General features: G+C 47.9%; 4 protein-coding genes, 1 non-coding gene and 1 pseudogene across 11 annotated transcripts; 3 read left to right on the top strand and 3 right to left on the bottom strand.

The window, feature by feature from the left end:
• Positions 1–21,759: 21,759 nt before the first annotated feature.
• LOC149325610 (uncharacterized) lies at positions 21,760–24,356 on the bottom strand. The gene is made up of 3 exons (XM_089564348.1): positions 24,268–24,356; positions 23,080–23,168; positions 21,760–22,303 (listed from the first exon to the last, which is right to left on the bottom strand). The coding sequence occupies exons 1-3, from the start codon at positions 24,313–24,315 to the stop codon at positions 21,760–21,762; spliced, it is 681 nt and encodes a 226-aa protein (XP_089420474.1). The 5' UTR covers positions 24,316–24,356.
• A 31,705-nt stretch (positions 24,357–56,061) lies between these two features.
• LOC149325609 (uncharacterized) lies at positions 56,062–60,784 on the top strand. The gene is made up of 4 exons (XM_089563402.1): positions 56,062–56,420; positions 57,429–58,113; positions 58,861–59,063; positions 59,224–60,784. Exons 1-4 carry the CDS (start codon positions 56,224–56,226, stop codon positions 59,699–59,701), a joined length of 1,563 nt encoding a protein of 520 aa, XP_089419528.1. The 5' UTR covers positions 56,062–56,223; the 3' UTR covers positions 59,702–60,784.
• A 103-nt stretch (positions 60,785–60,887) lies between these two features.
• Positions 60,888–64,391, bottom strand: LOC149325608 (uncharacterized). Its single transcript, XM_089563403.1, has 2 exons — positions 64,117–64,391; positions 60,888–63,434 (listed from the first exon to the last, which is right to left on the bottom strand). Exon 2 carries the CDS (start codon positions 62,391–62,393, stop codon positions 61,761–61,763), a length of 633 nt encoding a protein of 210 aa, XP_089419529.1. The 5' UTR covers positions 62,394–63,434; positions 64,117–64,391; the 3' UTR covers positions 60,888–61,760.
• A 17,387-nt stretch (positions 64,392–81,778) lies between these two features.
• Positions 81,779–83,104, top strand: LOC149325607 (uncharacterized; annotated as a pseudogene). Its single transcript, XR_016286197.1, has 2 exons — positions 81,779–81,908; positions 82,109–83,104. The product of XR_016286197.1 is annotated as an uncharacterized LOC149325607 (transcript).
• A 4,603-nt stretch (positions 83,105–87,707) lies between these two features.
• Positions 87,708–217,415, bottom strand: LOC149325605 (general transcription factor 3C polypeptide 3-like). Of its 6 annotated transcripts, XR_016285907.1 has the most exons (23): positions 217,199–217,302; positions 216,961–217,099; positions 213,998–214,075; positions 212,989–213,043; positions 212,709–212,789; positions 212,331–212,389; positions 211,793–212,104; positions 210,340–210,501; positions 208,648–208,735; positions 208,529–208,587; positions 208,375–208,475; positions 198,688–198,925; positions 192,620–192,832; positions 180,475–180,619; positions 151,313–151,393; positions 151,197–151,255; positions 138,243–138,347; positions 138,063–138,113; positions 122,646–122,735; positions 121,304–121,478; positions 120,954–121,246; positions 91,676–91,958; positions 87,708–88,204 (listed from the first exon to the last, which is right to left on the bottom strand). XR_016285907.1 is itself a non-coding variant. In XM_089562363.1 (22 exons), the coding sequence occupies exons 2-22, from the start codon at positions 217,063–217,065 to the stop codon at positions 88,094–88,096; spliced, it is 2,661 nt and encodes an 886-aa protein (XP_089418489.1). In that variant the 5' UTR covers positions 217,066–217,099; positions 217,354–217,415; the 3' UTR covers positions 87,708–88,093. The 6 variants fall into 6 exon arrangements, 5 of the variants coding, with proteins under 5 accessions (XP_089418489.1, XP_089418485.1, XP_089418487.1 ...); XM_089562363.1 differs by lacking the exons at positions 91,676–91,958; positions 217,199–217,302 and adding an exon at positions 217,354–217,415; XM_089562359.1 differs by lacking the exon at positions 91,676–91,958 and having other exon boundaries at positions 217,199–217,301.
• On the top strand, positions 97,148–97,221 carry TRNAT-AGU (transfer RNA threonine (anticodon AGU)). Its single transcript has one exon. It is a non-coding gene; the product is annotated as a tRNA-Thr (tRNA).
• Positions 217,416–222,798: the final 5,383 nt, after the last annotated feature.

Genomic DNA, 222,798 nt, shown 5'->3' with positions numbered 1-222,798 from the left:
CCCGCTGCCAAGTGGTTCCAGCGATGGTCGTGGCGTCCTTTTAAGCCAGGCAAAATGAGCGTGTCATGTTCCACAAAACCGGTCAGTTCACCGGCGCATCTGTACGCCGCCGCTGTACCTTATTGCAGCTGTACCGCAGGCACATACCTGGTCAGTGGTCGAGCGTTTCGCCTGTGAAATGCAAGGTGAAATAAAATCACGCTCTGCTCCGTGCACTGCCCCGCTGCCAAGTGGTTCCAGCGATGGTCGTGGCGTCCTTTTAAGCCAGGCAAAATGAGCGTGTCATGTTCCACAAAACCGGTCAGTTCACCGGCGCATCTGGACGCCGCCGCTGTACCTTATTGCAGCTGTACCGCAGGCACATACCTGGTCAGTGGTCGAGCGTTTCGCCTGTGAAATGCAAGGTGAAATAAAATCACGCTCTGCTCCGTGCACTGCCCCGCTGCCAAGTGGTTCCAGCGATGGTCGTGGCGTCCTTTTAAGCCAGGCAAAGTGAGCGTGTCATGTTCCACAAAACCGGTCAGTTCACCGGCGCATCTGGACGCCGCCGCTGTACCTTATTGCAGCTGTACCGCAGGCACATACCTGGTCAGTGGTCGAGCGTTTCGCCTGTGAAATGCAAGGTGAAATAAAATCACGCTCTGCTCCGTGCACTGCCCCGCTGCCAAGTGGTTCCAGCGATGGTCGTGGCGTCCTTTTAAGCCAGGCAAAATGAGCGTGTCATGTTCCACAAAACCGGTCAGTTCACCGGCGCATCTGGACGCCGCCGCTGTACCTTATTGCAGCTGTACCGCAGGCACATACCTGGTCAGTGGTCGAGCGTTTCGCCTGTGAAATGCAAGGTGAAATAAAATCACGCTCTGCTCCGTGCACTGCCCCGCTGCCAAGTGGTTCCAGCGATGGTCGTGGCGTCCTTTTAAGCCAGGCAAAATGAGCGTGTCATGTTCCACAAAACCGGTCAGTTCACCGGCGCATCTGGACGCCGCCGCTGTACCTTATTGCAGCTGTACCGCAGGCACATACCTGGTCAGTGGTCGAGCGTTTCGCCTGTGAAATGCAAGGTGAAATAAAATCACGCTCTGCTCCGTGCACTGCCCCGCTGCCAAGTGGTTCCAGCGATGGTCGTGGCGTCCTTTTAAGCCAGGCAAAATGAGCGTGTCATGTTCCACAAAACCGGTCAGTTCACCGGCGCATCTGTACGCCGCCGCTGTACCTTATTGCAGCTGTACCGCAGGCACATACCTGGTCAGTGGGCGAGCGTTTCGCCTGTGAAATGCAAGGTGAAATAAAATCACGCTCTGCTCCGTGCACTGCCCCGCTGCCAAGTGGTTCCAGCGATGGTCGTGGCGTCCTTTTAAGCCAGGCAAAGTGAGCGTGTCATGTTCCACAAAACCGGTCAGTTCACCGGCGCATCTGGACGCCGCCGCTGTACCTTATTGCAGCTGTACCGCAGGCACATACCTGGTCAGTGGTCGAGCGTTTCGCCTGTGAAATGCAAGGTGAAATAAAATCACGCTCTGCTCCGTGCACTGCCCCGCTGCCAAGTGGTTCCAGCGATGGTCGTGGCGTCCTTTTAAGCCAGGCAAAATGAGCGTGTCATGTTCCACAAAACCGGTCAGTTCACCGGCGCATCTGTACGCCGCCGCTGTACCTTATTGCAGCTGTACCGCAGGCACATACCTGGTCAGTGGGCGCGTTTCGCCTGTGAAATGCAAGGTGAAATAAAATCACGCTCTGCTCCGTGCACTGCCCCGCTGCCAAGTGGTTCCAGCGATGGTCGTGGCGTCCTTTTAAGCCAGGCAAAGTGAGCGTGTCATGTTCCACAAAACCGGTCAGTTCACCGGCGCATCTGGACGCCGCCGCTGTACCTTATTGCAGCTGTACCGCAGGCACATACCTGGTCAGTGGTCGAGCGTTTCGCCTGTGAAATGCAAGGTGAAATAAAATCACGCTCTGCTCCGTGCACTGCCCCGCTGCCAAGTGGTTCCAGCGATGGTCGTGGCGTCCTTTTAAGCCAGGCAAAATGAGCGTGTCATGTTCCACAAAACCGGTCAGTTCACCGGCGCATCTGTACGCCGCCGCTGTAGCTTATTGCAGCTGTACCGCAGGCACATACCTGGTCAGTGGGCGAGCGTTTCGCCTGTGAAATGCAAGGTGAAATAAAATCACGCTCTGCTCCGTGCACTGCCCCGCTGCCAAGTGGTTCCAGCGATGGTCGTGGCGTCCTTTTAAGCCAGGCAAAATGAGCGTGTCATGTTCCACAAAACCGGTCAATTCACCGGCGCATCAGGACGCCGCCGCTGTACCTTGACTCAGCTGTACCGCAGGCACCTACCTGGTCAGTGGTCGAGCGTTTCGCCTGTGAAATGTGTGGGGATTCGCGCTGTCTCGAGGGCAGCCTGTGCTGCTCCTTTTCGACTGCTGCGAAACCCTGTCCGCTAGCGGAGGCGCGGTACGGCTCTGGACGCTGCCTAACCACCCGCTGGGCCCTCCGGTCTCGCGGGGATCCCGGCTGCACTGCACGGGGGGTCGTGCTACGTGGTCCGCTGATTGGGTTGCGGAGGTGTGACGTAGGGGCGAAGTTGTGCTGTTCGGTAGCGGGTTGCGGAAGCGCGGGAGAGTTGGTGGCGGGCGTGCGACGAGGGCGGAACACGGGCCGACGCAAGCGATAAGGTACGTGAGCGACCAATATTCGCTGTCCCCGAGGCCTTTGCCGACGCCCATTCGCGTGCCTTGTCGCACAGGTCCCGAACATCGCAAGCCGAGAGCCTCGCGCCCCGCTCTTGCGGAACCTGCGAGCGCGCGGCGAAACCCGCCGAGAACCGCCGCCGCTGACCCGAGTCAGCCGCGGCTCTCACTAGAGTTTTCCCGCCGCACCGGTCTGCGCGCGCATCGTCTGCGGCCCGCTGTCGGGTGGCGGTGGATGCCAGGTGCGCACGGGTGGAAGGAGTGCCGCATGCAGTGCTTGTGTATGAGTGTACCGCTGTTGTCAGCACAATAAATACGTGTGCTGCAAACGTGCTACTGCTCTTGGATTGAGAGCGCACGAGCGCGGCAAGAGCAGACCGGTCCCCTTACGGCTCGGTGCTCGAACCACGCAGTGGGTCTCTCTCTTCGCACGCCTCGGGACATGTAAGGAAGCCCACTCTTGGGCTACGTGCTGACCCCGTGCGCGGAGGGAATAAGGGAGGTACCCACAAATGCAAGGCGAAATAAAATCACGCTCTGCTCCGTGCACTTCCCCGCTGCCAAGTGGTTCCAGCGATGGTCGGGGCTTCCCTTTTAGCCAGGCAAAGTGAGCGTGTCATGTTCCACAAAACCGGTCAATTCACTGGCGCATCAGGACGCCGCCGCTGTACCTTGATTCAGCTGTACCGCAGGCACCTACCTGGTCATTGGTCGAGCGTTTCGCCTTTGAAATGCAAGGTGAAATAAAATCACCCGCTGCCAAGTGGCTCCAGCGATGGTCGTGGCGTCCTTTTAAACCAGGCAAAGTGAGCATGAGGTTCCACAAAACCACTCAATTCCCCGGCGCATCAGGACGCCGCCGCTGTATCTTGATGCAGCTGTACCGCAGGCACCTACCTGGTCAGTAGTCGAGCGTTTCGCCTGTGAAATGCAAGGTGAAATAAAATCAAGCTCTGCTCCGTGTGCTGCCCCGCTGCCAAATGGTTCCAGCGATGGTCGTGGCGTCCTTTTAAACCAGGCAAAGTGAGCATGAGGTTCCACAAAACCACTCAATTCACCGGCGCATCAGGACGCCGCCGCTGTACCTTGATTCAGCTGTACCGCAGGCACCTACCTGGTCAGTGGTCGAGCGTTTCGCCTGTGAAATGCAAGGCGAAATAAAATCACGCTCTGCTCCGTGCACTTCCCCGCTGCCAAGTGGTTCCAGCGATGGTCGGGGCTTCCCTTTTAGCCAGGCAAAGTGTGCGTGTCATGTTCCACAAAACCGGTCAATTCACTGGCGCATCAGGACGCCGCCGCTGTACCTTGATTCAGCTGTACCGCAGGCACCTACCTGGTCAGTGGTCGAGCGTTTCGCCTGTGAAATGCAAGGCGAAATAAAATCACGCTCTGCTCCGTGCACTTCCCCGCTGCCAAATGGTTCCAGCGATGGTCGGGGCTTCCCTTTTAGCCAGGCAAAGTGTGCGTGTCATGTTCCACAAAACCGGTCAATTCACTGGCGCATCAGGACGCCGCCGCTGTACCTTGATTCAGCTGTACCGCAGGCACCTACCTGGTCATTGGTCGAGCGTTTCGCCTTTGAAATGCAAGGTGAAATAAAATCACCCGCTGCCAAGTGGCTCCAGCGATGGTCGTGGCGTCCTTTTAAACCAGGCAAAGTGAGCATGAGGTTCCACAAAACCACTCAATTCCCCGGCGCATCAGGACGCCGCCGCTGTATCTTGATGCAGCTGTACCGCAGGCACCTACCTGGTCAGTAGTCGAGCGTTTCGCCTGTGAAATGCAAGGTGAAATAAAATCAAGCTCTGCTCCGTGTGCTGCCCCGCTGCCAAATGGTTCCAGCGACGGTCGTGGCGTCCTTTTAAACCAGGCAAAGTGAGCGTGTCATGTTCCACAAAACCGGTCAATTCACTGGCGCATCAGGACGCCGCCGCTGTACCTTGATTCAGCTGTACCGCAGGCACCTACCTGGTCATTGGTCGAGCGTTTCGCCTTTGAAATGCAAGGTGAAATAAAATCACCCGCTGCCAAGTGGCTCCAGCGATGGTCGTGGCGTCCTTTTAAACCAGGCAAAGTGAGCATGAGGTTCCACAAAACCACTCAATTCCCCGGCGCATCAGGACGCCGCCGCTGTATCTTGATGCAGCTGTACCGCAGGCACCTACCTGGTCAGTGGTTGAGCGTTTCGCCTGTGAAATACAAGGTGAAATAAAATCAAGCTCTGGTCCGTGCACTGCCTCGCTGCCAAGGGGTTTCAGCGATGGTCGTGGCGTCCTTTTAAACCAGGCAAAGTGAGCATGTGGTGCCACAAAACCACTCAATTCCCCGGCGCACCAGGACGCCGCCGCTGTGTCTTGATGCAGCTGTACCGCAGGCACCTACCTGGTTAGTGGTCGAGCGTTTCGCCTGTGAAATGCAAAGTTAAATAAAATCACGCTTTGCTCCGTGCACTGCCCCACACACAAAACCACTCAATTCACCGGCGCATCAGAACGGCGCCGCCGTATCTTGATGCAGCTGTACCGCAGGCACCTACCTGGTCAGTGGTCGAGCGTTTCACCGGTGAAATGCAAAGTGAAAAAGCGAGAGTAGCCCTGGATGACTTCTGCGTACTAACTTGAAGGAGGTAAAACTAGACCGCAGCGGCAAGGTAATTGACGCTATTGTCGACACCGGCGCCGATATCACTGTGATTCGTGAAAGCAGTGTGCCGGAGGAGCTAGTAACACCACACGGCAGCATAGAGCTGGTGTCAGCGTTTGGCGAGAAAGTGAGTGCTAAGCTAGCACTGCTGCGTCTAGCTTTAATTGGCGAAAAATAACCCATACAGGAAGTAGTGGAAGAGACACAAGTAATGTGCGCTCTTACAGACAAGCACCGATTGTTTAATATCGGGTGACATATGGGAGCAACTGCTTGACGCCAACACCGAGGCCCGGGTGCTAGCAGTGACGGAACAAAACAAACTGAAGGGGTGCGAAATCGGTAGACAGCGGAGCCGGAAAACACCGCCAGAAGCGGCAGAAGTGCGGAGCGAGCTGAGCCGGTACAAAGCAGCGACGCGTGATGAACAGCGGAACGACGATTCCTTGCGTCAGGCCTGGCAAAGTGCAAAAAGGGGCAAGGCGGCAATGTTTGCGGTTGATGGGCTTCTCTATCACAAAGACTACGTGCTAGGAGAGCGGGTGCACCAATTGGTACTACCCGAATCGCGCCGCAAAGCTGTGCTTAGTCTGGCCCACGAATCTCACTGGGGAGGCCACCTTGGTGCCCGCAAAACTAAAGCGCGCATTAAGTATTCTTTCCACTGGCCAGGCATGGAGAAAGACATTCGAGACCACTGCAGCAGTTGTCACAGCTGTCAAGTCCGCTCGGACAAGAGACTGGTTCACGCTAACAAGATGCGCCCTTACGTGAGCAGGGCATCGGTGAGCATCATGTTTCATGATGACAGTGATTTCGGGGAGGTGGAATATACCCCGCGTGCGAACGCGGACGAAGTGTCATGCGTAGCCCTCGGGGTGGAAAAGACAGCACATCTCGATATAGAGACGGCTACTAGAATACGCGCCGTATTCGACCAGCACAAAGCACTCTTCGCAGCGAAACCAGGCGTAGCGCGTGTGGGCGCGCATCACATAAAGCTGGTGGAGGGCGCCAAGCCGAAACGCAGTCACCCGTACCGAATCGCTGAGAATCTGAAAGGCGAAGTCGCCAGGCAGATTAAGGAGCTGCTAGACTTGAATTATATACCCGTGTGAGAGTCCATACGCACATCCAATCGTATGCGCGCCTAAGAAAGATGGGTCGATCCGTCTGTGCATCGATTACCGGGCACTCAATGCAGAAACCGAGACGGATGCCTACCCAATGGGATGCCCACAGGAGCTCATTTTGCGCGAAGTTCATTACTCTCATCGACCTAAAACGGGGCCAGGTGCCCCTAGATGAGGGCTCACAACTTGTAACAGCCTTCGTGTCGCATTGCGGTCAGTTCGCATGGAGGGTCATGCCCTTCGGCCTGAAAAATGCAGCTGCCACTTTTCAGAGGGATAACGTGTTGGCTCCGCATGAAGAGTACGCGTGCGCGTATTTAGATGGTATAGCCGTCTTCAGTCAATCGCTAGAGCAACACGTGGAGCATCTGCATGGGGTGTTCACTACTTTGGAGAGCGCAGGGTTGCTCGCTAACGTAGAGAAGTGTCAGTTAGCTCAGGCTTCAATCCGGTATTTGGGACATATTGTAGGTTCGGACAAGCACGGCCCAGACCCTCAGAAGTTGGAAGCGATTGAGAGGCTCCAGGTCCCTAAGACAAAGAAAGAGTTGAGGAGCGCGCTCGGTCTCTGCGGCTACTACCGTAGCTGCATTCCGAAGTTCGCGGAGATAGCTCACCCGCTAACGCAGCTGACGGGAAAAAGTGTACCGACCCAATTGCCGTGGTCACCAGAAGCCGGTAGCGCCTTCGAGGCACTCAAGCGAGATCTCTGTGCAGCCGTTTCGCTGAGTACACCCGACCCACAGAGGCCATACGTACTCTACACGGACGCCTCAGCTGTGGCTGCAGGGGCTTGCTTATCGCAAACTGCCGATGACGGTTCGGAACAGCCGATCGCCTTCGCAAGCCACCGTTTTACACCGACGCAGATTCGGTGGGCCACGATCGAAAGAGAAGCATTCGGGGCCATTTGGGCATTAAAGAAGTTCGAGACGTGGGTATTCGGTGCCCAGGTAACTGTTGTGTCCGACCACAATCCGCTGTCGTAGCTCACGAGGAGCGTACCCCGGGGTGCGAAACATACCCGCTGGACTTTGGCGCTGCAGCGCTATAATGTGACGATCCAGCATCGCAGTGGTAAAATTCACGCGAATGCAGACGCACTCTCGCGTCTCCCAAATGATTGTTGGGAGTAATGACTGACTCGAGGCCCGGAGCGTTCACTAGGGGCATAAACAGGGTGCCGCCGTGTTTACGCTGAAGCACGTGTCATCGTCCCTGTGCCGGGTGAACTGAGACCAGTGTGCGTCCCGGGACATCAACAAAGTCCCCGCAGGGAGGCGTCTGCAGCATGCAGACGTTGGTGAGTAGCGACACCACGGGGTTAACCCGAGCATCCGCAGGGACATCCCCGCAGGGGGATGATGGTGAACAATGCGTCACCACGGACCCGAGCATCCGCGCTTAGCCGTGCGTGGCATCGCCGTGTCCGGGGAAAAGGGGATCCTGGTGGTTGAGCCGATGCCGAGCGTTTGGACCCTTAAGGCCCCTCGGCGGAGGCAACACACCACTTTGGCCCCAGCTTCCTGCAGACGGCACCTCCGGCCTGACCCGACCGGAGGAAATCGGCAGTCGCCTTTTCCTGTCCTCCCCTCTATCTTTCACTTTCCTATTTCCTTTCTTACAACTTTCCTGTATCCTCCTCTCTTCTTCGTTTTTTCCTCTTTTTCCTGGCGGCGAGGGTTAACCGTGTGTGGCCAAATACCCTGAGTTGAGTCATATTAGGTTACAGTTAAGGTGTACAGCTGGCGTGGGCAGGACTTTCAAGTTCCTGTCGCGTCCCCTTGTTGGACTCCATGGTGGGTGGCTGGCACCATGACCGAAAAACATCGATTTTTTATGGCTCCCCCCCTTTCCAAACCTGATCGCTCTCTTAAAAGAGTGCGGAACGAAGCAGAGTACTTTTTTTCCAAAAAGAAACCAACATTCGCCAAATTCCATGTCGTCCACAGTGAAGTGCAAGATAAACAGGCCAGAATTCTATCCCCCTTCATCGTATCGAAATGCTTAACAGAGGCTTTGGGCCCCGGCTACAAAGTATCAAAAATGGCCAGCGGCGATCTATTGCTGGAACTCCGAGATAATGTTCAAACTTCCAAACTCGCAAACATAGTGTGTATGGGGAAGACACCTGTCTCCATCACAGCACACCGATCCCTCAACACTGTCCGTGGCGTCATCTCCGAAAATGATTTTCTACATCTCACAGAGAAAGAAATGCTGGAAGGCCTTTCCGATCAAAACGTCATTGATGTGTACCGAATCAAAATCCGCAAGGACAACAAAGATATAGATATAGACACTTGGTCCTGACTTTCAACACATGCACATTGCCAGAAACCATCGACATTGGATACCTCAAAGTAAATGTTAGACACTATATCCCTAACCCCCGAAGATGCTTTAACTGTCAGAGGTTTGGCCACGGCTCACAGAGTTGCCGCGGCCGCAAAACTTGCGCGAAATGCGCGTCAAAGGGCCACCATTCTGAGGAATGTGACGCAGCTCTACGCTGCGCTAACTGTGAAGGCGACCATGCTGCGTACTCCAGGGCATGTCCGTCCTGGAAGAACGAGAAGGAAATAATCACCATAAAAACAAAGGAAAATATATCATTTCGAGAAGCAAGAAAGCGATTCGCAGTCACGAACACTTTCTCTTTCACAGCGAAACCAAACTTCGCTGATGTGGCAGGGCCATCCACGCCCCAGGCAGAGACAGCGAAGGCTGCTCTGCCAACCCCAAAGCGGGGCATGCCGGCCCATGGGCCAGCATCCCGCAGGACTTCCCCCCGTCGGGGGAGGCCTGAAACCCACACGCCCGCGGCTTCACCGCGGTCTTCCAGCACCTCTGACGAGGTGATGGATCTAACCCCCAGCCCGCCTGCTTTACAGCGGCGGAACAGCTCTCTTGAGCGGAAGAAGGACAGGGCCCTCATAACAGGCCCAGAAAATAAGTAAACTCTTTATTGTCCCTACCCCAAACATAAACATGGCTTTTCTAGTTCAATGGAACTGTAGAGGATTGTTGAGAAATTACGATGACATAAAAAACATTTTAGGGTCAATGTCACCCGTAGCCTTATGTCTCCAGGAAACCAATCTAGGTCCACAACATATGAACATCCTGAAGCATTATAAAACTTTTAGACGAGATCGTGAACAGGCAAATAGACTCTCGGGAGGCGTCGCGATTGTCGTACAAAGCGGCGTCCCTGCTCAAGAGATCAGACTCACAACAAAACTGGAGGCAGTTGCGGTCAGCATTGTCAGCTACAAAACTATAACTATCTGTTCTGTATATCTTCCTCCACATATAACATTAACAGTCCGTGACCTACAGGAACTCATCAATGAACTGCCAGAACCATATCTAGTAGTCGGGGATTTTAACGCTCACTCCCCTTTTTGGGGAAGTGAGCGCTGTGACTCTAGGGGTCAAATAATCGAAGATTTTATCCTCACAAATAGTGTATGCCTTTTAAATACAGAAAAAGCCACATACTGCTCCCCTGCCTCAGGGAAAATGACCTGCTTAGATTTGTCTTTTAGTTCACCTTCTGTTTTTAACGATTTTAGCTGGGACGTTATTGACAACCCTTATGGCAGTGATCACCTCCCTGTACTAATCATTTTAACATCCACACCGGAAATAATCCCCACAAGGCCACGGCGCTGGAAGCTTCACCTCGCCGACTGGTCACTTTTTAGAGCAAATGCAAATTTAGAAAATATACTTTTAGATAATCTCACCGTTGACCAGATTAACGAAAAGTTCACTAATTGTATCATAACTGCCGCACTCACAGCTATTCCTCAGTCGTCAGGAGTAGCGCGACAAAACCATAAAGTATGGTGGACAAAGGAATGTAAAGAAGCAAAAAAAACAGCAAAATAGAGCGTGGGGTAAATTCCGCAGGTATCCGACACATGAAAATCTCTTGAATTTTAAAAAGGCAAAAGCTAAAGCTCGGTACGTCCGTCGCAGTGCCGAGAAAGCTTCATGGCAAAATTATGTTTCATCTATCAACAGTCAGATCCCATCTAAAAAAATGTGGGAGCAGGTTCGAAAATTAAATGGCACCTTTTCACCATTCACAATTCCTTTTTTAACAACACCCGGCACACAAACAAGCATAGCGGAACAGGCAGACATATTAGGGGAACATTTTGCTGCAGTCTCAAGTTCATCTCACTATACAGTCTTTTTTAAAATACAAAAACACAGCTGAAAAACAGAGGCTCCCAACAAGTGGAGGCACAAATGAAGAATACAATAGTCTAATTAACCTCCAAGAAATCAATAAAATACTATCTGCCGGCAAAAAAACTGCTCCAGGACCCGACGAAATACATTATGAAATGCTTGCACATCTTTCCGAGCCAGCCGTGGACGCACTTTTAAGATTCTTTAACACAATTTTCATATCTGGGAAAATACCAGAAGCCTGGAAGAAAGCTATTATTGTACCGCTTCTTAAGCCTAGTAAACCCCCAACTTCTCCTAGCAGTTATAGACCCATAGCCCTGACCAGTTGCCTTGCCAAATCCTTCGAAAGTGTCCTAAATATAAGACTAACCTTTGTTCTTCAATCTTGTGAACTTCTTGATATCCATCAGTGTGGATTTAAAAAGGGATGCTGCACTACAGACCACCTAGTCCGCCTTGAGAATACTGTCAGAGAAGCTTTTATACACAAGCAACACTGTCTTAGCGTCTTTTTTGATTTAGAAAAAGCATATGATACTACCTGGAGGTTCGGGATTCTCCAGGACTTAGCTGAGCTTGGCATCCGTGGCAGAATACTAAACTCAATTAAAGACTTTTTGACTAACCGTTCATTTAATGTCCGTCTAGGCTCAACCCTTTCGAGGGATTTTATTCAGGAAAATGGAGTACCTCAAGGGTGTATTTTAAGCACAACCCTTTTTATTGTAAAAATGAATTCTCTTAACAAAATAATACCAAGGTCCATAACATATTCAGTCTATGTTGACGATCTTCAGATAGCGTGCACATCTTCCAATATATCTACATGTGAAAGACAAGTACAACTTACAATCAACAAACTGGCAACATGGGCAGACAAGAATGGTTTCCACTTCTCACCACAGAAAACAGTAGCCTTACTTTTTTCACTCAAACGAGGCTTGCACACAGATCCCACATTACACCTAAACCAAATCGAACAGCCTTTAAAAAAGGAACACAAATTTCTAGGCATCACCTTCGATAAAAAGCTTACTTTCCTGCCTCACATAAACGCACTAAAGAAGAAAGCGTCGCTATCACTGAACATACTTAAAGTCCTTTCACGCAAACACGGGTTCTGATCGGGTATGCCTTCTACGGATTTATCGCTCTGTAGTACGTTCCGTTTTAGATTATGGCTGCATAGTGTATGGATCAGCAAGGCCAACGTACTTGAAGCGACTGGATCCTGTGCACAATCTGGGATTGCGTCTTTCAACTGGTGCTTACAGGACGTCACCAATAAAAAGCCTTTACGTAGAAACCAATGAACCACCACTTGCAGACAGACGAACAATGCTCACATGCTCATACATTTTAAAGATCCGTTCCCAGCCTAAACACATCTGTTACCCACTCGTTACAAAGTGCCCGTCCCGAACACTATTTACCAACAAACCTCTAGCAATCAGACCACTTCTTCTCCGCTTTGAAGAGAAATGCCAAGAACTAGACATAATGAACATATTACCTAATATTGCCCGCAAACCTGATCCACTCCCGCCTTGGTACTGCCTACCATCTGTGTGCGACTTTACATTAACACAATTTCGGAAAAAACACACACCGCATGAGCAGATATTACAAGAATACTTAGCACTAAATGAAAAATACGGAAAATATGAAGCATTTTATACTGATGGATCAAAATCGGCACACTACGTCGGAAGTGCTGTAGTTCAGAATAATTGGGAAAAATAGTACGGCTACCTGAGTGTGCATCCATTTTCACTGCCGAGTGTTACGCTGTCTCGGTGGCTGTAGAAAAAATAATAAATGAGAACATTCAGAACAGCATCATTTACACTGATTCTCTGAGCGTACTAACCTCACTTCACCATAGCAATGCAGTGACACCACTAATTAGTGATATCATACACAACATAACAAGCGCCACAATACAGGGACAAGACATAAAATTTTGCTGGGTTCCCAGCCACATTGGAATCGCTGGCAATGAGAAAGCAGATGAATGTGCTGGAAAAGCTCGGAACAAAGAAATAAAGAAAGTGAACATCCCCTACAATGATTGTATGAAGTTGGTACAGTGCAAGCTAAGAAATAAATGGCAGTCGCAATGGAATATTGAAAGAAAAAATAAGCTACATTTAGTAAAACCCATCCTAGGCGAATGGAAATCATGCTCACACCAAAAACGATTCATCGAAGTTATTTTATGCCGTCTCCGTATTGGACACACATCTCACACACAACTTCCTACTTACAAAAGAAGACAAACCTGTTTGTGAAAAGTGCGGAGATGAACTAACAGTAAACCACATATTATTCTCATGTACAGAACTTGAATCACTAAGGAAAAAACATTTTACTACCTTTTACAAAGAACAGATTCCTTTTCATCCAGCATTGATTTTAGGCGAAGATGCACTTGTCAGGATACCCTGTGTTTTTAGCTTTTTAAGGGAAGCCAGTATTCATCAACTCTAATTTACTCACCCTGTGCTTCACTGCATACAGTTATACACCTCAGCCACTTTCTCAATCATGAGAAGCAGGCTGAGGTCTTTATCTGAGTTGTTGGGAGCCTCGAAATCCTTGCCAAGCCAAGGATGTCTGCGGAGGTAACCCAACCTTTAAAAGTTTCTCTATCAGACATTTTTAAAATTCTTGTCTTTTATCAGCTAGTTAGTAAAAATAACTTTTAGGCCCTTTACACCAACGTTTTTATCCACTTTGTTTTCAAACTCTGCTCAAGCATATTTTTTCCATACCTTGTTCTTGGCGCATGATAGCCTTAGCTGCTTATGTGCCAATAAACCCAACACAACACAACACATCAACAAAGCCATTTTGACAAACTTGTCAGAAATCAACCCCGGAGAAAGGACGTACAACTACATCCGATCCTTCCTCACTAACAGAACAGCAGTGATAACGGTCGGAACAATAGAGTCTTCCCCAATCACACTAGGAGGTAAAGGAACGCCACAGGGCTCCGTCCTGTCCCCTTTCCTTTTTAACCTCTCCCTCATCACAATTCCCCCCAAACTGGCACAAATACCAGACCTACATCACACGTTCTATGCAGATGACATCACACTTTGGGTAACCAATGGATGCGACGGCTACATAGAAGACACACTCCAAGCAGCAGTGGACATCATGAGGCATGCGCATGGGAATCCGGCCTCACTTGTTCTGAGCAAAAATCTGAACTCTTCGTGATCCGTCGTAAACAAAGAGGTAGGCTGACATATCCCCCCCCCCCCCCCCCCCGCAAATAAACGTCTATGTTAATGGACGATCTGTCAAAGAGGTACAAACCATGAGAATACTATTTACAAACAAATGGAAAGAATACTGACACACTCACTAAGCTAAAACGCACGGTAGAAGCGACGGCGCGATTAATCCGCCGCATAGCTAACCGCAGACAAGGGGTGAGGGAAAGAGATTTATGCCGACTAATGCAGGTCTTTGCGCTAAGCAGGATACTCTATGCCACCCCTTATCTCAAATTTTCGAAAGCAGAAAAGGACAAATTGGATAGCATGATACGGCAGGCTTATAAGGCTGCGTTAGGACACCCATTAAATGCCTCAACCGAAAGGCTTATGAGGTTAGGAATACATAACACCTACAATGAACTGAAAGAAGCCCATTTAATGGCTCAAACAGCGCTATTAGCCAATTCCAGAACTGCCAGGAGTATTCTTACCAGGCTCGGAATTAACTTTCAACCTACGAATAACGATATGCTAAAGTAGACTTACCCTGCGACTATAGGTCACCCTTACTAATCAAACCACTCCCCAAAAACATGCACCCCTTACACCATGAGGGTAGAAGACAAGCACGAGCCAAAGCCTTACATAACAAATACAGACAGTGCGCTGGAACACTTTATGTAGATGCGGCAGAATACAAACATACCAATGCCTTTGCAATTGTGGTTGTGAACGAGAATGGTGACCACATCGTCTCGGCATCAATCAAAACGAAACCCTCTGAAACGGCAGAAGAGGCGGCTATAGCCCTCGCCCTAGCGCATACCCAAGAGAGCATCATCCTCAGCGATTCCAAAATGGGTATCAATAATTTCGCTAAAGGGCGAATTACAAACATCTCCCTTAGAATCCTTAACGCAACCAAATTCTCATCAAATTATTCCGAATTGACATGGGTCCCAGCCCATTCGGGGAATCCGGGGAACGAGGCAGCCCACAATAAAGCCCGAGGTTTCGTCGACCGGGCAGTGGATAAGTCTGGCTCCCTGAATTTCACGAAGGACTCCTTGATCATATATCATGACCTCACCAATCATTTTAAACTAGAGAGGAGAATTTTCCCCCCTCCAGACAGAAGACTTACTAAAGAACAAGAGGTTACGTGGCGTCGTCTACAGACGAGATCGATACGCACCCCATCACTCCTCGCGCACATTTATCCAGATCTTTACAACCCAAACTGCAAGCACTGTGGCCAACGTGCTACCTAAGATCACATCCTGTGGGACTGCAAAATAGAGCCACCTCCGGGTGATCTAGTTACAGCTCCTTCTCTCGAGCGGTGGGAGACCGTGCTGGCTAGCTCTGACCCCAGGGGCCGTATTACGGAACTGTCAAATCAAAAACTTGTCAAAAACGCGTCAAAAACTCGTCAAAAAGCCCCGCCGTAGCCGCGCTCCTATTGGTCGGCCGTGGCCGGCGGCCATGTTGCTTTCTTGCGTCATGGGTGGCTGTCGTTTACGTCACGGACATGACAGAAGTGGTGACGTTGCACACCTAATTATGCAGGCGCATTTTGACGATTTTTTTTGACGGCTTCGAGGCGGTCAAAATTGGACCGTTCCGTTTTTGACAGAAAATGGCGGCGGCGGCAGCGGCGTCGTATGTGGCTGAGGCGGCTGCGGCGACGCGAGCAACGGCGAAGGAGGGCGCACGAAGACGCGTTTGACTTGCCGGACGAGCTGTTCCGACGCCTTTTTCGACTGGAGAGGCAGACTGCGGTGTGGCTATGCGACGAACTCGCCGATGAATTTGGAGGTTTGCGTGCGAATGCGCTGTCGGTGCAGCGGCGGGTGCTGTGTGCACAGCGGTTATTTGCGACCGGCGGCTTTCATGCAAGCTTCGGCAGCCGACGAAACCTCTGTGCCACAGCTACATACAAATAAAACATGCTTATGCTGGCAAAGAACTTTATTTTCACCTGCAAATCGCACTTCGTGGCCGTCTTCTGTTTACCGGTCGAGGAAAAAGAAACAGACGACCACACATCACATACAACGCTTCACGCTTTGACACTTTTTTCATCGATCGTAAGAGCCGAACAACACAGACCTTAACAAGTTGGCTTCGTCGATTTTTCCGCACTTAGAACAACCGCACAGTACCTTGATTTTCGTCGCCACGTAAGAAAACAGTATCAAGGCGTGGAACAGCTGTTCACGTGCAAAGCGGCTTGTTGTTTTACCGCCGTCTGCGCACCCCCGCGGCAGCAAAAGTTACCCACCAGGAAATTTAATAGCCTAACTTCTTGCGCTTCTTGTTTTTCTTAATATTTTTTAGCTTTAAACATCATTTTTTGGCAAAATAAAATAATAATTATTTTTATCGCTGTGCATTTCTTTACTCTTTTAGCAAAAATTTAGCAGATGGTCCCTCGTCGTGCAGGCAAACGCTTCCGGGGCGCCGCTCTGCTGTAATTGGCTGATTCCTCGTTGCGTCAATTTTGCGTCAGTCGTGACGTCACATCGTTTCGTCATTTTGACGTCACTGTCAATAACTTTTGACAGGTTTTTGACAAAGTTCCGTAATACGGGTCCAGAACGCAAGTTTTGGCGGTGGAGTGGGCTGACAAAGTCGTCGAGGGCTATGTACTCTCGACCACTTAACGCGATCTCTTGCCAAGCTCTTTCCGGCGAATAAAATGTTTTACAATCAATCAACCTGCCAGCTGCATGGGCGCGTGCGAATGGTGTGCGAAATGCGGTGTGGGAACTGTAACCCTAGGACGGGTTTGGACACTCCTTGCATGTCGCCTTGTTGATGTGCACATGTTTGTCATTTCTTTTGTATTACCTTGTAATAGGAATTTTGTATTACCTCGTGTAGGAATGTGTTACGGAAAGCGGCGTTGGCGTCCCTCCTTGTTATCTGTGTAATTCAATGAATCTATTTAGTGATTATTGAATCTTGGGAGGGAGGTGTAAGGCGCCATTCAATCGCCTCTTTCCATTTTAACCGGCGCCGTAATAACGACTGAAAAAGCCGCTCTACGAGCGGCGCGGCGACAGCATCGCGGTTGTTAGCCTGGACGGCGTTCGCTGTTTCGCTAAGAGCTCGTTTCCGTGTTTTTTTTTTACCAAAGTGAACGAGAGGCCTCCCTACCAGTTGAAGGTCGCGCTTGAGCGAACTTTAAGGCGCCTGCAGAAGGTACTCTTCTACTCTGTCCTGCAATCTTAAAGCATTACGATCCTAACACGGATGGGCGATGCCCGCACTGTGGGGAGACCTGTGATATCTTCCACATGGTGTGGGCATGTACTCAAAATCCCCACCTCCCCTCTTCCCCTACCCCTTCCGGAGAGGCCTGGGAGACTGCCCTCCTCAACTGCTCCTCGCTTGAGTCCCAAAGGGCTCTGGTGAAACGTGCGAGAGACGGGGCATTGTCATGCGGTGTCCCGGACTAGGGATGCCGACTCTGCGGGGCCACTCTGTGGCTCCCAAACTCTATTTCAGAAATTAAAAGTTTTCACCACCACCACCGCCCTGTCGCGGCTTGCGGGAAGAAAGCATCCTCCTTGGCCGAGTGCGGATCGCCCACATGTCTGTTGTGGGGAGAGGGAAGGGCAGCATTCGCGCCTCGCGGCTTACTTCAAAGGCTCGCGGAGGGCGCGCTTGCGGTTAGCGAAGGCATCCCTTCTCTGACAGGGCCGGTGCCACACGGCGTGGCGCGGTACGGACAATGTCCGGAGGCTGCGCGCCCACTTGCTAGCCTCATCTGGGAACGTTTAGCGGCATCTTACCTGCCCCGAGGGGTCCCTGTTGCGGGAGAGCGTTCGTAGCCGCGTTTGCAGGCTGTGTATGGCGCCGAGGCCGGGGCTTTTAGGGAGAGAGCAAAAACACATGTAGTGACGAGGCTCCTCCTGCTCGCGGCTTAAGAATAATTCAACTTCTTGCTTTTTTTTTTTCCCGTGGGGAGAGAGCGCGGGGGCGCGCGATGCTCTGCCGCCATCGCGAGTGGGTCCACGGGGCGCTGGTGAGACATCATGCTGTCATGTATTACCTATCAACGCGACTCACGCTGGCTCAGCACCGTGATTACGAGGTGCTGAAGAAAATTGTGCTGGAAGAGCTAAAGCTGTCTGCAGCCGAATATCAAAGACGGTTCCAGTAAGCTACCAAACGTGCAAGCGAGACTTGGAAAGTGTTCGCGACGCGTCTGCGCAGCTACGCGAACTTTTACGTAGACGCACGCGGCGTGAAGTCGTTTGAAGACCTTTTGGAGCTTCTCGTTGCTGATCAACTGAAGGCGGGCTTAAATGAAGAAGCCAATAAGTACGTAAAGCTTCGAGAAGCGAAAAATGGTTTAAGGCTGACGAGCTAGCTCGCCTTCTGCAGACCTTCGAAGAGGCTGCGGGAGAGGGTAGCGCACAAAGGAGGGGTAGCGGCCTTAAGCCAATTGAACAGAAGGGCGCGGCTAAAGGCGAGCTGACGGGGCGTTGCGGAGGAGCTAACCACAAGGAACGAGTTGAGGGGAAAATAAACATTAGAAAATAAACTACCACGACTTCTTAACAAACTCGCACAAAACGATATTGATCTCCAAAACACAACACGCCACAAACTGTTTGAGTATTTTTTACACTGCACCTAACCTTTTTTTCTGTGATTTGTTTACCTAATTCTTCTTTCTTTCACCATCATTGTAAGTTTTCTTTCCAGCCAGGACAATGCTGTTGATTTTATGCTGACTACTGTAACCTGATAACAGCTCTGCTATATGCATTTTTTCCTTTGTTATCTGTATTTCCTGTATTTTCTTTTTTTTCGTGTGTGTGAAAAAAAAACCAAACCACTGCATTGCTGTCAAAGTGGGGGCCCGTGGCCTTGTCAAGCTGTCAAACGGCAGCTTTTACTATGTACGGGTCCCCGCCATCATCTGTACCATGGTGGCAAAATAAAATTTGAATTTGAACGGGACGAGTGCGTCCCCACACAGGAGAAGAAAGCATAGACGATGAAGGTGGCAGTGCGCAGAGTAGTCCCTAGTTAAACTGATCTGGCACAACAGCTGCTGCGGTGGCTCAGTAGTTATGCTTCTAAACGAACCAGTGCATAAAACACAACGGACAAGAAAAAGGCGGAACACGACGGACAGGAGGTTTTTTGCGCTGGTTCGTTCAGAAGCATGTCCTACCAACTAGCCCAACAACAAGTGTTGCTCAGTAGTAATGGTGCTCGGCTGCTGGCTCGAAAGACTGCCTGTGGGGGTACCGTTTCAATGGCAGCAAAATGCTAAAGGCCCTTGAGTTATACGATGTCACGCACATTAAAGAACCCCACATGGTCGAAATTGTCCAAAGCATTCCATAACGGTGTCCCTCATGTCCTAGTCGCGTTCCCATAACACCAACAAACCATCTCGCACAAAGTCACTGGATACCTTGAAACTGCAGGATACTACAACAGCAGCAAGATGACTGCTGTACTGAAGTTTTGAACCTAATGGTGGTGGTGGTGGCGAAAAACATTTATGGGAAATTAATTTTTTTTACAGAAAGGTGATTGGGGTAGGACCCTATTGGCCCTTTCCCCTTACAATACTGGGTGGAGCCCTTATTCCGGTGCCCCATTGGCAAGCAACGCCGCCCGCGTCCGTTGAACCAAAGCCTTTTGGCTCTTTAGGTCTTGACAGCCGAGCAGGGCCGCCTCCCAGTCCTCTCTGGTGGGGTTGGGGTTGGGGGGGGATAGATGGGTTTGATTGACACGCTCAAACCATGTGGAAGGTGTCAGCCACCTCCCCACAGAACTGGCACGCGCCATCAAAGGATGTATTGAAATGTTTAAGCACCGCCGGGCACAGTACAGTGTTAGTAAGAATTTCGATGAGGAGGCGCTCGTCAGCGCGATCCAGACCCTTACAAGGGGCCGGGTAGCGCCGGTGCTCCTCCTTGTAGTAGTCGGTGATTTGTTTGAATGTAAGGGCCAGATTGTCTGATTGGGAGTACCCTTCCATAGCCCGGGGAGAGAGTGCGCGGGCGGCCTGATCGGCGTGTTCGTTTCCCTGGAGTCCCTGGTGACCGGGGGCTCAAATCAGGTTGCGTGGAGTTGGATCTTCGCATCGACAGCTATATTCCAGTATGCGCCAGGCAAGCGGGGGAGCCCAGCCCAACTCGTAGTTCCGACAGGCCCCTCGCGAGTCGGTGGTGATGTGTTTTGACTTGGGATTCGTGAGAGCCAGAGCAATGGCAATCTCCTCAATCTGCGCAATCTGCAATCTGCGCCTGGTTTTCTCGTTCGGTTCCACTACATCCTCCCCCCAAATGAGTATACTCATTTTACTTTAGTCTCTAGAGGGTAGAGAAGTTGCACTGGTCGCCGTAACTTCAATCCGGATGGCATCTTTATTTCGCAAGAACGCACGTGGCCATCTCGCCCTTTGAATAGTTCCACGACGCGAGCTGTGCGCCACATATGTTTCGGTGCATTATCGTCATGGACAATGACGATGTCGTCCACTTGCAGAGTGTTGGCCGGACTTGCTGCCGATGTGTGAGCTGACTGTAGATGCAGCAAGTACTTTCTTCGCCATCGCTTCCCAAAGAAGTTGATAGATTGCCGGTATTTGAAGCGACGAGTAACGTAGACGTGGGTGGTCTTCGCTCCCTTAGGAACTCTTTCCGCATGTCCTCCTTCCATGTAGCCTCTAATTGCTGAGTCGTACTCTTCCATAATTTCCTTGTTGCGACTAAGCCATTTTGTCAAGCTGCTTAGTCGGTGCACTGCCATGCTTGTGTTATTCGCCAGCTCGGCGCTTTCGTCTTTCCATGGCAGCGCAACCTCGTAGCGGTCACTTTTCCGCTCAATGTTTAGGACGGAAGGTTGACACGTTTGTTTATCTGGCTTGTCGTTAGTTTCAACGGCATCCAATTCCCAGAATTTTCTAAGAGTCGTTTTGTCCGCGGCTTCGATCCCAATTCTCAGCACATACACGTTGGTTGCCAAAGCGAGTGCGCTGGTGACATTGTAAGGACCTTGGAATGTCCACCCTAATGTGGTATTGACTGCGGTTAACCCGTAGTCTTCTTTGTGACGGCAAACGTCTCCTGTCACGAACTTCCACAGGTGGTCTGAGCCAATCAGAATTCCGATGCCAGGTACTGCTGGCATGCCGGTCCACAGAAATTTGTCTGCGATTAATGCTCCACTCTTTTCCATTTCTTGCACGAAACTGTGCTCCACAGGGACTTGCAGAACATCGCTGCATATAAATGGCACTTCGACAGCGTCTACCTTTGTTTCTTTTTGATCGTACTGCCCCCGTAGAACAAGCTCGACAACTCTGCATTTTCGCACACCTGTACTAGCGCAGCCGAATGTGTTCAGTTGGAAGTCCTTCTCTCCCAAGACTCTCAATCTCAGCGTTCGTGAGACGTCTTCTCTGATAAAAGTTCGCTGACTTCCTCCATCCAGCACTCCGCGTATGTAGCCATGCACACTGTCCCCAACAGCCCCAACGTCTGCAGAGCTACTTCTTTGTTCTTGTATCGGCTGTCACAGTCGATAGAACATGACAACACGGTTGCAGGGCAAAGGAGCCTTCGTGCTTTATTGCGCGCTGGTTTTATAGCCACCACTGGAAAGAAGGGCGACCTCCTCTCCCCAGAAGCCGACTGTGTGCGCATGTCCCGTGGCTTCCGGGACGATGACTTAGCTACCGATACATCCTCCTTCGTTTGGAAATAAAAAAAAAGAAAGAAGAGGAAAAGAGAAAAGAGAAGAAAACTCTGTTACAAACAAATCTGAATGGTGTATGGCCCTCGCACAGACGCCTTGTTGACTTCACTTGCATTGGAAATTTAGGGCACCTGTACAAAGTCCTTGTTGTACGAGAGCCGCCGAGGTGGTGCTATTTGTCTTGTTGATCTCCTTAGTGCTGGTGCTGGCGAGGCAGTGCGCGGGGGATCCTGCGTTGGAGGCGCTGTGCCGAGCTGTGGCATGATAGTACGCGACTGCGGTGGACCAGTACGGGCCGAGGTTGCCGAATTGTCCGAGCTGTTTTCGTCGTCGACGAAGTCCGGCAGCTCCCGCTCAAAGGGTTCACTGGTCGGTAGCAGGTGCCGCCGGTTGCGTCGCAGAACTCTTCCACCTTCGGTGAGTACGTCGTACGACCTGGGAAACCTGGACTGACGCAAGATCCGAGCTTTCGGTGACCACGTGTTCTGCCTCACCCGAACGACGTCACCTTTCTGCAGTGGAGCCAACGGCCGCTTGAGGCTTTCGGTCTGGCGATGCTTGTACACCTGGTAGTTGGCACTACAGCGCAAGTCCGGCAATGTGGTGCGAAGCTCGCGGCCTTGGAGGATCTCTGCAGGGGTTCGACCGCACTCTAAAGGTGTGGTCCTGTAAGCAAGAAGTCCCAACCAAAAATCTTGTTTAAGTTCGGTGGTTTTCTTTAGGATGCGCTTTACAATTTGCACACCCTTCTCCGCGAGACCATTTGATTGAGGGAATCGTGGACTCGAGGTGGTGTGTTTGAAATCATATCGCTTTGCAAAGGCAGCGAAGTCGTTACATGCGAACTGCGGACCATTGTCTGTGCATACCTCCATTGGTATGCCGTATCGTGCAAAAATGGAGCTAGTTGACTCTATGACGCTCCTCGCTGACAAGTCGTTAAGCAGTTCTACTTCGGGGAAGTTTGACAACGCATCGTATAAACACAAGTAGGATTTCCTACCATACTGGAAGATGTCGATGCCCACTCGGTACCAGGGCTTTTCAGGCACAGGACGCATTTTCAATGGCTCTCTTGGTTGGCTGTAGGCGTACTGCATACATACGCTACACTTCTTGACAAACGCCTCAATGTCCGAGTTCATTCCAGGCCAGAAAACTAGACGCCGTGCCCTGAGTTTGTTCTTATTAATGCCCATATGACCATGATGTATTTTTTCTAACATTTCCCGTTGTAAAGTAGTTGGTATTATAACCTTGCAGCCTTTTAGCAGGACGCCTCTAACTTCGGACAGTTCGCCCTCGCTTGACTTCAGCGGCCCTTCGATAGGAATACCATTACTTAGGCATTTTAGAACGGAGCTCAGATAAGGATCGTTCCTCGTCTCTACGGCCAGTCGCTTCCACGTGTCGTCGCTGACAAGTGAGCAAACCACACCTACGGCATGAACTTCCACGTCATCGCTCTGGATGCTCTTATCGTCCTCGGCGGGGGCCCTTGATAGCATGTCGGCGAGCAGAAGTTTTTTTCCTGGAACGAAGAATATTGTGATCTCATAACGCATCAGCCTAAGAAAAAACCGCTGCAGCCTTGGCGGCATATCGCCAACTGCTTTTTTGTGGATGGCAACTAATGGGCGGTGGTCTGTTTCCACAATAACCTGCCGGCCGTAGACGAAGTGGTGAAACTTTTCGCACCCGTATACGATAGCCAGTGCTTCCTTCTCTATTTGAGAGTACCGCTGCTGCGCGTCAGTGAGCACTTTGGAAGCATAAGCCACGGGTTTCCAGGAATCGCTATGACACTGCATTAAAGCTGCAGCAATCCCATTCTGTGATGCATCACAGGACACTTTTGTTGGTTTTTTGGGGTCAAACATTGACAGGAGCGGTTGTTGGCTCATGCTATGGCATAGCAGTTTCCATTCACTCGCATGGTTATCTGTCCATTCAAAAACTGCATCTTGTCTGATTAGGCTCCTGAGAAGAGTCGTTCTTTCCGCCAGCGTGGGTAAAAATTTTGCAAAGTAGTTTGCGACCCCCAGCATTCGCAGAACTCCCGATTTGTCAGAGGGGGCGGGCATTTCCAACATACTTTTCACTAGTGAAGGGCTCGGTTTTATACCTTCTGCACTGATAACGTCGCCCAAGAACTCAATTTCTTGAACGCCAACTGTGCACTTCTCACGATTAAATGTGAGACCGGCCTGCTCAGCTGCTTGCAGAGCTGACCGAAGGCGTACGTCGTGCTCCTGCCGGGAAGTGCCCCAGACTAGTATGTCGTCGACGTACACTTTCACGCCGGGAAGAGATTCAAAAACTTCATTTAGTGTTTTCTGAAACACTTCAGATGCCGACGAAATACCGAAAGGCATCCGTAAAAAACGATATCGACCGAACGGTGTTGCAAAAGTACAAATCCTGGAGGTTTCTTCGTGCAATGGGATCTGATGGAACCCCGAGTTTGCGTCAAGTCTGGAGAACACTGTTGCGCCCGCTAGCTCGGATTCTATATCTTCTCGCCTTGGCATTTCGTAGTGTTCTCGCTTAATGCATTCGTTTATCTTTCTAGGGTCCATGCACACTCGGATACTGCCGTCTTTTTTGCGAACGATAACGAGAGGACTCACCCAGTCTGTGGCTTCTGTGACTTTTGTGATGATCCCAGCCTTTTCCATGCGTTCAAGTTCTAGCCGAAGCGGTTCTCGCAGAGCCAGAGGTACCCGCCCAAGCAACCACAGATATCCGTCGGACGTACGAGCTAGATCCGAACGTCCTTTGCCGAGATCGGACGTCCATCGGACGTACGAACTCAATCCGATTTCGGATATCCGTATTCGTACATCCGCCGGACGTACGGACAGTGTCCACTTTTGTATATCCGCATGAGAGACGAGGTGGACGTCCGAAGGATGTAAGGTCGAGTATTTTCCCAGGCCATGAGTATGGACGTTTTTTATTTCACAGAAAATTCGAGTCTTTCGTGTATGTATACTGTTTTATTTGCATCAGTTGGAGGGTTTGACGTGAAGACGTTTGTAAATTGGTACGATTTCACTCCTACCTGCAGTGCAAGAGCCGCCAACGAGCTAAATTTATCTAAGAGGAGAAGCAGGTGTTGCAGATTTTTGCAAGAACTCAATGACTAGTTTTATATTTATAAAACTTCTCTAAATTAGAGGAGTTGCGCGACATGTCCACTGTTTTGCTAGCTAAACTTGCCATTGAAAGCATTCGTAAGCATCAAAACTCCCGTGCGTTCTGCTATCACCATCATCATAGATGTCAGTTCGCGGTCAGACCAATCCAATCCATCAGTACGGCTCCGTAGCGCTGTTGTTGATATGTCGCGTAGTGTTGTCGCGCAGATCTTTATAGCTCTGTTATTATAAAATGTGGCTTTGTTCGGTCTGTGGACGAAAGTTGTATGTAACTTAAGCAATTCGAAAGATACGGGAAGCGCCTGAAGCTCTTCTGGAACACCGGAATCCCGTACTGCGTCGACCTTGGTGTAAAAAGGCTTAGTGCACATGTGATTGCCTACGAAGGTATGTATCCAGTACACTTCTTGGAACTTTGCTTCTAGGACAATGCAGCATGCTCATATAACATTCGTTCACAGGACAGTGGGAGCAGTAAGCGCGGGGAGATGGATTCCCCAAGTGTGTGCTGTTCTCACACTTTCGGGAGCCTACATCACACAGCTGCGCGAGCCCTCAACTCGCGCGACTAATTCCCACTCCTCTTCAAAGTTGCGGGACGGAGTGTTTTCGCATCTTGTTAATTTTTAAGGCATCGCTATGTTCACTGTGCCTATATAAAGAGTGACAACGCGCGAAAGGCAGACCATAGGAAGCACGTGAGGTCGCAGTGGTTCGCAACGGAAGCTTTGCGGCTCTCTGTGCACAGTCGCGTACAGTGCTGCGCAGGTTAGTGCCCTAACATGAAAATAAGTAAAGAACAGATACATTGTCAAATATGGTGTGGAAAAGTGAGAACTGCCTTGTACTTATTGAGGTGTTTGTTAAAGTGCATTGTCTGTTATACTTGCAGCATTAAACACTTCTATTAATCGGTTCCAATGTTTTTACTTGGGCTGCTGCATTGTGCCATTTGTTTCACATGACTGATGTTTGCCGCGTTCTTTTTTATTTCAGAAATCCTGTGGGTGGGAAGATTACGGATGTGTGTCCCAAGCTTGCCACATTTGAAGAGTCACATTTAAGAAATTTTCCGAATGTAACCCATTGCTCTGCTGGTGTATCATCAACCACAATAAAATATGCGTGTTATGCATCAAATTGTTTTTGGTTTTATTGCATTGCGCGGAGTGAAAAAAGCACGCATGCACCATATATGCGAATATTCGAGGAAGATCCGCCAATGGACGTACTCAAATGGACGTCCGTCGGTGGGCGAACCGTATACCTTTGGCCACCTTTCGGACGGCCGACGGACGTCTACCGGCTATTTGCGGATGTTCAGCGGACGTACAGAACATCCGAAATAGACCTCTGTCGGCCGTCCGAAGGATATCGGTGGTTTCTTGGGCGTCTCGCTGTTTGGACAACAGGTGTGGCGCCTTCGCTCAGGGCCATGCGGTATTCGCGTCGAACACAGCCTGTGCCGCTGAACAGGTGTTGGTAATCGTGAATGACTTTATCAGAACTGTTCACTGTTACGTTGTGAACTTCCCGCGGCAGAAGACCCAGTTCTTCGCTTGCTTCAAGACCAAGGATTGCTTGATTTCCTTTGCGCACTACAAAAAAGTTGCAAACGCTCTTTCGGTTATTCAGCTCCACTTGAGTTCTGAGGACACCCATATGTTTGATAATGCCGCCGCCATACGGTCTCAGGATCACACTACTCGGCATTAATGATGGCTTGGGATTCATCTTCCTGTAAAGACCGAAGGGCAACAGGTTAGCTTGGGATCCCGTGTCCACTTTCAACTTCACCAGCAAACTGTTCATGCATACTTCAACGATCCATTCACGTCGACTGCTGACGCTGCTAACCGACACGTCGAGTACGTTAAAGTCTTCTTCGGATTCTTGCAGTGCGTCCACCTGATTATTTGCCTTGCAGCAGACCGCGAAATGGTTCCTTGCTTGACACTTTCTGCATGTACGTCCGAACGCTGGGCAGCTTCGCGGCGCATGAGTTCGGCCGCATTTTCTGCACTTGAATTGCTTTGATTGCGCTCTACCCAAAAACGGGCTTTCCTTTCGCACCAAGTCCACCGTTTGCTGCTGGCGCTCATTCCATATATTTTGGTGTTCAGCTGCGCTCTCAGCGGCTTTGCAGATTCCTTCTGCTTTTTTGAGGGTGAGCTGGCTGTCTGCGAGCAACTTCTCTTGTACTTTGCTATCACTGGTGCCAAAAACTATTTGGTCTCTAATCATTGACTCCGTCAATGAGCCGAAATTGCATGAATGGGCTTGAGTCTTCAAATCACGCAAAAAATGTTCAAAGGGCTCACCGGAATCTTGCATCCGTTTCCTGAAGATATACCGCTCGTGGACTTCGTTCCGTTGGGCAGCACAGTATTCTTCAAACTTTTTCACCACCGTCGCATAGTCGAGCTTGTTCTCGCCATCCGCAAAGGTAAACGTGTTGTAGATTGCGATGCCTTCCTCACCTGCGATGCTCAAGAGCAGCGCGGCCTTCGCAGACTCTGGTCGAGGTTTTTCGGTTGGCTCCGATGCAGTCAAGAAGAGCTCAAACTTCTGTTTAAAGAGCTCCCAGTGCTTGCTGATGTCCCCTGTCACACGCAGCGGCTCCGGTGGCTTTAGGAATTCCATCTTGTTGGTCGGTGGCATCCCACTTCTGACACCATGTATCGGCTGTCACAGTCGATAGAACATGACAACACGGTTGCAGGGCAAAGGAGCCTTCGTGCTTTATTGCGCGCTGGTTTTATAGCCACCACTGGAAAGAAGGGCGACCTCCTCTCCCCAGAAGCCGACTGTGTGCGCATGTCCCGTGGCTTCCGGGACGATGACTTAGCTACCGATACAGTTCTCTTCATTGCCAATTGCTGGCTGTAGTGGCAGCAGAGGCCCTGGATAGCTCTTCTTTTGTCGCATTGTTGCTCCCCGCTTTCCAGTTGCGATTGCAGACTGATGACGCATGCCGTTTTTTACAGTGTATGCAACTGATCTGTCGTCTACAGTCTTTCGCCTGGTGACCCCACTTTGTGCAGCGAAAACAACGCCTTGCCTTTGCTAATCTATTTCTTTTTTCTTCGATGGGGAGGGCTGACTGGCAGTCTTCCGTTTTATGCTCTTGGGATTCAATAAAGAAACATTTTTCTGCACTGGCGGAATTAGCATGCAGCACCGCAGCACTTGCCTTCGTCGGGGGTTGCCGTGCGCTGGTTTTGAAGCCGTCTTGGACACTGCGCTTGGGCTTCTGTCTCTCATATACAATACTGGCACCTTCCTGGCATCTCTCTCTACTTTCTGTTTCCAATAGGAGGAATTCCAGTACTTCTTTAAGCCTTTCCTCGCTTTTGTCTGAATCAGCCACTGCAGCTCCAGGAGTCGACTCAAGCTCGGCCTTTTTTCTCGTCGCTCGGTTATCCTGACGATGAAATTCGACAACCAAGTCTCTCGGTAAAGCGGACAAAATTATCTCCGTCAACATCGCAGCGTATGTTGACGGGTTAATTCCTAATCCTTTAAGCCCGCTAACGTGAGCCTGTACGTGGTCATGCAGACGGCGGAGCCCCCGTACGTCGCTTGACGATGAAACAGCTGGCAATGTCCTTAATCTTGAAAGATGCTCCTGCTCAATTCTGCTCTTGTTTCCGAACCTTCTTGCGAGTATTTCTACTGCATCGTTATAGCTTGCTTCGGTAGCCTGGAGTCCCTTGATAGCTGCCGAGGCGGGTCCGGATAGTAGCGTTCTCAAATAGTGCATTTTTTCTGCTTTGGAGAGGCCCTCATTTTCATGCACAGCGTTCTTATAACACTCCCAAAATGGTTGCCAATTTGACAGCTCACCGTTAAAAGTCTCCAATTTCAGCTTTGTGAGCTTGATCCCAGTTTTTGGTGGCGCTGGTAGAGTCGCTTGTGCGGGGACCACGTCGCGCGACGGAACTGTTGCCGCCTCCACTGCAACTATTCTCGCTTTCAGCTGTCCGATGGCGTGGATCGCTCTGTCGTCGTACTGGATGGCCTCGACGCACTCCGACTCGAACGTGTCTTCTGGCAGAGAAGCCTCTAGCTCGTCGTTGATTCGACGCAGCTCGTTGTTGTTGCACTCCAGCCGATACAGCAAAGTCGTCAGGGTCTCGACGTTGGCATCCCGACTCTGTACTGCTGCTGCAACCTCCTTGATCAGGACCGTATTCTGTCCACGTCGTGCTCTCCTCTTTACTTTCAGCTTTTCCATTGTTGTTCACCTCACCGTTGTCTTCCTTGAGACCTTTACGTCCGAAAGGGCAGCCGTTACGATGTCGCCAACGGACTCACGATGATGAAGTCACGATGATTTCCCGGGTTTCGGCACCATTATGTGGGATAACTTTTAAACTATACGGGTTCGCTATTATTTGACAACAGTGAAGAAACAACTACATTCTTTTATTCTCGTGCATTGTTGCGCTTACGAAGGAACTGGGACACAATCAGGGACGACACAGAACAGATGTGCGCAAACTATCAACTGCAAGTTTATTTCTGAGTGCATGTATATATAGGCATTGTCAAGACAAAAACAAAAACAAATCCGTGATCACATCGTCATGGCAAGATATCTTTTAACGTCCTGTCCAGCAGTAAAAAACATGCATTATCTTTCTGACTTAGCTGTTTGTTTTTATTTTTCCAAAAATTCTTTTTCCTGATTTGAGAGCTCGATAGAAGGCACGCTTACACATGGCCCTTCTTTTCCTGATTGTATGCAGTATGCTTCCCAAAGTTCCCTGATTAGCTTCTCTCTTGAACCAAGCAGTATTGCTGTCTGCTTAAAGTGAGGTGTGCAATTTTTGCATCTGGCGCAATGCACTGCCAGATTTCCCGGTGAGTTGACAAGACTGCAGTTGCGCCTATGTTCTCTGAGCCTCTCATTGAGGCACCTACTGGTCTGGCCAACGTACGTTTGCCCGCATGATAGCGGTATCTTATACACAACACCTTCGCGGCATTCCACGAACTTTGTCTCATGTTTGACGCCACATGACACCTCTTTCTCGGCATTGTCTTCGTCGTTTACTTTCGCGCACATTGCTTTCAATTTTTTGGGTGCAGAAAAAACAACTTTTACGTCGTGTCTTTGTGCAACCTTTTTCAGGTTGTGGGAAAGTGCATGGACGTATGGGATAACCACAGGCCTCTTCTTTTCTTTGGCATTGCCTTGGTCCTTTGTTCGGACTGTCCTTCTTAGCACTTTCTCTGCCACGGAAACGAGCAAAGGTGTCGGATAGCCTGCTTTTCTCAGGCGTGTTGCCTGCAGATGGAAGCTTTCTTGCATCTTGTGGCTGCATGATTTCTTTATGGCCTGCTCAAAAGATGACATGGCCATATTTCGTTTGATCAGCTTGGAATGGGCAGAGTCATACGGTAGTAGGCCTTTCTCATTGCGCGTTTTGTACTGCCAGCATATATGTGGTTCAAGAGTGAGAGCTAGATCAAGGAACTGTAGGTTGTTGTTTGCAGGTAGCTCGTGGGTAAATGTGAGCCCCTTGTGGGCTCTTTTGAACTGCTCCAAAGTTTCTTCCAACACGTTGGGCGTGGCAAAGGTTTTATCTGCACAAACCAAAAAGTCGTCTACATAACGGAAGCACTTTGTAACACCAAGCGGTACCAATGTTTTTTCCAACTCTCTGTCCCCTCTGGCAAGGAAGATGTCACAGAGAACGGGGGCTATAGCAGATCCTATGCAAATTCCGTCATTTTGAGAGAAAACAGCACCATTGAACTCGACACACAATGATGAAAGGTATGCTTTCAGCAGAGCAAGGAAATCTGCGGTACTAATGGCGCTCTCATTCATAAACTTCACGCAGCCATATTCTCCAATGCACTCTTCTACGCACTCAAGCACCTGCTCCCGCGGTACACAGTAGAAAAGGTCTGTCACGTCGATGGAGAAACAAGTCACACTGGGATCATTCTTCAGGTATTCGATGACTTCGTTCGAATTTCTGATGACGAACGGGTCTTTCACCGGAAGCTTGTTCAGATGGCACTGGAGGTATCCCGCTATGTTCCTTTGCCATGTGCCCTTATCCTCAACTATAGTTCGGAATGGTGCTCCTGGTTTGTGCGTCTTAATTGAGAAGAATGGCCTCAGAGTAAGCTTCTTGCTGTCCTTAACTGCTTTAGCGAGTTTTTCCAGGCCTGCGCTCTCGCATAGCTTTGCCGCTTGGTTGCGGTTTTTCTTCAGGGTTCTTTCGTTGCGTTGCTCTTGCCTGGTGAAATTTTTTGAGATTGCATCCAGGGCTTTTGCGTGGTAGTCACCTGCTTCCACTACGGCAAAGCCTCCTGTCTTGTCTGCCATCAAAAGTTTCAGTCTGTTATTACGTAGAAAATCGACAGTTTTCTTTGGAACCACTCTGGCATCCTTTTGCTTGCTTCTTTCATTTATGCACAATAATGCCTCTTTGACGCATGCATTCTTTTCTTCTGATTGAGCTCGGTTTGCAATGGAGCGAATCAAGCCTAGAACTTCCAATGGCTTGAGGGTTGGCTGAACGGCATATTTGGGTCCCTTATTCAACGTGTCGAGAATCGCAGACGGCATTTCGCATCCCGAGTAGTTGAACGCGTTAGGCACGTCTGAGTCGTATTTCTTTTTCTTCTTTCTTGGCAGATTTCTAAAAGACTCAGCCCACTTACGTTCCGCCAACCCTTCCGCCCAGTCTACAAAGTATTTAATCATGTGCTTACTTTGTCCTTTTCCTAGCGTCGAAGTGCAGATCAATTTGATGTGGTCGCGGAACAATGCACAACAATGCACGAGAATAACAACCACCAACTAGCCCAATTTGAAACTCTCCTAATTACATTCTTTTAGGAGAACAAAACAGGATTATATTCTGAACTGAAATACATAGTACGTCCGAAGTGGACGGAATACAGTGAGCTTCTCTTTGGGCGGTTGGGCCGAGCACTCGACGCTTGGTCGCTGGCTTCCCCCTTTCCCTCTTATGGTCGGCGACTCGACGCTTGGAAGCAGTCTTCTTTCCCGGTTGGGGTCGGCGCGCAAGCCTCTTCAGCTCCGGGCCCCCCTGGGGTGGAGCAGCGGCCTTACAATTTATGGACGCGCCTGACACCGTCGAGTGGCGTTGAGGGGCATTCTTCCAGGACCGCGTTTTCTCCGTGTAACGGGATACGTTGTTTTTGTCGTCGAGGCCCCACTTCGGCTCCGCGCCTTCTCGGAAGGCTGCAGTTTGGCTGCAAACACGGACATGCTACCGTAGCTGCGCCTGGTTTTCTCGTTCGGTTCCACTACAGCATGCATTTCTCGCACGTGGCCGTCGGCTCCTTGCTGCAGGCAGGCGACGGCAGCGGCGGTCACCAGCTTTCCCGTCTTCTAGCGTTTTCCCAGCTTCCGCCCAACTTCAACATTGTGTGGTGGTCCCTCCAGGCGTCCCCGACTATCGGCACTCCTCGCTGCGCCGCTGTCTACCAGAAGTGCAGTAATGGCCTCCCGTCGCTCGCCCGGCTTCCTGGACGGAAGCCATTTTGCGCGCGCTTATTCGCGCTGCCCCAGACGTTCGAGCACAAGCCCCAGAGCGCGGCAGTTCTTGCTCTCGTCACTGCGCCAACTGGGCTGTCGTGGACTTCGTAGCTACGGATTCACGGCAGTTTTCCCGCGCACCTCGGCGTGCCGATACCATTCCTTTTGGAACTGATGCCGCGGCGGCGCATCGCAAGTCCTTTTCGCAGCTTCACGGCCCATACTGATGCCGCTGTTCGAGGCGACGTTCGCGGCAGCGGAGTTCGTGGCAATAGGCGACTCCTCGCTCGCACCCTGCATTCCTCAGCGCCTCCGACGACTGCAGCGCGTTGGTGGTGGCAGCGTAGCCGTCTAACGGTCTGAGGCGGGAAGGACCTTCGGAGACCCACCACTCCCTTTCTGCGAGTGTCCATGGATTAGCCTGCTCTACCTACTTCGCCACCGCGCAGCCATCCTGCCGCAACGGTATAGTTTGTGCAGTGTTCGAGTGGTTGTATTGACTCTCCCCCGCCGGATTAAACGTGCCTTGATCGCGACTCCCACGCTGGACTGTGCCGCATGCGCGGCCTGCCGCACCATGGATGCATCGCGCCACCGCGCACGTACTACCTGAGCACGTTCACCTTCCCGCCTGGCTCCAAGCAGTCTTATCCCCACACTTGGTCACAAGAAAATAAAGCTCCCAGGATCGTTAAGGGGGTGTAACGCGTATGTTAGAGCGTTTGCTCTGCTGTGAGAAGGCGCAGGACAGAAGGCTGCATGCGTTTAATTCATGGTTAAAGCTGTTGCAGCCTTCTGTTTCATCCCTGTGTTTCCGTAGGCAACGTCGTCAAGGTATGTTGGTTTATTTTATTTATTTATTGTATTTATTAGGCCCTTTCTCACTTTTTTATTTTCGCCTAGTAGAGCTAATATTCAATTCATTTTATTTTCCAGAAAGATTCTGGCGGATTCATAGGCAAAAAGCTGTTCCTGACAGCTTGACAAAGGCCTTCAGCAAAGCGGAAAGTTGGGCAAGTTGGATAACGTTCATGATGTAAAAAATAGCGCACAGGGAACACACGGGACAGGGGTTTGCATCGGTTCGTGCGTAGCCCCCATTCTTAGTAGCATTTTCCTCGCACAGGTGGACCGAAACATTGAACGTAATTCACCAGGTTTGGTTAAAAAAATTTGTAGATATGTTGACGACTACCTAGTGTTTTCATATCAGTGTGATCTAACTCATAGCATACCTGTCATTTTGAACGTTTTTAAAGAATGCGCAGCTCAGGTTTGAATTTCACCGTTGAGTCACCCAAAGAAGGGGTGCTACAGTTCTTAGACTTGTCGTTGTCCATGTGCAAGGATCACATTGGCTGGACTTACAGCCCCCGTTCTGCCAAGGCCCTTCTTAATTTTGCTTCGGGACACTCAAAAATCGTGAAGAATGGTATCGCGACGTCCTGCATTAAGGCAGCCATCACCAAATCGTGCATTCACTCGTTCCAAAAGAGCGTCTCTGCACAGGTGAACAGGCTCAAGGATTCAGGGTATCCCATGCATGTCATCTCGATGACGTGCGGCAAACTAGTGCGCTGGATTAAAAGGGCACAAAAATCCCAAGACGTTGGAAGGGAGCGGCAAAAAGTCGGCGGGGTGCCCTACGTGCATAGAATGGCACATGGGTTAAAGAAGGTAGGGAGCCGCTACGGCGTCCAGGTGGTTTTTTCCGGGCCAAGCAAGCTGAGCAGTTTATGCTCTCAGATACGGAACAGGCAAGAAGGTGTTGGAGATAAACGAAAAAAAGCGCGGATGCACCGTTAGGCACCGCGCCCCGTTTGTTCCCTGCAGCTTGGGTGTAGTGTACAAACTACCGTTGTCCTGCGGAGCCGTCTATGTAGGACAAACGGGGCGATGCCTCAACGTTAGGCTTGGTGAACACCGTAATTCCCTAAAAGATCATTATGGCAATCTTCCTGAGCATTGCAGGGAATGTAGCAAAAAAGAAGAGCAGAAGGGGAAAACTTGTAAACCGATTTTTTCTAGTACCGTCATACTTTTCAGACATCGAGATCAGCGTGTACGCGAGATAATGGAGGCATACCATATTAGGAAATGTCGGAATCCGTGTATCAGTGAGCCCTCTGTTAACTTGGCAGACTGTGAAATCGATTTTTTAGCCTCAGCGTTGCATTGAATTCCTTTTTTGATAACGGTTTTTTTAACTGATCTTCCACAGCGATGAGTGGCGCCTGATGCTTCAATTTCAATTTTTTCCTCTGACTTGGTCTTTCCAGGAGGGACTGTTTGTGGTTGTTTTTGTTTTATGTTTTTAAAGTGACTACCTTATATTGCGCTCGTCAGCAATAAACCTCAGTTGCATAGCGCTTGTCTGCGTCGTTTACTTTCCGTCCCGTGTGTTCCCTGTGCGCTATTTTTTACATCATGACAAAGGCCTATAAAACCACCAACGAGGCAGTAGGTGATGACCTTATGATGCACAATATTGAAATAAGAATGAAATATGTTTAACACACAATATATGACTACAAACATGGATAATAGCTGAGTAGAAAAATATACATTAACAAGAACATACATTAACAAGAATTACATTTTAGAGCTTGTCACCAGTTTTACAGAAAACAGTATTAACGAAGTATCGATAATAACTTCAAAGGAAATTTACACATATTGTTTTAGAAATACAATTATGTGGCATACAAAAAAATAAAAGACATTAAGGCTAAGCAAATAATAGCATGAACAAACTATCCATAAAATAGATAACCGGTAATATATCTAGGAAAAGGCACATAATACACACAATCTCGAAACCAACATTATACAATTATAGCTAAAATGAGTACACTTGTGCACATCTGGTATAATTTGTAAATAAAGGTACAGCTATGTGGACAAGAATTGGTCAAGTAACTGTTTTAGTGTAGGCCTAGTTATGTGTTTGTATTTATTTAGAATGACTGGAAGATTATGCTGAAGTGTTTGCACTTTATAATTTGTGCGGAAACGAGGTATGAACCTGGATCAGTGTTCCGTGTATGAGTGTTTTTATTGAGTTCTAAAGAGGCTAATGACTTAAGGAAATGCCTGAAAGAATCCATTGCTAAATAAAATGATCGCAGGACTCGAAACTCGTAAGCACGTTTGATGCTAATTATATTGTAGGACTGAAAATATTCTGCTGTTGACGACAGGAAGTCTATATTGGCGATGTTACGAATATTTTTTTTCTGGAGTACGTATATCCTCTGGACATTTCTTTGTGATGTAGTCAACCAAACTAAATTGCAATAGTTAGTGTAGGAGGCAAACAAGGCATTGTAGACTTGTAGTTTTATTTTTGTTGGTAGAAAAGAACGGCAACGTGATAATGCCCCTGTAACTGTTGAAAGCTTTTTGCAGAGGTTATCTATGTGAGAGTCCCACATAAGATGAGAACTAAATGTTATGCCAAGTATCTTGATTTCTTCAACAATCTCAATAATTTGGCCTTCGCAGCGGATATCTTGCTCAATTTTAACTAACTTATTTCTAGCGCGAAAAATAACTGCTTTGGTTTTTGAGGGGTTGATCTTCAGCTTATTTGATCGTGACCAAAAGATTAATTTTTCAAGAATGTTATTACCCTTTGATATAAGAGTATTAACATCACTGCCTGATAGCAAAATACTGCTGTCATCTGCGTACACGATAAATTTAGCCCCCCCGTCAATATGGGCAATATCGTTTATATAGATATTTTTTTCTGTTTTGATAATACGGCGCTGAAGCTTCCTCCGAGTCTCTAAGCGTGAGGGGGTTTCAACTTGAAGTAAATCTGTGACCTGAAACTGCGTGTCTGCAGCGTACGCCCATCTCATCTTTTCTTTTGTCACGCAAGTTGCTCTTTACATACGTTTGCTTTTGCGTGTGCATATCTGCTTTTGTAGCCCTTAGATTGCTCGTTTAAGGTGCATCAACTTTCAGCCTGTATTCTGTTTTACTTGCTTCATTTCGCAGATTTCTCAGTGCTAGAGAAAAAAGTGGCCATCATTATATGCATGGTGCCGTAGTGCTGCGTCTGCTGTTTGTATTCATTGAGATTTGCGCCGTTACGCGCAAGTTTTGTTCGACACGGACTTTCAATTCGGTCTGTATTGCTTTTCTTTGACTGAAAGATGACTGCAATTTGATTGTGGTGGCGTATGGTGCGGTAGCCGATATGGACGACAGGATGCAATTCGTGCTAAGAGCACAGCTAGTAAACTGATATGACTTCTGTATGGCGCTGCTATTTGCTCTTATATGGGCCAAATCGGGTGACTTTTTGAATTCATATTTCCTTTGTGTGTAAAATGCTAGGACATTTCACGTAAACGGATAAGTGCAGAACGGCCGAGCCAGCACGCATTCACACGAGTGGAAAGGTGTATTACACCACCTGTAACGTAAGTATGCGCCTGAAATTTCGCACATATGTGCGCTTAGATGCCTGCAGGCTGTACGAAAAAGGAGGAATAATTTTATTGTACCAGAGCCGAAAAATCGAGCATTAACCTTTTGGGGCTTTCCATGGGATGTACAACTTTTTGGACATTGCTAGTTGTGGGGACGTTTTTTAGATGTGTTCGGGAAAAATGAGCACCTCCTGGTGAGATTCCAGATGTCCCGATGGGTCATTTTTGGGAGATTTTGAGGAGGTTTTGTGTTTGTTGGGGTGTATCGCCCGTGTTCGGCATCTTGTATGCGTATATAGGCTTGACGGTCTGTAAGAAATTGTCTTATGTAATGGAATGTTTTGTGGCCACAGTTGGTGTTACTGAGGTGGTCCAGGATTACTTCATGTTTGACGTTGTCGAATGCGCACTTAAGATCCAAGGCCAGGACCACCTTGTCGTTGTGGGGACATTCTACAGGATCTAAAATGTCGTGGTGGAGCTGCAGAAGTATATCCTGTGCCGACTTGTGAGGACGACAACCGAACATAGTGTCCGCGAAAATGTGCTGTGTTTCGAGATAATCGGAGAGTCTGTCACGCACCATCGTCTCCATCAGCTTGCCGACACAAGACGTGAGGGAGATGGGGCGAAGGTTCCACATCAATAGGTTTGCCGGCCTTCGGAATGAAGGTCACGAGAGCCGATTTCCAATCGAGATGGAGAGGAGTCTCTCCGTCCCAAATGCTGTTGATGTATTTGAGGAGCGCGGCGTAGGCTGCGTCCGGAAGGTTGGCCAGGAGCTTGACCGTAACCTTGTCGCGCCCGGGTGCAGTGCCCCGCTTCATCTTGCTTAAGGCCGCCCGGAGGTCGTGGAGCTGGAACGGAGTGTCCAGCTCCGTGTTCTCTTCGCCTGCATAGGAGTACGCCGCCGGCAGGGGGTCCTTAGTGGTGCACAGGTATCGATCCCTAAGCGTGTGCGCTAGCTGTGTTGTCGATCCTGTAAAGTTGTGCAATGCCCTATGTAAGTGGTGTTGGGTTTCCGTGCGTGTTTGTATTGGATCGATGAGAGCGCGGAATAGGCACCACGTGTTGCGCCCAGACATCTGGCGCGCAGCCGCGTTGCACCGGTCCACCCGGTTAGTGTCGGCTAGCTGAGTAGCATATTCCGCTGCCTGTTGTGTGAGTTCGAGGATGCGTTTCTTTAGGCGTCTGTTATGTTTCTTCCATCGGTTGGTGAGGCTGCGGCGGGCCTCCCAAAGTTGGAGCAAGTGGTTGTCCACGTCCGTTTGTGTTTCTGTGAGCTGTATCTGCTTTTCGTGTTGTGTTAGTGTAGACGTGAGCGATTTGGACTATGCGTCGTATCCCGACTGGAGGGGGTCTACGATGGGTAGAGAGGTGCGGAAAGTCGTCCAGTCCGGGACACGAGCTTGTGTTAGTGGGCGTTTCAGGGGACGCATGTAAATGGTTGTATTGATTATACAGTGATCACTACCCAGAGTGTCCTTTGTATTCAGCCAGTCGGCATGGCGTATGTTGTGTGTAGTGGTGTTGTGTGTATGTAATTTTTTGCTTAATATCGCAATGTTAAAGCCCATAGAAAAGTATGTTCAAACCCGATCAACTGCAAAATGGACACTTCCACGCACTAGAACTAATTATGGTAAACAAGCACTTAATTTTATTATACCTAATGTTCTAAACAGCTACGAATCTAACCAGCTTAGCATGTATAACCTCCGACCACATGATTTAAAAGTGTACTTTGTAAATAATATTCCATAACTTCTTATCATATATTGTAGTTTGTGTATGTATCGGTGTCCTTTTCCCATTTGTCATCAACCCAGCAGTGTGTGTAACTTTCAAATGCATCTTGTTCAGTTTTAATTGTTTTTTCTAGTTTCAAACTACATCTCTGTGTAGCAATCCGTTCAATTGTAAATATTAATTCTTCCTACAGTGTGCTCGTATGCGACCTGCCACCGTTGTATGAATGTGTTTATCTTATTTATTATGTTGTAATGGCTCTTAGATGAGCCACAGGCATTTTCAAGCTATTTTCTTTAGTTTTTGGCCTGTGGCTCATTCTAAAGAATGTGCACATTTTTGAAATAAAGTTTGGATTCAAGTTCAAGATTCAAGTTCAAATGTGAGGTCCGTGCAAATATCTCGTTGAATCGAATTGCCGACACGTGTTGGGTTGGCGGGGTCAGTGTGTAAAGTGAGTCCAAGTGTTGAAAGAAGTTCCGCAAGCTTCCTCCCATGTCTGTCCTCCAGGGGGTACCCCCATAGCCTGCTCGGGGCGTTGAAATCCCCGACGATCAGAAGGGGATCCCTTCCAGCCACCTGCATAGCTTGGGTGAAAATTTCATTGAACGTGACGTTCTTAAGTTTAGGTGGGCAGTAAATGTTTAGAATGTGTACAGGTGGGTCAGACCGCTTTAGGGGCAGCACTGACACCATCGTGTATGGGAAAGGCGGTGTTGTGGGGAGCGTGACCTCCTGCGCAGTATACTGCTTGTGAACAAGTATACATGTCTGCGGGTTGTGTTGAAATGTAGTGTAGTTTGTTAGTTTGGCCCCGGCGCCGGGTTCCTGAAGGGCAACCACGGCAACGAGGAACTCAAAGGTCTCAAGATAGAGGCGGAAATGAGTCCGCTTCGTGCGGTTCTTGAGACCACGGCAGTTCCACTGCGTTAGTGTAAGCGGCTGAGTTGTTCTTGCCCTAAGGTTGGGGGCCATGGTCGGAGGCGGAGGGTGGGGTTACGTTGTTAAGACTCCCCAGTTCGCTAGTGCCCGGCGCAGACGTGCAGGAGTCTTCCGAGAAGTCAAACTCATCGGGAATAACTCTGTTGAATTTGGAGGGGCGGTTAGCGTCCCTGATGGGCCCTACGCGTTTAAGGACGCGCGGATTGTCTTTTATCCATTTTTGGATAATGTTAGTTACGGCTTGTGTCACCTGTGCGATGACACTCTCCACCTGACGCGCAATGGTATCGTGGATAATTTTGGGGAGGTCAGCCAATTGTGTTTCAATCGCGGTCACCCGGGTCTCCAGGGCCGCGGCGCAACTCTCCACAGGAGTAGGAATCTCCCTGTCTGTGATGTTTTCTTCCTCGCCGCTCGACGCGGGCGGGATTCGCTCCTCAGCGGCGGTGCGTGTCGTACGTGCTCTCCGAGCTCTTCCGACGACCACGACCCTCGATCCGACCTTCGAACGAGCCTCCCGGGCCGCGGGGGAAACCGTCCCGCGCCCGGCCGCCCGGGACGCCTCTGCTGCTGTTGCTAACGGCTCTTCACCGTCGACGAGGCCTTCTCTTGCCTAGGCCTACTCCGACCGCCCTACTGCACCCGGTTTCCGTGGATTGCTTGCGTCGCCCGCACATCCAGGAATCGTCGGCTCAAGGCACAATTTTTCCGTAGGACCACCGCTGGAGAAATGTGCTCTCGCTCAGCCTAACCCGTCCGGCAACCACGCCCAAGTTTTTGCCGAGAATGACTTCGGACGCGCCTGTCGCTGGTCCCAGCGGCATGCAGGCCCCCCCACTACCACCAAATGAAGATGCCGACTCGGATATGGACCTACAACACCATACTGCCGATAGTGACCTGGTGGCTCGCTCATCTCGCGACTCCTCGCCTGAAACCTCCCAGCAGGATGGCTGGGAGAAAGCGTTGAGCAAATACACGGCCAGGAAGCTCCGAAGAGCTGCCAAAATTGCCGACAGCCCTTTGGAGGGAGGCGGTGTCTCGTCGCATATCCCGATGACAGACCGCGTCCCCGCGACCAGCCTCAAGAGCCGCGGTTCCCGTGCCCGTCTCCCACCTCTACCCAAAAGTGACTTTAAAATCGTCATTCGACCTCATCGAGGCCTCGCCGTCAAGAATTTTACAAACCTCGAAATTTCCAAGGCCATTTGCAACGCCTGCCAACACCCACAACAAGTCAGCGGCAAGTACATCACGCGACCTCGCCCTGGCTCCAACATATTGATCGCAAGCACGCCGCATCCCGATGTTGCGAACGAGATCAGGCAGATTGTCGGCCTCACACTAGGCGACCACACCTACGCGGTCAACGCCTACGTGCCGTACAGCGACAAAGAACGGAGGGGAGTCATACACGGCATCCCCGACAGCGAGACTCCCGAAGCAATCAAAGCCGGCATCCGCATCCGCACTCACGGCGTCACGCTACTGAACGCCAGAAGAATGGGCAAGACATCTTCGATGCTGCTCACCTTCGAAGGCCCCATCACCCCCAAATGCGTCTACTACGAAGGAGCGGAGATCCGGTGCTTCCCCTACCGCGCTGCGAGACAGTTCTGCTACGTGTGTATGCAGCCGGGTCACCGCTCCGACGTCTGTCCAAACCCAAACACCGTAGCCTGCAGGCAGTGCGGGGAAAAGAATCAACCCGACGGCCATCGATGCCAGCCAAAGTGCGCTTTGTGCGATGGAGCGCACACGACTGGCAGCCGGGACTGCCCAAACCGGCTAAAACCGCTCAAGTCGATGCCTGACTCGGTCTCCTCTACCGATCAGCAACGCCGCTCCCGTAAGGATGGCCCACCACAATTCCGCTCCCGGAGATGGTTCAGCAGAGAGGGCGAGTCGTCCAGCCGTAGCAGCAGCCGTAGCGGAAGCCGGTCCAGGTCGGCCTCCGCCACCCGATCCGACGACAACGCTTCCCAGCATCCCCAGTCCAAGGGGAAAGCAGGCAAGAAAAACAACAAATCCAACAACAAGCAGGTGAGCTGGGCAGAAATTGTCAAGGGCTCCCCTGTTCCTCAGAATGCTCCCACACCACCAAAATGTGCGGAATGTAACACACTGGCGCGCACAGTAGCCAAATTGCAGAGCCAAATCGTAGAATTGACTCGAAAAATCACCCCTCCAATACCACCCCCAAGAAACACGGCGAAACAACCACCTGAAACCCCACCGCCGACCTCCTCCCAACCCACTCCAACACCTGTAACGCCTACACCCCCCCAGTCCGAGGCTACGACCTCCCCCACATTCATCAGCGATATGGAAATTCGTATCGAATCCCGCATCCTCGCTAGCGTACGACCCCTCTTACAAACGATCAGCTCGCAAATGGCTCAACTTGCTGGGCAACTGGAGACATTTAGGGCAGAGCTCACGACCCAGCGAGCCCTTATCGACACAAAGGCACCCAGTCGTAAACGTCTCACAACTGCCGACAATCCACGAGCAAAGGCGTATAAAGGCACAAACGCGCCCGCGGCCGTCGCTGTAAGCAGTGACAACGAGTCCATCAAGAGCTTCACTAGCGCTCAAGATGGCTCCGCCTTCTAAGTCACGCACTCCCGACAGACTTGAAATCTGGCAGTGGAACTGTCGAGGCTTCAGGAGGAAACAAAGTCTCCTGAAGCAATACATTCACGTAACCCCGATTCGACCAGACATAATCTGCCTACAGGAGATCGGAGCACACACGGCGCCGACACTAATGGGATATTACACCATTTACAACCCTGATTCGCCGAAAGTGGCCACCCTTGTTTCTAAGGACATCACGGTGGTCGAACACTCCTTGAGAGAACAGGAGATCAACTACAACATGGTCGAGGTTATCCCCAACAAGAGGGGCCGTAAAAGCACCTTTGTTCTGAACGTGTATCACCCCCCACGAGCAACCAAGGCCAATTTCTCTGACATACTTCAAGAGGTAGATCAGCTAGCAGTTTCGCACCAACTTATCGCACTCGGTGACTTTAATGCTCCCCACAGTGAATGGGGCTACAAAACCAACTCGCCGCGTGGTCTGAGCGTGGTACGAGCCCGGGATGCCCTGGGCCTGGAAATACTTACTGACCCTTTATACCCAACCCGCGAAGGGAACAGCGTCACGCGCGATTCATGCCCTGACCTTACAATTGTCAAGAACATCTCTAACGCTACGTGGACGAATCTCGGGGAGAGCTTAGGAAGCGATCACTACATCGTCAGCACGTCTATCGCCTCCGCAAACGTTCGCCGCACCCTGGGAACAGCCAAAATCACAGACTGGACTAAATACCGAGCACAGCCCGTCCCAGAAGACCCCATTCAATCAATCACGGAATGGAGTGAACATATTAGGAAAGCACACAAGCAAGCCACTACCGAAGTACAATGCACACCCGATAATCCGGCGGTTGATCGTCACCTTCTCAAGTTGTGGCAGACCCGACGGGCTCTGGTTCGCAGATGGAAACGCCAACGTCTCAACCGTCCCCTGAGACTCCGCATAGCCCAGATCACGGCAGAAGCACAAGACTATGCACAGCTTCTCTCTCAACAGAATTGGCAGGAATTTTGCGAATCACTACGCGGCACGCTGGGGACCTCCCGCACCTGGGCGATCCTCCGCAGCCTCGTCGATCCGCAAACATCGCGGTCTGTCACTAACCGCACACTCAAGAAGATCGCCCATCTATACCCCGGAGACGACGCGGCCCTCCTCACTGCCCTCAAAACCAAATATATCGGCACCCCCCATCCCCCCAGCACGATCTCGTACACGGGAGCCCCAAATGAGAGGCTGGACGCCCCCATCACCACTGCCGAGGTTTACGCCGCGGCTCGATCTGCCACACGCAACACGGCAGCTGGCGCGGACAAGATCACCAATGGGATGATCCGAAACCTGAGCAAGTCGCAGATCGAGGTCCTCACTACCTACATAAACGACACCCTGTGGGAGGCGGGAGAACTCCCTGCAGAGTGGAAACACTCCGAAATAATTACTATACCCAAACCAGGCAAACCACCAAGCCTGGAAGCCCTACGACCCATCTCCCTCACCTCATGCCTGGGCAAACTATACGAGCGCGTTATCCAGACCCGCCTCCAAAATTACATAGAGGACAACAACCTCTTTCCACCCACTATGATCGGCTTCAGGAAAGGTCTGTCTACACAAGACGCTTTCCTCCTTCTCAAGGAAGAAGTACTCAGCAACATCCCGAGAGGCGGCGAGCACCTCATTATGGCACTTGATCTGAAAGGCGCTTTTGACAACGTCTCTCACGACGCCATCTTGAAAGAACTCAGCGCCCTCGATTGCGGACCCAAGACCTTTAAATACATCAGAAACTTTCTCAGCAACCGCACGGCCACCATTGGCATGGGAGATGTCCGCTCCGACACAGAGCAGACACCCAACAAAGGCACTCCCCAAGGCTCTATCATCTCTCCTCTCCTCTTCAATATAGCTATGATCGGCATGGCAAGAGCACTCGAGGCTATCGAAGGCATCGGCTATACTATCTACGCCGATGATATTACCATCTGGTCCACCCGGGGTTCCCTCGCCGACAAAGAAAACACCTTACAAGAGGCAGTCACCTGCGTAGAAAGACAAGCAGCAAATTGCGGCCTCCGCTGCGCACCCGACAAGTCCGAAATTATCCGCATTCAGGGCTATGCCTACAAATCTCCAGGCGACATCGAGGTTTACCTCGAAGGCACGAGAATAAAGGAAGTCCCTCTCATCCGCATCCTGGGTCTCTGGCTTCAGAACGACAGGAAAGTCAACCACACGCTACAGCGTCTCCGGACAACTGCCCTCCAGATTTCCCGCATGATTCGGCGCATCACCCGCAACCGAAAAGGCATGAGAGAGGAGGATACCATCCGACTGATACAGGCCCTAGTCATGAGCCGCCTGTCATACGGTCTCCCATTCCTAACACTTCTGGGGAATGAACGAGATAAGGCCGACGCCATCATCCGTACCGCCTACAAACATGCATTAGGCCTCCCGATGTACACGGCCGGCTGCCACCTCGAGGACCTGGGACTGACCAACACCATTGATGAAATTCGAGAAGCCGTCCTTGTTTCGCAAAAGGAACGCCTCCTCACCACCAAAGCTGGACGCGCAATTCTGGAAAGAGTGGGCTCCCCGGCTGACATACGCGCCGTACAGGACTACGAAGACCTACCCTCAACTCTCCGAACTCGCGTGTATGTAGCCCCACTCCCGAAGAACATGCACCCGGACCCGCAAAAGGGGCGACGAAAAGCGCGAGTGGACTACCTGCGCCGCACTCATCGACAGGCACGAAATGCTGTATATGTCGACGCAGCCATGTACCCTAATTCTACAAACGCGGTAGCGGTTGTCTTGGACACCAATTTCAAGGAAATCGCCAGCGCCTCCCTACGAAACTGCTCTCCGACAGTAGCAGAAACTGCTGCAATCAGCCTCGCCATCCAGCACGGCGATACCACGGGAAGTGACCTAAAAATTGTTACCGACTCCCAGTCGGCGTGTCGACTCTTCCTCTCTGGCAGACTTCCACGCTCCATCGCTCCCATTCTGACTACTCCAAATGTTCAAAACTCCACATGCAAGCACCAAATCACTTGGACTCCCGGGCACGAGGGGCTCGAGGGAAACGAGGCCGCGGACAGTCTAGCTCGAGGATACACTAACCGAGCGACTAACCTCCCCGACCTCACCCCTCTCCCTTCTGCCTACGGCGAACGCCTCCTCCTCCTCCGAACTCAAAGGCAAGTCTATCCCCCACCACACCGTAAGCTGACGGCGGCAGAGGCGAGGGATTGGCGACAACTACAGACGAACACCTTTCCTAACCTACACAAATACCATATCATCTTCCCCGATAGATATGATGGAATCTGCCCCTGGTGTGGCGGAATTCCAACAACATACCATGTAACATGGGGCTGCTCCGGTGCCAAGCCCCTCGAACTAGACAATCATCAATCCGAGGAACAGTGGGAGTCTGCCCTGCTCAGCTCTGATTTGGCGACCCAGCGTAATCTGATATCCCAAGCAAGAGCAACAGCGGTGGACATTGGGGTCCTGAAATAAGGACTCCACCCAAAATCTGTATTTTCACCTCTTTATGTACCTTTTTTGTGAATAAATGTTTTCTACTACTACTACTCGACGCGGGCGGAGTAGGGAATTGGGCTTTGGCTAGTTTTTCGTTTTGAGCTCGCAAGAGGGCGAGCTCGTGCTTGAGTTCCTGCGTCTCGGCGGTGCTGGTGGGGGAGGAGGGGAAGGAGAGGAGGCGACCCTCGCCCAGCTGCCTACCTTGGGTCGGTTGCAGGCGGCGCCGCCAGATGAAGCGCTGAGAGCTGGGAACTCCGCTGCTCCGGGTGGTGGCAGTCCCCTCAGTACCAACCCCCACGTTCTGGCCACAAAGGCCGCATCTTTCTTTGACCGGTGTGGGACAGTTGTCCACCCGGTTCCCCAGCGTGCCGCAACGGTAGCACGCTGGCAGTCAGTTCTGCATTGTAGTGGACGTAACGCGGAACGCTGCGTCCCTCGAAAGTTAGCACAGCTACATTCGATGTTCCCAGCTTGCGCGCATGGACTAATTCACCACCGCGCCACTGCACATGTTTCAAGGATTCGCTGGTTTCAAGGTTATGGACAGAAATCACACCACGACACACATCACCGGTGAGCTTGAGGTGTCCGTGAAGCGGCAGCGATCCTTTGCTTGTTAGCGATGACCGAAAAACGGAAGGGGGAGCGAGTAAGAACACTCCACGCACACACAATTTTTGGGGAATAAAAACGGATAGATTGTGGTCACAATTCAAGTTCGCGCACTTCAAAAGGACGTCCGCTCAGATCGCTCGCGCACCACACACTCTCGCTGCGCTTCTTGCCGCCGACGCTGATGAGTCGACGTGCCGCACTCGTGAAAACACAAAACATCACAAACGGCGTCCTGACGGCGCCGGGAAGAATAGAAGAGGGTAGGCAAGCGATGCCGTATGCATTCCGGACCGACGAACGCACCGAGCCAGAACCGAGGCCCTCGCTGGCAGCCTTGACGCCATAGGAAGCATAAGAGGGTTCTCACGCAGCTTCCACCCTCTCCGTTCGATGACGTTCTACGTCACACCTGCGGTTACTCAGGACGTTCTACGTCCGCCGCTTATGAACGTGGGTGGCACTGATGAACACTCTCAAGGTTAGGTTACTTGTAAACATAAATACCCCCGAAAGCAGAAGGTTTGACAGCCGTCGCCGTAGCTCAGAGGTAGAGCAGCGGACGCGAAATTCGGAGGTCGTGGGTTCGGATCCCACCGGCGGCACATGGTTGTTTTAAGCATGAAATGCTTTTAGCTCCCGTTGTCGGCAGTGTGGTGACGTCACGCCGAGACCGAGAGCTATCATCCGGGCACTGAAATCCACTCATCCGGGCACTGAATTCCAGTCATCCGGGCACTGAAATCCACTCATCCGGGCACTGAATTCCAGTCATCCAGGCTCTGAAACGAGAACATCCGGGCACCGTACGAGACTTAACGAGATTTAACGAGACTCTCTAAGCCCTCCTACGCGACCAGCATGCAAGCGCCGGTTGGTCTCCAAACGAGACAAAAAATAACTGCTGCCAGTGCCTTCTCAATGTTTATCAAGATATCAGTGGAGCTGTGGGTTTGATAATGCACGGAATTATAATTTCCGATTTCTAATAACGCGTGCAAAAAGCACATAAATGCCACGTTACACTTCGTTGTCATACGTGATCCGGGCAAGGGCGTCCACAGAATTTTTTGCAGGGGGGGGCCCCATTGGTTGTTGGCGCCGGAAGGGGGGGGGGGGGGCATGTTCGTAGCAAAAGGCACTATTTGCGGAGTAAATTTATTTATTTATATATAAATAAAAAATAAGTGAAATACACACATGAAAGAAAAATTACAAACAGCAAATTAAAGCGTGGCTAGGAGAGATACATTGGAGTTTATTAACGAAGAAACAATTAAAATTAATAAAAATGCAAAAAGATACTGTCACTTCGTGGAGAAGAGTGCTCAGTCTTGCTGCATACGGGTTCTCGACTCACCCGGATTGATGACCAGCACACAGCACAATATGTTCTCAAACACGCAACTACAGTCACTCAGTCAGTATTCCATGAACAGCAACTGTAGGCGCCTCGGATTTTTCTGGGCGAATTGCGTGATTACACGGGTGATAAATTCATTTCTGTGCTTCATTACACGTTCTCGGTGCACACTCATCACACACATTGATTGGAAAAACGGTTGAACGCGTAAGTTGAAAACAAAAGATGACTATATATACAACGAAAACTTGTTTACAAGATAAATGCACGCTCGCAACTTCATACACCTCGCTCCATCTTGCTCGCGCATCCGCACAGTCGAGCGACCGCACACACACTGCTCGCCGCTCGTCGTTTTCTCGTCCGCTGTCTTGGTTGTTCTCAGCTTCGTTGACAACCGGCTAATAAAAAATTACCGACGATTACGTTACTTCCTAATGCGAAATTTGAGCGCAGCAAATAAGCTGTTTCACCTTTTCGATAGATTGAGGCAAAGAAATCGAGCAACACATGTATGCGCTATCACAGATTTTTTTTTTTATTTTTCACACGTATTCCTTTAACAAAGACTCCACTAACAGTTCTTGACAGTCATGAAGGAAGCTTTGTGGTCGGAGAAATAGACTGATATATGTTCGACTTGGTACACCAATGCTTGATTCTCAAAGACGAGATCTATACAAGTGCCTCGCGAGGTTGTCACAGCCGTGGGACGCGTTACGAGCGAGAGGAACGGGATGTTCTCCCGCATAAGTGTTACGAAATTGCTGTTTGTCTTTATGTCAACATTAAAGTCCCCCACTACTAACATCGGTGTGGATCGATGGACGGTTAATGCGAGTTGCAGGAAGTGCACGACGTCTTTCGTGAGTGCGGTAGGGGCGAAGTAGGCAGCTACTACCAGCAAGCCGTTGGGCAACTTTGCGGCGCACAGTTCGCCAACTTCATGTGACGTGCCAAACATTTCGACTGGTATTGCAGAGAGACCTGTGCGCAAGTAGATAGCGACTCCCGCCGCTCTGTTGTGGTCTCTGCGAGCACCACAGCAGTATAGGAAATCTATGATTTCGAGAGGCTCTTCGGGATCCATCCAGGGTCTCCGGAGTGCGATACGAGCACGCTAGCCACTCCGTAATGCCAGCTGAATGGTTTGGAATGAACAAAGGCGCGTCTTGCTAATACGGCGTCTTCGTTAAGAATGTGGTTGTGAATGATGAATCAAGTGCTGCCAGCGAATGACGCGTCCATTGGCTGTCTGCGTGTGTTACTGATGTGTGGTTAACATGTTAAGCTTCGCCTGTAAGAGTGGAACGCGACAGCGTCTTGCAACGCTGCCAGGGAGTCCACAGAACGCCATCGCCAATTCGGCTGTACGCCTTGCTGGACGGTAAATTTATTTTTTTGAGGAAAGGAAATGTATCTCTCTCGCATATCTGGGTGGACACCTGCACCTCGCCGTAAGGGAAAGGGGGAAGATGGGAGTGAACGAAGACGCCGTATTAGCAAGACGCGCCTTTGTTCATTCCAAACCATTCAGGTGGCATTACGGAGTGGCTAGCGTGCTCGTATCGCACTCCGGAGACCCTGGTTCGATTCCCCAACTCGACCAATTTCGTTCTCGGTTTTATTGATTTATGCGGTCTAACTAGAAAGGTTAATTAGGCTATTTCATATTTATATTCTTGCATTTCTATCCATCGTGTTCTGTCATTAATCTGTCAATTGTTGGAACTGTCTAGGATGTTCGACACAACGTATATGAAACGAGCAATGTCTTACTGAGTGGGGAAGTGCGTGGTGGTGGAGGGAACGCGGCTTCGTACTTATCTGTTTTTTTCAGCAGCGTCTCCTTCCGCGGACGCTGTTGTCGCTGTGGCGCGCGTCTTTCTTTTCTTTTCTTCTGACCTCTTCATTCTCCTCTATATTAATTAGGCTAATTGGTTAATTAAGCAATTAACTAAACTCAGTCCAACTTAGTTGCAGCATCGCTATACGATCCCTTTGATTGGTTGCATGGTTACTAGCCAAAGTACAATTGGCCCCATTTGAAATTCGCGCACTGTGACGTCACGAGCATTTCGACCAATTGAAAAGCATGGCATTGGGGGCGGAGCTGGTTACGAGGCCGACGCCGACGCCGACGACGACGCGAAACCCAGGAACGGACGCCAAAGAGCTGCGCTCTAAAACACCGAAGCACGAACACAGAGGCGCGCGCACGTGCAAGGGCTTACTAGCCGCTATATCCCCGAATGCGCACTTTGGGGGTGAAAGGAACGCCGCGCGACTTCCGAGGGGAAGGGACACTCGCCACTCCGGTCGGAAAATTTGTTTTTGTGTTTTTTATGGGGTTCAGAGCCCCAAAACGACTCAGGCTATGAGGGACGGAGTAGTACAGAGTTCCGGATAATGTCGACCACCTGGGTGTCTTTACCATGCGCTGACATCGCACAGTACGTGGGCGCTATTGTGATTTGAGGCCCAGCCAGAGGTGACAGGCGAGCCAGGCAGGCGCCATCGGGCTGCGTTGACCAAAGGCGCTGGTTTTCGGAGAAGACGCAAGGAACGCTGGTGTGGGGGCGCCTCTGGAGACTGCGTCGCCGTGAACAAAAGCAACTGCTAATCCCCTTTGCCGAAGATTCTGAAAGCGGCGCCTCTACCGAACTGCGCTCTCCCGTGGATCGCAGGAGACAGTGAGCGGCGGCGGCGCCAACTCATCGCCCGCTTGGCTCTGAACAGCCCGACAAAGCGGGGGTGGACACGGCTGATTTGTCCTTCCCTCCGTGTCGCTATCTCTCTAGAGATCAAAGAAACAGACACCCATCTCAAGACGGCTCGAAACACATGCTCGCCGGTGCCGCTCCTTCAGCGGAGCTAACGATGGCGTGGTTTGAAAACGGGCGAACGGCGCGCGCCCGGACGCGGCATTTCGCAGATGTGACCCAAAGCGTGGAAGCGGGGCTGCTTTTACCCTTTTGGCTGAGCGCACCACCGCCCCTGGCGTGCGGCCATTACTCACGGTTCGAGTGAGTGATTTTCCAGGGGGGTGCAGCCGCCCCCCCTTGCCCCCCCCTCCGGACGCCCATGGATCCGGGGGATAAGCGCTGCGTTCAAAGTGCAAGGCATCGCACCGAACGGGTGGTGGCGTTCCTCCCTTCCTTTACGGGGCGGTTCGGGTGTCCACCGAGATGGCAGAGAATTACTGCGCCATTTCCTTTCCTCAAAAAACCTTGCGTTCAAATGGCAAGGCATCGCGCTGAACGGGTGGTGGCGTTCCTCCCTTCCTGTACGGTGCGGTTCGGGTGTCCACCGAGATGACATTAGGCCCGTAAACATTTCATGCTTACTCTACTCTCGTTTACGGGAGAGGCAGAGATTTTTTTCTTCTGCTTTTCTAATCAATTAGCTTTAAGCGATAACATATTCAGTAATTTTCTAAATTGATCAACACCACAAAATAAATAAATTAGTTAAAAAAAATAAATTACCGACGATTACGTTACTTCCTAATGCGAAATTTGAGCGCAGCAAATAAGCTGTTTCACCTTTTCGATAGATTGAGGCAAAGAAATCGAGCAACACATGTATGCGCTATCACAGTTTTTTTTTATTTTTCACACGTATTCCTTTAACAAAGATTCCACTAACAGTTCTTGATGATGATGAAAACTTTATTTGTAACAAGGGAGTTTTGGACACGTCGGTCCTTGGGCCCCCGCACGGCCCCACTGCACTCAAACGTTCATGTCCCGGAGGCTCATGACGCTGGCAGCCCGGCCGGTGGCGATGGCTTGCTTGGCCGGGTCCTCGGAGCGCAGTAGGGTCTCCCAAGCCTCCCATGAGGTAAGGTGCTCCAGGCCCCGCGGGGGAGGATCCGCCGGGCAGAGGAAAAGAATATGGTCGAGGGTGGCTTTGGGGTGGTGGCAGAGGGTACAGGAAGGGTTCGTGTGTACTGGGTGATATCGCGAGCGTATATAAGGGGAGGGCAAAGTGCGTGTTTGGAGCCGCCTCCAAAGTGTCTGATGGTAATTGTCGAGGGAAGGATGAGGTGGGGGGTAGAGCCGACGCTCGGCTTTGTAGGCCTGCGTCATTTCACTGAATGAGTGCATGCGCTCCCGCGAGAACCCCAGGTCGGAGGCCGCCGGTGCCCGGTTGAGAGAAGCTCGGGCTAAAGCGTTGGCGGCCTCGTTTCCGGGATTCCCGGAGTGGGCAGGCACCCATATCAGCTCCACATGGCGGGGCGGGTGCGCGGCGAGGGAGTCCAGTATGCGAAATGCAGGGACGTGAACTCTCCCGCGAGCAAAATTTAGTATGGCAGTTTTGGAATCTGACAGTATATATCGCGCCTCCGTACGGGTGATGGCCAGGGCAATGGCGGCCTCTTCGGCCTCCTCCGAAGTGGCAGTAGGGGTTATGTGAAGTGTGGCAATGGGTTGGAGGGAGGGGTTCGTGATGGCGACAACCGCGTCCTCGCAGACACAATACATACGTCTCGCGAGAACCACCACCGGGAGACACATCCTACACACCCTCGGTATACGCCTACCAGTTACCGATCCCACACAGCTCCAGGTCCCCCGCCTCATTCACCGCGATTTATTTATTAAACCTCCCCCCAAAAACATGCATCCCACCTACGACGAACCCCGCCGCAGAGCTCGCGCACGGGCACTCCACAAATACTATGGCACGGAACCGTATGCCGTTTGGGTGGATGCCGCATGCACAGTTCTTGACAGTCATGAAGGAAGCTTTGTGGTCGGAGAAATAGACTGATATATGTTCGACTTGGTACAGCAATGCTTGATTCTCGAAGACGAGATCTATACAAGTGCCTCGCGAGGTTGTCACAGCCGTGGGACGCGTTACGAGCGAGAGGAACGGGATGTTCTCCCGCATAAGTGTTAGGAAATTGGTGTTTGTCTTTATGTCAACATTAAAGTCCCCCACTACTAACATCGGTGTGGATCGATGGACGGTTAATGCGAGTTGCAGGAAGTGCACGACGTCTTTCGTGAGTGCGGTAGGGGCGAAGTAGGCAGCTACTACCAGCAAGCCGTTGGGCAACTTTGCGGCGCACAGTTCGCCAACTTCATGTGACGTGCCACATTTCGACTGGTATTGCAGAGAGACCTGTGCGCAAGTAGATAGCGACTCCCGCCGCTCTGTTGTGGTCTCTGCGAGCACCACAGCAGTATAGGAAATCTATGATTTCGAGAGGCTCTTCGGGATCCATCCAGGTTTCAGCAAAGCAAAGTACAGAGGAATGGCGCAGAATGTGATCGTGCATGGTGTACGTCCTTGGCATGTGCGGCAAGGGAGCGTACGTTAAGAATGTGGTTGTGAATGATGAATCAAGTGCTGCCAGCGAATGACGCGTCCATTGGCTGTCTGCGTGTGTTACTGATGTGTGGTTAACATGTTAAGCTTCGCCTGTAAGAGTGGAACGCGACAGCGTCTTGCAACGCTGCCAGGGAGTCCACAGAACGCCATCGCCAATTCGGCTGTACGCCTTGCTGGACGGTAAATTTATTTTTTGAGGAAAGGCAATGTATCTCTCTCGCATATCTGGGTGGACACCTGCACCTCGCCGTAAGGGAAAGGGGGAAGATGGGAGTGAACGAAGACGCCGTATTAGCAGCTAGACGCGCCTTTGTTCACTCCAAACCATTCAGCTGGCATTACGGAGTGGCTAGCGTGCTCGTATCGCACTCCGGAGACCCTGGTTCGATTCCCCAACTCGACCAATTTCGTTCTCGGTTTTATTGATTTATGCGGTCTAACTAGAAAGGTTAATTAGGCTATTTCATATTTATATTATTGTATTTCTATCCATCGTGTTCTGTCATTAACCTGTCAATTGTTGGAACTGTCTAGGATGTTCGACACAATGTATATGAAACGAGCAACGTCTTACTGAGTGGGGAAGTGCGTGGTGGTGGAGGGAACGCGGCTTCGTACTTATGTTTTTTTTTCAGCAGCGTCTGCTTCCGCGGACGCTGTTGTCGCTGCGGCGCGCGTCTTTCTTTTCTTTTTTTCTGACCTCTTCATTCTCCTCTATATTAATTAGGCTAATTGATTAATTAAGCAATTAACTAAACTCAGTCCAACTTAGTTGCAGCATCACTATACGATCCCTTTGATTGGTTGCATGGTTACTAGCCAAAGTACAATTGGAATTCGCGCACTGTGACGTCACGAGCATTTCGACCAATTGAAAAGCGTGACATTGGGGGCGGAGCTGGTTACGAGGCCGACGCCGACGACGACGCGAAACCCAGGAACGGACGCCAAAGAGCTGCGCTCTAAAAAAAAATCCCCTGTGCCCCTTGGTTTCTGTGGCTGTTGGCTTCTGTCATAATTATAACGAGCCCCTCATTCTCCTTCCCTTAATTGTTTGCTATATTGAGCTAATGTATGCTACTCGTGCCTGAATGTGCAGTGTTGCTTGTGTGATGCATGTGTGTCTGTTGGCTTTGATTTCTATAAAAGCATGTTAATTTCAATTGTGTAGAAAAATGTTGGTACTAGGCACAGTGTCTCCTTGCAGTCCTCATATATCAGTTTTCCGTTTGCACATTTTAATATGTTAAGTTGTAGAAATATTCATCCAAGATCCTAGAGCATATTATTCAAACATTTAGCTACCTTTCTCAATGAACGTAGCATATTTTGTGAATATTTTCTGGGTCAAATAACTGCCTGGCCTAATGGGTCCAATTGGCTAGTCCAGTTGGATCCAATTGGAAGCAATGGGAATGTCCATTTAGTTCCAATTGGAATGTCCAATTGGTTTCAATGGTTTTTTTTTGACTGGGACTCCTTAGCCGATGCTCCACCTCCATCGAAGTCCGCCATGTTCTTACTCAGGTCAGGCATCACATGATAGCTGCAGGTGTTGCCGCGCTCGGAGTTCCTGATGGATGGACGAAGCCGGTCCTTTTCACGCATTGCGCTCAGCAGCTCCGTCACAGTAACGCTCTCGCTCGCCCTAGCGCCATCCTGGGCGTCGATGGTGTCCACGATCCTTCTCCAGGTGTATCGCTCATGATTCGCTCTGCGCACACGCCCAAGTCACTGAATTCGCACTCGCAGTCTTCTGCGGTTTTTGTTGGCTTTGATCCCACTTCTGATTTGTTAGCGATGACCGAAAAACGGAAGGGGAGCGAGTAAGAACACTCCACGCACACACAATTTTTGGGGAATAAAAACGGATAGATTGTGGTCACAATTCAAGTTCGTGCACTTCAAAAGGACGTCCGCTCAGATCGCTCGCGCACCACACACTCTCGCTGCGCTTCTTGCCGCCGACGCTGATGAGTCGACGCGCCGCACTCGCGAAAACACAAAACATCACAAACGGCGTCCTGACGGCGCCGGGAAGAATAGAAGAGGGTAGGCAAGCGATGCCGTATGCATTCCGGCACATTCACGTGAGCGCCACTCGAGGCAGCGGTATGCACTCTGGACCGACCGGCGCACCGAGCCAGATTCACGTGAGCCCCTTGAGTCGAGGGGACGACTGCCGCCGTCTCGACGGGAGTAGGCGCCGATGAGAAATTGCGTCGTACGATCGCTTACATGCTGGTGGTAACTTGGATGTCCGTCAGAATCTTTTGAGCCACCTCGGGGTTCTGCGTGCCACAGACGATAATGTTTTGTTCCCATGGTAATCGCATTCATATGCTATCTGCCGATGAGTTGCGAAATGGCAGCGCCGAGCTCACCGTGCTGAAATGCTGTCTTGAGGGCGACCGTCCTGCGTGACCTCAGCACGATCACGTAATCGTTTGTTTGTTTGTTTGATCATTTTATTTTGACAGAACTGGTTACAATACAAGACCGAATAACACACATTGGCATAAAGCACTGCCAAGGTGGACGAGGCAAAAGGCGTTTAATGCACGCCTGACGAGGCCTCGTCTCCGGAATATTGCATCAGGATATATACAAGTGGCCGGTCGCGCCAAGAACAAGAAAGAATAAGGAGGCAGCAAAACTGTGCAGTTACAAAACAATCAGAAAGATGCTGTACAAGACGCCATTATTAGAAACATCAATCACTGAGCAGGCAGTTGTGCAAAGTTGAGTTGTGCAAAGGCACAACTCAAGATACAATAGAATACCATACATAAAAAAAACAGTTAAGAAAAAACAAATCAAACAAATTAAAACAGCATACATCAAAACAGCGTAGTTATGTTTTATCTAGTAAAAAAGTTTTAACTTGTCTCTTAAAACTATTTACTGAGTTGGAGTTACAGACTATTTGAACAATTTCCTGAAACATGTTTAAAAGTGCAGGGATTTGAAAGTTAACCGACTGCTTCCCATAAGATGTTCTGGTCAGGTTTGAGGTAAACAATACATTTCTCAACTCGTAGCCACAGTGAGCGCGTTCATATGTTGCGAAAAAGCCTGGTTGATCACGTTTGATTTCGTTGTATAGACCCTTTGCGAAACCCCGTAAATTTTCTCACCAAGTCTGGCAACCTTACCACGCCGCCATGGTGAAGGATCGCCCTACGCTAGCAAGCCACCGCTCCTACGTCGTTCCGATGGTTCTGCTGTGCGCGTGCTTGAGCTGCAATCGTTTTTAATCGCATCCAAGTGAACACATATGGCGAGAAACGTAGTCTTTCCCATCACAGGATGGGAAAACGACCTCAGCGTTGTGCCGCCTTTGAACGAGATGAGGCTGACTGCATTTTATTCGAGCTGGTCAGCCACAGAACGCTGCTTGGACCGAAGTTACAACTTCAGCGCCGAGTCTTATGTGATCGCCTCGTCCTTGCAGACAAACAGTTCTAAAATAAGGTGAGTATATGCCTGTGAGTGTCTAGAACAGTGTTCATGACTAGCTGACGATGTATTTCCTAAGTTATTCGCTTTCTTCCGGCACAAGAAGCCTGCGTTCCGCTGATGGGAGGGGAGGGGGGGCACGTAATCGTGCCATCGCCTGAGCATGCAAATGAACTGAGCTCGTCAAAACTTGTTCCTGAAAAGTTCCTCGCTGCCATTGAAGTGTCTTTCCACTGTTAAAAGCGCCCACTCGTTTCTGACGCGCTTCATGTAGCCATCGAGAGCGACGCGTTGGCAGCGCTTCTTGCGCCGTAGTACATGCGTAGGTTTTGTTTATGGGGAAATTTGACCACCCAAAGCGACTCAGGCTATGAGGGACGCCTTCGTAAAGGGCTTCGGATAACTTCGACCACCTAGGGTTCTTTAACGTGCACTGACATCGCACAGCACACGTAGTACCTCTATCATTTCGCCTCCATCGAAACGGGGCCGCCACGGTCGGGTTCGAACGCGGGTACTAGTGTACGGATACTTGGGACGGCGGTCATGCATATGCACGCCACTGCCATCGCAGCAACAAGTGTAGCCGATTCCAAAAGCTATTTGTTTACACTTCGCGGTAAAATGGACGGCGAGTCTGCATGACAGCCAGCTGTGGTAGATTGGCATTTTGATGTTTCATGAAGAGTGCTGCGAGATTCACTGCAGCATTTCTCAAGAAATGCACTCCCAGCTGGCTTCCTTTGAATGTACTCTGTGCTTATTAGACCTTGAAACGCGATTTAGAAAGGAGAAACCAGCGTCGCCTCGATGTATTTAGTTTCTGTCTTCATGTCAACACTTCTGAGATAATCACAGCGCTTTAACACTGTTGTAGTAGAATAACAAACTCCTTTGGTAAGTGCCAGGTACCCAAGTGAATGCAGGTGTCATTCCTGGCATGTTGCAGCATACTGTAAGCTTGTATGTGTAGTCTGACGAGAAAATTTCTTGCACTAATTCGCCAAACGTTTGCATTTTCAGAGACGGGCTGCTTTTCATCAAAGCATCATGCTATAGAAGCAAAAAAAAGAACTCATCACCCTACAGTATAATTGCTGCCGTCAGCCAGAATGGAGAAATTGTTGATGGTAGCTGTGAATGCCCAGCAGGGAAGCTAGCGTGCAATCATTTGATGGGAATGTTGCGAACAGTAGCTCTACTACAAAGCAAAGGGTTTACCGAGGCTCCACAAGAGTTATCAGCAACAGATTTGCCTCAACAGTGGAGGGTGCCACGAGGTTCCAACATCCAAGGGTGCTCTATTCAGACTGTTGATTGGCGGAGCGTGAGGAAAGGTGGTGTTAGCGTTGCCAAGATTGCAAAACCAAAAGAGCGGAGGCGCTGCCCCCGCACTGTGGAACAGCAAGAAGCGGCCAAAGAGGAGTTCGCTAGATCACTGCTCCGGCTGAATCCAGAAGATGAATTCGCCCAAGCACTACTGCTGACACCCAACCAACCATCCAAAGAAACAAAATATGGTCCTGCACCTGCATCGTCACCACTGGCATACCAGCAGGCCCTCCATCCACATGGCTTCACAGTTCATACAGCTGGAATTTCTGCTGTGCATTCAGGGGTCCCAAGTGCCATTCCCGACCTGAACTTCTTTCAGAATGCCAGTGCTTGGACCGTGCCTTCTCACCAGAAGGGAAACAGGATCCTCGAGGTATGCTCAGATGCATTGTTATCACAGCAGCATCACAAAAGCTAAATATGATTAGTCTGAAAAGTGAAAGATGAGCCAGTGAAATCGATAATTTAAGAGCATCACTGCGTTGCTGCGACAAAAGTATATTTCAGATTTTGTGGTTGTTTCTTAGCCTTTACGTACTTGTGCATTTAAATGTATACCTCAACAATGTGGCATTGCAAAATAGAATGGCTAACAAAAAGTAAGGCCACATGGTACTGTGTTGACTTTCCTTTTCTGTCTTTTTCACTGTTGTGAGGGCCCAAGCTATAATCAGTTATCCTGATTTTGATCCTATAAAATTATGATGCATTCTTGTGAATAACAAGTCGAACTGCAACTAGCACTTTATCCTCTTTACTTTCTACAAGTATCTATGTGTGCTGCTGATTTGCATTGAAGTGCCCTTTGCTAACTGTCCAAAATTCACTGTAGCTGTTCTTACCTCTGTGCTGCTTGAGAAAGCTACTCATGTTGAAAACCTAAATTTTGCTTCTTGGTGAAGTGATGAAAGCAATGAAATTCAGAGCTGCCTCCTCTTTTCTGTTTCTCTCAGTGGGGAGAGGCAGTGATTTTTTAGAGAGGTCAGCTTGATTGGAATTGGACTGGGGCAAAGAAGGCTGGCTGGTTATTTTGTTTATTTTCGTAATGTTCTGTGCTTCTGTGGAACATGTGTAGCAGGGCAATAATTCTATTTATGTCCCCCCTTTGTACAATTTGTAGGAGATCTGCACCACGACTAGTTTGTCGGCTCAGCTTGAAAGAGATACGAGGCAGCAGTCCAAGAGCACAACATGGCAAAAGCAGCGAGGCCTCCGGTTGACTGCTTCGAACTTTGGTGTTGTACTGTCAAGACAACAGTGGACTACAAAAGGCTTGGAATCCATTACTGCGAGCAGGGACCTCTCCAGAGTTCCCGCCATAAAGTAAGTTAATGCCAGCTGTGTAAAGAACATTTATTTTGTTATCTACCTCATGGTATGTACATCAAGTTCTGCAGTATCGAGCTCCTCCGTGAGACTACATGCTTTCCAGTGTGTGCCATGTAAACTTAAATGATTGCCCAGTATTCTGTGTTACTCGCAGGTATGGAATCACCAATGAGGCAGCCGCAGCCAAGCGGTACGAAGAAGTCCTGAGATCTGCGGGACGTGATGCAACTGTCAGCTCTTGTGGACTGTTCGTCAATCCCGCCTTTCCGTGGCTTGGTGCCTCACCGGATAGAATAGTATTCGATCCGATTGAAGGCACCTATGGTGTCGTTGAAATCAAGTGCCCATACTCGCTACGAGACACCAAGGGCAAGGAGCTTGCTAGGCATGAATTTTGCTCTGAGCTGAGTGATAGGGGTCCCATGTTGAAGAGGGACCACATTTACTATGCTCAGATAAGCGGACAAATGGGTGTAGCAGGTCTGAACTGGGGAGACTTCGTTGTTTTCAGCAAGGATTTCATTCTGGTGGAAAGGATTAGGCTGGACGAAAGTGAATGGCAAGCAATGTGGGTAAAGCTGCGAGACTTTTACTTTTCAACATTGCTTCCTTATTTGGAAAGTAGTCTGTGAGGTAGCCTTGTACCTTGACCAGCCGATGCCCAAAACATTTATTAGCCGCAGAATTGGACAATATTTTATGTGCATTATTACTGTGGCATCAGAAAAATGTTATCGTTAAAACTTATCAGCCTAGTCATATCCACTGCAGACAAAACACCTCTTCCATTTGCCTGCAATTATTAAGGCAAAAGCCTTACTGGTAGGGGTGTGCGAATATTGAATTCCTCGAATATGAACCAACTTTGAATAGGCAGAAAAAATGCCTTCGAATCGAATGTTTGCTTGATGAGAAGAAAAAAAAATGGAAAAATAAGCTAACATTGTTCTTCTTTATTTCAGAATTGCACAAGGCATTTGCAAACAAAATTAAACTAAAATTGCACAGACATGTATACCCTTTGACTGGCAAGCATGTGATCCCGCCCTGCCTAAATTAGTCATACTAAAAAAATGAACAATGTAAGTTGACACAAGACTGCTGCAGGAATTCGGCTAATTCATCCGGGTTTGCAGTCTCTTCAGGATTGCAATGAGTCTGCTGTATTCGATTGCTGCCGAACAACTGAACACTTTTTAATATTCGGTAATGTTCGAATATTCGCGTAATCTTGATGTATTGAGTAATCTCCAAATATTGATTTCTTGAATTGAATACCAACCGAGCTAAAATATTCTCTTCAAAATTTCGAACATTCGCACACCCCTGCTTAAGCCTTACACATGAGCAGTTTGAAGTCTCTCTGCTGAATTTTTTTTCTGTACCAGCTGTGGCCGCCTTATCCCTGCAACTTCCTAATCTCATCTGCCACCCTGTTACATTTGCCTTCTCTTCGAGTTCATGCTGTTATGTGACCTTTGCACTACATGTTCAATCCATATGCTATTTCTTCCCGATATCAGTTAGGGTATCAAACTTGCCCTCATTGCCAAATTCCATCTTCCTATCTCTCAAAGTACTGTTGTTTCTATACATGCCTTGTTAGTACGTTTTTCTCGATATTGGTTCTCAAATTCAGAAAAGCCATGTACAAAGCTGTTGTCATATAGAGATGAATGGATGAGCGTTCAAAATAAAAATACCATTTTTTTTAATGCCTGAAAGCTGCCTCAACTGAAAAAGTTCAGGCGTCAAATTTCACAGGTTATAGATATGCAGTATCGTGGCTGTGCAATGTTTTGTTGTCGTGGTGGCATGCCTCTGTTTCCGCAATTTGGCAGATAAACAGCATTTAGAACATTTGTAGTAGTAGTAGTGGCTTTATTTATGCATTTAATATGGAAGGCCAAAGAATTTTTGCTACCCCGGCATCTGCTATCGCGGCTGGAAGCACCTGAGCTGGGGCAGCGGAAATAAAGGATAGCAGGCAGTGTGTGGAAGTGAAAAGAAAGAGGGGAGGGGATAGTAGAAAGGATAGGGGAAGGGGTACACTGTCAATAAATCTATTTACATATATACATGATAAATATAAATATATATACAAGTCGCACATGCGTGAACATCTGGTAGGTCACAGTACAATCACGCGCACGACGCAAAGCACAAAAACAGCTAGAGTGGGGGCATCCAGCTGTTCATCGTCCCGAGGTAGCACACGCGGAGCGTTCGGTCACTGCAGGTCACTACCTGGCGGAGAACAGGCGGGACGTCAAGCTCGAGGAATTCACAGAGGCTCACCATTGCTCGCTCACGGGTGCGCGCACTGCCCTGCGGCCACAATAGCGTTGAAAGAGCGTCTGGGAGAATGCCCAGCGCCCTGTAGGCCGCAAGCATGTCGCGACGGGCATCAGCAAACACAGTGCAGCGAAGGAGCAAGTGTTCTAGAGTTTCTGCCTCACCGCATCCGAAACACACTGCACATCTAGAACATTTGTGCTGTGCTGTCCTCATTTTCTGTCATGCATTTTTCTAATTAGCTCTTAAAGCAGAGGGCTCTGGAGGAACCTACACACGCATAGTAGGGTTGAAGTGCAACAAAGTAGAATGTGAATGCACGAGGCAGACTTGCCATACACGTGGGGATAATATTTTATGTGCAAACATCACAAAATAGTGAAACAAGAGTAGCATTCAATCTTCAGCATCACCATACTGTCGCAGAAGTGGTCCTTGAAGGTTGCTCATAATTGCACAGACAGTCCACATCTGATTGGCTAATGGAGCCAGTGAAATTGGCAAGGGTCGATCAAAAATGTGATAACTTTTGATACGCTGAATCCTCTCGACATGAATGCGAAGTGCAGCAATTTCTTGGGTCTTCCCGACTTCTTCTGCAGTGAACTGGTTACCCCGCAAAAAGGGTGGCAAGTTGAGCTTTACGCCGACTTCCTGCAAAAGGTCTTCGATTCGGAAACCCTTGTCGGCCATGACTATGTCGCCTTTGTCGAATTCCAAGTCCAGGAAGCCACTCTTAATCACACACTCTCTGTCTGACGTGCAGCCAGTGAACAGCTCAGAGACAAAGGTTACAAACCCATTAGGAGACACTCCAATAAGCCCCTTGAATGTGTGTGTGGATTTGTAGTGAGAATACAGCTCGGACTGTGTCACAAACGATGTCGGCACATTGCAACGTATCTCAGTCGCATCAAGCAACACACGTGTGGCAGCATGCCTTTCAAATGCCTCTGGCATGCTTCGGTTGATGGCTTCTCGTGATTGCCATATTGGTAATCGTGCGAGCTGCAGGTACATAAAGTCCATCCATGCAGAAAAGATACGCGACACTGTGCTAACTGAGATGTTGAATAGATGCCCCAGATGCTTGTGAAAAAGATTAAGTCTTAGTTTTACGAGCACAAGAAATAGCTCGTTTTGTACAGTCAACTTTCGTGGTCGGCCACAGTAGTCATCTGACTGATGGGTTCTATCTCGTCATTTCATATTTTCCCCTTTTTCTCCAGGGTTCAATAGCTTAAGGAGAGTGTTGAAGCAGTCGTAGTTTGGTAGTCCGGTGTAGAACTGGAAGTCATCATCTCGCTCTTCAAATTTTTCAACTCCAAAGGACATAGCATCCTGTCTGAGTTGTTCTATTTTTTTTTGCGAGCTTATCAGCTCATTTCGAACAAGGTTTAGCTCCTGTGTTTTCAACTGGAGCTTTAGCTCGGAGTCTTGTAGCTTGTTTTCAAGACTTATGCAACTGATTTTGCATGCTTCAAGCTCTGCTTGCAGACTGGCCTCTCTTTCCTTGCTTGCTGCAAGCTGTGCTTGCAGTTCTTGAAATGCAGTAATGTTTATGGGTATAACTTCCTGCAGTGGGCTTGTGCTTGGTAGTTCTTTAGGTGGAGTGCCATTTTCATTGTCGGAATTTTCCTGTGCATGATTTAAAGCAATGTTTGGGAGACAAACTTCTTGCAGTGGGCTCCTGCTCTGCCGCTCTGTAGAATTCACACTGGGATATGCAGCCAATGGTGACACATCATTCTCATTGTGGACATTATCTTGTGCATCATTCTGCTTTGCAGCCTTTCGCTGCCGCTTGGCAGGATGTGGGCACCCGGTACGTTGTCTTGGCGGTTTCCTTGATGTTTTCGGTTTACTGAATGGAAAGACAGATGGCACGGCTGTCTGATGCAGTAACCGCAAACCACTGGCCACACTTACCCAAAAGTCTGAATCAGTGAAATGTTTTGAGCACACTTTAGTTGCCTTCGACACCTTGAAGAGTATCCCTTCATCTCTCTTGATGGCCACTAACCACCTTTTCTTCATTCCTTCATCTGCAGGAAATCTGTGGAATGAAACCTGCAAATAAAAGGCTCAGTTGAGAATGTGCACTTGTCTTTTCATCAACACAAAGTACAACACTTGCAAGCCACCGCACACTGCAAATTTCTGAAGACCAAATTAAAGAACCAGTGTCAGCCAAACACCTTTCACACATCACACTAGTCTTAAAGGAATTTGTAGCAGGAGATAGTCTGCTGTAAAGCACGCCGGCGTAAGACGCCGTACTTAGATCGTCGGGAGATCTGTGCCGCGGACCGGTACTCCGCAGATCGCACACATCTAGCTAGGGTCACGCGTTCTTGCAAAAACAGCGCAAGATCGACGGAAAAGAACACGAAGGTCAGGGGACGATCGAGCACTCGTTCCGTGTCCTCGTCCGTCGTAGTTCTCCCTGTTTTACAAGAATGCGTAGCCTATGGTGTTTCGTTTAACCTAAAGGATGCAGGTGTAGACTCCATAAACGTTGTGAGCGAAGAACAAATCGCAGAAGTAAATCGTGTCACCTGGATGACGCGCGCGTCTTGCCGTTCGGCGCTTAGTTTGTATAGAACGCGGCTTTCTGCCGATTGAAACTGGAAACTCTGTGAAATGCCGCAATACATACGGAGGTTCTGTAAAGCTGTCTAATAGAGCGCGCATGCTACGCTTTAAACCGACAAGCATCAACGCTACAAAGACACGCATGTAGTACACGTACCTTTCGTCCGTCCTTGTCGACATAACCGCATTGATTACACATCGGAACGCAGCAGTGAGTTGGCATGTTGAATCACATTCGTGGCAGAGATTTGACACACGTTATTAAAGCATCGACGGACCTGTTGCGGCAAAAAATAACAATTTAAACGCAACTATAAAGCAGGTCACTGAGCATCGACAGATAGACGATCCGAACACCTATCCTTCACCATGGCGGACGGTGCACAGTGGTGCCAGACTGTGGTACAATGTTGCCTGAAGTTTTGCAAAGGGTCTATATTCTGAGTGCTAGTACTTGGCGAAATACGTTAGTAAATGTAAGAATCTTGTTTTCATAGAAAAAACCTTGAGTATGTTCACGTGCTGATAAGTTTTCAATAAATCGAATCGCTTTCTTCTGCATGATATGAAGCCGTTCAAGATTGCCCTTTGAAGTCGTGCCCCATACCAATACGCAGCAGTGTAGTCGGGAGTAGATCATTGCATAGTACAACTGTCGCTTGAACCACGTGGGTAATATGTACCTGAATTTGTTTAGGATACCTAAGGTTTTCGATATATTGGTGCAGATGCTATATCGATGTGTGGTGTCCAGTTAAGGTTTTCGTGAAAGATCACGCCTAGAAATTTCTGCTTGCTTACTTGCGTTATCACTTTTTTCTGAAATTCTAGCTTTAGATAACAATCTGCTGCCTTATTTTTGGGTCGAAATATCATGTAGTTTGTTTTTTCTGTGTTCAGGACTAGCTGATTATGATATAACCAGACAGACAATTGTTCAAGCCATGCATTTGCTTCTGTTAATATGCTGGTTAAGTCGGTTCCTTGGAAAAAAATATTTGCGTCATCAGCGTATAAGATAATATCAGGAGTTCGAGGGATACATACAATGTCATTAATATAGAGAAGAAATTTAAAGGGGACCTAAGATAGATCCCTGCGGGACACCATACTGTATCAGTTTAGACGTTGATGTGAAGCTATTGATTTTTACAAACTGGTAACGGTTTGTAAAATCGTCAGGGTTCATCCTGACCGTTGGCTTAGGCGTCCACTTGGAGACTGGTGAAAATGTCTTTTGTGCACATTTAGAAGACGGAGCGCGAGCGTCTCTTGTTGCTGAGTTGTCAAGAGGAGTTTTGGGCATTGCAGCTCCTCGTGCGTTCTGCCGGCGGCGGCGCCGGCTCTCAACGACTTTAAAAAGGGCAGCTTGCTGCGCCGAAATGGTGGATGGGCCATCCTCTGGCTGGCTTGCAGGGACAGACGACCACGACAGAGTCGTGGGGTCGTATCCGCGTTGTTCAGGCAGCGTCTCCGCAGCCAGCGGCGGGGGAGCCGGAGCGACCGCTACGTGGTGATGCGGAGGGTTGCTCGAAGTGGCCGAAAATTGGGCGTACCTGGGTCAGATCGGTGTCTCCAGGATCCTGCTGACTTCACAGATGCAGACGCACAGGTTTGATGGGTGTTACATCAGATTGCCGCGGTTCCAGCTCGAAAATCGACGGTGACCGATCGTGCCACGCGTCCGATCGCTCCGCGCTCAAATGCGGCAGTCAAAACCTAATGGAAATTTGCTGTACAACGTTACTGCAGGTTCGCTTAAACATCGCGACAGACTTTCATGCGACCCGCCGCGGTGGCTCAGCGCTCGATCGGCTGCTGGCTCGAAAGACGCGCGGGTTGGATCCCGGCCGCGGCGGCTGAATTTCGATGGAGGCGAAATTCTAGAGGCCCATGTACTGTGCGATGACAGTGCACGTTAAAGAACCCCAGGTGGTCGAAATTTCCGGAGCCCTTCACTACGGCGTCCCTCACAGCCTGAGTCGCTTTGGGATGTTAAACCCCATGGTAGACTTTCATTCATCATCATCGCACACTGCAGGACTATAGTGAACTATATGCAGGACAAACGCCTCTCCCATATCTTTTCAAGTGGCCCTGTCCTGTGCCAGTCGTGGCCACCTTATCTCTGGCAACTTCTTAATCTCATATTCGCCCATCTAACTTTCTGCTGCCCCCTGCTAAACTTGCCTCTTGGAGTATCCAGTCCATTACCCTTGAAATACCCAAGACACGTAATTTTAGTTAGGTATTTTCTACTCTTAAATGATGCATTAGACATTAGAATATATGTATCACAATATGGGATTCGACTAGTTTCACATGCCAGCGAAAATGCTAGCGAATCCTGTTGCCGCGGCGGAAAAACCTGTTTTGAGTCGTCGCTGCGACGAGCGGCGAGGTTTCAACAAGTTGGAAATTTTAGCTGCGACGCGCCGCTCAATCGCTCAGTCGCTTGCATGTGAACCGGCCTTAGACTGCTAAATAATTTATAACATTTTTTTTCCCCATGCTGTTTCGGCTTCATCGACCGAACGATGGCTGTAATGTGTAGTCACGTGAAGAAGGAAAAAAAAACTGCAATATAACTGCTGATACATTGCTTGTTGTAATTCCAGCTCTTGAAACAGGCTGGTTTAAGTGTGGTAGTGAATTACAACAAACATATTAGCGTTTATATTTCACTTTTTCATGCCTCACTTGACCTAAAATCCAATTGCACGTCGTTCGGTTGACGAAACCGAAACAGCATTTAACGGTCGTAGATGAACTTCACGGGGTGATCAACTGAATTATTCATGTGTTAGATATTAACATATGATTTGAAAGCAGAATTATCTCGAATGATCGTACCCAGGTCGAGCCGATTCTGTGTTGTTCCAGACTGTTGTGGTTACTTTAATAGAATAATGGAATTGAGTGGGCGAGTTGGTTTTCCATCTTGACAGTGAAAGCGCTCAAAAGGACAAGGACGACAGAAAAGGAAAGACATACAAAGCGCTCTGTATGTCTTTCCTTTTCTGTCGTCCTTGTCCTTTTGAGCGCTTTCACTGTCAAGGTGGTTACTTTACTCGCCATATCGAGAATTTGTTGTCTGTTCGACGACCGCCGAGCACATTTGTTGCTACGCCGCCGCCAAGTCATTCAGCTCTTTGTGGGTGCAAGTCAGCACAGATAAAAAGTTTCGTTTCAAAGCCCTTTTCGCTGCCGTCACCACATCATGACGCCTGTTGGAGGTGCTGGGCGGCCGTCCATGTACTGGAAACCTCCCCCGCAAGCCATGACGCCAGCCCTCTGCGCCTCACATCGGAGGATGCGTCACTATAGTTCACCGGCCCAGCTCCAAAGGTTGCAATCTGAGTTTGGGACCCTGACGAACCGCACCCCACCCTACAGCGAAAATATGCTGTTACGTCCACCATGACCTTGCCACGGATGTCGATTCCGATCGTCTTGCAGTAGCCACGGGTGCTGCCAACTTTCAATGGCTCACCAGGTGAAGACCCCGGAGAATGGTTGAACCAATTTGAGCACGAGGCATTGTTCAGCAGTTGGAATAATGCGACAAAAATCAGATACGTATTTATCTCAATAGAGGGCTCATCAGGTATATGGTATGAAAACCACAAATGTTCCTTAACGACATAGGTCCTATTCAAGGAGGAATTACTGAAGGCAATCATGAGCGTTGCGAGGAAAGAAAGAGCAGAACGACTCCTCGAGTGCAGGACCCAGCTCCCGAGTGAGTCCAATGAATGAAGTGCCTCTTTCGTCGTGTCCACCCCGAGATGACAGAGGAGAAGACAGTTTCTAATCTGCGACATCAAGAAACAATTCTTTGCTGGCCTTGTCCATCAGCTGCCAAAAACTGTTGAGGAATTCACGCAAGAAACCTCAACAATCGAAAAGAACCCCGATGTCCATACTCGGTAGTACAACTGACCAGCTCAAGTCTGTGAAATTCGTGCGTACATGATGACAACCACCAGTGACAACTTGTGGGAAGTTATCCATGAATTTGTCCGCAAGGAGCTACGATGACTGCTGCCATCTTCCCCACAGCCTTGGGGCTGTGGGGAAGATGACTCTCATGGACTGACTCTGCACTGACTCTCATGGATGTGGTACGTGAAGAAGTGCAACAGGCACAGGCCACACGACCCCAGGCCATGACTTATGCTGCCACGGTGTGCAGCCAAAGGTGTCCTGCTACTCTGCACCAGGAGCCCTATCCATTGCCCCAAGAATCCCACTTGCCCACCCACCCAACCAGCACCGCCCTCTCTGCTTCCATTGTGGCAAACTCGATCACATTCTTCGGCACTGCCCCTACAGAGGAATGAGCCTATGCAGCGTTTCCACTGATGTCCCACGACCCCAATTCGGCCAACGACCACAGGAAATCGACGAGTACTTCTGCTGAGAGGATTACGTGCCGTCTGTTCTGCTCACTATCGCTGTCCACATTACGTTTTGCGGCGCTGGGACGCAGCAGCTCTTCGCAGAAGGTTTCCCAGCCCCTCAGGAGGGGAAACTAAAGAAAGCAACCTTTGGAGGTGAGGTTGCTCACCAGCGAAACGACGAAGATCCTCCACAGGCCATGCCACACGAAGACGGCACTCTCACTACGCCGACACTGCACACAAACATGAGTTTGACCACGACGCGACCGGACTTCAAAATGACGAATGACGCTGCCACATAGAAAAGCCCCGAGGACACTCCCTAACCACGATTCACATACCTGACGAAGCCGTGACCCGACGCTGAGGACGATGTACAATACAAGAGCCACGACATCTGACTTAGAAGTGGCTTTCGACAGCCGGAAGGTTACCATTCTAGTCAACACAGGAGCTGATTATTCGGTGATGCATAGAACATTCGCTGCGCAATTGAGGAAAGTCACGACCGCCTGGGATGACCCACAAATTCGCACTGCAGGACCTATCCTGTGACTTTCGTAGTGCTACAGAAATGTTCCGTGAAGTGACCTTGGGCATGAATTTCCTTAAACAGCATCAAGCGATCATCAGCATTCGATCCAAGCTCATCACACTTTCGACGAACAAGGCCATCCCTTCGAAGACAACATGTTGCCGTGAGTATCCTGGATGAATTAACAAGTGAGTGTCCCCCCACTCCGAACAGGCGTCATAAGTCGCTGTAGGTGCCGCGGATACCAATAACAGACGCTCTTATCGAGGGGAACACAAGGTTGCTTCTAGAACAAGGAATTGTCATCGCAGATTTATGCACTGGCCGAGCACTTCAGCGAAGAATGCCGGCATGTTAACAGAGGAATGACGATTGCTTTCTTCGGTGAACTATCCGACATGCGCGATGCCTCACTGATCGAGTCCAAGAAGATATACCCAAGCAAGATCAAAAGCACGTCTTCGACATAATCCCAGCCTCGCCCCTCAACAGACAAGACAGCATTTGCAATCTGCTTCAAAGCTACAGTGAATGCTTCTTGTCATGCCAAAGGTCCGACAAACGCCAATTGCCAAACACCGCATTGTAACCGACCAGCACGCCCGACCTCTCTGCCAAAGCAACTACCATATGTCGCCGCGAGAATGACAAGCCATCTGGGACCAAGTGAAAGAAATGCTTTGGTTTGGTTTGGTTTATGGGGTTTAACGTCCCAAAGCGACTAAGGCTATGAGAGACGCCGTAGTGGAGGGCTCCGGAAATTTCGACCACCTGGGGTTCTTTAACGTGCACTGACATCGCACAGTACACGGGCCTCTAGAATTTCTCCTCCAAAGAAATTCCAGCCGCCGCGGCCGGGATCGAACCCGCGTCTTTTGGGTCAGCAGCCGAGCACCATAACAGCTGAGCCACCGCGGCGGCTGAAAGAAATGCTTCATGACAATGTCATCCAGACTTCAAAGAGCACCTGGGTGGCACCGGTTGTTCTGGTGAGGAAGAAAGATGGCACACTTCGGTTCTGCGTCGATTACCGTTGCTTGAACAGCATAACAAAGAAGGATGTCTACCCCTGCCCCGCATCAACGACACACACGACCGGCTCTCCAATGCCAAGTATTTCTGACCTATAGACCTCAAGAGCAGCTTCTGTAAAATTAAGGTCTATGAAAGAGATTGCGAGAAGACCGCATTCATTACTCCAGATGACCTCTTTGAGTTCAAGGTGATGCCATTTGGTCTTTGTTCTGCGCCAGTGATGTTTTAGTGAGTAATGGATGCGGTGCTTGCAGGCCTGAAGTGGAAAGTTTGTATCGTATATTTAGATGATGTTGCTGTCTTTGCCTTAAACTTTGATGACCACCTATAAAACTTCAAACAGTACTAGAGGCAATCAAGTCGTCCTGTCTAACCTTGATAGCAGAGATGTGCTACTTGACCTATGAAGATCTGCTGTTTCTAGGCCATCGTAAGCAAGGAAAAAGTACGCCCAGACCTGCAGAAAACAGCTGCTATTGCAGTTTCCGCCGTCGGCCAATAAGACAGCTGTGTACAGATTCCTCGGACTGTGTGCGTATTGCCGATGATATGTTAAGAATTTTTCTCGCATTGCCGAACCACTGACTGAATTGACAAATGCAGACATGCCATTTAAGTGGGAAGCGCCGCAAATGGAAGCCCTCAAGAAATTTCAGTGCCATTTACAGTCCTTTCCTGTCCTGCGGCACTGATGAAAACGCTGACACTAAAATTCATTCTGACGCAAGCAGCGTGGGCTTTGGCGCTGTCCTCGCTCAACAAAGCAACGGTCTGGAGAAAGTAATCATGTACGCTAGCCATTCCCTGTATAAAGCCGAGGCTATCTATTCAACAACCGAGAAGGAGTGCCTTGCCATCATCTGGGCAACGTCGAAGTGCCGCCCCTGTCTGTAAGGATGACCATAAAAGGTGGTCAGCAATCACCATTCACTGTGCTGGCTTCCCAATTTGAAGGACACCTCTGGCCGCCTCGCTGGATGGAGACTGCGCCTCCAGGAACTTGACATCGCTGTCGTCTACAAATCTGGACGCAAGCACACCGGTGCGGACTAACTATCTCGGGCCTCTGTGGACAAGGTGCTCGAAGATGATGCTGAGGACGCCTTTTTGAGGCCCATAAGTATCAGCGGCTTCGCACAACACCAACGCTCAGTCCCCTACCTACAGCATCGTGCGAGAAAGAACTTTACCCCCAACAAGAACGCATACCTCCTCGTTGTTCCTAACAGCTTACGGGAAGAAATTTTGCAGGCTTTGCACGGTGAACCAACAGCTGGCTATCTTGGGTTTTCCACACCCTTCGCCACATTCAAGTAATACTGGCCACGACTATCTGCTGACGTCACGCGTTATGTGAAGATATGCCGAGATTGCCAGCGATGAAAGACGCTCCCCACCTGACCAGCAGGATTCCTGAACCCCTGTCAAGGCCGTTTCCCGAAATCAACACCTGGAAACAAGTGGATCATTACCTGCTACACCGAGGCATAAGCCCTACCGAACGGAACAGCAGCAAAAGTCGCCAAATTTTTCGTGGAAAGCATACTTCTGTGAAACGGCGCCCCCGAAGTGTTCATCATGGACAGAGGAACAGCGCTCACAGCGGAAGAAATGCAAGCCATCCTGCACCACAGTTAAACAAGCCATACGCAGAGTAAAGGCTTTGCAATGTTGCAAGGCTTTACTCAGTGCCTGAACAAGGCCATAGAAGACAGGGCTGCCATGTATGTTGATGCTGAACACAAGATTTGGGAAATCATCCTGCCTTAAGTCGTCTTCGCCCACGACCACGCTCGACGCCATGCTGCCCAACGTTACAGAAGAATATAACTTCGACGTTGCCACCTACTTTCAACGCACGGAAGAAGCACAATGTCTGGCCTGCCTGCACATTGAAGGTCAAGAGAGCACCGACGCTACAGTATGCATCGAAGACATAGGGAATACAATACGGGTGACTGTAAATGAGTGTGGACCCCCATTCGCCGCCGCGGACTGAGTGAAAAGCTTTTGCACCAGTACTTCGGCCCATACAAAATCGTTTGTTGACTTGGAGAGCTTGCTACGAAGTAGCCCCACAAGGTGTCGCCACAAGTGTCACTGGGTCTCAGTGGTGCCATGCACGGCCACAAGTTGTACATGCTGTGCACCTAAAGCCTTATTATGCGTGTTAGTGGACACTGTTTGCATTTTCTATGATTGATTCTGCACTCTCAGTGTTTATTTTCGCCCACTTTTGTTTTAACTGTAAAGTATTGGTCGATGCTTCTTTAAGAAGCGGGTAATGACAAAAAGCTTTTTGATGTTTGTTCATTACTCAAAGCCATCAGCACGCAGCTTTATCACTCTGTTTGTGATGCAAGACGTGACCAGATTTATCTTGATTGAGCACACTCAGGCGGAGCTGATTCTACGCTGTTGTGATTACTGTGCTCGCCGATCTCGAATGTTCATTGTCAGCTTTAAACTGAGTGCAGCTGAGAGCGGCAGGCATTCTGTTTGACGGCGACCGAGCACGCTTGTTGCTATGCTGTTGCCGAGTCATTCAGTCCTTTGAGGGCGCAAGCCAGCCCATATGAAAAGTTTCGTTTGAACACCCTTTTGCTCGCTGGACTGCCGTCACCACTACATGACAATATGTTAATGTACCGTTTTAATGAAACACACGTTACTGCAGCTTACATAACATTAAAAAGGTAGGACTGCGTGAAAGAGACAGGACAGGAGACACAGAAATGAACATGACACCATTGGTGCACGATGACCACATGTCCGTTTCTGTGTTTCCTGTCCTGCCATTTTTGTGCAATCCTACCTTTTTGCTGAAATGAACCAACTAGCCCTCCTGAACATTCTAGGCCATAACATTATTGTGTAGGAGGGGGTTGTGACTCAGCAGAACCTAAGTCGCTCTGCAACGTTCAGCAAAGGTTCAGCCAAACGTTCGGGCTGTGAGCGAGCTTCACACCTAAAGATCGTCGTCGTCTTTCACCTTCACAGTTCGCCACAGTGAGCGAGCGCGGCTGCTAGACTACAATTGTGACATTATTGGCGCTACCTAGGCATGTGTCTACGCCAAACTATAGGCATGAAATCGTGAATCATATGCTACAGAAATACAAGCAAGTGTGAATGGAAACAGCAAAAAATAGTTTGAGAACTTGCCTTTAAGCTTGGAAAGGGATATCTCGCTCGAGCGGCCAGCCATGCGCAAACACTTAATTGACACCAGGTGTGCAGTGGCATGCTTTCATTCCTGGTTTTGTTTTCAGCAGTGCATCGCTCTTTAAAAGAAATGGGTGGTAATGTTGACCCGGTATTTTTCTGTTCACTTTGTGCAGGTACAGGGCAGTCTGTCATCAAAATGCCTGTTTAGATCGAACAGAAATCTGCTCATGGCATAGTTGGACACAACTGAGGCAGCACTTCCACCACTGCGAATGCAGGGGGCCTCGAAACAATGGCATCACTGCCCTGGTACAACTCCTGTTCCTCAAGGGCGGCCAATGGCATTAACCATGGCTTTTATTTATTTTATTTACACATACTGCAGTCATAGAGACCAAGCAGGGGGGCAACATTCAAAAAGCAAAAATAATATCAAACACTACGCAAATCCTGCGTTCCGGCAACAAACAAAAATAAAACCAAACAGAGGGCAATGATATTGTTAAGTTTACACATACAATAAGATACTCTTTTCAAAAGCAGCGGCATCCTGAGCCGAAAAGACATTTGCTGGCAGTGAGTTCCATGTTGTGATTGTTCGGGGAAAAAATGAGTTTCTGAAAATATTTGTGCGTGCAAAGTACGGGGTAAGGTTATGGTTGTGGCTATTGCGTGTCTGTCGTGTAGAACAGGGGGATATATAGGGAGCCGCATTAATATTAAATTGGCTAGAGTAAAATGAGTACAGAAATTTAAGCCTTGCAAGTGCTCTCCTTCTTTCTAGAGTGGATATGTTCTTCGTAGACATCAGAACGGATGGCGAGATAGAGCTATGGTAAGCGTTAAAAATGAAATGGATGGCTTTTCTTTGGATCATTTCAAGTTTCTTTATATCCTTTTTTAAGTGCGGATCCCATACGACAGAAGCTGTTATGTTATGTTATGTTAGGTTTAATGGCACATAGGCAGCTAAGGCCATCATGCGCCAAACACAAGGTATAATAATTTCTGTGCGATTTAATAAAAATGTGAAAAGGTGATCAGTGGTGTAAAGGGCCTAAAAATTTACCTATCTACTAATAACAGAGAAAAAGAGATTTAAGAATTGCTAAAGGTAAAAGCTTTAAAAAGGTCAGGTAGCCTCAGCAGCCATCCTTGGCTGGGCGAGGATGTCGAGGAACCCGACCAATCAAATAAAAGCCTCAGCCCTTTCTTCACGAGTGAGGAAATGGCTGAGGGACATCATGTGAAGCTGTGGGTCATGATTTATATTTTGTTGAGAAAACCTGCTTCAGTTAAAAACTTAAAAACACAAGATATGTCCACAATTGCATTATCGCCCATGAGTAGCGCTGGGTGGAAAGGAATGGTTTGCGTGTAAAACAGAGAAAAGCACTTTTTCCTTAGTTTTTCGAGTTTAGAACATGAAAATAAAATGTGGTTAACTGTAAGTTCACCTCCACATGCACAAACTGGTTTATCTTGTTTCGTGAGCAGAAAGTTGTGTGTAAGGTGCGTGTGACCTATACGGAGACGGCAGATAATCACTTCTTTGAAACGTTCTTGGTGTACACATGACTTCCATTCTCCTAAAACAGGTTTTACCAAATGTAGTTTATTGTTTATTTCACTATTCCAAGCAGATTGCCATTTTTGCCTTGCTTTAAGATTTACTAAGTTTATGCAGTCTCGATGCGGCACATTTACATTTTTTATTTGCTTGTCACGTGCTTGGGCAGCGCATAAATCTGCTCTCTCATTGCCTTCTATTCTTACATGACTCGGGACCCAACATAGTTTTATGTTGTGTCCTTTAGCTGTGGATGTTACTATGTTGTGTATGATGTCACCGAGTAGAGGAGTGATAGCATTTCGAGAGTGGAGAGCTGTAAGCACACTTAAGGAGTCTGTATAAATGATACCGTTCTTGACGTTCTCGTTTACTATTTTTCCTATGGCAACATATACGGCGTAACATTCGGCAGTGAAAACAGATGCACACTGCGGAAGTCTTACTGTTTCCTCCCAATTCCCTCGTACTACCGCGCTTCCTACATAATTATCTGTTTTTGAACCATCAGTATAAAATTATGAAAAGCTACTGTATTTTTCTTTCAGTGCAAGAAATTCTTGTATGATATGCTGTTGTGGAGTTTTCTTTTTACGGAACTGTGTAAGTGTGAAGTCGCAGATTACAGGAAAATTGTACCATGGAGGTAGTGGGTCTCGTCTTCGGGCAACGTCAGGGAGTGTGTCCTGCATATCGAGATTTTGGCACATCTCTTCAAAACGCAAGAGCAGTGGCCTGGTAGCTTGAGGTTTGTTTGCAAATATTATTCTAGAAGGACATTTTGTTACAACCGGATAGCAGATGTGTTTTGGTAGTGACCGTACTTTAAGGACATATGCACACGTTAGAGTGGTTCTTCTAATTTCTAGTGAGGGTTCATTTGTTTCTACATAGAGGCTTACTATGGGGGATGTCCTGTATGCACCGCATGAGAGGCGCAAGCCTGAGTTATGTACTGAATCTAATTTTTTTAGGTAAGATGGTCTTGCTGAGCCGTACACAATGCACCCATAATCCAAGGATGAACGTACCAACGAGCGATATATGTGCAGAAGACATGTTCTATCAGACCCCCAATGCTTCCTTGAGAGTACTTAAAGATTGCGAGGCTTTCTTTTTTAGTGTGTTTATGTGCGGTAGGAATGTAAGTCTTTTGTCGAATATTATGCCTAAAAATTTATGTTCTCCTTTTACTGGCAGTATAGTTCTGTTCAAATTTAGGGTAGGGTCATTCTGCAAGCCTCTTTTTAGTGAGAAAAGAATCGCTACTGTTTTCTGTGGGGAAAACTTAAAACCATTTCTATCTGCCCATATCACTAGTCTGTTTAATGTTAGTTGTATTTGTCTCTCACAGGTTGATAAGCTGGAGGATGTACATGCAATCTGAAGGTCATCGACATAGACTGAATACATAATGGACTTTGAAGTTTGCTAGCGAATTCATTTTTATGACGAAGAGTGTAGTGCTTAGAATGCATCCTTGCGGTACTCCATTTTCTTGAATGAAGTTCCTCGAAAGTGTTGAACCCAGGCGTACCTGAAATTGAGAGGACATAGTAGTAGCGCTTAAAAACAAGGACCAGAGGGTAGAGAAAGACAGCACAGGCGCTAGACATCAACTGACTTTATTCTCGAGAACAACAACGAATTTATAGGCGACAATCAGGAGCATAAAAAATCAACTTTAGAATCGCATGCGTGATGTCACTTCCCGATACAAGAACCTCAAATCTTTAGTGCACAGATAAACATTCAGTTTGCTCACGCAGGTTTGCCGTTCCGAGTGAATGAGAAAGGCTTCCAATACTTCCCGCTCTTTCTGATCTGCACTGACATAAATCACACGTGTCTGCTCAAGCAAAGGGGTACATTTTTTGTCATCATGTTTACAACGTTTGCAATGTGCCGCCAAGTGTCCCGGACCTGATATCGCAGCTGCCAAATTGTTATGCTCCATGAGGCGAACATTGATGCAACGGCCGGTTTGGCCGATGTAGCACTTTCCGCAAGATAGCGTGAGCAAACCGAATGTTTATCTGTGCACTAAAGATTTGAGGTTCTTGTATCGGGAAGTGACATCACGCATGCGATTCTAAAGTTGATTTTTTATGCTCCTGATTGTCGCCTATAAATTCGTTGTTGTTCTCGAGAATAAAGTCAGTTGATGTCTAGCGCCTGTGCTGTCTTTCTCTACCCTCTGGTCCTTGTTTTTAAGCGCTACTACTATGTCCTCTCAATCTAAACACCAACTAGCCCAGCTGTCTGCCTTAAGTACCTGAAATGAACGGTCGGACAGAAAATCTTTCAGGCAGTTCAGCATCCTTCCACGGATACCTAGATCTGCTAGGTCGCGGAGAATGCCAAACCTCCAGGTAGTGTCGTAAGCTTTTTCCATATCAAAGAAGACTGCCAATTAGTGTTGTTTATGAATGAAAGCTTCTCGTACTGTGTTTTCAAGGCGGACAAGATGGTCAGTTGTTGAGTGTGCTTTTTTAAATCCACATTGGTGGACGTCCAGAAGTTCACGGGATTCGAGGATGAACATTAATCTAGTATTCAATACGCTTTCAAAACATTTTGCAAGACAACTTGTGAGTGTGCTATAGGCCTGTAACTATCAGGGGAGGTTGATGGTTTTCCATGTTTCAGGAGAGGGACAATTGTTGCTTTTTTCCAGGTGTCCGGTATTTTTCCCGATACCCATATTTTATTAAAAAATCTTAAAAGTGCCTCTATGGCAGGTTCCGAGAGATGAGCTAGCATTTCATAATGTATTTCGTCTGGGCCGGGTGCAGTCATTTTACCGGCGGACAGTACTTTATGGATTTCCTGAAGAGTAATTGGGTTATTGTAAGGCTCCTTGGTACTGCTGTTAGTTGGGAGTCTTTGTTTTTCGGCTGTGTTCTTATACTTTAAGAATGACTGTGTATAATGCGAGGAACTGGAAATTGTAGAGAAATGTTCTCCTAGTATGTCTGCTTGTTCACCGATGCTTGTTTGGGTACCAGGGGGTGTCAGAAAAGGAATTGTGAATGGGGAGAAGCTGCCATTTAGTTTACGAACTTGCTCCCACATTTTTTTGGAAGTGATTGTACTATTTATGGATGATATATAATCCTGCCAGGAAGTTTTCTCAGCAGCGCGACGTACGTGACGTGATTTTGCTCTCGCCTTTTTAAAATTGATAAGGTTTTCTTGCGTTGGGTATCGTCGAAAAATTCCCCAGGCTTTATTTTGTTTCTTTTTAGCTTCTTTACATTCTTGTGTATACCAGAACTTGTGGTTTTGTCTTACCACTCCCGAGGACTGAGGAATCGCTAGGCGCGCAGCAGCTATGATACAGGTTGTGAAGATTTCATTCAGTTCGTCAACGCTAAGGCTATCGGAGTATATATTATCCAGGCTGGCCTTTTCTCGAAAGAGTGACCAGTCGGCTAAGTGTAGTTTCCAACGGCGAGGTTTACTTTGGACGATTAAAGGTGACGATGGTATGCTGATAATTACTGGCAAATGGTCACTTCCATAAGGGTTGTCCAGGACTTCCCATTTAAAAACTGTAAAAACTGATGGTGAACTAAAAGATAAATCTAAGGGGCTAGTTTTTCCAGTACTTGGAGAGCAATAGGTGTGCTTTCCTGTATTGAGTAGGCACACATTGTTGCACAGTATAAAATCTTCTAAAATGCGACCTCTAGTATCAGTTTGATCACTTCCCCAGAAGGAGGAGTGGGCATTAAAATCTCAGACTAAAAGATATGGCTCTGGTAGTTGTTTTAAAAGTTCTTCCATGTCCTCAAGTGTTACTGTTATATGTGGTTCAAGATAGATGGAACATATTGTGATCGTTTTAAAATGAAGAACGGTGACTGCAACAGCTTCATATTTAGTCTGAAGTTTGACTTCGCGAGCTGCAACACCACTCTGAACAACGATAGCAGCGCCTCCAGAGAGCCGACATGCTTGCTGTCGGTCGCAATGAAACACTTGATATTTTTTCAGAATGTTTTTGTGTTGCGGGCCTAAATTGGTCTCTTGTAAACAAAAAATGACTGGGGAAAGTGAAATTAAAAGATCTGTTACATCACTGTAGTTTTTTATAAGTCCTCTACAGTTCCATTGGATTAAAAAAGCCATTTTTGTTGCTTTTCTTGTTTTTTTTTGGAAAGATTGAGCTGAAACCTAAGTTTCTGGCTTTTCGGGTCCCGTTATTCTGGCCCGTCCTTTGCGACGCTCGAGTGAGCTGTGCCGCCCGAGCGGGACGGACGTGCCAGGGGTGACATCCATCACCTCGGAGGAGGTGCTGGAAGCCCGCGAGGAAACCGTGCGTGTGCGGGTTTCAGGCCTCCCACGGCGGGGAGTAGCCTGGTTGTCCGCCGACTCAAGGGACGGCTAGACCTCTTTGGGAGACGACAGGGCAGCTTTCGCTGTCCCTGCCTGGGGCATTGATGGCGCTGCCTGTGTCCCGGTAAACGAGACTTGGGCAGGCGCCTGATTGCGGTGTGATGCACCGCCCCTGCGCACCACATCCGCGAAGTTTGTCCTAGCTGTGAAGGCGAATGGATTAGACTGTGAGAATCGTTTACGTGCTTCTTTGAATGAAATGTTTTCTTTTGTTTTCAATGTTATAATTTCCTTTTCCATCTTCCATGATGGGCAAGACCTAGAATACGCTGGGTGTTCGCCTTCGCAGTTTGTGCAGTGTGGTGATGCTTGACAGTTCTCGGATTTATGTTCTCTTGATGCACATTTTGCACATGTTTGATGGCCACGGCAACTCTGGGAGCCATGACCAAACCTCTGGCAATTAAAACACCGACGGGGGTTTGGAATGTAGGCGCGAACTCGGATTTTTTCATAGCCAACTTGAATAGATTCAGGGAGTGTGCTACAGGCAAAAGTGAGTACTAAGTGTTTGGTTGCTATTTCCTTGTCATCTTTTCTGATTTTTATTCGGTGCACATTTACAACATCTTGGTCACTAAGACCTTCCAACATTTCCTTTTTGGTGAGCAAAAGAAGATCATTTTCAGAAATTACACCTCTGACAGTGTTCAGGGATCGGTGTGCAGTGACAGAGACTGCAACCTCCCCAAAAGACACAATGTTTGGCAGTTTTTCATGTTGCGTGTTATCTTTGATTTCGAGCAATAGGTCACCACTTGCTAGTTTTGTTACCCTGTAGCTGGGGCCCAAGGCATCTGACAGACTCTTAGTAACTATGAATGGGGATATCTTTCTGGCTGGTTGCTCTGTTATTTCGCTATGAATAACATGATACTTTGGGAACGTTTCTTTTCTGGTGAGGAACTGAGCTGTTGCATCGGTCCGCCCTCTTTTGAGAGGGCGATCAGGTTTTGAAAGGGGGGGAGCCATAAAAAATTGATGTTTTTCGGTCATGGTGCCAGCCACCCACCATGGAGTCCAACAAGGGGACGCGACAGGAACTTGAAAGTCCTGCCTACGCCAGCTGTACACCTTAACTATAACCTAATATGACTCAACTCAGGGTAGTTGGTCACACACGGTTAACCCTCGCCGCCAGGAAAAAGAGGAAAAAACGAAGAAGAGAGGAGGATACAGGAAAGTTGTAAGAAAGGAAATAGGAAAGTGAAAGATAGAGGGGAGGACAGGAAAAGGCGACTGCCGATTTCCTCCGGTCGGGTCAGGCCGGAGGTGCCGTCTGCAGGAAGCTGGGGCCAAAGTGGTGTGTTGCCTCCGCCGAGGGGCCTTAAGGGTCCAAACGCTCGGCATCGGCTCAACCACCAGGATCCCCTTTTCCCCGGACACGGCGATGCCACGCACGGCTAAGCGCGGATGCTCGGGTCCGTGGTGACGCATTGTTCACCATCATCCCCCTGCGGGGATGTCCCTGCGGATGCTCGGGTTAACCCCGTGGTGTCGCCACTCACCAACGTCTGCATGCTGCAGACGCCTCCCTGCGGGGAACGACAGAAGCATACTCAAGTTTCGGACAAATTAGTGTGTTGAAGGCAAGTTGTTTAAGTTCAGAGGGAGCGTGTTTTAATTTGTGTCTTAGAAGGCCAAGGTTTCGTGAAGCAGACGAGCAAATGTTATTAATGTGGCTGGACCATGAAAGGCGATTTGTAATGGTGACTCCAAGATATTTGTATTCGCTCACCTGTAGCAGTGGAAGATTGTTTATTGCGTAATTAAAACTGTATGGCGCTTTCTTGTTAGTAACCTGAAGAAGAACCGATTTGTCGCTATATATTTTCATGGACCAAAGGGTGCACCACTTTAGGACATTATTAAGATTTGACTGCAGGCATTCTTGGTCGGTAGTGCTGCTAATTTTCTTAAACAGAATGCAGTCATCTGCGAATAGTCTAATACTGACTTCGGACGTATTTACGGAGTTAACCAAATCATTGATATAAATAAGGAATAAAAGAGGCCCAAGTACACTGCCTTGAGGTACACCAGAGGTAACGGGTAAAATACCTGAATGAGATTTTTTAACATCGACGAACTGTTTTCTGTTGGAAAGATAGGTTTTAATCCATTCGACAAATGCTGTTGGAAGACCAAGATGCTGAAGTTTAAAGATGAGCTTATTGTGCATGACGCGATCAAACGCCTTGCTGAAATCTAAAAAAAATGACGTCAACCTGTCCAGCATCGTCAATCGATGAAGCCAATTCATGAACTGTAGTGACGAGCTGAGTAACCGTAGATAAGCCTCTTCTAAAACCATGTTGAAAGGGAGACAGGATGTTATTTTTTTCCAGAAATGACATAGGATATTTAGATATAACATGCTCCATAAGCTTGCAGGTACCTGAAGTTAGCGATATGGGACGGTAATTGTTAACGTTCAAACGATCACCTTTCTTAAAAATTGGCTTAGTCATAAAAACTGGTTAACACCATCAGCTGGAAAAGGTGCATGGCCATTACCACGATATCAAGGGAGGAGGGCTGGGTAGTTTCCACCCATTTGTGCATTTGTGAACTGAGTAAAAATGGCGACTAAGTGCAAGGCCGAACCCAACTCCCACTTCTGTCGCTTCGAATTTACTTTTTTTTTTTTAAAGCGTTTGCTTTCCTTACCGCGCCCCCCCCTCCATTCTGCAGTGCAGACCTTGGAAGCGCACCAAGATGCAGCACTTATATCTTTTGATGGAAACTCTGGCGGGCGAGGCTCAGTCGGCGCCAAGACACTGCGGGTCCGGTGCACACGAACACCCGTGGCGGTGGCTAAATGCATGGAGGAACACGTGGGTGTGATTTTTTTGCTTTTTTTTTGCTGGTACAGATATAACGATAGTATTTTCCTGTTTTTTTTTTCTCAATATCGTTATAAGTGGATTACACTGTACTGAAAACAGCAGCCACTAAACCTAACTCAACACACATGGGGCACGGCAGCGCTACCAGGATGCGGTTCACCGACAATCCGTTCTTGTTTCTTGTGCAGCTTTTCTTGGCCCTGCTAGATCATGCCGCCAATAGAAGCGTGCAGCGGACTTCAAGAATGACCCACGGATCCGACACTGCTGACCTACACCCACCAGACCAGCTACACGTGCCCACACGGGCAGACCACTACACGTATCTCGGACAAGTGGCAACACCACCAGACTGGGCTATATATTGCCATTCCACATGCGTGGCGGCCACTGGGCACGGCAGCGCTACCAGGATGCGGTTCACCGACAATCCGTTCTTGTTTCTTGTGCAGGTGAGAACACGCTATGGCGTTTGTATTCGCTCTAGCAACCCATTCTTGTTGGTGCTGCCGTGCCCGTGGCTGTTGTTTGAAGTTACTGTAAGCTTGCACAAACTGCTATTGTTGGGGAGTGATATCGAAGCCAATCGTGGACCGGACACAGCTCAGATACTTACCCAGCTTCAAGATATTGCCTCAGACATAAAAGAAATAAAGGAGAAGCGGCTGGCAATAAACTTGATGCGCTGGCGAGACTAGAAAAACCTGCCAGGAGCTCAGATGAGCGAAGTCAGAGAAAGGTGAGAGGAAAGAATAGACGACTTGGTCAACCGAAGCAGGAGATCTAATTTATTTGTATACGGCGGAGAGAAAAGAAGAGGCCAAGGAAACACTTAAAGAAAGGGTAAATAAAGATATTGTTCAGGATAAACTGTAGCTCGACGCAGTGGCCATCGAGCGTATCGACCGTTTGGGGAAGCCAGCTGAAAACAAAATTAGACCGGTTATTATGAAGCCATTAGACTACAGAGAGAATGAATCAATACTGAAACGAGAGCTTTGTCGCTGTTGTAGAAGCGCCCTTGAAGAAGTGGAAGCCCGGAACTGGCAAGGAGGCAATGACCCCTCCGCAGGATAAAGCAAGGCCTGAAGTGATGCCATACTTGCACAAAGTATCCCATGGCCTCAAAAAGCCCCTCGGAAGCTTGGCCAGTTGGCACAGGTGAAGACAAAAAACCTGGGTGTAAAAAGAGCCACGTGAACCGCTTTGCGGAATGCGCCACAGGTGTTGTGTACGAAATCCCCTTGACGCGTGGCAGGTCGTACATAGGGCAAACTGGGTGCTGCGTCAACGACCGGCTCAGGGAGCACGCATAAGGAATGGGGAAGGTGCCAGCCTTGTCGAGCACTGCACTACTCGCAAGGATTGTACACCAGTGTTTTTGGGAATGAGGATTCTGAGCACAAGCAAATCAAAAACAACCCGTGAAACGATAGAGGCATATTACATTCAGAGAGCAGGGTCAGAATGTGTCAGCGATACTTCAGTTCTTCTGTATACTGCAGAAATGATGTTCCTATCAAAGTTTTTGCGATAAAGATGTGAAACGAGTTTTTTTTCCTGTTTACCTTGCACGGTGTGCGCCTGCGCTGGTCTGAGTGTATTTAAGCTGTGTGTGCGTCCCTGAATAGACAGTTGTCAGTAAACAGCGCTGTGTTCGTCCTTCTTCTCTTCTTTGGCCCTGTGCCGTTGCGCTGAAAAACCATGAGTTTAAACCAAAACAACAACGTATCCAGCCCGCGAATGGCACGTCGAAGAGCTCAATCAAAAAAATAAAATTGTTGAACATAAATGCTAGAAGTGTACTGAATAAAGTCGAGCCACTCGAAATTGTTCTCATTGAGAAAAATCCAGATATTGTGGCTGTCACAGAAACGTGGCTCTCGACTAATATTGGTAGTCATGAAATCTTCCCTCCGAACTACTCAGTGATGCATAAAGATCGGCTTTCCCGGGGTGGTGGCGTTGCATTGTTGATAAAGAACCACTTTTCCTTTATCCCTCTGCCGGACATCCTGGGAAGAGAGGCAGTGTTTTGCCAGATTCTATGTGATGGCGTCAGCATTGTCGTGGGATATTGTGTTTATTGGAGCCCCTCTTCTGGACATGACAGCTTGAGTGCTGTACACGACTATATGCAAGTGCACGTACAGAACTCTAGACTAATCATCATGGGCGATTTTAACCTTCTGGACATTGTCTGGGATACCTTGCACCACACTGCTCCGGCCTCAGATGCACTCATTCATTTAATGCTGAATTTCAGTCTACATCAAACAGTCTCCCATCCAACTCGCATACTAGGCACAGCAAAAAGCATTCTCGAACTAATACTTGTAAGCAAGAACTTCCCAATACACCAGACTAAGCTTGACATAATTGACGGAATTTCTGATCACAGTGTACCAGTCTGCGTGCTACCGCTCGATATTGTAATAACAACCTGCTCTTCCCAATCGACTGTAAGTAATTTTAATAGAGCCGACGACGCTAGTATATCTTGCACATGAGTTTCAGATGTTTGCCGAAGCAGCATCTGAAGTAGGCTCGAACGTAAACTCCTTCTGGCTTCAGTTCAAGGAAATAATTTTCTACTGTACACGCAGATATGTCCCCTCAAAAAACAAGCGAGTTAAAACAAAGAACCCATGGATCATGCGAGAGGTCATTCATGCAAAACACAAAGTGATGAAAAAGCTACGTTGCTCCATAAGTCCAAAGGTACTAACCCCGATAGACAACAAAAATTAGCCAGTGCAATTGAAATCTTCAAGAAAAAAATGATGAAATCAAAGGAATACTACTTTAGTGTTACGCTGCCTGACTTTCTTACTTGTAGCCCACACAGGTTCTGGAACCACTTCCGCAATAGAAACACAGCAGGACACGAACAGACACCAGAGGAAAACAGTGCGAAGGCTAATTACTTTAATGACTTTTTTCAGTCCGTATTTACCACCGATAACGGAGTTATTCCCCAGATGGCAACAACCCGAACTTCAGATACCAGAGAAATAAACATAACTGATGACGAAATTTTCTATCTTCTCTTGAACATCGATCGGAAGAAAGCCAGCGGGACAGATAACATACCTAATGCGTTTTCAAAAAGATATGCGGAATGGTGCAGCAAATACCTCGGCATAATATTCTGCAAATCACTTGCTGTGTCAAAACTACTGCATGACTGGAAGCTGGCAAAAATCATTCCAATCCATAAAGGAGGAGATGTCAATAGTGCATCAAATTTCAGGCCCATTTCACTGACTAGCAAAGCATGTAAAGTTTTCGAACACATCATCTCAAAACATCTAACTGATTTTCTAGAGCATGATTAATTGATATCACCTGACCAGCATGGTTTCTCCGAGGGCTGTCGACTATCACTCAGTTAATCGAAGTCGTTCATGACTTGGCCCTCAGCGTCGATACCTGCAGTCAAACTGACATAATACTACAAGATTTTTCTAAAGCATTTGATTGCGTGTGCCATAACAAATTAATCGCAAAGCTGCAATGCATGATCGGGCAGGGGGATGTTCTGGGTTGGATCAAAGAGTTTCTATCTAACCGTTCTAAATTTTTAATCTTTCAAAATATGCCTTCTAGAATAACCGCGGTCACTTCGGGAGTTCTGCAAGGCTCTGTTCTTGGCCCGCTTCTATTTTTTATCTATATACCATATCTTCCGGTGTATAAGACGCACCCCGTTTACCCAGTTATGCTAGTGAGGCTTAATTAAACACACTTGCACGACCATCGCGAAATGCACCGTACCTGTGAGAGTGATCGTAAAAGGCAACACTCGCGCTGCACCAGCGCAAGTTTTCGCAAAAAAGAACAAAAAATGAAAGAACTCTCCTTGTGTCCATAACAACATTATTTTTTTACTTAAAACCTTCGAAGTCTTCATCTTCGGATGCGCTATCAGAAAGTTCGCCCATTTCTGGAGGCAACGCAGCTGAAACATTCTCTTCGCACTGCGTACATATTGCGTACACGGAGCAAAGTTGCAAAGGGTGACTAAAAAGAATGCCGCCTTGTCTTGACAATGGCGAGAAGCGCGATTGTCGCCATCTTTTGGCATTTCACATTACTTTTCATTGGGGCCTCCAAAACAGCCACATGTTTGTGATCTCGAAAGTCGTCATCTCCGTTTGATGATACAGTTCACCTAAAAATGTTGCGCACGGCGGTCCCGGTATTCAAGTATTAACCGTGTTACAACCGCGTTATTGGTAGTGATATTTTTTTGGTGAAAAACGCTTGAACATGAACCTGAGTAATTTCTGAACTCGCAAAAAAAACCGAAAAATTCGCGTATAAGACGCACCCTTGTATAGGACGCACCAGCAAGATTTTTGAAAAAAAGGCGTGTCTTATACATAGGAAAATACGGTAAATGATATCACCGCTCAGATTAACTGTAACATTAAGCTATTTGCAGACAACTGCATCACCTACAGAAAAATAGAAAGTCCAGAAGACCACACTGCGCTTCCCCAATCACTTGACGCTGTGGTGGATTGGTGTGATAGATGGCAGATGACCGTTAATTCTAAAAAATCAGTGTGCATGTCAGTAACCAGAAAAAAAGTATCCTCATCCTTCCCTTACAGCATTCACGGTAGGCCACTTATGAAAGTCCTCCAGCATGAGTATCTTGGTGTCAAACTAACCGCCGATTTTAGATGGGACGTACACATCGCTAATGTAACATCGGCAGCATTACGAAAGCTGTTTTTTCCGAGAAGATGTATCCGACTCGCACCAGCATCTACTAAATTCCTAGCATACAAAACCTTCCTAAGACCTATTTTAGAGTATGCCCACACAGTTTGGTTTCCGAAAACAACCACTAACATAGCAAAACTAGAAAAAATACAAAGGAAGGCACTACAGCTCACCCATAACATATACAAGTGTACTGACTCCCCATCGAACCTTGCAGCTATTTCAGGTCTCCCAGAGCTCGCCATAAGAGCAAAAAACACGTGTTTAAAATTTTTATACCAACTGTTGCATAACGATTATAACACCAACGTGTCAAAATATATTTGCCCGTCCCAGACTCGACCGACACGACACAAACATGCACTCACTCTAACTGATTATTCCTATCACACACATGCATTTAAACATTCATTTTTTCCTGTCGCCATCCGCGAGTGGAACAAACTGGATGCCTCGATTACCCACGCCCCGACCTTAAACCATTCGCTACAAGGCTCGAGGCCACTGCTGCTGCAGAGTAGCGCTCTCAGTGATACACATGGGCCTCTGGGTATTCATTACCCGTTTCACTTCTCTTCCTTCTTGTCTTGTTAATCAGTGCACCACCCCTTGCGTAGTCATAGTTTGTCTTCCTGGGTTCGACTGTCTGTAATCCTTCAGTGTTCATATTGTTTTCATCACATACGCGTCTGGTCTTGAGCGCCAAGGTTTTTTTCTCTAATTCTTTTATTTTCCTTTCTACGTGTATGTTGTTCACTATTAACCATGTTTGATTACTTCTTATGATAACCTCGTCAAAAGCCCATCGTACATCGCTTGTCCTCAGTTAGGCAAATGAACCACTGTTCTACAGGATTTATCTAGGCATGTGTTTTTGCCTCATTGTGCAATTTCCTTGTGTTGTGTGATGTAGCTCTTGCCTCAGTGTAAATGTTGTGTATGCCCACCTGCTAGGTCCCCATAAAAGGGGCCTGCAGTATTGAAAATAAATAAATAAATAAACAAATAAATTGATGGTGTTTGACGCTGAAGAAATGAGGAAAATGCTGCAGGGCGGCTTCACCACACACAGTTTCCTCAACTGCACTCCTTTTAATGCTCCTAAAATAATACATCTCTGCGGCCAGTGATTATGCCAGCATTATTTATTTTGAAATTTTAAATTATTTTGAACGCAATGAGGTTGTTGCACGAAAACTTGCCCAGTACATCATATGACACAAACAGAAAGTGACACTGCAAACTGGGACTAGCTAGTCAGGGAACCTGACACACTTAATCACGGCATGTTGGACCAATGACTTGGGTGGCATACGACAGTGGCAAACACTTTATGACTGCACAGCATGTGACACCACGCATGGCAGTCCATCATGGAAGGTTTGCACGAGAACTGCCCTCGCACAGTCTTCTCCTCATCAGCTGCTCGGAGGGCGCACTCAGATGATGCAGTTCTGTGCAATGACACTGCTGGCCAGCTCGGTGTTGCCACTGCTCAGGTACAGCAGGCTCATGTTGAAGGCTATCTCGCACCGCAGGTCAAACACCTCCTGCACAGCAACGAGCGCAGAACTCAGGCGGGGTTTGCACTGTTTCGTGACGGATGCGTCACAGGTGGAGGCCACACCTGAGCGCCATGTCTCAAGCTGCTACTCTAGCCAGCCCAGTTCAAAGCAGAGCACAGCTGTAATCAGCAATTGGTCCATCACTCTTTTGGGGACAGGGTCTCTCTTGCACTGCTACCCCACAGAACACAAGCATGTTGCCAACTGTGAGCATGCCGAGGAGGCTCCAGTATGATGGCCATGACGATTCCCCAAATACACCATCTTGGCTGGTTTTGTATGCACCGCAAGGAGTGCACCCCACCACTGTAGAGGTCAGCCACTACCCAGGAGCGTGCAGTTGCTCACAGACACATGAGCTGCCTTCTGAGAATCAAGAGCCATTAGCCAAAACTGCAGATGAATCCCTTGCCTGCACCCCCTAGCAAGTAAACAACATATTCATACCAACAGTACTAATTTCTCACATGCTTGTCAGGGCTGCTACATCTAGGGGTAAGACATTAAGTTTATATTTTCAGAAAATTCGGCAAATTGTTTTGGGCGTTCATTTCACAATGAAATTTTGTTTTTCGGCAAATATATGCATTTCTTGTCCTTTTATTCATTATTCCACAGAAAAAGATGCACCAAGTTCACACTGATATGATCCTTAGTCATGGAACCATTCAATAGTTTCAGGCAGTTGATTACGGCTGCAACTTTAAAACATTTGACTAGCAGGGCGAGGTGTACGTTTTAGAGTGGTTGCAATGCTGGATAGGATGTTTAATGCTGGATCAAATGCCATTCCACACTTTAGCACTAATAAATGATAATGTTCGACATCCGTGTCCATTGAATGTTATGATAGATTGGGACTACTGTATGGCATGCCAAGTGTTACTTGTAGGCAGTAGTAAGATCGAAGAACTATAAGGCGTACTTACATTTACGATGGCATTTGCAAAAGTGCCTCACTGTCATCTGGGCCATCGCCAAATTTTGGCCCTATCTGTACGGCCGCTATTTCCGTGTGGTCACCGAACAACATTTGCTGTGTTGGCTCACCAATCTCAAGGATCCCGCAGGCTGCCCTGCTCCAAGAGTATGGTGTCACCATCATACACAAATCTGGCTGCAAACATCATGATGCTGACTGCCTGTCTCGAGCCCCTGTGCAGGCAGCGCCAGGAGGCGAAAATGACGACGAGGATGGCTTCCTTGGGGCATTGGACACGGCAGATGCGTGTGCTCGGCAATACAATGATCCTCAGATTGGTCAGCTGATGACCTGGAAGGCCACCGAGAGGTGGTGCCCTACATTTTCTTCCGCCGACGTTAAGGATACAGGAAAAGGTCGTTAATTCGAACCTAACACGACTAGGAAAAAAGTTTGAATTATTCGATGTTCAAATTATCAAATGGCCTCGAAAAAACTGACGAGAACCATTTGCATTACGGTATATGTACTGTATTTACTCCTGTAACGAACGCACTTGCATAGTGAACCCACCCAACCCCGATTTTTGCCTAAGAATTTGGAAAAAAAGTGTCAGTCGTGAACGCTTCCCTTCGTTTTGCACCGTCACGGTGCACAACGCATTTCTTGGCACTGCGCCAAGATGCTGCGCAGCAATAACATCACAGTGTGTTTACCTTTCGACGTTAGCTCTAGCAAGGGGGGGAAGCTAACTTGGCAGAGTGCCAGCGCTTGTTCACCTTATCGTGCCATGGACAATTGGGGCGGACGCCGTCTACTGCCACTCAATCATTGGAACGCGTGACAGCAGCAAACGCCTTTTGCAGCGAACGATGCTAAAAGCCGGCGTCATGATCGCGGCTGACCGCGTGCTTCTGTTGGCGACTGATAAGTAGAAGGATGGACGACACTCGCAAAGAAAAAAAAAGTTTTTTTGCACATACATTGTAGCGCCCGTTTGAAGTCATAGCCTTTCATGGGCGTTGGCTGGGACCACGCCGACAGTACTTTTCCGTATTTCCGAATTAACAGGGCTCAAATTAACGAGTATTTAGTTCCGAGTTTCGGCGGTTGCGCGGAAAAGAAGGTAGGCAGCCGCCACCGCGGCCGCCAACCCCTACCCTCCGGCGCCCCCGGCTGCTGCGCCGCTGATAGCGCCATTTAGGCATTAACCACCCTTTCACGGTTTTATCTGGTTCCATCTACTGTCCCCGTTTAGGACATGCGCAGCCTCTAATTATGCGGAGGTGCTTTTTTTTTGGCCACGTGCTGTGTGCCAAGCCATCCAGACGCGCCGGCGCGTACCTAGTTCGAATTATCTGTAGCGGAACCAACTCGCTTTCGAATTAATGGGCTTTTTTATACACAGCTCTCTATGGAGCTTGGCCAGACCAAGTAGTGCAGTTCGAATTATCCAAAAATTCGAATTATCGAGGTTCGAATTAACGAGCTTTCACTGTAATGCATGGTACAAGCAGAACTTCCAACAGCAGCCAGAGGTTGTGGCTATTTGTCTATGCACCGAGGTTGCTGAAGCTTGTCACGACGATCGTACAGCTGATCACCTTGGCTACAGCTGAAACTTTCACGTATTCAAGAAACATACTACTGGACGAAACTTGCTAAGTACGTCAGTCATTACATAAGAACTTGTCGAGAGTGCCAAAGGAGGAAAACGCCACCCACACGACCAACTGGTCTTCTCCAGTCACTTGAACCACTGCCTGCTCTGTTCCACACAATCGGAACGGGTTTTCTCAGCCCATTTCCAATGTTGCAGTTGGGTAACAGGTACTTTATTGCAGGGATGGAATACCTAACGTGATACGCGGAGTCCCAGTCACTTCCGTCGGTGATGGCTGTTGAACTTTTTTTATTGAGTGTATTGTGCTCCGTCACGGTGGCCCTGCCGTTTTGATCACTGACCGGGGTGCTGAGTTTCTGGCGCAACTCACACAGGACATCCTCCGTCTAATCTGCACCAGCTACAACCGGACAACTGCGTACCATGGGCTGACAGAGAGGCTGAGATGGCTGGCGCCATGTGCGTGGCCATTGCCTATGTTACATTCGCTTATAATACCACTGGGTAAAATTATCATTGCCCTTGGGCCTTTTCTTTTATCTTCCAATTGGGTTAAGCCTGTTGCACATATGTGGTCCAAGCAGGGTCTTAATATTTTTCAATTTGTTAGGTTGCCCCAATGTAATATATGTCCTTCCGTGGTGCAGGGAGTCTACTCTAATTAGACTCATCTATATTCTGTTTTATTCTTTCTTTTTCTTTGTCCACACCAGTATATGTCCAGGAGACAACACAGGTATGTCCCAGTTTCAGCTCGTACATGGCAGACAGGTCACCACGATGCTTGACGCTATGATGCCGCAGGAGTCAATGATAGCAGACTAGTCCAGACTAGCTGATGGTGCCAGACTAGACTGCGAGCGCGCGGAGAAAACCTGGCAGATACTAGACTCCAACACCAACAGCATACCGATGCTTGTTGGTACAATCTCTGTTGACGTGGCGTCCCTTAGGACAAGGTGTGGATGCTGGTATGGTGTTGAGGTCTCTCCAACAAACTCATGAAGCGCTACTTTGGCCTGTATACGGTGAACTTAACGGTGCTGCCCGAAGAACCGTCCTCACGTCGTCCCTGAAACGTAGTCCAGCATAAGCCACGATGATCCTCTGCCCTCATCGGCCAGCAGGACGTGCTGGGTGTTCTTGCTCTCAGGCTAGCATTGGGATGATGCTTGGGGGAGGCAGTGTAGTGACTGCATGAGAAAGACGAGGAGCAATCGTCTGCTGGCGGACCTGTCCGATTTTGTGTCTCCTGCTGTCACCTGTTCTCACCACCGGCCTGTACGTCAAGCCATGACAATATATAATGAATATACTTCGCAAGTGCTGATTATATGTACAACTAATCAGGCTATAATTATTCACTGAAGCTGAATGTAACAAGGTGAAAAACTATGTTGTATATGGGCGGTGCTCCCATTTTGTTTTGGCCTGATATTATTTTTAAAATATGTGCTTAATTAAATATGCAAGCTAGATGAGACAGCAATGTTATGGAATAAACGATATGCAAAAAGATCTAAACACTGCAGCGATATACATTTATGCGGCAAAAACAACTATGTCGCCACATTCCAAACTATGCATTGACAAGGACAAAATGATGTTGTGGAAAAAAGGCACTCTACAGTTTTATGAGACCCTATAACATGACACACAGAGCTGTACTATAAGCACAAACACTGCACTAATTTACTTCTCCTCAGCTTCAAATGATTTTATTCTTTTCCCACTGGGAACTCTTGTCACGGCTCATTGACGCTGCTAAAAAGCGAAGCCACAAACGTACTATATAAAATATGATTTCATGGATTAAAAGAACGCCTTGCTGGGTAAGTTGGCAACTGTTCATCTTTGGTTACAGGCGCAAAAAAAGACACAAGGCAGAAAGATGGGATGAAGATGGAACCGAACCTGAACCCAAAACCGGACCTGAATTTTTGCCCAGAACCGGAACCGAACCGAACCCATATTTTTTTTCACCATCTTGGAGCTGAACTTGAACCGGAACGATTCAAAGGAACCGTTCCGAACCGGTTCAGGACTCGGTTCAGCCCCACTTTTTTTGCACACCCAGCACACTTTTTTTTTCACACAAAATGAGATAGTCTAGCGCGTAGGTTTGCCCGTCCAAAGCTGTCTGCACTAGAAAGTGCGAAAATGGCACCCAGTATATGCGACAACAAAACTGAATGAAGTCAGGTGTCTGGGAAGAAGCCTAACTGACGCTTCTGTAATGTACTAGCACCAATTCTAAAGCATTGTACGTCAGGTTTATGTGATTGAGTTATTACTCCTCCCCCTGTACATGTTTGCGTATGGCTTTAATCAAATTGTTAGCATTAGGACTATAGATACCAAATTTTTGCTTGAGTGTTTTTTTTTTTTTTTCAAACGATGCTTTTGACATTGGTCTACATGGAGCACCCCGTGGTATTCGCCTACGACCAAGAAATAAATTATATTTGAATTTCTTCTTGGCACTCTTTTGATTTCATCAACAGAGCGATGGCTGCGACGTGTAGTTGAAATCAGGTTACATGTGGCACTAAAAAAATGGCAATATGACTGCTAATATGTAATTAGTTGCAATTCTAGCCTATGAAGCAGGCTGGCTTATGTGCAGTAGTTATTGAAAACAATGTATCAGCGTTTATATCACAGCTTTTCCGCTCCTCACGGGACCTAAAGTTCAACTACACATTATAGCATCGTTTGGTTCATGGAACAGAATCAGCATGAGAGAATAATTCTTTTCTAAATTATTAAGCGGCCGTAGGTGAATACCACATGGTGATCCAGGTATGCTATTATCTAGGGCATCATTTGAAAGAAGAAAAAGCGCAATGAAATTAGTTGTGCATAGCACTTTAAACACCGATTGAGAATACCTTCTTTTTCTTTGCATCATTTGCCACAAATATATGAAACATTAGTGCAACGACGTTGTTGTGGTGGTTTTTTGAGGAAAGGAAATGGCGTGGTAACAGTCTCACTTCTCGATGGACTCCACAACCGCGCCACAAGGGAAGGGAGGAAGTCAAAGAAGAAAGAGCGAATGCGTATGGGAGGGCTCCCTGAATAACTAGAGATCTTTAACGTGCACTGACAGCACACGGATGCCTTCTGCGCTTCACCTCTATCGAAACGCCACCGGGTTCGAAGCCGAGTACACCGAATAAGTAGCAGAGTGCCCTAAACACTGAGCCACTACAGTGGGTAGCGCAACATTTACTTTTTAAGCGTTCATTGTTTCCGACAGCAGGTGCTAAAGAAAGCCTCTCATGCGATGGGTCAGTGGCATAATAAAGAAAAAAAAGTGGCTGTGGAGCTCGGCTGCTGATCCAAGATTGCGGGTTCGATCCTGGCCTTGAGGACTGCATTTCGATGGAGGCGAAATGCAAAAACGAGCGTGCGCTGTCGCACGTTGAAAAAAAATTGCTGTTGGTTTAGCTTGGTTAAACTTAGTGTGCACGCGAAAGCTTCTCACATGCCACCGAATGGGTTGTCCGTGATTTTCCGGTGAAACTGCCTCGTTGCAGTCCCAAATTCACTGAGACGAATCACATGGTTAGTCCATCTCTCTGACTTTGTTTCTATCTGCTGTTGTTGAGCAGACGTCGAGGCAGCGGCTTCTTTTGCTACTCATTGTCGTCGCTTCTCCGTTTCTTGTCGTCTTTTAGCGAGCCGTTCTTCGGGTGTCTCAGCCGCACGCTAGGCCCTCCTCGCTTCCTTCTCGCATTGTTGGCTGGCCTTGTACCATGCTACGACTTCGGGGTCCATTGACGTAGCTACTCACAACCTTTGCTGATGCCGTACTGAGTGCGTACACCTGCCATCCACCTCTTCATCTATTAAGCATCTGACAAACGAGCGCAAGCTCACGATCACCCTGACAAGCGAGTGCAGCTGCGCGCGCCGCTGCAATAAGAGCATGGCGCATGCGCGGTGAGGCGCATAGATGAGTGAAGACGTTATGTGCAGTGACGCAGAGGAGACTGGGGCATTGGTGGCGATGGTGCACCGGCGCGCGGCGAACACCTGTGGCGGGACCCAACCGGCTGCCATGGAAATGGCGCATGCACAGCTGTGGCCTTGTGCCCGACCCGGTGAAATGCTCAGCAGCTAGCGCAGTGAAGGTTTCACTTCAAAAATTGGCAGTGGTTTCACTCTTCTAAACCTAGTTAGATAGAATGAAAGCTCCACTGCACGTAGCTACGCTTGGTTGGACACCTGAAACGCCTCGCAGGCATTTCAGGCACACTGTCAGCCACACTCTCATCCATGGCGAAACTGCATGAGAAAGCGGCGTTACCTCCTTAAACGAACTCCGAGTCACATACATAATCACATGGCCACGTATGGTGAAGTGGCGGTCGGCACACAGTGGTCGGAGTAGCAGCGTGGCAACCCTAGCGTGGCGGCTGCAGCTGCAGCGAGTCACGTGGTGTTAGCCTTAGGAAAGCCTTAGGAGTAATGAAAAGAGGGAAAGCAGCTGGTGAGGATCAGGTAACAGCGGATTTGTTGAAGGACAGAGGAGAGATTGTGCTACAAAAACTACCCACTCTGTATAGGCAATGACTTGTGACCTCGAGCGTACCGGAAGCTTGGAAAAACGCTAACATTATCTTAATTCATAAGAAAGGAGACCTCAAGAACTTGCAGAATTACAGACTGATCAGCTTATTGTCTGTTGCCTGTTAATGTCTGTTGCCTGTTATTGTCTGTTACTTGAATATGCTTCAGTCGTTTGGGACCCGTACACGAAAAAGGACATAATGGTCCTTGAAAAAGTAAATAGGAAAGCGGTTAGGTTTATATACGGAAAATACAAAAGGGAAGACTCTCCATCGCAGTTAATGATGTCAAATAACATTCCTACACTAGAAGTCCGCCGAAAGATTAATAGATTGGTATTCTTGTTTAATAGTTTAACAGGTAAAAATAAACTGAAGCTTCCGGAGTGCATTAAGCGTCCTCTAGTGAGAAGGACTCGGAACGTTCGTGAACATTCACTTACTCCCCTTTTTGCCAAAACTAAGAGTTTTAAATACAGTTTTTTCCCTAGAACAGTGCAAGATTGGAATTCGTTACCAGAATCTGTTTTTTCCTCGCAAAATTTTTCTGACGCATTAAATCGTCTACTTACCTGCTAATATTGATTATATGCATGTTTTGTATCCGTGTGCTGCTGATATTGTATAAGTTTATTCGTTTGGTTTTATTCTTTTGGTTTCCGTGTGCTGCTAATATTGAATAACTTTATTCTTTTGGTTATGTAACATTGTATGTTCACTCCTGCTTGGGCCAAGCAGTGGCCTGCAGTATTATGAAATAAATGAAATGAAATAATACAAGGTATCTACTAAGGTAATCTAAGGGTCAGGCCAACCTTAGACTTCGATCAACCAAAGGCTTTCATAAAGGATACTTGACAATAGGCCGTATTCATACTATCAATGATTTGATAGAGAAATGCGCAGAATATAACCGGCCCCTATATATAGCCTTCATTGATTTTAGAAAGCATTTGACTCAGTGGAAACTTCAGCTGTCATGCAGGCATTGCGGAATCAGGGTGTAGAAGAGTGTTATGTGAAAATATTGGAAGATATTTATAACGATTGCACAGCTACCATACCTCTCCATAAAGTCAGTAATAATTTCAATAAGGAAGGGCGTCAGGCAGGGAGACGCGATCTCGCCAATGCTATTCACAGCCTTCCGAGGGCTTTCAAGGCCTGAACTGCAAACAGTTGGGGATAAGAGTTAATGGAAAATACCTAAGTAATCTGCGATTCGCTGATCACATTGCCTTGCTAAGTCACTCAGGACATGAACTGCAAAGCATGATCAATGAGGTAGACAGGCAGAGCAGAACGGTGGGGCTAAAAATTAACACGCAGAAAACCAAAGTAATATTCAACAGTCTAGCAAGGGAACAGAAGTTCGCACTTGGTAGGGGCTGAAAGTAGTAAGGGAATATGTCTACTTAGGGTAGGTAGCGACCGATGATCCGGATCATGAGAGGGAAATAACTAGAAGAATACGAATGGGGTGGAGCTTATATGGCAGGTTCTCTCAGGTCATGAATTGGTCAAATGTTTAGGGGAATCCCCCAAGGTGGAGTAGATTTGTAATAAGGGAGTAATTACTTATTGGCATCCACCCCAGCGCAGCCATACGGCTACAAAGGAAAGCTATACAGCTATACAGGAAAGCTATAGTAGCCGTATGGCTGCGCTCGGGTGGATGCCAATGAGTAATTACTCCCTTATTACAAATCTACTCTACCTTGGGGGATTCCCCTAAACATTTGACCAACACAGTTCCCATTTCGAGTTATTGATCAATTCGCTCTCGCCCTACCATAAGCTTGCCGTCCTGGTTAGCTCAATTGGTAGAGCGACTGCTCCAGTGAAGCAGTGGTCCTGGGTTCAAACCCCGGACCAGGACGAATTTTTCTTTAACTGCGAAGTTTCTGAGAAAGCTGTATAGCTTTCCTTTGTAGCCGTATGGCTGCGCTCGGGTGGATGCCAATGAGTAATTACTCCCTTATTACAAATCTACTCCACCTTGGGGGATTCCCCTAAACATTTGGCCAACACAGTTCCCACTTCGAGTTATTGATCAATTCGCTCTCGCCCTACCATAAGCTTGCCATCCTGGTTAGCTCAATTGGTAGAGCGACTGCTCCGGTGAAGCAGTGGTCCTGGGTTCAAACCCTGGACCAGGACGAATTTTTCTTTAACTGCGAAGTTTCTGAGAAAGCTGTATAGCTTTCCTTTGTAGCCGTATGGCTGCGCTCGGGTGGATGCCAATGAGTAATTACTCCCTTATTACAAATCTACTCCACCTTGGGGGATTCCCCTAAACATTTGGCCAACACAGTTCCCACTTCGAGTTATTGATCAATTCGCTCTCGCCCTACCATGAGCTTGCCGTCCTGGTTAGCTCAATTGGTAGAGCGACTGCTCCGGTGAAGCAGTGGTCCTGGGTTCAAACCCTGGACCAGGACAAATTTTTCTTTAACTGCGAAGTTTCTGAGAAAGCTGTATAGCTTTCCTTTGTAGCCGTATGGCTGCGCTTGGGTGGATGCCAATGAGTAATTACTCCCTTATTAGGTCATGAATTGTGGTTTACCAATATCCCTCAGGAAAAAAGTATACAACAGCTCTATCTTACCGGTACTCATCTATGGGGCAGGAACATGGAGGCTAACAAAGAGGGTTTCAGCTTAAGGACAATGCAGTGAGCTATGGAAAGAAAAATGATAGGTGTAACGTTACGAGATCAGATGCGGGTGGAGTGGGTGAGGAAACAAACGTGGGAAGAAACGTGCTTTAGCAGGGCATGTAATGCGAAGGCAAGATAACCGGTGGTCCTTAAGAATAACAGAGTGGATTCCAAGAGACGGCAAGCGCAGCAGGGGGAAGCAGAAGGTTAGTCACTACAATCCGCTTCACAGGTGGGCAATGGGGGATGGGGGGATGGTGAAGGTTGTTGAAAGTGCATTTTTACCAGTGAGTGCCCGGATGTGCGCCCACCAGTGTGTGGCATGCATCAAGGGTGGAGGCCGCACACAGTGCGGTTATTTTTGGGAAAGGAGGCTTTGCAGGTGTTTGCAGTGATGATTATGAGATATTGACTGTAATTACTGGCGACATGGTTCTCTCTGTAATCTACCGACCACCAGACGGAAACATTTCGAACTTCATTAATTTCATTGACCACTTTCTTGCCTTTATAAATGAAAAAAAGTTAAAGATAATACTTGGTGGTGACCTGAATTTAGACATGATATGTGACAATACCGTATTTACTCGCATGATAGGCGCACTCGCATAATAGGCGCACCCCTAGTTTCGTCGCGAAAAATCAGATTTTTTTATTTCCGTGCATAATAGGCGCACCCCGAACTTGGCACTGTGATCAATACTGTATTTACACAATTGCAAGCCGACGCCTCGCCGCTCCCCACCCCCAATCTTTATTTTAACAAAGTTTTTGCTGAACTGACTACTGGTCCACACTAGTGCTGCTGCGGACCCACAGCACGTACAACGACATCGTGTAGAACAGCCACACACAGTTTTCAGGGATGCTCACTTTAAACGTCTGTTTGGAAAGTTTCATCTCCAGCCGGAAACATTCCCGACTTAGGCCCACGAAAACCTCGGCGCCTGGAGTCGCGCACGAAAATTTAGGCACGCCACAGACGCAACTGCCGCACTTCACGGCCACGTCGAGTTTCCGACCTGCCGCACGCTTGCCGTGTTCGAGAGCAAACTCCCAGCCGTGTAGCTATTAAGGTGCTTGCCCATCGAGCTAAAACAGCAACGCTCGGCGGCAAAGCCACAAACCACGATGAACTACGAGCTACCGCTGATCCCGGCACTTGATGGCAAAAAAAAAAACTGGAGCTGGTGATGCTGATGGCGATATAGATAGTGAACGCTCGCGGCGGAAGAAAACATTGATGACGATGATAAGCTTGGCCTTGGGCGCCCTTCGTGGGCAGCGCTTCTCCCCCGGATCACGTATGACAACGAAGTGCAACATGGCATTTATGTGCTTTTTGCACGCGTTATTAGAAATCGGAAATTATAATTCCGTGCATTATCAAACCCACAGCTCCACTGATATCTTGATAAACATTGAGAAGGCACTGGCAGCAGTTATTTTTTGTCTCGTTTGGAGACCAACCGGCGCTTGCATGCCGGTCGCGTAGGAGGGCTTAGAGAGTCTCGTTAAATCTCGCTAAGTCTCGTACGGTGCCCGGATGTTCTCGTTTCAGAGCCCGGATGACTGGAATTCAGTGCCCGGATGACTGGAATTCAGTGCCCGGATGAGTGGATTTCAGTGCCCGGATGACTGGAATTCAGTGCCCGGATGACTGGATTTCAGTGCCCGGATGACTGGAATTCAGTGCCCGGATGAGTGGATATCAGTGCCCGGATGAGTGGATTTCAGTGCCCGGATGAGTGGATTTCAGTGCCCGGATGTTGGCGCTCGGTCTCGGCGTGACGTCACCACACTGCCGACAACGGGAGCTAAAAGCATTTCATGCTTAAAACCTGGAGCTGGTGATGCTGATGGCGATATAGATAGTGAACGCTCGCGGCGGAAGAAAACATTGATGATGATGATAAGCTTGGCCTTGGGCGCCCTTCGTGGGCGGCGTCTGGAAGCTCCTTTGCGCGTGTGTGGCCTCCGCGATCAAGCGGCCGTTGCGCGCAGCCGGAGCTGATCGCGGAGGCCTCGATGCGTGCATTTCAAAGGCTATTCCCGCGTGGGTCGTGGAAAGTTTCGGTGGGGCCCTTAAACATTTTTTTTTTAATATTTTCTTCGGGAAAACGGGGTGCGGCCTACACGAGTGCGTTTATGCGGTATGTTCAATTTTGCGGGTCGAAAAATTTCCGGAAATTTTACCCCGCGTAATAGGCGCACCCCGAACTTTGAGCCGGATTTTCTGGAAAAAAAGTGCGCCTATTATGCGAGTAAATACGGTACTTTGTCATATTGATTATTTGGGGACACTGGCCTGCCTTACGCCGAGCGAGAAGTTGTATAACACTAGACAACACTCCCCGTGGCAGACTAAAACTCCAAGAACAAACTACAGAATACAAATGACTGCCTTCCAGCTGCCTAAACACCTAAACACGTTACATCATAAAAATATTGACTAATTAGTACGCCGATCCGTGACCTTTGGAAACATTTCCTGTGTTTCAAAAATTAGTCTGGTTTTATAATCTTTTCATTTTTCCTTTTTATTCAATGTTTGCATCAAAAGTTTGTAGTAATATTTTTGTTATTGTGATACTGTTGCACAATATGTATTCTTTGTTCCCCTGATGCCTTTGTATATGTAGGGGCCGAGGGCTCGTTAAGCCTTGCTGGCTTTTTTCCTTGGCCCTTTTCATCGTTGTGATGAATAAATCTCTATTATTATACTGCTGACGCAGCAAAAAAAAAACAACTAAAAGGGTGTCCATACTCCGAGTTGGATTCGTACCAGTGGCGGTGCAATGGAAACACTCCATTTAGAGATGCCTTAGGCTACTCGGCCATCTCCGAGGCTTCTTGTTATCTTTGTTGCATGGAATATTAGGAACCTTTTAGACCCTTCTCGTAGCTTGCTTGATCTCGTCGAATTCAGATATCTCGGTTGAAGTCCTATGCCACCATGACTCCCTTACTCTGCCCGCACATCAAAATTCCGGAACCAGACAGGAATTTGAACTTGCGGAGCATATTTCTTCTGCGGTAAAGAGCACTGTTCTCTGAACATTGACCTCGTTGAATGCGGCAGTTCTGCGTGTTCATCCATCATGCAGTTGTGAGGGTGTAGGTTGCGCAATCACGTGACGAACCACGAAGAAAAGACACAGAGACACACACAAGCACACTATCGCACACAAGTGCGCAAGCGCACACAAGTGCACAAGCGCATTAGTGTGCTTGTGTGTGTCTCTGTGTCTTTTCTTCGTGGTTCGTCCTGTGGTTACGCAGCCTACACCTTCACAACATACTGTACCAACTAGGCCCAACCCAAGTTTTACTGAAGTTCCATCATGCAGGTTTTCCACACGCTAAGTGGTCCTATAAACACGAAGAGTTCGCATGATCTTAATGTCTTTTTTAAGAGACTGCTGAAGTATTCCCCCCCCCCCCCCCCACAAAAAACACAACATCACGACAAAAAAAATAATTTTGTTGCTCAATATTTCTCGTTGCTCATACAGGCAGCAGTTCAGTGACCATGGCACAAATGCCTCCTTGGCGCGAAGGTATAGCCTAACGCGTAAGGTCCATGTTTGAAGCATGAAAAAGGTTTTTCCGGCCGTTTGAAAGTACAGTCGAGCCCATTTATAACGAACCTGACGGTCATGCGAATTCTGTTCATTATATCCGATGTTCGTTGTAAGTTGACTCTTCACATAACAGCCAAAAATACTAAGGCCACCAAATGTGCCATTTCCTTTTTTATAAAACTGCATTACGCGCACCTGCTTGTGCAAAGCAGAGCCTGCAGTGGCTCTTTCCAGGCTATCTAGGGCGGTCATTTAATCCTCGTGAAGACCCTTGCTGCCAACTATCAAATTTAGGGACGGGGTATAACTATGCGTGGTTGAAGCGCCGCTCCGCTAGCGCGCGGCACGAGATCGCTGGCTGGATGACCGAAGCTCGGACCGGCATTTTGGCTAGCTGTTAAGTTATTTTCCCCGGAAATCCTGTTACAATTTGGTGGAGCTGTGCTGGGTACAGCCTTTGGCCAACGTCCTGGAGCTTCGCAGCAGAACACTCGCTTCAGCTATGTCCACCGACGCAAGCCAGTCATCTTTCCTTCCGCCTACGCCCGTCAGTCCGAAAACCGCCTACGCAGTCCGAAAACCAAGAGCCGAGCCGTTTGTCCCATTTTATCCTCCGACGCCGCCACCTGCCTTTCCAACCCGACCACCTCCTGCTCGTGTCAACCCTTGGCGCACCCGTGACAACCTTCCCATTTGCTATGCATGTGGCGTCCCTGGTCACGTTGTGCGCCTGCGCCGACGCTGTGTGCCACCACCCGTGGATGACCCCAGAACCTACGTCTACGCGGCACCACAGCCCCCGCCACGTCCGTCGGCTGCCGAACAGCTTCATACCTCCGATCGCCGCCCGTATTCTCGCCGCCGTTCGCCATCCCCGCGGCGCCGTTCTGTTTCGCCACTGCGCCCTCATTCCCCTATGCGCCAGGAAAACTAGTTGCCGCAGTTCCCGAGGCAAGAACTGCGTATTCGGCTACAAGTTCAAGACCCCGTTTGTCCCCAGCGAATGTGCTCGACGTTTCTGCGGAGGGCCACACCGCCTTGGCGCTTGTCGACACTGGCGCTGCTGTTTCTGTGATGAATGAGAAACTGTGCCGCAAACTTCGCAAAGTGACGACGCCGTTATCCGGATTTTCGCTTCATACAGCTAATGCGCAGCGAATCTCGCCTTTAGCCGCCTGCGCAGCCAGGGTCATCATTCACGGTTCTTTATATACTGTTGAATTCGTCGTTCTCTCATTGTGCTCGCATGACATTATTTTAGGTTGGGACTTTCTTTCCCAACATGAGGCCCTCATCGACTGCGCTCGTGCCGAGCTCGAACTTCTTCCGTGCAGTGCTACCTCACCTGATACATCATCTTCGTGGGGCAAACTGTCTGTGGGTGACGACATCGAGATTCCTCCGTGCTCATCTGTTCCTGTTCCTGTCTCCTGCCTCACCGCATCTGACGGCGCCGTCGTCTTTACACCATCCGACGTCTTCATCTCTCGACACGGTCTGCCTCTGCCATTCACTGTGCTCACTGTTCAAGACGGCTGCAGCCTCATCCCGATCTCGAACCCTTTTTTGAGCCCCTGCATATTGCCGCGAGTCTTTGTAGCGTTTGTTTGTTGTGTTTATTTGTTCATGCTTCAAGGCTGCCGGCACGCCGCTTTATCGCTTCGTTTGTGATGCAAGACGTGCCTAGAATTATCTCGATGGATCGCATCCGGACGGAGCCGACTCTAGTTTGTGCCAGAATGTTCTAGTAACTTCTAAAGCTTTATCTTGAAGATTCGCTGCCGGCTTCAAAAGGAGCACAGCCGACAGCGGAGGGCATTCTGTTCGACGACCGCCGAGCACGCTCGTTGCTATGCCGCTGCCGAGTGATTCGGTTCTTTGCGGGCGCAAGTCAGCCCGAATAAAGAGTTTCGCTTCGAAGACATTCTCGCTGTGTTCCTGTTCGCCGGACTTCAGTCACCACTACGCGACATCTAGTGGAGGTGCTAACGGATGTCCCTGTCGCCCTCACCCCCTGGGAGCCATCAGAGCAGCCCGAGCCGTCTCGAAGAAGATCCCGCGAAAGCCGCCGGCGCCGTCCCCCCCGAAGGCGAAGGGCGAAGCAGCCATCGTCTTCAGAGGTGTCCACCAGAATTCGGACTGCTACCTGACCGCACGCGAGCGAAAAAGGACCCATCAATTTTGACTTCAGCCATGGCTACGACACCAGCCCCCATTATTTTACACCAGCCCCGACTGCCGCCCATGTTCCACGCTTCACCGGGCGAGGATTCCGAGGAATGGCTAGAACAATTTGAGCGTGTCGCCGTGTTCAACAGTTGGGACGACCAGACTAAAATGAGCCATGTCTTCTTCGCCTTGGAAGGACCAGCGAGAATATGGTTCGAGAACAACGAAGATTCTCTAGCGACGTGGGAATTATTCAAACGGGAGTTCCTGAGGGCCTTCACGAACATCATCAGGAAGGAAAGAGCTCAGCTGCTTCTCCAGTCACGCATCCAACACCCGAACGAGTCCGTGACCGCATACGTAGAAGATATGAAACGCCTTTTTCGAAGAGTCGACCCTGACATGACAGAAGATAAGAAAGTGGAGCTTCTGATGCGTGGTGCTAAAGAGGCACTTTTTGGCGGTCTCACCCGCAATCCACCGACCACGGTTGCGGAATTCACCACTGAAGCGGCCGCCATTGAGAGAACCTTGGAAGCATGAGCTCGTCATTTTCCTCGACAGCCCCAAGTGACCTCGACTGCCCTCTCGACTGGCACAGCATTCGGAGGCAACCTGCGGGATGTTATCCGCGAAATTGTACAAGAAGAGCTGCGTCGCCTGATACCATCTTCCAACCAGCCTCAAGTCGCGACCCTTGAGGAAATTGTCCGTGAAGAAGTGCAGCATGCGCTGGGCATTGCCGCCTCCTGCTGAAGCTCCAGCCTTAAAGGGGCCCAGAAACACAATCTTAGTTAACTGTTTTGCCTGTTGATTGCATACAGTGAGTCATAATGGTGCTATTAGCGTCGGTAATACAGGGTACATTCCGTTTTTTAATATTTTAATGCCCTCCCAAAAACAACTTCATGGCTCTGATGGTGTCGCCACACAGTGGCGGGTTTTTAGCAGCGAATATGACATCACCTGGCGCGAGCTTGATGACCGGACAAACAGTAACTATACTGCAAATTGTGTGAATAAATAGAGACACATTTTGTCACCTGTCTGCGTTTTATATTAGATCAACAAAAACAACTTGCTTGTCTTAGATAAAAGCCCTGCAAAGCAAGTAAAATAAAAATACACCACCAGGGGCGCTCTGGCATGGAAACAACGCCGCCAGTCTCAGCAAGAACGAGTTACAGAGAGCAGGCAACCATGGAATAGAAATTTCCGCGACGTGCTCTGGCTGGCTGTTTTGATTGGTTGCGCCAGGTGCCGTCATTGGGAGAGCGAAATAAGAGTGGGAAGCCCCGCCAAAATCGAGTTGAGGGCAGCGTTTTGTTTGCTTGTATTTTGAAATTTCTTCACTGAATAACTTCCGTTCCTGTGCATCGATTCCTGTAATTCTTCTTAAGTCAGCATCTGTGTGACATAAAGAACCCACCTGAAGTATAGCCGGTATTCCCCCAGGCAGTGTTTCGCAGCCCCTTTAACCTACGCCGCTGCACTACGCAGTCCTCAGCCCCAGCGCGAGAGCCGAAGTCCGCCTCTTCGACGTGAACCAGCTGTTCCCGAACGCCGTCCCCCTGCCCCCGCCCGCCCAGCCTACGACCGGCGCCCAAGCCCCAGGAAGTGCGACGACTGGAGGACTTCCAATAACCGCCCTCTGTGCTTGCACTGCGGCGAAGCCGGTCATGTACTTCACCACTGCCCATACAGACACATCGGCCGTGGTTTCGCCATCGACGCCCCACGACCATTCCCCGGCCAGCGACCACGGGAAATCGACGACTACCTGCACAGAGGGGAGTACGTGTTGTCAAGCCGTCTTTCCCGCTCCTTTTCGCCGTCCACCGCACGTTTTGCATCACCGGGTCGCAGCTACGCCGCGGCTGTCCGAGGAAGGTCCCCTAGCCCGCGTGGGGGAAACTAAACAAAGCAACCTGTGGAGGTCAGGTTGCTTGCCGAGGAAACGATGAAGATCCTCCAGCGACCACGCCGTTTGAAGACGCCGCACCTACTACGGCAACGACGCATGCAACAACAGCCTCGACCACGACGCGATCCGCCTTCAAAACGACGCCGTCATGAGGAAAAGCTTCTACCACACGCCCCACCTACAATTCACATATCCGACGAAGCCGTGACCCGACGCCGAAGACGACATGCAACACTAGAGCCAGGACATCCGACTTAGAAGTCGTTATCAACGGCCGAAAAGTTACCGCTCTAGTTGACACAGGAGCCGATTATTCGGTGATGAACGGACCGTTCGCTGCGCAGCTGAGGAAAGTAACGACCGCTTGGGACGGCCCACAAATTCGCACCGCAGAGGGCCACCTCATTACGCCATCAGGACGATGCACAGCGCGAGTGACTCTCAAGGGACATACCTATCCCGCGACCTTCGTAGTGCTACGGCAATGTTCCCGCCAAGTGATCTTGGGCATGGATTTCCTCAATGAGCATCAGGCGATCATCGACCTGCGATCCAAGATGATCACACTTTCCACGGACGAGGCCATTCCGTCGATGAGAACTCCGGAACATCACGTTGCGCACAGTGTCCTGGAGGAACAAGTGAGTGTCCCACCCCGCTCAAGCGTCATCATCACCGTAGGCGCCACGGAAGTGGATAACACTGAAGCCATTATCGAGGGGAACATGCAGTTGCTTCTCGACCGAGAAATCGGCATCGCCAGAGGCATCGCACATTTCCGGAAAGGACAAGCCGAAGTACTCCTGACAAACTTCAGCGAAGAATACCGGCACGTTGTGGGTTTCTAAGTGGACACAGGCCACCACCCACCGCGGGTTCGAGCTTCGCGCGAGCCAAGGGCCCCGATCAGCCGTCACCACACACACACTGGGACACCGATGCAGTGCACTCAACCTCCGCTGGGAGGAGAGCGATTCGCCGCAAAGAAATAGGCCTCCACGTTCACAAAGGAGACGTTTATTCACGTCGTCCTTCAGCAGTACACACACACTCAATCGTCACCCCATCCCGGGGGCGCGCGAGGAGCAAGGCTCCGCTGCGCGCACGAAGCGACTCGAGTAATGCGCGCCGCTAGCACGCCGCTGCAGGAGAATGTCCCCGCGGCAGTGCTGTGATCTCTCTCTCGTGTCGACCGTTGGGCCGGTTGCGAGAGAGAGTGGGCAAACAACGCAAGGTACGCCTGTCGGAGGTCGCTGGACCCCGCTGGACAGGCTCGAGCCGCTGCAGGTCAAAGGACACGTGCGGGCGAGCTCGAGTAAGCACTGGTCCGAACGGGAAAGGCCGGCACGGACAAACAGTAACGTACACACCTTACGCTGTCTCGGAGGGATCTCTCTCTCTGGGCCCCGCTCGGACGGTCGCGCGGTGTGCGGCCGCCCAAAGTGGGTCCCGTATTCCCGCCAAAAGGCGCCAATGGCAAAGGCCCTTGGGGAGCCGGGGCGGAGCTGTGGCTAAATGACAGTGATTAGTCACCCAGCCGCCTCTCCACCGCCTGAGGCAGGAGCAAGGGAAAGAGGAGAAACAACGCGGGAGGCCGGCACAGCCGCGCAAAGGCGACGGCGGAAAGCCAGGATTCCCACAACGTTAACAGAGGAACGACGATTGCTTTCCTCGACGAAATATCCGACGTACGAGACTCATTCGCCCTCTCCGATCCATCCGTAGAAGATTCACCTGACCAAGAGAACTCGCCCACTTTCGACATAAACCCAGCCCTGCCCCGGACCAGACAAGACCAGATCCGCAATCTCCTTCGGAGCTACAGCCAGTGCTTCTCGTCGTCGCCAAAAGTCCGACAAACGCCAATTGCCAAACATCGCATTATAACCGACCAGCATGCCTGACCTCTCCGCCAGAGCCCCTGCCGAGTGTCGCCGCGAGAACGACAAGACATCCGGGACCAAGTGGAAGAAATGCTGCGCGACGACGTTATCCAGCCTTCAAAGAGCCCCTGGGCAGCACCTGTTGTTCTAGTGAGAAAGAAATAGACGGTGCACTTCGATTCTGCGTTGATTACCGGCGCTTGAACAACATCACAAAGAAGGACGTCTACCCCCTCCCTCGCATCGACGACACACTGGACCGGCTCTGCAACGCCAGGTATTTCTCATCGATGGACCTCAAGAGCGGCTACTGACAAATTGAGGTCGATGAAAGAGATCGCGAGAAGACCGCATTCATCACTCCAGATGGCCTCTTCGAGTTCAAGGTGATGCCATTTGGTCTCTGTTCCGCACCAGCGACATTTCAACGAGTAATGAATACAGTGCTGGCAGGCCTGAAGTGGCAGATTTGTCTGGTATATTTAGATGACGTCGTTGTCTTTGCCTCGAACTTTGAAGAGCACCTGAAAAGGCTTCGAACAGTACTAGACGCAATCAAATCGTCCGGGCTAACCTTGAAAGCAGAGAAGTGCCACTTTGCCTATGAAGAGCTGCTGTTTCTAGGTCATATTGTTAGCAAGGAGGGAGTATGCCCAGACCCACAGAAAACAGCTGCTATCGCAATGTTTCCGCCACCGGCCAATAAGAAAGCTGTGCGCAGATTCCTCGGACTGTGCGCGTATTACCGTCGTTTCGTCAAAAACTTTTCGCGCATCGCCGAGCCACTGATCGACCTGACAAAGGCAGATGTGCCACTTAAATAGGAAGCGCCCCGCAAATGGAAGCCTTCAAGGAACTTCAGTGCCGTTTACAGACCCCACCGATCCTTGGGCACTTTGATGAAAACGCCGAGACTGAAATTCATACCGACGCAAGTAGTGTGGGCCTAGGCGCTGTCCTCATTCAGAAAATTGACGGAGTGGAGAAGGTCATCGCGTGCGCTAGCCGTTCCCTGTCCAAAGCCGAAGCTAATTATTCGACAACTGAGAAGGAGTGCCTTGCCATCATCTGGGCTACGTCGAAATTCCGCCCCTACCTGTACGGACGACCGTTCAAGATGGTCAGCAATCACCACGCACTGTGCTGGCTCGCCAGTTTGAAAGACCCCTCCGGCCGCGTCGCTCGATGGAGCCTGCGGCTCCAGGAGTTTGATGTAACCGTTGTTTACAAGTCCGGACGCAAGCACTCTGACGCCGACTGCCTGTCACGAGCCCCTGTAGATGCACCGCCGCCGGACGACGATGAGGACGCCTTCCTGGGACCCATCAGCTCCAGCTCTTTTGTACAACAGCAACACGCGGACCCCGACATAAAATGCCTCATCGAATACTTGGAAGGCAAGGTTTCTTCACCCCCCGCCCCGTTCAAGCGAGGACTGTCTTCGTTCTGTGTACAGAACGATGTCCTCATGAAGAAGAATTTTGCAGCGAACAAGACAGCCTACCTCCTTGTTGTACCTGTAAGTCTGCGCGGAGAAGTTCTTCAGGCCTCACACGACGAGCCAACAGCTGGACATCTCGGGTTTACACTCACCCTCCGCCACATTCAAGAAAAGTATTACTGGCCCCGACTGTCTGCCGATGTCGCACATTATGTGCAAACCTGCCGAGATTGTCAGTGACGAAAGACCCCTCCAACCCGACCAGCAGGATTTCTGAACCCCATTGAACCCCCCTCAAGGCCCTTTCAGCAGATCAGCATGGACTTGCTTGGGCCGTTCCCAACATCAACATCTGGAAATAAGTGGATCACTATAGCGACCGACTACCTGACCCGCTACGCCGAGCCAAAAGCCCTACCAAACGGAACAGTAGCAGAAGTCGCCAAATTTTTCGTGGAGCACATTCTTCTGCGACACGGCGCCCCCGATGTGCTCATCACTGACAGAGGAACAGCATTCACGGCGGAACTGACGCAAGCCGTCCTCCATTACAGCCAAACCAGCCACCGGAGAACAACTGCATACCACCCGCAGACCAACGGACTGACCGAGCGCCTCAACAAAACCATCGCCGATATGCTCATCATGTATGTCGATGCCGAACACAAGACCTGGGACGTCATCTTGCCTTACGCAGTCTTCGCCTACAACACTGCAGTGCAGGAGACCACACAGATGACGCCTTTTAGGCTCGTCCATGGCAGAGAGGCCACGACCACGCTGGACGCCATGCTGCTGAACGTTACCGAGGAAGATAACGTCGACGTCGCCACCTACCTACAACACGTAGAAGAAGCCCGAAGACTTGCCCGATTAAGGATCAAAGACCAGCAGCGGACCGACGCCACACACTACAACCTACGAAGACGCGACGCGGAATACAAGCCAGGAGACCGAGTCTGGGTATGGACGCCCATTCGCTGCCGAGGATTGAGCGAAAAGCTTTTGCGACGCTATTTCGGCCCGTACAAGGTTCTTCGTCGGCTAGGTGAATTGGACTATGAAGTCGTCCCTGACCAAATGACTGCATCCCAGCGCCGCCGCGTACGACCCGAACTAGTCCATGTCGTACGCCTAAAGCCCTATCATGCACGCTAAAGGACGCCGTGTTTCCACATTCGGTGTTTATTTTTGCACAATCCGTTTTTCATTGTTGATAGCTGCATTATTTTCTAAAGCATCGAGGCGATGCTTCTTTGAGAGGGGCGTAATGCCCCGAGTCTTTGTAGCGTTTGTTTGTTGTGTTTATTTGTTCATGCTTCAAGGCTGCCGGCACGCCGCTTTATCGCTTCGTTTGTGACGCAAGACGCGCCTAGAATTATCTTGATGGATCGCATCCGGACGGAGCCGACTCTAGTTTGTGCCAGAATGTTCTAGTAACTTCTAAAGCTTTATCTCGAAGATTCGCTGTCGGCTTTAAAAAGAGCACGGCCGACAGTGGCGGGCATTCTGTCCGACGACCGCCGAGCACGCTCGTTGCTATGCCGCCGCCGAGTGATTCAGTTCTTTGCGGGCGCAAGTCAGCCCGAATAAAGAGTTTCGTTTCGAAGACATTCTCGCTGTGTTCCTGTTCGCCGAACTTCAGTCACCACTACGTGACAATATTTCTCCGTGGCGAATGCCTTGGCCACATTCAGCCCGTCGACTCTTTGCTCGATCCCGAACGATACGCCGAATCATGTTCTCTTGCTACTAATTCTCTTACTTCGCCCGCATCTCCCGCTTTGGTCACAGACGATACCTTTGCCAATTCCGTCGACGGCAGTCTTGCCACACCGCAACGCGCCCGACTACTTCACCTACTGAACCAGTTTCGCTCTTCTTTCGACGTGGCTCAAAACCGACTCGGCCGCACGTCTACCGTGACCCATGAGATCGACACCGGAGCCCACTTGCCGCTTCGTCAACGCCCGTACCGAGTTTCAGCAGCCGAACGCCAGATTATCAACACTCAGGTGGACGACATGCTTCAGCGAGGCATCATTCAACCATCCAGTAGTCCATGGGCCTCTCCTGTGGTTCTAGTGAAGAAAAAAGAAGGCACAATACGGTTTTGCGTCGATTATCGGCGACTTAACAAGATAACCCGCAAAGACGTTTACCCGCTGCCACGAATCGATGACGCCCTTGACTGCCTCCAAGGCGCGGAGTTCTTTTCTTTTTTAGACCTGCGTTCAGGATATTGGCAGGTCCCTGTGGCGGAGGCTGACCGTGCCAAGACGGCTTTTGTTACACCAGATGGCCTGTACGAATTTACTGTCATGCCTTTCGGCCTTTGTAATGCCCCAGCAACTTTCGAGCGAGTGATGGACTCCATTTTACGCGGCCTGAAGTGGACCACGTGCCTGTGCTACACAGACGACATTGTCGTCTCCGCGCCTGATTCTGAGACGCACCTTCACCGCTTGGAGCACGTGTTGACATGTTTAACTGCCGCGGGGCTCCAACTTAATCTCAAAATGTGTCGCTTTGGCGCCCGCCAACTGACAATTTTAGGTCACGTCGTCTCTAAGGACGGCGTGCTTCCTGACCCAGCCAAACTTCGTGCCGTCGCTGAGTTCCCCAAGCCGTCGACTCAGAAGGAACTTCGCAGCTTTCTCGGCCTGTGTTCTTATTTCCGACGTTTTGTCCGAAATTTTGCCACTATCATCGCACCTCTTACGAACCTTCTTCGGGGCGCCAACAACCTGTCCCATTGGTCACCTGACTGTGACGACGCCTTCATCACCTTACGCCGGCTGCTCACAGCGCCTCCCATTTTACGCCACTTTGACCCCACTGCTCCCCCTGAAATTCACACCGATGCCAGTGGCGTTGGCCTCGGCGCTGTCCTTGCGCAACGTAAACCCGGCTACGCGAGCCGTGCACTGACAAAAGCAGAATCCAACTACTCAGTAACCGAGAAGGAATGCTTGGCGATTGTTTGGGCGATCGGAAAGTTTCGCCCTTACGTTTATGGCCGCCCTTTTGATATCGTCACGGACCATCATTCCCTGTGCTGGCTGGCCTCCTCGAAAAACCCTACAGGCCGCCTCGCTCGCTGGGCCCTACGCCTACAAGAGTATGATATCTGTGTCATCTATCGCTCCGGCCGAAAACATAACGACGCCGACGCATTGTCCCGCTTTCCACTGCCGCCAGAGTTGTCTGCCACTCGCCAGCCGGTTGCGCTTCGCTGTCGTTTTCAACAGATACCATGGGCAGCGAGCAACAAAAGGACCCCTGGATATTTTCACTTGTACGTTTTCTCTCAAATTCCTCAGCGGCACCCGTGCCTCGTGCCCTACGCCGCCAGGCTGCTCACTTCGCCATTCGTGATGGTCTCCTGTACCGCCGCAACTACGTCCCTAGCGGCAGGAAGTGGTTGCTTGTCGTCCCTGCCCATCTGCGGCCGACATTCTGCGGCCGACATTCTGCGCCCTGTTTCACAACGACCCGCAGTCTGCTCATGCCGGCGCCTTTAAAACATACACACGACTCCGTCTCCGCTATTATTGGCGCGGTATGTTCACCTACGTCCGCAAATACGTCCGCTCGTGCCCTGACTGTCAACCTCGCAAGCCGGCTCCTCACCAGTCAGTCGGCCAGATGCAGCCTCTGTTTTGACAGAGTTGGGATTGACCTCTACGGCCCCCTTCCTTACACTGCTGCTGGCAACTGCTGGGTTATTGTAGCCGTCGACCACCTCACGCGTTATGCCGAAACCGCGGCTCTTCCTGCTGCTACAGCACCACACGTTGCCTCTTTCATCTTGCATCACTTCATTCTTCGCCATGGAGCGCCCCGGGAACTGCTGAGCGACCGTGGGCGCGTCTTTCTGTCCGAGGTCGTGGAATCTCTTCTCAAACAGTGTAAGATCACTCACCATACCACCACGGCCTACCATCCTCAGACTAACGGTTTGACGGAACGGTTTAACCGCACCTTGGGCGATATGCTGTCAATGTACGTGTCTTCCGACCACTCCGACTGGGACCGGATCCTGCCGTTCATCACCTACGCCTACAACACCGCCACGCAGACCACCACCGGCTTCTCGCCGTTTTTTCTCCTCTACGGGCGAGAACCTTCCGCACCACTCGACACAGTACTTCCTTACCGGCCCGACGTGTCTGAGTGCACCACTATTTCGGAGGCTTCCAAGCATACCGAGGAGTGCCGTCAGCTCGCTCGGTCGTTAACATCCGGCGAGCAGGGGCGTCAAAAATTCGGTTTCGACACAAGCCACACTGCTGACAGTTTTCTACCCGGCTCTCTCGTCTGGCTTCACGTGCTGTCTACCTCACCCGGCCTTTCCTCCAAACTTCTCCCCAAGTACCACGGACCTTACCGCATCGTAGAGCGCACTTCCCCGGTCAACTACATTGTCGACCCGGTGACACCCTCCACATATCAACGCCGACGCAGCCGCGAGACTGTTCATGTGTCACGCCTGAAGCCGTACTATGATCCGTGTGTCTTGTCGTCTTCCTGACTCGCCAGGATGGCTTCGCCTTCAGCCCAGGGGTGATTGTAAAGAGGAAGATGAGCAGCGGCGGCCGCCGCTCCGCTAGAGCGTGGCACGAGATCGCTGGCTGGATGACCGAAGCTCGGACCGCCATTTTGGCTAGCTGTCGTTAAGTTATTTTCCCCGGAAATCCTGTTACACTTCGATTAATTCCCTAGCTTTTGTATCTGCTTTTTGAGAGAATTCGCACACCGGAAAAACATGGCTCACAAGAGTGCGGTGGGCAGGAGCTTATACGCTTAGGCATATTTGGGCCTTCTTTATTTTGCTCAATGTTTCTTTCGTGTTCCCTGATTCGCTCGTTAACACAGCGCCTAGTTTGACCAATATAGGAGCGGCCGCATGAGAGGGAAATCTCATACACAACTCCTTTGGCGCACTTCATGAACGATCGCCCATGTTTGTTGCCACACCCTCTCTCTTCTTTTCGTCCTCTTTCAATGCGAGAGCAAAGGCTTCCAAGCTTTTCCGGGGCTGGAAACACAAGCGGCACAACATGCCTGCTCGCGACCTTTTTCAAATTGTGGGCTAACTTGTGCACGTAGGGCACCACCACAGGTCGCACCACCTCTTCTAGAGGGACATCTTCCCCAGCTCTCACAGCCTTTCTCTTCATCTTCTGTAGCAGGCTTTCAGCGACAGCCGTTACAAGCGAACCAGGGAACCCAGCTAAAGACAGCCTAGCCAACTGGTTCTGAAAACTTGGAAAATCATGGATTCGAGGCAAAGTGAAGCAATCCCCCTTTTTATTAGCTTGGAATGAGCAGAATCATATGGGAGAAGCCCCTTTTTTGCGCACAGAGCATACGTCCAACAAACCTGTTCCTCGCAGAACTCAATATTAAGGTGTAATATTAAGATCTACGGCGCACTCCGGAACAATTGCTGTGAGATTATCATTCACTGGTTCAACGTTACGGTTGTACTGCTCAGTTAAAGCGACATATCTGTTCTACAGCGAAATCCTGAATTCCTCTCCTTTCGCTTTTACCGTGAACTCGTTAATGGGCTTCCACTTCACTAGTTTCCTCCGTTCCCTCTTCAAATCTAAGCTAATACGAGATCTTACCATTCTGTGGTCGCTACAACAGACCTTTCTGAGGACCTCCACATCCTCTACGATGCCAGGGTGAGCGCACAGTACGAAGTCTATTTCATTTTTAGTCTCACCACTGGGGTTCTTCCACGTCCATTTCCTGTTTTCTCATTTGCAGAATAAGGTATACATGATCTCTAAATTAAGTCTACCTACGAACCCTACTAATAACTCTCCCCTGCTATTCCTGGAACCTGTACCATAGTCACCTACCCGCTGGTCTCCAGCCTGCTTCTTGCCTACCTTCCTACTGAGGTCGCCAATCAGTGCAGTGTACTGTGATTTTACTTTGGTCATAGCCGATTCCATGTCTTCATAGCAGCTTTCAAGAACCTGGTCATCATGGCTTGCTGTAGGCCCGTAGGCCTGCACCACCTTCAGCTTCTACCTCTTATTAAGCCTAATTACGACAGCTGCCACCCTCTCATTACTACTATAAAACTCCTCTATGTGGCCAGCCATATCCTGATTGGTGAGGAATGCGACATCTAGTTCTCATCTGTCCGGTAACCAACAACAGCACAGTGCATGCCCACCCTTTAGTACTGTACACGCCTCATAAGTCCTTCTAACCTCACTGAGCCCTGCGACATCCCATTTAATACCCGCTAGTTCCTTGAACAGCACTGCTAAGCTAACCTCACCGGATAAGGTTCTCCATACAACGCGCAGACAAACATACACGCAGCTCTTGCGCTAACTGCTCCGCCGTGCTGCACGCTCAGGTGGCCGGCATATCTGTTGCTGGTAGCGCTGGCCAATGCCTTGACCTTGAATAAATAAATAAAATACTAAAAACGGCCACGACTGGGATTCGAATGTGCAGCAGCGCGAACAGATCAGCTTCGCTGGCCTGTGCACGAGAGCACTATGCTATCGGCGCAAATGATCATGCCTCATGGTAAACTGTATCAAACTATCATGCTCTGCACTGCGCATCGTTGTCTTCAACTTCCATCTACGGCACTGTAAGGTATTGGTGGTATGCACGGGGTCGTTAGGACCGCTAATCCTTTCTCAGCTCCCCGCCATGGCCGTCTTCAACAGATCTCCCCGGAAGGGGTGCGCTCGAAGCGAAGAATCACATTTCTTGGAACGATGCACGCGCCTTCGCGCGCCAGGCCAGCCGGGCGGGTGTCCATCGCCCCGCGGGGCCGATTCGCGCCGGCTAGGCAAAAGAGCGGTGACAGCTATGAGGCTCAAGAGCCGCCACACGACAGCCCCCCCCCCCCCATCTTCATCTTAAACCGCTCGTCTTAACGGACACCAGAAGAGGCACAAACCAGCGACGAACGTCTGATTCGAAAAGTCTGTGGACCTTCTGCAGTTTAAGCACTGTCAGACGGACTGGGTGTCAGGGCGCTGTTGACGAGGGGGGCAATAAAAAAAATGACGAATAGCTGGCGACAGCGCGGCTAGCCATGGGCAGCGAAGGCCTGAGTTGAATGACGCGACTAACCGGGTGTCAGTGAGGCGCCAGCTAGTAAGCCTGGGGAAGGCTAAGTCGCCAGCGAACACGGGTCCAAGCTTGCAGTGGCAGTTACAGCGGTAACTGCCCATTTAAGCCCCATAATCCCCAATTCCGAGACGACGCCAAGGTTTAGGGTCATTGGGGAAACCGATGGCATGTGCTCGCACGAGTGTATTTTTGTGTTTGTTTTTTCTTTTATTTTGCGAGGGAGTGCTGGCAACTGTGCATTTGTGTCTCTTTTTGCTTTTATTTTGCGATGGAGAGGGTGATTTACCCTACGGAAGCTGGAGGGCTGGCCATGCTTTCGATGAGCCAATCATATGAAGAGTGTAGCATGATTGGAAGCTACCAAATGTGGGCAGGGCCTTTAGGTCTTTAAAACCGGGCCCCAGAGCCGGAAAATGGGTTCTGAGCTAAGGTCAGGTGCTATGCATCTTCGGCTACGCCAAGTAGGGGCCTCCCCTACCCTAGTGTTAGTCAGTTCCACCTTTTTGTTGTTTGTCTTTTTGCTGCTTAATTTGTCTCCAGTGCCTAAAATTGTATGTAATGCAAGTTTCTGTATATAAAACTGCAAGTACTCCCTTTATCCCTGCATCTTAATTCATCGTAAGACCGTCTCTGACGGGGCACCCCTGGTGCGAAGAAAAGCTTCAGTCTTCCAGTTAAACAAACCGTCTCTGGCGGGGCACCTCTGGTGCAAGGAAGGAGAAGCTGAACTTTACTGGCACGAACAGATCAGGTCAGCTTAAAGGGACACCGAGGAGAAATTGAAGTTGGCTTGTATCGACAGAATACCAGCTCCTGATTACAAAAACGCCACTCATACTGACAACAAAGCTCTTGTAATGTAGAAAAGAGGAAGAATCAAAATACAGGTATCGCCGCCACAGGCCAAACTCGCAAGTACAAGCGTGATGACATCCTAGGACAAAGCAGTGTTGCTAGAACCAATGATTCTAGCAACGCTAAGACACGAGAAGCCACGAATCACTCAGGCGCAGCCAATGCATGCGCAAATCTCCTTGACGTCGCCAGATGGCGCCACGTACTCGGCAGCTACGCGCATGCCTGCAGCATCGGGACCAATCGCCGCCTGCTCACCGGCAGTAGGCGGGCTCCCGGTATTCCGCTAACGGTAACAATGTACACGGTATGCTAAAGGTGTCTATTTGCGAGAACTTCGCTGACGACTTCGAGAATGGGATCCATTGTAACGCTGGCAAAGCGCCGGTGCAAACGTAAACGAAGTGACGGTAGCGACGGCCGCAATAGCCGATAGATGCCTTCAATGTGCGGCCGGTGGTAGCTTTCTTTTCGGCTGCTGCTAGGCCGCACTGCTGGCCGCCAGAAATCACGGAGTCTGCGTTACGTCATGTGCACGCCATGTTTCACGTCACTTAGTCCTGTGTCGTCATAAGAGAATCCCAAGTTTGAATCAGAGCAGCGGGAAAACTTTTTCAACTTTGAATCCAAATTTCTTAGAAATAAATGCTTCTTCCACTGCCGGCCAAGTGGCAACAAAGCCATGAAATGCCGAACTATCGGATTTTGCTTTTTAAAAAATATTAATAGAGCTCTCTTCACTGTCCCTTTAACCTCAATAGGAGCTTAACCTGAGTCCAACATCGTCGCCAGACATGCAGATGAAAACCATGAGCCAATCAGGCTAAACACATGCTTTCGCATGTTTACTTGGTTTAACTACATTAATATCCTACGATTTTTTGAAGTCCTTGACATCCCCTTTCTTATGGATTAAAATTATGATAACGTTCTTCCAAGCTTCTGTTGCGGACGAGGTCATAAGCATTGCGTATACATAGGGTTCATCGTTTTCGGGCAAAACCTGATTTTTCCCGATTTCTGGAACAACTGTGCCCGTGGAACTACTCTGGCCCCAGAAGGCGTGCGGGCAAGAGGCGGCCGACAGACAAGGACAAAAACCATTTGGCGTTATGGAAACTGAGAGCCGTACTGGATCCATTCCAGAAGCGACTGCTGAGTCAGTCGTTGGATGACTACCAACCTCTCTTGGTTTCTGCGACCGACAAAGTAGTTTAACCAATACTTGCTTTACTTAACCAATACAGGTGTTGAAGTCGTGGACTGTTGGCATGCACGACGCAAATGTGCGCTAGCGAATGTTGTGTTGATAATTTCATGCATAGCTAATGAAAATGGAAACTGTGATGTTGAGAGAATGTCCTATCAGCCGAGATACTTCCAAAGGCCAGACAGGTCTCGCAAGGAAACAGGTGATTAGCTGTATTAACGAGGCAGCGCCAAACACGATCACAAGACGAGCACACAGACAAAGCGCTGAACTTACAACTGACGGTTTATTGAAGGTGTGCCATGGCATGACTACTGTGGCAAACGATCTTAATAAAGAAAGATACACACCTAAAAAACACATGAATGGCATATCAAAACAAAAACCCTTCGCCTGGCAACAGAAAACATGACCAGCTGAGCATGACTTTTTTTTTTATCTTTTAAAAATTGATGTTTCTAACTGGACAGGGCTGTTGAAGCAGCGATTACACAGTGATCGTAGTGTTTGTGTTACTTGTTAAATATTACTTGCGATTAAAAAAATTGAATAAATTATTACAGTTTGTAAGTTTAGCCAGAGAAAAAAAATCCGTATTTTTGAATGTTTCTGCAAAAAACCCAATTTCTCTCCTATTATCAAGTAGAAAACTGGCACCCAATTTTTAACCCCTCCCCCCCCCTCGTTTGAAGATATATAGAACCCAAAAATGAAGAACCCTATGTATACCGGGTGGCTAATTTTTCTAGCACAATCTTCCCCCTGGCCTTCGAGAACTTACCTGATCCTCACCAGCTGCTTTTTGCTTCCTTGTGTGAGCGTGTGTGTGTCCGTTCCTATGTATGCCAGTTAGCACTTTCCAAAACTGTATGATTTTCCCCTCTGCATTGCTCCTAAGGTTTTCTTTACTGGCGGGATGTTGCATTGCTGTGCGATACTGCCCATCTCATTTATGTCCTGATTACATTGGCTACTGTACAGATGAAGATGAGAAAATGTGTTATTACATCAGCCTGCACTAAATCCCCACGGCAGCGGGAGTGTGTAGATAGCCAATCAAAACGACGGTGCAAGTAGTTCTAGCCCTACTTTTTTTTTTTCTTTCTGGCAGCCATTCCCACTTGGTGAGAGCAATGTCACTCACAGGTCGTGGCGTATGCGGGAATCGTGCAGGCATTTCAGAAGAGATGAAGCCCACATGCGGAAGCAGCACAGGCTGTGCACAGGGAGGGGACCCAAGACAGGAGTGTGGAAGAGGAGAATTTGTGTGGGAGCTGCGAAAGGAAGGCTGTGTCGTTTCGCATGAAATGATTGGGAAGCATGGCATCGCAACCACCGCTTTCAAAGCGAGTAATGGGTGGACGACATGCTTCATGCAGCGCGACGGACTGCGCTTGAGGAGGTACATATAACTTTGTCAGCGACTGCCTCCTTCTTAGGAAGAGAAGGTAGTGGACTTCCACAAGTTTGCCATACGCCTGCGGCGGGACCGAGAATCTATGATCTCATCTCGCAAAGTGGGAATGTCGACCAGACGCCCATCATGCCGATGAGCAGGAAGGTCAGCTCTCTGACGATCACGCAGCAGGCTCGTCAAAATGACAGGCGCCGAGAAGCAGCATTTCGCGGTAATGCTGGCTATCACAGCAGGAAGTTGCCACCGTATGTTGTCGTTAAAAGCAAAACTGTGCCAAAGGCCGACTACACAGCCGGCATACGTGTACGAACCCAAGAGAATGGATGGGTGTTGGCCAACCTAATGGCTGATTGAGTCTGGAATGTCTGGGGACAGCGATCTGGCGCTCTGCTTCTTCTGTCTCTCCCCGTGCTCGAAAGTTTTCGCGGCCACCTTGGAGAGGATGTACACTGGGGACTAAAGGAGCTGTGCACCAAGATCGCCATCACTGTGGGTGGACTCACTTCAGTGCAGCAGCCCCGTCTTTGTGTGAACAAACTGTTCAAAGACAGTGCCTGTATGCAGACTGGATGGAGCACACCCTGACCGGCAAGATTAAGAGGCTGTCCGTGCTCCTGGACGCAGCGCGGTCGCTGCCAGCTGACTTGTTCTCAAAGAGTTTCAAGAAGGCTGCAATCACCAATGTGCTGGAGGGCAGTGAGGATGATCAGTTTCGGGAGCACGACGAGGAAGTGGCCAGTGGGCCTACAGACAAAGATGGATCAAGTGCAGTAATAAACCTGTTTTCAAATAGTGTACACATACATTTACGTAGAAAGGTAAGCTATCTAACGCATTTTTTTTTTGCATTACCGCAATTTTCACTCATCCTGAAAAACTTGTCATAAAATTTACCCCGCATAATAAATGCACTCTCCAGCTCTGCTTCGGTTTTTTGGAAAAGAAAGTGCATTTATTATGCGAGTAAATATGGTATCTTAACTCATGTAGTGCTTTTGCTGTTGTTGCTTGTTCTTTGCTTCTGTGCATCTGTTGTCCAGTGCATTTATGCGCTCGCGCATTAAATACAACCAGTTGATAGTCAGTGCTCGTGTGTGTCTGCTCCTTCTTTTTCTTATCTTTTTGTGCTTTTTTTCTTCAGTCACCAAATTGCCCAGCAATACACTTTGATGTAGTACACGAATGCTGATGGAGAGACAAAAAAAAAAGAAGCCGGACATGCAGCTACAGTTTGTTGTTGCCAGTCTGAATGTAGGGTCCCTTATGCCTCACTGTAAACTGCGTGATGAAATCTCTGAATCTCGTGCGTGCCATGTGGCTGCTGAAACCAAGCAGCTGACGACTGACCGGCATGCCTGGCACTGCTGGGGGCTGCCGGAGGGCCCGCTGGTACGTGCTGAGGGCCAGGTGTGGGAAGCCCAGCTGGTGGAGTGCCCGGCCCGTGTTGAACAGGGCCTCCTGGCAGCTGCCTCCCCGGGTGTGGGCGTAGCGGCCCAGGAAGCCCATGGCCTGGGCCGCCAGCCAGTGGCGATGCGCCGAGAACTTCTGGCAGCCAATGTGCACCAGGGAGAGGCCCGCGCACAGCAGCAGCAGGGGCTCCTCCTCCTCACCCACCTGGCCCAGCAGCTGCACATACTCCGCTGCCACCACCCCGACCGTCAGTGGTCGGCTGCTGCCGGGCTGCCAGTAGTACCTACCCAGGGCATGCTTGTAGGTGCCCGAGACCAGGGCGTTGTGGCCGTTGAGGAGCCCCAGTGGCACACTGTCCGGGTACTTGTAGAGCAGTCGCAGGCAGAACCGGTTCTGCCGCATCACGGGGCTCAGGTTCATGGCCAGCCCAAAAAGGTTCCAGGCACGCATGTGGTTCGGGTACTGCAGCACAGGCCCCAGAAAAGTCACAATACCATTCCAATGCTCACGTAGCCAAACTAGATGTGGCGTCAATGGCCTGTTGGGGGAGCATGCTCCAAATTTAGAAAACCTAGATGACACGCAAGCATTTGGTTGTGTGCATCAGTAAGTGCAAGGCATGCGCAGCCCAGTTTGAAGAGGCCAAGATTCTTGGCAAGAGTGCACATAGCACGGTGCGGACTATGATATTTACTTGCGCAATGAACCCACTTTTGCCACTGGGAATTTACTTTCATTTTTAATCTTGCAGAAAAAAAGTAAAGAAAGAAACGCGCACATGACCATTAGGACAGGCGCTCAGCGGCATGTTTGCATCATCTCGCTGTGACTGGCCACCGCTGCTGACTCTTGGAAAACCAGCAGGCACCGTCTGAGCAAATGATATGCCAGACACCAGCAACACAAAAATGCGGGTGACTTGGGGATGCATCTTCTGCTGATGGATGGATGCACAAGCAGGCACGCAAAAGGGCAGGCGGTCAGGTGGGCGAGCAAGCGACTAGACAGGCGAGTGGGTGGAGGACGGCCGTACACAAAATTTCGACTCTAAAGAAAAACAAAACCTGTATACACTTCTTTTCCTGCAAAATGAACCCTCCCCTCCAAATTGATGTGAATTTTGCTAAAAAAAAATAAAGTGGGTTCATTACCTGAGTAAATGGGGTACTTAAAACCTACCACATAAAGAAATTTGGCAGTGAGTGCTTTAGCATCCTGTCTTCATCTCCGCTTGCGGCTGATTGACTTTACAGAAACAGATAACTGCTGACCCAATGAAAGGAAACACTAAAGAAAACTGATTTGGTTGTGTAATAAATCCATGCTCTTCTACATCGTTCCTACCTTCTTCACGTGGGCTTACACACAGTGTGAGGTTCCGCCAATAAAACCAGCTAACAATTAGCCCCTCTGTGTGTGTGTGCCCTTCTTGTGGTTTGTCTCGGTTTGCGCTAAAAACTATTTACAAGATCAATCCGTGTAGGCCTTCACACACGAGTGGCAGCATACTGACCACCCAAAATGGGCACAGAGAACCAGGCTTCCTGGTGATGCAACACAGAGCCTGGCCTTCAGGCTGGCCAGCGCAGTCTGTGCGCGTTGGGTGAGCCCCAGAGAGAGTGTGCTCACCTTGAGTACGAGCAGGCGTGCCAGCGAGAAGGTGTGCTCCTCCTGCCCTGGGTCCCTGTAGTGTGCATGGAAGCTCAGGAAGTCCAGCTCCTGGGAACACACACACTTACTTTTCTGCTAACGCCAACCGATCTTGCCCACTCCAATTGAGGCAACCCAAAGGGCACAGTCCATGAATTTCCAGACAACAATGCAGCCAGGGAGTGCGAAAACTGAGTGAGTAAGCAGAGCTGCCACAGAGGTGGCTGACTGAGGCAAAGAGTGCTGTGGCTCAGACGCCCTCTTCTTCTTCATGTGGTGAGCAGCTTCATGTATGTTGACCGCACTTTGCTGCCAAGGCCAGCTGGTAGGTGGGGAGAGCACCTGCCAACAGTGCCATGGAAGGTGGACGTTCTGAATGCGCTACCTCAATGCGGTTCTTATGCTATTGCATTGCCATAGCTAATACTAGTAGCGTCCTGCTTGGCTGCTGACCCAAAGACGGGGGTTCAATACTGGCTGCGGCGGTCGCATTCCAATGGAGGCGCAATGCTAGAGGCCCATGCACAGTGCACGTTAAGGAACCTCAGGCGGACAAAAATTAACCAAAGCGTCCCTTATCGCTTTAGTTGCTTTTGAACATTAAACATCATAAGACCCGAAAGCTAATGGTTGTCCTCAAGGTTTCTGATATCAGTTACACGAGATGTGATACGGACAAGTGCAAATGAAAGCATGACCACAGCCAAAATACAAGCTAACATTATCGCTTATTAGCAGAACATGAGACCTGGTAAAATGCACCATTTTTCTAGCTGAAGGGTAGATGTTTGGGCTCATTCTCTGTGCCTAGTTCTGGTTCTCTGTGCCCATTTTGGGTGGTCAGTATGCTGCCACTCGTGTGTGAAGGCCTACACGGACTGATCTTGTACATAGTTTTTAGTGCAAACATTATCGCTTATTAGCAGAACATGAGACCTGGTAAAATGCACCATTTTTCTAGCTGAAGGGTAGATGTTTGGGCTCATTCTCTGTGCCTAGTTCTGGTTCTCTGTGCCCATTTTGGGTGGTCAGTATGCTGCCACTCGTGTGTGAAGGCCTACACGGACTGATCTTGCAAATAGTTTTTAGTGCAAACATTATCGCTTATTAGCAGAACATGAGACCTGGTAAAATGCACCATTTTTCTAGCTGAAGGGTAGATGTTTGGGCTCATTCTCTGTGCCTGGTTCTGGTTCTCTGTGCCCATTTTGGGTGGTCAGTATGCTGCCACTCGTGTGTGAAGGCCTACACGGACTGATCTTGTAAATAGTTTTTAGTGCAAACATTATCGCTTATTAGCAGAACATGAGACCTGGTAAAATGCACCATTTTTCTAGCTGAAGGGTAGATGTTTAGGCTCATTTTCTGTGCCTGGTTCTGGTTCTCTGTGCCCATTTTGGGTGGTCAGTATGCTGCCACTCGTGTGTGAAGGCCTACACGGACTGATCTTGTAAAGTTTTTAGTGCAAACATTATCGCTTATTAGCAGAACATGAGACCTGGTAAAATGCACAATTTTTCTAGCTGAAGGGTAGATGTTTGGGCTCATTTTCTGTGCCTGGTTCTGGTTCTCTGTGCCCATTTTGGGTGGTCAGTATGCTGCCACTCGTGTGTGAAGGCCTACACGGACTGATCTTGTAAATAGTTTTTAGTGCAAACATTATCGCTTATTAGCAGAACATGAGACCTGGTAAAATGCACCATTTTTCTAGCTGAAGGGTAGATGTTTGGGCTCATTCTCTGTGCCTGGTTCTGGTTCTCTGTGCCCATTTTGGGTGGTCAGTATGCTGCCACTCGTGTGTGAAGGCCTACACGGACTGATCTTGTAAATAGTTTGTAGTGCAAACATTATCGCTCATTAGCAGAACATGAGACCTGGTAAAATGCACAATTTTTCTAGCTGAAGGGTAGATGTTTGGGCTCATTTTCTGTGCCTGGTTCTGGTTCTCTGTGCCCATTTTGGGTGGTCAGTATGCTGCCACTCGTGTGTGAAGGCCTACACGGACTGATCTTGTAAATAGTTTTTAGTGCAGACATTATCGCTTATTAGCAGAACATGAGACCTGGTAAAATGCACAATTTTTCTAGCTGAAGGGTAGATGTTTGGGCTCATTTTCTGTGCCTGGTTCTGGTTCTCTGTGCCCATTTTGGGTGGTCAGTATGCTGCCACTCGTGTGTGAAGGCCTACACGGACTGATCTTGTAAATAGTTTTTAGTGCAAACATTATCGCTTATTAGCAGAACATGAGACCTAGTAAAATGCACCATTTTTCTAGCTGAAGGGTAGATGTTTGGGCTCATTCTCTGTGCCTGGTTCTGGTTCTCTGTGCCCATTTTGGGTGGTCAGTATGCTGCCACTCGTGTGTGAAGGCCTACACGGACTGATCTTGTAAATAGTTTTTAGTGCAAACATTATCGCTTATTAGCAGAACATGAGACCTGGTAAAATGCACCATTTTTCTAGCTGAAGGGTAGATGTTTGGGCTCATTCTCTGTGCCTGGTTCTGGTTCTCTGTGCCCATTTTGGGTGGTCAGTATGCTGCCACTCGTGTGTGAAGGCCTACACGGACTGATCTTGTAAACAGTTTTTAGTGCAAACATTATCGCTTATTAGCAGAACATGAGACCTGGTAAAATGCACAATTTTTCTAGCTGAAGGGTAGATGTTTGGGCTCATTTTCTGTGCCTGGTTCTGGTTCTCTGTGCCCATTTTTGGTGGTCAGTATGCTGCCACTCGTGTGTGAAGGCCTACACGGACTGATCTTGTAAATAGTTTTTAGTGCAAACATTATCGCTTATTAGCAGAACATGAGACCTGGTAAAATGCACAATTTTTCTAGCTGAAGGGTAGATGTTTGGGCTCATTTTCTGTGCCTGGTTCTGGTTCTCTGTGCCCATTTTGGGTGGTCAGTATGCTGCCATTCGTGTGTGAAGGCCTACACGGACTGATCTTGTAAATAGTTTTTAGTGCAAACATTATCGCTTATTAGCAGAACATGAGACCTGGTAAAATGCACAATTTTTCTAGCTGAGGGGTAGATGTTTGGGCTCATTCTCTGTGCCTGGTTCTGGTTCTCTGTGCCCATTTTTGGTGGTCAGTATGCTGCCACTCGTGTGTGAAGGCCTACACGGACTGATCTTGTAAATAGTTTTTAGTGCAAACATTATCGCTTATTAGCAGAACATGAGACCTGGTAAAATGCACCATTTTTCTAGCTGAAGGGTAGATGTTTGGGCTCATTCTCTGTGCCTGGTTCTGGTTCTCTGTGCCCATTTTGGGTGGTCAGTATGCTGCCACTCGTGTGTGAAGGCCTACACGGACTGATCTTGTAAATAGTTTTTAGTGCAAACATTATCGCTTATTAGCAGAACATGAGACCTGGTTAAATGCACAATTTTTCTAGCTGAAGGGTAGATGTTTGGGCTCATTTGTTCATGATTCAGGGAGAAAAAAACTTTGCGCAAAAAAGACAAGGACTGAAAAAAAAACATATACACACAGTGCTAACAGGATTGTCTGATTATCTGCACCATTTCGCAGGTGCCACCGAGTTCGAAAAATCAGTCGGAAACTGTAATCTTGGCTCTGTGTCATCCTGTGCAAGTCAGTTGGCTGCAACAAGGGGTTCCCAAACATGTAACTCACGAAAGTGGCTTAAAATGTTGTATGTGCTATATCAGCAGACATCAGCTTAACCCTGCCTTGATGTTCAGCTTTTTCGGGCTGAAAAAATGCTTGGCAAAATGGGCCCTTGATAGACTGGTTTGGTTTATGAGAGTTTAATGTTCCAAAGCGACTTCGACTATGAGGGATACTGTAGTGAAGTGCTCCGGGAATTTTGACCACCTGGGGTTCTTTAACGTGCACTGACATCGCACAGTACACGGGCCTATAAATTTTCGCCTCCATCGAAATTCGACCGCCGCGGCTGGGATCATACCCATGTCATTCGGGCCAGCAGCCAAGCACCATAACCACTGAGCTGCGGCGGCGGTGGGCCCTTGATAGAGATGCGCAAATATTCAAAAGGCAGGTTGAATATCCTTCGCTGCACAAAGCAAATAATGCGTGCTCAAAATTATTCACACCAAATTCAATGCGATCACAGGTTTTAATAAAGTTTTTGAATAAGAGGCACGAAGCTTGAAATGGGCACGCCATAGTTTTTTTTTTTTGATGGCTGTTCCAAAACTGGGGAAACAATCAAGGGTGCAATGCGACAGACTCCTCTTGCCCATGCAGCCATGGACACTGTTTCCTCTTGCACAATCACCACACGACAGATTCACCTAAGACTCCACACATTTTTAAAACATAGGCTTTTTGAGTTAGAAGAGCACTTTTTTCGGCATAGCTCTGTCAGTGGTGTAGTACATCAAAATGCAACTAAGATGTGCTAACTAGCAGGCTGGTTAACCAATATTGAATAGTTAACCTTTTAACTATTAGTGTTAGGCTTCTTAATTATTGACAAGCCTGTATGTAGCCCACTGTAAGTAGTATCCTTGTCAGTTTTTAGAATTTCGAAAACGTGGTTACCCTCAGCCAAAATACATGTGCTTTCGAGAAGCTTGCAAGCAAAACAATCCCTCTAGTGCAGGTAACTCGTCGAAATAGCTAAAATTTCTTGGGCCACAGTGTTGAGGTTAATCGCATTTTTGAAATTCTAGAAACTGATATGGATACTGCTTGCAGTGGGCTACATGCCTCTCAATAATTAAAGAGTCTAACAGTAATACTTAAAAAGTTAACTATTCAATATTAGTTAACCAGTCAGCTAGTTAGCACATCTTAGATGTATTCTGATGTACTACACCACTGACAATGCTATGCCGAAAAGAGCGCTCTTCTAACTCAGAAAGCCTATTTTTAAAAATTGTGTAAAGTCTGAGGTGAAACGCCCTGTATAAAGCCCCGCTTTAACCAAGCCACACGAACACGCCTGAGTGATGCAGAGGTAACGTGTCTAAGTCGCATCCTGAGGGCCAGAGGTTTGCGATGTGCCAGTGGTGTGGCTGGTGCCATCTGTGGGAGCAAGCGCCACCTTTTCCTTTTTCCGTCATGCAGACACTGGCTTCTTTGTGACATGGGGCCTTTTCCGATGATGTGCAAGACAGCTGTCATTATATGCAAGCCACCGCAGAGTGCATATCACCGGATACGATTTTGGCTCTAGGCTTAATTACGAAGGCCAACGCCGGAGGGGCGCTTGCTTCGGCCGTTCTCGTTCTGGGCCCTTCGTACTGCGGGCACAGGGCAGTTCCCATGTTCCCATGATGTGCCAGTGGTGTGGCTGGTGCCATCTGTGGGAGCAAGCGCCATTTTTTCCTTTTTCCGTCATGCAGACACTGGCTTCTTTGCGACATGGGGCCTTTTCCGATGATGTGCAAGACAGCTGTCATTATATGCAAGCCACCGCAGAGTGCATATCACCGGATACGATTTTGGCTCTAGGCTTAATTACGAAGGCCAACGCCGGAGGGGTGCTTGCTTCAGCCGTTCTCGTTCTGGGCCCTTCGTACTGCGGGCACAGGGCACTTCCCATGTTCCCATGATGTGCCAGTGGTGTGGCTGGTGCCATCTGTGGGAGCAAGCGCCATTTTTTCCTTTTTCCGTCATGCAGACACTGGCTTCTTTGTGACATGGGGCCTTTTCCGATGATGTGCAAGACAGCTGTCATTATATGCAAGCCACCGCAGAGTGCATATCACCGGATACGATTTTGGCTCTAGTCTCTAGGCTTAATTACGAAGGCCAATGCCGGAGGGGCGCTTGCTTCGGCCGTTCTCGTTCTGGGCCCTTCGTACTGCGGGCACAGGGCAGTTCCCATGTTCCCATGATGTGCAAGTGGTGTGGCTGGTGCCATCTGTGGGAGCAAGCGCCACCTTTTCCTTTTTCCGTCATGCAGACACTGGCTTCTTTGTGACATGGGGCCTTTTCCGATGATGTGCAAGACAGCTGTCATTATATGCAAGCCACCGCAGAGTGCATATCACTGGATACGATTTTGGCTCTAGTCTCTAGGCTTAATTACGAAGGCCAACGCCGGAGGGGCGCTTGCTTCGGCCGTTCTCGTTCTGGGCCCTTCGTACTGCGGGCACAGGGCAGTTCCCATGATGTGCAAGTGGTGTGGCTGGTGCCATCTGTGGGAGCAAGCGCCACCTTTTCCTTTTTCCGTCATGCAGACACTGGCTTCTTTGTGACATGGGGCCTTTTCCGATGATGTGCAAGACAGCTGTCATTATATGCAAGCCACCGCAGAGTGCATATCACCGGATACGATTTTGGCTCTAGTCTCTAGGCTTAATTACGAAGGCCAACGCCGGAGGGGCGCTTGCTTCGGTCGTTCTCGTTCTGGGCCCTTCGTACTGCGGGCACAGGGCAGTTCCCATGTTGTGCCAGTGGTGTGGCTGGTGCCATCTGTGGGAGCAAGCGCCATTTTTTCCTTTTTCCGTCATGCAGACACTGGCTTCTTTGTGACATGGGGCCTTTTCCGATGATGTGCAAGACAGCTGTCATTATATGCAAGCCACCGCAGAGCGCATATCACCGGATACGATTTTGGCTCTAGTCTCTAGGCTTAATTACGAAGGCCAACGCCGGAGGGGCGCTTGCTTCGGCCGTTCTCGTTCTGGGCCCTTCGTACTGCGGGCACAGGGCAGTTCCCATGTTCGTGTTGGCGTCTAGACTTTGTTCCAAACTGTGTGTTCTTCGCCGACGTGCCAAGGGCAGTACAGCCAGGCCCGAGCTCATGAAAACGGTCGCTGCCCACTGTCTGTGCACATGACGCGCGACGAAATTTAGTCATGAGGAGCTCCGAATCCATACAAAACTCCTTCCTTTCGTTCCTCCGCCATATCGGCAATAAGTTTGCGATTTTTCAGTGAAATTGATTTTACGGACTGCCCGATTTTTCGGTCTTTTTCGTGGTCCCTAGAGGGTTAAAAAAAATCGGTCATTGACTTGGTCATATTCTGCGCATTTCTTTATCACCTGACTGATAGTGTGAATATAGCCTATTGTCAAGTATCCTTTACAAAAGCCTACCTGCGTGATCATTTGGTTGATTGAAGCCTGAGGTTGTCCTAACTCCATTAGAGATAACCTTAGTAAATGCCTCATTGCAATGGACAGTAAGCTGATCGGCCTGTAATTTTTCAAGTCCTTGACATATCCTTTCTAATAAAACACGATGATGTTAGCGTGTATGCCTGAGGTGATAAGGTATTGCGTATATAGGGTGGCTAGTTTTTTTAGTTTTCAGTATTCTAGTGTGTGGGGAGGTGCTTTACTTGTCCCCTGTGATTCACTTCCCCGCAATGCACACTCAACTCGTCCCCCCCGCTTTAACTAACAAGGAAGGGCACCGGCGTCGCAGCGCCACGGATGGTGTGTTTGCTGTGCACGCGCGCGGAAGAGAGATGGCCCTCTTCTGCTCGGGACCGGGGAAGCGTGCTGACGTTCACGCGCGACGCTCCGCTCTTAGTCGGCGGGGCGAATGGCGAAGCCTCGTGGGGGGGGGGGGGGGGGGGGGAACATTCTCCCACAGCTCGTCCCATCCTGCCTCAGAGTTTGGTTGGCTTGTTGGGGTTTAACGTCCCAAAGCGACTGAGGCTATGAGAGACGCCATAGTGAAGGCCTCCGGAAATTTCGACCACCTGGGGTTCTTTAGCGTGCACTGACATCGCACAGCACACGGGCCTCAGAGTTTCCCCCTTGCCCTAGCATGGGCGAACATTCGCTCGTAACCGTGCTGGTGAGTCGGACGTTTTCGATTCCTTAGCGTATTTTGTTGCTAGCTGGCATTATGCTTGTTGTAGCAGTAAATGCCTTGTTTGTGCCGGCCAGAGTGTCATTCCTTTGTTCCCCCAGAGCAAGGCCCGCTCTGGTCGGCGCGCGCTCGGTAGCGTACGCGACCCCGGGGTGGGGTCCGTGCGGTCTTGAAATACGTCAACAGCGGGGAAACGTATTTATCTCCCCCTAATTAAAACCCCACAAGTGACATTCAGTTTTATCGTTAATTACACTATCTGTATCCAATTTGGTTTCAAAAATGTACTACAGCTGAACCCCTTCGTAAGAGACATGGACATAACAGACAATTGGGAATAAGAGAGATTTTTCGGCCACATGATTGGCCGCCCCATCTGTCCAATTCAGCAGACCTCTTTTGCAAAAAGACATAGGGTAAAGAAGAGAGTTGGTAACGATGGACAAGTAACTGAGTTCTGACCAGGAGCCTCGCTTATAAGAGACAGTTTAGCTCAACTTGTGGGGGTTTCTTAACCATTCCGCAGATGTGGTGCTATTGTGCACCAGTGGCGAAGGCAAGGAGTGATCTCTCCAGTGATTGCATTTATTACGACTGAAACTGACACAGAATGGGCTGGCTAGATGCAAAGCATCAACGGGGGCACAATAACTGTGAGTGAAGAATAGCCTTCAATGTTGCTGGAGGTACGTGCACTTGCCAGTTCCAAGTGGGCAAAGGACCCTTAGGCATTACTGCATACAGTACATCATGTCACAGAGATGCAGCAGTGCTGGTGTCAGCAGTACGCAAAACGCGGGCCCGTCTCTCTTTATTTATTTCATTTATTTATTTGTTACCTGCATCACCCCGCAGGGCATTACAGATTTCAATACACATGGCCAGATTGTTACAATTAATAAAAGAAAGCATCATTTGATACAATAAACACAATGCTGGCAGACTGTTCCAGTCTCAAATAGTTCCAAGAAAAAAGAGTAATGCAAGACATCAGGTTTGGTTTGGTTTATTGGGGTTTAACGTCCCAAAGCGACTGAGGCTATGAGAGACGCCGTAGTGAAGGGCTCCAGAAATTTCGACCACCTGGGGTTCTTTAACGTGCACTGACATCGCACAGCACACGGGCCTCTAGAATTTCGCCTTCATCGAAATTCAGCCGCCGCGGTCGGGATCGAACCCGCGTCTTTCGGGCCAGCAGCCGAGCGCCGTAACCACTGAGGCACCGCGGCGGGGCGCAAGACATCATCCTTATAAGAAAATTCCCCGACCTTCAAGCAGTGGTCGAGTCGCTTCAATACATAGTGTGATGCCGGGATGTATTTTTCGCGGTTTGTACCAGTTTTGGAATAATATTGAAGAAAAATTTTAAACTCAGATGTCCGCTGCAGTCCTTTAGTTCTTGCCATTTAAGCCTAAGTTTGCTTTTTGTCAAGCTAAGTTGCCAGCTACAGTTTCCAAGAGCAAATCTAACTTGCCCTGCTTTCAATTTTTAAAAAAATTTACTTATAAAAAAAAAACACATCCATATTCAAGTATTGATCGCATATAACTGAAATACAACAGTGTTTTTAAGTTACTCGGTAAATGACTGAAATTCCGCCTTAAGAACCCCAAAACTGTTGTTGCTTTACTTATAATGCAGTTAACATTTTTATTCCATCGTAAATCAGAAGTAAAAAAAGACGCCTAGATATTTAAACTGAACTGATGTTCGATATACTTCAAGCAACATCATTAATTCTGTACCTTACGGATGATTAGGGTGACATGAACACTTTCATTTATACTTAACGACATGCTCCACCACACACACAAGTCTGCTATATAGTGCCTAAATCGGCTTGCATGATTTGTGAATTGGAAATGCCGCCTACTACTCTATAAACAACGCAATCATTTGCAAACATCCTGAATGAAGACCAGATGAAATATCACTGATTTACAACAAAACAAAAGAGGTCCCAACACTGAGCCTTGGTGAACTGGTGAAGAAAAACCATTCAGAACGACAGCCTGTTTCTGTAATGACAAATATTCGGCAATTCATTCAGTTATTTTATAATCCATGTTATTTAATCTGGTGGGGAGGAAACTGTATGCGACTACACACAGATAAGCCACGCCTGAAACCATTTTGGCTGGGGTTGAGCAGACTATTTTTAGTTAAATACGTCATAACGCACCTATTTATTACATGCTCCAGAATTTTGCACGTTATGCTAGTCAAGGACACTGGTCCCCGCAGTTCTGAATGGAATTTCACATACGACTCTTATCGGCCTACTGCGCTTCCAATCAATCAAACTTTCAATCAGCAGGCAATTCGGTTTCATTGGGGGATTTCTGGAATAACCGGGTGAAATAAAAGCAAAACATACCTGCGCAATTCCTTACAATAGCGGCAGGAATGTCACCAGGGCCTTAGCCTAGTTCACATCTTTGGACACCATCGACACAAAAGGAATGCGGTCTATTTCAGCAGGTGATGTAAAACAGGCAGCACGTCAGCAAGACGGCAAAAACACAGACGAAATGTGGCGCTGCCGACAGCAGCTTTGTTTACAAACATGATCTGCACATCGTGGGTGCCGCCATCTGGGGAAGGTGGCGCCCTCTAGTGTCTGGTCTGGAAATGACCGCCATGCTGGTATGCGCAATCAAATTCGCGGTGCACAAATCGGCAGTTTGGAGCTTCCACTTTCATTTTTCCGCGTTCTAAAATTGTGCACTGATAGAAAAAGCTTTTCAAGCAGCAGTGACGTCGTTCCATCGAGAAATGGCCGGAACACCAGTGGATTATGGTGCCACAGGTACTTCCACTGTTGTGATGATGACTGACATAGGCAAAAAGAAATCTGACGTGTTTGCCACAACCTGTGTGGTGAAAAATGGCGTAGGAGTAGCACTGGTTGCGAAGGAGGTCGAGGGAGTGATGCAGGGCAACTCTCAAGCAACTTTTCGCAATATCTGACCGAGATGGATTCGGGTAACTAGCTAGGAATATTGTTGGAAGCTAGTCACTTCTTGATGACTGTTATTTGTCGAGTAGGTCTAGTGTGTACACACTCAGAAAATTCTTGCCCAGCTGCAGTGCAGTAGAAAGCATCTTGACTTGACTGCATGCGCATGTTCGTGACCACCAAATTTTCCTAACCACTCATAACTTCTCTGTTTATCGCTACGACCGTACAATAAAAGAAGGTGGCGGAGTTCTTCTGGCTATTAACAAACACTTAAGCTCTCACCATATTAGTATTAGTACTACTAACTTAGAGATAGTATAGACAATTATTGAAATAAATTTCCAAAAAATTATAATTGGCGCATGCTATCGTTCCCCTACTTACTCTGCCTTCTTTGTTGACGAATTACAAGATGCGATCAACATCGTCATAACACGCCATCCTTTCTTACCCCTGTTTTTGCTTGGCAATTTCAATATTCCAAACATTGCATGGAATAACGAACCCACTATCATACATCCCTTTTCCACGTCAGCACAAGATTTTCTTGACTTGTGTGCATTATTCACTTTCAGTCAACTCATAACACAGCCTGCCAGAACCGCAGCACATGTTGCCAGTACTCTTGACCTACTGCTAACTACTCGGCCCGATTTTATTTCGAACATTAGTTATTTACCTCCCCTGAGCGACCACTCTCTTATTAATTTCAACATCAATATCTCACGGCCAAAAGTTAAAGAAAACCAAGATCATTCGCGACTACAAGAAAGCCGATTTTGATTCCATTAACAAAGAGCTATGTATATTTCTTCATACCTTTCTCAAAGATTTCGACGACCACAGTGTGCAAGCGAACTGGGACATGTTTACTGCTAAAACCACTGAATTAACAGAAATGTTTATCCCTACATACACAGTTTCCTCTAACTGTCACGCTCCCTGGTATAACACTCACATCAAGCGCTTATCTAACAAGAAAAAACGTTTATATAAATCAGCTAAAACATCTGCTGACAGTGCAAAATGGGCAGCTTACAAACGTGCATCGAACAATTACATCACAGCCCTTAAGGATGCAAAAGATAACTTTTTAAATAACACATTGCCATCTATCCTATCTACTGACACGAAAAAGTTTTGACGCACCATTAATAATGGCTGCGTTTGGGCGAGTTGGTTAGACATGTTAAACCTGGAAAGCGCATAAAAACAACGGACAACAGAAAGAGACAGACACACGAGCGCTTACTTCCAACTGATTTTTATTTTCATGCGAGAGCAGAAATATATGTACACTTCAGATCACCTGCGCATGCGAAGAAAACACATACAAGATACAATATTATCTGGCTGCACATGCAAAAGAAGAAAGATATGCAATCTCTTTCTCAGACAGCAAAATCGACGCACCACTTACACATTCATCGCCAGATCGTGCTATCTCACTTGCCTCAACAATTTCACGCGTTGTTTTACACTTGCTTTTATACAGAACTTTACATTGATGAAAGAGAGGACGACAATTCTTGCTTTTGCACTTGAGGCAATGAATGCTCAAATGCCCACCTTTTCTGTTTTCGACAACGTAATTGTGTTCACCTAATCTCTCATTCAGGCATCTACCAGTTTGGCCTATGTAATATTTACCGCAAGTCAAAGGCAACTTGTACACAACCCCTTCTGTGCATTTTACAAATGGTTTTTGGTGCTTGATCATGCAACCTGACTTCAGCCTGTTTATTGACGTGCTCTGTTTGCTTAGCGCACTCAGCTTACTTGGGGCAGAGAACAACACATTTACATTCACTCGGTTACCAATTTTTCTTAGGTTGTGTGACAACCTGTGCTTATAGGGTATGACTGCAAACTTTCTTTTATCTTTTGTCTTATCCGGCTCTTGCTTTGAGTTAGCATTCCTTTTGTTTGTTTTTACAAGTCCTTCTGCAACAGACACCAGCATGAAAATAAAAATCAGTTGGAAGTAAGCGCTCGTGTGTCTGTCTCTTTCTGTTGTCCGTTGTTTTTATGCGCTTTCCAGGTTTAACAAGCACCATTAACCCGAAGCATACTATCTACTGACACGAAAAAGTTTTGGTGCAGCATTAACCCGAAGCAAGACGACATAACAACCCTTGTTGATGATGCTGAAAATGTCATCCCATCTATCGATTCTGCATCCCTTTTTAATGAGGTTTTTACGTGAAACTTTTCGAAACACACCCATGCCACTTACCCAACTACACATTCTTACGACTTTGCTGTAATGGACCCTTTATATATTGAACCAGTCAGTGTAGAAAAAGTAATCACATCACTGAAACTTTCATCTGCTCCTGGCTGTGACCTAATTAATCCAAAGTTTCTGAAAAACACTAACTCATATTGTTCCATCATACTTTCAAAGATGTTTCAGCAATCACTTGACAGAGGTTCACTGCCTGCTGAATGAAAAGTTTGGAAGGTGATTCCACTCCACAAATCAGGAAAGAAACATTGCCCACTTAACTATTGGCCCATTTCCTTAACCAGTATACTATGCAAAATTTTCGAACATATCCTCTTTTCTCAGATTGCCAACTTTTTAGAAGCGAACTCAATTTTCTCACAATTTCAGCACAGATTTCGCAAAACATACTCATGTGAAACCCAACTAGTATCGTTCACGCACAAACTGCACCTAATACTTCATCACTCTTCAGTAGTTGACTTAATATTTTTAGATTTTTCAAAACCATTTGATAAGGTGTGTCATAGTTTATTAATCTACAAATTGCATCAACTAAACCTTGATACCGAAATTCTGTACTGGCTTGAGGTTTTCCTGACTAACCGCTCACAGTTTGTCTCAGTTAATGGTGTAACCTCGAAGCAATGTCCAGTTGACTCGAGTGTACCACAAGGCTCTGTGCTTGGGCCCCTTTTATTTCTCATTTATATCAATGACTTACCTTCCTGCATATCCTCCCACATTCACTTATTTGCTGATGACTCTGTAATTTTCACTGAAATAACTTGTGATGAAGACGTAACCAGGCTCCATTCAGACCTTAACGCTGTTTCTGCATGGTGTAAGTTATGCTTCAGGAGGAAAACGGCGCAAAAAAACGTCGAAAAAAGAGACAAACACGACAGGACCAGCGCCAACTTGCAACTGCATTTTATTTCGCACCAAACCCGCCTTTATGTAAGCCAACACGCCGCAACATCCGTGCAATCACGTACAGGCAGTAGAAAAGATCTTACATAAAGGCGGGTTTGGTGCGAAATAAAATGCAGTTGCAAGTTGGCGCTGGTCCTGTCGTGTTTGTCTCTTTTGTTCACGTTTTTTTGCGCCGTTTTCCTCCTGGATCATGAACCAACTAGCCCAAACTAGAGCTCTTCTTGTGTAAGTCATGGTTAATGGAACTAAATGTGTCAAGAAATACTAACGAACTTGTTCTCTTAATAACGCACCGCTGGATCCAGTAACTACTTACAAATATCTTGGCCTTCACATCAGCTCTGATCTGACTTGGAACATCGCGCATATGCTAACCGAATGCTTGGATACTTAAGACGTAATAGAAATTAAAGTCAAAAGAGCTACTACTGGGGCTAGTTGGAAATACATACTTAAAGGAATTGGTGAGCGCTAAAAACCACGGAAAAAGGACTAATACACTTCGCTTCGTCCTGTGTATTAGTCCTTTTTCCGTGGTTTTTAGCGCTCACCAATTCCTTTAAGTAAATTAAGACGTAACTTTTCCAAAGCACCGTGCTCTCTAAAATTACTCCTTTACAAAACTCTAATACGGCCCAAGCTCGAGTACACCGCGTCAATTTGGGATCCACGTCAAATAAACCTAACACAGGCATACATACATACATACATACATACATACATACATACATACATACATACATACAAGTTTTGTTCTCCACAAAGAAGTGGAAGGAGGCGGAGGGAAAAGCCGTACATTTGCGGCTTGAAAAATGGTTCAGAATAATTTGACTCGTTTCATTCTTTCTAACTTATACCAGAACAGCAAGCATCAGTGCCATGAAATCTAGCCTTAACTTACCATCCTTGTCATCACGTCGCAAAATGTTTCACCTGTGCCTTTTTCACAAGTTATTCTATCACCCGCAGTTTCGTGCCGAACTCATCTCTTCACCTCAGTACGTATCACCAAGACTAGATCACATTCATAAGGTTGGCATCCCTTTCTGCAGATGAAAAACTTTTTTCCAGTCATTCGTACCACGCACATCGAATGAGTGGAATCACCTTCCTTCTTCGATGGCCACCATCACCGATCAATTATTCAAGAATGTCATGGCTAACATTGTCTAACTAGGATTCATTTTATACTGTGTTACCATTTTTTACCCTTTTTTCTATCTCCTGAACGCCTCAGCTAATAATGTATGTGTAGAAGTCATGTTTGTACCTTGTCTGTTTCATTAACTCCTGTTTGTTGAATACATTTCTTTTTGCTTTGTAACCACTCCCCTCTGTAATGCTGTAATGACCATGAGGGTATAATAAATAAATAAATAAAGTCAAGGAGACAAGAAAAGCTGCCTTTTGCAGCTAATAAGCCTGTGCACCAAGCTACAGACTTTTGTGAAACTCCAAATCACTGGGTGACAACAGCAAGCAAAGAAAACCCTGTTTACCTCTCTCTCCAGGGGTTCACCTGTATCCGCACACACCTCGTGCATGGTGCTCTGCGGCCCACCGTCTGAGCCAGTCCTCGTGTCCAGATGAACAGATAATAAAATTGGAGGGAGCGAAAGGAAGAAGGCAGAGGGACGTGCACAACATGCAAAGTAAGAAATGTGCACACAGCTCCTCACCTTGGACACTGATGGGTCCCGGTTGAGCAGGGGCGACACCAGAGCCTCCGTGGCCGCCTGCTGCAGCTCCACCATGCGGTTGCTCTCCAGCAGAGCCAGGCACATCTGCAAACGGTCCCTTCACTCACTCATTACCCTTGCAGGCCGGCAGGGTATGCCTGAGATCAGCATGGCCCTGTCTGTTGCCCTGTAGGAGCCTCTGGACGAGCATGCTACCAATGGCACGTGGCTGCAGTGGCCCGGCAGCAGCGGTGAGCATCAAGTTGTGCTGCATCACTACCACCACTAGCTGGGCCTGGCACTGCACTGTTTTGCCACCTGGTTAATGGCGACGCAGGGTCCAGCATTTTTGTTGGCCCAGAATGAACAGGCACAGGGCCAGGTCATAATGAAAGTAGCGCGAACGACCAGGGCTACAAGTGTTATTTTGCGACTAAACCTTTACTGGAAAAACCCTGAATATAAAACCCACCTCATTAAAAATACCCCCCAAAAAAAAAGCCAGTAAGCAAACGAAAGGAAAAAATAATGCAGAACAAACGGTTCAATGAGTAAGAAGTGCACAGTAACCAGACACAAGATACAAAGTCAAGGAAGCACCGCATTCACAGTTAAGCAAGATAAAGCACTAGTTCCACGAGCTGTCTAGATATTGTCTAGTGGCAGGGTCCACGCCGTGATCAATGGGCAAGCCAACTGAAGTCGTTCCTAAATGGACTCTTTCTTGGGGTCACTTGCGCCTACAAACACCTGAACAAATTGGCGACTGTCATAGCAACGAGCATGCTCAATGGTCTTCGAGGGACAGAATCACCACTGCTCTGGGCCATGTTCAATTCAAAGCTGGCAAAGAACTTTTGAGATAAAGCATGACAAAAAAACCACAACAGTCTTGAACAAGGCAGAAACAGCTGCATGTGGCTGCAATCATATGAAATTAACTTGGTCGCAACTTGTGTCACAAAACAAAGTGATAAAGCAACTTTCCGCATGAACAAACAAACAGTCAAACCGTCCCGATGCTTTACAATGACAAGAAAGGAAGAAAAAAAATCAAAGGCACACAACATGACAACCTTGGGGCACACTTGGCGCCACTGTGATGCCGTCGCTTCATCGCTAGTGACTTCATAGCCTAGTTCACCTATTTGTGGAAATACTTGTAATTTTCTCAAATAACAGCGCCACACCAGTTTTTCAACAAGTCCTTGATGATGGACTGCTGTCCGCAGCCAGACTCTATCACCTGGCCTGTACTCTGCACACAAGCCATCGGGGTTCTGCCCACTGGAGATAGGTGGCAGCACTGAGGCTGTCCTCCTTGGTGATGGCTGGGAGAGACGGTACGCAGTTGTACTCTGGTGGCTTGTCTGCCTGTACCGCAGGATGTTCCTGTGACGAGCACTTCAGGGGCACCACGTCACAGCAGGACGCATTCCAAGAAAAATTTGGTGACTGCTGGGTAGGGCTTTTCCTTTGGTGCAGCGGGTCAAATATTCGGCAGCACCCATTTGCTTCCGCATGTCGACTGAGGAGGTCCAAACTGATCTGCTGGAATGACCTTGTCGTTGGTGAAATTGACTTTAAAAGTGCTGCTGGCTCGGTCGGCAGAGCCTTTCATCTCTGGCAAGGTTTTTATGAACTGAGCAATGTCTGCGGACAGCAGTGGCTAGTAGTGTTTACCTTGAATGTGGCAGAGGGTGCGGGTAAACCAGAGGTGCTCAGTAGCTGGTTCATCATGGGAAGCGCGCAGAATTTCTTCTCGTAAGCTGTTGGGAATGATGAAAAAGTATGTGGTCTTGTTGGGGTCAAAGTTCTTCACAACAATGTCATATTGTAGACAAAAAGAGGACACACCACAGGCGGCGAAGAAGCCTTGCCTTTCAGGTGCTGGATGACATGCTGTAGGTTGGGGTCTGAGTGTTGCTGCAGTGCGAAGTCACTTGTGCTTACCGGCCTGAAAGAAAGCATCGGTATGTTTGTACATGACGGTGATGTCGAACTCCTGGTGGTGCAGACTCCACCAAGTGAGGCAGCCAGAAGGGTACTGCAACTGGCAAGCCGGCACAGTGCGTGGTATCACTGACCACGTTCAATGGTCGTCTGTACCGGTAGGGGAGGAATTTCGATGGAGCCCAGATGATGGCAAGGCACTCCTTCTCAGCTGTCGAATAGTTAGTCTTGGCCTTGGACAGGGAACGACTAGCGTATGCGATTACTTTCTCCAGTCCGTAGGTGTTCTGAATGAGGACAGCGTCTAGGCCCATGCTGCTTTTGTCGGTATGAACTTCAGTCTCAGCATTTTCATCAAAGTGCACAAGGATTGGTGGGACTGTAAACAATGCTGAACTTCCTTGAGGGCTTCTGGTTTGCTGCGCCTTCTACTTAAATGGCACATCTGCCTTTGTCAGAGGTTTGGCAGTGCACAGAAAATTCTTGGCGAATTGTTAGTAACGCATGCACAGTCTGAGGAATCTGCACAAAGCTTTCTTGCCAACTGGCTGCACAAACTGTGTGATAGCAGCTGTTTTCTGCAGCCTGGGTGTACTCCATCCCTACTTACAATGCGCTCCAGAAAGAGCAGCTCCTCATAGGAAAAGTGGCACTTCTCTGTTTTCAAGGTTAGCGCGCACGACTTGATTGCTTCCAACACTGTTCGAAGCTGTTTCACATGCTTACCAAAGTTTGAGGTGAAGACGACATCATCTCAGTATACGACACATATCTGCCATTTCAGACCTGCCAGTACTGCATCCATTACCCAGTGGAACCCAGTGGCACCACCTTGAACTCGAAAAGGTCATCTGGCGTGATGAATGCGGTCCTCTATCTCTTTCATTGACTTAATTTTGCCAGTAGCCACTCTCGAGGTCCATCGAAGAGAAGTACTTGGCATTGCAGACCCAGTCAAGTGTGTCGCCAATGCGGGCGAGGAGGTCGACATCCTTCTTCACTCTGTTATTCAAGCGATGGTAATCTACCGAGAATTAAAGTGTGCCATCTTTCATTCTTACCAGGACAACCGGTGCCACTGAGAAGCTCTTCGATAGCTAGATGACGTTGTCGCAAAGCATTTCTTCCATTTGGTGCCGAATGGCTTGGTGTTCTCACGGCGATACACAGTATAGGCTTTAGTCTCTGGATAGTTCGGGCATATTCATCGGTTACAATGTGGTGTTTGGTAATTGGTGCTTCTCAGACCTCTGATGACGACGAAAAGCACATGCTGCAACTTTGAAGAAGACCCTTGGATGTGGTGTTGTCTGGTCCGAGGCAGTGCTGGGTTCATGTCGAAGGTGGACGTGCTATCTTGGTTAGCCGAGCCCTCTGTCGATCAGTTGGAGAGGGTGAAGAAATCTCGAATGTCTCCCGGTTCGTCCAGGAAAGCAACGTCGTGCCTTTGTTCAGGCATCGGTATTCTTTGCTGAAGTTCATTACCAGAACCTGAGCTTGTATATGCCACAAATGGGCTATGCCTCTTGCGATGTTAAGCCTTTGGTCTAAGAGGAACTGTGTTTTTCTTTCCATGATGCCTTCGACGTAGCGGTGTGTGAAGAGTGGTTTTTTGGTTCGAAGTGAGTACAGTAAAAGCTTGTAAATTCGAACTTCAAGGAACCGGGAAAAAGTTTGAATTATTCGAATTATCGAACGGCCACGAAAAAACTGACAAGAACCACTCATTGGGTCACTCCGAGTGACAGTTGGGGGGCGTTGTTTCGGCGAGAGGCTCCGGGCGGAAAATGAATGAGATCGCCATCGACTTGGGCAGCAAAAAATGTGCGCAGAGTTTGGCTCCTGGGTGCCTCGGCCTTTGCCGGTGTGATGTGCACAAAACACTGCCGACGGATTTTTGGAACACGGTGTGTCGGCAGCGGTGCGTCGGACAGCGGAGCCCCGTGGTGCGTGCCAGCCCCGCGTTGTGCGTGCGCGAATGGTGTGCGCGAGGCAGGTACGAGGAGCGGAGGGCTGATGTGTCAGCAAACCGAGGTGCAGAGGAAGACACCGCACCACAAGTCTGGACATTCAAGCGTGGAAGTGGCAGCCGTCAGACTTCGGGTCTGTGCTGAGGTGGGCTTCCCTTGAATCAACGACGCAGGCCTACTGCGTCCCTTTCGAGGTCGGAAGAGGCAGCAGAAGGATTGAAGGTCCTTGCTGCTAAGGTACAACATTTTGGGCGAGTTGGTTACCTACATTCATTACTACAGCGCAACAATGGCACAAAACAAGAGGGGGACACTACAGCGCTGACTGTCAACTAAATTTTATTCGAGACCAGTAGGGTTCTTATACCACCTGGCAATCAGAACAGGAAAAAACATACAAGAATAGCTACAGGCATGCGCAAGGGTACAAGAACGGCGGTTAGCCGGCACGTGTCAGATTTCACATTCTAGATATTCGATCTCCTTCTGGGACAATGTCACTGATGGTGCGCTTATGCAGTCGTCCTGCAATCTTAAAATCATACAAGCTTCTATTATCTCTCTTGTTAATGCATCTCGGTGTCTCCCTATGACACTGCATTGCCTGTACATAGGTTCACATTTATCGTTGCTGTCATCTTCTGCGCTGCAGTACCTGCAATGTTTGGCTACGTGGCCTGAGGTAGCAGCACGTGCGACATTGTCACTGTGCTCTTATAGCCTTTTGTTGAGACAGCGGCCAGTCTGCCCGATGTACTTTTTCCCACAGGACATGGCCAGTGAATACACCACACCTTCTTGACACGGGACAAAACGATCACCGTGTTTAACTTTAGACCTGCGCAGTTCGTTAGTCGCGCAGTTAACTTTTCTGCACGACCCGGAAAGTTTTTCCGGGGCTGAAAATACTACATCAACTTCTGCCCTACTTCCAATTTTCCGGAGGTTGTGCGACACCTGATGGAGGTAAGGCAAAACAACAACCTTTCTTCTTCCCCTCTGCCTAACCGGTTCGCCAGTGCAGCGAGGTCTCAGGTTCTTCAGCTGCTTTTCTGCCACTGACACTGTGACATCGGACGGATAACCAGCCATCGTAAGGCGATCAACTTGTTTTGCAAAGCTTTGTCCCATACTATGCTGGCAGCACTTCTTTAAAACATTATTAAAAACAGAATGAATAATGGCCCTTTTTACAAGTTTTGAATGAGCTGATGCGTATGGCAGGATGGGTTTTTTTGCTCGAGGCTCGCACGACCAACACACATGGGACGGAGTGAAATGAAGGGCGAGATCTAAGAACCTGATAGAGTCATTAAAGGTGCACTGAAGAGGAATCTGAACTTGTCTTTTTGCCGCGGGAACTCGATCTACACGTTCTGAGCTTTCTTAGAAGCTTCGATTTATTGCCCTGTGTGGCCGATTTCCCTAATTAAATCGAATTAAGGTTCGGCTCCCGCCTTTGTTTTTTTAATTCTCCCTCGTACAGTGGGCGGAGCCGACCAACGTGTGGAGTGCCTTTCACCCAGTCCCGTCGCGGCTTGCCGCTCCGCCATCGGCGGAGTAATACGTAGTAGTCCGTAGTAGAGCACTGCACGGGCCTCAATCTCAGGCCCGAGCCCGGCCCAGGCCCGCTAAATTATCGCTTTAGCGAGCCCGGCTTGGCCCGTGAATCCCGGAGTGAAACCCAGCCCGGGTCCGGCCCGTCCCGTTTCACAGTAACGCTTGAGGTATTCTGCTCCCTCTGTGCAAGTGCGCTGCTACTACACCGATAAGGAACTGGCCGACAAAGGTTCTGAAACCGCAGTTTGGCTCCCAGAAAGTTGGTTCTTTTTAACCCAGAAGGAAGTGATAGTGCTTGCCAGGCCCCTCTTTTGAAGAGTGATCTCGTGTAGGTGGGCAAATTTAAACTCGGAAGTTCCGAGAGCCAAATAAAAAGGGCTGCATACGCGCGTAATAGACTACTTTGCATTCCCTCATGATTTTAATCAGTTATATTTTGCCGCCCGCGAAGTATAAACATTAAAGCTGCTTAGCAAGCAGTGGGATGACATTTTTTAGTGAACGCGATCTCACAGGTTAAACTCATAGCCGAACTGGTCGCCTTTCAGCAGAAACAAACAGAAAAAGGCTTGAGTATTTCATGGTGTGTGTTTGATGACTATAAGCACCCTAGAGTAATATGTTCTTCCCGAATGCATTTCTAATAGTGTACAGGTATGTTTTAAGATGACGAACAATCAATGGCCAATTAAGACCGGTTGAATTTTACTCGTACTGGTGGAGCAGAAGATAACGCGAAAACCACATGATAACTTACAGCGCAAAACACTTATCATGACAACCAGGCTGAAGAAGCGAGGAGAGATAGATGTGGTTATGAGACGAGATTTGTAAACTCTTGCGAGCTTTTGTGGCTATTTCATTTACGAGACATTCCGGTCAGCAGATCAAAAAGAAAACCAAGCGCACTTTAGTTCATGAATTTTCTCACATCAGGAAAATATAGCTATAAAATAGAAGCTATGTTTTGGGCGCTTAAGGGCCCAAGGGGAGTCAGGCTGTGAGAGACACCGAAGCAGAGGGCTCCGGATCCTGTCGACCACCTGGGTTTCTTCAACGAGCAATGATACTACAAAGTACATGTCTGTCATGCTTGCCGTCTGAACAGAAATGCGGCCGCCGAGGCTAGGAGCAAACCCTGGTTCCCCGGCTCAGTAATCATGCGCCTTGACCACTAAGCCACCGCGGCGTGGAAATAAGGAAATAAATAAGTCAACGAATAAAGCTTAGGTTTTTCTCAGCGCGTACTATAACTTGTAGCTCATCCGTGTCGCTGCTCCAATACCGCAGTTGTGTACTTCACTCTGCAACAGTGAATGAAAAGTCGGACGCCAGCCGTTCCTGTATGGACCCAAGCCCGGCTCGGTCCGCAGCTTCAGGCCCAGGCCCGGCCCAGGCCCGGCAAAACAAATCATGTCCCGGCCCGAGCCCGTGCAGTGCACTAGTCCGTAGTAGCAAATAGTCCGCGCGTATTTTTATTTCTGTGGGCTTATTTTGCGGCTATATTATCTGCGAATGAAATTATTATTCATTATTATTATTCATGGAATAATTATTATTATTATTCATTATTATTATACATTATTATTCATGGAAACCTAAAAACAAAATAAAGCGAAAGTAAAGCCTCCATGGAGCTGGCTGAAAGGCATTCACGCGTTGGTCGACTCCGCCCACCATACGGGGAGAATTCAAAAAATAAAGGCGGGAGCCAGGCGTTAATTTGATTTAATTAGGGAAATCGGCCACACAGGGCAATAAGTCGCAGTTTCTAAGAATGCTAGGAACGTGTAGATCAAGTTCGCGCGGCAAAAAGACAAGTTCAGAATCCTCTTCAGTGCACCTTTAAGTGGGGTTTCATGTGTTAAAACCAGTGGTTCAAGACACTCTGTGAACACTGAATGGATCTTTAGGAACTGCTGCTCAAAACTGAGGTTGTCGTTCTGTACCAACACAAAGTAATCGCCAACAAATCTAAAAATGCAGCACACAATGTATTATGGAATAATACAATAATAATGAATAATACAATAATGCGGCTCCCAGCGCTTCGTGCACTTCTTCCTAAGAGGACTCCAGTTACCGGACAACAGATCCACGTCACGGAGGGCATCTCCCTTCCCGGCAACACCAGGCAAGTCCTTGGCCGGGGGCCCAAGTTTGCGGTCGAGCCAAAAGCATCGAGACCGGAGCTCTGGGCTATGGTGAAACAAGTGTCCCGACGCGCGGAGAAGACCGAAGCAGACCGTTGCATCTCTGAAGGTGTCGACGTTTTAGCAAAGTACAGACAGGCAGGCAGGAAGCTCCCCTTGCTTAAAACAGTTAATTGGCTGAAAGATAACTCGCTGTCTCTTCTTCCTGCAGACAAGGATGGAGGTTTTGCTGTTTTAACTAGAGATGTGTACATGTCGAAAGCTATAGACAGCATCCTTGCAGTGTTTGACAAGTGTGATGATGTAAAAATGTCGAAAATTAAGAGTCAAGCAAAAAAGCTAACTAACAAGTTGAATTTAAACAAGTTGTCGAGTATGATTGAGAACTGCCACAAGAGCAACCTTGAAATTTTTTTCTCTGCACAGACCCATAAACCCAACTGGCCGTTTCGTGCAATAGTTTCAGAAGCAGGGACATGGCAGAAGCATGTCGCAAGACACTTGCAACAGAAACTCAACGTTTTAACTATCGATGACCCTTTTAAAATAAAAAAATTAAAAATTCTGACGAAGTAATCACCTTCGTAAAAGAATGGGATCACGATAAAAAACTGCAGGGATTTTCAGTCGACGTTAAAGACTTGTATTACACAATTCCCCAGGCGGAAATCTTGTCAGCTGTGAATAACCACATCGAAAAGCATGGTGTTATAGCCTTCCAAAACGAGTGTGGAATTTCCGCCGATGCCTTCCTAGAATTGTTACCATTTTATCTTAGTTGGACTTTTGCAGAATGGAATGGGGATATGTACATTCAGAAAGAGGGGATATGTATTGGTTCGTGCCTAGCCCCGATTATTAGCGATATGTTTCTGGCCTTGCGTGGCAAAACACTGCCAGATCGTTTGGAAGGGTTCAGTGTGTGCTGCATTTTTAGATTTGTTGGCGATTACTTTGTGTTGGTACAGAACGACAACCTCAGTTTTGAGCAGCAGTTCCTAAAGATCCATTCAGTGTTCACAGAGTGTCTTGAACCACTGGTTTTAACACATGAAACCCCACTGAATGACTCTATCAGGTTCTTAGATCTCGCCCTTCATTTCACTCCGTCCCATGTGTGTTGGTCGTGCGAGCCTCGAGCAAAAAAACCCATCCTGCCATACGCATCAGCTCATTCAAAACTTGTAAAAAGGGCCATTATTCATTCTGTTTTTAATAATGTTTTAAAGAAGTGCTGCCAGCATAGTATGGGACAAAGCTTTGCAAAACAAGTTGATCGCCTTACGATGGCTGGTTATCCGTCCGATGTCACAGTGTCAGTGGCAGAAAAGCAGCTGAAGAACCTGAGACCTCGCTGCACTGGCGAACCGGTTAGGCAGAGGGGAAGAAGAAAGGTTGTTGTTTTGCCTTACCTCCATCAGGTGTCGCACAACCTCCGGAAAATTGGAAGTAGGGCAGGGGTTGATGTAGTATTTTCAGCCCCGGAAAAACTTTCTGGGTCGTGCAGAAAAGTTAACTGCGCGACTAACGAACTGCGCAGGTCTAAAGTTAAACACGGTGATCGTTTTGTCCCGTGTCAAGAAGGTGTGGTGTATTCACTGGCCATGTCCTGTGGGAAAAAGTACATCGGGCAGACTGGCCGCTGTCTCAACAAAAGGCTATAAGAGCACAGTGACAATGTCGCACGTGCTGCTACCTCAGGCCACGTAGCCAAACATTGCAGGTACTGCAGCGCAGAAGATGACAGCGACGATAAATGTGAACCTATGTACAGGCAATGCAGTGTCATAGGGAGACACCGAGATGCCTTAACAAGAGAGATAATAGAAGCTTGTATGATTTTAAGATTGCAGGACGACTGCATAAGCGCACCATCAGTGACATTGTCCCAGAAGGAGATCGAATATCTAGAATGTGAAATCTGACACGTGCCGGCTAACCGCCGTTCTTGTACCCTTGCGCATGCCTGTAGCTATTCTTGTATGTTTTTTCCTGTTCTGATTGCCAGGTGGTATAAGAACCCTACTGGTCTTGAATAAAATTTAGTTGACAGTCAGCGCTGTAGTGTCCCCCTCTTGTTTTGTACTGTCGTTGCGCTGTAATAATGAATGCTGCCAAGGCGTCCTGGGATGACAGGACCTGGCTACAGTTCTCCTGCTGCAGTTCTTGGGGGCGGCTGACAGGAGTTCCATCTTCGTTCCTCATCTCCTGGCGCTCTACCACCCTGGACGCAATGCCAGCGATGTGACAAGCTGCGTCTGTGCTGCCTGCAAGGCATTCCACCTGGGACGCTTTGTATCCGGTGAACTCTCTCCTTTTTATCCCTAGTGTTGCACGTGTGTCTAGTGTGTGTTTTCCTGGGTGTTTTCGTTTCTTTTATTGACTCCTTTCCTTTAAAGTGTAAACACGGCTTCGTTTTGTTTTGTTTGATTCTTTTGGTTTCCTCTTCGAACCTGCACGCTCGGAGTTTTGGAGGTACGCTCGGAGTTTTGGAGGTATGAATTTTTGGAGATTCGGGGTTTTGTTGTTCTAGAATTTTGTAGTTTTGGAGTTTTGGAGTTTTAGAATTTTGGATTTTGGAGGTATGGATTTTTGGAGGTTCGGAGTTTTGGAGATTCGGGGTTGTGGAGTTTTGGAGATTTTGGAGGTTCGGAGTTTTGGAGTTTCCGAGTTTTGGAGTTTGGAGCGTTCCCCTTCAGTAGTTGGAGATGCGGCACACCGATTCGCGACAGCCGGGGGCCCAAGAGCGCGGGTGCTTTAACGTGCGCATCTAGTAGGTATGCTCGAGTCCAGGCCCGAACCTCCGGAGTTGTGTAGCCCGCCTGTGCGCCCCTGTGCGGCGCTGACGCACTCCGGATTCGGGGGGCCTGATTTGGCTGGTTCTCCGTCATCGCCGGGCCATTGCCAGTGATGACGCGCAATGAGCCATCGATGTGCAACATACGTTGTCAAGATGTGCTCCGCGTATACCCCATCCTCCCTCGTGTTGAGCTGCACGCGATTTAACCCTTTGGTTGGCCGCACGGCGTGTGATCGCCCTTAGCTGTGCTGCCATGCGCATATGTAGTCTTTGCTTTGAGCACACGGCTCCGTGAGCCTGCTTTCGGGTGCTGCGGTGGGGCTATGGGTTGTACCGAGGTCTGGGGATTAGTGCAGTGTTATGTAATGCAGCTTTCTGTGTAATAAACACTTGTGCTTTCGAATAACTGCGCCTTCCTTCCCTAAGAGCAAGAGCGCAGGCGTGTACCAAACGCTGACAGTGCCCTCAGTTTGCTCTGCCCCGAACCCACGATATGTGGGCGAAATGCCACCTAATTAGCACACCGTCACTCGGGTGATGACGATCCCACAATGTGTGCCAGAAGGAATCGCTATCAGGGTCCAAATAATTGCACCCAGTTGACCACTGTAGTGACTATAAGCTCCATTTTCAGTTTCAGCAAAAAAAAAACATTTTAGCACCACACAAGGATCAACCCCCACGTGATATTATCCAGGTTTTACATATCAATCTTGTGTAGGTAAACCATTAGTTGTGCCAGTGAAGAAACTTGACAAACCTAGACAAATCTAGATCCTTCTGGTTTATCTCCCTTGACTGTGCGTGTGCTGGTTCCTTGACTTCGTATGTCGAGCCTTGTTTATGCTGCACTTCTTACTAGAGTGGGACACAACTTAAGTCCGTGCTCCACCCACATTCAGGAAGGACTGCCACACAAAACTCCTCTACGGCAAGAAAGTAGTCTGTTGTTAAAACTTTTATTTTTACCTAAACAAGAAGAAAATTCAAACAGCGCTAGACAACAGGACCAGGAAGAGGAGTTGCCTCCCGCTGTTTGAATTTTCTTGTCACCATGGGACACCAACTCGCCAAATCTGCCGTCCTTCTAAACAAGAAGCTATTGCGAGAAAAAAATTATAAGCTCTACAATTCTGGTGCCTGGCTTGTTTAATAAAGTAAAACATTAAGAAGCTTATTCTGTTTACTGTTGTGACTGGCTAGCGGAGTAATACGCTAAAACCTGGTTAGTATTTCAGACTTCAATGGAGTGGAAAAAATGTCCGAATTATCCGAATGTTGAATTATCAAACAGCTCCCCAAACTGCCAAAAACTGCTTACGTGAAAGCAAAATTTATTTAGTGGGAACCTGGGGAATTATTATTTCCTTTCAAGACGAAAACTGCATGACAACAGTGATCTCTCGCAGTTCCATCAAATGTTTTAATGCTATCGTGAGTGGCAGAAGAAGCACAACTGCTCCACAAGGCTTCTTTCCAAAACGACAGCGCTGAAGCTTCTTGGCCTGTGGGGTGGCTTCACCACACAAACAGAGCATGTGACGAGCGTGAAGTTTCTATGCGCTGGAAGAACAGAAATACCACGCATTGGCGCCTTCGAAAAACCCCATAGATCAGCAGCAAGGCAATCGTTGTACCAAACGGTGTGCAGCTTGGCTGGCTCGCTGATATGTGCAGACGATAGCCGCCATCACTGTGAGCTGGCGACGAAGCTCTGAAAACAAAACTGCGTGGCTGGGCTCTCTCTTGGCCTATCAAAGGGAACCTGCCAACCATCAACACGGCTGCTGCCTTTGCGTGCCGATCAGAGGCGCGCGGGAGAAAGTGTAATATGCAGTTCAGGCCTGTGGATGAATATCTGGACGATCGCCTGTCGAGCACGTCATATCTCAACACGGCGCCCCTTCGGGGGCCCAACTGAATTAACCGAGGTGTGCCCTGTGAATAAACGAGCTTCCGACGCCATAGTTTTGCATGGGCGTTAGGTGGAACTCCAGTGGCGGTCTGAATTTCCGTAACGGGGGCCGATTAAACGAGGTTTTACTGTAGCCGCTTCCCCTTGTAAGTTTCTGAATGGAGTCGTTTCTGCTCCAGCACTGGTTTTAAATGATGACAGTAACGATGTGCGTCTCGAAAACTGACTCCAGCGCTATTCCTGGCCTTTCTTCAGTCCAAATTAATCAGTCCGGCACTCTTTCACTATGAATTAACGAGTGCATGCTGCCATTGACTTATGTACACTTTTGACGGGAGGCTGATTTATCCAATTTTCCGAATTAACGAGGCTTGATTGTACAGGATGTCTTGAACCATGGCCCATAGTTGACAACTGCTGTTATTTTTGAGTTGTACGCTACTAGAGTTGAACCTTTTACCCTGTTATTTTTCCCGTTTTTTTTTAATACATTTTGGCTTTTTCCTGATGTTTTTACAAGGTGTGCTTGTGTGTCCTTCCGATAAAGGTTTAGTCACTCTTGTTCGTTTTGTCCGCGCTACTTCCATGCCAAAACAAACGCACCTCTCGGAAGCAGTCGTAGACTTCGTCCACAGAGATGCCGCTGTCGGCCGTCAGCCAGTCTGCAAGCAGGCAAACAACTGCACTGGCCTGCCCTCTCTGAGAACAGGGGAACTCACTGAAAGGCGTGAAGCCGCGTTGCTGGTACAGTTCCCTCAGGACCTCCGAGCGGCCTCGGTACGTGCTGTTGGAGTACATTGCTGCAACGGGACAGGAGCAGAACCACACTGGGGTGACATGATGATGAAGCACCACTACGCTGCAGTGCTTTCTACGAAATGCGCCTTCACTTTCCGCATACACCACATGAGCTGCACTGCAGTCAACTTGCAAGTTCACTCGATGTACACTGGCCACACAGACTGCAGTCTGTCCATCGGAACTTCCTGCCTGCATCTCTACAAACCTCAGCGAATGTACGCCAGGCCACATATTGTGGCCCTTTCATTTCCCCTTCAAAGCAACATAAGACTACCTTCCTTATTCGACTTTCTGGGGATTGCGCGAAACTGTCGTATAGGCACTTTGCGCGCCTAACTTTGGAGTGCCACATGTGCAGAGAGAAGGCGGCACGAACTCACTGGGGTGGCAGTGAGCGAAGCAGACAGCGGTGAGGTTATATCAAGCACCAATGAACTGTTTCGAGAGGACAACAAATTGTTTTAAGGATAGTTGCCGGGCCAGTTGGTACATGATCACACCGTAAAACAGCGCGCTTACACGGGACGAAGAAAGAAGACACGCACACACACAGCGCTGAACTTACAACTGCATGGTTTATTGCATTGCTCGCAATAAATACCGGAAAGGAAAACAAAAAACAACCAAAGGAAGGCGAGGAAGATATCCTCCTCTCGCATCATGTCGTCAATGGTTATTCAAGATATTGAATCTCTTTTCTTGTCAGTGCCATCGATGGAGTGCTAACGCATGACGCGCCTTTCCTGTCTACGATGAATGCTTCATATAGTTCACGTTTGTGTTGATGATTATACCGCCTCAAAATCTGGCTTCGTCCAAGGTTAGGTGTGCAATGACAGGCAGATACGTGTTTTGCCAGCGTGCTGCCGTACCCCGTGCGGATGTTAATGGCGTGCTCTCGTAGACGGTCGTTTATGCAGCGTCCACTTTGGCCCACATAAGATGCGCCGCATGACAGCGGTATCTCGTAGATTACCTCCGTGTCACAGGTGGTGAACATTTTTTCATGTTTCTTACTGCACCGCGCTGGTTTTGGGGCATCGATCGCACTCCATCGATGGCACTGACAAGAAAAGAGATTAAATATCTTGAATAACCATTGACGACATGATGCGACAGGAGGATATTTTCCTCGCCTTCCTTTGGTTGTTTTTTGTTTTCCTTTCCGGTATTTATTGCGAGCAATGCAATAAACCATGCAGTTGTAAGTTCAGCGCTGTGTGTGTGCGTGTCTTCTTTCTTCGTCCCGTGTAAGCGCGCTGTTTTACGGTGTGAACAAATTGTTGTATTTTTGGCTGCAACAGGCCTCACCAGAATTCACCTGGAACCAAGATTTACCTACAGCATCCTAACCGAAACGGAACATGGAAATGTCCTTTTCATTCTAGACAGCAAGTTGAGCTTTTAATTCCATCGCGATTTCATATCACACAGCTGGCCCTGTGAAATATTTCGCGAAGATAAGAGACCTTGATCTGCCTTCTTAATCTGGGGCCGGCAGTAAAGTGCTTAGTGTGCCTGAAAAAAAAAAAAAAAAAAAGACATTCTCAAACGAATCATATTGAAGCCCTTCTACCGAGCACCATATGCGCCCCTTGCCATACGGCTGCTGAAAAATAAATACCTTCTCATTATGCCTTTCTTTCTAAGCAAAGCATGCTTTCATGAATGCACTTTACATTTCAGGCTGTCAGATAAAAGCGAAAGGGGGTGCAGGATGTTTGTAGTTGTGCGCGACATGCTACTGGACATTATGCCACGTTGTACCTCAGACTGCCCACTTTGGTGCCAGTTATGCGCGGACTCCTTGCTTCTTTCGTTTGTTGTTCTGGGTGCCTATGCCACCCACATTTCAACTCTCCTGCCTATGCCACGTTTTCTGCTAGACCTACTGTGACCTGTTTTTGATATATTTATGCTTCTGCATCTGAGACTGAGACATATTCAACAGATATATTGCCATGTATATCAGCATTCAAATCAGTGTTCAAGCCTTGCGAGAAAATCCAATTTTTTTCATCATCAAAGTGCGCCGTTCGGCACTATTTCATTGCTGGGGCATTCGGGTCACGATCGCTTGTCCCATACAGACAGTTCTATTGAGCCTTCTTGATTGTTTTCGTTAGTTCACACTCTCCCAATGCCTTGGCTCACTAGAAATCATTAAGGCCATATTTAACGCATCCAAAATGGTTGAACACATACTCCCCCTTCATTGGCTTTGCAGTTCCTAAACAGAATGGACATCACCCACAAAATTGTCTTAGAACCATTGCTTTTTGCATTCTATCTTAACACGCAATCTAGGATGTCATGAGATAAATTAAACTCATACAGATGAAATGAAAAAGCTTATCACTGTTTGCGAGAAGAGAATTTCATAACGGTTTTTAACACCTTATAGTTTGTCTGATTTGGCAGATTTAAAAATTTTGGGTATACTATTTTCCTGCCGTTCGGTATTCTCCACGCATGAGGGTGGCTAGCTTTCGACAGTGTGTCGCTTCGGTGCAAAAATTTGCCACAGCAGCGGTCTGTTTGCATTTTTCTGCAACGTCTCCCTTGCAGCTGGACCAGGTGCCTGGTCAGTGACAGCTGCGCAGGAGAAGAGGAACAGTTAAGACTCGCCTAAAATATTCCACACCTTCAATTTGATTGATTTTGAGGGCGCATGTCTACGCGATGCATCGGGGCATCTGCCGTCAAAATTTCATTCACATCGTGAACATGGCAGGATTGAAAAAACTTGATGCCTTTAGCCCTCCTTGGAAAAAAACAAACAAACAAAAACAAACTTGTCAGCCCAAGGGCAGACTGGCTTCTATAAGCAGCGGCACGCAGGTGACTGCTGCCTTGGAGTCACGGAAAACAGTCTCACTCGGGATGGCAAACTGGCCGCTGGTGGCGCTGAACGCAGCACTGTGCAGCTCCATCGGCCGCACAGTGCCCATAATCAAAAAGCGTTTGCGTAATAAGCATGTCTGCTACTCTGGCTTTCAAAAATTAATTAACTCTTTCGCTACCGCGCCATAGGGCATCGTTCGCATATGAACGATTCAAATCGCCCACGCAAAAAAGCTCATTTTGGAGCGTCGTGGACGTGCTCCACCACCTAGTTAGCGAGCTCAACAACTGCCATGGAGGAACCTTCCCTCCATGACAACTGCTCTTTCGATTGCAGCCTTGGTTTCAGTGTTTTGACAAGAGGGGGCACCGTGAAACGGCCTCCCCCCCTCCGGCCGCAGCCGCAGCAGCGCCAGCCGCAGAAAATGGCGTCCGCATCGCCGCGCGTTTCTTGAAACCGAAAACTGACACAGAGCACGTCGGCTGGTTTCGGTTTCGTTTTTTGGGATGTAAGCAGCGGTTATTAGTCGGGCAACAATGTACAAACGTCGGATTTCGGTTTCGACAGCGAGACTTCGCCTCGGGTGCCTGGAACGTCAGCGTGTACTTGCATGTAAATTCTGTTTTCGTTCGCTGTGTGTTTTCTGCGGTGCATACGGTTTGTAATTGATGACAGTGGTTTATTTTTGTGCTTCAGTGTCTTCACAACGTATGGCGAAGACAGTTTGCCAAATGCTCAAGGTCGCGCCGCGTTTTTCAACCAAGACGACCGCTAGGTGTCCATATCGGCACATCGCTGCGGAGCAGCGCTCCGAGATTCACTTGACCTCTCAGCATTTTTTGATGCTCTTTACGGCGGAGGTGATGAAGACCGTGTGCAAAAACACTATTAAGTATGCATGGATGAAGATTTTGGACAAGCAAACATACGCTCGGCATGACGGCTCATGGGAAGACGTGAATCCGTTGGAGATGCTGAAGTTCATTGGAATCATCATATACATTGGAATTGTTGACCTGCCGTGACTACATCTCTGTTGAAATACCAGAATAATCTATTCTAGCCCTCTGCCATCAAAAATAAATCCCCAAAATTGGTTTTCACTTCTTTTTGTTTGTTTTTTTGCACGTAACGAACCCGGATGATTCAGTGACGGCAGCATCTATTGGCAAGACTTCGAAAGTGTTCTGGCTTTTGAACCACATCGATAAAACTTATTTCATCCATCTTGATGTTTTAGAGCTTGCCTAAAATGACAAATTTTATCAGCTGGCTCTCAGGGAGCAGCTCATTCAAGAAATCTTCGGGTATGATGAGGAAAAAGAAGTCCATGCCCCCAATCCTCCCATAGAATCCATTCAACATCAACCGAAAAAAATGAAAAAAAGAAGAAACTGCAAGCTCGGCTATCAGAGAACAAGAGAGGAACAAAGATAAAACCTTATGTGAAGCACCTGTCAGTCTACCTCTGCTTCACATCTTCACCCCTGATTGCTCTTCACTGTGGCACCACAGCCATGACCCCCGACTTGACCGGCCATGGAAAGTGCAGTAATTTTTTCTCATAGCTGAAACTGTGAATAATGACAGCTATAAACATGTGCAACAGTTTGTATATTCCAGCTTTCCTCTAATCAAGTTCTGGCTTAGTGCAGCCGGTAACTTTTGTTTTTGCTATATACTTTTTTCTTGTTTTTGGCAAATTTCACAACTAAATGTTCATTCACTTTGCACACACAACTCTTCTGTTTGTTTCATTCAGAAGTACAACTATTAAGCTACAATTTCATGCATTGCAATATGTGCTGGATGTGTTAGTTCTAGTGAAAAAATTTTTTCTTTCAGTACACTCCTAATCGTCAATTTTTCCGCGGTAGCGAAACAGTTAAAGTTCTTTTCCCCGCGCATTAGACAAGCGCCAATTTTCGTTCTGCGAAAATTAGTCCTGAGACCGTGCTGACTTTTCAGCGTTGAAGCGGAGACTTTCTTTTAGACAAGGCACGCGAGCACTTCTGTCCCCGCGTTAAATAGACGTCACATGCGCTATGCAATCGATGATTTCGACGACGAGCTGGAAATACTGCTGCTCCGACTCTTTGCAGCACGCAATACGACCATGCCAGTGACAGTGACGCGTAATTCGGTGTCGTTGTCAACAGGAAGTTCCTGAAGGTTGATGACGGCACCATACTCCCGAAGGAAATCCAAGCCAAGCATCAGGTTTTCAGGGCAGCACATCCAGGGAAAGTGGCACCATGAAGTGCAGACACCAATCAGCCCCCAGTGGTGCAGATCTGCGGTCCAGACCAACCGACTGCTCATTACTGAAAAATCAGTGCCGGTATCCACGAGTGTGGTCACGTCGTGGTTGTCGGCGGCTACCGGGATTTTGGCAGAAACCAGTTGGTCACAGCACGTCGTCACTGAGGTCGTCGGTCGGATCGTCACAACGAATTGTTGATTTCAGCAGAAACCAGCTGGTTACAGCACATCATTGTCGCTGAGGTCGTCGGGCCAGATCGTCATCGTTGGTTGGACGGTCACCGCTGATTGTTGGCTGGAGGCTCTTGACTCGGTCCAGTAGCGGCGGCCTTACCCTCGCAGGATGCTGTATTCCTGATATGTGTACATGCCTCTGAACTGACCAGAGGACGACGAGTGGCTGGGCGAAGAGAGCCGTGTGTCGACCGGAACTGGTGTCACTGCGAGGCCGATGGCTGCATGTTATCGGACAGGTACTGCTCGATATCCTGCAGCCATTCACTATAGTGCAGTCGAGGTGCGTCCGGTGAAAACCCCCTTAAAGGAGTATAGACAACCAATTTTGATGGCATGTTTTCTTCTCTATAATGATGCGGAAGACACTACTATGCATGAATCGCCAAGTGACATTTGTTTAAGAAAGCTAAATAATTTATAATAAAATTTTTCTGCCATCCTACTTCAGTTTGAATAGCCAAACAGTGGCTATGACGCCAAAGAGCTTATAGACCACGTAAGGCGTGAAAAAAACTGCAATATAATTGCTGCTTCACTGTTGTAATTCACTACAGTACTGAAGCCAGCCTTCCTCAAGAGCCAGAATGACAACTTATGTAGAAGCACTGATTGTATTGCAGTTTTTCCTGCCTCACTACCTTTCTTTGTATCACAGCCACTGTTCAGCTACTGAAACCGAAACTGAAACAGCATGAGAAAAATTCGATTATAAATTATTTAACGGCTGTAGGTGGTGATTCATGCATACTAGTGTCTGCCGCATCAATACAGAGAAGAAAATATGCCAACCACCTTAGGTGTCTATACCCCTTCTGCAGTAGCGGCAGTGGCAGAGGATGTGGCCAGGTTCCCTGCAGTGGGAGCAGAGCGGCCGATTGTTTGCTCATGGTGGGCCAGGCACGGCTGGTACAGCTGCCGTTGGGCAGCGCAGAGAAGGCACAGGAGGGAAAAGGCACTGGCCCACTTCGTAGTGCTTTGCTGTAGGGTGCAGGCGGTGGAGCTGGCTGTACAACTCATCATGCACCATCATGGCAGCCCGCGGAGCTTCGAGGCGAAGTTCCTCTACTTCTTCGCGCACAAGGCTCCTCACAAGCTCTCGAAGCTTCGAGGCGTAGGCATGCAGTGTTGAGCGGCTGCTACGCTAGCCTGACGACTGTAGCATGCACCCCGTAGAGAACGCTCCATACTCGTTGCCTCCTGGGCAAAGTCGCAATGCACCTTCTACGCAGGAGATACAGGTAGCGACAGTCAAGTAGAGGACACAATGCAACAGGCAGTGGAAACCATCGAGGAGGTGAAGCACGACTAACCTGCTCGCACTCCCAATCTAAGCTAGTATTTGTAATCAAAGAAAAACCCAGAGGCCCTCGTGCCAAAGACTATGCACCCCAGCCCCCACTCAAAGTCTGCGTACGAGGGCTTCCCACCAAAGAGGTACAAACAATACGAATCATAGGGCTGTTCCTCCAAACAAACAGGAAGAGTAAGGAAACACTATGGAAACTAAAGACGACAGTTAACACGTCAGTAAGACTAATCAGATGGATCGCTGACCACAAGAGCAGCGGCGAAAACAGCTTTCATCGGACTAAGCACTTAGCTGCGCTCTTTGCCGCAGGTTGACTTCCGTCAGAGCTACGAACCTGCCTTCTGCGTGACCATAAGTGGACAACTGATTGACTGCCCGGATTATAACGGAGAGCGATACCACGTCATCACAGCATATCACCTGACCCCTGTGACCTGCACCACGTGGCCTGTTGCTGGCTAGAAAAGGAGCACCCGTTCCTCGTCTACCCTCACTTGGCAGCAGCGGCGAAAACAGCTTTCATCGGACTCAGCACTTTGCTGCGCTCTTTGCTGCAGGTACGTGTAAATTTTTTGAAGCTTTTTTTGTCATATTTGTCGCTGCTGCCAAGTGCTATCACAGGTGCAGTCACTACTGAATCGCTGTTTCTGTTTTGTGTTAATAGTACAGCACCCGTGTACTTAGCCAGTCATGACAAAGGATGTGCATAAAATGAAGGAGGAACTAAAGGAGGAACTAAAACAGGAGTTGAAAACCTTTAAAGAAACTATTGAAAGAGACCTACGAAACGAAATTCGCGAGTTGAAGTTAGAACAGCGTAACATAACTGAAAGCTTAGAATATGCACACGAGGATATCAAAGACCTGAAAGAAAAGCTAAATGTTGAACTCACCAAGAATCAAACACTTGAAAAAGAAAACGGGGCACTGCAGGAGAGGTGCGTAAGCGTGGAAAACAAAAATAGGTACCTTGAAGGGCATATGACAGGAAAATTAAAGACAAGGCTCAAACAGCACAAAAATGACGTTGCCAAGGAAAATCTAACTCAAACGCTTTAGCGCAACATCAGGAAACTGGCCATACCATCGACTGGAACGCGGCATGTGTAATTGCAAAAGAAAAATCATTGCCAAAACGCCTTCTCATAGAGTCATTGTGCATTCAGTCCACGGCAAACACGATTAACCGGACCCGTGGCAATCTCCCAGAGATATACCTGCGCACCCTTCGAAAAATTGCCCATATACTATAGCTCACCTGCCCGTCCTTCGCTTCTTTGTGATCAAGGCACCCGTACGGGCGCCGAAACGTCAGTTCATTCTTATTTTTCTTTGAACCTTGGCGAGTGTATGTTTTCTTTGACAAATCAAAAATATTCCAGGAACAAAAACATTGAAATTCGAGGGGTGCAAGAAATGGAAAATGTTGTTGACACTGTCAAGCAGATCGGCAGTGCCTTGAAAGAACTAATCTCAGAGGAGTGCCGACACGAAATGATGCTGAAAAACACATTGTTGAGCAATTCAAGTCCAGAGCAAAGCGAGATGCTGTTCTCACGAAGAGAAAGAAGGCAAGGTCTGGCCCTGCCCTAAGGAAACTTCTCGGCGCAGAGGAAGCGTAAACAGGGGTGGAAATCGGTCTGGACGCTCAACGGCAAGATTTTGCAAGAAAATCGGATGGTCATCAAAACTGAGCATGAGTCAGATTTGTGCAAGACTCTGTAAAGAAACACTCTGTCGTGTGGCTGTACAGTTTCCAAAATGGAATACCTTGAATTTATTTGTCCAGCTGATCTTAAATTAACCAGTCAATCTGACATATCTTTTTTGCACCTTAATGCACGTTCCATATGCAACAAGCGTGACGAGATTGATCAACTGTTGCGAGGATTTACATTCAAATTTAGAATCCTGATGATATCTGAAACTTGGTGTAATCATGCATCCGATATCCCTCCAATTGAAGGTTACCAACATTTCTTTCAAAATCGCAGCAGCAGACGTGGTGGTGGCTTGGTACTTTACGTTTACACAGAATTGCATTGTGAACAAATGTCAGAATCTTCTGCGGTAACCACAAATTTTCAAGTGCTGACCATAAAAACCTGTAATGATATCATCTGCGCTGTGTACCGACCTGCGTGTGGTAATGTGGAAGATTTTATCACGTTTTCTGACAGCCTGATGGATTACGTTTCCCAAAATAACTATTCTTTCACTTGTGGCGGTGATTTTAACATTGATACCATGGACAGAACAAACAATTACGACTTCGATGTTAGACTCCTCTCAGCCGGTTACAAAAACGTCATGACGACGTGTTACACCTTCCCATTCATCAACACTTGACCTTCTTATCACTAATCTCAATACAGGTATTCGATGTGCGGGCACAATCTCATCCGACATAAGCGATCATTGCCCAGTTTTCATGACCTTTCCTGGTCCGAACAAAAAACATTTCGCCCATGAGTTCACCTATCAGCCTATTTCCGAAAGTGCTTTGGAATCATTTAAGCACGACGTTATTGTGTATAACTGGAAACTCGTATTCGATCACACAGATGCTAACAAAGCTTATTCAGCCTTTCTTGAAACTTTCCCTTTAATCTATAATAAACATTACCACTTAAAACTGCAAAGCGATCCCGGAAAAGTAAGAAACCCTGGGTGACCTCAGAACATATCAAATGTATTAAAGGGAAGAACAGCCTTTATCATGCCTTTTTGTGCTCGCGATGTCAGCTGTACAAAACAGACTAAATAAATGCTACGTTTAGACAGGCAAAACATTTATACTACAAAAACCTTTTCACTGAAACTGTGACTAAGAACCCACCTGCCGTATGGAACATTGTAAATGATATTCTCAGTAGAAGAAGGAAGATTGCTCCCTCAAAAACGGTGCTTCATAATGGCGTAGAGTTGTGTGGTGTACAACTTGAAGATTATTTCAACCGGTATTTTGCTAATACTGCCCAGGCAGCTAATTTAAGCCCACTTGTAATATGCACAGGAAGCCCTAGTCCCTCTCACAGTTTGTTTCTTAAGTCTACCACACATTTATTAGCATGAAAAACAGTAAAGCGTTGGACCCCAATAACATTCAGATGAGACCAGTAAAATATGTAATAGAATATATATCGCTCCTGTTTTAGCCCACATTTTTAATTTAGCTCTGGAATCCAGCACTTTCCCCGATGAGATGAAAAAGGCCAGAATTGCTGTAGTGCACAAAGGAGGCGATACAAATGTCGTGAATAACTATAGGCCAATATCCATTCTCTCGATTTTTTCAAAAGGGCTTGAAAAGGTTGTATTTCATAGATTTAATAACTTTCTCGAGAAAAACAGGATAATAACCGACTCCAAAAATGAATTTAGGAAGGGACAATCGACAGAAATGGCATTGCTTCTACTTAAAGAACAGATAGTTCAAAATTTAGATTCTGGTCTTTCTACACTTGGTCTCTTAACTTCAGTAAAGCCTTTGACTCCCTCAACCATAATGTTTTGTTAGGTAAGCTATCACAGTATGGAATACGGGGCGAACCCCTCAATTTAACTAAATCGTACCTGAAAGACGCAGTCCATTGCGTCCGTATACACACTGTTGAATCATCTCTGCTGCCCCTACAAACTGGAGTACCGCAAGGTAGTGTTTTAGGCCCGCTATTATTTAATCTATATATTAATGATATAGTTCTTACTGATCAATCAGCTAAATGGTTTATATATGCTGATGACAGTACCATTCTTCACAAAGGTGCAGATCCAAACGCTTTAGTTCTGCAGTGCAACCGAACCGCTCGAATCCCTATCGGGGTGGTCCCAGTCTAACTGCATAATTATCAATCCCACTAATACCCCTGTCACACGGGCACTTTCGATGCTCACTGAACTCGATCTGCATCGAGAGTTTCGAGCACGCTTGAAACACCCGGTGCTACACGGGCATTTTCAATGCTCCTTGAGAAGTTTCCCTCATGTGTGTTAGGTGGCGCCCAATGTTCCTCCAACAGCCATAACAAGGTGATGTCCGGCAACACTGTGCAGTCGGGGGCAGCGGCAGCCAAATCCGTAGCCAGACGTGCGACGCACCTCGGCTGTTGTGCGATGGAACCCGAGGGTCCGCAATGCCTCCGCGATTTCTGCGTAGACTACGGTGTTTCTCTTCTGGCGCCGCAAATTATCTAGGCGGTCTAGCCAGCAGTCAATGAGAGCGGCTATCTCAAGCTCGCTCCACAGTTTGCGCGCCGACGAGACGCCATCTTTGTTGTTTACACTGACGGCGAAGCGTGGTGTCGAGATTGTTTGCATATAAGCAGGTGTAGTGCCCGAAAATGTTCTGTCTTGCATTTTAATCAATTACAACAACAACAGTTGCAGTTTTGTTTTGTTAACTAGTGTTTATTTTTATAGCTTCGTGAGAGCGAGAGTGCTTTCGATTGAGCTTGGAACCTCAAGCACTCTTGAGGGGCCGGCATCGAGTCAAGCAGGATCGAGCTCGATTGCGCTTGAAAGTGGCCGTGTGACAAACGTCGATCTGCATTGAGTTCGATGAGCATTGACTCAATGAGGATCGAAAGTGCCCGTTTGACAGGGGTATAAGACTAAGGTTTTACTATTTAGACCAAGAAATAAAGTTTTCACACTTCAAAATAAGATCAGTTATAAGAGTAAAGATATAACAATAGTAGATGAGCATAAGGTTCTTGGCGTTACTTTTAACTCTCACCTAAACTGGGATCACCACATTAATCACGTCTGCAAGAAGCTGTCTGCTGTTGCAGGCACTCTGTCCTGCTGCAGGAACCTGATTCCCGAAAGGGTTAAACTCCCGTTGTACCAAGCGTTATTTGCACCCCACATAAATTATTGCAGTCTCGTATGGAGCTCAACAACAAAAAGAAATACAGATAAAATTAATGTGCTCCAGAAGAAAGTTTTACGCTATGTGGCTAATGCTGGAATACTACACGCATCTACAAATAACCTATTTCCGAAGTATGAGATCATTCGTTTCCAGCACAGTTATGAATATCAACTCTTAAATCGGCTTTATTATTAATCCACTGAGTCTGCAAATTTTCTTAAAACTGTTGCAACATTACAACAGCCAACAACAGATGTATTGACTAGAAATCCCCCACACTGGCCAGTTCCCTATTTTCGCACCCAAAATAAGCTTCAGTCATTAAAGCACAATGTTCCATCACTTCTATCCAAAAGGGTTTTTTCCATCTAAGAAAGAATTTAAAAATTATTTCTGTAACCTCAACTGAACTGCTGCGTTTAATCCTGATTTGATGTGTCTTGCCTTAGTTTTAAACTAATTGTCCTTTGGCCGTGTGCTTCCATGTCAACAAATGATTTTTATTTATTGTCCCACTGTTTGTTTCATGTGTATGTATTTTGAAACCTGCTTCTTTAACCATATATTTTCAATGTGATTTTTGATGAGTGCAGTTTCTTTTGTTAATCTATGTTGACTGCTGTCTTGTAAGGTGGCCCCCGGACCTCCTTCAAGTTGCTCAGTGCAACTTTTAGTCCAGGGGACCATTCAGAGTTTGTATTTGTACCGCTATGGAAAATAAACGAGTTGAATCGAACCTTTGCAAATTAGTACACACTTTTGTACTAACCACTGGAAGAGCTAAAAGAAGCACACCTAACAACACAGTGTGGCAGGCTAACGTGCACATGCGCTGGAAGAGCCATACAGTTGAATCCCGGTACAACAAACGCCGCTTCAACGAAATTTTCGCCACAAATTATTTTGCATTCCCCGTGAAACCCCCATAGGACTTAATGTATTAAAATTTCCTCAAGAACGAAGTACTTTGCGAGCATGTGTTCGCTTCTACGAATTTTTTTTTGCGAATTTTCGCAGGTGAGTGGCCCCTCCTCCGTCTTGTCTTTCTTCAGAAGTTGAGTGCTGAAGAGCGACTTTCCGCACTCAATCGCACATCCTCCTCGCTTTCTTTTTTCCTCCAGATGCCCACGTGATTTTTGAAGTGACGTCACGCCCCGCTCTTTGCTGGCCTTCTTCGAGCTCGCTGTCATGGTGCTCGCGGTTTCCATGAACGAGCGGTGTTGGCTCATAAGTGTTTGCGGCCTCCAAGCGAAGAAGGGCTCCTCGAAAGCGCGTGTAAAATGCGCCAGCGCGTAAATATGACGCCATCTGACAATGTCTTAGGCCATGTCGTCTGCTAGGCACCGAGCGCGTTTCAGGCAGTCTGCGGACCGGTGGGCAGAGCTTCGTGCCCTGTTGGAGAAAAAAAAAAGAAAAACGCGAGGCAGGCTGGAAGTCACCGGAAGTCAGTGCAGGAAGAAGCCCACTCCGCATCGCCATTTCTTCCTTTGTGTGTGCACCGTTTAGCGTGGTCTCGTCGCGTCTCTGCTCTGCTGAATTTCTAGGATGTCGCCGCCAGCAAAGAAGCGGAAGTTCCTTTCGCTAGAAGAAAAAGCGCGTATTATCGCCGAAGCAGAAAGCGGGAAGAAGTCGATTATTGCCGCAGACTTTGGCATCGCGCCGAGTTCGTTGTCAACGATACTGAAGAGCAAAGAAAACATCGGCAAGACACTTGCGTTGGGCACTTCAGCTCAACACAAGAAGGTGATGCAGCCAACATAAGAGGAGCTCGATAAGGCTGTTTACACCTGGTTTGTCGAAACACGAGCCAAGAACATCCCGCTTAGCGGCAGCATTGTTCAGCAGAAGGCCCTCAATTATGCCTGTTTGTTAGGCCTGGATGACTTTAAGGCCAGCACAGGTTGGCTCAATCGCTTCAAAGCGAGGCACAACATCGTCGGAAAAGTTTTGTGCGGGGAAGCAAGTTCCGCGGACACTGGCGGCGCCTCAGAATGGGTGGTGGACAACATGGCTGATATCATGAGCGGCTACGTGCCGTCCGATATTTATAACGCGGACGAGACGGGCCTCTTTTATGAGATGCTGCCAGCGAGGACGCTAGATTTTAAAGGGCAGCGTTGCCAGGGTGGCAAGCACAGCAAGAAAAGAGTGACAGTGCTGCTGTGCACGAATATGGATGGGTCGGACAGGCGTCCCCCGTTAGTTATTAGAAAAAAAAGAAGCCCAGGCTTAGCTTGGTTAAGCCAAGAATGCGTTGCATATTGCACGGTCTTTTTGCGCGAGGTATTGCTTGGCGGCACTCGATTTTCTCAGCAGCTTTTCCTCCGTGACGTATGGATGGATGGATGGATGGATAGGAGCGCCCCCTTTGAAATGGGGCGGTGGCAACCGCCACCATGCTCAGCCGGCCTTTTTTTCTTTCTTTTTTTTCTTTTTTCTTTTTTTTTTTCACGTGGTTTGGTGACGTCACGTCACGTGGTTTGGTGGCTGTCCGGCCGCGCCCAAGGGCTGAACTAAGTGATTGCAATATGCTACGCATAAAAGTGCTAAACCGCGCAGCTTCAAGTGAAACAGAAGCCTTCCCATCAAGTACGTCGCTAACGGGCGGTCGTGGATGACTCGTGCCATATTTGCGGACTGGCTTACGGCACTTGACCGCGACATGAGCAGGCAGAACCGAAAGGTTAATTTGCTCTTGGACAATTGTTCTGCCCACCGCATCAACGACGTCAAGCTGTCAAGCATTGAAGTGAGATTCTTCCCACCTAACTGCACTTCGATCATTCAGCCGCTGGATCAAGGCATTGTCAGAAGCATGAAGTGTGCTTATCGGGAGAGGCTGATTCAGCGTATTCTTTTGAATATCGGGACTGGCAGGGAGACGAAGGTGGACCTCTTCATGGCTCTTCAGATTATAGCTGCTGCGTGGAATGTGACGCGGTCCACCTTGATCAACAACTGCTTCCAGCACGCCGGGTTTGTTGACCAGGAGGCGACCAGCACAGCTGCAGCAGCGGAGGATGACGCTCCATCATCGTCGACTCCGGGGATCAGTACGGCCTGGAAATCCCTCCAGGATGCAGGAAACATCCCTGGCGATATTGAGCTGGACGATTTCCTCAACGCTGACGCGAATGTGCTTGTTTACGAGGAACTGAGCGATGAGGACATCATTAAAAGTGTTCGCGAGCCTGAAGAGCCGCCGTCCGAAGCTGAAGACGACTCCGCCCAGGATTCATCCGCCTTGGCAACCTCGTCGCAGGAGATGGATGCCTTCGATCTTATCAGGAAGTTTCTGGGCTCTCACGACGACAACGTTGCGATGGCTCTCATAACAGAGTGTGAGAGTCGCGTGATGCCGCTGCTGGCAGCAAGACGCAAGCAGACAAAGCTTACAGACTTCTGGAAATAAATTTTTTTTTTGCTCGACTTGTCTGTAATTTCTCGACAACGAAATTCCGCGACAACGATATTTTTCGTACGCCCCGCCGATTTCGTTGTAGCGGGATTCAACTGTATTAGAATCGAGACTGGAGTGCAAGACACCAGAATTGGAAAGGCGATGTTTAATAAACCTCTGCCTAAGAACATGCACCATGAGGGCAGAAGGAAAGTTAGGACTCTCCACAGAACATATGATCAACAAGGAATTCGCAAAAGGAGGCGCTCGCAATAGCGGTGGTGAACACGCAAGGTTGACTGATCGTCATAACCAAAACAAAATCCTCTGAGACTGGCGGAAGTGGCAATAGCTCTAGCCATAACTAACACAGAAGCTGACATAATACAGTGAAAGCTCGTTAATTCGACCCCCGTTAATTCGGAAAATCGGATAATTCGACCTGCACGCGAGGTCCCTACAATTATACATAGGAGTCTATGGGGCGAAACTCTCGTTAATTCGAGCAAATTTTGCCGTGCGTCAGTTAATTCGACTCCACTCCGCAGCTTGCCAAGCTGGTGCGCCGAAAGCAAAAAGAAAAAAACACTGCCGCGAGCGGCGCTACTGTACGGCTGATAGGCCATCCGTACAGTCATCGTCATCAGCAGCGTGAGAGAGGGCGAGAGAAGCGAGGTTAGCGGCGGCCGAAGCGGCTGGCGTCTTCGTTTTAGCGTGTGTCATCGTTTCCACGTGTTCTTGCTGCTACGATCGCGGTTATTTAACCATAAAGGCCGGTTCACATGCAAGCGACTGAACGATTGAGCGACGCGTCGCAGCGAAAATTTCCAACTTGTTGAAACCTCGCCGCTCGTCGCAGCGACGACTCAAAAACAGGTTTTTCCGCCGCGGCGACAGGATTCGCTAGCATTTTCGCTGTCATGTGAAACAGGCTTAAGGCGGCGTGTTTACTGCGCTGCTTGTTGTTGTTGTTGCGACTGAGAGAAGGATGAAAAGAAATTGCACGGGCCTGCCTACTGGCTCAGCCGAGTCACCACCGCTGCCGCATGCTGATAGAGGAGCAGATAGATGAGAGTTAAAAATCAGAGGAAAGATAAAGAGAAAAGATAAGACGCGCGTCGCGGCAACAACCCCGAAGCGGAGGCTGGCTGAAAAAACAGATAAGCGGCCGACGCCGCGCTCGCTTCCCCTCCTCCCCACGCTGCTTTCGAGTGGGTAGCGCGCAGTGCCTGCGCGCCTCGCCTTTGTGTCCTGTCAGCTGACCGAGGATGAAATAATTGAAGTGACAGGCGCTGACAACGACCATTCGTCGGAAGGTGACGATTGTGAGCAGTTGTCCCAAATGCCGAAGTGCATGGTGAAAGAAGTCGCAGAAGCCTTGTCCGTGCGGGAGGACTTCTGTGAACAAATCCCTGACGGTGCGTGTGCCGCGGAGCACCTGGCAGCGGTTAGAGCTATCTTAGTCGCTCAAATTCGCTGTAAAAAGCAGACGACGATAACAGATTTCTTTGCCAAGTAAAGGTACATCCTGTTGCGGCAAACATTGTTTTTTGTTGTCCATTCGATAATTCGACATTTGGATAATTCGACAATTTTTCGCGGTCCCGTCAGTGTCGAATTAGCGAGCTTTTACTGTATTCAGCAACTCCAAATTAGCCATACGCAACTTTACGAGGGGCAGGATCTCTCGGGCAGCGATGTACATATTGAGGCAAGCGAGCCAACTAACCAGGAATATGGATGCCCGCTCACTCGAGAAATCCAGGAAATAATGCTCGAGGTTTGGTCAGCCGAGCAGGGGGCATTACCGAAGGACGGCCTGGCATGACATTTCAGAACTAAGTCCGCAGAACTAAGAGGAACGCAATACTTAGTAAGGCCAAGAAAGTCAAGATGGATGCAGATTTTGTGAAAGGACTAGAAAGCCATATTTTGCATACTTAACATATCCTGTTTTCCTTCCAAAAGAGTTATTTGTCATGCATTTCGCATTCTTATCATACATGAGATGTGTTGTTGCCATTTATTACCCAATATTAGTTTTATCATATAGTTGTTCTTTTAAGAAATGTGTTGTTTCCCATGTGTTCTTTCTCGCATTGTATATGTTCTTCTTGTTGTGTTCTAAATTTGTATGCCCATCCTGCTTGGGCCAAAACATTGGCCTGTAGTATATGTAAATAAATAAATAAAAAAGAACTTGGTTTTGAAACCACTTCTCCTGTCTACGTAAACGAGCACCTGACAAGGCTTGGTAAACAGTTGCTTGGTGCGGCGATTAAGAGGAAGAAGGAGGTCCGATGGAAGTTTGTCTGGACCGCAGGATGCAAGGTTTTCACGCGAAAAGATCGTTAGAATCAGTTGCATGAATGATCTCGAGAAGATGACAGCAGACGAAGAGTAAGACTGCCTGGCACGCATCCAAGATGGACACAGATATAAACTGCGAATACATTCCTAGACAGCCCGCAAAATCGCCTGACAGTATTACATATAAATGCTCGCAGTGTCCGCAATAAGCAAGATAAACTGCATGATCTGTTACCATCCTTCTCATTTCCACTAGATGTTCTGCTTTTTTCTGAAACCTGGCTTTCATTGGGTGGGATTTGAACAGTACAGGTATAACGGCTTAGTTCGTTCAAAAAATAAGGGAGGTGGTGTGGCCGTGTACGTGCTGCAACCACAAAAACATGCGGTCATATCGCAGTTTTCAATCGTAACAAATGATGTTGAATGCCTCACGGTGCGCTTAGATGGAGCTGTGATTGTAGTAGTCTATAGGCCACCAGCAGGGAACGAATTACACTTTTTTGAGCCCATTGAAGCTGTTCTTCATTACCTCAGTAGTGCAGGGCTTCCCTTTGCAATCATGGGTGATGTGAATATTGACATGCTTTCTGACAACCCACCGTCAAGGCAACTGAACGAATTGATACATTCTTCTGCATGTGTGAACCTTATTACAACAGCGACCCGACTCACGGCAGACTCGGCCACGCTACTAGATATCTGTATCAGTAATGTGCATCCCCCCGGCAGTCTTTCTGGGTTATTATCAGTAGATATAAGCGACCACCTACCAACGTTTTGTTCCATTCCACTTGCGCACTTTAAAAATAAAGAAAAGAGAAATTAAAGTCACGTATTATAAATGAACGCGCTCTGGAAATCTTTCGCTGTCTTATCAGTACCACCGACTGGCAACCTGTTCTAAGTGAAAAAGACCCGAACAAGGCTTATGACGTGTTTTTCGTTAAACTTACATGGTGCTACGATCAGTCTTTTCCAGTAAAGACACAGAAGCGGCACAGTAAAAAAATAAGAAAACCATGGATCAGCAAAGCTATATTGAAAATGATAAATAGAAAGAACAAGATGTACCACGCCTTCGTTAAAAGTCGTGACCCGACAGAGTTTACTGACTACAAGAAATATAGAAATATGGTTAACTCGCTGGTAAAACAAGCAAGAACTCAGTATTATGAGCAGCTATTTTCTGAAATAAGGAGCAATCCCCGAAAAATATGGAATGAAGTTAGAAATCTAACCAATCAACAGAAACCATGTGTAGACTTTCATATTACAACGCCTAATGGCATTTTGTCTGGCTGTGCAGCTGCAATCGCCATGAATAACTACTTTGTTTCTTGCTCGGAAAGTACCGATCCTAACACAAAACAAAAAAATAACCCTGCAACTTGTTGCGCTGACCTTGAAAATTCTAGCCATTCACTCCCGGAAATTGAACATGCTGTCAATAACTATTTGCTCCACTTGTCTACTTGGTTAAGCACAAATAAATTATGCTTGAACATTGAGAAAACCAAATACATATTGTTTGCACCACTAAACAAGCCTAGGAATTCTGCCATAGATATTCTGTTTGATGGTAAAGGAATAGCTCAAGTCAAAGCCCAGAAATTTTTAGGTATGTGGTTTGAGGAAAGCTTATCATGGAATTCTCATGTCAACAGCCTCATAGCTGACCTTAGTAAAACAATTGGCTGCTTCTTTAAGATTTTCCCACTCATCCCTCAATGGTTACGGACTGTTCTTTATTACTCACTCTTTTATTCCAAGCTTTCCTACTGTGCTTTAGTCTGGGGTACCACTACAAGTCGTAACTACACAAGATTAATTAGCCTGCAAAAAAAGAGTTAAGAATGTTTGAGCAATATCACGGCCCACCGGAATTACTGCGTACGAGACCGCTTTTTCTGAAATATAAAATGTTAAAGGCCAATCAAGTTTATTATTTCAAATTATTTCAGTACATAAAAAAAGCGAAGCTTTACAGTGTACGAAACTCTAGTGCAGCTCCTGCATACTCACTTCGTAGGGAAACATTACGGCCACCCAAAGTAAGGACGAATTATGGGCGACAACTTATTGAATATCAAAAAGCTAACCTTCTGAACAAAATACAGTCGAACCTCGATGTAACGAACCTCAATGTAACGAAATTCGCGATGTAACGCATTTTTTTCATTTCCCAATCACTTCCCCATTGAAAACCATGTATTTTTTTTCGCGATTTAACGAAGTAATTTTGCTCCGCACTTTCGATGTAACGAAGTCCGTGCGCATCGCATGCATGTGCCAGGAGCTACCTTGACAATCGAATGAGAGCTAAAAGTTTAGCCGAGACGAAACGCAGTTTGTATTTGCCCTTTTACGCGCCAATTTTGCCGGCAGTGTGCGAGAACGTACCGCCACGCCATCTGTCGTGCGCATACAAAGCCCGCGGCATGGAAGTTTCAAGACGCGCCGCGCCATGACGCCACTGGCGAGCTGTAGACTCTGAACGTGAAAGCGCAAACCGGAATTTTCTTGCAGTGTCCGTTCGTTTTTTTTTTTTTTTTTGCGTGCGATGTCCTCGTAGACAACAACAAAAAAAAGTCTTCAGTGTTGACAAACTCGTGGAGCTAGTGTGGTCGTACCTTTAAAACGGGTGAGCGGCGAAAAAAAAAAAAAAAAAAGTGCCCTGGCAGAGGAGGCGAGTGGCGAAGGGGCATAGAGGGGAGGCGTGGCGTGGGAGGCGCGCGCGGTGCATTCTGGGTGGGCGGCTTCGGCGCGCTCTCGGCGCGGCCCGCGCGAAATGCAGCCGGCTGCATTCCGCGCCGGGCGCCGTCAGAGCGCGCCGGTAGCCGCCGAACACGCTGGCGATCGGGCGCCGCTGTTTCGCGAACGTGACGTCGCCGTGCCGCGCGCGCACGCGCGCTCGCGCTACGTCGGAGCGCCGCGAGCACAATCCCACCGCGCCGGCGTGAGCGATGCGAACATTTTTCTTTATTTTTCTCTGATGCGTCCCCGGCTGCAAATGTTCAATGCTGATGATGATGATACCAGTAGCGACATCTTGTGGCGGCTTTCAGTACTAGGCGCTGCACTCGTTCTTTTGCTATGCGCACACGGAGAAAAATGATGCCGTCGCGGTGTTTGCTATCACTCATTATGCTCCTGATGTAGAAAAAAACATCCGGTGCCCTTGTTAGCGATACTATTACTCGATTTTCTTGCGTATTTCCTCAATAAGTGATTTACACGTTCCCATCAACAAGCAGTGTTCCTGAACCAGTTATACTTTATTTTGACAGCTGAAACATGGGAACCTCGACGTAATGAAATTCGCGATGTAACGAAATTTTCGGCTGCAAGTAGGACTTCGTTATATCGAGGTTCAACTGTACAAGAATTAACAGATCTGAGTGCTAATGTCTCTAAGAACACGCTTAAAGCTCTGCTGCTCGAAAATAACTTAGAATTCAATTAATCTGCGATGTTTCTGTCCATAGTTTTATTTTCTGGGAGTGCATTATCGTTTTGAACCTTGCTGGCTGTTGTGTGTTGCTATTATGATTTTGCTATCATGTTGCTAAACTTGCAACAACCATGTTTCAGAATTGTGTACTTGCTTGTGCTTCTTTGTACTAAGTGTTCTGTGTTGGCATGTGCGGTCTATTGTTTTTTTTTTTTTTCGCATAATTTATTTACCCTTTTTTTCCCTCAGTATTTCCCCCCGAAGACCCTGGTGTGGAACTTTTCGTGTAAAACTATGTTAAATGACTGTTTGTGGCAGACTGTGTGCGGGGCAAGAGCCATCGTCAGGCGTTCCGCCTTTTGCTCTTGCTCCTCTTTCTGTATCAGAAAGGAAACAAATAAATCAAATCAAATCAAATCAATCATGTTAACTCCCGTGACGCCACCTGAAATGAAAGGAATAATTAATACTCTAAAAAACAATACAGCTGCTGGCTATGACGGCATTTCATGTGGACCGATAAAATATGTAGCTGATTTAATATCTATTCCTCTGGCTCATATCATTAATTGTATGTTCGAGATTGGTGTGTTTCCAGATCGATTAAAGGTAGCACGCGTACATCCAATTTTTAAGGGTGGGAACAGCTATGCTTTGACTAACTATCGACCAATTTCAGTCTTGCCAATCCTGTCAAAACTTTTTGAAAATGCAATCAACGCCAGGATACAAAACTTTTTCGATAAATATCATGTAATCAGTCATATGCAGGAGAAGAATCCAAGCTGCTGGCGAACCAGTGGAGCATTTCTTACGAGACCTGAAGAATCAAGCACGTGCTTGCAACTTTGGCGCTTTGGCGGAATCGATGGTGAGGGACCAAATTGTGTTCGGGATAAATGACGACACGGTACGTGAAAAACTCCTCAGGGACAACAACTTGACCCTGCAGAAAGCAGAACAAGCCTGTAAAGCAGCTGAAGCATCAGCAACTCACAAGGAAATGTGGAACCAGGAACACCAAGTGCATCCTATCAGCAGGACTAGCACGAGCCGCGAAAGCCGAGAACAGACACGTTATGACTGCCGAAACTGCGGCGGAAAACACTCCCCAAGAAGGTGCCCTGCTTTTGGGAAAACGTGCCGTAGATGTCAGCGGAAAAACCACTTTGCCAGATGTTGTAAAGCGACGGCAGTCGTTGGTGAGTTAAAAAGCGGCCAAGACGATTTCGAGATTCTCGACGTATCCACAAGGAACGTGTCCAGCAAGCATGACTGGATGGTGGAAGTCCAAATCAAGAACATGGCAGTTCAGTTAAAGGTTGACACTGGATCGCAGGCAAATTTGTTGCCTTATGGATTATGCGCCAAAATGAACCCACAGCCGCCCCTGTACCCCAGCAGTGCGATTTTACGCTCCTACGGCGGAGATGTAATCAAACACATTGGCCTCATGCGGGCCGAAGTCTCTTTAAATGGTTGCATTGCCATGCTGAGCTTTTTCGTGGCACGAAAGGGGCGCCAAGCAATCCTAGGACTTGAGGCGAGTGAACGCCTGGGACTGATTTCACGCGTAAACAGCGTGTCGCAAAACAGCTCTGAAGAAGTGGTTGCCAGCTTTCGTCACCTTTTCACTGGCACCGGCTGCGTCAAATGAGTGTACCACATGGTGCTTCGCAAGGACGCCACGCCAGTGGTTCAGAGACCTCGTCGAGTACCACTGGCTTTAGAGGAGCCACTTCGGGACGAGTTGTCACGTATGGAACAAGCCGGAATAATTGCAAAAGTCACTGAGCCAACAGACTGGGTGAGCCCCCTTGTTATCGTACGAAAGAAAGACGGGAAGCTGCGAGTCTGCATGGACCCCAGGAAAATAAATGAGTGCCTCAAGCGCGAGCATTACGCGATGCCGAGGCGGGAAGACATAGAGGCCGAGCTGGCCAGCGCAAGAGTATTCTCTCGCCTAGATGCAAACGCAGGGTTTCACCAAATTCCCTTAGATGACGAGACGTCTAGGATATGTACTTTTGCGACACCCTTCGGCCGCTATCGATTTTTGCGACTGCCTTTCGGAATATCATCAGCGTCGGAAGTATTTCAGCAAACCCTAAGTGAAATTTTTGACGCGCTTCCTGGCGTTAGAGTGTATGTCGATGACATACTTGTGTGGGGCAATTCCCAACAAGAGCATGACCAACGTCTCAGATCAGCACTAGAAGCGCAGAACGTGCGGGCCTTACGTTCAATCCAGCAAAGTGCGAGTTTGGCGTTCAACGAATTGAATTCCTGGGCGACGTGATAAACGAAGAAGGAATCCGTCCAAATGCATCCCATGTCGAGTGCATGTTGCAGATGCCACCCCCTAATGATAAACTAGCCGTTCAACGCATGCTGGGTGTCGTGAATTATTTCGGAAAGTTTTTGCCAGCACTAGCAGAAAGGACAACGCTTCTCAGAAGCTTGCTAAAAAAAGACACTGTTTTCGAATGGTCGGCAAATCACGAAAAAGAGTGGAGAGCGCTGTGCGACAGCCTTAGCAAGCAGCCCTTGTTATCAGTTTTTGACCCTGAAAAAGAAACCAGGTTATCATGCGATGCGTCACAAAACGGAATCGGTGCTGCCTTGCTGCAGTATCACAAAGGTGCATGGAAACCGGTTGCTTACGCCTCCAGAGTGCTTACAGATACGCAGCAACGCTATTCACAAATTGAAAAGGAAGCAATGGCCATAGTTTTCGGCTGCGAAAAATTTCACCATTTCATGTATGGGCGGAAGGTTGTCGTTGAGACTGACCATCGTCCGTTGATCTCCATTTCGCAGAAGGCGATCGGTGACATGCCGCCAAGACTGCAGCGATTTTTTTTGCGTCTGCTACGCTATGACATTTCCATGCATTATGTTCCAGGAAAACAGCTTCTGTTGGCGGACATGCTGTCCAGGGCTTCTGTTAAGGGCGCAGCAGATAACGCAGACAACGACGACGACGTCGAAGTGCACGCAGTAAGTGTGGTCGATTCTCTTGTCAGCGAAACCACGTGGAAAGAACTGGCTTCCGAGACACTGAAGGACACGCAGCTCGCCGCTGTGCTAGAGCACCTGGAGAACGGGCAACCAATTGAAGGACCGCTCAAGCCTTTTGCCGCTGAGCTATAGGAAGTAAAAGGGGTTCTCTTGAAAGGCTGTAAGATTATCATTCCGGCAAGTATGAGGCGCGATATGTTGGCAAGAATTCATCAAGGCCACATGGGAATTAACAAGTGCAAAGAAAGGGCACGGCGCCTGGTGTTCTGGCCAGGAATGAACACTGATATCGAGACGTTTGTACAGGCATGTTCTGTATGTAAAACGTACGCTTACAAGTTGCCGCAAGAGCCTTTGATTATGCGTCCCGTTCCAGACCAACCATGGTACCGCGTCGGCATGGACATTTTTTGCCACGCAGGTCGGTCATACTTGTGTATTTATGATGCCCTATCCAATTTTCCCGAAGTCCAACAGCTCGTAGACACTTCAGCAAAAAGTACTGTAGATGCAGCAAGTGCCATATTTTCCAGATATGGCATACCTGTCGAGGTATGCACTGATAACGGGCCTCAGTTTTCCAGTAGAGAATTTGCCATGTTCTCAAAAGTGTACGATTTCAAACACGTGACCTCAAGCCCGTATTTTCCCCGCTCCAACGGACTCGCCGAGAAGGGGGTACAAGTAGTCAAGAGAATCTTGAAGAAAACAACTGAAGCTAAACAAGACTTTTGGCTTGGCCTTCTCGCTTACAGGTCAACTCCACTGGAATGCGGCTGGTCACCAGCCGAAATATTGCAGGGACGCTCGCTGCGAACAACTCTACCAGCCGTTCAGGTCGGACAAAGCCGGCGGGTTGACAAACGCCAGCAAAAAGACTACTCAAGAGGGCCACTCGCACCACTCAACAACGGCGAAACGGTCAGAATAAAAGACGGCTCATCATGGAGAAGAAAGGCTCGGGTTCTTCGGTCGTCTGGTCAACCAAGGTCATACGTAGTCATGACGGAAGACGGGCAACTCTTGCGACGCAACCGCGAGCATCTGCTACCAACTAGAGAATCTTTTCGCCTTAGGGATCCTCCTCACGATGACGAAGGTGATTTTGAAGAATACGCTGCCCCTGCCAGCACACAACACGACCCAGAGGCGGCGCAAAGTCCAAACAGCACGGCGAGCATTGTGCCGACAGTTCCGCAACAAGCAGCTGCTCCAAGAAGGACTACAAGACAACGCAGGCCACCTCGGCGCTTAATGCATGACGCGAACTTTCAACAAGTGCCGTGACTGTATTCAGTGCTCTGATCTTTGCTGTTTTTGATGTGCAGTGATTCTTTATTTAACTTCCTTTTTGTTCTCCCGAGCTAAAAGCGCTCCTTGTCCTTCGTTTTTTTTTTTCTCTCTTTACGAAGGGGGATGTATCGTAATCTGTATCTAATCTGCTCAGCATGCAGCGCGCTCTGTGTTCATGGCAAGATACGCCCCCATGTGATAAGGGCGTTACCGCATGTTCACATCGTGTATAAAACCAGAGCTGAATAAACGCGGGGGCTCACTTTTGCCCAGCAAGTGACACGCGACGTGTCGTCGTCTGTTCCACTCGATGCATGCAGTATGTGTTTCAAAAAAACAAATCTACAGAATCAGCCCTGCTTAGCATAAAGAATGAGATAATAACAAATTTTGAACAAAGACAATATATACTTCTGAAGGAACCAGCGCACAAAACACAACAACGGACAAGAAAAAGGTGGTACACGACGGACAGGAGCGCTGAACTTACAACTTTATTTCGGAAGTAAAGATGCAACGTATATATACAGCCATGTCAGGGAGGCGTGTCACACAGGGAAAGCAAGAACAAGTGAAATCTACAAGGTCATGATGAGACAAGCGGCACAAGCAAACCAAAAACCTTAACTAATATAACATGTGAAGGTGACCAGTTTCAATGGAGGCAAGAAAAACAACAGGGAAAAAAACAAGGGAAAAACGCCAGACCTCGTGAAGATGAAAATTGATACTGATAACAAAAACCGATAAAAACAAAAAGGCAAAAGCCAATAAAAGCGATAAAAGCAATAAAGTTAACAGGGCAATGGAAATGAGAAAGTTAAAATGCCAACAAGTAACACGGCAAAAAATACTAACAGCTAAAATTAAGAAAACATCGCGGAAAAAACTAACAGCTAAAAGGTAAAACCCACAGAAACATAAGGTTAAGTCTTGTGTAAACAAATAGCGGAATAAAGTTGGCGGGAAAAAGACGGTTGCATAAGGTGGGAAGTTAAAATGCTAGTGCCTCGAATTTTGTGCCAGATAGGCGAGTTCTTTCTCAGATAGCGACACTGAAGGCTGGCTAATGCACTGTTCTTTTAACGCAGCTATTGTGATTGCCTCAACTATTTCACGGGGCCTCGTGTTTCTGATTGTGGCCATTACCCGAGTTTTTTCAAAGTGTGGCACACATCCTGTTTCTACATCTTTGCAGTCCCGACAATGAATACCAATGTGACGGCACTTTTGAACATTTGCGTTGTAATCATGTTCTTTTAGTCTTTCATTTAAACAACGCCCTGTCTGTCCAATATATACTGCTTCCCACAGGACAGGGGGATGGAATAGACAACTGAATCGGTACACTGCACAAAATTCTTCTGGTGCCTGATATTGCATGTACTCTCTTTTTTACGAGTTTCATTGACCTTTCTGCAAAGCTGGGAAAGTCGCTTTGGGGCACTAAAGACGACTTCAACTCCAACACGTTTCCCAATTTTCTTAATGTTGTGCGAAATGCGATGCAAGTAGGGCATAACAGAGACTTTCTTTCTATTGGTGTTGTCAGTCGGGGCAGTCGAATCGGGTCGTTTTGATTTTTTAAGCATTGCTTCAGCGACTGAGGCTAAAAGCTTAGTGGGGTAGCCAGCATTTTCTAATCTAATTGTTTGCGCTAAAAAACTACTCTCAATTTGGTGTTCACACGATTTTACCAGCGCATTTCTAAAGATTCCTTGAACTACATTCCTTTTAACCAACTTAGAGTGGGCTGAGTCAAAAGGAAGTACCGGCTTCTGGCCCCTTGGCTCATAAGCCGGTACTTCCTTTTGACTCAGCCCACTCTAAGTTGGTTAAAAGGAATGTAGTTCAAGGAATCTTTAGAAATGCGCTGGTAAAATCGTGTGAACACCAAATTGAGAGTAGTTTTTTAGCGCAAACAATTAGATTAGAAAATGCTGGCTACCCCACTAAGCTTTTAGCCTCAGTCGCTGAAGCAATGCTTAAAAAATCAAAACGACCCGATTCGACTGCCCCGACTGACAACACCAATAGAAAGAAAGTCTCTGTTATGCCCTACTTGCATCGCATTTCGCACAACATTAAGAAAATTGGGAAACGTGTTGGAGTTGAAGTCGTCTTTAGTGCCCCAAAGCGACTTTCCCAGCTTTGCAGAAAGGTCAATGAAACTCGTAAAAAAGAGTACATGCAATATCAGGCACCAGAAGAATTTTCTGCAGTGTACCGATTCAGTTGTCTATTCCATCCCCCTGTCCTGTGGGAAGCAGTATATATTGGACAGACAGGGCGTTGTTTAAATGAAAGACTAAAAGAACATGATTACAACGCAAATGTTCAAAAGTGCCGTCACATTGGTATTCATTGTCGGGATTGCAAAGATGTAGAAACAGGATGTGTGCCACACTTTGAAAAAACTCGGGTAATGGCCACAATCAGAAACACGAGGCCCCGTGAAATAGTTGAGGCAATCACGATAGCTGCGTTAAAAGAACAGTGCATTAGCCAGCCTTCAGTGTCGCTATCTGAGAAAGAACTCGCCTATCTGGCACAAAATTCGAGGCACTAGCATTTTAACTTCCCACCTTATGCAACCGTCTTTTTCCCGCCAACTTTATTCCGCTATTTGTTTACACAAGACTTAACCTTATGTTTCTGTGGGTTTTACCTTTTAGCTGTTAGTTTTTTCCGCGATGTTTTCTTAATTTTAGCTGTTAGTATTTTTTGCCGTGTTACTTGTTGGCATTTTAACTTTCTCATTTCCATTGCCCTGTTAACTTTATTGCTTTTATCGCTTTTATTGGCTTTTGCCTTTTTGTTTTTATCGGTTTTTGTTATCAGTATCAATTTTCATCTTCACGAGGTCTGGCGTTTTTCCCTTGTTTTTTTCCCTGTTGTTTTTCTTGCCTCCATTGAAACTGGTCACCTTCACATGTTATATTAGTTAAGGTTTTTGGTTTGCTTGTGCCGCTTGTCTCATCATGACCTTGTAGATTTCACTTGTTCTTGCTTTCCCTGTGTGACACGCCTCCCTGACATGGCTGTATATATACGTTGCATCTTTACTTCCGAAATAAAGTTGTAAGTTCAGCGCTCCTGTCCGTCGTGTACCACCTTTTTCTTGTCCGTTGTGTTTTGTGCGCTGGTTCCTTCAGAAGTATGTATTACCAACTAGCCCAACAACAAGTGTTGCTCAAACAATATATACGCTTGGACTATTCCTAAATCTACTCAAAGCATTTGATTCTGTGTGTCACGATGTCCTCCTAGTTAAACTGAATAGGTATGGGATCCGCGGAATACCACTAGAATTAATAAAAAGCTATCTGTCAAACCGCTATCAATATGTCAGTTTTAATAAATAGTATACGTCTCCAGTTCTGCCAGTTAAAAGAGGCGTTCCACAGGGATCTATTCTCGGGCCCTTGCTGTTCATAACATACATAAATGATTTATGCTCTATTCCTGATACCCCAAAACTAATCATGTATGCAGATGATACCAATGTCTTTTTCTCTAGCCACTCACTCCCGGAAATTGAACATGCTGTCAATAACTATCTGCTCCACCTGTCAACTTGGTTAAACACAAATAAATTATGCTTGAACATTGAGAAAACCAAATACATATTGTTTGCACCACTAAACAAGCCTAGGAATTCTGCCATAGATATTCTGTTTGATGGCAAAGGAATAGCTCGAGTCAAAACCCAAAAATTTTTAGGTGTGAGGTTTGAGGAAAGCTTATCATGGAATTCTCATGTCAACAGCCTCATAGCTGACCCTAGTAAAACAATTGGTTGCCCACTCATCCCTCAGTGGTTAGGGACTGTTCTTCATTACTCGCTCTTTTATTCCAAGCTTTCCTACTGTGCTTTAGTCTGGGGTGCCACTACAAGTCACAACTACACAAGATTAATTAGCCTCGAAAAAAAAGTGTTAAGGATATTTGAGCAATATAATGGCCCGCCGGAATTACTGCGTAAAAGACCAGTTTTCCTAAAATATAAAATGTTAAAGGCCAATCAAGTTTATTATTTCAAATCACACCAAAAATGGGCCAAGTGTGCTCACCGGCGTACTCGGCGGGCGTCTGGACGGGTGGGCAGTGGGCCTGGTGCAGGAGCAGGGCCGACTCGATGAAGGCCTCCCGCCGCCCCGACTGGCGCAGCAGCTGCGCCCGACGCAGCAGCACAGAGGCCGCGTCCGGCTGCTGCTGCTGGGGAAGACACCACTTCGTTGGTTGAAAATTCACTTTTTATTTCAGAATCTACGCTTCAGTTTGTTTTTCCAAGAATAAATTACTAAATTTTTAGGAGATTTAGCGCAGCCCTCATGTGTGGCCAAAAAGTCTATCTCGGCGTTCTTGTCATCCTGAACAATTTATTTACCAGTGATTAGCATGCACGTGGCAGGGAGCTGTGCTTGTAGACGAAATAGCCGTAATAATTAAAAGAGAAACTCAAGTTAAATGCGACAGACAAAAACGCGAGTGGAAGTTTACTTCCAAGAACTTGGCTGACATCTTAATGTTGGGTTGCTGCGCTAGGTAGAGCACAAAGGCGAGATATCAGGTGGTCTGCGTGTTGGTGGCAGCGATGGAACTGCCGCCCAATTGTCGCGGCAGCCAGAACGTAGTTCTTTCGTGACGCCCGTGCACGTTTTGTGTCAGCATGCATTCGGTTAACCTGCTTAGCCGACTCACAGCACGTGCTGATAGGAGGCAAGGATGTGCTGCTTCCAGGTTGTTACAGGCGTCACCTCAAATTACTCGACTGCGTTGCTTAACACCATCATGACCCTGGCTTCCTGCCTACTTAATTTCAGCTCTGACTGAATGTAATTCGCATTCAACAGCCAGCTACCTAATTCAAATTTATTTATGCCAAGAATAATGACCTTTATTGGTTAGAATTGAATTTCAAAAACTCAATTCAGCACACTTTCATCGGTTTGTTTCGGTTTAAACCAAAATGTCCAGCCCCTAGACATAAGCTAAACATTTGATAAGGCATTTCTTAGTCCTCACTCGTTCAATGGCATGTTATCCAGTTTGACTGATATGCCTTTTTGCTGCACGTCACTGACGAATTTCCATCATGCTCCCAATGATGTGCATTGGTTACAATGGTCAATGTGCGAACCAACCACTCAAAAAAACAAGCCTGCAACTCTTAATTCTCAGCTTATATCTGACCACTTCAACACATGCTGCAAGTGCAAACGACCTGGCACCGTGGCGAGGCCCAACTAACATTCCGTTGTCTGCTCAACAGCTAACGAGAGCCTCAATTCTGGCACTCTTGAGGCCCTTAAGAGGGCTATCGCACAGCTTCTGCCCTCACCGTTCCTACCCGCAGTAATGTAGGACGTACTATGTCCGCTGCCATGGTTGAGGGTGAATACTACTCTCAAGGTTAGATTGCAGTACGTACAACTACGCCTGAAAGCACAAGACCGGACTGCCATTGCCACAGCTCGGTTGGTAGAGAACCAGACACAAAATTTGGAGGTTGTGGGTGCGGATCCCACTGACGGCATGTCGGTGTTTTTTCTTCTGCTTTCTAATCAGTTATCCTGAAAACAATTACTTTATTAATTGCCCACAGATTAAAAAAAATCCCCTATGCTCCTTGATTTCGGTGACTGCTGGCTTCTGTCATATGCATGTTGTAACGATACCCTCTTTCCCCTTCCCTGTCAAACAAAATGAAAACTGAATCAGAATATGTTTTCTGTGTGGTTCAGACCTTTCTGCTGTGCATTCCAACTTGGGCAAGCAGTTACTACTTAGTTGTGTGTTGGCGCACATTCTCATCTTGACTGCACTGATTTTGTTCCTCTATAACATACTGAAATTTCTTTGCTTTGGTGACACAGGCAAGGCTGTACACAGAGCCTCTTTCTCTCTGGCCAGAACTGCTGCTGGATCAAGCCCCTTTTTGGACGACAAAATAACTCTCAACGTGTGTAGATGTGTGGACTATTATTTGGTTATTTTCAAACACCAACCTCACGTGACAAACACACTGCTTCCAAAGAAGAGGTGCTAATGGTTTTTAAACGACAAGAGATGGGTCTAGCCTTTACCCATGAGTCACCGGATCACAAAAAGTTGCAGATTTAGATAGGTATTAACCAGACCCTAACATCAGATCACAATTACTGTACGTACTTATCATGGGCCCAAAAAGACATCGCTATGCTCAGTGCTGCCGCTGACGACACGGAAAATAGACTACGAAGAAATAACCTCTTGTTCTTAGGACTACCTGATTCTCAGACTGAAACCTGGACACAGTCACAAGAGGCTGTTGTTTCCCTGTGTACTGAAACTATGGGCGTGGAAACAGATGGGGCTGAGATACAACGAGCGCCTGGAATTGGTTGCTTCGAAGCTGATCAGAAGAGCCCCGTCACAGTCAAGGGCAAGGAGGCTGTTCTTGCCGCACGATCTAAGCTGAAAGCAGAGGAGTATGCGGACACCTTTCGGCCGCGCGTACGTTATGCTTGGGGAATTTCCAAGACAACAAAATTTTTGTCATTCAAAGTGCGCTTCAACAAGCTCATAATGGATGGCCGATGTTATGTTTACGACTCTTACAAAGACATTGTCACTGAAGCTAAAAGATAAACTATATGGTGGCAAGATAGTCCGAAAAGATGAAACCACACGTTGTGCGGCTTATCACTCCGCCCCTTGGCACACTTACCTAAACATTCTACTGATTAACTGTCGCAGCATTGCAAATAAAAATGATGCACTCGCCAGCCTCATCCTTTCTTTCAAGCCTCACATTTTAATCGGCACTGAGTCGTGGCTTGATGAAACAGTAAAAAACAGTGAAGTCCCCCCCCCCTTGGCTTTTACGGTTTACAGGCGAGATTGAGACAGGCGTGGGGGTGGCATTTTCTAAACATTCTACTGATTAAATGTCGCAGCACTGCAAACAAAAATGATGCACTCACCAGTCTCACCCTTTCTTTCAAGCCTCACATTTTAATCAGCACCGAGTCGTGGCTTGATGAAACAGTAAAAAACAGTGAAGTCCCCCCCCCCTTGGCTTTTACGGTTTACAGGCGAGATTGAGACAGGCGTGGGGGTGGCATTTTCTAAACATTCTACTGATTAAATGTCGCAGCACTGCAAACAAAAATGATGCACTCACCAGTCTCACCCTTTCTTTCAAGCCTCACATTTTAATCAGCACCGAGTCGTGGCTTGATGAAACAGTAAAAAACAGTGAAGTCCCCCCCCCCTTGGCTTTTACGGTTTACAGGCGAGATTGAGACAGGCGTGGGGGTGGCATTTTCTAAACATTCTACTGATTAAATGTCGCAGCACTGCAAACAAAAATGATGCACTCACCAGTCTCACCCTTTCTTTCAAGCCTCACATTTTAATCAGCACCGAGTCGTGGCTTGATGAAACAGTAAAAAACAGTGAAGTCCCCCCCCCCTTGGCTTTTACGGTTTACAGGCGAGATTGAGACAGGCGTGGGGGTGGCATTTTCTAAACATTCTACTGATTAAATGTCGCAGCACTGCAAACAAAAATGATGCACTCACCAGTCTCACCCTTTCTTTCAAGCCTCACATTTTAATCAGCACCGAGTCGTGGCTTGATGAAACAGTAAAAAACAGTGAAGTCCCCCCCCCCTTGGCTTTTACGGTTTACAGGCGAGATTGAGACAGGCGTGGGGGTGGCATTTTCTAAACATTCTACTGATTAAATGTCGCAGCACTGCAAACAAAAATGATGCACTCACCAGTCTCACCCTTTCTTTCAAGCCTCACATTTTAATCAGCACCGAGTCGTGGCTTGATGAAACAGTAAAAAACAGTGAAGTCCCCCCCCCCTTGGCTTTTACGGTTTACAGGCGAGATTGAGACAGGCGTGGGGGTGGCATTTTCTAAACATTCTACTGATTAAATGTCGCAGCACTGCAAACAAAAATGATGCACTCACCAGTCTCACCCTTTCTTTCAAGCCTCACATTTTAATCGGCACCGAGTCGTGGCTTGATGAAACAGTAAAAAACAGTGAAGTCCCCCCCCCCCTTGGCTTTTACGGTTTACAGGCGAGATTGAGACAGGCGTGGGGGTGGCATTTTCTAAACATTCTACTGATTAAATGTCGCAGCACTGCAAACAAAAATGATGCACTCACCAGTCTCACCCTTTCTTTCAAGCCTCACATTTTAATCGGCACCGAGTCGTGGCTTGATGAAACAGTAAAAAACAGTGAAGTCCCCCCCCCCTTGGCTTTTACGGTTTACAGGCGAGATTGAGACAGGCGTGGGGGTGGCATTTTCTAAACATTCTACTGATTAAATGTCGCAGCACTGCAAACAAAAATGATGCACTCACCAGTCTCACCCTTTCTTTCAAGCCTCACATTTTAATCAGCACCGAGTCGTGGCTTGATGAAACAGTAAAAAACAGTGAAGTCCCCCCCCCCCTTGGCTTTTACGGTTTACAGGCGAGATTGAGACAGGCGTGGGGGTGGCATTTTCTAAACATTCTACTGATTAAATGTCGCAGCACTGCAAACAAAAATGATGCACTCACCAGTCTCACCCTTTCTTTCAAGCCTCACATTTTAATCAGCACCGAGTCGTGGCTTGATGAAACAGTAAAAAACAGTGAAGTCCCCCCCCCCCTTGGCTTTTACGGTTTACAGGCGAGATTGAGACAGGCGTGGGGGTGGCATTTTCTAAACATTCTACTGATTAAATGTCGCAGCACTGCAAACAAAAATGATGCACTCACCAGTCTCACCCTTTCTTTCAAGCCTCACATTTTAATCAGCACCGAGTCGTGGCTTGATGAAACAGTAAAAAACAGTGAAGTCCCCCCCCCCCCTTGGCTTTTACGGTTTACAGGCGAGATTGAGACAGGCGTGGGGGTGGCATTTTCTAAACATTCTACTGATTAAATGTCGCAGCACTGCAAACAAAAATGATGCACTCACCAGTCTCACCCTTTCTTTCAAGCCTCACATTTTAATCAGCACCGAGTCGTGGCTTGATGAAACAGTAAAAAACAGTGAAGTCCCCCCCCCCTTGGCTTTTACGGTTTACAGGCGAGATTGAGACAGGCGTGGGGGTGGCATTTTCTAAACATTCTACTGATTAAATGTCGCAGCACTGCAAACAAAAATGATGCACTCACCAGTCTCACCCTTTCTTTCAAGCCTCACATTTTAATCGGCACCGAGTCGTGGCTTGATGAAACAGTAAAAAACAGTGAAGTCCCCCCCCCCTTGGCTTTTACAGTTTACAGGCGAGATTGAGACAGGCGTGGGGGTGGCATTTTCTAAACATTCTACTGATTAAATGTCGCAGCACTGCAAACAAAAATGATGCACTCACCAGTCTCACCCTTTCTTTCAAGCCTCACATTTTAATCGGCACCGAGTCGTGGCTTGATGAAACAGTAAAAAACAGTGAAGTCCCCCCCCCCTTGGCTTTTACGGTTTACAGGCGAGATTGAGACAGGCGTGGGGGTGGCATTTTCTAAACATTCTACTGATTAAATGTCGCAGCACTGCAAACAAAAATGATGCACTCACCAGTCTCACCCTTTCTTTCAAGCCTCACATTTTAATCAGCACCGAGTCGTGGCTTGATGAAACAGTAAAAAACAGTGAAGTCCCCCCCCCCCTTGGCTTTTACGGTTTACAGGCGAGATTGAGACAGGCGTGGGGGTGGCATTTTCTAAACATTCTACTGATTAAATGTCGCAGCACTGCAAACAAAAATGATGCACTCACCAGTCTCACCCTTTCTTTCAAGCCTCACATTTTAATCAGCACCGAGTCGTGGCTTGATGAAACAGTAAAAAACAGTGAAGTCCCCCCCCCCCTTGGCTTTTACGGTTTACAGGCGAGATTGAGACAGGCGTGGGGGTGGCATTTTCTAAACATTCTACTGATTAAATGTCGCAGCACTGCAAACAAAAATGATGCACTCACCAGTCTCACCCTTTCTTTCAAGCCTCACATTTTAATCAGCACCGAGTCGTGGCTTGATGAAACAGTAAAAAACAGTGAAGTCCCCCCCCCCCTTGGCTTTTACGGTTTACAGGCGAGATTGAGACAGGCGTGGGGGTGGCATTTTCTAAACATTCTACTGATTAAATGTCGCAGCACTGCAAACAAAAATGATGCACTCACCAGTCTCACCCTTTCTTTCAAGCCTCACATTTTAATCAGCACCGAGTCGTGGCTTGATGAAACAGTAAAAAACAGTGAAGTCCCCCCCCCCCCCTTGGCTTTTACGGTTTACAGGCGAGATTGAGACAGGCGTGGGGGTGGCATTTTCTAAACATTCTACTGATTAAATGTCGCAGCACTGCAAACAAAAATGATGCACTCACCAGTCTCACCCTTTCTTTCAAGCCTCACATTTTAATCAGCACCGAGTCGTGGCTTGATGAAACAGTAAAAAACAGTGAAGTCCCCCCCCCCTTGGCTTTTACGGTTTACAGGCGAGATTGAGACAGGCGTGGGGGTGGCATTTTCTAAACATTCTACTGATTAAATGTCGCAGCACTGCAAACAAAAATGATGCACTCACCAGTCTCACCCTTTCTTTCAAGCCTCACATTTTAATCGGCACCGAGTCGTGGCTTGATGAAACAGTAAAAAACAGTGAAGTCCCCCCCCCCTTGGCTTTTACAGTTTACAGGCGAGATTGAGACAGGCGTGGGGGTGGCATTTTCTAAACATTCTACTGATTAAATGTCGCAGCACTGCAAACAAAAATGATGCACTCACCAGTCTCACCCTTTCTTTCAAGCCTCACATTTTAATCGGCACCGAGTCGTGGCTTGATGAAACAGTAAAAAACAGTGAAGTCCCCCCCCCCTTGGCTTTTACGGTTTACAGGCGAGATTGAGACAGGCGTGGGGGTGGCATTTTCCTTTCAGTTGATAAATGACTCCCAAGTGTTCCAATAATAATAATAATAATAATAATAATAATAATAATAATAATAATAATAATAATAATCATCATCAACAATCTGACTACGCCCACTGCAGGGCAAAGGCGTCTCCCATGTCATTCCAATCAACACTGTCCTTCGGCAGTTGCGGCCACCGTATTCCCACAAACTTCTGAACCTCGTCCACCAACCTAACTTTCTGCCACCCCCTGCTACGTTTGCCTTCTCTTGGAATCCACTCTGTTACCCTTAAAGGGATACTGAAGCAAAATCTTAAAATTGAGCAAAAACAATGAAAATAGATTCTCAGAATGTGATTACACCGAAATCTAATCATCACTGCGCATATTTTTCAGCGGATGGTTTTATTTTCGATGTTTCTCGAGCACACCAAGCCCTCCCTGCCGGCGCAAGGCGAACAGTGTGACGTCATGGCACCCCCCTGGGTTTCCCGCGGCGACAAATATAGCGGCGCACTTCGATGCATGAAGCCTCGCTTCGGACTGGATTCGTTGTTGTAACTGCCTTCTTCAGTGGCCATAAATGGGCCACTGGTCTTTCGCTTCGTCTCCTGTTGCCAATAAGGAAACGTATGAGTAATAAATTTGCTCTATTTTTTATTTAGAGCAACGATTCTGCCCCCTTTAGGCTTGAGGGGTGTCGGTTTGTTGACAACAATGCTTCCCCTCCTAACTACTGGATGGCGCCACTAGTCTAAACATAATCGCGCCTCTGTTTTAAAAGTGAGAATGTTAGAAATGGCGTAAGGCCCGGAAAAAATAGCTGCATTTAGTGTATCGTAAGCGCGCATACGGTTATGGCACGTAGACAGCATCGATTAACGTCTTGACATATCTGTGTACGCCGTGAGCAGATGACAGACGGACGACAAGCGGCCGACGCAAAACTAAAAACTGGAAAAGCCGTGAGTAGCAATAGCAATCGTGCTTTTGCGAGAACGGTGGGCGCATGGGTGTAATGATGTCTAGTCGCAGCTACCACAGGCGGCCGCAAGGTGCAACGATACGGCAATAAATCGCGAAAAAAAAACGTATTATCCGCCTTTTTCGCTAAAATGCTCGTCGGATTTATCAATTTTCGCAGTCAAGCTCTTGTTTACATGTAAAAGAGCAGCTCCAAAAGTTTGGTTCAGTATCCCTTTAAGGACCAGCGGTTATCTTGCCTTCAATTACATGCCTTGCCCAAGCCCATTTCTTCCTCTTGATTTCGACTAGGATGTCATTAACTTGCGTTTGTTTCCTCACCTACTCCACCCTCTTCCGATCTCTTAACGTTACACCTATCATTTTTCTTTCCATAGCTCGCTGCGTTGTCCTTAACTTAAACTGAACCCTCTTTGTTAGCCTCCACGTTTCTACCCCATAGGTGAGTACCGGTAAGATACAGCTGTTGTATACTTTTCTCGTGAGGGGTATTGGTAAACTGCCATTCATTATCTGAAAGAACCTGCCATAAGTGCTACACCCCATTCTTATTCTTCTAGTTATTTCCCTCTCATGATCTGGATCAGCTGTCACTACCTGCCCTAAGTAGACGTATTCTTTTACAGCCGTTGTCCTGTGTCGTTCTGTTCTTGTGTTTTCGTTTTTTTGGCTGGTTTTCTCCCTTGACATGCCTTACCAACAGGCCCACCATTCTGCCCTGCTGCATTCTCTTACTACTTCCAGCACCTCACTACGAACTGCGGACTGCTGTTCCCTTGCTAGAGTGATGAATATTACTCTGGTTCGCTGCATGTTAATTTTTAGCCCCACCGTTCTGCTCTGCCTGTCTAACTCATTGATCGTGCTTTGCAGTTCATGTCCTGAGTGGCTTAGCAAGGCAATGTCATCAGCGAATCGCAGATTACTCAGGTATTCTCCATTAACTCTTATCCCCAACTGTTCCCATTTCAGGCCCCGGAATACCTCCTGTAAACACGCGGTGAATAGCATTGGTGAGATCGTGTCTCCCTGCCTGACACCTTTCCTTATCGGAATTTCCTTGCTGACTTTATGGAGAACTATGGTAGCTGTGCAATCATTATAAATATCTTCCAATATGCTGTGTGTACCCGCATTGCTCTTTCGCTCAGTTCTGTGGTCTTATCGCGGTAGACAGCTTAGGAAGCAGTATATTTTGGCGTTCTGGGCAGAAGCGGCGATAGTAAAGCACAGGAGGTTTTGGGGGCATACCACATAATAAAAAGAGGACAAAGTTGTGTCAGCGATACATCTGTGAACCTTTTTAAAGCTGAGATTTCATATCTTGAACGGCTCTCTTGATTGCACCTCAGGTTTCTTTCTGCGCATGCCTAGGTTTCTGTGTATTTGCTCGCTTTGCAGAGATTAAAGTCAGATGAAGTGTGTGCTTGTCCTACGTCGTACGTGCATGTTTTTCAAAAGACATGGGTCGACTTATATTCGAATAATTTTTTTTATTTCTCGGCGAGCCCAATGGATAGAGGTCGACCTATATGCGAGTAAATGCGGTATTTCCCTCTCGTGCCCTCCAAAGTCACATGACAGATTATATACTTGGCGGTGATTGTAATATGCCTTCCGTGCATTCGGTGCACAGGTCCACTGTTTTGTCCTCTCGCTGCGCCCTCTCAAAAGAATTTAGAGACATGATCACCGCCAACGGCCTTTACCAGTTTGTGAACTTTCCTACAAGACGATGCAGTGACAGCGTTTCCACACTAGACCCGATATTCTCAAACTCTGATAGGCTGGTGGGATCCGTCTTACCTGGTATTAGTGACCATGACACTGTATTGGCACAAATTTCCTGCTGGCACTGGTCACCGATTAAAGCCTTGGCACGTAAAGTGTTCTTTTTTGAGAAAGGTAATTATGGTTTAATTACCTACTGCCTTGTGGTTTTCTACAAAGAGTTTCTAGACAACTCTAATACTTGTGATATTAATGAGCCATGGGTGCTGTTTAGGAACAAACTACTTTCTCTGATCGACAAAGAAGTGCCATCAAAATTCTTATTGTGTAGACAAAGGCATAACAAACCATGGTTCACTCCTGAAATAAAACACCAGCTGAATCAAAGAGGCTGCCTTTTCCGACAGTACATTAGCACAAAGGATGACGAAACATACAGCCAATTAGATGAGTTAGCAAGAACAATCACACCAAAGATAAAATACGCCAAGGATGCCTTCAATGCCTTGCTAAGTCACCAGCTGAAACGCAATCCAAAAGAAATATGGAAATATGTAAAATCCACTGGCAAAGAAGACAGCCCCATTCCTCCGACCTTGTCTCCTGAAGGTCTAATTTCTGACTATACAGAAAAAGCTAATAACTTGAATAATTATTTTAGATCCATGTTTTCTGTACCTACCGATTATAGCACAGCCGGGTCGACCCCCTATTGCCTTGATAGTATGTCAGACATAATTATTTCTTACGAAGGTGTCCTAAAAACTCTAGTTACAAGCTATTTCAGCCACTGGTACTGACAACCTTCCATGTCATGTGCTTAAAATGTGTGCCCCCGTTACAGCCACATTTCTTGCTGTCCTGTTTAGAGTCCCACTGCCTTCAAGTGACGAATGAAACATTGTCCCAGCACACAAAAATGGTCCTCGATGAAGTTGAGAACTACAGGCCAGTATTGTGTGTGTTGCACGTCTTTAGATCTTTACTCTTCTATATTGAGTCATTTGCAGGATCACCAATTTTTTTGTCAATTTTCAACATTGTTCAATTTTCACATGACATTTTTTTTCTTTTTTGATTGTGGTAAACAGGCTGACTGCGCACAGCTGCACTTTCAGAAGGCTTTTGACACGGTGTCCCAATCTTTGCTGCTGTTTAAGCTTTCCTGCCTAGGTGTGCCTTACAACATCTTACACTGGGTAAACGACTACCTCCACGACCACCGCGGTCAAAAAGTCGTCATCAATGGCGTAGAGTCACACTGTGTACCGGTTACATATCTGGCGTACTGCAGGGGTTTGTGCTAGGACCACTTTTTTTCTTAATTTTTATAAATGATATCGGCTTGGGTATAACTTCTAAAATTAGATTATATATGCACATGACTGCGTGCTTATATCGAAAGATAGAAAATGAAGAAGATACAGACACTCTACAAACAGGCCTTAACCGGATCATAGCATGGTGCTGTAAATGGAATATGACTAAATCCTAAAAAATGCTGGCATATTCATTTTAGCCGAAAAAAAGATAAACATCTCGAATAGTTACTTTTTAAATAGTCATCAAATAGCCACATATCAGGATGTTAAATACCTAGGCGTTTATTTTTCCCATAATTTAAGCTGGAACAAGCATGCCAATTACATAGCAATGAAGGCTGGTTGCGTACTTATCTTCATTAAAAGAAATTTTCATAATGCACCAAGTGACAAGAAAGAAGTTCTGTATATCCCAAACGTGCGTTCAATTTCAGAATACGTGACGGTAGTGTGGGATCCAGCAACTAAAATCCTCATTGAGAAACTAGAAGGGATACAGAATCATGCATCATGTTCCATTTTTAAACACTTATGATTGTCACAGCAGTGTCAGTGCGCTAAAAAAAGGATGGGATTCCCTACAGCTCCGTCGCACCTTCTCCAGATTAATCTTCTTAAACGACATTATGAACAAAAAAATCGGCCTTTACCAGTGACCTTGCATCTTTCACATACATTTCCCGTAGAAGAGATGCTAGCCGTAAAACACGCGAAATTGCCGGTTGGACATCTGTCTTTAAATCAGCTTTTTTTCCCACGCACAATAAGCGAATTGAACAGCCTCCCAAATGCAATAGTTTCATTAGATGACAACAGCTTTCCAGCCGCTCTTAAAACACACTTACGAGGACTAACTGATGCATCATTGTGCCATGCACCATAAGCTATTGACTGCTCTCCTTATCACAGAGAGTTTTTGCATTAGTATTTCGCTTTATATATATATTTTAACCTTTTCATGACTTGTACAGCACTTCCCAAGTGTTTGTTACTGTTTTCAGCTGCACTGATGCTCGGTCCTTTGAATGAATCTACATCTGTTCACAGTGCTTTTGCCTTTCACTTTGCATACTCCCCGCACACTAATGCCCAGTGTGGCGATTTGTAAGTACATGTTTGCGTCACTTCAAGAAACCGAGTGGTGGCCTGGCCATCAGCCTCCTTCTATTACCTCCCACCTGGTTAACACCGGGGCTACACGCAACTTCCTGCTGCACTGCCTCGTCTCTTCTCAGCCGCCCGAGATTCGATCCCCCCCACTGCAGCTACTCACAGCTGCTGCGTCCTCCTCTGTGCCAGCGGTGGTCGGTTCGAGGCAGGCGATGGCCCGGTCCGTCAGCCCCTGGGCGAGCAGCAGCTGGCACAGGGCGAGGCGTGCCTGGGCGTGGCCGGGGGCCAGCTCACACGTGCGCTCGTACGCCCGGGTGGCCTCCGAGAGGCGCCCCAGCTGCTGGAGGCACTCGCCATAGCGCAGCCACACGGCCGCCTGCACCAAGTGGCCAAGACAGGGGGCACTGAGAGGATGCAGCCCTTCTGGTGTCCCCTCCGTCATACATGAAAGCGACTGCTCGCTCTTCAAGGCTGTTAGAAATAGTAATGGTCAGGCTGCGCTTAATGAAAGTCCGAAGGCTGTTGCTAACTGGGATATGAAGCTGAATCCAGATAAAACTGTTTTCATGCGTATCACAAACAAAAAGTCTCACCAGTACACTATCAAGCAACTCAAACTGACTGTTTTAAATAACGATTTAAGCTGGTTGACAATATCTGCGCACTGCAAACTCCGTCAATTAGGACAGAGACCCAAATGTGAAGCTTCTGGCCTACAGCAGCAAGGCGGAATGGAGGCCTTTCATATTCACCAGAAAGGCACTTTGTGCATCAGCAGCCCTTCCATTGCCTTATCTGAGAGAGGGAATTGAGGCATCTAAACTCGCAAGTGCCTTCCAGATAACTTCTGTGTTCCTGATAAGTGTTTTGATATTTGTATGCCTTTTGTTCTTCAATAAAAACTAGTTGATAGTCAGTGTCACTCTTTCGTCTTTCCCGTTCTTGTCGCGCTGTGAACAAAATCATGGCCTACAGCACACTGATCAAATCTAGATTACAGTACGCATGCGAGGTTTGGGACCCTTTCACTAAAAAAGACATTAGCAAACTGGAACGGAATCAAAGATCAGCAGTTAGCTTCATATCTAACCGGTACTGTCGACATGACTCCCCATCTGAATTAATGAGAATAAACAAAATCAAACTCTTACAGTACTGGAGAAAGCTAGCAAGAATCAAATTCCTCTTTAAACTCTACCATTCTCAGTTCCGTTTTGACCTTCAATGTATATGCAACCTTCAACAACTAGAGTAACGAGGCCTTACCATTATCGCCTGCGTTTGCCCGCACCAGCAACTTTAAATACTCCTTCTTTCCTCGGACTACAGCAGAATGGAACAATCTACCCCCTCATGTGTTTGTATCCGAAAATGTTCTTTCCGCGACTGAACAACTGCTTCATCATTAACCCTAATTGTTGTGACTTGTTTCATTCTCCGCATTTACTTCATCGCTTGCACTGAACCCTGCTGTATGTTCCATCCCGCTCCTGCTTGGTCCTTTATGGCCTGCAGTATTGTATAAATAAAATAATAAGGGTACTGGACAGTTATGACAGAAATATAAAACACGGCCCCATCTGCACAAGAGTCTGAGCAGACAAGCTCAACCAGATGACTAAGGCTGCACCTTGCTCCAAGTGGCACAGAACAATCCTGCGACCCTCACCGATTCTTTTTTTGCACGGTGCAAACATGGCATCGAGCAACAGCAGTCCTACAAATACTGCTGGGACCATCTGACCGCAGAGGAAGTGCTCCACTCCTGGACCCCCACTGAACTGCTGGTGCAAGCTGGAGCTGAGGCAATTTGTCCAGCATCCACACCAAGAGCACGGCTGAGCGCAGAAATGTCGACAATCAGTGTACAAGTGGGACACTGTCAGCTTTATTAAGCGTCCAATGCTTGTGACGCCTTCTTATGTTTTTCAACCCGCATGGGCTTGAGCTACTTTTCAAAATGCTACATGAACAAATGCTTTCTGTGGTTACCAAGGAGACGAAAGGTCACAGAAATACCTCAATTAACACACTGTTCTGCTCCCACAAGGTTGGCAGAGCAAGAGAACATTGCTTAGTCAAAGAAATCAAAAACTACAATGTTTGAAGAGCTGCGTGATCAATGCAGTAGAAACATGGATGCGTGGGCTGACCACCAGGGTTCGTACAGAACCTGTGGTGACCGATTAAACGGAGGGCAGCAAGTCATATTGGATCACACAGATTAGGACTTTTGCTTAGCACAAGGCCACCATCTCTACTTCCCTGGCAGTCAACCAAGAGAGCTATGTAACTGCAGCATCCTTGGAGAGGCTAGTACCATGGGAGACCTGAACACGCCTTTTTCTCGCGCAACTTCTCAAGCTGCAGCCTGTTGTCTCACCCTCCTTGCTACTTCCTTTTTGCGGCTTTTCATGTAGAGGCCATGCCACTACCTTCAAACATGCACAGAAGCCTTCTCCGCGCATTCGCAGATATTTCCGCCGAGTTCTCCATCACTGATGCTTGGCCATGGCTAAGAAGCCGCAGCATGCATTGAAAAGGTTCATTAGGCACACGACAAAGGCATCGGCATAGCTGGCGAGGAGCTCTGTATCTCATGTTGTTGTTGTTGTTGTTGACACACATCACACACTGCACACAAAGCAAATCCCTCATGTGCTCTAAGAGGTGCTATCAATAAGACAGTTCAAGAAGTGACATTCCGTTCGTGAAACTTCCCCTTTTTTCAGTGGATTTGGGGAGTAAAATATGGCGAAAAGGGAATTTTTACAGACTTTCAGGAAATTTTAACAAGACCGAAATTGTCCCGCTTTTCCTCAAGTACTCCGTTTCACACATCATGTGCAACACATTTTATTGAAACTAATTTTGCAAGTAATTAATTACTTTTACCACGAAATTACTTCCAAAAAGTAATTCATTAGATTAAAAATTACCAGAAAAAAATTAAATCAGTAATTTCACACAGTAATTTAATTACTGCCATGTCTGTTTTGTTGGTGATGGATGGACGCATAGGCAGGCAGGCAAAAGTATGATGTCAAATTTCGACTCTTGGAAAAAAATCTGACAAAACTTGTTTTGCCCGCATAATTACCCCCCCTTCCAAACTGATGTCAACTCTTCTGGAAAAAGATGGGTCCATCACACGAGTAAATACAGTGTTAAGTATTCCAAAGACAAGGAAGAAATCGCAGTCTGGTGTGAATGCACAGCGGTGGAGGCGCGCTTTGGGAATAATTCAAAACCAATAACATCCAAGTTGGAGACCAGCAGAACAGCTGAATGATGCAACTAGAAGTGCAGTTTTTTGCACTCAGTGCCAGAAGTAAGCTAGACCCAGCAATCGTCCTGTAGCTTATGCAGAAAACAAGGTAGAAATCTCAACGTCGCATGAGTGTTAAAGGGACCATGAAAAGAATTAAAAGCCGCTTGCAAATGTTAGAAGTGATGCTCAGAAGCATTGACACCAAGTATGAGTCTTCGGAACTCAGCCGGCAATTTATTATGAATTTTTAAAAACCGTGTTTTTCAAAATTCGCGGGCCGCTTGGTGTCTTCGTAGGGAGCAATTCTGAAACCAAAACCGGGAAGATAGACGTCACTAGTCCCATGACGTCGGCAGGCCACCACACGCTGTCATTCGCTAGAGCCGCCGCAGCTTCGACGTCACGGGCACACTTCCGGTAGCGGTGAAAATCGTCTGCTCGAGCTGCCGTGCGACCCCCTGGGGCAAGCGCGAGCGAGGGCATTGCCTTCGCGCATATGGTTTTAATTTACCTCTGCCGCCTCTTTCTGTCGCGAGTTCGGGAGCCACTAGCAGTGCCTTTTTCGACCGCCCAAGATGAATACGCCTTGCTGTGTCGTCGGCTGCAAACCCAGTGACTGGCGAGGTGTTGAACTCGGGCATGTTACTCCTAGAGACGCGCGTGAGCGAGCAGCCTGGATGGAGCGCATAGGACTGCCAGCGTCGCACGCACACCGAAGACTCCGCGTTTGCGGTCGACACTTCGCACCTGACGCTTACTACTATAACCCAGCGCTCGTTCGATAGTCAGGCATGAATGTCAAGCAGCTGAAGCTTCGACCGAAGTCGCTGCCGACACTGTTTCTTCCCGCCGGGAAGGTGAGTTTCCAGCTTACAGCGATCGGTATGGACGTTTACACGATATGATCTGCGATGGAAGACAATTTTATCTACGAGAACTTAAAAAAAGGTGCCGCATTTACTTAGGGCACAGGACGAATTCGAAGCGTTAGCTGTCGCGGAGGGCCTTGGCCTGACGGCTACGTACTGCTGCTGTTCACATTTGGCTGCTGCTTCGACATGCAGACTCGGTCCCGACCTTCTTTGACTCTCCTGTCCGTTTTACGACCGTAATACCGTATGTTCCTTGTGTTCTAAGTCGGGCGGCGCGATTTTGCGATCCCGCAGCCGGGTGTCCAACATCATTCGAGAGCTAGGCTCAGTATATGCACGGTGTTTCACACCAAGAAGACTTGGCAGCATCGGTGTGACGGCCGAACCAGCGCACAAAAAAATAAAACATTGTGTGAGCCGGGAACAGGTCCGGGTCCATTCTACCAACTAGCAAAGAAACCCGACGCGCGCCGCAATCCAAGAAAGCGCCGAGACCGGAGAGACGCTGCCGACGCACGCTGCTCCTCGCGAGTGCGACAACCGGAAGTTGTAAACCGAACGTCAGCGAATGACGTTTTCATGGGCGGAGCCCAGTCCCGGAGCTGTTTTCTTTATTTTTTTATGGTGCCACGCGCGTACGAGTTGAGGGGGGAGAGGAGGAGGGTGATTTTTAATCGCCTATAACTTCGTTGTTATTGATGCTAGCTCAAAAATTCTTGCGCTGGAGTGACGAGTGATAGATTGCCTATCTTTACATAATCTCAATAAATTTGTTTCATAGTCCCTTTAACCGCTAAAGCTGCCCCTTTCGTGCTTTGAAATTCTAGTGACCATGTGCTAATTTAGCTACAAATATAGGTGCTCAATTGTGTGTACAGGCGAAAAGCGAGAACAATATGATGTCACCTTCCCACCGCACTATTTTCTCAGAGCAACTCTGCTTGCTCTTAAGGAGTAGACAGAAAGCATGCACAGTTAAGCCTTGTTTTAATGAAGTCCGTAAAATCTGCAGTTTACTTCATCGAAATTAAGAATCGGTCAAAAATGCACTGCGGATCACTCGGGGGAAAAACCTTTATTTTACTCTGCCCTTCCCTCATGCTCACTGTCTTGTTCATGCTCGCTTCGTCACACCTCAAAGGTGACAGGGTCCCCTTGTCAGTGCCCCACACAACAACACACTGCCCCGCCACCATGGGAACGGGGGAAGGAAGACAGGTAGCCATTGTTGCGGTGAACCAAGCTGTTCTTTTCGCATGTCGGCGAGGGTTAGGAAAGCATCCTCCAATGAAATGAAATGAGGTGCCACCCACTTCTCGTGTTTCCCACCAGTACAGCACAATCTTTGCGCCCGAGTCTAGTCGGTTCTTGCCATTCACCCGTCTGAGATGAGCACATTTCTAGTCACAGTGAGGTCATGAGGCAATAACCAGGTGCAAAAAAAAAATTGCAACTTTGTAGATGAAAAATTGCTATACATGCATGCCATAATAAGGCCTGCCATTAAAGGGCCATTCAGGCATGAAACTCCTCACACTTCCATTAGTTGTGTGTGCTCAGTGATGGTTGTTGACAAAAAGCACCTCGGATTACATCACCATCACTATCAGCCTGAGGAGCCCCACTGTAGGACAAAGGCCTCTCCCATGTCTCTTCAAATAACCTAGTCCTGTGGAAGCCACCCTATCCCCACAAACTTGCTGATCTGATAAGGCCACCCAACTTGCTGCTGCCCTCTGCTATGCTTGCTTCGCCACAGGGAAGGCGCATTTATTACACAGATTTACACAAATAGATTCTTCACAATTAGAGGCCAAATAAGAAGTGTGCTGTCATGGTCCTGCCAGCACTCCACTGCCCAGCGTGCAAGCTTCCCATCTCTGTGATGCTGGCATTTGCCTCTCACCAGCATCCACGCAACTTTTACAACCGAAGAGCTCTGTTCTACAACAGAACCCTGACAACAATATCTGAACCGCAATCACGCAGTGGTTCCAATCCTGTAGTTGAGGGAAATCAGCAATGCTGTTCTCCTTTGAGGTTGCGCTCGGGTGGAGGACACCCTTTGGAAGAAGAGCCCTGACTGACCAGTGCGTAGTTGCGGGTGGCAACCAGGTCGTGGAGCAGGGGCAGGGCCTCCTGGGGGCAGCCCTCATCCAGGAAGGCCTCGGCCACATCCAGGAACAGGTCGCCCGCCTGCTCGGGGTCCTCGGTGGACCGCAGCTGGTCCACCAGCCCAGGCACCAGGTGGCGGCCCCCCAGCCGCACCAGGCACAGCACCAGCTTGGTGCGCAGGTCCACAGGAAGCTCGGCCGGAACCACACAGCTGCGCACACAACCCAGCCCCATAGAGCAGCATGGTCGTCAGTGTGCTGGTGGACCAAATGGCCCCACTGCACCCAGACAGGGAAACACCTACAACACCCTTTCTTGAAGAAGCACAGTCATGTAATGTGCATCCCCTACGCAAGTACCACAGAGCAGATGGGACGAGCCTCACTGCCTCCATCTCGTCTCGTGCAGCCTTGCAACAGGCAGCACGGTACTCATCACATGGTGCTGCCAAGGAAATGCTGCATGGGGGTAGTGTTTGCGCATGATAGTGAAATGTTTGGCGACTTATGATGAACCTGCAACAAAAAGTTGCTTCTACAGCTGGGCGTCAGTCACAACCACACAAAAAGAGGAGGAAGAGGAAAGGCAGGGAGGTTTGGTTTGGTTTATGGGGTTTAACGTCCCAAAGCGACTGAGGCTATGAGAGATGCCGTAGTGGAGGGCTCCGGAAATTTCGACCACCTGGGGTTCTTTAACGTGCACTGACAGTACAGTACACGGGCCTCTAGAATTTCTCCTCCAAAGAAATTCTAGCCGCCGCGGCCGGGATCGAACCCGCGTCTTTTGGGTCAGCAGCCGAGCACCATAACCGCTGAGCCACCGCGGCAGCAGGCAGGGAGGTTAACCGGAAGAATAATCAGTTTGCTACCCTACACGGGGGGGGGGGATAAATACAAAAAGAAAAAGATAAATACGCAACAAATGTTGCACCCAGACGGCAGCACACCTTACAATACACTGGCACAAAAGTGTGAAGGAAGTCATGTGACTTTCTCCACCATTGGGAGGATATCCTTACCTGACTGCCTAAACAATGTTGTACTACAAACTCTCACTGGCTGGTTTGGCACAGTGTTGCGTGGTGGACAGCCAAGGAGCCACGGATGAAGAAGTCTTTCAGCATCATGACATTGTAATGCTAACAAAGGGCACTTACTTTCAGAATGTCACACAAAGCTCTTCATAAATCTAGGTAGCATGCAGTAAAGGATGCAGCTGTGGTCTTACCTTTATGCCCCTGCATAAAGGTCCCTGGTTGCTTACTGGCTGATGCAATCGTAAGCTTAAGGTTTGCTGTATATTTGGTTTTGATTTGACGATCACCGCTGCTAGGAGGACTAGTGTCGCCTGTGTATAAAAACATGCGTATCCTTGAATAAAGGAAGTTGATGTACTGGTTGCTCGGCAGGCGCGGCCGCTTCTCATTCATCGGCGGCACACGCCGATACAACAAGGTTGTCGTACGATATCGAGTGGATTTTTATTGCGTGTTTTTATTTTTTATTGCATGCTCGTGAATACTGTAGAACAGAAACTGAGGCAGGTCAACAAAAATGCAAGGCAAAATGCAGCTTGCATAAAGGCGGGTTTGGCACGAAATAAAATTCCGATGCAAGTTGGCGCTGGTCCTGTCGTGTTTGCCTCTCTTTTGTCCTCGTTTTTTTGCGCCATTTTCCTCCTGGATCATGAACCAACTAGCCCAAACTAGAGTTCTTCTTGAGCATATTTCTTCTACAATGGGCCCTTTACTGTCTCGATGCTCTCGCACCAAACCAGCCATTGTGTGTCAACCTCATCGCCGTGTCTACATGCCAGTCCCGGGTCGTTTCCTACTGCTTGAAAAGGAAACTGGTTCCCTTGGAAGTCCACTCTCTCTTTGGTGTTTCGGAGCCAGCCTGCGGACATGTCGGGCGTGTTTGCCGAATACTCAAGTCTGAGTATGGGCGGCAAGCCCGAATGTTTCAAAACTGGCTTCGTCTCCTTGTTGTACTAGGTAAAGAACCTGTTAAAGAAAATAAGTACCTTCAGGAGCTCAAGCGGCTGGCAGCGAATTCTACCGAGTTTCTTTGGCAACATGCGCTTTCGAACCTGCCTAATCGTTCAAAAGAGCCCTCTGTTGAAGGCCCTTGACGGGTGACCGTGCTAGGAGGAGTAGAGCTGGTGTCGGAAGAGGTGGGGCTGGTCCCATAAAAAGGACCAAAGTTCAGCCTCATACCTTCTGCACAGCGTCAGGAACTTTTAGGCCCGGTCGGAAGGGTGGCTAGCCATGCCACGGACCAAGCAAAAGACAGGATCATAAGCGACGGTGTTGCCTTCTAGAAGATGAGCGTCAATCGCAGTCTTCCTAAAAAGCCGCATCTACAGAAGATTTCAAGCATTCCCAAAGACAAGGACCTCATTGTGCTGCAGGCTGACAAGGAGGGTGGCTTTGCAGTTATGCCGTCCGGTTTATTTCGTGACAAGGCTTTAGCTGCAATACATAAGAACTTCAAGCAGGTACCATTCAAATTGCAGAAACAAAAAACTCAGGCTCTCCAGATCCTAGAAGACATGCACCTAGAGGGCATAAAAAAGCTGGCCCAGGAAGAAAAAGAAAGGTCTCTCGAAGTTTTCTTCACTGTGAAGACCCACAAGCCTGGTTTATCGCTGCATACCATCATTTCGGAAAGGGGGATGTGGCAACGTCTTGTCAGTAGCTACGCTCAAACCAACCTTGGATGCCTGGTAGACAATGGCCCTTTTCTTGTGCGCAGGTCGTGCAAGGTGCAAAACCGCCTAGAGTCTTTGTCCCCCAAGCACTACACAGGGTTTTCCATCGACACTGAAGAGCTGTTTTATTTCGTTCACCATCAAGGACTTTTAGAGGCTGTCAGGGAAACCATCCAGTCCACCAGTGAAGTCCGTTTTCAAAATACAGCAGGAGTGAGTGTTGACAGTTTCATTTCATTATTAGAATTTTACCTAAGTTTGACTGCTGCTGTGTATGATGGAAAGTTCAGAAGAAGGGACTATGCACTGGCTCTTCTGTAGCTCCCGCCCTTTGTGATATTTTTCTCTCCATTGTAGGAGCTGACATCAGATGCCACCTTGTTGATCCGCACGTAGTTTCTGTACACAGGTATGCTGACGATTTCTTGGTTATCCTTAAAGACACTTCTGGGCATGAGCTAGACGCTGCGGTCGCAAGGACTATGTCCGTGTTTTTAGAACACAGCCAAGGTCTCAGTGTCACTAAAGAGGTCCCGACAAATGGCGAACTCCAGTTCTTGGGCCTTAGGATACGGTTTTGCAAAGATGGCTTGTGTTAGATGTATAATCCGCCTTCAAAGAAAGGTATGCTCCCCTTTGACAGTGCTCATTCGAAGCTTGTGAAGCGGGCAATTGTTTCGAACTCCTTGCAAGCGTCTTTGAACAAATTATGTCCCTATATGAACTCGTCAAGCTTCAGCGCTCAAGTTCAGCGGTTAAAAGATGCAGGTTATCTCTCTTGTATGGTTTTTTCCGTATGTGAAGCCATACTGCAGAAGCTGAAGCAAGGTCCTAAAAGCAGAGATCCAGTTTCACGCAACTGTGTAGCGGCAATACCGTACACCCACAAGGTTTCACACAACCTTAAAAAAGTAGCAGGCAGACATAATGTTCAGGTCGCATTCTCAGCCCCCTGCAAACTTTCCAAGCATTGCGCCATGACTAACGGGAAAAAACAACCGGCTTGTACTGTGAAACATCAAAACACACGGTGCAGGACGCGGGTTGTTTACCAGATTCCTTTAAGTAGCGGGCTCAGCTACATTGGCCAAACTGGTCGATGTTTTAATGAGCGCGCCAGCGAGCACTGCCGGAATCTGCGGAATAATGAAGGAAGCTTCCTAGTGGATCACTGCAAAGCCTGCAGGCATTGCCGTCCAGAGTTCGAGAAAACTATTTTTTTGAGGAGTGGAAATGACAGATTTGAGAGAGAGATGGTTGAAGCCTTTTACATCAGGAAAGAAGGGAGCAGACGCGTCAGCAAGCCATCCATTACGCTTAGCAACGAGGAGTACACTTTTCTAGAAAGTTTTTTGTAGGTTGTTCGTTTTGTTGTGAACGCTCTTCCCTCTGGCATTGGGTGCAATTCTTTTTTTGACGATGTGTGGTTGTTTGAGCGGATTTATGTTCTCGTTTTTATGCCTTTGACGCTGACTTTGGTCTGAGCTCCGCGTTCATCCTTTTTCATGTTTCTGGTTGGTCATCGGTTATCATTCATATGGCTGCTGGTTGTTCGTTTCTAATTTTTAAGGCTTTGCACTCATCATCCATTTCACCCCTTTTTTTACCTTTGACACTACTTTGGTATTAATGCTTCATTCTTCACCTCTTTTTCCACGTTTCTTGTTGGCCATCTCATATCACTCATGCGTGTGTATCGTTTTCAGTGTTTAAGAGTTGCTTGGTCATGACTGTTTATTTATTTATTTATTAAGGAACCCACAGCGCCGTGGCATTACAGTGGGGGGGAGTAGGGAATGTACAGAAAAGAAGCACACATGACACCTCCACTCGCAGGCAGAGTTGCAAGCATAAAGCGTTCGCCATATACATCTCACTTCAAAAGAACACATCACAATTGCTTAGGAGGGTAGATGTGTAGGCCAGTTGGTGAGACATGAAGGAGCTAGACACCGCAGCGGACACGGGACAGAGAAAGAAGACGACACAGGGCGGTCAACCGCCCTGTGTCTCAGAGGTTGTTTATAAGTGACCAAGTCCGACATGGGCTAGGACGCGATTCTTGGAATTTCCGTTGAAAGTACTTCCGTTTTTCTGATCGCTTTTTTATTGCATTTGCGCGGTTACAAGCAGCCTTAAATTCATCTCGTAAAAATTTGTTTTTTTGGCAATCGGCGGCACCTAGCCCAAGCCAACTCCCTTTCTTCTATAGCAGCGAGAACGGCACTAGTAATCCATAGGCAGCCAGGTTTTCGCTGTGTGGGCAGAACTGTTTTTTTTTTTTGACGATTCAATAAAAGTATTAAGGATTTCGATAAAGGAATCGTAGAGCTTTAACTTTAGCTGAACACTCATTAAATGTTCCCAATCATAATTCTTTAGCAGTGAGTCGAGCTTGTGCTTATTAATCATTACAGTGGCAGAGGAATCTGATTCCTCATGTAGAGACGAGTCATGCGTTGCAAAGCAACAGCGAGCAAAAAAATGATCAGACATCTCTTGTTCGATGACAAAAAAAGAAACATTGTTCCATTCGGAGCATACATTGACATGATCAAGGCAGGAAGAAACTAGCAAGGTACCCAAGAATTCTACGCGTGTAAGAGAAGAAATCATCATCATCATCAGCCTGACTACACTCCCATGTCTCTCCAGTTAACCCTGTCCTTTGTCAGTTGCCGCCACTGTATCCCCGCAAACTTCTTAATCTCATCCGCCCACGTAACTTTCTGCCGTCCCCTGCTACATTTGCTTTCTCTTGGAATCCACTCCGTTACTCTTAAGAACCACTGGTTATCTTGCCTTCGCATACATGCCTTGCCCAAGCCCATTTCTTCCTCTTGATTTCAACTAGGATGTCATTGACCCACGTTTGTTCCCTGATCAACCCTGCCCTGTTCCGATCTCTTAACATTACACCTATCATTTTTCTTTCCATGGCTCGCTGCGTTGCCCTTAACTTAAGCTGAACCCTCTTTGTTAGCCTTCACGGTTCTGCCCCATAGGTGAGTACCGGTAAGGTACAGCTGTTTTAGACTTTTCTCTTGAGGGATATTAGCAAAGCGCCATTCATGATCTGACGGAACCTGCCATATGCGCTCCACCCCATTCTTATTCTTCTAGTTATTTCCCTCTCATTATCCGGATCTGCGGTCACTACCTGCCCTAAGTAGACATAATCTCTTACTACTTCCAGCACCCCGCTACCAATTGCGAACTGCTGTTCCCTTGCTAGGCTATTGAACATTACTTTGGTTTTCTGCATGTTAATTCTTAGCCCCCCCCCGTTCTACTCTGCCCGTCTAACTGATTGATCATGTTTTGCAGTTCTTGTCCTGAGTGGCTTAGCAAGGCAATGTCATCAGCGAATCGCAAATTACTCAGGTATTCTTCATTAACTCTTATCCCCAACTGTTCCCATTCCAGTCCCCGGAATACCTCCTGTAAACAGGCAGTGAAGAGCATTGGCGAGATCGTGTCCCCCTGCCCGACACCTTTCCGTATTGGAATTTTATTGATGACTTTATGGATGGAGAACTATAGTAGCTGTCCAATCGCTATAAATATCTTCCAATATTTTCACACAGCACTCTTCCACACCCTGATTCCACAATGCCTGCATGACAGCTGAGGTTTCCACTGAGTCACTGAGTTTCCACTGAGGTTTCCACTGATAGTTGAATTAGCCAAAGAGTTCTACACAAATCTATACAGTAGCGAATGTAATCATCAAGTTACTGAGGGAGGCAGTCGAGCACAGCAATGGGACATCCCGCCAGTAACGAAGGAGGAAGTAAAGAAAGCCTTAGGAGCAATGCAGAGAGGGAAAGCAGCTGGTGAGGATCAGGTAACAGCAGATTTGTTGAAGGACGGAGGAGAGATTGTGCTACAAAAACTAGACACCCTGTATACGCAATGCCTTGTGACCTCGAGAGTACCAGAAGCTTGGAAGAACGCTAACATTATCTTAATTCATAAGAAAGGAGACGTCAAGGGCTTGAAGAATTACAGACCGATCAGCTTATTGTCCGTTGCCTACAAGGTATTTACTAAGGTAATCGCTAATAGAATCAGGACAACCTTGGACTTTAGTCAACCAAATGATCAGGCAGGCTTTCGTAAAGGATACTCGACAATAGACCACATTCACACTATCAATCAGGTGATAGAGAAATGCGCAGAATAGAACCTACCCCTATATGTAGCCTTCATTGATTACGAGAGAAGAAATAGCTGCCGGATTCAGCCAAGATGCTTAGATATTCGACAACCACTTGCTCCTTAGTTTTTAGTAAATCTATATTGACGTCACCGATAATGCAGATGTTACCCTGCCGAAAAGAGACGTGCCATAGTTCATCAAGAAGTAGATTTGCGCTTTTGCTGGGTGGACGATGAAGAGCGAGCAAAGACGTTTGAAAGGACGAGCTGTATATGTTCATAAGAACTGATTCAGTGGATGAAAACAAGGCATCTGTGAACGAAAAGTTGTGACAAGTTGTAATGAAAACAGCAATCCCACCAGCACGACTGTCTTGTCGGGTATGAAAGTGATCATAGTATCCCAGAAGTGAAAACTTCTGTGTGATGTCGTTCCTTATGTCAATTTCCATTAACACAAAAGCATCAACTGCATCTCCAATTTGAACAACTCGTGAAACGAATTCATCGCAGTGTTTTCGTATGCTCCTGACATTAACGTGCATAACATTGAAACCATCTGCATTTGTGCTTGCAAAACTGTTATAAAATCTCTGAAATGAAAAGTATCCGAAGCCATAATGAAGTACTAAAGCATACAGAAAAAGTCATCAGTCATTTAAGCTAGTGTACTGTAATCAGTAGAGTGCGTCAACCGAATTTACGAACCACCCTCTTTCTGCCAAAGATAGATTCGGCCATTTCGAACCCACACAAACTTACAGTTATTCTCAAGAAGAACTCTAGTTTAGGCTAGTTGGTTCATGATTCAGGAGGAAAACAGCACAAAAAAAACGGCGACAAAAGAGAGACAAACACGACAGGACCAGCGCCAAGTTGCAACTGAATTTTATTTCGCGCCAAACTCGCCTTTATGTAAGCCAACACGCCGTAACATCCGTGCAATCACACAAACGCAGTAGAGTAGATCGCTGAAAGATATCTAAAAAATGGAGCACGATACCAACCACGTAACCTACTATCATGGCTATCCGAAAAAAAACCCAACAAATGTATAGCAAACAGCTCAATAGCACACAGCTCTGAAATCTTTAATAAATATTTCAGCTCTGTTTTCAGCTCTGAAATCGAACATGCTGATATGAATACCCCGAGTTTCCAGCCAGTGGCGAGAGTTATGGATCATGTTGTGATCAGCATCAACGGTATACAGTCTCTGTTGCAGAATCTGAACATTGCTAAGGCTGGTTGTCCTGATGACGAAGTACAACATGAGGTTGTAGCTAGCTGAAAGGCACTCCCCGCGTTGGTCGACTCCGCCCACCGTACGAGGCAGAATTAAAAAAAAAAGGCGGGAGCCGGGCGTTAATTCGATTTAATTAGGGAAATCGGCCACACAGGGCAATAAGTCGCAGTTTCTAAGAATGCTAGGAACGTGTAGATCGAGTTCCCGCGGCAAAAAGACGAGTTCAGATTCCTCTTCAGTGCAACTTTAAATGTGGCATAACAGTTTCTTGCCTAGGTGCTGCCATTGCCAAATCATGCATGCATGCTATCAGTACAAGTTTTAATCAGCAGGCTCAGAGGCTAAGAACTGCGGGCTTTCCAGATGATGTCTTAGTGCCTGCTTGCAGTAAGATACTTAAAAAGGCCAACAGGCAAGAACTACAGGAACCTTCAAATGTCACACCGTTTGAAGCAAGTAAGCAGCAGATATGGCATTGATGTTCTTTCTTTTGCACCAAACAAGCTTGGCAAATTGTGTGCCATTGTAGACAGAAGGGCCAGGGAAGAGGAAAAGAAACGAAGAAAACCAAAAAAAAGGTTGCCAGATTAGGCATGACCTGACGTTTGTCCCTTGCGCTGAAGGGGTTGTGTATGAAGTGCCGTTCATGTGCGGAATGACCCATACAGGTCGAACAGGAAGGTGCTTGAAAACCCGCCTACGAGACAAAGGGGCTCCGTCATCAAACCTGGCCTTGCATTACAGGAACTGTCCTTGGAATAAACAACCTGATTCTTCTGAAAAATCATGTACCCCCATCTTTAATGAAACTAGGATCCTGTACAAGCACAAAGATAAACAAACAAATAAAATCGGTGAAGCCTTTCATGTGCACAAAAACATTGGCTCGTGCGTGAGCGCCCCCTCTGTAACAGTTCATGACTGTGAACTGAAGTATATCTTGATTAAGGTGATTGATGCATCCCTATGGCGTTTGGTGTTGCCATGCGCTCTTGGTTGTCGAAGGAGTATATTTTGTGTGTTGTTGCTAATAAAGCCTTCAGTTGATAGTCAGCGCCGGTCCTGTTGTCTTGTTCTTTCTTTGTCCCTCGGCTCAGCATTGTTTTTTTTTCCCCGGAAATAAGTAAATAAATAGGCCGCAAGCTCTACGTTTCGGAATAGGTGACGCAGGTGTGGCGGCTGCAGTGGGGAAAAATTTCCAGTTGTTGCACACAGTGTCAGTCGTTTGCGAAATGCAGGACTCTGCTGGACAATGATGTTAGGATGACATGTTCTGGGCCAGCAGCAGCGATGATGACGGCAGCACTAGTGAGGATCAGTGGTTTTGGAATATGCCCAAGGGCACGCCTTTTTTTTCTTCTTTTCCTGAATTGCGAATTGGGGGGCTCAACTTACATTTGAGCCAGCTTACAATCATGTAAATACGGTACTCTCTGACCTGCCTGTTTGAGTCAGACCCGAAACATTGAAACCTTTTCTGAGGGTTTAAAATAAAGTGTGATGCTTTGTGCAGTTCCACAGAGAGAGAAGAAGAGCCCCCCCACCTGGCAAAAGCCCCCAGTGCGTCCACCAGCAGATCTGCACTGAGGGCCTCGTGTCCCGGGGGCAGTGGCAGAAGCTGGACCCCACAGTGGCTGTGCAGCACCTGAGGAGAGGGTCACCTGTCAGCCGAGTCCCTGCCCCCGCAAGAGGACTCACCAGCAGGGCGGCGGTGAACAGCTTCTGGGCCAACTGCAGCTCCAGCAGCATGTTGATGTCTGCACACCGGAGGAGAGGTGAGAGGGAGACACACACACCGTGCTGGGGCTGCTGCTCACCTTCGGAGGAGACATCGGTGGGGAACTTGAGCACCGTGGTGAGCAGTACGTGCGTGGCCGCAGCCAGGTTGCCCCGCTGGTGGTGCACCTGGGCAGCACAGCCTCACTTGCAGCCCGCCCACAGAGGACCACATTTGCTCGCGTGGTTTGTGCACCCCTAAATCATTACTCAGTGCACATCTTATGCAAGGCAGCCTTGAGAAGATGCACACGTGCTTTTAAAGCTGTTCTACCTTTTACCAGCACTAGGAGATTGTTGGCATTGCGCATGTGCACTGTTCTTTCGTGTGTGCATATTATGACATGCTTCTCCCTAATAAAAAAATCAGTTGTAAGTTCAGCGCTGTGTGTGTGTGCACTGTCTCCTTCTTGGTCTGTGTGTGTTTGCACTGTTGACCCACCATTATGAATTCATGAAAGTGATGAAGAAGTGGTCCGACATTCACGACACAACGCACAAGGGAAGTGACTGCAAAATGCCCATCTCCAGGGAAGACGATGTCCGACTACTGGGGCTGCAAAATGAGTTTTGCAGCTATGTTACGAAGATTCAGGACGGTTCCACTGCCACTGGTGTTGGAAACTTCACAGAGGACACATACAGTGCCCTACTTTTTAGCACAAACTCCACAGTCGAGGTAACCCAATTCCTACCAAGAGGAAGCGCAAACTGCGTTTTGACTAGGAAATTCAACAGTGATCCTATCGAGGCACTGTTCGGAAAACTGCTCTTTATGTGCAGAGTAACCATGCGCTGGATGATGCAAGCACTGCTACAGCAGCTTTGGGCCACACTGTTGGGACTCCCATCGAAACAAGTCACTGTACAAGGTGAGGAAGAAGCAGCCGCCTCGGTTGCTGATTTGGGATGGTAGGTTATCTGGGGTGTGACACTTGTGACGACAAACAACACTGTACAAACTTCTCAAGAGAACTATCCAAAGCCGGAGTTTCTAGCGCTCCTGGAAACGATTTCAGCATTTTTTGATAAGGTGATCAAGGATCTCCCACGATCAAAGATTGTCAAAGCCTTGCAACTAATCGTTGAGCCATATCTAGAATATTCACCCCTCCTATGCTGCCCGGAAGTTGTTGACAGAAGTCACACCAAACGCATAGCACATCTGATTTCTGAGAAGTTTCTCTGAATTCTTCTCGTCAACTACACAAAGAAATTGACAGACCAAAATGACAAGCCATCTGGTTTCATCCACAAGACAACGCGAAAGCATTTCAGGCAGTAACGGACATCCCTCGGAACTGTGAGTCACATGAAAATGTTGTCCAGATCATTACACGCAGTGCGTTATTGTTTTCAGTTCTTTTAAGTATATGAAACAATGTCGGAGTTTCAAAGAGCAAAGGATCTTTCTGATCTGGCGTGTTTTGCGCAGTGAGAACAGATGGCACGGATACATTTGAACGTTTTCAAGTGGCAAGTGCTACTATTTTCTTCCTACATACCGACAGAGAGTGGCCAGCCTTGAAGATGAAAATAAGCTTTTCCTAAGCCTGGTTTCACACTGAAACATCTTGCCTCACTTTTGTTCCAGCAAATGATACAGCCCTGCCGGCTAATACCATGCGCCACTGTCGACTAGAATGTTTCGAGGCCCATCTCCCTGCGTCAGAGGTGGTTCTCGTCCAGTGCTCGGAGCAGAGCAGCAGCGTGTGCGAGAAGGGAAGGCGCACCCTGGCGAGCTCCCGGGACAGCTTGAGGCAGGCACTGCCCTGGCCCATCTGCTGGACGAGGGCCGTGCAGCAGGCCAGGGCCCGCTGCTGGTCGCCCACCTGCTCGTACAGCGAGCACAGCTCAAAGCGCAGCTCCACATTGGATGGGTCCGCACGCACAGCCTGCACAACGCCCGAGAGTGCACACCTTTCAATGCCCACGCACCGCCATTCACCAACGCACTCTCCTCAGGAGATTGTACTATACGAAACATGGCATCAGGCCAGGCCGGGTGTTTAACTGAAGGTGGGAAAGTGCTGATGGAGTCACATCATCATCATCTGCTGCTGCAGTGTGATTTGTCACATGCAGGCATCACAGCTGCAAATACTTTCTCCGATAATATAATTAATGCTTTTGCTCTTGCCGTGTTTTGCTGCAACGCACATAACCCGGTTTGTTCCACGCATGATGCGGATTACAGAATCGAGCAGGTGTGCCGAGTTTGTGGCATGCAGAGCATGTCCAAAGAAGCATTTCTTTGGCGTCCATCAGTGTGGGGTGTGGTGAGCAACAGTAGGAAAATGTGCTTCCTTCAGAAGTGCACGCAGATGTTTTCCAAATATGGAAAGTGCAAAAAGGCTTATCTCTTCCCGGTCTAAACATGTAGCTCCAAGTTACACTCAGGCAAAGTTGAAAATCAACTGAGTTGGGAAGCAGCCAGGGGCAGGATGCCAAGATGGTATTGCAGGATAAGCAGCAGCGCAGTTGTGCGATTTGAGGTCTAGCTTACATGCATCTGCAGACTGGGAAGCATCATCTTTCAGCTAAGCACTGTTTCTTCACAATCATCACCCATTTAGAGCAGCTAGTTGGTGAATTAGGAGGTTAATGAAATGCATGTAGAACACTGCACAAAACCGCAAAGGGGCGGCACAAAAAATATGTTCTGGCTATTGCGACAATTCATTGGCAGTGGCATCCCTGCCACCAACACACGGAACTAGTGCAGCCAAATTAAAGAGACCCACAGCCAGCGCACCTGTTCACGTAGGCTAAGTGCCGTGAATGGCATTCTCAGGCTTCGTTTTACCTTGTGCAACATGTTTGTGTTCCGACTCATCGACCCTTGGAGAAGTAAGAATGAGTTTGGCAGTCTCACACCTTATTCCACCCATGCGTAAAATGTAGTTCTCGCTTAGTGATAATGATAGCCAGAGGCTCCGAGTACTGACAGCCTCACAGTTTCAAATGTAATGATCAGTGCTACCACTTGATTTTATATTACACCTTATTTCTGCCCAAACACTCGCCGAGGCTTCAAGAAGGACGAATGATACGTGGCGGAGTGATGCAGCGTTGCCTGCTGTGTACGAAATGGAGTACAGTATTCATTTGTGTCCCTGCTCTTGCTGTTCCGAGTTAACTGTGGTGCCCCTTCTTCCTCAGTCACTGTGGCCCCCTGTGCGCTACCTGGACGTAGCAGGCGATGGCCTGTCGGAGGTCCCCCTGCTCGAGGGAGAGCTCGCCCAGGCGGCTCCACTCGTCCGCGTCCTGGGGGCTCAGGTAGGCCCCAATGAGGGCGAACTGGAGCGAGCGCTGGGGCTCCCCCAGGGCCTCGTAGATCATGCCCAGCGTCTGGAAGGGCTCCGGGCAGTGGGGCGCCAGCCGCACCACCTCCATGCACATCTTGACCGCGTCGTCGTGGGCCCCCCGGGCAAAGCACAGGTTGGCCTGACCCACCAGGCCCTGCAGGTCCCGCGGCAGACGGCTGCTGCCCCCCCCCTGCACCAGTGATGCACACAGGGTGTCCCAGGATTTTGCAAAAGAGGCACCAGGCAAAGCACCAGCCACTAACGGAGTGCTGCTCTCATCCACAGCCTGGTAAAGCACTGCCCACAACAGCTGGTTCAACACAGTAGGGCACAGCACAGGCAAGCTGTGAGCAGGTGAAGTCTACCAACAGCACATTGGCAGTGTTTCTTAGGCTGGCAGCGCCTGTTCCACATACCTTGCCTCTCCGATGTCGTGGCCGGAAGAAGGCATCGTTCAGTTCATCGTCCACCCCACCTGCATTAGGGACAGCTGTTTCAGGACGAGCAGGTGATTTCAAAATGAGACCACTGTGAGCACCACACGTTGGCTTGGCTTGTGTGTGGCCATGAGTACAATGATAAAAAAGAAAGATCCTCTTCTCCCTTGGCCTTGTTGCAGCCGCATTTATCGAGCCTGCTGCCGAGGTCGCACACTGTCAGGACTGCCCCGGGCATCAGCTGGCCGAGCCAGCACTATTGCAGTTGTGCACAGTTTTATAGATAACAAAAATGGAGGGGACCACCACCAGAGGCCCAGGAATGAGGAGGAAGTTCTGGAGAGGAACTGGACCCACCCTGCTCCTCGTGGCTGCGTTCCGCTTGTGGCACCAGAGAGGAGTCCATCCGGTCCGTGAACTCGGCAAAGCTGATCTCCCCTGCACAGAGCACTGACCTGAACCACACTACGGTTCTGCTATTCTGGCTTGGATCTCGTGGACTGCGCAAGCCAGAGAGAAGGCCAGCAGGTTCAATGGGTGCGTTCACGAACCCACTTTCCAGGAGGGTTGTGAGGCAGACACTTGTGTCGAGAAGGCCTAGTAGATCACCTTTTGCCCAGCCCCCTCGACTACTCACCATTGATGTACTTGTTGGTAAGCATGGAGCACAGGTCCTCACTCTCCTCCTCCTCCTGTGGGGGAAGAACAGACTGTTGGCCCAAAGGTGCTCTAGGTGTGGAGAAATCTAAGCTGTCCATCAATTTGTGCACGGACACTGCATTGTCCCCACATATCTGCCTCCACTGCAACACCCCTCCAAGTGTTTTTTTTTTCCCTGTCCCCCGTGGCTTAAAAAAGTTCAGATGAAAATCATGAAAACATGTGCAGCAGCATCACCCAAATTCTAGCCTCCTTCAAACAGACAGCTGCTGCTCTGGCAGATGTTCTTTCTTCTGCTACAGCTTCACTACTATGCTGCCCAGCTCATACATTCTTTTTTTGTAAGGGAACTTTACTGCTTTCTTTGCTCACTAACAGCCATGCTGCTAGACTACTCAGAGACCCATGTTGCAGCTTTTGGAAACTGTGTAGACTGGCATCAAATGTGCATGCCAGTATTCAGAAGCATGGTATCAATTAGGGGTTTTGTCATGTTTGGTGCCCTCCTTGTGGCCACTCAGTTTATTGCACATTCGTTTTGCTGCAGCACACTCGCTCTCTGCTTATCTAGTCCTAAGGCCAAATGAAGGTTAAAAGGAAGGAATGGCAGGCAGTGCCATTTAGGCCAAACGGGAAATGGCACTTTGGTTTTCACTTCAGTTTTGGTTCGACGCTCGGTTTAAGAGGGCAATGCAAAAGCGGTGCGTTCTGGATCCAGTGTGCAGTTTATGAAGACAACGACATCCAAAGCAAGCACAGGGCGAGAGAATGGCAGTTGAGCACTCGGGGTGTATGGCTGCAACAACGACCCACTGGTCTAATGCAGTGGCCAGCAAAGCTGATAGCTGACCACAAAGCCTGCTGACAGGTTGCCCACAACAGCGACAAGTAGGTTGCCACCTGTACACCTTGAGAAAAACAAACATCGGCGAAACCCAAGGTTGGCCAGCCTTGTGTGGACTACCAGCCTGTTGAAGCGTGCTCACCACTGCTGCATCTTGAGGTGCTTCATCTCCACTGCTTGAGTCCAGTGACGAGTCATCATCCTGAACCAGGCCCCCTTGCTGCGGTGGGGTAAGCAGACACCCACACACTGAGTGCATGCCACACAGTTGGGAAAAGTAAATTTACGCTCTCTGTTTAGACTACATTCTGTTTAATCAATTAAGACTAGCTTAGAGGTGCCCTGCGTCACACAGATCAAGCATGGGGTCTGCATTCCTTGCATGGAAAGTGAGGGACATTGTGACGCCCAAAGAGATCAATTAAATCGTAATATCTTTTATCTTATCCAGAAATGCCGATCAAGCCGATGGTGCCACAAAGCAGCAGCCATTACCCGCAGCGGAAATGAGGTGACATCTAGTTTGGGTGCTGTCTCTTTCCAATCGTATGGGCGTCCAGTTTGAACCTAGTTTCCTTATATGCTTGCAAAGTGGATCCAAAATAATATGTCTCTCGCATAAAAACTGCAAAGAAGCACAGTGAAGGCGAACAAAAAGCAACAAGAATAAAGCTAGGGGCGACACTCTCCACTTCGCTTCAGAGCACACCGTGTGAAGGGAGGAGGAGGTGAGGATCCTTCCCCCCTGCCCTGTCTGTGGCAGCACACATAGCGTGCGGCTGTGTGCTGCCCTGGCAAAGAAGCAACAATCGCATGCAAGCTTCTCCTGCCGCATGTGTGCTAGGCGCGGTTCTGATTGGTAGCACCCAATCTCAGCACTGGGTGAGTTAAATGGGTGAGTGAAAAGCATTTGCGTCTGATCTTTAATTTTCCAAGTGAAATAACTTTCATTTACATGCTCCGATTACAATAATTTTTTTGCACTGGTCCCTGGAACGCATGAGGAATGCATTCAATCAGATTGGTTTCGTTTATGGGGTTTAATGCCCCAAAGCGACTCAGGCTATGAGGGACGCCGTAGTGAAGGGCTCCGGAAATTTCGGCCACCTGGGGTTCTTTAAGGTACACAGCTGACATCGCACAGTATAGGGGCCTCTAGAATTTCGCCTCCATTGAAATTCAACCACCGCGGCTGGGATCAACCGGCACTGAGGAAAACATGGCAGTGCCACCTTTAAGAAAAATTTGGTTTCATTTTCCTCTTCATTTTCTGTGTGTGGTGACATTGGTACCCATACTGGACCCAACATCAAATCTAAACGCCCCAAAATGTATACCAGACACAAGAGATAAGCTAGATTCAGAGCCAGATCAGTTAAATATTGGTCAATGAATCAGAATGAACAGAGGAAGATAGACCAAGGCACAAAAACTTGAAAAACATGACAAAGTGAGGTAAGCTATAAAAAGCATTTTTTTAAAACATAATAAACCACAATGAATTTGCATACCAGAGCCAAATGAAGAAAATAGGTCATAAAAGAATTCTAAAAGTTGAGTGACACAAGGCAAGCCTACTCTTAAACGGAAAAAAACCAGTCACACAAGACAAGGGACAAGAAGAGTGTACACACCAGTCTAGTCCAGTCGTTATGGTGTGTACACTCTTTTTGTCCCTCGTCTTGTGTGACTGGTTTTTTTTTCGTTTACAATGTACCAACTGGCCCGCATTTCAACCCTTCTGCCTACTCTTAAACCATGCTTGGTATTAAGAAAGAAGTCTTTAGCCTGCAAGCGACAAATTATGTCAGAGTAAATGGTGGTTTCCAGCTTACACAGGCAGATGAAACAGGCCTTCAATTAGAAATGGGCAGCTTTCTGGGCAGGCCCAACGCTTGCCGTTTTCTATGCTCATTTTAAGGACAACTCGCTCGTCGTCGCACAGGCCTTGAAAAGGAATGAAATCAGGGCTAGAGGGAGAGCTTGGCTACAAACCACAAAGCAATTTGAGTTCTCGTTTGTAGGTGTTATAGAAACGCGAGAGACATATTGGGTCCGGGTTCGCTGAAGATGTGGGAGAAGAAAAGGCAGATTGAAAACCTCTAATGAACATTATTTTTGCCAATACCGTTAGTAATGAAGCTTAGTTCAGATCATTCCAGTTTTAAATGCGGAAAAGAGATTCGTTTGCCAAGGCGTGGCAAATGCAGACAGGCACTACACAATCGGGCTCTTTCCTCGTTGGCGTTGCATAACCCTCCTCGCAGCGCCGCTCTAAGAGTGTGTTCGTCGTATTTTCACATTTTCAATTGTTCAGTGGATGTTTGTATTGCACTGATCTGTGCACCTTGTTTGAATTATTCATAGCGGCGACTTGGGGTTTTTATAAAGTTCGCAGAGGGAAATAAATTTGTGTCCAGTTGACCTACTGCTTGCCACAGTCCTAGAAGCAATGCATCCAGCTCTCAAAACGCCTAGAGAGAATAGTGATGCTGCATCTAGTTTGTTTAATTCCCGCTGCATTTGCTCAAAGCATAAATTAATTTCTTGCCTTTTCCCTCGAATGCCAAATACAACACTTATCCGGCAATTCCTGAACGTGGTAACGTTTTCGCGGCATCAGTGTGGTCGCCGCTACAAATAATTCAAACAAGGTGCACAGATCAGTGCAATAGAAACATCCAGTAAACAATCTAAAACAGGAAAATACGACGAACACACTCTTAGAGCGGAGGAGGAGAGGCAGCGCTGCGAGGAGGGTTATGCATCGCCAACGAGGAAGGAGCCCACAATCGTAGCAAAGAATAAGGAGAAACTTATTTTTCGAAAACTCTGAACAACTGCAATTGGTCAGCGTCACTTAATTCAATGTGAACATTCAATCAACAGAGCTGACATTTCTGCTGCCGAGAATACAGTGGGCGTGTTCATATTCAACTCGACCGTAATTTATATCAGCTGGAGGTTGGTGAGTGTCCCATCCATTTAGAAAAAGCAGAAAAAGTCGGCGCCAATACGTCTCCATTCTCCAGACGCAACAGGTCTGCTCTGAGAGACGCAGTGCACCACTGTCAGGATATTACGTTGTCTTTCCATTTGGCTCACATGTTTCCTGAGAGCCTTGTAAGCCTCCCACTGGTCCTCGGTGATTTCGCCGAGCAGGCATTTGAACGGGTCAACGACGTGCTCGCGGCTTGTCTTGTCCGCCATCACAGCTGGCCGGATTGGATCGGCTTCAGCTGATCTGCAAGCCGGTCAAGGAAATCGAAACGAATCAAAACGGATGAAAGATCTCCTCGATTTGGTATTTGGTTGCACTTTCTGGACCGAGGGTTGTATTAACTCTATGCGAGGGACCGATTCTCGCATGGAGGAAGGAAAGAACATGGCCGACAAAAAGGGTTCCCTGGACTGCAGTGGGCCCTCCCGCTTGCACGGTGGAAGCGGCGAAACGCCTCCTCTCTGGACTGCTAGAAACATAGAGTTTCTTACTATTACCTAGAGGGAAAGCTGGCAGCCCGTCTATGGGAGTTTGCATGGCGACCCCTCGAGACCACTTCAGCCACCATGGGCGCTCAAAGCATCATGGGGCGGTGAGCTACTTGTTGCGGAACTGCAACTTTTGGCCAAAAAATAATAGAAAAATAAAGCTGTTTGATGAATACAAACGTCCTAATATTCAATATCTTGTCTAATGATTGCAACAAACGAGCAGAAAGCATTTAAGTGCAAAGTCTGCCCAAAATATGAGACGACTCGCTCTCCTATTGCCCAAGTAATGAACACTATAAAAACTAATATTTCGTAATTAACAGGCGCATTTTTAGAAGTAAATATGTTTACAAAAAAAATGTTGTTGCTTAGATACTTTAAGAAGTTTTTTAATGGCATTTCGGAAAAAAACTTTTTATTGGCGTCGTGTGTCTATGCGTTTGTACTACTATGGTTTTTGCACACTACGTTCGCGCGAAAGTCGTTTGCGCACACACGAACAACGTTTTCGAAATGAAACGCTTTAGTAGTGCCACTCTATGTTCCCGAAAAACTACGACTGTTCCGCAACAAGTAGCTCACCGCCCCATGATGCTTCGAGCGTCCATGGTGGCTGAAGTGCAGCGCCGCCAGCTTTCCCTCTAGGTAATAGTAAGAAACTCTATGGCTAGAAACATGGAGAAAGAAAAACTAGGAGGGAGCATGACGTCACAATCTTGAAGCCTAGTCATAAAAAATATAATGAAAAGAATCATGGGAAATAGGCCCTCACGTGACAAGGCAGTGGTAGTTCTTAGCCGGATTTCGGTTTCGGTTTCGCTCTTTCGTTCTACGAGCAACTGCGCGACCATCTGCTTGTGTTAACTGACGGCTCCGTGGTAAGCGCAAACTGCTCGCTCGCCGCAGCGGCCACCGTCCCCGAGCGACGCGTGCGCTGACTGCGGCGCAGTGGAGATATTGGAGCACATGCTCCTTCGCTGTGCCGCTTCTGCAGTGCCGCGTGGCGAGATTCTCGCGGCCTGCAGGGCGTTGGGAATCATCCCGGACAGTCTCGAAGCGCTCCTGTGGCCGCGCGGCAGTGCGCGCACCCGTGACAGAACAATGGTGAGCCTCTGTGCGTTCATCGAGCAGGCGGGCTTGACTTCCCGCTTGCTCTTCGCCAGGTAGTGCACCCGTGACACAAACGCTCCGTGGGTGCTACCTCGGACCCACCCCGGCCGCTAGTGCAGTGTGCCGCGCGCGCGATTAGTCCGAGACAGGACGCTACGAGCGCGCGGCTATGTATACATACAGTTTACTTCTTTTTGTAAGTGATTGTGGGCAGTGGCCGGGAGACCCCGCGCAGGGGCAGACGTAAAGCCGCCGGCACTCTCTCTCGACAGAGAGAGGGAGAGAAATACTTCACTGCTGCATTTCACGTCGGAACCGCGTATGTGCGCGAGCGTATTCGGCACGACTTGTGCCGGGCCCATGGGCGGGCCGAAGTCCGCCTGAGAAATAGAATCTTGCGCAGCGCGCCGAAGCGCTCGTCAAAACACGTCCGTCCGCCGTGAGTGCTCTGGAAGCCGCTGCGCCCTTTTTTATAGGCTCGTTTCTTCGTCTACTCTCGAGTTCTCCGCTTATAGCATGCGCTGAAATAAACGCTCCGTATATGAGTATAACGACGAAAGGAATTCCTCTCCATTCTCTTTATGAACCGCAGTTGAACAGTGACGAGGTCGCGGCCGCACCCTTTGATGAAATGTTTACCTGCAGTTTTCTACAGTGCACCCAAAAACTCAAGAGTGTAATCAACAGAAGTGTTGAGACGCGGAGCCTTCAGACAACCTCGAGCTCGGTACGCATTCCGCCAAAGCTGCAACACAGGCGCTGCGCTTCTGCGCTACATCGGAGCACGGACGTTCACTAAAAAGCACCGCTGGTTGGCAGTCTGGTAACTGTGGAGGAGGGCCTATTTCCCATGAGTCAGTGCGCAAAAGGGCCCTCGGCAGCGGCGTCAGAGGAGGATGGCTTGCAGAGGCTGAGTGCACTCTCTCCTAGTTTTTTTTACCTCCATGGCTAGAAACCGGTTCCGCCGCCGGAAACAATATGGCAGCGCTCAGGTTGGAAAGGTGAGCACTTGGTTACAGAGTCTAGAACATGGAGGTAGAAGGTTTTCCTAGTGTCCTGAACGGCCGCCGTTTCAAGGGGCCCCTGTGAAACCGGTTTGGATGCACAGCGTAGGTGGCGCTGCAGCTGCCAGGCGTGCGGCTTTTGGCGCGCTATGCAAGCCGCGCCGTTCGCCCAGCCAGTTGGCAAGTGCGCGCGGGCGATTTGTGGCATTGAAGGTGATGCCACACATCACGCAATCACATGTGCATCCAAACGCATTCGAAAGAATGCGAGTAAACCTTGCATTTCAGCTGTTCAGTCAGGAAGTACTAAAGGGTATTTTCTTTTACCGGGACCATTTGCAAAGCGACAACGTCAGAAACATCGAACCGAAAGAACGGTTTGTAAAACTAATGGAAAGACTAATTTTTATAATGTCATCTAGAATACCATCAAAAGGCCTTCGTGCTGATTCAAGAAGTGCACAGTTTTTGAATGAGTTCATTGTTTTTCTCAAGGAATGGGAGGAACATGCTGCACAGTATGGTGGCGGCTTTTTAAGTGCAGGAACTGCCCTTGGGCTGCGTGTAACGCTGCAAAGCACACTGTCGCTTGTAATATACCTGACCACGTCGCTGCAATACAAGTACTTGTTGACTGCAAACCTAAGCCAAGACAGGATGGAGAATGTATTTGGGATTGTGCGCCAGTGCTTCGGTTGCAATGATAATCCAACTGTGGGGCAGTTTTTGATAATTATCAACAACCTTTCTTTCTACAGCCTCGCAAAGCCTCCAAAAGGAGCAAACGTACCTGCAGAAGTCGTGACTGCCCTCTTGCAACCATCTGATGTTCCCAAAGAAAAAAATGAACGAATAACTGAACTTGTCGATAATTTACTGGCTGGCGGAAACTTGGCTTCTGCTGCAGAGCTGCTCGAGGAGCACAGCAGCCTGAGCGATCATCAGGGCTGTGTAGACAAAAAAAGTGACAGCAGACTAATTTTTTATGCAGCTGGGTATGTTGTAAGAAAAGTCCTTAAAAGATTTCCTTGCCCCGAATGTGCAACTTGTTTCAGCACTTCGCCTTTGCAAGCCGAGTCAAACAACAATGCCTCACTTACTCGAAATTTTGACCATGGAGGCTTAATTTATACATCAAGGCCAATTGAACAGCTCATAGCTAAGCTTGAGGACGCATTTACGGTGTTTTTCAGCGGCAATGAGCTACACGCAGATAGCATAGTCAGCTTTCTGCATTTTCTTCAGGGACGTGCAGCTTCAAGGTGTGGGCTGCACGGAGCATGGACGTCGAATTACGACAGAAGTGGTCAAGTTTTACGCCTTTACTAGGATGCATTTCCTTGTAAAGTCGGTAAACAAAGAGCGTGGCGCGCAGCGAGAAAAGAAAAAGTTGCTGAAAATGAGGCGCTGTCAGTAGCCTCGCACAGGGCACTTCGCACAAAAACAGGCATTAGAACATTGTTGTCATGGAACCTTGTGTAATAAAGACGTTCCACCCTGCAATTTGTGCCGCTTCCTTTTCTCATTTCGTTATCATGTACGAAATGCGTTTTTACGCTTCTTTACGGCGCAGTAGGTGGCCCGACGTGACGCTTGCATTTGCTCCTGCCGCGGCACACTGTCGGTGTTACAGCTAGTCCGTGTCGAATCTAAATGAGAAGAGAACCTATGCCAGTGTTTGCACCGTCTTTAACACTTTAACGCCTTGTCAAAGCAGTGATAGCGACCCACACACGATCAACCGACTGAACCAGCGAGCACTCCCCATAGGGCATGCCATAGAGGCTTCTTGCGCCCGCCCGCACGCCAGCGGGCGGCAGCGCCATCTGCCTTGAGCATAGCAAGTTATTTCAGCTGCGCCGGCCCGGTCGCGACACTAGGAAAACCTTCTAGCCTCTGTAACTTGGTGCTGCACTGCGACGGGTTGTCCCCTTCACAGGCAGATGGCGCCACCTTCCCACGGGCGCTGGGATTTGAAGCAGGCGAAGGGGAAGACGAGGGAGAGCGCGGTGCTAATAGGCGCACACCAACGAAAGCCGTGTCCACCACGAAGGCCCGGCTACAACGATGGTGGCAGATGACGCGGCGGTGTCCTATTCCGCGAACTGAACCGACACAGACGTAGTCGCGGTGCACATACGTTGTGACTTCTGGTTGCGTGTGCTTCGTTCTTTTGTTCTCTTCGTTCTTTTTTTTCTTTCTTTTTTTCTTCGGCTAGGACACAAATTCTGTGCCCGCCCGCTATCATCATCATCATAGACGGGCTGCCAGCTTTCCCTCTAGGTAATAGTAAGAAACTCTATGCCTTCAGTCATAGAGTTTCTTACTATTCCTTCAGTGGACGCAGTCAGGCTGATGATGATGATGATGGAAATGCCTAGTGATGTGTGCACATGGAGGCTAAATTTGTTTTTTGAGCATGATTAAGGCAGCTTGTAAAATGATAAGCATGTCTGACTTAGAGTTTCCACGAGGAGAGTGTTAAATTAATGAACAAAAACTATTCATCACTAATATAATGACAGAACAGGTTGCAAAATGTTGATGAAATTGGAGTCATTGCAAGTGCCTGTGCATAAAAATTAAGCCCCATGAAAAATTACCATCTTGTACAGCTTTGCTCGCTATTTTCTCTTAGAGTTCAAGCAGAAGTATGAAACGAAACCAAGTCAGGTAGAAACAGGCTGTTATTCTTTTTTCACACTATAAGAATAATTTTTTTTTTCTGATTACTACCAAGTAATATCATTAGTGTTGTATGGTATGTGATGGCATTGTAATTAGTGCTAAGAAGTTATTTGGTGCCATGTGCAACCAGAAAAGGAAATGCCTGCACACACCACTGTCAAAGAGAGGCTGCCATTCTCCAGTTTTATCCAGCCAGCATTGTGTCAAAAAACATGCTTCACGCGTGTATGTCCACAGTGAAGGTCACTGAAAAGAGGATTTGTAATCTTAATCAAACGTCAGCACGTGTCTGAAACTACTTCATTTTATAAAGTAATAGATTTTATGTACAAAAAATGTTAATCAATTTTTGTCTGCCTTGAAGCCCACGACCCCTGGGTCGCTTTCACGATATTGTGGGCGACTCGATGTTTGGTTGGCGCCGAAATTATAATTAATCGGGCCAACCTGCCCACCACTGCACTCTCCGTAAGTTTGGAGGGGGAGGAGCGCCGCCGCATTGCGACCTACCTGCGAACCACCGGCGCCGTGGCCAGCCGTGGCCACCTTTTCTTATTTCTACTTTTTCTTATTTGCCAATCACGTGTTGCCAATTGACCCTATCAGTATTGACTGGGTCAGCGTACAAAAGTTGGCTGGAAACTTGAAA

Source organism: Amblyomma mixtum, chromosome 10, assembly GCF_055824585.1.
Source record: "Amblyomma mixtum isolate Tamu chromosome 10, ASM5582458v1, whole genome shotgun sequence".
Classification (NCBI taxonomy): Eukaryota; Metazoa; Arthropoda; class Arachnida; order Ixodida; family Ixodidae; genus Amblyomma; species Amblyomma mixtum.
The sequence above is the reverse complement of the archived record's forward strand: the minus strand, read 5'-3'. Positions and strand labels throughout refer to the sequence as shown.

Coding starts and splice junctions, on each gene's coding strand:
- LOC149325609 (XM_089563402.1), top strand. CDS start 56,224: ATGGCGAGAAACGTAGTCTTTCCCATCACAGGATGGGAAAACGACCTC. Junction 56,421..57,428: donor ACAAACAGTTCTAAAATAAG/GTGAGTATATGC, acceptor TTGCATTTTCAG/AGACGGGCTGCTTTTCATCA. Junction 58,114..58,860: donor AGGGAAACAGGATCCTCGAG/GTATGCTCAGAT, acceptor TACAATTTGTAG/GAGATCTGCACCACGACTAG.
- LOC149325608 (XM_089563403.1), bottom strand. CDS start 62,393: ATGGACTTTATGTACCTGCAGCTCGCACGATTACCAATATGGCAATCA.
- LOC149325610 (XM_089564348.1), bottom strand. CDS start 24,315: ATGGAAAAGGCTGGGATCATCACAAAAGTCACAGAAGCCACAGACTGG. Junction 23,169..24,267: donor TCACAGAAGCCACAGACTGG/GTGAGTCCTCTC, acceptor TCTTCGTTCCAG/GAAAAAAACTTCTGCTCGCC. Junction 22,304..23,079: donor ATGACGTGGAAGTTCATGCC/GTAGGTGTGGTT, acceptor TCTTGCTTACAG/GACCACACCTTTAGAGTGCG.
- LOC149325605 (XM_089562359.1), bottom strand. CDS start 217,242: ATGTTCTTTCCTTCCTCCATGCGAGAATCGGTCCCTCGCATAGA. Junction 208,588..208,647: donor CACCGATGTCTCCTCCGAAG/GTGAGCAGCAGC, acceptor TCCGGTGTGCAG/ACATCAACATGCTGCTGGAG. Junction 121,479..122,645: donor CACGCCTGCTCGTACTCAAG/GTGAGCACACTC, acceptor CCTGTGCTGCAG/TACCCGAACCACATGCGTGC.